General features: G+C 30.5%; 3 protein-coding genes and 2 long non-coding RNA genes across 29 annotated transcripts in view; 3 read left to right on the top strand and 2 right to left on the bottom strand.

Annotated features, from left to right (window-relative positions):
* Window positions 1-632: 632 nt before the first annotated feature.
* Window positions 633-89,127, top strand: LOC121127040 (potassium voltage-gated channel subfamily B member 2). Of its 7 annotated transcripts, none has more exons than XR_005867457.2 (12): window positions 633-774; window positions 2,055-2,357; window positions 12,384-12,602; window positions 23,457-23,755; window positions 38,089-38,279; window positions 50,222-50,401; window positions 59,924-60,037; window positions 68,270-68,594; window positions 78,916-79,110; window positions 85,823-85,894; window positions 85,958-88,668; window positions 88,790-89,127. XR_005867457.2 is itself a non-coding variant. In XM_071892216.1 (12 exons), exons 4-11 carry the CDS (start codon window positions 12,550-12,552, stop codon window positions 85,864-85,866), a joined length of 1,401 nt encoding a protein of 466 aa, XP_071748317.1. In that variant the 5' UTR covers window positions 639-774; window positions 2,055-2,357; window positions 4,381-4,618; window positions 12,384-12,549; the 3' UTR covers window positions 85,867-85,894; window positions 85,958-89,127. The 7 variants fall into 7 exon arrangements, 6 of the variants coding, with proteins under 6 accessions (XP_040578346.1, XP_071748317.1, XP_040578348.1 ...); XM_071892216.1 differs by adding an exon at window positions 4,381-4,618 and having other exon boundaries at window positions 639-774; window positions 85,958-89,127; XM_040722412.2 differs by having other exon boundaries at window positions 85,958-89,127.
* Window positions 34,526-35,595, top strand: LOC139906825 (uncharacterized). Its single transcript, XR_011782809.1, has 2 exons — window positions 34,526-34,910; window positions 34,975-35,595. It is a non-coding gene; the product is annotated as an uncharacterized lncRNA (long non-coding RNA).
* Window positions 46,953-147,248, bottom strand: LOC139906820 (uncharacterized). The gene is made up of 4 exons (XR_011782800.1): window positions 146,569-147,248; window positions 132,410-132,523; window positions 94,340-104,892; window positions 46,953-47,666 (listed from the first exon to the last, which is right to left on the bottom strand). It is a non-coding gene; the product is annotated as an uncharacterized lncRNA (long non-coding RNA).
* Window positions 147,249-169,886: 22,638 nt separating this feature from the next.
* On the bottom strand, window positions 169,887-182,082 carry LOC121127239 (neo-calmodulin). Its single transcript, XM_040722587.2, has 3 exons — window positions 181,967-182,082; window positions 170,259-170,444; window positions 169,887-170,195 (listed from the first exon to the last, which is right to left on the bottom strand). The coding sequence occupies exons 1-3, from the start codon at window positions 182,027-182,029 to the stop codon at window positions 169,998-170,000; spliced, it is 447 nt and encodes a 148-aa protein (XP_040578521.1). The 5' UTR covers window positions 182,030-182,082; the 3' UTR covers window positions 169,887-169,997.
* Window positions 182,083-187,032: 4,950 nt separating this feature from the next.
* The window catches only part of LOC121126843 (protein gooseberry-neuro-like), a 29,349-nt gene continuing 5,587 nt past the window's right edge, over window positions 187,033-210,794 (top strand). For 2 of the 19 annotated variants that reach the window (XM_071891873.1, XM_071891872.1), the window contains exons 1-7: window positions 187,033-187,297; window positions 187,410-187,811; window positions 188,280-188,583; window positions 201,718-201,817; window positions 201,866-204,710; window positions 204,772-204,837; window positions 206,363-210,533. In XM_071891873.1, coding sequence (XP_071747974.1) covers window positions 187,234-187,297; window positions 187,410-187,811; window positions 188,280-188,583; window positions 201,718-201,817; window positions 201,866-202,120 — 1,125 coding nt within the window. In that variant the 5' untranslated portion in view covers window positions 187,033-187,233 and the 3' untranslated portion in view covers window positions 202,121-204,710; window positions 204,772-204,837; window positions 206,363-210,533. The remainder of the gene's footprint in view (window positions 187,298-187,409; window positions 187,812-188,279; window positions 188,584-201,717; window positions 201,818-201,865; window positions 204,711-204,771; window positions 204,838-206,362; window positions 210,534-210,794) is intronic. The other 17 variants (XM_071891889.1, XM_071891880.1, XM_071891883.1 and 14 more) reach the window with 17 other exon arrangements.

The following is a 210,794-nucleotide window of genomic DNA, read 5'->3' as shown; positions in this document are numbered from 1 at the left end:
TGAGAATGCTGAGAAAATAATGATAACAGATTTGGAAAAACAAAAACACTTTAGATAACCATCTTAAAAAGATGTTGCATATGTTTAAGCCATTTTTATATAATTCTAGCCGTAGGGAATATATTCATTTTTAAATATGTGCCTCCTTGTATTTTGTATATTTACTATACTTATTTAGCTGTTACATGTAGCATGAAATTTGGTACGGAACTATTTAAAAGTGAAAAATAAAAATATGTTGCAATAAGGAGATTAATATATGTACTTTCCTATTTATTATTTCTATTTTTTATCTTTGTTGATAATCAACAGATACAGTAACAAAAAAACAACCAATAGGTCACAAATTTTAGATTGAAAAAGGTAGCCAAAATCCTTCTATAAGGGTCGATTTCAAAATTTGATTTATAAATTATTGAAAAATATCAATAGAAAAAATCCCTCTAACTAAATAAATATTTATAAGAGACAGATAAGTCGAAATATTATAATTAATTGATGCCAATCATTCACAACTTTTAAATATCAGCATACCTTGAATGTGTATCATCCTTTCTATCTGCTTTCTAAGTTGGGCAGTGTGTGTATGAATATAAAAGTATGATGTAACAACAATTCTTTCTTTATTTTTTTTTTAGTTTGTTTTTTCTCTCCATGAGCTAAGACTAGTTTTATTTAAGTTAAACATATTAGCTGACTTAAAATAAATTCTATATTTTAACTAGTTTGGATTTATCTCTGTGAGGTCTTTGTTGAGAAATACCATCATTTTTAGTAATAATTTACAATTACATTTTTATATTTAACATTTTTACAAGTAAAAATTAGTGAAGTAATGGATTTTTTTAAAAACATAAAAATCTATTTTACATAAAAATTGACAGTTAGCCTGTTGTATTTGATGGTTTCCATCTTTGGAATAGAAATTAAGGCTTTGTTGAGAGTCCCAGAAATCAAATAAGTAACACCTATATATTTAATAATTTATATCCCTGGTAAACTATTTTTTTGCATTTATAGTCTATCTCCTCGCCCTTCAGCTTTTTTTTTCAAATCCATCCTCCTTGAAGAAAATAAAAACAAAAAAAATAATAAATGAAATGTAGAACAGATAATACTCTAGTTTTTAATTGTTTTAGCCACACGCATTCTACTTGAAACTTAACATATCTTGTCTCTTTGAAAGAGGTTATTATAAAACTTCAACCCTGAAGGGGTTTCTATAAATGAAGTTTTTGAACCATTTTAGGCCATGCTTTAGCTGTTTCTGTAAAAATGTATTTAATACAAAAACTTAGGACATACATATTAAAGGTCTTTAAAAAAAATAATAATCTAATATTATTGTATTTTTATTTTTATCAGTTCATACAGAACTTTTAGAGCGCTCAAGTTGCTTGAACGCCAGTTAAAAAATGCACTTTTAAGTGAGCTGTAACTGGCATATAAAGTTTGTTAGTAGATTCAAAATAATTGAGTTTAAATGCGAAATTAGTTATAAAGCTACTCAACTTAAAATAAAATTCTAATTTTTTTATTTAAAAATGATTAAAAGCCGCTCTTTTCATTGGTGTTTTAGATATGTGAAGTAAGTAGGACGACAACCATTAGAGTCTAAGTAGAAGTTGCACAAACAATAATACTCTGTCTTTTCTTCTCTGCTGTTTTTTTCTCTTTCTGATTTAAATTAGCTGATTGTAAGTTTCTACGAATTCAAAATGATATTATACATCTTCGCTTACCCGAAGATACTTTACCAGGCTAAAACTTGTAATAACTACCATAAGTCTGTGTCAATTTGTTTCCTTTTATTTTTTAGAAGAGGTTGCGATTGGATATAAAAGCTCTTGACCAGTATACTTTAGTCCATTTGCAATATAACATATAATTAATTTTTGATTATGAATTTCAAATTCAACTATACTTCTTGAAGTCCATTTTCTCTTAAGATTGTGAAAAAGAAGCAATCTAATTTTCTAAAATATTTTGATAAATTTTAGAAAATAACGGTTAACCTTCATGTATTTAACTATTACTTTAATTAATATTTTCAGGGAATTTGCCTGTCTAAATATATTTAAGTAGACATATATATATATATATATATATATATGTATATTCAGCAAAATGAAAAATTGTGATACATATACTGACAAAACAATTAGATTTTTAACTTCTGAAGAACTTACCACCAACTTCATTTTTAATGAGAAGAATAACTTTGATGATAAATATTTTTACCAAAAAAATAATTTCAATGCTAAGTTCATGCAATGGAGTAAATTGAAAACAGTTAAGGAGTTTCCATCGTTCGAATTTAATGAGGTTGATGATATTTCCGTTACAATACGTCACAGGTAAGTCTTTACTTTCAATATACAAATATAAAATAATGATTAGATGAAGAGTGAGTTAAAATATATCATAAATATATTATATCTTTCTCCTTTTTTAAATCTAAGTCAAATTAATTAATAATTTATCATAATTTTAAATTAATTTTTAAGGTGCGTTCAAATATGTACATACGCAAATATTATATATTTTGTTAGTTTTCAGTCAATTTTAAATACAATAGATCATTCTATTTATTGCCGACTTTATAATAAAACCTTCTCTTTTCATTAATTTCTTGTATTATGTTTTGATTTTTCCCCCTTCAAGCAAAAGAAAATGCAGAACGTAAGAAGATCAGAAGCTGACGGGAAGTGGGGAAGAAATTGGAACAGTTTCTAAATTCGAAGCATATAAATATTGTCCTTAGAAATAACAAGATAAATATTGAACAATTTAAGGCATTTTTTTTTGTACATTCTTCCAAGGATGAACATAGAAGTAACCTTTAAAGCATATATTATATAGCATATTCTATAGTTAGGAAGAATCAGCTTACTACCAGACGTCCCGGAACCATAGATGGAGTTTGAAATTTATTATACACAGGCCAAGCGTTTGAATTTTGTTTTAGGGAATGCCAAATTGTATTTATTTATATACAAAGCGGATAGGATATACATGGTCATATAATAAATTTTGAGTGTCAGGGGGCCAAGCCCTCTGGAACTCCTGCAAACTCTTCCTATCAAATTTGTTATTTATAAGACCTTATAATGATATGCGTTGAGCTTTTATATAAATTGCAATTATTCGAACTTCGTAAGAGTTCCAACATGTTAAAAAATATATGTATATTCCACTTGTTAACCATTACGTTACATATAAAAATAAAACTATACAATGCAATGAAAAGTGTAATATATCATCAAGAAACATTAAAAGAAAATACATTTTATATCCATTATCGTATATTATTTGTTTCCCTAATGAGGGTACCCAATAGATTTATATACTACAGAAGTTTTTTTTTTATCAAAAGGAGTGTATCTTTGCATGTATGCCACTTTGGGAAATATGATACCGTCCCATATTCTTAATTCTTAATTATTAAGTATAAGATTATTTTGTAATTTCACTCTTTCAAAATTAAGTCAAAAATTTGAGTCTATTTATTTTCGCAACAGACTTATCGCCAGCGGCGGATATGAATATTTGTAAGTATCATATCTTTCATATTCTATGTTTCTTAAATTTGGAAATCATGCCTGCAAATCATTCGTATGGGAAAACAGGGTCTTGCCCATATATTTTAAGTTGACTATCTATTTAATATATATAAAAGGTTATTACTTTTCTATATTCTTTATCAATAGTAATTAATTATTATTATTCAACAAGATAATAATTAATCATTACAAAAATAAAATGGTATATTCGTGTTTTCCAGAAGTTTAGTAAATGCTCAGTTATTGTAAGGTTAATAGAAAACCAAAATTATACCATAATGCTTGTACGCATCAGTCGTACCCGTGTTATGGTATAAGTATAGTTGATAATATTGTAAAGAAAAAAGCGTGCAAGGAGAAGGGGGAAAAAAAATACATATGGTGTCATTGTTTAAAAAACTGATGCGATTATCATCTGCCTGCTTTATTATGATTTTTGAGGGTATAACGAAAGTATTTATTAGCAAAATGTTTAATGAAGATTTACTACGTATAATTCACTTAGACGTTTTTTATCCGTTACTGTAGATTTTATAACGTCACACTCCATGAAATTTTAATTCATTATGAACCTTATTCTCAGAATAATAGCTAATGAAACGACAAAGTAGAGTATTTCGAAATATATTTGAAGTTCCAAGTTTAAAAAAGGCTTTAATTTAATATAATCTACATAATAAAAAAATATACCATCATACATTTATGTTCAATATACAAAATTAAACAATTGGAATCATATAACTAATAACAATAAATTATATATACAGAATATTGAAATAATAGATTGATCCAAATAATATTAACTTCAATACAATAGGTTCTCATAGAAAAATATGCATTGCCTGTAATTAGCACAAGGGAAAAGGACGATTTATATCAACTCAATCCTATCAATATTCCATTTGAAGGCACAAAAGTGTCGAAGTTCTTACACTAAATAAGAAACTCAATGAAGTCTTCATGGAGCAAAGGAGAAAAAATAGAGGCAGGAAGGAGGGATACTTATGATTTAGCTTCTCTATTAGACAAAGACATCTGTTGATTCATAGTCAAAAGTAATGTATATAAATTAGTCACCTTTGAGTCTTTTTAATTATAAAATTTGCCAATATGACTTTTCCTTAATGTTATATTTAATTATGTTCCGTGAAAGTTTTAGAGAGTCTGCTGACGACATCACGACGAAATCAAAGTAAAATATGCAAAAACCTTCTAAATTTTTAGTTTTTTTTCTTTCGAACGTCAACGTGAAAACTCCAATAACACTATGGCCCGGTTGTACCAAATCTGCTTCAATTTAAGTATAACTTAAATTTAGTAGAGCCTAGGATGATGATATCACTGGAATGCCTCAAGCTATATAGATAATTAAATTATTCAATTAAGCTTTGCTTACCTGTAAGTAAGAGGATGCAAACATATAACAAAAGCTTAAGTATTATGTAAGCACATATTCCTTCAACAGTGATTATGTTTAGTAATTTAAATATGTCTTGACAGCACAGGAAGTCCTAAGCTCCACTTACTTCTTTATTTAATACACCTCTAGGATATTGGAACACATTTCCAGGATTATTCATCTTGGTTACAAATCCTTCATTAAAATACATATCAGATGTTGATATATCTATGGATTAATAATTAATATAGGAATTTGGGTCCTTAAATTGTAACATAACTCAACTATCAGACTAAATTTATGAAGAATATTCTCATCGTGTTAAGAATCGCTATAATCACCCATAAAATTATTTCTTCATCTTCTTCGATATTCAATCATTTTTTTCTTCGTGATTAGAGTTGATATCTTTGAAGGGGGGATAAGGAGAAGTCAGGAGCCAAATATATGGTACTCCTGAATAAGGCCCATGTTAATATCAGCTACCCGTTATATGATTTTTGAGGTAGAAATGAATTACTGCTTTTAAGAGGAGAACTTTCTACATTTAATATAATATATACCAGGAAAAATATTCAAATTATATTTAAATTCATTTATATTTATTTGAGTATGTATTTTTAAAACAATTTACAAATGCAAACACTACAACGACCTATTAAATATTATAAAAAAATAAAAATTAAAAGAGCACCCGAAACAACAGTTTTTATTTTATTTTGTAGCTATGGGATATTAGACAAGAAAGATTAGTTGATATTCGGTAAATCCACTATATTAATAGCATACTTTATTATGAACGTAGCTATAGATTTTATAGAAATATGGAAATGAAGGAATAGTTTAAAATTTTTTTAAATTATTTAAAAATAGAGTAAAAAATATATTATTTATAGTATATGTAACTTATATACTTAAATCCATAAATACACTAAGAAAAAATAAATATGTAAAAACAATGTATCGAAGCATAATTAAGTAACAATTTGATGTATTTCATACTAATTGTAACATTAACTATTAAGATCTATATCGAAATTTCATTTCTTTAAATTTACTATTTAGTGAAATTTTTATTTTCTTCAAAAGTTATCAAATCGAAATTTGCAAAGAAAATTGTAAAACACTTTTTAGTAAAAAATTTGCGAAAAGAATTGTAAATATAATTTATAGGAATTGTAAGGAGGAACTCAAACCTACCAAAAAAAAAATCGTACTTGCAAAAACAAAAAAAGTTATGAAGCACAAAGGTATTAACACAATAACCCTCTATAACTGGTTTATTTTTGCAAATATTGCAAAAATTAAGTAATAAAATGTCCCAAAAATTAAAAATATTAGTCTGGATAGTTGTACAACTTATCTTATTAGCTTCCTTTAATTCTAGTCTTGACAATATTGGCTTCACGATTATTAGAATATTCCTTGATATGGAGTGAATAATCAAGGATTCCATGCAAATTATATAATTGAGGAATAATACCAAATTTTGTTGTTGCGTATAAGGAAAATATAATAAACTAAATAAAAAACAAAGCACCGAACCTGTAAGGAATAATGAAAATTGCGAGTCTTCCATCTGTTTAGAATTCTGTGAGCGAGACTAAAGGTAGATCTAAACATTAATTATTTTTCTATCGACTCCCACTTGACGTGAACAATTAAAAGGTGGACTCAAATACGAATTTGATTCGGTCTCACTTTATGGACCGATTTTTTTGGTCTCATATTATGAGAGACTATTTTTTTTTGTAGATCAACTGTTGTTCATTTTTTCTTTTTTTGAATCCCACACGATAAGTTCTACAGCAAATATTGTATACGTATAAAAGATGGCGGGATCAAAATTAATCCTCGCTATCTCTGTTTACAATTAGTAGAACGTCATTATACTTGAAAAAATATATGATGTCATATTATAAACAATTTATCTATAAAATCGGTCGAGATCATTTTTTTTGAGACCGAACTAGTCTGAATTTTTCCTTTGTACCGATCTAGACCGAAATTTTCCTGTGGACCGAATTTTTATATGAGACTGGTCCAGATCGATTTTTTTGTTGGAATGTACTAATTCAGTCCAACAAAAAATATAATAGTCTGAGACCACTCTAGGATTTCCAGACCGAAACCCAACACTAATATTTAGTATTTACTATTTATAATGAGTAATTACTAATGAATGAATTATGAATACGAACATTGGTGAATACTTTTATTATGGAAATTAAAATTTTCTCGAGGCTTGCATCCCAAACTCACAAATACCACATGACAAAATTCTGGAAGCCTTGCCATAAATCTAGATTTTTTTTCCTTCATTATCTGGAAAAAAGGAATTAAAATTAATATTTTTATATTACTATTATATAATAAAATTGAATGTTATTTAATGTTAAAAAATTAAATATAATTGTTATATTTATTTTTTCTTGTTGTATCATAATATTTTTTTTAAATTATGTTCAAATTTTTCATAAAAAAAATTAATTAAAATTGAAATTGTATGTACAATAAGTTTTAGAATGATTACATTTAAAAATAATTATCTGTAGTATAAGCATTATATTTTATACAGATGGATTATTTTATCTTATAATAAAGAAGACTATAGTCCATAAAATTTATTTTTAAATTATGCATCATTTTTATTTAATTTTTAATCAAACTTCGAAAAAATACTTGTTAGCAGTTTGACTTGTCTTCTTTTTTTTTGGTCATGATGAAATTCTTGAATTTTTCTTTGACGTCCTACATAACATGCGATTCATAGCAATTACAATTTCGTAATTAAAAGGCTAATATGATATAAATATTTAGAGAACAGGACAATTTAATGTTGCCAAATCAGAGATCTAAATTCTCAACTCTTCCCATGTCTTTAATAACATTAATGATCCAGGACTCAAATTAACATTTCTTAAATCATTCAACCTCTATAAAAACTGAGTAACATATTGGAGTAATATTGTAACCATTCTTTACTAATGCAACATTGTTATGGAAGTTCTGACTATTGTTATTATAAAAAGTCTTTGTTGGACTATAACTACTGTTTAGGATTAACTTCAAAGTAATTCCAGGCAATATTTTCTCTATATAGAGAGAAAGATTTGTGTTTACTTCCTTTCAATCCTCTCAGAGCTGCTCACAGCTTATCTAATAAAACGTCATGACAGTTGACAGCCGTATGCTTCTTTAAAATGGTATGAAACATATAAATTTTTATGGACAGTTGAATATCAATGCTCATTTAAAAAAGTCTAAAAGGTAATTACTATTTTATTCCAGGAAGATCGCAATTTTTAGAAACTGATGCTGCAAAGAAAATTTGGTTTCGTAACTCAGCAGTGGGATGAGAATGGATGTATTATCTTAATTGATGGGAATTCCATATGGTTAAGTCCCTTTGAAGATAATTATGAAATGACAATACTACAGATGATGGTAGTATATTGGGAAACTTAAAAAAATATTTGTATGCCTACAAGATTTAGAGCATTTCATATCAGAGACCAGAGACCGTTCATAAGCGATGGTAACCATAATGCATAGGAAAAGACTAGATGAAATCTAAAGACTGGGCAAAGAGAAAGATAAAATCAAAATGAGATAAAAATTTATGATAAAATTGAAGCGTGAAAATCATATGCTTTATCTAGAAATTCTTATTGGAGTCCAAAAAATGAAGATTGTTGGGGAGAAGAAATTATCATAGATGAGCAAAATAGTACAATAATAAGGTCTGTGAGAATTTTTTTAGTAATTTTGAGGTAAAAGATAAAAGATTTGGTCACTGTAGACAATAGAAAAATCATTTTCATGTAGAATCCAGAAAATAAGTTTCACAAAATTTACAGCTAGCACATAAAGGTATGGTCAGAAACGAAGCAAAGAGCAAAGAACACTGTATATTGTCCAGGAATAGACCAAAATATCAAAAAAATTGTACGAAATTGTTAAGATTGCCAAAAAGTTCTACGGAGTTTATCATCAGAGTGAAAAATTGATGGACCAAATCTTTCAACACCTTTTCAATTAATAGTTACAGATTTGTTTTCTGAATAAAGAAAATCTTTTTCAGGAACACTGGGTTCCCATCCGTACATTATTGTAAATATACATCTATGATTATAAAAACAATTATACAATGATATTTTATTGATTATGAGGTACCTGAACAATTAGAATCCAATGGTAGTACTAATTTTGCATCGCAGAAGTTTAAATAATTATTAAATTTTTTAAAAGTGGAGTGGAGAAGCTCATTACCACATGATTCTAAATCATATGGTATTCCTGAAATTTTCATTAAAAGACTAAAATATTTAATTAATAAGACAATAATATATGATGGTATAATCTAACAAACAATGATCAACCATAGAATCTTGAAGATAAGAAACACACCTAGTGAAAATGGACTGAGCCTCATAGGATGGCTTTTGGTCATGATATGAGACTTATATTACCAAAGATAACCGAGATCAGATCTAGAAAGTAAAAAGAAAATACAAAACAAATAACATTGAATATGGAAAAAGGAATAGAGTACGAAGGATTTTACTTCAATTTGAATTGGAACGCCTGTTTACATTCAAGGCCATATATCAAAGAGATAAGGATATAGGATACATTTATAAGACGGGGAAGGGGGGGGGGAGATATTTGAAAAAAATGAAAAATGAATGTTCTTGGTTACAAAATGAAATTTTTTTCTGTTTGGGCTTTACTTACTCAATGGGAAAGACAAAAAACTGTTTGATTCGCCAAAGATTCTTAAAAATTAATGTATTAAGGATCTTTGAGAGCGGCATTATTTTATAAGAGCGAAAAAATCGCTCGAATTTTCGGTCATTTATATAAACTTGTTGTAATTTTTCAGTTTTCTGCATCTTACGAGATAACATCGAAAAATTTGAGAGTTAAAGAATAATTTTGAAGATTACAAGAAAAGAAGGTTAAAGTTATGTCTCAAGAAAATCTAGATTATTTTTTTATGCTGTATCTATGGCTCTCTGCTGTCTTAAGTTGACGAGTATGCTTCTCATGTAGCTGGTCACTTTATGAAGACTCAGACATCTGTTTCCTCGGAGACACTGCCTCTCCTTCGTGTGTGAAAATTACGTTGGAAGATAAGTCTTTCTTTTTTGAAAAAACTAATTTTCCCAATTGAAATATGATTTTCTGATATTTTTATTTTGTAAATTAACATAAGATCACAAAATCTCGAACAACCCTAAGCTAAAAAAACTTGAGACCCTGTGTTTAATCTCAAACTAATTATCAGGAAATTGCACAATGCCTCATAATTACATGTCCCCTATGACAGTGGTTCCCAAACTTTTTGTAATCAATGCATACCAAAAGATTTCTTGATACATATATTTTAATTAAACCAATCGTTTTGATTATTATAAGCTATTGCAAATAATGTCTGGTTTTCATAAATCATAAAGTCATTTCAAGATAGCTTTCAAAACTACAAATAAAGTGTAATAGATCAAATAAGAGTTAAAATGGACTTTAAACAATTTATTTTTCTAGTATTTGGTGAAGTTTTCAAAATATTGATTATGCAACGTACATCAATTTTACCCTGTCATTAGCACTTTCAATCTTTATTACTTGCTGAATATGATAGTACATTCTCTTAATTTTTAACCTCTCCTTTTTTCCAATAATTATCATTAATTGTATGGAGTGCGTGATATTCATATACTCGAATTTTATATTATACAATTCAATTGCAGGTATTTAAAAATATCATCTTTTGCAAAGTACTGTATTCTGTAATTCATGAAAATTTCATTTAATTCTCTTGATGTTTAAGAAAGTTGTGTTGTTTTATTGAAATATCATATTTTATTATATCATAGATTTTGGTGTAGATTATAACAGAACTAGATTTAACACTACGAAAAAATGGGGTGAAATTCCTATGAGAAATTGGTCATAACTTCCTTAATATAGAAGCTGAGACATGATTTTGGTATCAAAATGTCTTTCTTGCCATTATTTATTAGATAAACAGATAGATAGAAGAGAAAAAATTGATTTTTTTTTTGTAACATACATACATAAAGAGTTGTCAAGTTCAAATACGAGCAAACAATTAGCGCCGCTCATTTTTTATTGAGTGGGAGCCGGAGTGCGCTCACGAAATTAGTAACTGAACAGGAGCGCGCTCAGGATTTATTGGTAGGACTAACGCTCTTCTTTTCTATTTGTAGTAAACTTTGAAAGAATAACGCAATATTCTCATATATTTAATTTAAGACTTTTTTTTTTTTTGAAGCCATAGAAAAAAAAAAAAAAAATGTGATGGTGCTTTAAAAAGTCTTTATATAATTATAAATGCATATAAAGAAGCTTATAAAAGAATAAATACCTAAAACCAGAAAAAAATTGTGGTACAAATTTGAAAATATATTGATATTTTTTCTTTTTTCTTAAAATGTTATTTTAGAAATAGAACAAATATTTATTTTCTAAAATACGTCATTGGATGAAATTCAGTTTAAAACTAAACTAAACATTGTGTTCCTGCTTTAGGTTGTGTTTCTGTTACATTTGGACAGGTGTTTCGTCGCATTTAGTTCTACTACCGGTTTTATAATAACAAATAGTGAGACATTGAAATTAAATTAAGCTAACCAAAGGTACCGTTTTATTGTTTTAAGGGCCCTAGGATGGAACCTACATTAGTCTATATGATTAATTTATTATTTCGGATTTGTGTTAGTTAATGCATTTTTTCAAATATTGCCTTTGAACTTTACAAATTTACCTACAAAAGATAGGACACACTTTTGCATCATTTTTTCCGAAATTAAGCTTTTATGACCTTGAAGTTGAAAAAGTAATCTATTTCAATAAATATTATAAGTAAAGAGTACTTTCTAGGAGTAAAATATTTTTAGCCTAAAGGAAACAGAAAAAAACATTACCACAATAACATATTAATGGCGTACTCATGTATCAAGAGGTAGAGTATTTTTAAAAACCGTAAGTTTTCCTTATTTTTGGCTGTTGAGAGTCAACTTATGTTAAGAATTGTTTTAAATATATAAAATCCAAAAAAAAAATAAACTAATAAATTATTGTATAATTATAACTTTGCTATAATTTTCATAATTCCTTAACACTAAAGTATTTTTTTAAAGAATTTCTCTAGTAATTGAGTTCTGAATCTTGAGATATGTCCTAAGTTTAGGTTATATTTGCCGAAGCATGATTTTTTTTTTTTTTTTTTTTTTGCATTATTTTGTCTCTCCCCTGTTCAAAAAAAAATCATAGTTGAACATATTTTGATGTCCTATGGCAAATACATATGCAAAAATCAGAAAATTCAATTCTGAATACTCGACATATAAATACCCTATGTTCATGTTGTTGTTTTTTTTTGTTATCTTTTTTAGTTCAGCACCATCACTTCCAGTTTTTCATTCTTCAAACTTCATTATTTGTCCCAATGGTACAACTTCATCAACAACTATATTTAGCAAAGAAATTTCTCGCCCTTCTACCAATTATAATAAAGAGCATTTTTTAAGTACTCAAAGAGAACCCTTTTCTACTTCAAGAATGGAACATAATATGTTCAGAAAAGAGGAAGATAAGATTCATAATAACCCAAGGTAGTAAGATAAACTTCTTTTTTTTCTTTACATTTCTAAATAATAAATATCAAATCATTTCTATGTATTACAACTAGTATTATATTTTTCCGAAGATCATCATGAATTTCTAAGATGAAAATCATTTTTCCCCTAATTATAGTATGATTGTTTTTATAAATTGTTTAAGTGAATCCCACTTGATAGTTTCAACGGGGGGAAAAAAATGGCTATTTAAATTTATATTTTATGTCGATTGTAGGCAGTAATTGACAATTATTATGTTTAACTTAATAGGTGCACCAAATTGAATTGAACTTTGTTAAAAATATATTTACGAATCTATTGTTTAGAAATGAAACACCCTTTTTTGATGATATATTAATAGTTAAAGGGTAGGGTAGAGTCAAATGAGTACATTTTTGTATTTGGAAGCTTTTGAAAACAAAATCCAAAAATTGGATTATCCATATTTCTCTTCATAAAGTGAAATTTTTTGGTGAAAATATCAAAAATTAAATTTTAATTTTTTTGCTCTGCTGCATAATTTGCACGAGTAAATTTTTGGAGATGAATTTTAATCTTTTTGGGTACAGCACATTTAAATTCTGTCATCAGAAGTCATTCTTCATCAAGATTCCTTGTCAACTACTCAAGGAACATAGGAAAATAAGATACGCTCCAGGTTCCTTCAAATCTTAAAATAAAATAGCCTAGTTTTAACGCTGTATGACGAAGAAAGAATATCGCGAGATAAAATAACCGATCCCTTTTTTGCCAAAAATGGTCAACTTAAAACTTGTATTATGACTGAGGTCCTAATAATGTTTCAGGTGGATAACTTTTCCCAGCAGAAGAGGGTGACCTACGAAGCATCAATAATCAAATTAGTATAATAAGTTTTACCATAAAAATAGTAACTTATGTTATATGGGAATACTCTTATATAATAACAATCTAATACTTGATTAGAGATAAGTAGAAAGTAGTATACATTTATATTATTATTTTTAGTGCTCGGACTATTCAAAAAAAAAAAAAAAATCGTTATGACTATCCAGTGCTGCTTCTAATACAAATTCCCCATTCCGATTCAACATTCCATTCTAACTATTATTAACACTACTAACGATCATGAGATTATTTTATATCATTTCATTTTTTTTACTTAGCTAAAACAATTACTGGCTACAGTGTAATAAGCAACTTAAACCTCTTCAAATTTGATCTTTTTCATCATATATATACAAACTGATATTTTTCTCATTATCCAACGTCCAAACTAACTAAATATACAAATAACTTTGATTTTGCAACTTGGATATACCTGTCAAATATGTTCCTGTTGGGCTCTAAATTTTTTTCTATTTTTCTGCTGTGGCTCAATTGCAATTCGAGTCACAAAGTCGCTCATCAGTTTCACACCTCTCAGCCACATCATTGGTCACTTTTACTGACCTCACAAACTTCTTCTTTCCTGTAGCCGTCATTATCATCCCAGGTGTCAATAAGAGTAGTAAGCCGGTCCTATTTCACTCCAGTTGATGACAGGAAACACTGCATTTTCTATTCTATAACTCTCAGGTCTCTCTATTTCTGATAGATTAACTTCGTGCTTCTCCTTTGCAGACTTGTTCATGTTGTCATCGGAACGAGACAAGATGAATGGGAAAAGTTTTTTAGACGATAACAGCGGTGTTTCTTCATTTTCTTGAGACTAGAGGTTGTCAGTTTATATTCATGCTAATTGTATTTTAGTATGTTTTTCATAATCTGGAGGTCATGCATATGGGAATCAACAGCAAATGTAGTGCTCACCAAATAACTTGTATAGATTATGGCCTGGAACTTGTTCCTCCTGTCGAACTTAAAGATTGTGTACTTACTTTATTTTCGTTCCTTGGAAACATGAGCATCTAAAAGCAGTAAATGTTCCTTACCATACAACAGTCTGGTTCAAAGGTATCTTGCGTGGCCTAATGGATACCTACATGATTTTCCTCAACAAGCTAGATCATACACAGCTTTGCAATTTACCTGTAATGACCCCATGAACTTATTTCCCCAAGAAAATTGTTTACGTTGAAAATGTGCTTGTCATCTTCGGTTTTTTAAATATTTTTCAACTTGGCTAAGAACTTTTGGTGGTCCTTATAGAATTTTTCTCACATATAATTTTAGTAGAACATTTATCTCTCTAGTTTTTCTTCAATTAGCTTTGCTGTACCCATATTGATGTCTCTCTTGCTCGATGTGGTATCAAGTGTTATGACTAAAATGTTGTCTGTGACACCCTAAGTTTCTATCAGCTTTATTGCACCGTGGAAAACTTTCTACTGTATAGACCAAGAACATCCCTTATCCGTTTGCCATCCTAACTTTGAACTAAGTTACGGTGAGTATTTATTCTATTTCGACTTGCATTGGAGGGTGATATAACAAATGCATCAATGTCTGCAACTCCTACCTTTATCACAGTAGATACCAAAGCTGAAGTCTGGTTGTCAGAGAGTGACAACATATCTGCAGTGCCACAAATAGCTTCAATCGTAAAAACTGAACTTGGAAAGTGTAAGTGTATTTTACTTCTTTTTAAGGAACATCCTGGTGTCGCTTCAGTGTATTCTGAACCCTCACTAGTATCAGAGTCTTAGCTGTTCTCTGAGTTTTCATCACTTGAAATTTCTCTAACTTCTGCTCTTACATCCATGACTTATGAAAACATTCTACCTTCTCTTTGTTCTCAGACTAGACTTCTATTATTAGTAAGTTTGTATTTCATTTAAATATTTATTGATATCTTTTCATGATATATTATATATGTGTATTAACAGCAACATATGATGTTATCCTTTCCAAGTTTAAAAATTTATATGTCAATGAAATAAAAACTTTAAAAATAATGAGGAAAAGAAGGTTGAATAGGTTAAATTAAAGTGTTAAACCAAGTAGGCCTCACGTAATCAATAGCTGAAAAATGTGTTAGAGAAAATTTACTTTTTTATCCACTAGAGGTAGTATTTTGTTACTATTACTTCCTTCAAGAGAATAACAATTGTAGCTAGTACCTATAAAATAAACAATATTTTCTTATCATGTGTTAAATATCTGTATATAGATATATAATTTAGTTATTGTATATTTGAGTGATAAATTATCATTCCAGTGATAAGATTAATGTATTGGATACTTCTAAGAGTGGTCTGCTTTGTTAGCTTTGTAACTTGTCATCTGAAAAGATTCATTTTAAAGAGAAGGAAAATTCTTGAAACTCTACTAGTATATTTCCTTACAATGACTGGTGGGCTGAGCTGGACACTGTGCGATGGGCAACCTACTGAACCATTTCCCTCTACACGTTTACCATTGGAGGAGAACCACTCTTAGCAGGATATCTTCGAGAAGGAGGAATAGAGTTGCGACAATTCAGTGGAGGACGGAGGGTTTTCCCTGGTCTCCTTTCTTTCCGAGTCCAAAAATAATTATTGGGCTCTTCTACTCCTAAGAAACAAAGGCCTTTACATAAAATTCTTGAATATTTCCATTCTATTGGGGCGAAAGAACCGCCTGTTTCTTTCTCACAAGATACCTTGGGTTGTATTGACGAGGAAATTTTGTCTTTTGACAAGAAACTTCAAGGATAAGGAGTTATATCCTTGATAAAAGAATTCTACGAAAGTAGAGAAATTGATGGAAATTTCGTAGGCTCATGTAGAGTTGCAACAGCTCAATACATGTCCTAGCAAATCTAACCAACCTCCATAAGACATCATGCTGGGAAATGAGCCAGTAATAATGGCCTTCGAGTTTTCATTACTATAGATGTATATTCAGGTCCAGACAAGGATTTCAAGTCAAAAATTTGATTCTTGAAAAATTATTTCGGAGGCAGAATTGTCTCAGCACCTCCTCCACCACAAAAAAATAAAAATAATGGGACCTCCAAGATATTATTTAAGACCTCAGAGAGGAGGCGACAAATGAAGCCGTTATTGAATTCAGAATTTATTTAGTTTTTAGAGTTTGTCTCACATGAAGTATATTTATATAAATGTAATAAGAAATTAAAATAAATTATTTTTCAATTTGTGTTCCTTCTTTCCAAATGGTTGGAGAAAAGCTTTAATTTGTTGTTTAGTTTTTGATTCATTTTTTGGGATCATACTCATATCACATATATATCCACATCGGAGAGGATTGACTCAAGAGAAATCCACCTACTATGAGCAAGATGTAAAACTCATCAGTCTCTAATGAGAAAAAAACATAATTTTTTCATTATATCTACAATGGACAATTTTAATTTATTTATCGGGGTTTACTAAAAATGCTATGCTCCTTTTGTTATTATTAAGTTGCAAATCTTGTACATCATTATTTACTCTATCTATTTGAAATTTATTTAAGTAAATTATACGTTCAATTTTCCAAAGGAAAATTCCTTATATGTAGCCTGTAAGGAACATTTTGTTTACACCCTAATCAAATTGCATGGGAATGCTAGTGCGCGGACACATAACCGAAACCCTTATGGCTGAAAGCAATGTTACCGAACAGAAATTTTGCCGAATGACCACTTTGCGGAACAGACACTTTGCTGACCAGACACATTGCTGAATAACCCCATTGACGAATTTTATAACAAATATATTTGATGATGATTCATGCTCCAACTATGATTCCCATTCATGTTACTCCAAAATTCAAAGATAATATGTTTAATTTATTTTGGTTATTATAATGGTTAAAAGGGGGGAAATATTCGATTCAGAATTGAAAACTAGACTGGAAATATGATTTTTTTTCTTTTTGGATATAGGCATTATTTAACTCCTGTCTAAATCACTTTTTTTTTTCTTGCCAAGCTCTCTTCATTCTTAAAAGTGTCTATTACTTTCCTTATGTTGGGATGAATACGACTAACAGAGCTTTTTGAAGCTTTATGAAATCCTTTTACATTATAATTTGTTCGAATCGTCATAGATTGAGTCCTTTTGTAATCATACTAAAAAAATAAACAGCAAAATTTGTTGAAAGTGCTTATAACTTATAAGTCACTTGTTATTGTTCTCATATCTTGGCTAGAGATCCAATGGAGGTATACATTCACAGTCTTTGATACACAAATCCGAGTGACCACGTAATGCAGTCTGTTTCGTACTCTTTGTCTAAGAAAGAAGGTTCACGAAGAAAAAAAGAACCGTCCTGCTTATCTTTCTATTCAGATTCCAGATTGCTCCAACTGTGCGAAGCTTTATAGTTTTCCTCGCTTATGTATCTCATTTCCTCGTGCTCTCCTACGACCCGACCTTTGATTGGCTCTCCAAATCCTCTTAAGAGTTTGCTTCTCCACAGCCAACCTCCTCTTCTTCCGAAACATCCTGTATCATAACCAAGTAAAAATCTGAAATCTATACTCTTCCTGGATCTGATGTTAATTGTCATGCTTATTCATCCAACCATGAGTCTTTTAAAATACAGATAATCCATCATTACGAATTATTATAGATAACGGATATATTACGGTTACTATTTATTAGCACTTCTTCCATTCGATCGAATCCATAGAGTTCTATGAACGAATTGTGTCGTGTTTTTGTTATTTAATTTATTTAAAGTACTACAACGGTAAAAGATTAGAACTCCATGCAACTGTGTTGTGTTCATATAATGATCAATAATGAATATTAACTTTTGAAGCATCCTCATAATTAAATGAATCAATAAATTATTAATTAGTGAACAATTAACTATTGCAGTTTGTACAAATAATTAAGCATATTATCCTTTAATTTTGGAGTAATATAGATTGGAATCATAATTGGAGCATGAATTATCATCAAATATATTTATTACAATATTCGGCAAATTGGTCTTTCGGCAAACTGCAATTCGGCAAAGTAACTTTTGGGAAGAATGGTCATTTGGCAAAGTATCCGTTAGGCAAAATGGCTTGCGGCAAAGTGGCTTTCGGCAATGTGTCCTAGAACCGGAAATCTGGGTAATAAAAACATTTATCCAGAAGACATATCGTCAGACAATGGGAGCAAGTGGATCAGTTCAAGAAAACATGGACGTCAAAATATCCTTTTTCAATGAGATACGAAGGAATTAGAGCTTTAATAATGTAAATAATGTTTTGAACTACAATGAAACTTCTCATCTTGCAGTGCTTTCACCTCTCCTTCTATCCGACCAAAAGACACGAACCCGTTAACGTGATTAAGAATAATTATAATAATTCCGTGAAATGTAGTATGAGTAGGCAATATCCAAATCCGGTTGATCAATACATTTTTATGAGTGCTACTATGAAAAAAGAAAAGACTGAAGAGTCTGTTCTCAGTTATTTGTTGCAGGTCTCAGACAGACAAGTTTTTTTTCCAATTGCAAACTTTTACAGAAGTTAATAGCTTTAAAGATATTTATTGTGTTAAGTTTGTGGTAAAAAATAGAAAAAAGTTCGTCTTTCAATAAAAGATATACACTGAGAATGAGAGAGAAGGCTCATATGATTGGACATATTATATGTTTGTAGTTTGCCAATTTCTTCTCCGACTAACAATAGTTAGAGGTCTGAGAAGTTAAAGGAAGAAGTGGTTTCCTGATCCCAGGGAAGGTAAAGTTTCCATTTTTCCTTCTCTGTTTCTTTGGTTTTGCCTATTCTTTAGGAAGTCATTTTTGCGTTGTGAAGTTGTGAGCTTCCTTTCCTAAATAGTTTCAATTATATTCAAACCCTGATAGAACATTCATGTGTGCACATAAAAGACGGAGAGTAAACTTGAGGATTTGCTTCAGACTTATAATTATTAGTCTTTGTTGGAGTTAAAGTAGAATTGATGATCGACATCTTAGTAATTCTGTATTATTTCCTGGTTTATTTCCTTATCTCTCTCCTCCCTGTCACAACTGATTGTATCTGATCTAATGAAATGTCAACAGCATTCTCTCCTCCAAAACATTCTTCAATTTTTCAGGGTTACCATATCAAGGGTCGTTTTTTTTAACATGCCCATTATACACACAATTTTTATTACTATAAACTATAGCGTTCCTGGCTCGATCATACACTATAATTTTCTCTCATCTAAATTAAGACAATATTCCCCACATTATTGTTGAAGTCAAAGTGGGAATGGAATTAATAAAACTGTGTGGTGAGTGTTCTAAAGATTTATTAATTATAAGTAATATTGATTCAACATAAGACCCATAAAGAGGGTAAAAAATAGTTTATGTATAAATCTTTCTACCAAATAAATGAGTTTGCATCTAAAACAAAACAATATAGTTAATTGAAGATATTGCAGTCGTTTCGATAGAAACATCTACCGTTTATACATATTGCACTGTATGTAAGGATTTTTGATGTTCATCATATACATATTTTTAATCTAAGAAATAGCAATGTAGTTGTATTAATGAAATATTGCAGGGATGTATTGCATGGTGTATGTTAATACACACAGAACTGTTTTTTTTATTGCTTTCTTACTTATAAAATAATTCATGTGTAATTTTGTTAAATGTTAAGATTTGACTTAAATATCAACCCTGGTAACGAATTTAATAAACTTAAAGATCAATGTTTTTATTACTGAGACCTCTACGGAGCAAAGTATTCATCAATTATGATTATGATTATTTCCTTTTAGAGGAGTGTGAGTGTGCTCATGAGAGACAGAGGAAACACTAAAAATTTTATTGGAAGTTATCTGCTATATTACTGAAGAAATATTTGTCTTATAGCGGACGCTTAAATACTCCTGGTAATACCGGATACTACTACTAGTTTCTTATAAAGTTACTCTGGGAATCTCTTGACTCAATGATGCTCACCCTTTCAACAATCCTAGTTGTACACTTTGGTGTGAAGATATTATAACAATCCTCAACTCGTTGCAAAACGTTGTTTCTTTATGGTGGTTCAGTTAACATAGCTATTTCAAGTCTGTTTCTGAGCCATTCTTGATTATTACTTCTACTGGATTTTCCCTTGACTCAACGATGCTCACCCTTTCAACAATCCTAGTTGTACACTTTGATGTGAAGATATTATAACAACATCAACTTGTTGCAAAACGTTGTTTCTATATGGTGGTTCAGTTAATATAGCTATTTCAATATTCTGTTCACTTAGCATTTTCATCAGTTCGTATTCTACCAGACTTACCTTCCCGAGATTGATCTGTATACAGTTAAAAGATGCAAATTGTGTGTTTTTCATTATTGTTAATTGGGTGTTCAGATGCTTTTGGATTGGATTCTCTAGAACGCTTCTTATCTCTTTCTTCGGTGCACCCCAACTTTCTTGTGGTATTATTCCTAGTACTACTGACTATACTTAGTCTTTTTTTCATATCCATTTTCCAATAATCTCTTAATTGAATTTCTTTTGTTTCCTTTACTCCTCCGTTTTATTATTTTCTACAATTTTCTTTTCGTCGTCTTCCCCACTTATTCCTTTTCCAAGGGGTTTCTTATTAATTTGTTTTGATCAGTAAAGATTGATTCCTCGCGGGATGCTTCTTCTATCTTTGTTCTTTCTTTGATACTGCCAATAACGCAGAGGCAAACCCAATTTGGTACAAAATATGTTTCAAATTCCTCATACCTTATTTTGTTTGTGGGCGTGCACTTTGCCTTTGTATGGTAAAATTTTAAACATTTAAAGCACTGTGTCATTTGCATTACTGATACTAAATCTACCCTTCGTCCCATAACAGGTATTATGGCTGGGAGTTTCCTCCTTGGCTTTATTCTTATTTTTAGTTTTTCAGAAATAATTTTGCTAAACTTTTTTGAATATTCAAGCTCCTCATCATTCTCCGGCTCCAGTACGTGGGGACTTGCGCGGTCTAAAGGAGATTATGGAGAAATTGTTGGAGAAGTTGTTGGATTTTGAATTCTTCTGAGATTTCCAAATACCCATACGTTACACACAACTCCATTTTTAACTTCAAATCTTCCCACAACACTTTCAAATTTTAAGATAACATTCAAAGGAACCTTGAATGTTATTACAATAAACCCTGGACCACTTTTACCATCGTTTATTCTTTGAATTTCATTCTTGTAAATGTATAGTGTATCAAATATTTTTTTGTAATAATTAATTTTAGGAACAAATCCATCGGTGCTTTAATTATTCTTGCATTTCCATTCAAGGTATAGTTTATTCAATATCAGATAAGTGATGATGATATCCCTAACGACGATTCAATTTTATTTTGCTGGAGAAAGAGGCTGAAGCATTAAACTTTTCTTTTCTTTTGTTTATTTACTTAATTACTTTTATTTTCTGTGCTTCCGTCCGACTCACTCTTCCCTTCTTCTCCTCGTGTTAAATCACATCTTTAGCGAGTGAGAGGGAGAGTGCTGAACAATGATGATGATGTAGAAGATCCTTCCCTACATAGTCGTCTCGAATGATATAAAATCATTTTTAAGCTCCAATTTGACGCACTTAATACTACAAATGAGTACTCAAATAATAACTTGGTGTTTCACTGATAAGTAGAGACCAATTTCAATGTTAGAAATAGTCTCTAATTCCACTAATTTTCTTTTTTTATACAGTGAAGGAATAATGACATCTTCACTTAATCAGTTCTATTAAAGTTAATTTAAAAACTGTCCTTTACAAAAATATTCTTTTTAATTACATTTCTTCCCTATATATAAGTTTTATTTATACAAGCTTTGGCCTCCTAAGAACGAATATGAAATTGAAAACTTTTGTAAGACATATGAGCATTTTTATCTACATTATTGTAATTTTCGAAGTAATAAGCGTATACGTACAAATAAATAACTTATTTATTGGAACCCTGATAAAAAAACTTTTAGATTCGTATCTGATAGTTATCTTTGTATTATTTATACCATTATATAAAATTCATAATGCCATCTTCGATCTCAGGGAAAAAAAAATAAACGGTTATGATCTTTATGACCCACTTAAATATGGTCATACTAACCTTATGAAACTATTTAAAAATTAAGGAAAGTATTTGGAACAATATAAGTACTGCATGTTCGAAGTTATTTGAGCAAGTTTTATTCGATATGAAAGGAGCAGACCCTGTAATTCGAAAAGCAAGATTATAAAGGATTTTTGGAGATCACTGTCTGAGGAGACTGTCACAAAGTGTACTTCAGGGGATCTAAAATTGGAGGAGCTACAAAATGATAGTCTCATGTTGATAAATGTATGTTTTCTTCTTGTGCTTTATATCATAGCTGAAGGGATGTATAGTATAGACCTTATATTTCAATTTGAAAAAAAAATGCATTTTAAATTTGTCAATTTTGATTTTTTTTTTTGGGCAATTTAGTTTTTAATATTTATTAAGAAATTTAATTATATAAGCTGGTTAGGCTTGGTTGAATATAGATTACAATAATATTCCAGGAGAAAAATTGAATTGCATAATAGGTTATAACTATATTTATAATAACTAATCAATTAATTTGAATATGAAGCATCTATAAACTCTTTTTAACCACCTTGCATCTAAATTATTCATTACATAGTTCGGTATGGTACTGGTCAATCGTAATTTTTAATACCAGAATTTAAGAACAAATGTATTAACAACTAATTAAGAAGAAATGTAGCACAACGCAAATTAAGTTATACCTATTTCTGATTACAATTTATTCATATCCTAGTTTACTATTATTTGTAAATGAAATTTGAGTTTATTGATTTAAAAGTTAAATAAACTCAAATCAAATAACGTATAAAAAACTGAAGATACATTAAAACTGTGAACCCTTTATGAAGTATTCATATTAGTCTAATTATAAATTAAAGTCAATAATTCTAATTACTAAAAATATAATGTTTATGATATTTTATCCAAATTTCAGAGCTATAGTTTTAGATGTTGGAGGTCGAAGACACAAAGTTCTAGAGTCAAACTTTTGCACTTTTCCAAATACTAGACTTGGAAAATTGGTAAGAGCCAAAACTGAAATAGATATACTTAAATTATGTGATGGATACTTACCAGGAAAAATAAATGAATTTTATTTTGATCGAAATTGGCACAGTTTTAATAGTATTTTGGATATATATAGAACTGGAGTCCTTCATTTAAATACAGATATGTGTGCTCTGGTCTTACAAAAAGATCTTGACTATTGGCAAATCGATGAATTGATACTAGGTAAGACAAATTAAACAATTCCAATACTATTTTATAGAATAGTAAATTTAATCTGATCGGTTATAAAAATTTTTATAAATAAAATTTGTATATAAAATCTATTTAGCAATCACAATTAATTCACTTGATATTAAACAATTTGCTGAATTAATATTAGACTGTCACGTTTTCGGATTTATATTCCTTATCTACTAGAAACAATAAAAAAAGCTTACATTGCCACAGTTCTTCAGCTCCTGTCACACCATTATAATTTATAAAATATAAAAACAGATTTAACTCCAGTTGAAGTGATATGTGTTAAAAAAAAAGGAAGAACATTATGTTTGATATAACAGAGAAACTCCAAATCATTGGGCAGGAGCGTCCACAGGTGTGATTGCAGGGGCTGTAGCCCCCCAACCAAGGATTTTTTGCTTTTTACTAGATTGTTTTTTGGTGAGGATGAAAAAAATTAATATATGAAATTTATTTTCCAAATGGTTTAATTTTTCGCGAATGGCTATTTATTTTTGAATTTTTTTCCAAAAATAACTTTATTTAGTGAATTTTTTTTTTGAAAAAATCAAAAAACAAAAAATCTCCCTCTGCAATATAATCCTGTTGATCACATCTTAGGCCCCTAAAATTCTTAAAAACAACGTCCATATAGTTTCTTATTGATAAATTAGATACGAAAAATTTTAAAAGTGCCTAATTTTAAGGACGATACAATAGACCTAAAAATGGTATATTTATAACAAAAAATCCATTTTTTCCGAAATAAAATGGTCTGACAGAGCTTTCTCGGCCAAAGTCATTTTTTGTTTTAATCTGACTTGCAGAAAAGCTCTATGTGTAGGTGGAATATAAACCCGAAAACGGGAAAGTCTAATGGACATTTCGCCCAAAAATTCTTTATGACGCTTCTTATTGGTACATAATTATTCGATCTATCGTTACATGCTTGTGGATTTTAAGACTGTCAAATTCCAGCAAACGTACATTAATGATATAAATATTAGAAAGAATATACTGGAAGAATATAGTAGTGCTCTTCTTAATTATGCCTCCCTATTTTTTAACTTCAAATGTATTTGCGAGAAAGGAGCACTATAGTTGCAAATGGGGATCATACAATATTGTTTTTTGCTCGCTTATGTTAGAACTTTCAAAATAAGAAGTAATTATTAATAAGATGTTTCATATTTTGCTTTTTATCAAATGCTACTTTAAAAAAAAAAGTTACACTCATTGGATTTCAGACAACATTTTCATTCATAACTATAGTTTATAGTTAGAGCTGAAAATATAAACTTTCTACCATTGCACTTATAATAATTATTATATCCTTTGGTAGACTGCTTACTCCTAACGAATGTTAATATTTTCATTTTCTTATTTTATGTTCCTGTCACCTCATTGCTCAACTTACAGAAAAATAAGAAAACAAAAATATATTTATCAAGAAATTAGAAAGTGCTCTGCAGTCATGCTGGACTTTAGTAGTTATGCTATTATTTATTGTCTTTCACTCTTTCTTATCTATCTAACACATGAGTTGACAAGTCCCAACTTAGCACAATAACTCACAAACTAAAGCACCATTTTCATGAAATTTTGACAGCAGTCTTTTGAAGGTTAGTAATAACTGAAATCAAGGTTAATTTTTAAAAAAATGCATCATTTATATTTGAAGCTCGGGTCTTTTCAACCTATAAGATATATCTTTATTAAATGAACAAAAATATATGAGTAATTTGTATACAATACATCACTATATACTATTATTTATGCCAAACTGCATTGTCTTTAATACTAAATATATGTCTTTACCTATTTCATACTTTCAAATCTGTTGTTTTTTGACCTAGAATGTGTATTAACTATTTTTTTGGAAAGTCCATTTAGATTTCTAAACATATAATTTTTCCTTTCCCAAAACTACATTATTTTTTTCTTTCGTAATTAAAATTCTTTATTTATATTATACAGATCATACAAAAATCTTGTTTAATAAACAGATAAACTTTTACGTCATTTTTACTCATTATTGTTTTACAATTATTCATAGAAAGATATACGCCACAACAACGTGTACAAATTGTTCAATTGTACTATGAAAATCAGCGTTCTGTGAAATAAGTTTTTTGCAAATTACGCCCAACTTATGGTCCACATAATCAACCTTCAGAATCCACAATTCCCCGAATAATCGAAAAATTTGAAGGGGCAGCAACTTGCTGGGATGTCCCGTCGTCTGGTAGGCCATGTACTGCTCGCAATGTAGAAAATATTATGCCGTAGCCGAGAGTGTAGCCAAAGATCGTGAAGAATCGATTCGCCGCCGCTCTCAACAACTTGGCTTGTCGTATGCAACAACCTATCGCATTTTGAAGAAAAATTTGTTTTTAAAGGCATACAAAATACAGCTCGTGCAAGAATTTAAGCTGCTGTATCTTCGTTTGCGTCGTGCCTTCAGTGAATGGGCTCTGGAACGTATCCGTTTTTTCCGTGCAAAATTTTTGTTCATTTGCTGGTTCAATGGCTACGTAAATAAGCAAAATTGCCGTATTTGTGGTGAAAAGCAATCCAAATTGTATCAAGAGCATCCATTACATACATTGAAAACAACAGTTTGGTGTGCTTTGTGGGCTGGTGGAATCATCGGTCCATATTTTTTCAAAAACGCTGCCAGTCAAAATGTTACCGTCAACGGCGAACATTATCACGCCATAGTCACATACTTTTTGGTACCTCAAATTGAAGCACGTGGTCTCTACGACATTTGGTTCCAACAAGAGGGTGCCACTTGCCAGACAGCGCGCGTAACAATGGACTTATTGCGACACATTTTGGTGAGCAATTAATTTCACGTTTTGGGCCGATGAATTGCCCCCCAAGATTGTGTGATATCACACCTTTGGACTTTTTTCTTTGGGCTACGTAAAAGCAAAAGTCTATGTGGATAAACCAGCGGCGATTGAGGCATTGGAAGCAAATATTGAGCGAGTTATTCGCGAGCATTCCTGTCAAAATGCTCGAACGCGTCATCCTCAAAAATTGGAGCGAAAGAATGAACCATTTAAAGGCCAGTTGCGGCCAACATATGAAGGGGGTTATTTTCTAGAAATAATTGTAAAGGATTGTTTTTTCGGTTCATAATAAAGTTTTTACCATAATATAATATTTTATGTGTTTTATATCTACAATCCAAAAAAACGCTCGTTTTGAATCACACTTTATAATTGTAGTTAGTGCTTTCGACTTAAGGATAGAAAAATCAATTGTTTATGTACTCACTGAAGTACATTTAGTTTTTTTGCTATTATAAACAAAATTAGCCTTGCAACGTACTTTTCCTCATTATTTACTAAACTGTAGCTTTATGATAACATTTTTTATAATACTGTGGACTATAAATTATTCTAGAAAACCAAGAATTATTTCATAGAAAATCCTTTTACAATCTTTCCAAGGTATTGAGACTGAAAATACAATAAAATGTACCAGAGACTAGAAGATTAAAGTCATTGAGAACTATTATCAACGCCTATTTATTGCAAAGAAAGAGCTTGGGACTGAGAGAAAAATAATAAAAGAAAATGATCTGACAACCGACTTACTCCATCGGAGGTTTGGGAATATATAGCTAAAAAAACTTAAGGTAAAAAAAATCCCTAGGCATACCCGGATTCACAGCTGAATTTTACAAGCATTTTCCACAATTAACCATATACCTTGGAAAACTTTTCAACAATACTTTGTTTGGTCCTGGTCTCTCAAACGATCGAAAAAAGGGATGCATAATTTTTATACCAAAAAAAAAAAAAATGACAAGACAAGATTAAAAATTGGTGACCAATAACACAACTTGAAACTGATTATAAAATTTATTCAGATATTATTTCTGAGAGAGTAAAACCGATTATAAACAAAAAGCTTCCTATAACTCAATTCGGGTTCCGTCTTGGTCAAATGGAAGATGTAACGATGTAATTAAAAACCATAGTTGGTTATTCCGAGGCAAAAGGAGAAGATGTTGCCTTGATTCATCTGAAGTTTGCATAAGTGTTCAATACAGTTTAGCACTCCTTCATTATTGAAGAAATAGTGAGGATGAATTTCCTTTAAGCCTTTTGTGCGGCTGTAAGGAACTTGGCGAATGAATGTTATTCCATCATTGATAGTAAAAGGCTACAACAGGATGTGAGACAAGGGATTCCTGTGAGTCCAATGCTTTTTCTTTTAGCTATTGCTCGCCTACAAAAAAAAATTTATGCCGAGACAAGAGGTGCAGATATTGGAGAATAAAAAGTGACAAGCCTGGTTTATGCATATGATGGAATGGTCTTTTTTAGTGGTTGCAACATTGACTCCCAAGCATCTAGGCTGGGAGAAGTTTTTGGAAATATTCAGAAAAGATCTGGTTTGAGGGTTAATGCATCTAAATCTCATATGCTTACGAATATGACAACGATTCCTCAAAATCTATGTTCCTTCAATTTAGTGGAAGAAGCAACAATCCTGGGAAATCCCATCTCTATCACAAACAATAATCTTAAAAAACCTGAGGAAGATAGATAGCATTATTAGCAAATACATGGATTAAATTCTAAAACATAGACTCACCCTTATTGAGAGATTAAAATGTTGGAATCAAGTAGTAATTCCAGGAGTAAACCACATCGTGGCATACACACCATATGAGACATTGTATCATACTTGAAGGAAAGGAGAAAGAAATTGATTTTGTTCGGCTCCCAAAAACAGTTGGGACTTGGAGGCTTGGGAATGTTTGACTTAAAATTCCAGTGGCATCTTCTTTTATTGTCTTGGAGGAAGGGGGCCCACATGTTGGGTTCCGGGGAAGAGGACAATACTATAAGCTGAAGGTAAAAAGTATCCAGATCGTTTAAAGTGGTCGCCGATGAGAGAAATGAATAGCGTTTTGATTAAATCACGAAGAGCATACTGGCTATCTATAGGCATAGGAGCCCCCATCCAAGACAATGAGTAGATTACCTGAAAAATTGAAGAATAATTTGGGGTTAGGGACCGTGTATTAAATGTATGAGGGGTTTATCCTCCATTGGTGGTGCTAAAGAATCAACTCTAGCAATACTCATTCAATCCAAAAAGAAAAAAAGACGGGTACCCCTTCAAAGTGGCCGCATCGACTATTAGGGACAACATCTCTCTGCAGGACCACACAAACAAATTTATAGAGACTGCGAGTGAAATAAAAAGACTAAAAAGGAAATTTGTTGATACGTTATATTCTTTTAATTATAATTTAAAATTGTTATCACTAACTATATTTTATATATCTATGATAAATAATAATATATTTATTGGTTTAAAAAAATAAAAAATAAAGAGCATTATAAAGCCTTTAACTTTGTAACAAAATTCCTTTTTAACCATAATACAAGATGTACAAATGGCGCTCCCTTACAAATTTGTCTTTACATGCTATTTTTTCGGACTATGAAGGGCTTGAATAAGTTTTACGATAAGGGCAAGCAACTATCTTAACATTATGTGGTTGTTAACAACATATACTAGATTCCCTTCTACATTGGTGTCAGCAAGGAATACACCAAAGGAAAATCACACTCTAACAAAAACAGACTTCCTTTAGTGAGGGCGTTACTTAGGCTCTTAATGCTGTTTATTTATATATTTTGAATAGAAATTATATATTCCATTGATAATTCTTGGTGTGGATATAATAGTTTTATTTGTATTAACAGTATAATTTTTTTACAGAAATTAGTTCACATTTTAACAAGGTGTCAAAGATAGGTTTCATGTTTGCCTAAATATGTATTTTTTAACTATAATAATTGTATTAACCTTTCATTATTTATATACTACTAGCATAAACACGCTATCTTGAAGACAGCCAATTAAAAAGATTATTTTATGTCTATCTTATTTATGTTCAAATTCTAAACTAAAATGATCAACCATAAACTATAATTATATAATAGGTAAATTTCTATTGTAAAACCTCCTTGTATACAGCATTTTTTGTTGTTTCCTTCAATTTTATGTAAATATAATTAAACTTCCATGAACACAAACACACATGGTTACACTTTATACTTAAATATATATTATCATCTAAAGAATGGTATGATAAAGAATGATAATATTTAAGTATAAAAAATATATTTTTTTTTTATCTTCTTTCTTTTTTTGGAACATTCATGATATAAGAGAGTTGAGTATCTCACGAAATTTAGTCCACATATCTTCAAGTAAAATGCTTTGGAGTTTCTGAAATCAAGTAAAACTCAATTGAATGATAATTATCAAATTAATAAAACTGATCCGTCAAGTACTTCGACAAATGAATGGCAAAACATTCAGTTGTCATTGAATCTCCTACGTTATTCTGTGCGTAAACACTTTAGTGAGCCCACCTATAGGTTTCCAAATGGATATTCGGATAATGTTTCTACTATATTTTGGTATCCCTCTTCAAGGCTTGATATTTCTGATTATCACAAAAAAAAATCCCATTAATCGAGGAGCATGATAAGATGATCTTTTGTTGTCGACTGTTTTAATTATAGTTATACGGTTATTTGTGAGAAGAAAACAATGAAGACATTAGAATTATTTATTTAAACTCTGGCGATATGTCTATGATATTCCTCTAATAAGGAGATAATCTGAAATTTTTCAGTAGGGGCTCCAGGTCAGATTTGAAAAAATCTATTGAAATATCCATTGCCACCACTTAAAAAAGTGGAAAATTGCCAGGTTTTTCGATAAAAAATTGTAAAACATATATTCCAACAAATTGAAGATAGCAATTAAAAAAACATTTAGGACAATCTCAGCTTCCTCCCTTAAAAAACAGTTGAACAGACATATTTCATTAGAAAAACCTTATTTACTAGTAAGGCTGATCCGCAGCATAGAGAATATAGGTAAATGCTAAGGTTTCCGTACATTCAGTGGGTGCCATGATTGATGTGAAGAAAAAAAGTGATCCGATCCTAACCCGACTTTCGGATCGGGCTCAATTTTTCCAACACAATCATTCGGCCAAGGCACTTGGGTTTGTGTGTTTGGCCGCCCTTTAATTTTTAATTGTGAACCCTAGTCGCCTTTTATTTATTTATATTATGAGTGATTTTTTTTTCAGGGGCCTCTAATTGGTTTTTAAAGCCTTTGCTGGTTTTTTCGAAACGGTGTAAATTTTTCCTATGATCTTATCTCCCGCTTACACTTGGTGTCTTAGTTTGTCTATAGTGTTAACCTCTCCAGATGGATGTGTGTTTTACTTTTTTTTTTGGGGGGGGGGCATGTGAGAGGACAAAATTAGTCCAACTCACTTGTCTATATTTTCGGCAACAACCCTACCTAAATGCTCTGCCTCGACCAATTAAGGACTACATTCCTTAGTATGAAAATAATAAGAGCATATCAACGATATATACTATCGATATATTCCTGAAGATGTAATATTTATAATTTCTTTTGAAACATTTGTCTATATTTATCGTTCGGTACATAGTTCAAGTTGGCACAGGGCACCATTGTACGTTCTTACGAAACTAGAATTATATTGTTAAAATTTAAAAGGGACATTAAGTCAAGACAGAACTTCCATTGTTATACATTATTCTGTTCTCACAAGGTAAAAGGGAGGACGCATGAGCCTATGGCGGCGCCAACCTTACTTAATTTAACAATTTTTTAAATACAACTAGTTTTAGAGGCACTTTGGAAACTTTAACACTATGTGCATAGGCACCATAAGTAAAGATCTGCTAATCCCTTTTTTTTATTGCCAATTTCAGGGAATAAGTATGAGCGCTGTTCAATTGTAATGAAATCATATCCCTTTCCATTGAACTACCAATAACTTCAGTCAATTTTTATTATTTTGTTTATGAATCTTGTGAAATCTGCAAATGATGTCTTTACCCAAATGCAAGCTTCTCCTTCCAACTTGGACAATAACAATATGACAAATGGTCATATAATACAAATTGTGTGGTTAGACATTTCGTAGAAAATAATAAATGTACAAAAATATGGAAAGTTGTACACACAAAATAAGATCTATAATTTCTAATCTCCATATAAAACTATATTTGAGCTGAGGTGATAATAGTTATAATTATACCCATAATTAAAAATATATGAGGTAGTAATCTTCGGAAGAAGTAGTTAAAAAACTACATTTATAGACAATAAGAAACTGAACGTCAAATAAACGCCGTTCTTTTTTTTTTTTCCATTCGTTGTTGCTGTGATTTAGGCTTTGAATCGTCTCAGAAAATACGTACAGTCGTATGAACTCTATCAATCTGCATTTGAAAGCTACAATTATATGTCCTACATTATTTAATTCTAGTAATTGACAGTGTGGATTTTATTCGTTAAGATTTGTAGCCATATTGATAGTAGAAGTTCAATATTCCTTATAAAGTCATTTTCAAACTAAAAATAGAAATGCAAGCGATCTTCAAGTTTTTGTATGTTTCTACCTAGTATGAGGGTCCTTTGAAAACTCTATGCAAAGCCCAATAGATGGGACTATTAGGGGCGTAACGAGGTAATGTTTAGTTATTCGCATCTCTTGGTAGCACACCCACCAACTTTCAGACAGATCTGTCTATTTTTGCATGTTTGGCATTTGTTTGAATCAAGGAATCGACCGGAGAGATTTTGGCGACTGTCTTTTGGATTTGCAAAGAATAATCTTCATCGACTCTCTGGAAAAGAGTAAAACTATTACAGTTGCATATTATTAATCATTATTGGACCGTTTGAAAACAGAGCTGCAAGGAAAAAAGGGCACGATTGGCCCAGAAAAAAGTCATTTTTCATCATAACAATGCACCAGCTTACACCTCAGTAGATGTAGTAGCAAAATTAATGGAAATAGAGCTCCAACTCGAGATGCCGAGGCCACTAGCAATCTCGTACACTTTCATTCTTCTGTCATCCATCACCATATCATGACATTAGATGAATTAAAATACAGTTTTAGACTTTTGTTGCTTTTTTAGTTCAAGAGATGCCATGGAGTAATATTATAGTGCATTTTGTCTGTCATAGTTTATTAATTGTAATGACTTATCTTGAAGTCTCCCATGTTAGGAAATCAATTAACTAATTTTGAGCCTCTATCTATGCACCAGGAATTAAATTCAGATGTTGTATAGATGGAAAGCAACTCCTTATATAGAATTTATAATAGATTGAATTTGTTTTCATTTGAGTATTATAGTGCTACCTGTACGCCGAGGTATATTTTGGGATATTATGAGGGTATTTTAGTGCTCAAGGAAGGGTGGCGTTGAAATTTAAGTTGCCTTTGTCCAAGTAGTTCATCTGCACAACCCGTGAGTTGGGGTGTACTATATCATATTAGAAGGGTTACGTGGTGTATAGAAATGCGGCTACGGTAGAGTTAAAACTAAATATTGGCCCAGAACTTCTCCTGAGAGCCAGGTTATATTTTGGTATAACTTCATCCACACTGAGGAGTGACTCCTTGCAATACTCAAACTGCTTTCTTACATTGAGATGCTTTGAGACATCATTTTTTGTACCTAATCTATAATATCCGTTCTCAGCTACATGGATCATAAGAGCCAAGACGTAGTGGGATCAGTTTTTCCTCGGCCGATATTTGGAACTTGGACATTGACACACTGTCCTACCTCAGTCTCCATCAACTGCCTTGAGGAGAGTTGCATCATCATTGTTTTCTTGTTCTTCTTGCTTGTGATTAGCTCCTTTCTGTTGCCCTTAGCCGTCCTGGTCAGATTGTCAATCTGAGCACTCTAGATATGTCCAATCATCTTTACTTTCCCCTATAACACCACTGGAAGGTTCTGAAGCGTAAAATTTAAGGCCATAGATGGAACAATTTTGACAGAATATACATTTCTGGTCATTAAATGAATTGTTTAATAATTAAATTCCCCACAATCATTTTACCTGACAATATACATGAAGTTAAAATGACCATTGAACACTCTATTGGAAATTTTATAGATTGCGCGGGCATTTTGCACATTGCCCGTAACATATTTAGAGATTTAAAAAAAATAAAAATTAATTTAAATACAATATTTTATCTAAATAACTTTGTTCTCATAAGAGAAGAGAACGAAGAAGGGAAGTAGAAATGATCCAGTCTACATTTTCGACACTTGGTAAATAAATCTTAGAAATTTAGCCTTCATACAGGTAAAATTAGATTTTTTTATTCAATTTCTCTCACTCTATCTTCTTTTTTTCCTTCCCCAACTTTGTCCACACAAACTCGTTCAGGTAAGCCAGAGCAAAACTCCTCGTGAGATAAACAATATCATATTGTACTACAGATAATAAACACTGCAAATTTAATAACAACCTTTGAGGCCACACGCTCGAGATAGCCTTTTGCTAGTTTCCCCCAAAACCATATAAATAATCGTGATTAAATGGTTTCTTACCCAATTGGGACTTCACACCCTGGCTAATTTCTTGTAGTTTATACTTCAGGTAAATATATAAAAAGTATTTGTATAATTATATACTAATTTTTATCCTAATTCTTTAGTATAATAGTCAAGTAAAGATTTGATAAACTAGTAGACAATTATTTTGATTATAGATTATGGATCATATTATAAATTTTATTATACAAGTTTTTTTACTTCTTTTATTATTAATAAAATGAAGAATGCCACGACACTCAGCAAACACTTTTCTTAGTTTGTTCATCCCCATTCCAGTTCTTTGTAAAAAATGTAAAAAAATTGTTTCACTGCCTCTTCCTTCAAAATTTTTGACCCCATAATGAGATTTTAATTAGTTTTTGCCTTTTTTTAAGCCAATGTTTATATATTGAGTTCTATTGTATCTTGAAAAGTGCTACGCTTGATCAGTAAAATTATTTCATGCCATTAATTCCTCGGCGGTGCTTACTTCTTTTTTTCTTAACACTTCAATGTTAATCTTAGTTGTAATTTAAAGTAAATTACATCTATATTTTAAAAGGGATATGGTGATGCCTCTTCATTTTAAATTATATTCTGTTATACTTCCTATCGAAGGCGTTGGCCATAATTTTTATCATATATTAATTCCCTCCCCAAGCCCTATCATTTTTGGTTTTTTCTTCTCTTATCATCGAACATACTATCAGTATTGAGTGAGTATCCAATTTTATTTCCTCAAGTCTTTTATTTTTTACTTTATATTTTGTCAATGCTTAGGTTTTATGGAGCCTTATGTTGTTGTTTTTTTCAAAACAATTGTCCTATCGTATGGTTATACTTGGTTACTTTGAACCTATTGTTAAAAGAAAAAAATAATATTGGATTTAAACTTTTATTCTGTCTATTTTAGATCTTAGCCAAAATTTTCCGTATTGGAAGATAATTTTCCATATAATTCCTAACTGTTCCGCTTCTTCCTTTCACTGCATTTCCAAATTATTTGAAACCGGGGTTTACACAAATAGTCGTTATCAATGTGTATTTGTTCTAATTTATTTGTTGTCTACTTTGGATCTGAACCTTTCAAATATATAGACACAGTTTTTAATACTTGTTCCGTTTTTTGCCATTCGTTATATGTTAGTTTATTGAAGAAAAAAAATAAAATGTGACAAAAAAATAAAAATAAAAAGATTTTTTAGTATTCATTGACATTAAATGATCATTAGATATTAAGTGATCTGACTGTTATAAAACATATAATATGGCATGAGTATTTAAATATTATTTGTTTACTTATTAATTGTGAAGAATTGAGTATATATGGTCGCACCACATTTTTTTTTCTATTCTTATTATTATTCATTCGAAAAATAGAAAGCTATACCAATATACGTGTATTATTATTGTCAATTGATTTATTATATAGTAAGTAATACAGTCCATTAATTTAACTATCTTTGGTCATTTTAAGAGGCCTAAAGCGTCACAGATCTCATTATTTAACTTCATTGGCAGAGGTAATTATTACTACTGCTAACGAAATTGAATTAAGGTTATCTTTTCACCTTGTTATTTTTTTTAAAAGTATGATTACGATAAAAGTTAGTGACCTATTTCGGTAAAAAAAAATATATGTTTACTATAATTTTTACTTATTGCTATTCTTTCATTCACCACGCTTATATTATGTAATAAAATGGCAAATTAAATAATATACATAAAATATATTAATACAAGTTTATATATAGATAGTTCATTATTATTAATATATACCCTAAGCAAATTAATGTTAGTTTTTTTAAACAATTAGTTCTGAAATTGATTTAGTATTCTATAAAGCAAGGATATCGTCAAGTTTCACAACAATCAATTTATGTATTAGGAAGGATTTACCTTTATGGATATGAAATCAATATAAATTAAATGTTTTTGCTTTTTATACTTTTTGGCATGGTCCTAAGTTAACTATTGTGTTGTACAAATGAATTTTAATTATATTATTTAATTTATTCTCTTAATTTGTGTTGCCTACAATAATTAAGTGTGGATTTTCAAATTAATACTTTAGAATTATATAAGACAGAGTGTTATGTGTATCAACAGTGACGTCATTAAATTTTCCTATTTCTCCTCATAATGAAAAAAACACACACGTAGAATATCCTTGCTGCCTCAAATTTATATATAGTCCCTTGGACCTATTGCACTTTAGTGAGCCAAAGTAATTAAGTGAATCCACCTAGATAGGATTTTAATTTTTATATTAATTTATATCAATCGAGGGCTTGAGTATGATATTCGTGTCATGTTATCATTGATAAATTATCAATTCAATGTATATAATAATTAGTAACTAACTCTAAATAATAAGTTACAATTGAAAACAATAAGAATACATAAGGTGTGCTACCATATGTTTTTATCAAATTTTTCCTATTGACAGTGGATAAAAAAGCCGGTCGTTGGATGGATTGATTTCATTCATAAATATAGATTGCTTAAGTGCTTTGGTATAATGTAAGATCACGTAAACTCTTGTAGGCTCCCGCTGTATGATATACTTATATATTCTTTAAAAATCAAGGTGAAAATCAAGAATCAATCTTTTTTGTAGATTAATTGAATGCTATAACAAATAAATACCCTAACAACAACTGATGTCATATCGAGTCCATAACAAATCCGTTAATAAAAACTTTGTCGCTCCGTATATTATATATTATTTAAGATATTCTTATCTACATAGGATTGATCAATTCCCCCTAATAACGCAATAAGTTGTTAAAAGTAGGGAATTTAAATATTTCAAATTTAAGTAATAATTATTAAGTTTAAATTTTCTAGTACATCCCCATTATCAATAAGATTACTCAAAAAAGTACAAAACCGAACCAAAATCGTTGCAGATGTAAATTTTATGAGTATGTTAAAATGAAAAACTCCAAAAATTGGAATGTAAATACAAAATAAAATGGCATTCCTTATCTCTATAAAAGTAGTAAGGAATAAGTGTTTTCATTACTTTTTAGCATACAAAAATGAAGTATTTTGTGTTCATACCAAGATATCGAATCAATAAAAACGCCATTTTTTTGCATTAGTAATATAAATCTTACATTTAATTTGGTTATGGTCTTAATTATAAGAAATTACTCTGAACGATAATAGTACCGAATTACTATAATTTCAAAAGTTTCAGAAACCAAATGCAAGAGAGAAAAGCAGAGATTAATTTTTGTTTTGAATATTAATTATATCCAGACTTACAAATTGAGACACTGTAACTCTTTCCTCTTGTTATCATTCTGGAGCTTGTTTATAAATTACCCAAAGTATCAAAAATAAAATGTATTTAACAAAGTTTAAATAAAAAAATTATTCCTTAAAATAGAATGTTTTGATATTTTGTTTAAAATATAGATTTATATTCTTAAATTCAATTAATGTTCATCACTACCAAAGCTATAAAATATATCAGACAAAAATTGGCTATTGGAAGAATCGATCCACCATCCTTCAGAATATATATTTAGAAAGACACATACAAGTTATTACTAACTAAGGAATTTTATTAAATCAATGTTACATTTCGTTTTATTAAAACATTGGAGGCTAGTTTCTCAGAGTCCTCTTAAATGTGTGCTCTTAAACTTTCATTAGAGATTATTCTGGGGTTAAACTAGAACTTTAAAAGTTTTAAAAATATATTAATTGTCGAGGGTGTAGGGCCCCTTTGGAAGTTACAATTGGACACTTCTTGAAGATTAAAAATATAGTATTTGTTTTTGACCTCATAAGAAAGATGCTTTCGTATACCTTCTCTTTTAGTTTTATTATTCATTATATTAGTATAATAAATACTGCTTTTAAAATACTTTTTTTTTATAGAACCATGTTGTGCCCTGAAATATTATCCAGAGATTGAAATCTGCGTAAAAGAACAAAAAGGTGAACAACAAGCTAAGAAGAAAGAAGCTCAGAGATTAGAAGATGAAAATTTTGGCTTAAGCCTTATTGGAAAGTTACGAACTTTTTTATGGAATCTTATGGAATATCCAGAAACATCTAAATATGCACAGGTTTTTTTTATTAATATGACTAAAACTCAAGTTGTGAAGTTAAATATAAACTCACTTTATTTATATTTATATTTATAGGGACTTTTACTCTGATATGTGGTGGGTCAACTAGAAATGACACTTGAGTAAAAATCAAGTTATTGATAAATTCTCCCTTTTATTTACTCAACAAATATTAACGACCAAATAGTTTATAGACATATTTGGTCAATTATGGTTCATGTGGGATGCAATGAGATACTTAAGAACATTAGCTATAATTAAGTACCTTCAATCCATTAATGTTACACTAATTAACACCGTCATGGCCTTTTACACATAATTAGTCATATTCATAGCCTCAGATATTGATTAATATTCATTTAAACAAAATGTCATAAAAATAAATGAGTTAATTCGTTATATTTTTATTCGGAGAGGAACTATTATCTCTTAAAACGTTCTTTATAACTGCATTATTCACTGATATTACACAATTAAATGCCATTATTATTAAATTTCCAAACACTATAAATTATTTACGACAACATCTCTTCCGCATCCTATATCAATATTCCACCTTTCCAGCTTGACGTGACACTTCCTTGTGTATACGAAGAAGAGATGGTTTGTAATTTTAGAGAAATTTGATACAATTGTAGAATAGGCCTTAAGAATCCTGTGATAAGAGGGGGTCAGACAATGGAAAAACCATTTCGAAAGATTCTCTTAAACTGTATGTTCGTGGAGATTTTTCTTGAATGGATAAAAAAGACGAAATGATGAAGCTCTGTATTAAAGGGAAGCATCACAAGCTTGTGTGCCAAATCCTTTTTTCTTTTTTGATGGGAATGCCGAAAAGTACTTTTGGTCGTTTAGATAGCCATTATCTGGAAAATGGCTATTACTTTGAAGACAAATGCATCTTTTGATATTCAATGAAACAACCTTTACAATAGAACAATTCATGAGTCACGGAAAGGTATCAGGATATTTCTTGCTAACTTCATGAATGAGCATACCGTTTTAATTTCTGGAATTTTACCTTCTCATTCGGACTTTATCTTTTTCCAATTCATTGGAGTAAATATATCATATACCAGAAATATGTTTAATCATGACAGGATTTTGGTTGTCAAAGATATTGTTGTAAAAATACATTTCTAAATCATTGGAAAACAGCATTTCCACAATTAAGGAACTATGGGAAGGGGGAGAGACGTTTGCAATATACGTTACGATCATTTGGAAACTTTATCCTCCTTGCTTAGAGAGTCTATTTTATGAATACTAGACATTAAAAATTAATAGTTCCATAAAAAATAATTTGGATAGTGTTCAAATTGAAAGAAAAGACTACAACACACGAGTCAGATATGCTAAATATAATAGAAATAAAGTTCAATGGCTGACATTTGGCTTTTTGGAGGCTAATTCCATCCCATATTCATATATTAAAACAGGAAACACTCCTTATCTAACTTTATATAAAATCAATTTATTTACTGTTAAAGAAGAAGGAGCAGAGCCATCTCAGTTATACATACATGTTTGATGAAGCAGAACAAGTAAAATTATATATTGTAATTTTTAAAATATTTATATGTTCTTACTTTTGCTATATTTATTACAGGAAACTTTTAAGACTAATTGTACTGCATTAGTTTTTTACCATGTAATAATGCATTACATTTTTTCTCCTCGACTTAAAATTCAATGCAACAACAATGGATTGGTGATTTCGTTCAATAATGTTTTTATTTGTCGTCCATTTTTTCACTACTTTTCAGAGGTCAGAATAATAATTTCATTATTATGGGCAATTTAGCATGCTTTGTAATGCTAGGGGAAGTTGATAAGATTTTGAAATAGTAAATAATACTTCTCTAATATTGTCTGCTTAATATTGTCAACCTCAAGGTTGAGTTAAATGTTTCAATTGGAACAAATTATATCTGAATCTCTTAGTAATACAAAAGGAATATAGAAATATCACATATTTATGTTCTCCTCTAATCATACTGGAATGGTAAGGATGAAGAAATGGTCCAACAGTAAGGAAATTAAATCGTAAAGGCTAGTATAGAATTGCATTTCATCTAAGGAATTTACGATTTAATTGAAAATTATATATGTGAAGAAGCTCTTCTAACAGCAGAAAGGAAATAATATCTAGAAGAAAATAAAGTCTTTTTGATCTATTGAGAGAACAGTAGGAAAAAATTCTTAAAGTACTTAGGGAGAAGTTGTGAAGCCCTTTATCTAAATCAATCTTGTCTACCTTAAATCTGTTTTCTACCTCAAGTCCTTTTTCTACACCAGACTATCCTTCAATCTTGAATTCATTTAGTATTAAGTCAGATTCCTACCTTAAACTCTCCTCCCAACACAAGTCTGTTTCCTAACTCTAGTTTCCTTCATACCCAAAATCTGTTTCTGAACTAGAGCCCTCTTTCAACCTTGAATCCGTATCGTTATTTGTTCATTAATTTCAGCTTAAGTCACTTAAGTTGACTGGCCAGAGACGGCTTCTTAGATATCCAATGAATGGAGTACATAATTTTCCAGTCTTGGTGGAATAGACAAGTGTTTATTTTTAACACCCTTTTCAGGTTTTCTTTGGGTGTCGATGACGTGACGTACTTTTTACGGATGTTACAATTCACCGTTTTAACAACAGGAGCCACTTTCGAGAAAAATTAAAACAAATGGAATGAGGTCTTAATGTTTATTTTACAAAAGGAGCTCAGTCTTGATTCAACTTTTTGTTTTGAAATATTATTAAAAACAGAAATTGTGGCAATTCGGTATCTCAACCATTTTTTGGTGGGAATCTTTCCAGTTGTTTTTAAGTATTGTTTTAGGCTTTAAGACCTTTACCATTTCTTTCCGATCCAATCTTTCCAGTCATCTCTTCATGATAATAGACAGCCCTCCGTCGTTGACACTGTTTATTGATGATCTTATTCTACCATTAGAGAGTGCTTCCACTGTTATAAAAAAGGGGGGTTGAAGGCTCGAGGTTACAAGTTTTGAAAGGGTAGCTTGAGACTAATCTCATGGTTCTAATTAATAGAGATTATTAATCGAGATAAATATTGACCAACAGAAGTTATCACTCCTCCCTGAAGAACTCATTCCGACTTCTCAAACTTCGATTAAAGTTAAAATGTTCGTTAGAGCTCATGTTTTGAAGAATTTTATTCATTATAGACTCCCACGGCCTACCCATCTGTTTCCAGTATTAACCACATTTTTTCATCACCCTAAATAGCTCTGATGGTCCCATAAAAAGTCTTTCAATAAGATCATGTCTAGTTTCTTTCTTGAACTCACCCTTACTATAGCCCAGAAATCAGTGATTTTCATTAATCATGTAAACGGAGAGAGATTCAGTACTTTCCAGACAGCTTCAATGTTTGCTGATCCAGGGCCCCATCCTTCGATCCGCGTTTGTATATGTCCTCTAGAAGTGTAAGCTCTTGATCCGCCCCACATTAATTTTTAGCTTAATTTGTTAATACGCTCGCATTTTTTTTGAAAAATGAGTATATTTCAAGTTGTGGATGACCTAACTCTTCTTAAAAATAACTTAATTTAAAAACCTAACTTAAAACTCCTTTCTATGATTGGTATAATTCTTTCTTCCTTTACTGTTAAGGGTACCAATGCAGACGTGGATACTTCAAACACAAGTGGTGATGCCGCAGAGACGAATTGGAATTTACAAAATTGTGGCCCCAGATCTTCCTAACAATTTGTCAAGATCATTGGCGCTCCTATATTAATCGATAATTAAATTTATATTTAAAATTTTTCCAATTTATCGAAGATTGCACTAAGAGATTGTGCCACTTCTTTTCTGGAGCCTGAGCAGCAGATACGAAACACTTCAAAGGTATATTTACAGACGATCTGTTTTTCATCCCTGAGTCAAAGTTTATCATCTTCCATATACCATTCATCGCAATTATGAAAAGTGTAGGAAAAAAAAAATTCTTATAAAGCTCTCTGATGATAGAAAATTATCAGAAGATCATGCAATACCAACTATGTATAGCAGAGATATTTTCAATGGAGCCCTCCGGAAAGCCAAAGCATGTTAATTGTTCCATTCTGTATAGGGTTTTTCATTAACAGCGCTTACACTTTTTTTTTAAATAAAACAAAAACGGGTTGAGATATTGACGATTTTTTTATTTGCCGTTAAAATACATTTCATCAAAATAAATTCGATGTCGTTTGAATGACCACCACGTGCACGTTTTACGAAGTCCAATCGTTGAACCCAATTTTCGACTACTTTTCCGTATAAATAGGCTGAAACTGCAGCAATATCACGTTGAATATTTGTTCTGAGCTCTTCTAACGTCGACGGATTATTGTTGTAGACCAGAGTTTCCACGTGACCCCAAAAAATAGTCTAGAGGCGTTAAATCGCACGAGCGAGGCAGCCAATTGACTGGTCCATTTCTCGAGATAAGACGCTCACCAAACTTACTTTTCAATAAATCGATTGTAACATTTGCTGTGTGTGAAGTGGCACTGTCTTGTTGATACCACATATTGTCCAAGTCCATATCTTCCAATTCAGGCCAAAAAAATCGGTTATCATGGTGCGGTAACAATTTCCATTTAAAGTAACGTGGCGATTGTTATCGTCTACGAAAAAATACTGCCCAATGACACTGTCAGCATGCAAATCACACGAAACAGTAATTTTTTGGGGATGTAATGACGCCTCATGAATCACGTGTGTGTTTTTTCCGGCCCAATGGGTCATCTTGAATTGATGCACTTGCGGCAGCAATATTTTTTACACTTCGTGAATTTCTTTGTCTCACTGGCACAGGAACATTATGTAGCGTGTATGTGGACTCAAATTTTTTCCCCAAACGTTGAATTGTTGATTTTGCAGGTCGATTAGGTTGACCATAAATTGGCTTTAACGCTCTTAAAGTTTCGATCCAAGACTTACGACTTTTGTAATAAACTTTAATAATTTGAAAGCGTTGCTCTAGTGTGTACTGCTCCATGATGAAACTGCAATTATTTCTTAGCACAGCTGTTAAAGAAACAATAACAAATATGACGTTGTTTTCGAAACCTATCAACGTAAAATGTGAGCGTCTCTATTGAAAACCCCTTTATTTATATGAAGCTGAGTCAAATGCTATCTCGAAATCCCCGAGCATCGCCTCATACTTACTGCTTCTTCTTGAAGGATCAATATTATCCTGAACGGAGCGTGGAATATCTATTATTAGATGGAATTTCATAAATAAGTATGATATATAAGTATTCAAAAGAGAAATAGATGATTTTTTAATTCCTATTGTTTTTTGTTTGGGATAAAGCCAGTTTAATCTTATAAAAGTCTTTATATTCTGATATTTTACTCGAAAACACTCGCTAGTATTGGAGATGGAAGTGAATCTAATTTTCATAAACTCAAAAATCATGTCCCAGGGCCTGGGACTTGAATTTAATTCTATAATTACGCAGAAAAATAAGAATTTCGTCGTAAGTAATTGGTGAATCCAACTCGTCCATAGTGTTTGTATGAGCAAAGTTTCGGTTTTTACTTTCTCGCTTGTAGGATACAATTTACTGAATAGTAAAGGTTTCCATTTCGTTGTGTTCTAAATCAGTCTCCATCCATAGCAAAACTCACAAAGGTTTTCAGGCGTGCAGAAAGAAAAGGAGTACAAGGTTGTATTAAAATTACTAAAAACTCACTTGGTAATTTCAGTGGGATTTTCTGTAATCTCACCTGTTGTTAGTCTCAGTGCTGATGTTTTCTTTGATGGGACTGCTTCTTCTATATGTTTAAATGATGACTTCCCTTTTAAGTTTAAATTTATCAATTCTTTCTTGGAGCGCATTAGTGCCCCTCTCTCTCGCATAGCAGTAGCTCCTCCATTGAAACTGTTTTGATATTAGAAAAGAAAAAACCGGTTGTGGCGTGTGTTTTTATAATTTGCCGCCTACAGTAGTACAATATTGCATATAATTGTTATTATTAGTGAAATGCCTTAACTTCAGATATGATATAAAGCACTTCAAGAAAAAATATAAAATTTATTAGTTGCTACGCCTGAATTGCAATGAATAGTATCTGCATCTATCTATTGTTTCAGCACTGCAAATTTTTTCATTTGTATATACTATCCACACGCCTCTTGATCCTCTCTTAAACTTCAAGTTCTGTTCGAGAAATCTTGCTTCATGTACCTCACTCAGTGGATCTCATCTTCTTTAATAAAAGGATCGTTCATTCTGCAAATGCTCCTGTACATCAAAGCATGTGATATTGATTTCTGAGCTAATGAATCATTGCCTTTGTGCTCAATAATACATAAATTGGTCCAAATCTTCCACCAAATCATTATATACTTCTATAAGAACTTCCATAAATGGACATAATAATCAACGTAAAAGGCCGAACATAGAGAGTTATCATCCTCAATCTGCAGTTTCAAGGCTGGACAGAAAAGGGGGCCTACTATAAGGTTTTTAGGTACACAGTATTGCTATTGCTGAAGACCATCTACCCTGAGGGTAACTAAGCGTGCAATCAGGTCGCCCCCCCCTTCACACGTCCATCAAGTGCCAAAAAGTTATATGCAAATAACATGGGTCAATTCTGGTGCACAGAGACATGGCCCCCTTCCTCACCAGATTTGAACCCACTGGACTTTTTTATTTGGGGAACTTTGGAGACGGAAACCAACAAGAACTCAAACCTTACTGAAGTCATTTGTAGTGGCTGATTGCAATAATTTGTCCGACGAGTTTATCATCAACTCTTCCATGGCATTTAGGCGACGTGTAAATGTTGTGATTAATAATGATATTGAGTGAAAAAGTTTTGCAAAAACATTGGGTACATGTTTTGTTAACATTTTTTTTTGCCTGTTATTGAAAATAAAAATTATTGATATCTTTCTAAATCCATCTCTCGAGTCCACGTATTGCTGCTCTAACCTGTATAATGCAGAAATCAGTCATCTCAATCAAACTCCATTTATAAGGTGGAGTTTGTGATAAACGGTTTAAATACATTATTCTATGATCTTGCCACTTCAATTTCATTTAATATTAATAACTTCTATGTCGTATAATATGTTACTTTAAATTTGTCTGATTTATTCAATTTACCATCACAAGTATAACTTAAGGTTATAACTTTAGTTTTTGATTTATTATCGTATAAAATTTAAAATTTGCGACTTTAAGGGAAGAGATTGAAGAGATCACAATATTATTAGATCTATAAAATAGAAATATGGGAGTTATTTCATAAGTGTTTACAAATTAAAGTATTCCCGATATTGAAAATTTTAAGTACATTTTTATTAACTTAATGTTATTTGAAAAAGAGAAGATTCTCCTTTCTAGAGCAGAAAAATGTCATATTTAAGGTTGATAAAAGAAGTTATTTTTCAAAAATTTGCTGTCTTGTATGTTATAAGTAAGGTTGATAATTTTGGTAAGGATACAAAAGCGTGCAAGAAGAAGGGGAGAAATACTTATGACATCACTGATTAAAATAATAAACATCATCCTCTATCAAGAACGTTATCAACCCCCGCCTCTATTATTCAAAGCTAATTATGTAGTAATGTCCGGCGATATTACTCCATATTAAGATTATCAAAAAAGATTTTTCCCCGTTATTTATCCTTGCATAACAACATACTATTATCATGAAGGATATACAATTTTTTTAACATAGCTAATCCTTAAGTGATAAAAAAGTAATATTTATTGACTATGCAATATTGGAAAACCTAATGATCATATCCAAGTCTTTAAGTGAAGAAAGTAGTTGCGAACCATGCAAAGCTACTACCCCGTTTGTTGTGACCATTTAAGCAGTTGTATGGACTTAGCCGTGTATTTCTCCAAAAAAAATTGAACGTACGATGATTAGCAATGAAAAAGGGTATATTACATGCAATAAGCATCATTGTAAGATCTGAGTTAAAGTCTGACTTAATCTATTCATCATTAACTAGATTTTTTTTGATGAATATACATTCTCTTGATATGAAATGAGGATAATGAGTGGCGTTTAATTCTAGACGGGGACTAAAGGCACATTTACTTCGACAAATCCGACCAACCATCTGTGTTTTGCGTCCAGTAAGTATTTCCCAATTCCTGTGCCTCCATTTCCAGAAATCCAGACAGAAGGTGACGTTATTTTAGGCTTTTTATTCAGTTCTTTATTGACTATCAGTATCTAATATTATATTAATATTGAATAATAAAGGCGGGAATTGATGACGTTCTTCATAGAGGAAGATGTCTATTATTTCAGTCAATTATACAATAAGTATTTATTCTCTAATCCTCGCACGCTTTTGTATCCTTACCAAAATTATCAACCTTACTTATAATTATAGTTGATAATATTGTAGAGAAAAACGCGTGCGAGGAGGAGGGGGAAAAAAAGACATATGGTATCATTGTTTAAAATACTGATGTGATTATCATCTGCCTGCTTTATTATGATTTTTGAGGGTATAACGAATGTATTTATTAGCAAAATGTTTAATGAAGATATACTACGTATAATTGACTTCGACGTTTTTATCCGTTACAGTAGATTTGAAAACGTCACACTCCATGAAATTGTAATTCATTATGAACCTTATTCTCAGAATAATAGCTAATGAAACGACAAAGTAGAGTATTTGAAATATATTTGAAGCTCGAAGTTTAAAAAAGAAGGCTTTAATGAAATATAATCTACATACTAATAAATAAACCATTAAACATTTAAGTTAAATATACAAAATTAAACAATTAAAATCATATAACTATTAATAATAATAAATTATAAATAAAGAATATTGAAATAATAGATTGATCCAGATAATTTTTTCTTGTTCTAACATCGGAATTCAGTTAAATATGTCATAACTTTAGGTTGCAATACACAAGCGAGACGTGGAGTTTAATCAAAAAGATAATCACCCCTCTTCTTCATGTGGAAGTTGCTATATACAATTGTGCACAGGATAGATATATCTCTACCGATGAGATCTAACTAATTATTAATAATAAAGTAAATGTCAAAATCATAAAATTAGACAATAAATATATTAATAAAAAAATGTTAGAAATAAATTCATCTTAAAGATTTAGAGCAAAAGCTAATTATGTAGTAATGTCCGGCGATATTACTCCTTATTAAGAGCATCAAAAAATATTTTCCCCCGTTATTAAGGTATGCTTATATAACAACATACTATTATCATGAAGGATATACACAATTGTTAATTATAATGCAACACCCAATGTAACTACCCTCGTTGTTGTGACCATTTAAACAGTTATTTTTGCCTTTTATGAGTTTTCTGAACACTATTTCTTGGAGCCCATCAACCATAGCTAAGCCTTAAGGGATAAAAAAGTAATATTTAATGACTATGTAATATTGGAAAACCTAATTATCATACCCAAGTCTTAAAACGAATTAAGTAGTCTCAGACGAACTTGTTGCAAACCATCCAAAGCTACTATACCCGTTGTTGTGACCATTTAAGCAGTTGTTTTTGCCCTTTACTGAGTTGTGTATCATAATTCTTGATATGTTTAGCTAAAATAGAATCATATTTTATGGTTAGATTTAAAAAAAAAAAAATTGAATACTTACTGTGAGATAGTACAAAATTCAGAGTTCCATTTCGATATTCGTAAATACTTTTTACTGATAACTTGATCGTCATTTGGTGTGGATGACTCAAAACATTTTTATATGTATTTCTATAAATGACATCAGTAACAACATCCTCCATTAATTTAATGATGGTTCCTCGGGAGGGGATATGTTTACCCTTGTATTTCTCCATAAATTTATTGAACGTAGATGATTAGCAATGGATAAGGTTATATTACATACAATAAGCATCCTTGTGAAATCAGAGTTAAAGTCTGACTTGATGTATTCATCGTTAAATTGATTTTATAGATGAATATCCATACTCTAGTTATGAGATGAGGATAATGAGTGGCGTGTAATTCTAGACAGGGGACTAAAGGCACATTTATATCGACAAATCCGACAAACCATCTGTTTCTCATCCGGTAAGTATTTTCCAAATTCCTAGGCCTCCATTTTCAGAAATCCAGACAGAAGGCGACGTTATTTTAGGCATTTTATTCAGTTCTCTATCGAATATCCCCATCTAATATTATTATATTAATATTGAATAATAAAGGCGGGAATGATAACGTTCATGATTGATAGAAGAAGATGTATATTATTTAATCAATGATGCCATAAGTAATTCTTCTTTTCTCCTCGCACGCTTTTGTATTCTTACCAAAATTATCACCCTTACTTATAATATAAAAGACAGCGGATTTTTGATAAAAGAACTTTAATCAATATGACTGACTCCCTCTCTCTCCTCGCTATCACCTGTATGCTCAGCCCTAGTACATAGTTTTTATATTCCAAACAATAAATGAAAATTATTTGCATGGAATTTTATCTCTTTGATTTTCTACACAAATGTTTAAATATTGTAAAATGAACTCTTACATTTTCTTAGGTTTAAAATCTTGTGCTTTTATTGTTTGATGCTTATGTTTTTGTAGTTTGGTTAATGTGTTTTTTAGTTTTACATTGATGACACAAGGGAACAATCACAGGGTCGAAAATTTGATCCAACGAATTGAAGCCAAGGATGGCATTCATATTTGAGTGCATAACCTGATATTTCTTAAGTCTAATAATTTCATTTTTTAGCCTAAAAACGACACTCTTCTTTAGACCCTTATAACTTATTCAGCATTCATAGTGATAGGATTATCATAGCTAATATTACACTTTGCCACAAAATCAAGGTCTTGGAGCGCCCACAGACTAAAACCCACATTTTTTATTGGTATTTAAGTAGTAGAACCCGAAAATGACCATTAAAACTGGCCTATAATGTTTTTTTCTTTAAATTAAATGGGTTTATACTAATCAATTATTTGAATATGAAGCATCTATAAACTTCTTTTAATCCCGTAACATATAAATTGATCATTTTATTTTTAATTATAAATTAATAAGCAATTCAATTTTCTTACCGGAATATTATTGCCATCTATATTCACGCAGCCTAACAAGCTTGTTTTAATATATTTCTTAATAAATATAAAAAACTAAATTTACTAAAAATCAATCAAAATCGACCCTTTTTTATGGCATTTTTTTAATATAAGGTACTATCTATAATTTCAGATATGATAAAAAACACTTAAAGAAGAAATTTATAATTTATTATTTGCCATGTGAGGTTATCATTTTTCTCAATTTTTGGTGGTTATATAGACTTTTTCTTAATTTTAATCAAGATAAAATTATATATGACACTATTTTCAAATGCTAAAATGTTTGTATCAATTTTTTATTTAGAATGATTTTCATCTATAATGTTCCTTCATGTAGACATATAGCATGAAATCTAAGTTATAGCCTAATTTAATTTTTTAGAAAAGGCTTTCAAGAAAAAACCTGTAGAGGCTGAATGCATTAATGGTCATTTTCGTCTTCTACGCCTTAAATAATAATAATAAATGTGGGTTTTAGCCTGCAGGGAAAATGCTGTTGTATTGTGTTTTAGAAAAATAATTTATTAGGGTCCCTAATTATTATAATCCCAGATCTCCCATAAGCTTGATGTCTCCAAGGAAAACTGAGATCAATTTTGGATTATTCACTCAAAGATGAATGCCATCCTTGGCTTGAATTCGTTGGTTCAAATGTTATTTTCCCGAGTTTAATATATGCCCGTCGGGTCCAAGGAAAAAATATAATTTGTGTGATAAAAAAGGCTTATGATGAACTTTTTTGGAAATAAAATAAATATAACATACATTACATAATTATTTTGAAACAATGAAAGTTAAATTTGACAAAAAAGACACATTTAATTCAGGTTTTATTCATCCATTAGATTATGGCTTTTACATCTTTGGGAATTGTTTTGATATCAACTTTTACATTTGTATTGGGAACATTTCCAGAGCTTCAAAGAGAGGAAGAAACTGGATTTCCATCGGATTTTCCATGGGCTGTTTTTCTTATGAACATTGTGGACAATATAGCTATTTGTTTTTTCATTATTGAATATCTAGTAAGTTTAAATCAACTTTTTAATTAGTACAAAGATTTGGTAAGTATTTATGATTTTTTCAATAAACCTTCATTAAAAAATAATAAGAAAAGTCTGAAATTTTGTAGATACGGCTTTTTTCAAGTAATGTCATGTTTTACTAATCTGAAATAAAAGGACGCCATTTGATAATTTTAAAACAAAGCTTGCAATATTTTTTACTTAATCACAGTGCCTAAAAATTTAAAAGAATATCTTGGCTTGAGGGTTGTTTTCTACTTTTCAATAAATTTAAAATCTCCATACGCCAATGGACTAGGTTCTCCAATACCCATTTTGATTGTTTAATTGTAGACAAGATATTGTGATGGAAATAGATAAAGAATGGAATTGCACCCAGAGCTCTTAGTCAGTTCTGAGATCTCCTGGTTTCAAGTACTAATTGTAACGAGTTTCATTCAAGTCTGAGCCAACGAAAAAATTACTTAAGATCAAAACGTAGTAATACAACTCTAGTTGGATCAATAATTATCCGCAAAAGAATCGTCATGTTGTCTATAAGAATATCATTTTTGTGCAAATTTAGATTTTCGATTAGCAATTATGTAAATTCAAATAGAAATTACTATGACACAAGACCTTACAACAAAGTTTACTTTAAACTTTGATTTAACTTATAAAGTTATTTCATAATACAATTATCTTGAAAAATAATTTTATGTCAATTAGTAAAATGTATATCTTAAAAGTCTTATGCAAATTGCAAGGAGAAAGGAGGTGATCTAGGCCAAATACACCTAGATATATTTTACCCAAAATATGACAATTTATGCAAAATCTCTATTCTAGCTGTTTGGGGATTTAAATATCGATTTCCATAAATATAACTCCCACCATACAAATCTTACTTCTCTACAAAATAAAATTCTTAAGTTCAATATCGTAAACTTGACTCAAAAATTTAGTCCAGATGATAGTATTTTTTTAAATAAGAGGTTAGCTTTGATTTCTCTAAATTTACTCTCATTGTAAAAAAACATTTTATAAACCTATCTTTCTTCTGATCATAAATTGATTTGCTTGGAATTACGCAGACGTAAAAATACTCAATTAAAATACATATATGGGACAAAGTAATTAAAACCCTAATATATTGAATTATACCCGACAACAACGTATCTTTAATGCTTCTATATCATAATAAAAATGATTTTACCTTATATATATAAAACGCAACAAACAATACATATTATCAAGAAAATACAAATATGTGTTGGGGACATAAGAGAGAATAGTATAATAATTAACATTCCCCAATAAATAGCTTAATTTTAATAGATATATCAATTACCAATTCATCAAATCAATATTCATTCGAAAGGCATAAAGAATGCGACCTGGCATACTAGCCGTGTAAATGTTCAACTATTAGAGAATCGGATAAGAACGCTGCTAAAAAGCCCATCCTTACCCTCATTAATATTAACAACTATCACTAACGGCCCCTCTGATTGCCCTAATACTTCGTCCACTATTACCACTACATTATCGACTAGAAGATTTAGTTCTGGATTTCTTCACTTTGATCTTCTCTACTGATATTGAATATAATCTCTCATGCATCATTTAAGAATAGATTGGAGTAACGTTTATTTGTTCTCCATCTATTATTAGGAGTGTAGATTTTTTGTCCAAAACTATCTGCTAAATCCCGATATTAGCAATGAAGGGGTCAAACCCGATCACCAAACAAGGATGACGAAGGCTATTTATAACACACTCAATCTCAATTAGGCAAGTGTCTATCTCCAAAAGAACCTCCATAGGTTTCTGTGATATTTTTGAACAGACACATTATTTTACATTTTTTTCAATATCCACAACAATTGCATAGGGATAAAAATAACAACACTATAAAATGTCAAGAAGTTCATATTGAAGTATTGGCCCAACATTCAAATAACCGTTCAAAGATTTACTATGACCAGATTTCGTTGATGTATCAAATACTATTCTAGGGTTGGTTGTACTTGAAGATTCTTCCCACATTCCATGATGAGGAAGATAACATAAATCCTCTTGAGTATTACTTTTAATTTGAGTTACTGATTCAATAAAAGAGTTGATAAATCATCTCTTTTGCCTTTATTTAAATACTCCGATAATAGGAACTTTTCGACACTAAGATTCCATATCTTCAAAGCTATATCACGAGTAAAAAATAAATTCAACTGAGACTGAATTGTGGGTTGTTGACCCTCAGTGAAACCTCTTATGGGCCTCAGAGTCCAATTTAGAGATATGCAATCAAGTAATGTACCAACACTCTCCAACTTCTAAAATTCGGAAAATTCTTTTATTTCTTGTATTTCATGTACCAGTACAATATGAAGAAACTTATTTTACTTACATTTTTAATCATTTGTATCACTGAGCCTCCCCCCTCCCCCAATTACCCTATAAATCTAGTATACTTTTCGAAACATTGTCAATATTTCCATGTTTGATATGAAATATCTAAGAACCTAGGGAGGATATCAAGGCCAATCAAGATGGCAAAACTAGCAGGCAAACCAACAAATAATAAATTCTTCATATGGGAAATTATAAATATATCTGCTAGTGCAGGGGCAATATAATCTGATATTTTCTCTACTTCAAAGTCCGAAATAGGTATCAAAGAATTTTCAGTCGACCTCAGAGATATATAATGACGATGATGGCTTTTTTTGGATGTCTCCGTTTTGTCAACATCAGTAATTGCAAATCCCTTTTCGATGCCTTGGTATTTTTTTTTTGTACGTTAGAAGAGATCGAACTTATCTGTGAGCCTATAAAATTATATTATATTATAATAAATAATATGCATAAGAGAATATAATCAATAGAATGCTCCAATATATAACCCCACACATTCGCATATAAATAAACAGTTATATACTATAACAATAGTCAATATCGTATCAAACAAAACAAGTAAACAAAATAACTAATTTCTAAAATCAAACTGATATTTCAATTGTAAATTAAAATTTTGTTCTCGAACGACATTAATCCTCAAAAACCACGGCGTCTGATCCAAAACTACAAATCCAAAGAAATCAATCACCACAAACTCACCCATTCGCTTATATCCGGCTCTAAGTACCCCATGTTGTTTCTACAAGAAACACCGCCAAAATAATATGGGACAAAGTAATTAAAATACCTTTAAATTTAATTACCTTCGACAAAAACGCGTTATTATTGCTTCCATATAGTAGAATAACAATTATTTTACTATATTTACATTAGACGCAACAAATAAATACATATTTACAAGAATATACGAATATGTGTGGAGGTACACAAGAGAGAATAGTATAATAATCAACACCTAAAAAGTGGGGTAATTTCAACTATATATATAATTCTCAATTATACCTTCTCCAAGGATATTATTTCTGTAAGAAGGTGTTATAAGAATTATGAAGCCTGTGGTCCAGATGGAGTCTTGGGAAAAATATTTTTGAAATTTCTTGATGAAGTAATTCCGTATCTTTCAAAAATTGGAAAATCTATATATAAGTTTGGACGACTACCGAAATCCCAAACAAAAGAAATAATTGAATTGATTCTCAAAAAGAAAGCCATTATAGCCATTGAAGACAAATCACCGTTCTCTCTGGAGTATTGGTACAACAAATATAACCAATTCTCAACCAAAAAATTAGAATTGAACAAAAATTATTTTTGAAGCATATAAATATTTATGATACCTCGTGCAATAGTTAGGATGCGATTGATATAATGGAAAGGAGAATAAGTTTATAGGAATAATAGCTATAGACTACTGCAAAGCTTTTGATTATATTTCACTTTAGCAAATACTTGGAATTGTTACAAATTTTATTCATAAACGGATTTTTTAGAACCTTGTTATACAGCAGAACCTTAATCTATATCATTAGATAGACTAGAAAGCAAGATAATCAACTTAGAAAATAGTTATCGTTAAGTAATTGATTTATATGCAGATTACTTCCCTTTTATCGTAGTATCAAATTCTGAAGTTCAACTAATTGCAAGAGTACAAGTCCTCCTGAATTAATAGGTAGTTTCAAGAAAAAACAAGATTTACTTTGTATAGAAATGATGCTTCTATGTCACCTATGGGCTTCTGGAAGCTTGAGATGATCATACAGTTGTAAGCTGCTCAGTAAGGAGAAGGGTGGGCATCTGGGGTTTACAGTGGAGTAGTGGTCTTATTCATGAAAATAATTTGAACAAAATTTTGTTCTTCGTCATCAAAAGGATTTCTTTATGGAAAAGATTCAACCTCCAAGAAAGGGTTTGCTTTTATAACCTCCTTGTAATACCCATAATTTTATATATGGTTACAGCCAGTCTGCAACTTGTTGGAAGTACTATTTGAGAAGGGGACAATTAGCTTAATAGTGTTGATTTATATAAATTATATAAAGGGTATTTCAAATGTATAAATCAAATGTAGGAGGCGAATAGCCAAACTAAGTCTTGCTGTGCCGATAATTGACACCAATTTTTTTTATCTTTCAAGAAACCGAGCTTTAGAATTGAGAAGAGGTATAAAGAACCACCTAGTGTACCTTGGGCTTACAATGGGGACCAATCTGACCAACAAATTACTTCTTTAATCTCCCCAATATAGAGCTCTGCTCCGATAATAATTTGAATGCGCGCTTCTGCTTTTCAAGATGACTCGACGATTGATATCATTCGAAAAAATATAAATAAAAAGTTTTTCTTTAGAAATTAATCAGACCCCGTCATTTTAGAAGAGCATAAAATCAAATGGAATATTTTAACAATTCATGATTGAAATTCAGAAGAATTTTGCTGAACAATGGTAGAATAAGGTGTCCACTTGTTAATTCTTCAAAATATTATATTATGCCATCACCGTGGCACGTTAAGATGAGTCTTTAACTTTGATGCAGCTGTAAATAGACCCTAAGAGCTTCATAGTAAGCGTTTGGGACGTCCTATGAGTTGGAAATAAATAATAGTGTTATTCCGAGGGGAATAAATTATGATAAAAAGTTCACTGGCATTTACAAATCTCCAAAAATAAAATATGACAAGCACCAGAAGGACTGTGAAAAACTCTATAATGACACTTTTTACGCATTTGTACACTGCCCTGCCATCTCCATCCTGAAATATTTAGTATCCATCAACGTCAAAGGGTTGTCGGATGGGAAGATAAATTTGTTAAAGTTATGGTTCTTTTTGGAATTTCAAAGAAGAATAATGGAACTTATACGGTTACAAGGTCTCTAGACTTTGCAATGTTCTATTGGAAAGCTGTAATCGCTAGCCGACTAACTTCATATCAGCCTATTTGAGTCGATGTGTTTAGATGTATCATAATTTCTACATCGATGTCAAGTGGTGAACATCGAGTGTATTTTGGGGAGATTAAAAAAAAAAAAAAACTAAAATCAACATGGTAACCCTGATAATTTGAAGAACGCTTGAGAGCAGAGCAGTTTAGCTGTTATAATGTTTGATTAGATCAACTATAATAAGCTTTAATGAAGGAAGGGAAGAGAAGGAAATGAACATGAACATTAACAAGAATTACTCCAATGTCGATCCTTAATTATACTCTGAGTCTAAAAAGGACTTACAGTTTTTCCGTGTTCTTGTTGTTTTGTTGTCTGTAGTGATCGCTTTTTGTTCTGTTCCTCTAGTTTTTCCTTATTTCTTTGAACTATTTTCTTAGGTTGCTGTTGTAAATTTGATCTTTTCCTAAGTATCACTCTCCAATTTTCTCATAGGAACCTTCCTTCTGTATTGAAAATTACTTGTTCCCTGTAATTTCGTTGGTTCCTTGTTATTATCTTCTTTCCCTGCCCGATTTTCCTAAAGCATTAATTTTTCCAAAGTCTTCAGCTATAAGTTATATTATTAATGAGGGGTTCACCCCTAGTGTGTGAGAGTTTCTAACTCTCGGGAGAGTATTATCAAAGACTAAACAAAGCGTCCTCTCCCATATGGTCCATTTATTCCGTCGACCATTGTCTTGGAATCCCATACAAATCGTGGAATGGAAATCTTGATGACTAATTCAAATGACTAAATTTTCAAGTTTTCACACGATAATTGCGGAGATAATCAAAAGCTTGGTGGATCTCGGGGGGAAAATTTGTGAATACACACCCAAAACAAATATGATGAATCCATTCATGGACTCCGGGAAAAATGGTTCTGGTATTGAATGTCAACCTTCTCATTATTTCTAAATAAGTCACTTCCAGATCCAACGAAGAGGATTTCCTCAATCCTTGAATAAGACACTGAGTCAAACAGACGCATGTTCTACACGTGCACAAGGACTCACTGCATAAGGGATGTCGTGGAGAAAAATATTCTTGCAGAATACCAGGTGAATCTAGAAGTTCTGGACTTGCTCATAACGATGTCGAGCCAGCAATTGAACTGCAGAAAATTGAGAGTTTGATTGTGAGCGTCCTCTCAATCCTCTACACGATCCGGTATAAAATGAAGAGGATTCCAGGTGGTTTCTTCAAAATACATGGATGAATTTGTGTTCTAGGATAAATCAAAGATAAACAAGTCGTTTTGGATCCGGAGAATGCACGGATGGAGGTGAATAGGAAAGAATGGATGGATAGGGAAAACAATAGATAGAATATGTTTTGTATATGTTTTTTACATTAATTAGTTGTTGGTTACTTTTTATTCTTCTGTAAACATAGTCTCTCTACGATTAACCAATATTCTAAAAGGGAGGGATAAGCACTCGCTCATTAACTCAGTCTCCTTTTTATCCTTTGTTTTTCTTACGTCGGAGGAAGGGAGGAATATAAAGAAGGGATGTATATTATAATAATATTAGTAAATATATATTTATTTATTACAGAATAGTGATGTAAACAGGATAACTGTTCAGATATATTATGTATATTCGTGTAGTTTCAGTGTATTTGCTCTTTATGTTTTCATAATTGTTATGTTAAAAAACACATGTCAAGTAAAACAAACAAAATAACTATAAGTTATCCTTCTATATTACAACATTTTGTGTTCTGACTCTTCTTAAAATATATCTATTATTATTTTTTCTTTAATCCGTTTGGACAATGGATTTGAGATATATAGGATTGTTAAGGAGAAAAATATGTTATTGTATTTTGTAATAAAATGCATTAAAAAGACATTCATGTTTTAATAAAGCATTGCTTTTAGTGAGGGAGTGAATATTGTTAAAGCCAAGGCTTAGCTTGATAAAACTTTAATTCATTCTTAAGAGAATGTCTTCAATAAAAAAAAACCAAACAAAAAACCCAATTTATTTGGAGGATGTATTTCGTCATAGGAAACCCCCTATGAAGTCCGGATGTGTATTGAAAGGTATCATAAATCCATCTAATGCAAACAACCAGTTGTTTAGTTTTGGAATTATCACTTTTTTCATCTTAAAGGATAGTGAAGAAAACTGCCGATTATATCTTTTTAACAATATCACGTAAAACTTGCAGTTCCATGATTTCAAAAAGATTTCATTTTGAATTACTGGGAATCAAATCGATTTGTTATCTTTTCCATCCACGAAAATTAATTTTTTGTCACCGTCACTTCGGAGTAAAAGTTAGAGTTTTATTCATTTTTTTCTTTTTAACTCCAGTTACCTCTGAATGGTAAAGATTGTTGAGACAAATATTGGACATAATTTTTGAAAGTATCATTCAATTTATTTCCTTCACAGTGGTAAGACTTTTGTTAAAAATGTCTCCAATATCCTTTGATATTCCAGGAATAGTTATCATACGTTCATGGGCTTCAATGTAAGAGTAATTATTTCATGTTTTGAGAATTCTCTTCGAGAATCACAAGCCTTTTTCTAGTTTCAGTAACCTTTTTTGGAGAATGCATTCTCTGCTTTTCTTGAAGATATCATATTTCTCCTTAAACCTGTGATACCTAATGAGTCACAAAGCTAATTGGCAGAAATTAAAAATTAATTAATTATTCTGTAAATAGCAGAAATACATTTGGATCAGTGATTGTGTAACACTTTTTTAAAGCATTGCACTCTATCGAACATAATCATATTTTGAAGATGGTGAGAAGACGTTAACAAAAAAAAAGTTTTTCACGATTAGAACATTATTATATATTAGTGGTTCAACTATATCTATTGGGGGCAACGAAAGATTTTTAAAAAAAGAAGCATATATTAGACATGTATGCAAATGATGTTAACTTATTAGTCGAGCATACAACAGAAAACATATGACTCCCGAATAGGGATGTTACTAGACCTTTTTTTTAAATTGAAGAATACTTCAGGATTGGACCTAAGTAGAAAGAAGACGACCAAACTACTTACTTAAAAATGGACTCCATGCAATGGTGTTGAGTAAGAGGGCTGCGTAATTAAGAAAAACTTACAGGTAAAGTTTTGAAGATGGGGGAAAGAAGAGAAGTTGCTAAGAGGATATGGAAGTTTAATCTCCAAAAAAAGTTGCCGAGTTGTGTAGGATAAACTCGTAAAAAGATAATAACTATTCTGTTGAAGCTTTGTTAAGCTATATGGTTCCGTAAGATTGTAAAAAATGCGCTGCAGGAGGAAAATAATTGGCTAGAAAAAGTATTTCACAGGTCATATATTTCTTCTCAAAAAAGACCCATAGGACAATTTGGGGGTTGTTTGACTACATTGTTGGTTATAGTTCCAAAATGTACAATAAATATGGGTACATCTGATATTTGAAAGATGTAAAAATTGGAAAGAATACATTTCTTTCATCCCATACTTTAATTGGTTTCTCTTTGGAACTTACCTAACAAACCCTGATATTGATAATGTCCAAATTGATTAAGAAAATGACCTAATTAATGTTCTTAATGAAAAAAGTTCTGCCAACAAAAATACTTTTCCTGGAAAAAAGAAATATTGAATACGGATGTATACTCCCGAAATTAACCTTTATACATTAAAATTTTAATAAAATTCAAAAAACTGTTACAGCGTTTGAATAAAATTACCCATACTTAGAAGAGTACCAATAGTAAAAACTTGTATTAAGATAGATGTAAGATTAGAGCTGTTAAAAAGTAAATTGTCTGAGATAACGGAGAAAAAAAATGTTCGATACATCAAGTTAGGAGACATTACATTTAAAAAAAAAAAAAAAAATGGAAAGATCCTAGCTTTTTAAATTATATTTATGTTCTATTTGTAAATTCTGAAATAGAGAAAATATTTCAATATAGCAAAAGATTTTAACTATCTTAAGAAAGAAAGTATGAAATGTTCACATTTTTAAGGAATTCTAATATAGTCAAAAATAATGTTATGGAAAATATGTTTTATTCTTATGCTCTTTGCTTCTTAAATATAGTTATTAATAATTATTGATGTGATTTTTATTATATTTTCACTTTTACAGATTTATTCTACGTTAGCCATTGCTCAGTATTTTGTTACAGCTCTATATATAATATTAGATTAACCATAAAACCATAAATAATGAAAAATTGTTAAATTTATAGATTCGCTTCATATGCGCTCCAAGAAAGCTACAGTTTTTTATCTGTCCAATGAATATTGTAGATCTTTTCGCAATACTTCCATTCTTTTTAGATCTCTTAATTGGAGGCCTACAGGTAATTATATATATTTTTTGTTCAGTCTATATGATTTTTTTTCAAATTTTTAAATAACTCCAAATTTTATTCATTCTGAGAAAAATAATTTATTTTTGGTGTCATCTGGTCCATTATTTATTAACTTTGTAATAAACAGTTGTAGGTACAGGGAGCGGGGATCAAATTGTCGCCAAAATATTTTTCTACAAAAAACAACACAAAAGATACATTTTTTAACTTTTTTATTGAAAATCAAAACTATGACGAGCATATAGGTATAGAGTAGCCATTCATTTGATAATATTACTGTTGGCATCAATAACGGCCTCAATACGGCCTCTGAACCGGCCGCAGGCTCTTCTGACCATCTCATTGTCCATGTTGCCGAATACCTCCTTGATGGAGTCCATCAGGCCTTGGTGCTATGGGGATATCTGTTGTTATGTCTCTCGACATAGGCCCCAGACAAAATAGTCCAAAGGATTAAGGTCGGGAGAGTTAGGAGGCCACAAATCCTTGGTTCTCGGTTAACCACTGCATGTCTTTTGATGGCATGTTTAACTAATAAATGTGCAAAAGTAAAAATGAAATGTTGGTTTGATTTGGGATAACAAAAATTTTAGAAACAGATCTATACTCCCATATATTCTATTTTATATTCCATAACTCCTAATTTATTTATATATAGCTTTTTAGAACATTTGGTTTTATCGTAATTCATCGTGAATTCTTGCTAACGTCTAAAAAATGTGTTTTCAAAGATTTTAAGTGCGAGATGGGAAGCAAGAATGTTTTTATTTGCTTTCGAACATTTATAGCCAGTGTTTTTAACCTCATTGGTAAAAAGGGTCAGAGCATTTAATATGTCATTCTCAGACACTCGACCTACGCATTTTAGGGTGCCAAGCAAAATTCTGGAGCGGCCCGTGGTTATGGCATTTTCGTAGTATTTACTATCACCAATGAAGGTTTTATGGGCTGAAATTCGAAGGTATTTCAAAAGAAGCGATTTTTTTAAAATTTTGCTGTAATGTCAAGAGGCTTTTTTAGGCCATGAAAGCTTTTTCCTCCGACCTTAGATGGAACAAGTCATAAGGTTCGTTTTTTTAAATGTCCACTATACACCCGCTTTCATCACTGTGTACAACTATTTCAGCCACGACAAAATCAAGAAAATAAACTTCATCTGGAATTTATATTTTTTAGTTTTTATTTGCAATTTAGAATATTGCTATTTGGTTTGAACGTCGGAGGTACTATTTAAATTAAGTAACGTTGACGTTAGAAAATCTAATATCATTTAAAGGATTTATCTTACTATATTGTCTGGAGGAAAACACATCAATCTGAAGTAAATATCCTAATAAAGTTTTAGTATACAAAACAACAGTAACTTTATCACCAAACACAGTTGTTTTTCTTCAAATATCTAGCGATTTATGGCTCTAAAAATAGCATGACTTATTATTTGTAGAATAAAAGATGGTCAAATTTTTATAATAATTATAAAAAACATTTAAGAAGATAATATGACACTAAATAACCTTTAACATGCGAAACATAATAAAAGTTGATTTTGCGTATTAAAAAGGAAATTTTCAGACCGGTGAAGCTAATTATCTTATTAGTACATTAAAGTTTGTCCCTTTTCATAGTAGTCGACGCTCATTTTTGAGTGCACATTTAATATTTTAAAACTGTAGGACTACTTAATCTAAGAAATAACAAACTAACAACGAGCTTGTGTTCTAGCTCAGTGTTTCATATTTAATGAAAAAAACTTCTTTTTTCTTTGTTCAATTGTATGACAATTAATTAATAGTGCAGAGGAGACGGTACTACAACAATGGGCTGAAAAATCACTAAAGGTAATTTTCTTGTAGCATAACGTTCAGTCATTCAGAGATGTTCACAATAGAAGTATCGATATCCAAAATATTGACAATTATGTACGTTGTAAAATAGAATAAAAAGTCAATACCATAAGGGATGAAGGTGATCATGGAGGTTTTTTTTTTAAAAAAGCATTCAAATTTTTTTAGTTGTGCATGTTTTATTCCTATTTGTCTATTTATAAGTTTTATCTTGCATCCTCTTTCTTGTTCTGAACAAATTAGCTAGAGAGAGGATGCGTTAGCCAATTGTTAGTTGTTTAGCTCAACCAGTGTTTGTCGATGACCATACAGAAGATCACTTTTTGTAAACCCCAGGCCTTAAACATAAATTTTTAAATCTAGGATACTAGTTCAACTGCCCTTATAATAGGCTTCTTTATTGAGCATTTGTTTTGGCCTAAAAAAAAGTGTTACTCAGTGGAGTTGATGATAATCGTTGTGCCGTTCCTTGATCGAGCTAATTCAGCAATAGTCGTGGAATGCCTTGATGGAGTCAAACCATCTCAGGATTTATCGGGTTTTCCTCCTTTTTTTAATTATATATGTCATTCCACGAGATTTTGAAGTTTGGAGGAATAAAATTTTTATCCATATATATTTAGTGGATTTTAATTTCATAGTATCTCTTATAGATACTCTTCTTAAGACCGTTAGAACTTATTCATCATTAATATGATAAGGAATATAATGGAAAAATATTCCATGTTTTATTTAAAAAAATACCTATTTAAAAAATATGTATATCCAAGGATTTTTTTTTTTTTTTTTTTATTCCTTTTTTGATGGGGGTGTACTACCAAGTATGCAACATTTTTTTAATAATGTTAACCATTTTAATATCACGATATTGACATTATAGCCTGTGATAAATTCTAATAATTAATATCAAAATGTCAATATAATACCACGCTTAGTAGAAATACAAATAAAGTCATTACTAATTATATTTAAAATATTGCAATTATTTACTCATCGTGAATGGATCTTTTCATTGTTACAATTCTGAAAACATCTTCCGTAGGAAGGAAGTCGACTTTGCTCTCTAATAAAGCGTGATAGTTTTCCTCTGATGATTTTTAACCCGTTGTCACCTGTAGAATACGGAGTTCCGAATATAAGCATCTCTTGAGATGGATAATCAAGTTAGGAGTATCTTCTTTCGATTCCCTCAATCTTCCTTTGGTTTCAATTCTTGGTGAACATAGAAATCCACTTATTCCGGTCTTAATAAATGAAGAATGATCCTAGATCTTAACAATTCTCAAATTAAAAGTACATCTAAATTTCAAATTATATATTTTTGTTTTACGGTTATAGTTTCATATTGTTGTAGTACATAAATTAACATATTTTTATTTTATATTTTACATTACGAGCATTTTATCTTAATCCAAGTGTGAACTTATCCTGTCATAGTTTCAACCTTCAATATATTTATTGTTATATATGGATGTAGAGATTCCTATCCAAGGAGGGAGTCAACTCTATTCTGGTATGAGGCTTAGTCTGGTTTGGTTCTATTCTTTGGATAAATTTTCATGCGGTCATCCTGGTCTTAGATATCGGAAGTAAAGCAACTCTTGTGGAAGATAAAATATATCGAATCTCTTCCTTTGTTCTAATTCTTAGATAACATAGAAGTCTTAGCATTTTTATTTAATGAAATTTGATCTAAGCAAATGAAAAACCCTTTTGAATTCAAAATTTGTTTCTCTATTTACACAATTTTTTTATGTTATTGTTAATATAATTAAATTTTATGATTTATGAGTGTTTTTCAGGATCAGTATTATCCGGCCTCTTTTTTTTATTGTCGAAGCTTCCCACTCATTTCCATAGACTTCCCCAGTTCAACTAAATAGGGATCAACCTCATCTATGCATCTGGTAAAAATATTTGCACAAATAGTTCTTTGATAAAACCTTCACGTGTCACTATCCAACTTGGGTCTTTAAAACGTTTCTTTTGATGATATTGTTGAATGTGAATTTCCCGCTTTGTGAAGTGACCTTGATCGATACTACGTCATATATGTAGTACATGCGTAGTCCATACTAAATGATATATTGGAGAAAAGGATAGAATGAGCGAGGATCTATTGGGAAAAGCGCAAATTCTCCTTCAAAAAAAGATGTTTATCTGTTTTTTATGTTGATGCATGTATGTACAATATTGTTTTTTATTCATTTTTAAAATACTGCTATGTTCCTTCTTATTTATTCTATGTAACGGCATTTTAGGTGAAATTTTCAATAATGTAATAATTACGATCTTGTACTGAATAAATCAATATTCAACATAAATAAAATAACAAAAAAACAAACAAAGATATAACAAAATATATATATATATATATATCAATTTCTGATCTGATCCCGAATGAGGACTATAAAGTGGAGTGGATGTTTTTCACTGGATAGAAGAAGAAACAAGTGATAAATCGACCTGTAAAAACTTCTTCCTACTTCTTCAAAACAGAATATCCTGATGATTAAAAATTATAATTATATCATGTAAGTCAATTCCATGATAAGTTTGGAACTTAATTGAAAAATAGGGTATCAAAAATTTGATTTATACAGATCTAAATTTATCAATAGTGGATAAAAGTCATTTTTGCAGACGTTGATAATTGCCTGAAAGAAGGCAAAGCATATAATTTTAGGTTCATATTTGTTACTTTTGGAATAAATATTTTATGCCTGTCCCCCATATGATAAATTATTTACACACTTGGGGTTATTGATAGTCTTTGAAACCAAATAAAGAATCTCCTGGTGTGTCCCATCTCCTGCGACGAAGTGATAATATTGTTTGAAACACAAAATTGGGACTCACGTGAGAAGGACATGCATATAGGGTACCTTACATCTTGGAAACAGATAATATTTGGTTTTTCATATAGCAGACTTTCTATAAGAGAATGTCGAGAAATTTGATTTCGTCCATCCTTCGTATTCAGCGAAAGTATTTTAACCACTCATATTAATCTTCTGCTCCCTAAAAATCGGGGATTTGAAAAATCATCGAACTTGGTCTTCTTCTTAAAAAACCTTAGTAGATTATTTTAAAATAAGGTAAAATATTTATTTCCACAATTATTCAGAGTTAGTTCATTCTGCAGAGAGAACCCGGAAGTTAAAGAATATATTATTAAAACCAAACCAGACATCGTCTTAGATACAGATTTAGTTGTAGTTTTTTTTTGGTATGTATGCAAGTCCTCATTATTTTCCTTTGAAATTTTTCTTCAGTATTTATTTGGAACACACGAAGGAGATATAATTTCTTCACTTGTATTCACTGAGAAGGGTTCAATAGAAATAATATTCTCTACAATGACCTCAGAGGGAACACTGTTATTTTCCTCAACGAAAGGATGATTTTCGTTTGTTTGTTTTTTGGCCTTCCTCATTTTCATCACTCATATTCTCTGCCCATGGCATTTTGAGAACGTCATCAGAGTTTTCAATAGCTGTATGCACTACTTTTTTGAGATATGGGGAGTCTTCCTTTGATTTAAATCCAACTGTTACCTCAGAAATTACCAACTCTGGAGGAATTTCTTAACCCGGAATAGGTGATGAATTTGATAGGGATTCATTTGCCTAGCATCTTGCAATAAACATTCCACCTGGTACTGTTACAGCCATGAATAAGGCCAAAACAATTTGGGAACTGCCATTTGCACCTTCAAATTTCAAGTTAATGAGACATCCTTACTAACGAACTATATGTAGTATGGGGACAGGGCCAGTAATAATTTCTACAACGTTATCACCATCTCTGCATTCATCTTTTTATTCTTTGTATTTGAGCTCAGCCACTTCATTGGCTGAACTCTTTTTTGGGTAATCCCCAACTACTTCTCCAAGTTTTAGGAACAATTCAACTGTTTTATCTTATCCACCCTTTTTTTGTATTAATAATTATAACTTTTAATTTGATCTTCACATTTAAAAAGGTACCCTCCACGTTTTAACTCCAAAGGATTACAATGTAATCAGGTATTCATGCCTTTGTCTTATGTCATTAGGAAACTTCATATAAAATCCTGTTTGATTCACCCTAAATTTCGGATTTGCTCCGACAATTTCGTGCTCTTTCAACTTAAAACGCACCTCCTATCATAAATATCGATGAATTTTACCCTTCTAAGGATAGGATTTATTTGCATAATCTTCAAGTAGAACAACAAATATGTCCCATTTATATCTTTTTTTCCAGTCAAGTATATTTTCTTCATACAGCTTTAAATTATTTCCTTTCATCGCAGCTCTTTCAATAAAGTAAGAGAGGAGGGGATGCCTTGACATTTTTTGCAGGATTCTTATGTTATTTATTTTTGTTAGATCGTTGTAATGAGAACATATCCCTCAAAAAGAAGAATTAAATAACTCTCGCGTAGCTTTGGTGTAATATTTACAAAAAGAGCATTTAATATAAATTCAATTTTAGTATTCTATTTACACAAATACTATTATATAAGTTGAAGAGTCTCTCCACAAGACCATATACATCCGCCCTCCCCCCCCATAATAATACAAAAAGTAGTTGATTCAAAGAAAATTTATTCAAATCAACATTACCAAAAGTCTAAAAGGCCATGTGAGCTGTTTATATTTGAGTTCTAATAAGAATACGTCATACTACTGCTTTATTTTTATAATAACATATATATTTAAAATTATCCAAATATTAATGTTGAACTGTGTGTAAAGTATAAAATAATTCATGGATCATTACCAAAAAATATTCAGATATATGGATTTGCATCCACCTATCCTACCCCTTCATAAGAGCTCATGTTTTTTCCATTTAGAGGATATCCAATATCCAATGCACACGACTTCTGATCTTCCGTTTGACTTCAAGTTCCGTTGAGGGGATATGTCCTGTTTGTGCCTCACTCAGTGGATCTCCTCTCTTTTAATGGAATGATAGTTCATTGTACATATGCCCCTTCTCATCAGGGTCTGGGATATTGACTTCTGACTCGTCAATCATTGTCTTTATGCTCAAGAATACACAAATTCATCCGATCTTCTACGGAATCGTCTTATACTTCATTAATAAGAACTATGGAATTCCATTAAAAGGGAGATTTATAGAATATCATGCTATTACATTAAAATATTTCTTAGGAGCTGTTAAATAATGATGTATCAAAAAGTAGGTATATATATATATAACTTTGAAGTGACCTTTGAACTTCTTTAGCTTTTATTGAAATATTTGAATGTTATTGTAATTTTCCAACTTTTACAGTCAGGAATCATCTTCTAAATAACGTAATTGCTTCTCACCATATTGAAATAATACTCTCATGAAGATCTACGATCTCCAAAAAAATAATTTAATTACAGATAATTACTTAACCTTGACCATGTGAGCTTATTATAAGTTGATCATTGAAGAAAATAGTTAACAAATTAGCAATGTGATTTTTTAATTTTATTGATATGGGACATTTTACATACATAAATATATTCAACACTTTCATCTTTTGTACTATAAATATAACCATGTATATGGGGAGAATTTAATCATCTCAATCACTTATTATGTTATACAAAAAGCTTGTTGTAAAAATATCAGTTATCTTGTCATGAAATAAGGCCCACATGATTATTTCTTGCAGAAATCAATATTTTTAATGAATATTTAATTTCATCATACAAATTTGTTGAAACGGTTTTTTTAACGACTAACTTTGATTCCTAGATACAGCATATTTAAGATAATAAAAGAGAGTAAAATGAAGGCTGGTAACTTTTTTACGGTTTTCGTTTCTAAAAAAAGGAATACAGAAGCAAAATAAAGCTTACTACATCCCTCAACGTTATATCACAGGATTATTTTAATATGTCCATACAATATAGTTTTTTCTTATAACCTACTTCAGCTTAAAATAATTGGGCAATTTTCCACTTAGTCACTTTCCTTTATTTTTCTTGCCCATTTTATATAGTGTTCAACTCATAAGATATTATCATATTGGCTGGTCCTTCTGGAAATGTTTTTAATTTATGTATTATGGATTTGAGCATTATACACATTTTCAGAATGAGACACAAACTCACATCCCTTCCTCCGTATTGATGTGGATGATATTTCGTTTCCGGCAAACAAATTAGTTTCAGTTCCGAATATTTGAATAATTTAGAAACTTATTTAATCAAATTATATTAATCTGATAAGGAATTACATTGATGTATTTAATTTTTACAATATATTGAGATATAAGAAAAGCAAATAATTTATATTTATAAAAGTCATACGATTTTTATAGATTTTTGTCGTTTCCAAAAATATATTTTCCTATAAAATAAAATTTTTTCACTTTTTATTAAAGGATTTTCATATAATGGGGAAAGCTGGAAAGATTGTACGCCTTGTTCGAGTCATGAGAATTATGAGAATATTCAAATTGGTTCGTCATTTTGCAGGTCTCCAGTCACTAATTTACACATTAAATCAAGCCTACAAGGAACTTGGACTTTTAATGTTACTCGTGGGCGTTGCAGTTCTAACATTCAGTAGTCTTGTGTATTTTGCAGAGAAAGATAACCCTCTTGGAGCATGGTCTTTTTTAGATTCGTTTTGGTGGGGATTGATGACTTTAACTACTGTGGGATATGGAGATTTAAGTCCATCAACTTTTCCTGGAAAATTAATAGGTATGTTAAATATATATGCCTATGAAAACCCTTTTTATCAATTTTTTATGCGAACATGTAAGAAAAAAAAATTAAATGACCCCAAAAATGTTAAAATATTTGGCTTAGAAACGCTCATATATTCTTATTTCCAGCTCTTTTGATATGAGTCAAACAGGAGTTAGAGAAGCATAAAATGAATGATAGTATTAGAAATTTTGTTATGAGTAGTCCGTTGTCTCACTAGCAAACTCATCCATTGATGAACACCGATACCAGATTCCCCTTTTAGCAAGGATATAGTTTCATGAATTTTGAGTTCCCACTGTGATATCACCCAAAACTTTAGCTAATGTTTTCTACTTTTTCACCTGGTGTCGATTTTCTAGTTATCTCCCCCCTTTCCCATTAGATCATATAGTATTGCACCAATTAGGTATAAATGGACAATTAACTGCAATAATTCATCAATCTACTAAAGAAAATTGAGGTTAATATACATATTACATTTGTATTTCCTTCGGCAGGGTAACAAATTTAATTACTTCCACTCAACAGTATATATAATTTACTTATTTGACTTCTTAGTCTTTTTAATGCTTTTGAACTTAAATTATTTGTTTTTAAACTGTGAACAGTTCTCTAGGATAAATAAATAGTCGTTTTACAATTGTCAAGAATGTCACCACTATTTAATTTTAGTCTTCCCTTTTTTTGGAAGAAAGGTTGAGAGATGTAATGAAGATATGCTTGTAATTCTCATTGTGTTACTTTACTAATATAAAAGTCAACAATGTATTATGTTGCCAACTGTCGATTCCTTAGTCTTACTTAATACGTCATGGCCATTATAGGAAGTATTATTTTTGGTAAATAAATAAAGTAATAATTTATACTGTATTTATCATCAGTTTATAAAGGAACAGAATTAACTTTTCTTGTTGATCCCTTGTCATTTATTTATATGCCATCTTGAACTTGATCCTTAGAAGACATAGTTGACGTTGTTTTTTCATTAAAGAATAACTCATTAGATTTAATTACTTTAATTAAAGTGATACCTAAGAAAGAAATAAAGAGTAATTGGTATGTTTGACTTATTTGACTAACTATCTTATGATTTTGAGCCTTTTTCTTTCTCTTTTTCCGATGAAAGTTTTCAAAATAAATAAAGGTACGTGGTATCTCTCTTTAGGTTAGTTGCCTTATCTTTCATACATGTACATTTAAACATTACGTTTGGGAATGGGCAATTTTTTTATAATGACTTTACAATATATATATTATTATTTTCAAATTTTGTCAAAATCAAAATAATGAGATTCTGTAACTTCAAATATTTTTTTTAAGGAGAAAAAACGCTTGGAAAAATTACATATTTGAGATAGTTGAGGTTTCCAACTTTTATTGACTCCTTTATATATAGTACTTATACTCCTATAGCTGTAAATAATAAAGGATCATTCTATCCCAAGGTTAATAAAAATACAAAGTTATACCATAACGCGCGTACGACTGATGTTTGTCAGGCGTAGTGTCACTAACACTACGCCTTAGTACTTCAAAGTAGATGAGAGGTTGCATATTTTGTAAAAATAAGTTTTTCTTCCCTAGCAGTTGGTACTATATATCAAATTGAAAGTTCTAGAAATAGTGACGTCATACACTATGAGTGGTTGCATGTTTTGTAAAAATTTGCCTATCTTGCCCAGTAGTCGGTACAATACATCAGATTGGAAATTATAGAAAGCCTGATTACATCATAGTCTAAGCTTGTATTTATATTAGCTTTGGTCTATCCAAGGTTAATATAAATAACAGGTTATACCATAATGCGTTTACAACTGATGTTTGACTTCCCCCTACGCTTTATATTGACGTCATAGAATATAATTGATTTGCATGTTTCGTCAAAATTTGTCTGTCTTGCCCAACAATAAGTACAATACTTTAAATTGAAAATTCTAGTATTAGTGACGTCATAGAATACGATATATCAAATTGAAAATTCTAGCAAGCCTGTTCACATCATGGTCTAACCTTTTATTTTTATTAACCTTGAGTAGATCTAAGAACATCACATGGTGCATTCAGTGGGATCGTCCTAGATCAAAGATAAAATAAATTGCAAGCCTGATTTAATTATAAAAAATTGTGTCGCTAATCTGAATGGAAATTGACAACTTAATAGCTTCATGAGTGGGATAAAAAGTATCCGTCACGAAAATAAGTAGCTCAGATCGAAGATCAATCGATGAAGAAATGTGATATATCGGAAATATATAAAAACATGAACATGAACAAAAAATTTCTATACAAAACACATACTTTTCAAAGTTCAATTTCAAATACCCCTCTCCCAACTTTAGAAGAAGATGCGGATCTCAGAGTATTTTCATAATCATGTAAGCAAAATTATTCCACACTTATTTTATTAGATAAAAAAGACCATAACCTTCAGGTACCTATTCTTTGGTAGTGTTAAAGTTCTAGAATCCTTCGTACTGCAGAGTATTTCATAAGAGCACACACGGGCACCTAGTAAACAAAATTTAGGAGTTGATTGAAAACCCTTTTTGTTTAATACGACAGAAATCTTGAAGAAGATTATACGTCCTTAAATAACATAATCAAAGAATCAGGAACTTATGTCGATATTATTGCTATGAAAGTAAATCGTTTGTTAACCGCCCTATTCCTCGTACTATGACTTCAGTAACAGATGAAACTAAGCTGATGAAATATAATCTAAGTTATTGGAAAACGTTCGATTATACATCTTTAAACTAGAATCGTCTCTGAGAAGTGCTAAAAACTTGTCTCCTAAGGGGAGTTCAAGCATTATAATTCATAAAAAGACAGATCCCATCAAAAAACATACTTAATGAAAATTTTGTTATAGATGTGGCTGTTCGCCTGCTCCTTGCAGAGAGCAATGCCCCCAAGAAATACTAAAAGTCGTTCATGTAGCAAAGTTAGTAATTGAGATAGTGTTTATTACAAAAATAAACTTGACAGAATAAAAATTCTTAAAATTAAAGTACAAACGTTCAACCTGTTGGAGAAGACAAATCATAAAAACTTTCTTTTTTTGTTGCTACTGGTGCAAAAATTACCATCGTTGTTGAAAATATATTACAAAGCTTTCCATGTTTTACTAACCTTCGTCACTACTACAAGACTCATTAATTGTTGGCTTAGACAAGAAAATAATAAAAAAAACATTAATTATCTGCAAATTTCAGAATAACGATAATTAGCTTAACAAATGAGACCTATTCTTTGTAATGGAATTTCTAGAGCGTACCTTAGTCTAAATTTATTTTAAAAAATCAGAATAGTCTAGCAAAATTTTCCAAATCCAAAATAGTAGAAAATGTAAGTACCATCAATTTTTAAAAAACGTCAGTTTGGTCGACAAGATTTCTTTTCCACTAAGTAAAGAAGAAAACCATAGAGACTATGGTCGATGTTCTTTCATATTTGATGGCATTTAAGTGTAGATGTGTCCAAATGAAATAGAGATATACGCAGATGTGTCCAGTTGAGACTCTTGAACACTGAAGTTATTTGTTCATCATGTCTGATAAAGACTAACCAATCTTTATTTAAGAATTTAGTACCTATATAATAGGATATTCGCAAATGCCCCTAGCCAAAGAATCTTAACAACTTTCATTACCATTTTTATAAAATATTGTTTTTTACTTACTCCGATGGGATTAATTTCAACGGATGACTATTATTCTTATGTTTATTGATGATATTGCATTATTCCGGGGTTGTGTGCCAATAAAGACTCCACTCCTCAAGAGTAGGCATTTAAAGGGCAGGCTGAAGTATGGCAATCATCACAAAGATATTGAACTCAATTTCTAGCACACTGTGCTGTATTCAGATGAGACAAAGCTTAAGTTTTTTTTTGGCTAAAACCAGCATCAGGACATTTGGCGACAGAAGGGACAAGCCTTCAACCCCAAAACACTATTCCAACAGTGAAAAACGGTTATGGAAACATCATGATTTGGGCTTTTTTTTGCTGTCAATGGAACTGGAAAACTTCACAAAATTGATGGCATCGTGGAAAAGGAAGACTACATCGCGATTCTTGAAATGCATTTACATCAATCAGTAAAGACAATTAAGCTTGGAAGACATTGATGGTTCAAGCAAGACATTGACCCAAATTACACATCCAAAAAAGTTTTAGAATGGCTAATAGGCATAAAGTTAGTGTTATAGACTGGCCAGTCTAAATATTAACCTTAACCCTATTAAGAATCTATGGACTACATTGGAAAAAAAACAGTTTGGAAAAGACGCCCAACAAATCTTGATGAGCTTTGGAGGTTCTGTCAAGAAGAGTGTGCCAAAATTAATTCTAGTGTTTGCTACAATTTGGTAAGCGTACTCAATATTGGAAGAAAGCCAAAGGCCATGTCACAAAGTATTAAGTGATTTTACTCCTTGGGTATAAATACTTGTGGAACGCGAAAAATGATATTTTGTTTATTTATTCCAAAAAATGAATAAATTATTATTATTATTTTTTTTTAGTTTAGAGTAGTTTTTCATGGACTAAAGATATTCTAGATGAGTTTGTAGATACAACATGAACATCTTATGATGTTTTCTTGACATTTTTGTGAGGGTACGAATAGTTTTGGGGTCAACTGTATCTATTAATGTATTAGCTCTGTTAAGAGGATAGAAAAATGGATTATGCTGCAGATATTATTCGAATTTTCGCAATATGGTCATGTGAGTTCTACTCAGCCCTGAAACATTTAGTAAGGAGATACCTGATGATGAGGATAAGAACATCGAAAACATAGTTGTTTTCTGTTATAGTCTAATTATTTTCATATTTCATGTAGTCATATTTTGTAATGGTAGACATACCGTCTGTAAAAAAACATAAGTTGTTAATATTGAAGGGCTGGGATTTGATCAAGGGGGTTAATTTTAAGCTATAATGTATATTTATGATTAATTTAATAGCAATCCCTCTTGATGTATTTTACTATTACTTTAATCTTTATAATGTTTATTTAAATTTTAACAAAAAAAACAATTTAAAGAAAATGTATTTGCGAGTATATATTAAAATAAACATACAGTGCATATACAACGTGGTGCAGTCGGCCAAATAAAGAAGTGCTTTATATTCAGGAGAATAAAGATTAGTCAAACAACTTAATGGAAGAAAGACTGAGATAAGGAGTTCATTATGATTAAGAAAAATGATTTTTGTTTATAAAAGAACATTAAACATCTCGCGATATAAATCATCAGAAGTTATGATTAAAACAAAGATTATAGAATAATGTAATTGAGTTACTAAAATTTAAAAATGAGGCCAATAATAAAGTAGTTGAAACAATGTCTATAACTAGAGAAAATGAATAATTATACAAGCTAATCGAAAGTCTGTACGTAGAGAGAAAAGGAGTAATATCTGGAGGTGAACAAAGTGTTGCTAGAGATATAGTGAATTTTAGAAAAATTCCTTTTTAAACAACCTGAATTATTATTGGGAGTTTTCCACAACAAAAACAATTGCCAAATTTACAATCATTTTTAGATATTGATATGAGGAAAAAGGTAAAATTTTTAATGGGAATACCGGAGGAATTTGAGATATAAGTATAGGAGATTTGGATAAAATTCAAAAGTTTTTTCGATCCCAATATAATATAATTTTAGATAAAGTTAAGATTTACTCTAGATGTCAAATGGAAGGATAGACGTTGTAGGATTTTTGTAGAAGTGCAAAAATAAAAAAGTTAAATGGGCAGAAATGAATGATAAATATGATAAGAAGGAGTACGTATAAGAAAATATTATAGTCAAATTGATTGTTGGACATTGAGAAGAAGAAAGAAGAATGAAGCTTATGGCCATTTCAGAGATCAAAAGCACATTTCAAAAAATTGTGGTTTTATGGAGACCTGAAGAAACTGCTAAAAAAAATAAGCGAAGTTTAAGTAAAACAGCCTTCAAGAAGATATTTAAAAATAGAATTGAGATTAAGAAATTTATGAGATAAAGGACGAGAGTTCAGTATTAAAGAATATAACGAAAAGAAAAACTCATATAGCATGGAAATTCAAGAAGTTATAGAATGCAAATTTTGTTCGCAAAATCATCTTAGAAGACAGTGTCCTGTATGAGGTAAGGATAGTAGAATTTTTGAAAAGCTAGGCCATTTTGGGTACTCAAGAATGTGTAGGAAAGTGTTGCGTCTTGACGAGGGAATGACACAAACAGAAAGATTATTTATTTAAAATTATGAAGAGAAAAAACAACAACGACAGAGTAAGACGATTGAGGAATTTTGAAAAATATCCCAAGGTTCAAGTAAAAAAGAAGAAGATGGAATCAGTTAGGGGGAGTTATCAGGCTATATATGTATTAGTGTAGCAGCTGGATGTTTTTTCAAGATATTAAGGAATACATATGGATATTAGCTATGGATAGGAGGAAGTGGAAGTAGAAGTCACGTTTGGTAATTAAAAGGTGGGATGTAAATCTAATCGAAGACCTACAAAAATTGAGAATATTGCATGAGGATAACCCTGCACATTAGGACCAAATCGTTGGAGGAAGCAGTATGATATAAAGATTGATAAGGGGAAAGATAAAGGTTCATACACCGGAGGAGATTAAAAAGAGTAAGGGAAAATGTAATTGAAAAAAATCATTCTGTTATCATCAACAGATATAGGCAATTGAAGAAGATGAAGTTTGAATTAGTATTAGTAAAAAAAAGACACTATACCTTATAAATTGTATAATGCAAAAACGATATCTTTTCCAACAAAAGAGGCAACTAAAAAAGAATTGGCTATGTTGAAAAAATGTTTTATAACACAACAGAGAAACAATCCAACAGAATGGTCTTACCGTTCAGTCGTAGTTGGAAAGAAACATGGAGGCATAAGGGTGACTGTAGATCTCACAAATTTAAATAAATTTGTAAGAAGGTCAATACATCTAATGGCAAGTCCTAAGGAGATTATTTCGAATATATCATCGGGGGAAAGATACTTCACTATTTTTAACACCATAAAAGGATATTGGCAGATTCAATTGGACCGTGAGAGTCAAGAATGAACGACGTTCATTGCACCTTGGGAGAGAATTATGTTCAAAAGGTGGCCGATGAGATTGAACAGAACAAGCTATGTTTTCAATCATTGAATGGATCAGGCGTATAGTGGGCTTAACAACATGAAGAAAATTTTTGACGATATATTTTTTATACCTCGAAAACTTCAGGGTAAAATTATGTTAAGTATAGACAATTTGAATTTCATTGAATAAATAGAAGTTTAAATTTTCCAACAGAGAAGTCGAATATATTGCATATATTATTGAAGAAGAGCCTAGAAATACAGAAACTTTAGATAAGGTGTAAAAAAAAATTAACCTGATCAAAGCCAATCAAGATTCTTAAGTAAATCAAAAGAAAAATTGAAGTGTGATTGAAAAAGTCAATCAACCTATAGTTAGTATAAGGAATAAGAAAATGTTATTTTGTAAATCTACGACAGAGAACAAAAAAAAAGACTCAGATGATATACAATTTTATAGTCAAATGGAAACCGGGAAAACATTTGGTAATTGCAGACGCACTTTCGAGAAACTGATATTGGGAACCCGTAAATGAAAATTTGTTAAACGATATTGATACATTTCAATAAATAAGAACATTATTAATAAGAGGTATTCTTGGAAATCTGACAAATAGTGGACAAAAGACAAAATATTGGAAAATTGAAAGAGTATACAAATAAAGTTATCCTAAACTAGTAAAATATGTTGTCAACAGATTTGGGGAAAATCTTAAAAAGTTACCTAAGGAAATAAAGATTTATTGGAATTAATTACACGAATTATCTATATTTGAAGGATAGGTAACAATGAACTATAGAAAATCGTGATTCCACTGAAGAAAGGGAGAGCAGTTTAGAAATTTTACAAGTATACCATTAAGGAATATTAGTAACAAAAAAACGAGCAAGAATTACTATTTATTGGCCTGGAATTAATTCTGAAATTGAAAAGATGGTAAGGAAATGTAAGGAATGCCCAACTAAGTTTGGAGCTGGAGCCTGACACACGAGGTCCAACGGCGATTAGAAGGGTTCAATAAGCTATAGTTGCTATATTCAAAAATAATTTGTTTGGATCTATGTCGATCAATACTCAGGATTCCCAGAGCTACACTACAGCGATAAAAGTGGGATATCATCAAGAGTTATGAAAAAAGTAAATTGAAAGATATTTTTTGGACTATGGTATACCTGACCAGTTAGAGTCGGATGGTGGCACAAACTTTGTGTCAAGATAATTTCAGAGTTTCTTAGATGAATGGGTATTTAAGTAAAGATGTTTATCACCCCACAACCCTCAATTAAATTATTAAGCCGAAGCAAATGTGAAGAGGCTAAAATATATTGTATAAAATGAACATCAGAGGGTTATATGGCTATATGACGATGATTAATCGCACACAACTGTAGATATGGAATACAAAGAGGAAGAACGGAGTTAAGCCTGCAAAATTGGCATTTGGACCGGATATAGGGACAATTTTACCAATGTTAAGTAGGAAATCCAAAAATAATTATGGTTAATCTGTAAAGAAGGAAAAGGATCATCATGGTTGTGAAGAAAAAATTCAAAATGTGTACTCTATGAGCATTGTTCAATCCGTAATAGTCCAAGATCACGATGGATTCATAGAAGAAAAGTAATCAAGCTTAGAAATAAAAGATACTACATGATTGAGATGAAAAATGGACATTTGTGGGTTTATAATAGGAGATTTATCCGTATAGATGCCACTTAAAAATAACTAATCATGAGTTTACGATTTGTTGATCTAATTGTAAGTGGAAAGAAGGGGTATTATGTATTCAATAATGTGTATTTATAAGGTATTAATTAAGATATGAAGGTTAGGTAGAATCTCATTGGAGAAATGTTTCGTCATCTTTACTGTGTGTATAAAGATATGAATGTATTAGTGAGTATATATATTATAGTGAACGTACAGTTTATACACAACAAGTACTAAGTGCTAAGCTGATATACTTTAAAATTCAGCACCTTAATTTTTGTTTAGATAATATATTAGCATTTACAAAAAATTATCAGTTTGTTCTAGTAGTGGCAGAAACTAAATTCCCCCCCAGACCCCTCAATATTGTTATAATTGCAAGAGGTTGTGAAAAACGGAAAGTAAGGAGTTTATTATATCAAATATAATTATTAAATTGTATGAAAGGCGGTAGTATATGTTTTTTATCATAAATAAAGGATGTGACATTATTATAAAGCATTAAAATCGTAAAAAATATAAAGATAATGTTTTCGGTTTACTCTTAGACATTCATACAAAATATGATCACTCAAAATATACCAAATGAAGCTAAAATATTTGGAGATGCATATTTTATGCACAAATCTTTTTATAAAATAAAAAAAATACGATATTTTCCGGTGATATAAATAGGAATGTAGATATTGGTTAAATTGAGGGTAGTGTAAACTAACAAAAACTTTTTATATTATTAAAATAAATATTGTTAAATATTCCTCCATATTTTGAAAGTTCGAACGTATCTGAGAGCAAGGAATATTATAGTTTATAGTAATCCCTTTGAGCCGATATGTTGTCTCTCAAGGTTACAATTTTTTTTTTTTTTTTGACATTCCCTCGGGCGTTATTTTTATGTTCACCTCAATTTAGCCAATATTTCCATCCCTAAATAATAACTGTGAACATATTACTATGAATGATGAAAGTGTTATAAGTTTCTAAAAAGAATGTCATTTTTCATCATTTTTAGTCTAAAAAGGAAGTATCTCGAGTTCTTAATAAGATACAAAGGCAGGAAAACAATTTAAAAAAAAAAATACTTTTTTATATATTTATTTCACTCGTAATTATAATTTGGAGATGGTCTCAGCTGGAAAAAAAATCTGAACAATATTAGTTCAAAATTATCATTAAACCAGATAAATCAGAAACCAGAGGAGTGAGAGAGAACTATATTAGTTTTGGATTCTGCGTTCAAAGAAAAATTACACTTTCAGCTTAATTGGAATATATATATTTTTTCTTTTTTTTTTTCTTTTTTTTTTAACTATATAAATATATCATTTTATAAGATACGAGGAGAAACAAAATCATCTATATATTAATGAATGAAAATTGCCTATGTTAGCCCTAATTTGTAAAATTATTATTTGCATTCTGTTCAACAATCCATTCGTGCTTTGGAAAAGCGCAATAGTTAAATTTGTTGTTTCAATTATGGTTTGTTTATAGGTGGTTTATGTGCATTAGGAGGAATTTTTATTCTTACCCTTCCAATTCCAATAGTGGTTAATAGTTTTGCAAGTTACTACAAAAATAGATTATGGAGGAATGAGGTGGCCTATAAAAAACGACAGAGAGCAAAAAAAAGACGAGAAATGGAAACTTTAATGAGGGATAATCTTCTCAACATTCTTACTGTTCCAGGTAAAGTATTGAGTGAAAATTTGATCCTTATGTATTGATCAAAATTTATAAACATAGGGATGCAATTTATGAGAAGAAAAATATTAGTGAACATCTCTGCTTACTCAATAATTTAAATGTAAAGCGCCTTTTTGCATCCTCATAAAAATATACATATTTAAATATTTTGACCATATTTTAGGCAATTGCAAGGAAACAAAATACGATTTTTTTTATTAAAAACTGATATTATGGTAGTTTATTATTCTTTGCACAATGTTCTGCTATTCTTATAATATAAATATTTTAATTACTCCTCTGTAGTGTGCAAATTAGGATTAATTATTATCAAAATATGCTGCTAAAAAATCATGTATCTATAATAATGCTCTCTGAGTTCAATTAATTGACATAATTAACGATATCTTTTCATATAATATTTAAATTTAGTAATTGAGTTAATAAACTAGTATGAATGCTACCTAATAGATAATTTTGAATGTTAATTCTCTATCCCCCTATATCTTACAATTGGAGATGAGTAGTATATATTTCATATTATATTGATTTAGTTATTAGAATATTCATTTAGGGACTTGCTAAAGTTACATTATTACATAAAGATTCATTATGAAGTCAGAACATATCTTATTTGTAACTTTGGCTATATCGGGAGTAATTGGTTTGATACTTTATTATAAAAATAATAATAGAATATATTCCTATCTACTTTTAGTGATGTTATACTATAATCCATATTTAATTCATCTTTAGTTTGCTTGCAAAAGATGATGGTGATTACTGATAATGATTCATAAATTATCAATGAATTTCAGACCATTACAACAAAATTTAGTATAAGTCATCATATCAATTAAATAGTTGGCAAGTTAGGTTTATATTTACAAAATTATATCTTGTCAACTATTAGAAAATATATGGATAAAATGATTATATAAATTTCACCCCAAAAATTGTATGACAATATAATTGAAGTTTAACCACCTTTTAGGTAAAAAACTAAATTGACCTAGATTAAATACTCAATAAGCATTACTTTTTCACATCTCCGTGAAGCTATCTATATCCTGGGATTTAAAAAAATTATACAAAAATTTTAAAAACAAACAAAAATAAACAATACTAATAAAAAAATTATTTAAAAGTAATCTTTTTAGACATGGTTGTATCTGTATAGTTTTCTACAGACATTTAATAAAAAAACATTCTGCAACATTTCAATCCCAACACAATGTGTCTTTTTTTTGTTCAATGGGTCCACTCCAAAAGCTGACTTCATAATATTTGAAGCTATTCTAATCCATCTGACAACAGGAATATGGCCCAATAATTTTCTGCAGCACGAAGACACTTATCTTCTTGACATATTTTTTCTTTAGGTATACAAACCGGTTGATCTCTACTCTGTCCAGATCAACTATTATCCCATCAAAATATTGATGTACACCCTTAGACAATCTTTCCCCCTTTGACAGAATGTACGATAACAAGGAATTCATGATCTGATAAGCTCAATGCAGTTCAAATCCTAATGGTGTCATTTATCAGTATTTCAAATTGTATCTTACTGTTTTTACTTTTTTAGCAACTCATTAGACACTTTTTGCATTTATGCATCCCTCAGATTCAATAGAGCGATGTTATGGAGGAATTAACTCCATATCCTATTTTTTAGTTGCATTTATGTGTATTAGCTCCACAACAAGACAAGAATTTCCTTACTCGAATTAAATCCAACCCTAGCACCGTCTTCACCCTCACTTGCTCAACTACCATAATGAGCACAAAACTGACATCATCAATATAACTTGGATCCAATGATCTGTTCATCCTGATTAACGTCAGGGAAAGTCCTGAAATGAAAGCCAGGTGTATCAGTTCGGATGCGTCTGACAGGCCCCTCATATTTATTCTCTTAAATGTACTTATTCTATTTATATAAAATTAAATTTGAAATATCACAAATATCAAAGGACAATTTTAATATTGGCAATAATAGTGGCAATTGATAATGAAATAATATTTAAATAAAGTTATTATACTTATAGTTAATTGTACGTAAAACGAGAGTACAAGGGAGGGAGGAATAAAAACGGCTTACCATGTACGCATATTCGGAATACATATAAACGGTTTGAAGAGCCTTGTAACACCCTCACTGATGCCTGTCAGTTTTTGTTGGGAGGGTAATTTTCCTTTTTGTATTCCTAACTGCCATCAAAGTGAACAAGAATCACCAGAGACAGCAAAATTGGTTAATCCTCTGTCTTAGCTGTCAACAAATCCAAAATGTTAAAAAAATTGCTACTCCATATCGTGAAATGTTTTAAGGAGGTTCTGAGCTCGAATAGGTAACGTGTCTCCACCGAGAAAAACAATGAACTCTCCTAAATTCCATTTTCTTGTTCTGATGTTATCGTAGGCAGAAAACAGATTTACTGAGAATGCGGATTAAGTACATCGAAGATTTATATTGCTTCCCCCTTCTCCTTTTTACTCAATTGATCGTATACTGAAAATACTCTTCCATACAAAAACAAAGAAACCACTGCTGCCATGTCTTCTATCTTTGAAAAGCTTTGACCAACTCTGCTTGTCGAATTCAGATATTAATAAAACGAAACCCATCGAATTTTGGTATTAGATCCCCAATTATTAAGTATTCATTACCGGTATAACTTGTAGCATCTTTCTCTCGTAATATAATAACACTTATCTACTTCACTTCTTTTATTCAACTTACTACAATATATAAATATATTTGAAAATACGTAACACTCTCCCTGCATTTTTCTACATGCACCATTCCCATGGGAACTCGTACACTTGGGGTCATATTTTTTTTAGTTTTAGATAATATAAAAGTAATTTATTTATTTCTTTATGATCAATCTACTGAACTTTGTCAAAGAAAGACTAACATAACCTGAGTTAAAATAGGTACATTCTTTTAGAAAAGGGAATATCTTTGGTATTGAAATCAAGGGAAGGGCGTTACATAACTTACTTCTTCATGTATGACTGATGTTTTTCCTGTTGGAATCTGAGCCCCTTGTATGTCTGGTCATGTAATCACTAGTTGGTAACCCAGATTAAAGGCACCTTTTTTCCCCTCCAAAAAGAAAGTAGTTTTTTTTCACCTATTGTTAATCATTCGAAATATAGAGCTTCAACTATACACACGTCGATTGTTATCATTCGTATTTTATATTGAATATGTCTGTTATTACAGTCCACATATAATCATTCGTGGTTACTAAAAGTCCTAGATCCTGACATGGTCCTTCGGCCAACTTAAAACCTTATTTGGATCGTGTTTTTTTTTTCGATTTACTGAAGAATTGACCTAATATTTTTTGATTTTCATATGGTATTTTTGCTGATCTTTATAGTTTCGTTGAACAATAGTTCTGAGGAAATCAAAGGGTAACCATCGTAATAGTTACGCAGTTAACAAGCAGTTGGTATTCTTATAAGTTGGGGAGTCCAACGATGAAGACTTTATTCTTAAGGTTTCTATTTAGACAAAAGTAATTATAAAAAGATCGTTTGTGGTCGTTTGAACATTAGTTTTTGGAACAACCAAGGGGTACCCATCGTAATAGTAACGTAGTTAAAAAGTGGTTGGAAAGTCCAACGATAATGACTTTACCCTTTAGGTTTCTATTTAGATATAATATATTTCTATTTAAACACAATAAACAATAAAAAGATCCATTACGATTAATAAGAACGAAACTGACGGTAACAAATTCAATTTTTTTAAAATATATTACGTGTTATTTTTTTCAATTTCCATATTGTATATTTGCTGATCTTTTTGTGGACATTTGAACAATAATTCTCGGGGAAAACAAAGGAGTAGAAATTGTGATAGTTACGTAGTTAACAGGCAGTTGGTAGTATTATAGTTTGGAAAATCCAACAATAAAGATTTTACTCTTAAGATTTTTACTTAGATATAATTCTTATATTAGACACATGTAACAGTTTGTTGTCTTTTGAACAATAGTTATTGAGACAATCAAGAAGTAGCCATCGTAATAGTTAAAGATATTTAATTCTCTAATAATATGTTAATTCCGACTAAAATAATATTCTGTTTTTATATTATAAAGTTAATTAAAGCGAGTGAAATATTTACTTAGTTTAATATTGCTGTTGATAGTAAAACTCACTAAACCGTTACACATAAAATCAAAAATTACTGGTAATCACAAATTTCAGTAAGGATGGATCAAGATTTGATTAATTTAACCCCACTAACGAGAGAAGGGACGGAAAAGTGAAGTTCTTCCGAATTAACATAATTTTTAAATAGCTGTAAAAAAAGAGCTAGAATCTCTCTTTTCGTTATGGCTCTGATACTTTGAAGATAAAGAACTTCAGAATGAGATAGCAGTCTCGGAGGGTCAATTCGCGGCGTATATGTGTTTGTCGAAGGAAAAGATTGCCTAAAAGATGGCGTTTCCAAAACTTCTTAAACAGGGCATCCGAACAAGCAAATAGCTTATGTCACAAGTGAAAAACATGAAGACATAAGAAGGCAAGTCTAAAAATAGCACAAGTGTAGAAGGAAATGCTGGAGTAATCAAAAAAATGATTCAGAATTGGGATTCATTCCTATCTAAAAAAGTACAAGTTTCTTTTTTGCGAACATCAGATCTCTGGTATAAACCTATAGAAGAACCATTCGCTGAGGAATAATTGGTCTTGTTGACGAATTACGAAAAAAATAGTAATAGGAAATTATCATATGTCAAAACTATGATAAAAGCATGCAAAACTCCTACATGGAGATACATCAAGTGAGAGTCACTAAATATGCCACCATTACCAGAAATGAGATTTGACAATCCAATTCCATGGTCTAATGTTGGAGAGGACTATTTAGGACTCTTACTTTAGTTAAGAATTTATTGCTGTTTACGATAGTACATACATACATTATAAAATATTACAGATATGCATACATTACAAAACTATACATACATCGGCAAAGAACACGACTCCACAAAGGAAGGGGAATATGTGCTACTACAACAAAAATTGATCTCAAGTCCTTCTTAATTTTATAGTGATGATCAATAATTTGTTTCATTTCTGTACATTTCATCAATTTAAACATATGAAAATCTTAATCCTCTTCTTGCATGGCTTTGTATCTCTCATAAGAAAGCACCGACATCTGTTTATAAGGTGGTATACACTTTTTGGTTTTCCATACAAATCTTGCACATTGCACATGTATTTTTCCATTTCCTCGGATGGGTCAAAAATGGCCCATGACCTATGTAGGCTTGAACAAGTATGTTCATGATTTGACGGAATTTGTGGCATAGACCATAACTCATATTTGTTATTCCTCTCAATAATAATACAATTATATTCCTTAAAGGCTAGAGCAAATGTTGAGTGAAGGGGTTGGGAGGATTCATTGAAAATATTGGAAGGCATTGGGAAACAAAGGACAAAAACAGTCAAGACTTTCGTATTATTATTTGTATTTCAAGTTGTGAGTTGAAGTATACAATAGTTCACAAGGGCTTCTTACTCTTTAATATCGACTACAAAGCTAAAATGATATCAAAAGGTTTAGTTCCTCCAATAAAAATTTCCAAATTAGGTGTTTCATTGAAGATTAGTGGCAATACCGCTCTTTTTACCATTAGATCCTAGCATGGATTCGCGGAGAAGGTATAGTTACGCAATCAAAAATTATCATAAATTATAGTTAAAAAAAAATAATTTGGTTTTTTTAACTTATCTTGATTTATGTTCTATATTGCTTGTATGTTGACATGCCACATATGTCAAAAGAAAATTAAATTAGGGACACCATTTGTTGTTTTTTATTGTGACCTTGAATTTTTGCAATCTTTAAGTAAGAATACTGGGGCCTTTGTAAGTCTCATCAAAATAATTTATCAGAAGAAATGGAAGATAATTAGTTGAAAAATACAAATTTAGCTTTATTTGTAGTTGACTCACTACAAATGTGGAAGCCAGCTCTAAATTGCAACTTATAAACAGAATTGAGGTTATTTTGTCTTTTTTCGGTAAATTTATAACAATATATGGTCTGAAAATGAATGCAAAGAAAACATGTATAATACCAGAAGGGGAATAAATTCTGTATATGACACAAAAGCTAGAGGATATTTCTATAAAGAAAGAGCTCAGATATTGAGCATCGAAAGAATAGGGAATCAAATAGTCATCGGTGTTCAAATAGCCATGGTAGTTAAAAAAAATGAAATTGGAGGTACTTGAATCTTCAAGCATGGATTGACTGTTACAATTACTCTATTTTTACCTCGTTATTATGTAAGGCTTCAGCTTTCCCTAGATTAGTAAACATTACAGTTAAACTCTTTTGCCAAAAAGAAAGATCTAACATGATGTTCAGAACATAAAGGAAATTATAAATTCAAAAATAACCTCTTAGACGCTTCAAAATCATTAAATACTTATTCTATGCTTAGAACTAAGGAATTACCGTCCTCCTTACCCTCCAAAGAGTAGTTTGTGGTTTGGGAAGAAAGATTCCTGAACAATGAATGATTTTTATCACGACGTTAAATTTTACCAACGCTCAGCGTAACATGAGCCTGCCTTGTGGGACTGTAAATACCCACCATTACTAGAAGTTAATGTTCTATTTGTTATCTAATTATATTTATCTAAATAAACTTCTTTCTTGTATTTTTAGGATCCCCCATTAACTGTACCATCGCTGGAGAAGAAGGAAAATAATTAAAGGAAGTATTGTCATAAGGCTACGGTGAGAATATTTATTTATATTAAGTTTATGTCATACTTAAACTCTTTATTTCTATTTATTTAGTATTATCTGCAGAATCTATCGCTCATGGATTCCATAAATAATTATCTAAATTGGATTGAAAATTTTCCAAATTCAACCGAATCCGTCTAGCTAATGCTATTTAAAAAATATAGCTTGAGATGTAAAAAAGATCGAAATGCAGGGGGTCGTAAAAGCATGCAGGAAAAGATGTCACAAAAAGTTTGGTTACATAGAAAGACGATATATCTGCTTATAAAGATAATTATAATGCTTCTTGTTGGCTAACAAAGATCACTATAGACTGTAGTAGCCCGTGCTCGCTGATTCGATATAAATTTCAAAATAGTGATGAATAATTAACATAATAACTTACAAGCATATACCCTTTTTTTAAATATACGCTCAACGAAATTTAGCCAATACTTTAACTTATAACTTCTTTTTTTAACTTTATTTTTCAACTTTTAACTCTTATAACATCCACTTTGGATAGTGTTACATTTAATTATTTGTTCTAAAGTACTGCTGAAGAAAATCAGAGAAAGTATTTAAAACCTTATAATCACCTTATACCTCTCATGTCTTTATCTCATGAATAATTAAAATACGAGTATCTACTACAATCCCATTCTCTAAAGAAGTTTTATTTTTTTAAATATGCATTTTTTCACTTAAAAAAACGCTTTTCAAAAAAGTTTAAGATAAATGCAAATTAAAAATATATCAGCAAAAGAAAAGTCCAGGCTATACGTGGTAAAAAAAGAAAGTATTAATAGTTTCTAGGGGTAAACGATTTATGACTTTTAAAATACCCCTCTAAAATAGTAATTTTTATTATAAATATTTTTACTATTGTTCCATATTTTTAGGTAAGAAGGATATTACCTTCATAAAATTGTAAAAATTAAAAAGAACTGTGCAACACCAAGAAATTGCTCAATATCGATTAAAACTTTTATTTCTTACATTTATTATGAAAAGAAACATTTTGTGTCTTATCTCCCCAACATTTCCAACAAAAAAAAAATGAAGAACCAGTAGTATATATATGTATTATATCTAGTACCGGGTGGAAACTTGTAACTTACACATTTTGAAAAAATAGGAATTAGCCTGCCATTCCTTAATTATACATTTAACAAAAATCTTCATTTATCATTTTCTGATACATAGCCAATGTCAAATTTATTTATTGGCCTCACAGATGGTGACAAGCCTCATGCCAAAAGAGTTGCATGTAAAGCGAATGAACTTTGGGTTAATGGCAGCCCATTCCTCATCGACGGAAGCCTTCATAGCTTTAGTGTTCGGGTGGTAGATGATACAGGCCCTCCTGTTAATGTGCAGCCTGAGAGAAATGTCGAGAGGATTAACATCCGGGCAACATTATATTGTCCCCGAAAGCGATGTTGTTAGCTTAGAAGATCTGAGTAATTTTCATAGATTGAGCGGGATCCCCACCTTGCTTAGAGACCACATTACCATCGGGAGAAATTAGCCTGGACTCAGGGGAGTAAGTTGGCCTTGAAAACGTGAGCCTGTAACCTCGTGGGAACCAGATCAGAGGCACCACAATGTAGTTGAGGGCAAAAATGTTTTTTTTTTTTTTTTTTTTACAGAGACCTCCTTCCTCTCTATAGTCTCGTTGTGTTCTAACTTCTTTTAACATTGTAGATGGTCTTAGCAGCCATTCCCGATAGGCTGGCTATATATGTTGAAGTGTGATCCCAACGGAGAAGAGTTGATTCCCTAAGCCATGAATCTTGCTGAGATGACATTTATCGTTCAATTAAAACAAATCGAAAAAGCAGCAGGTACTTGAGATACATGGCCACCTATACAATTACAGGCAGTTCTAATTTCATCGCAATGAGCTTGTCAAATCAATATATAACCAGTGTTTAAGTTTCAAGTTCCCACCCGGTATGCATACATACAATAATGAAAAAATTCCTTCCGCCCTAAGTTGCCCTTAGTGCTCTAAGAATAAAAAAACTTATTCCTTCGAACAAGATATCACCTGAACGAAAAAATTCATATTGGTCCAGTTGAACTAACCCAAAAAAAATAAAAACTTTAGACTCCATATGGGCTGATGTGGGGCACTCTTGGAATTCAGTTTTACCATTGGTTCTTCCTTTATTGGACATACAATAAGCCCTAAATGATAATAACAGTTTACACAGAAGAACTCTACTAATCTTAACTACTCACCAAATAATCTTTGAAATTTAAAACTTTGTAATGATGTATGAAATTATTCTTATTCCACCCTATCTTGAACATTCAAACGTCATCTGTAAGCAAGTAGCACTATAGTTACCTATGTCAGTAGATATGTTGTTTCTTCAAGTTACCATATTTTTTGTGAAATCATCTCATGCGTGGTTTTTACCCTCACCTGTCTTTCGACCTTTTTTTACATCTCAGATTATACTTTCTAACTAAATGTATTTGTTAGACGTGTTTTGTTGAATTCGTGTAATATCAATTCAATTTAAACCATATATATATATATGGGAGGCAAAACTCTGCCCATGCTTTTCATAGCTTGGATTTTTACATTTTTTGCATCTCTATTGTGAGTTGTAAAAAATATGACCTCAAACGAGCATGATACTTTAAGTAATAGCAACTTGAAAATATTTTTTTTAATTTCCAAAGCTGTTATCATTGTTATTTATTTTTTGGGAAGGCCATAAGGTGCGTGTATTCACAAATGACGGAGAGGAACACTAATGATTTGTTAGGTGAGTTATAAGTGTAAACCCTTGTTGGACTCGAATTATAATTAAGGATCAACATCGGAGTAATTCTTGTCTATGTCTTTATTTGATACTGACTGGGATTTATATTTATTTCCTCCCTTAGCCTCTCGTAGCTGCTTGCAGCTAATAAAATAAAACGTCATGGCAGCTAATCTCATCTCCTTCAAAACATTTTTGTTCTTACATAGTGGTAGGTCATATTTATTACAACTCCAACTCTGACACTAATCCTTTACTCATTTTAAATATTGTAAATAGATATTATGTTAAAAATATTTTAAAAAAATATTAAGATACCACAAAAGTTACTTGTGTCGATTGTAAGATCTGTTATGATAAAAAATTGTTTAAAAAAATTATTCAACAATCTCATACATCAATTTTGAAGCAACTGTAATTTCAATAGTAAAACTTAAATATATAAAGTTTTTAGTCCATAAACTTACTTCATTGAATCGAAAATTTGTATATATTTCAAAATCATATTTTGATATATTAATTCAGTGTGTTATGACACTCTATTAGGACGGTATTAACGATTTGTTATAATTTTTTATAAGATCATAACTTGTTCATATGTATGTTTACCTCAGGTATGTTTTTGAAGATTTCGAGGGGAAGGCACCAAAAGCTAAACTATTATTACCAACAGCAATTTTTAAATATTGTACCAAAAATATGATAATACGAATAATAACCAAGCAAAAATATGAAGTGCCACGAAACTTCTTACATTCAAATTATATTTTGGGGTGAAGGAGAAACAGATAAAATGATTTTGCACTTTTTGTGAATTTATTTTGGGTGACAAAATTTAGTCAGAATAGATATTTATATAAAATCAAATACTTCTAAGAGAGTCAGGTTGATTTGGATTTTTAAGTCTTCTGACTCAACTTGGACTCCAAGGCTAGTATCTTGTAGAGTACAGAATAGCATTAAAACTATGGACCCCATACTATAGTTATTGACTTGAAATGAGCTTGAATGGTATCTGAAGACTTGATGAAAATATTCAATTACTTGTGCATTACTTGATATTCGAGGTGGAATTACCGTATAAGGATATTTTCTCTACTCTGATAATGTTTTCTCTTAATCCTCATGAGTAGAACCGACAATCTAAAATCTTTGGAGGCGATGCATTAAAGATATCTGTAGAAAGGATTAGACACGTACTAGAATTTATATTTTTGAATAAGGACTTTGAAGACGACCTATCGGATAACAATTCCTGCCGTTCTACATATTGGTCTTTAAAAAGAGGCAAACTAAAAAAAAATATAGTTTCATCAATCTTTGTACCCGAAACACACTCCTTAATCTTGCGAATTTGGAAATACAAATTGAGTATCTTCTGAACTAAGACACAGTAAGTAATTGGAGGAGTGAAACCGCGTTTATTTGTTCATGTGATTATCCACACGCGGCTTCACTCCTCCAATCAACTCAGCGTTTGTCAGATAGCCAATCTAGGTTTTTTTTAGAGCAAAAGTTTACTTTTTATCCTTATCAAAATCATAAGAAGCTTCCAGTGTCAAAGTTTGTATATAGTGTGAGGTCAAATAAATTTAAAGTTGTTTATGCAATTCATAACGCGTATTTGAAAGCATAAGCTGGGGGAGGAGGATTATAATATGGAACCAAAAGAGACGATTTAGAAAATTGTGTTTTTGGTTTCTTTTAATGTATCTACTCCAGTAATTTAAAATTTTTTGAATGTTGCTCTCTTCATTGTAATTAAGGTGAGAGAATGAATAATATATATATACTGGACCTTGTTTTTAAGAGCTATTTATGTAGTAAAATTATATCATAATTTTTAAATTGATTGAATTAATAGCTAAGAAAGCGTTTAATCTCATAGTTAAAAGCTCTGTTACTTCTGTTAATATGAAAAAAGAAAAAAAAATGCATTAACAAAATGCACAAAAAATAAAAATCATTAAATAGAATTAAGGAATAAATTGTCATATGGATCTCAAATTTATTATATGTGTCTGACCTTTAAAGTTATTCTATATAATATTGTAATTATATCCATAATATTAATTTAGCAAGTAAATATGCATTTTATTTCTGAATTCAGGGGAAATATTAATTTTTTTGAACTAAATTCTTTTTCAGTAAAGAACAATTTTTTTAAATCATTAGGAAAATACGTCTAACTTGATTATCCAACTCAAGGGATGCCCTCCATGCTCCACCATGGACGACGGGATAAAAAGTTATCCCACAAGATCTACCAGACTTAATGAGAGAGTAAAGTGGACTCCTTCACTCGGAAGGAGATACTAGGATTAAAACAATAAAGAGATTCATTCAGTGGAGAATATTAATCTTTAATATATTCCTAATTAATAATTATTTAATTCGAAAGTGTGCAAAGCACGGTATTATGGCATAATATCAATAATTATTATTTATTATAGGGGATGACGTCATTATCATGACATCAAAATCACAAACAATATTAAGATAATGTATTATTTTGCAGATTTAGACAAAAAAAATCAATCAATCAAAAAATACCAAATTGAACCAAAACCTAGAAGATGCATACATTTAAAATGTGTCTTTTTTTAATAAAGCATAAAATATTTTTCTCTAATATAGGTTATGATATGCCTTATCACTATGAATGAGAAATAAGTTATAACGGTCTAAAGAAGAGTATCATTTCTTATCATTTTCAGCTTAAAAAGGGAAATATTTCGATTTCAAAACAAGATGCGGAATCAAGAAAAAACCTTTCACTTGATTTTAGGTTTTTTTTAATGCATATTATTCACACAATTTCTATCACTAATTCTATATCCCAGATTAAACGAATCATAAGTAGAGAAGAAGGGAGATTAATAATGAGCAGTAACATTACTAAAATAATGAAATGTACCCTTCATTCTTGAACGTAACCACATCAATCATGTGGATACATGTAATGTATTTCAAAGAAACTTTGCATATTATAATACTCAAATTCAACAACTATAACTGTCAAAATGAAGAGGTCCTGTGATTTGAAATGGTTCTTGTTCTAGAGAAACAAAATTCAAGTTAGTTTCTTTGTTCTTCCTAAATATCATATAACATTTTCAATCCAACAAAAAGACACATTTTAAATTACTGAACTACTTCATTTGAACAAAGGTGAGCTGTTAAGGTTTGATCATAATAATATTCAAAAAAAAATTAACTAAATTATCTAATAGATATATGCAGTGATTCTAATCGGTTACATTTTTTAGCTAGTCTGGTTTTTTTTAGTTATCCACCTGAAGAGTGAATTTTCTTTTCCTAAGTTGCTGTATTTGTTATTTAATTCCGAAGCAGTAAACTTCCTTTTCTACTACATAAATGCTATCATTGATGTACAGGCGTGCGAGCAATCAGGAAAAAATTTCCTATCCGAAAATCACTGAAATATAGCAATATAACGATCGGGGCCATTTTCGATCAGCAATCCTGTGAAATTAATTGCAACCAAATTCAATTATACCACTTCTTTAAACCTATAAATATATACTTTTTTAACTTAAATTATCGAATGATAAAATATATGCAGAAAAAAACAAAAATATAGTGTCCCGGCGAATAATAAAATATCTACATAAATTAATTGTCTTATACCTCTTTATTTGATATCAACAGGTAATCTTCTCAAGGTGTTGTCTCTCAGCCTCTTTCTAGTATTCCTCAGGAACTGTTTAGCATTGTAGAACAAACACTCGCTGCTGCACTACTGGGAAGTACGACATTGTATTTTTGAAATACCTTTTTGGCCCACCGGTAGGCCAAGATAATTTCCAGACCTTCAAAGTCATCCCTTAAGTATCTTTCTACTTCCTACTTGGCCGTATCCATCTTTTTGGGACGCATGGTGAAGAAATTACTCTTCAGTATTTTTGTGACAAAAATTGTTATTTATATATTTCGGCCAAAATCAGTTCCCACGACATATATAAGGATGAAAAACAAGTCTGAGACCAAGACCGAGTGTATTAAACTCAATACCAAGATCAAGATTTTGATTTGTCAAGACCGAAGCGAGACCAAAACCGTAAAAAACAGCCTCATGACATAGACCGGTCTCGAGAACCACTGCACTATTAAATTATATGTAATTTTGTATAAATTGATGGGATTGCAATTTTTTTGCTATTTCTGTTGCGATATAGCTATATAAAGATAAGTTCCAATTGATATACTGTAATCAGCGATATAATATAACCATATCGAAATTGATTCCCGATCAGGAAAAACTCCAATCAACAAGCCTGTTGATATATACGTAACCGGATTGAACATATCTATATGATAATATAAATATGGGATATTTACTTTGTAGATTTGTTGCAAAATTATAGTTGCTAGCCTTGTTGCACTTATAGTGAAATTGAGGATTGACATTGCAGTATTTCTTGCCTATGTCCTTGTTTATTTTTGTTTTCCCCTCCCCTTGTACCAACTGCTTGTAGCTGATCCTATGAAACGTCATGACAACTAAGCTGCTCTCCTCAAAATCTTTTTAAATTGTCAGGGTTACCATTTTGATTTTTTTAGCATGCCCAAAATATTACTTACTGGTAATGAAAGTTAATAATATTGTAGAGAAAAACGCCTGCAAGGAGAAGCGGGGGGAATACATATGGTATCATTGTTTAAAATACTGATGTGATTATCATGTGCCTGCTTTATTATGATTTTTGAGGGTATAACGAAAGTATTTATTAGCAAAATGTTTAATGAAGATTTACTACGTATAATAGACTTAGACGTTTTTTATCCGTTACAGTAGATTTTATAACGTCACACTCCATGAAATTTTAATTCATTATGAACCTTATTCTCAGAATAATAGCTAATCAAACGACAAAGAAGAGTATTTCGAAATATATTTGAAGTTCCAAGTTTAAAAAAGAAGGCTTTAATTAAATATAATCTACCGAATAAAAAAATATACCGTCATACATTTATGTTAAATATACAAAATTAAACAATTGGAATCATATAACTAATAACAATAAATTATATATACAGAATATTGAAATAATAGATTGATCCAAATAATATTTTCTTGTTCGGACACCGGCATCCAGTTAAATATGTCATAACTTTAGGTTGCAAAACACAAGTGAGATGTGGAGTTTAATCAAAAAGATAATCACCCCTCTTCTTCATGTGGAAGTTGCTATATACAATTGTGCACAGGATAGATATATCTCTACCGATGAGACCTAACTAATTATTAATAATAAAGTGAATGTCAAAATCATAAAATTAGACAATAAATATACTAATAAAAAAACGTTAGAAATAAATCCATCTTAAAGATTTAAAGCAAAAGCTAATTATGTAGTAATGTCCAGCGATATTACTCCTTATTAAGAGCATCAAAAAAAGGTATTTTCCCCGTTATTTATGCTTATATAACAACATACTATTATCATGATGAATATACATAATTGCTAATTATAATGCTACACCCAATGTAACTACCCCCGTTGTTTTGACCATTTCAGCAGTTGTTTTTGCCTTTTAGGAGTTTTCTGAACACCATTTCTTGGAGAATATCAACTACAGCTAAGCCTTAAGTGATAAAAAAAAGTAATATTTATTGACTCTGTAATATTGGAAAATCTAATGATCCTACCCAAGTCTTTAAGTGAAGAAACTAATGTCAGACAAACTAGCTGCAAACCATCCAAAGCTACTACCCCCGTTGTTGACACCATTTAAGCAGTTGTTTTTGCCATTTAATGAGTTGTGTATCATAATTATTGATATGTTTTGCAAAAATAGAATCATATTTTAGGGGTTAGATTTAAAAAAAAATTGAATACTTACTGTTAGATAGTACAAAATTCAGAGGTCCATTTCGTAATTTGGTGTGGATGACTCTAAACATGCTGAAAATTATCTTAATTTCACAATTTACAATGGGTGTATTTCTATAAATGACATCAGTGCCAACATCCTTCGTTAATTTAATGATGGTTTCTCGGGAAAGGATAGGTTTACCTGTGTATTTCTCCATAAATTTTTTGAACGTAGATGATTAGCAATGGATAAGGTTATATTACATGTAATAAGCATCTTTGTGAGATCAGAGTTAAAGTTTGACTTGATCTATTCATCATTAACTTGATTTTTTAGATGAATATCCATGCTCTTGATATGAGATGAGGATAATGAGTGGCCTGTAATTCTAGACAGGGGACTAAAGACAAATCCGACAAACCATCTGTTTCTCATCCGGTAAGTATTTTCCAAATTCCTGGGCCTCCATTTTCAGAAATCCAGACAGAAGGCGACGTTATTTTAGGCATTTAATTCAGTTCTCTATCGACTATCACTTTCTAATATTATATAATATTGAATAATAAAGGCGGGAATGATAACGTTCTTGATTGATAGAAGAAGATTTATATTATTTAATCAATGATGCCATAAGTATTTCTTCTCTTCTCCTCGCACGCTTTTCTATTCTTACAAAAATTATCACTCTTACTGGTAATACGTGTAAAGTATACACACAAGAAAGATTTGGTAATCTGATTTGTAGAAAAATATACAAAGTTTATGGCAAATCTATGGCTGAAAGCTTTACAATGGGGAGATAACATGGAGTTCGGCCGATATAAACAAAATAATAGTCTTTTACTATTCAAAATAATGTAAATATAATGTTTCTATGAAGATTGATCCTGGTTTTGTCTGTTCTAATTATTTAAAAAAAAACAATTTCATTATAAGGTTTTTCATATCCTCTGAAGATATTGTGAATGATAACATACCAAAGCCCTCTGAAAAATCTTAGGAAATAAGTTCCCCAATAATTGAAAAACAAATTATACCGTATAATAATGGATATAAAAAGAAATTAAAATAGCCTTGAATCTCAAGCTTATCTTTCAATCTTTACAAACAGTTTGCATCAAAACTAGCTTCAATATTTGAGACAACCTATTTCAAAATTAAGTGCTATACCAAGATCTGTTTGTCAATGAGTATTAAACCTAATTCAAGAAAAAGGCAAGTACAAGCTTGATATTAATAATTACCGACGCATAACTTGTATGATGTATATAGCTCCTTTAGAAGCTTACCTTAGTTAGATGTAATTCTACAAGTTCAGTAAATAAGACAAACGATGTCTATCGTTGCACTAACCAGTGGATATTATAATGCATTCAATGTAATCTGAAGATTACCCTCATATAAACAATTAACAAAGTATTCATACAGTTTTGTTACAGTGCTGCCTGAAGGTGAGTTCACTAAATTGCTTATGTATGCTAAATTTATCCCTTTTTTTTTATTATTATTATCCTTCAGTTCATCATTTCTGCAATAAATCCTTTTATTTTTGAAGACCACTTCACAAAACCTCTCTTTTTTCAATTATTTCATGTATTTTATGATGATTTATTCTCCTTCAAGCAAAAAAAAAAAAATGAAAAACATATGGAAATTAGAAAAAAAGGGAAGGTACATGTGAAATTAGAATGATTTCAACGGCTTAATTTTAGAGTCAGTGTGATTTACTGACAAATTCAAATCATTTCATTATATCTCAATTAAATACAATTACCTTTACGTAATATATAAAACATAGGAGAGAAACAAAAACATTACGAATTTCCCTACTAGATTGAAATTGAATTGTGATTCTTGGCTTTGGAATTAAGGGAATCTTTTTGTCGCTATTTGTTACGTTGGCCCAGCATTATTTACAAAAAGAGTGTGATCACATTTTCAGGAAAATTATGGAGCAGGGATTAAATTAACTATACCACCAAACAACTTTATATTTTTTAATCTATCTTATGTATCCATGAAATATGTTCTTTTGTCAAAGCGAGTCGTCTTTTTGTCTCCCTGGCTGAATTTTCCTATTTCTAAGAAAATAGTTTTTGGATGAGCTTTGACTGGATCTCTTCATCTTCATATATATGTTAAGGTGAAAGAAATTTAATTCGTGGAATATGTTTCTGTAGTGGCCACGGATTTACTCATTAAGAATGTAAATAGTTTACATAGTTTTGTTCGTGGATTAGATTGTACAAAATTCAATATATTCTTTATTAAGAAATAATTACATTCTAACTCCTTAGAAGATGTACTACCTGGCGAATAACCATAACGTTCCATATTATAATTATGTCTAGAGTGTTAAATACTCGAAGTCGGAATTTGTAACACACTTTGAAATTGAATTTTAGCTCTGGAATATATACATATAAATTAGAAAAGAGACGTACCTATGTAGTAGCAGTACCTTACAATATGAGAGTCTGGACATTCTACAGCTGAAACGTCAGTTGACTCAATAAATATATCTATAAAACACTAGTTTAAAAGAATGGTAGTCATTGCTTATTAATAAGAATAATTTTGTTATGTGAAAATGCCTGCTTATGCTTCTTTTCGATGCTGGAATAAGCATTTTCCAGACATAGATACATTGTTTTTTTGTTTTCCAAAAGATTTGCACCAAAATAATGCTTGATTACGTGTTTCGAGGAAGAAGAATTACAAACCGAAAGGCTAGTATGTTTTATGCTCTCCACACTTTTAAGAGGAAGATATTTATCATTTAATAAATTGAAAACGTAGGCATTTAAGACTTGCTTCAATATTCAGCATATTTTCTTATGCTAAAGAAGCAAAACAAATAAAATCCCCTGAAGTTACATGATCAATCGCTATTTAGCTCCGATAAAGCCTATGTATTTACTTACAATTTTTCTCAAGTCAGAAAAAATGGGGATTCTTCATTTGTAAATAACACAGAACTGGGACGTTGTATAATCCTTGATAATTCCAATGCCACTTCAGCAGATACTATATTGAAGTCCTGTGATCTTATAAAATGTGAATTGTTTACATAAATTTAATTTGTATGTAAGTTTTACTAACACTTAATTTGTATGTAAGTTTTACTAACACTTAATTTGTATGTAAGTTTTACTAACGCTTAATTTGTATGTAAGTTTTACTAACACTTAATTTGTATGTATGTTTTACTACCACTTAATTTTATTTTTAATAGTTGAACGAGTTTCCAAAATGACAGCTACTCAAACTATTGAATTCAAGTCTTATATACGAGAGTCTTCCACACAAACGGCTGTTCATTCTTAAGATAAAATTGACTCAATTTGTTTTTTGGTCATAGTTATTACAAATATGAACGAGTTAATACATCGTATATGTAATAATGATCAGCTACGTTATCTGCGCAACAATACAAAAAAAGTGACACTGGTATCCTTGTACCATAAAAAAGCGCTGCAGCTGCGAATTGCTAGTGAAACCACAGGATATGAGATGTTTTAGACTTCAATTGTGGTACTTTAGAGGGCATAATTACTTTGTTGAAGGTAGTTTTAAATTTAATGTATAATATATTTTGTTTAGAGTCTTTTTATATTTTATGGGGAAAGTTCAAAATTTCCCTCCTAATGAACGTCATTATTCTTTATCATTCGATGAAATGGCCATAAAGTCTGGCTTTGTATTCGATGGACAATCAATAAAAGGATATTCATTCATTGATAAAAATGATGTCATCACAACTCATCCTTTGTGCTTCATGTTGAAATGTATTCAAACTAGTTGGAAAATAGTCGTAGCATTCCATTCTACTGGAAATTCATTCAACCCGAACAAAGTTAATTCCATAATCAAGAAAACTATCACTTCAGCTTTAACCATTGGTCTGAAAGTTGGATCGATAACCAGTGATATGTATCGATCAAATCAGGTGATATAGAGGGAACTCGTAATAGTGCAAGAAAGACCATAACTTTTCCTAGTCTTCTCTCTTTCATTGAACAAACATGTGACATCGCGGATATCCCACATTTGATCAAGAGCCTAAGAAAGCACTTAATTAGAGGACAAGCAATAATAATAACAGCACATTTTGTAAAGAAATATAGACTTTCCTTTGTCACTATGGACATGGAAGCTTTTCAATCTTTAATTTCATATCAAGGTCAAGTGTTATATGAACTTCATCCAATATTGTCAAAGAAGTCTATTAACCATGGATAATTTTAAAGAATGAAAGTGAACCTTGACTCTCCCCTTCTCAGGCGACAAGCGGCAGCAGCAATTCGAGTGGTCGTTTCCACTAGATCATTTGATTATAAACATCTTACAACTTTATGGATTTGAGATCAAGTAGGGCTACGGTTTTTTGCTCTTATAGAGTTATTGAGTAAAGTAGCGGCTACATAATAAGAAATCAAATTTATAAATCGAAAAAAACAACTTATGTTGGAATGTTATCCAAGATGATGTACTTAAAATCTTTTTTTCTTTGGATGCGCTTCTATCCATTATAGTTAATAATGTGTAAGTTCTGAAAAAGATCTTAGAAGGAATAAAGGAAATCCATAGTCTCTTTATATTTTGACATTAAACGCATACTGAGACCAACAGACCCCCTGGAACTAGTGACTTATCAAACTACATATCTGGGAAAGATACTGAGAGCTATCAGCTTGATGATTGCGTATTCCTCACTGACCTTGAGGATATATCTCAACAGCCTCCTAAAAACGTGGAAGTTAATTATAACCCAAAAATTTGTTTTTGGTTGCTTGTACTCGAATATCTCGAAAAATTGTCTTTAACTCACTTCAGAGGATATTGCATTCGCACAACTAACAAGTCTTAAAGTTCCAAAGTTTAAAGTATTATACTAAGGACTTTTAATAAAAGTTATTCTTTAAATACTTTCTAAAGAAAATATTTTTTGGAAAACTCTTTAATTCTTCAATTTCATTGTTTCAAAAAGCTAGCTAAATATTTGAAAGATACAATCCAAGAATATGTGAGATGAACAATTCTATTAATGAGATATCTTCGTCAATCCTCACAAATCTTTCCAATGAATTTATTACTTCTTGTTACCTTGAAGCATTTGGTAAAATTGAAAAAAAAAAATGTAATTATAAGTTACACTTTTATTGCAGAGATAAAAATATATAATTCGAAGGTGCCACAAATGTCGGAGTGGCAAGTGATACGAGCAAAAGCTTAAAAAAAAGAAGCCAATTCATTTTTAATTTGCAACTCCTCTGTTTATTTGTATACTATTTCTTATGACTATATTTAATTTTGCAAATAATTAAGTATTTGATTCAGTTTTACTTTATACATTTATATAAGAGTAAGGGTTTACATTATTAGTTCATATTTGTCTCTTTAGATGGCGCACATGATGACCATACTCTCTTTTTCTGATGCACTGTGTTGTAGTATTCCTTTATTTATTTATTGAGTATGTTCGAACCTTACAATAAGTCATTGAAAAGTTCCAAATTATTTCTGGAACAGACAATATGGAGTATTTCCATATTGTCGAAAAAATCAAAACAATAGAGGATCTGAAAAGAGTGATGGAGTGGAAATAAATTATTCTACTATATCCTGTGAAGATAACTTACAAACTGATTTAAGAGTTGTAACCTACAACAAGAGTCAGTCTCATTTCAAAGAATAAGCTAAATTCAATAAAGAAAATGGCGACCATCCATCTGCTTTTGACACCCTTATGGGAGTTTCGAAATATGCATATTCCAAGTCATATTTGACAAGGTCAAATTATAAATTTATGTAAAATCAGCTAAGCATTTGTCTCTCTTGGTAATCTACTTTAATATAATTTTTTTTTCTATTTCTTCAACCTTTTCTTTTAATAGTGGGCAATGGTATTAACCCTCTACTCAATCTCAATTCTAAATCAAGAGCTCACCATCTGATTATTTTATACCCATACGATTTGAATGTGTTTTTTTAAGATTCAGGGAGCAAATTATTTATTTAATCTCTGCAACAATGAAAAATCTTAAGCAAATTGCAAAAAAAAAACCTCTATTGAAGGTCTATTCAAAAGATTTTTCACGTGCTTTAAATATGAGAAAATTACTAAACTCCTTGGACGTATCATCTCATCTCAAGGCTCTAACTGAGTTGTGAAAAACAACAAAGAAATCATAGATTTGGTTATTTAAGTATTTAACACTCCCGACAGAATTCTAATATGGAACATATGGTTATTTCCCCCGTAGTTCATCTTTCTAAGGTTTACTCCGTAGTCAGAGCAGGAAATTGATAAACTCAAGTCAACTCAACTTCAGTTTATATAGGGTAATAAAAATAGTTATCGGTCAAAGGAATACCTCTTTACACCTTTATCGGATTGCGGAGTTGGTGTCCTCGAATATTGAAGCGGCCTGGAAAACGTTAAACTTGAGTTAGATACAAAGAATGAGTCTGAGCAATGACTTTTAGCCATCAAAATTAAAGCAAGGTATTCCAAGATTCACTGCACCCAAATTTAACAAAATACTGTTTATAGGACTACCAGAAGTGTTTAAGATCACTGTTAAGTGCAGGAAGTTTTGGAGGGAGATGACTCGTTCATGGAACTCTTTAATCTCCTTCTCTTGGCTTCGGATGAAGCGCTGAACTATACTCACAGGTTTCATAGAAAGGAGGTCTTATTTTACAACTTTGGGCTTATTTCTGTAGGACACATGCATAAAAACTCCATGAAGAGATGCTCCAAGAAGTTTCTACAAGCTAACATAATTATTCAGGTTAAAAAAAAAATTTAATCATTGCTTCCTTTTTCCTCCAACTTCCTTTTATAATACTTTGGATACTCTTCCGTTAAAGCGAGTTTTTATAAGGCTCAATGGAAGCATTATAAAGTAAGCTCTGCCAAAACTAGTCAAGTGGAGGCTCCAACGTCTTGGATCCCTTGATAAAAAAAATGTTGTCAAGGTCTCGAACAAACTCTTGGAGAACCTCTTCACAAATCCAAAGGAGAAATGGTTGTACTACAGGATGGGGACCTCTTCATTATTCACCAATAAATCTTTGAAAGAGATGAAAAACTGCTCCTTTTGTGGCTTGGAGGAGGAAACCAGATTTCATTTATTTTATGAAGGTCCAAAAGTAAGCCACTTGGTATGCATGAATGTGGAGCTCTTATAGGCTTTTTTTCAAACATTGTTCTGTAAGACTGAATGATTGGTAAAGTCATCTACTTCTAATAAGACAAAATCGAACTAACAATTGCAAAATTCATACTTATTCTCTAATCCGCATGTTAAAATAAGACCATGATTCTTATATGCATCGACAAGTTTTCCAGAAAATAACTTCACCTTTTGTAGAAGCTTGGGGAAAAGTGAACCCCTTTTTTGTCAACAGATATACTCAATGTTCAACTGAGGGTCAAAGATTTTACCTAGTTTTTATGTATAAACTACAACTTTTTAAGTTATCACTATACATATGTTGTATTGTTTCTTAAAGAAGCGATGTTCAGTGGTGTGTTTTTAAGCTTTTTTTTTTTTTTTATAAGTTTAAAAGTATGTGCTTGTTGAAATAAGTTATTGTTGATGTAAAAAAACGCTAAGTCAATAAATAGAAATGTTTTTCCAGATAAAATAAATTAATTATAAGGACCACTGAAGTTTATGAAGAATAAAATAATAGTGAAATTGATAATATTTTCTAATTCAGAAATGCTGGGAAATTTGAATAAAATATTAAAACATCGATATTCTATTCCGTTGCACAAAAGATCAGAGACCTCCGATTAACATAGTATTAAGACTTTTATCAACTGCATCAAAATATATTATTAATATATATTGTTTTTTGTCTTTTCCTAAATTTAGGACCTATAATGTAATTATTTCTTAATAAAAAATATATTTACTTTCATAAAATCTAATCCACAAACAAATTGATGCAAACTCTTGATATTGTTCGTTTGAGGAATTTCCTTGTACCCTACAAAAACATATTCGAAAGGTTAAACTTCTTTTACGTTAATATATATATGAAGATGAAGAGATCCGGTCGAAACTCATCCAGAAACTCTTACCCAAGAAATAGGAAAATTCAATTAAGGAGACAAAAAGATGGATTCTCTTTGGCAAAGGAACATACTTCTTGGATACATGAGATACATTGAGAAGCATGAAGTCGTTTGGTCTAATAATTAATTGAATAACTACCCATTGTTATAATCTGATGAAATCAAAAGAGTTATTTTAGGCACTTAGAAATACTAAAAAGAATTATTTATGTCATCCTATATATTTCCTGAAAATGTGTTCAATCTCATTGTATATAGTGCTCCCTGTATGGATGTAACAAAAAGCCACGAAAATATTCGCTTAATTCCCAGGCGAAGAATCAAAATTCACTTTCAAACTAATATAGTAATAATTAATGTTTATATTTCTATTCTATGTTTATTGTATGACGTAATAGTAATGGTATTTAACTGGCTTATATTCATATGATTCAAATTTGTCAGTAAATCACACCGACTCCAACATTAAGCCTTTAAAATCGTTCTAATTTCACAAAAAGCTTATCTTTTTTCTAATTTTCATACATTTTTGATTTTTGTAAACTTGAAGCAGAATAAATTAAAGAAAATACTTGAAATGATTGAAAAAAGAGTGGGTTTGTCGAAAGTCCTCAAAAATAGAAGAATATATTCCAGTAAAGATGGACTGAAGGATAATAATAATAATAAAAAGGGATAAATTATGTATGTGTAAGTAATTCAGTGAACCAACCTTGTCCTAAAGAATATATGAATGTAGAAGTGAGTTTGCTTACACATCAGAAACAGCAAAAAAATACCACAAACATAAATAATTATATGTGACGTCAATTTTTTACCCTCTTCTAAATTGAAAGCAGGCATACATTAAGTTCAGATTCGTCTTCGGAATGTATTTCATAGAAAGGAAAGAAGTATGTTACGCATGCTTTTGAATAAAAATCGAATAATAGCCCCTAATTTTTTTAGACTTTTCGGAGCTAAGGCAGATTTGGTTCCTGATAACCTTTTCGTCACCCCTGCCCACATCCAACCAGAATGGTACTTTTTAATTGACTATGCTATTTAGCGTTCAATCCCAAACAAACTTGGAGGGGTTATCGCTTTAGCTCTTTCAGTAATAATCCTATTTGTTTTCCCTTTTTTGACTTATAAGAAAGATGAAGTAATACCTGCCACATTTAACCCTATCAAAACCTTCATATTTTGATCTTTCATCAGAGTTTTTTTCTTCTCACCTGGATTGGAGCAAAACTAGTCGAGGGGAACTATACTATACTTTTACTATTGTTTACTTTTTTTATTGATCTGGTATTACCTTGTTCAGATGAACTCGGAAGTAATATTTTATTATTTGGTAGTTATTTGGTTTTTGTATGTAACGCATACATGAGAATAGAAAACACTTGCTACAATTTAAGAGACTTTTCGGTGCTGAGGCAGATTGTTTAACAAAACTAGTACCTTTAATGAAAAAAAAATCGTATAAAAGTTAATTTTTAAACTACAAATGAATACTTAAAATATCATTTTGGTTTATTGTAGGCGATGGCTGGTTTATTTTAAGAGTTTATTAATAATTCAATGTTTACTACATAATGTTTTACAGATCCCCAAAGAGAAGAAAAACCAGCTGTAAATTCCTTAATTGAGAAAAAGAAGAGTGTAATAGATAAATAAATGGGAAAAATCTAACACTCTAATACACAATATATATAAACCAATCAATCCATATTTTGTTGACCAGAAAAAAAAAAAAAAAACAGAACAAACTGGAATCAAAATAAATCAAGGATATTCATTGAATGAGAACCAAAAATAAGTTATACATAATAAAATTGTGGTTTAGATATATACTAGAAAAATAAAGGAGGGTTAATACGAACTGGAATGGATTTCATTTTTTTTGAAGAATCCAGCAAAGAGCATCTTTTATTTATAAAAAATTCAGATATCTCTGAACGTCTATTGTGAGTTTATATGAAAGAGTGAAAACTATTTTTATGAACATCGTTTTTGAGGGCAGTCAATTGATGAAACTACACAAACATCTTTGTATACCAACATTTGGTTTTGTCACTCATTAGAAATAATAACAAATATCAATATAGAAACATTTATACTACAAATAAATGTATTAATACGTTAAAAAATTAATATATTTCAAGGTATTATAACAAACGTATAAGATATATTGAGAAATATTCATCTACATGGACTCAATGGTACCCAAAGTGTTTTAGCTTCTTCTTGACTAATTTGGCTTGCAATTTGTGAACAAATCAACATTAAATTAGCACCAGCGGGAACAATTCCTAAAATTTAAAATAAAAATTTATTTAAAAAATAATATGTAACAGAAAAATTATATATTCTACAATAATACTAAAAAGCGATGTAAATAAATATATTTTAAACTTCTTTTTATTTATTGAGATTACTTATACTAAAAAAAACTTATTGGTAAGCAAATTAATAAACAAAGGAATATATGCATGTACATGAAACAATAAAAGAAAATTGTCTATTACGACGTCAGGAGTAATAAATTTGTATAAATTTTTTTTCTTTGACATAAAAAAAATGATAATTTTATTTGTTTTTTAAACAGTCTAAATATTATCTAATTGAAACTTCAGCTTTCCAATTTTACTTCTAGTCAACACCTGTAAAATGCTACTCCATAACTTTTAAGGATCAAATACTTATTTTGACTTAAATATGTTGGTAAGAACAAATATGAATGCTCAAATTAATTATTGCTACTTATTTGGAAAATTCTATCATATCGGAGAGCAAGGACCTTAAAGTTCTTTTGTTGAGCAGATATGTTGAATCTCAAAGTTACTAAATTTATTATGACATTTTCTTTGACGTGTGTTTCACACTTACCCCCATTTGGGTAATATTCTTATCCCTATAATTGTATGTCTTGAGTTTTACCTGCTAAAATTTCACCCTCTCTTTTAACTTTTTTTGACATTCACAGTCCTGTGCAGAGGTGCATAAAACATGTCCTGTCGATTTGCAATAATATAAGAAACAAAAAATGAACGAGGCTATCCTAATAATTTGAAAAATATTTGGGAGGGGAGTAGTTTAGGTGTCAGGACGTGTTTTTTTAATGATCTGCAAGCAGGCATTAGAGGAATGAAATAAAAACTTATCCTACTCCGTACATATATACTTGAATAATTTCGATGTAGATATTAAATTCTACTCTGAGTCCAAAAAGAAGTCCCGCAAAAACCTTAATTATGACTCTTTGTCTTTGATGGGCATTCACACTAGTAATTAATTTATACTTCGATTTTCCCTTCTCAAGTTTTCAATAATAACCATAATAGCTTCGGAAAATAAATAATCCTGTTCAGACTATAAAGTAGAAAATCTGCTCCCACTTTTTAAGTGATATTTTATGCACTTATGTCCTTCGGGGTCCTAGTTGAGTCTTTTTATCCACTCTCAACCTCAATTGTGTGGGGAGAAGAACAATTTGATGGAATAAACCATATAGTATTTTTCAAGTTGCTAACTGTTAATTACTATTAAAGAGGATAGGTATTAATTATTATATATATTGAATAGACAATCTTATCAATGACTGAGTATAAAAGGACACGAATTATACAAAGATCCTTGATTCATAAAAATCAAATGTAAAAATCAAAATCCTATACAATCCACTTATTTAATTCGTAATACGTATAGTAAGCAGCTTTAAATCATATAAAAGTCAACTCATGAAAATTAATTAAAACAGCTGAAAAGAAAATATACTGAATCTTTGTATTAAGCTTTAAATGTTTAAACCAGTTTAAAAAAATTGAATTCAATTTTATTAGTTCTGCATCGAGTCGTGTTCGTATTAGGAAACACACAAATTTTCGAGTTTTGGTTTTTTTAGAATTAATGTATTTGTCACAGTATAGAATTAAATCTAGTAGAATCGTTGATTCTCCTAGTACAGATCATGGTCGTAATCTGTCGTAGGATAGATTACGATCATGATTTCTACTAGGAGAATCAATAATTCTACTAGTAAAAATGACAATCCTATTCTCCCCTAGGTCAAATTAAAATTTTACTTGCTAAGCTAGTAGTATTGAATATTTGAAGATGTTGTGTGTTTTCGAAAATATGATGCAAAGTCATACCCTCTATGGTACCGTGACCGGTAATTTCATTCCCTGTAAATTCATTCCATGTCTTTCCATCCCTAATAATTTTATTCCCAGTAAATTCATTCCCTGTAAAATTCCTTGCCATACATTTCATTCCCACTTTGAAGAGGGATATTTAGTGTCAAAACCCCTTTCCATTTTATAATACAGTAAATTGTGATATATTCGACCTTTACTTTTCTTTGCGTCATATTTTCGAAAATAAACTTTAGAGGTTGCGACGTACGGAGTAGGATTAGTGCTGTCCTTCTTTCTTTCCATCTCTCTCCGAACTGCTCACAGCGAATCTAAGAAAACTTCATGATAGCTAAGCTGCTCTACTCTAACATTCTTCAAATTGTGGGGGTTAAAACGTTAATTTTCGGTTTCTTTTTTTAACATACCGGCAGGACATAGAATATTCATCATTGTTATGGACTCTATATTATAACTATGGACTTTAAATGAAATCAAAGGAAATCTGAGCACTCGATAAAATTATTCAAGGACTTCTACATGTGAAGAATACCTTGAGGCTCAACTTGGACTTACACCATAAGGACTTTTTCTCACTTCTGTTGAATACTATTCAGCTTTTGACAAGGAATCAAGGAGTTTCTACTGTAACATTAGTTTTCAAGTCGCCTTAATTATTTAGCTTCATAAAATTTGCAAACTACTTTTTCTTTCAGGATCCTATGATTTCGAGTTGAAAGAATGTCCTATGATACAGGCAGAAAATAAATAATGTAATTCGTATTTATTATCCCTTCTAGGATTATGAGATACTATTAGTTCTTGTTTTATTTTTGATAAAGATTGTAATAATAATTGAATTCCTATGAATCAATTTTTTTTTGGTCCAAGATTAGAAGCTACTCCTATTGAATTTACATAAATAATAATTAAAAATATGTATTTTTTAAATACTAGATATTGTATTTATGTATTGCCTTTTTAAATCTCCCATATATTATTTTAGCTTTCTGAGTTAAATTCATCAATATTATTTGTTTTTATTATAAACTTATAAATTGATAGATATAATTTTTTGTAATGTTTGAATTATTGCTTTTTAACTTAAATAAGTTTTACTAATTATGTATGAATTTTGCATAATGATAAATTTGGAGGTTCAGAAGAGGATTTTTTTCTCCATCTTACAAATGAATAATGAATATTTAATCGTGTTTAATGTCTTACTTTCTTGAAATACAAATTTACCTACTTACCACATCCAGGTTGTTACTGAACCTTGTATCATGTGATTACAGTTATATGTTTTACAGTTTGCTGAAGAATTCTGAATATTAGAAGTACTCAGTAAAATAAAAAAGTTATAAATATTTTACCCTCATATATAATTTTTGTAAAGATAATAGGATATTTCTTATTATACAATATATTATATATATTTTGTTTGCTTCAATAAGATAATTATTATTTTATTATGTTGAATTTGTAAATAAAGTATTTTGACTCATTTTTAAAAGTAAATAGTAATCACGTTTGGTTTCATTTTACAAAATTAGATTTCATAAACTAAGAAAATAAATTTTATTGAATATGTATTGTTGATTCAATTTTTTCCGACTCTTTATGTATAAAACCAAATTGATCTAGACTAAAATAAAAAATAGAATTACTTATTTACATCTCAATAAAGATAAAATATTCTTCCATTAAAGCAAAAAAAATATCATGTATTTAGCGATAAACAACAATCAATATTTGGTTAATTATTATTAACAACTTAATACAACATTTTATAATTTATTGAAATGGTCAAGTTGTTTGTATCCCAACAAAAAAAAAAGATGAAAAAAATGTATCTTATAACTAAATTATAACTTAATCTTCAGAATATTAAGAATATATCAGCTTTTTAATAGATTTAGGAATATTTGTTAGTCAATATACTAAAATAACTAAACTTAGTATCTTTTTTCTTCGTTATTCATTGTTAAAGTTGTCTTTCGCATTTTTGCCATAAGAATAAAAATAATCTATTATGGGGTTAATGAATGAAATAACATCTTCATAATTGATGGTCAAATTCAAAGTAAATATTCCATGTATTCGTAAAGTCAATTAAAATAGCTTCCACTATCAGACTAATCAATTTTTCACAAAATATTTTGTTATGCTCCTTACAAAATAATTAAAATATTAAGTTTACTCATTTTTAAATTTATGATTTGAAATAATAATTAAATAATGCAGAAACTAGTTCTACTCATAGAATCTTTCATGTATATTTCTTCATATGCATTAAGGCATATCTTATATCAAATTGAGGCAGTGATGATTTAGTTAAAAAACTTTTATCATACAATGGTAGAGAAAAAAAATTGGTAAGTTGTTGAGAAGGAGTAAGGGACATTTTTTATAATGCAAAGTAGAGAAGGCAATAACATGGGATTGTTCTTAAATAGCAAATTTATCTATTTTCCTGTTATAAAATATGAATATAGCCATATACTTTTATAATGGATTATTTTTCAAGACCAATAAAAAATTCCTTGTATAGATTATGACTTTTATGGATTTGAGGAAAAAATGGCAAGGGAAAAAATGTGGAGGAAAAAAAAGGAAAAGAGACTTACTGGAAAAAATGGTAAAATTGTTTTAAACTGATACTTAAGAGACATCGTATTATGCTCGAAAAGGCAATTCTAATAATATAATATTAACCTGTTCATCTTAATATACTTATATTTATACTTATTGCTTATTCTTCATCTTTATAGAGTACGCTACCGTGTACATAAAGAGGTCGGCGCATCCACTCCCCCCTACGAAGAATCATTATAAGTTAATGAGTAATCAGGTGTGCGCTCCTCCTTATTTGTAAAACATAACAACTGAATAATTATTATGACAAACACATATCAATAAACAAAGTATTTGGAGTAATAGTTTCATTGACAAAGGTGAAAATCCAGTGTGGAATGGGCATGTTAAAAAAAAGGAACAAATAATCGAGATGGTAATCCTGACAATTTGAAGAATGTTTTAGAGGAGAGAAAGAATAATGCTCATGACGTTTATTAGATCATCTACAATCAGTTTTGACAAGAGAGGCAGGAAAAAAGGATATAAAAAATAGCATTGGGTTGAATTTCTCCAATGTCGATTCCCAAGCTCCAACAAGCACTTACAATTATATATCTGCAACAAATTCTCAGAGTTACACTCCGTCTTTTATGGGAACACACGAACGTTCTAACAGGTTTTGAATATAATTGAATGTATTTAGGACAGGATGTTCCCAACTCAGGAATTAAATAATAATGACAACTGCTAAGGAAAATAAAAATCGTTCTTTCTACTACCAATTACAAATTACCAGGCCAACTAAATAACAAACCGGATTTACATGTATGGTCATTTACATTTTTCGTTTGTAAAAAATTTCTCAAGGAAACTTTGTGATAGGGATTAAGTATGAAGGATTTAAGGTCTTCCTCGGGTAGGAGGAAGAGTTTGGGTGGCGTCATCTGGAATTATTACGAGCTTTAATCTGATGATGGAGATATGTTCTACTCGGGAACCTCGCTGAATGTCGCAATATTTGTATGACATATTTATAACTTTAAAAAGGCCTTCATAAAGAGACTGTCGACCTTTGAGAGCGGGCCCAAGGCGAACAAAACGAATAAAGAGGTCTGAAGATATGATGGTACGTAATAGATTTGACATGATTAAAGATGGACAGTGGGGTGATGAAGTAGCGTTGAGGTATGTGTATGAAGGTTGACAAGAGTTTATCTTAGAGAAGACAACGAAGGATATATAATTGCACCAGGAATCGAGAGGGGTTTACCGTTAAGTATTTCTGTCGATGAAAAAGGAATATCCTCTTTAGAGGCTGTACAAATACCTCAAACGGTCCAGGGAAGTTGGTCTACCTATTGTGATGAGGTACAACATGCTTTTATGGAATATTTGAGTTGTCAATCAAAATGTTCGAATAATCTATTAGACTGTGGATCATAGGACGTAGTGCATGTTATTTTATAGTCTAGAGAGAGAGATACTTGTTGCCAGAGTTGAAAAGTGAACTGACGGCTTCTGTATAAAGTTATTTCCACAGGAACGTCAAATCTTGATATACAATGTAAGTGCACATGTACACACGTCAGTGTGGGAGATCAGAATGGCTTCTGGCGAACGAAAAAACAATATATTATAACAAATAGATTAGTGAATCCATGAGAGGAGAGATGCCAGGCCACTAAATTGACACGAATATGAGATAATCGTAGGAATTGGAATCTAAATGTGTGTATCTACAAGTATATCAGTCGACTTTTGACATTTAACAGATTTGTCCATTCCAAACCTAGTTTTTTTTATTATAAGTTTAACAGTAGAACAAGCTGATGGATGAGATTACGAGTTAATAATATCATATACTGGTCATTTCATAGACTTAAGAACGGAAAAGAGCCAGAAATATGTGATAAAAGCACAATCAGTTTGTCTGAAGAACCAGACTCTGCCTCGAATTTTTAAAGTTTGGATTTAGTTGTGCAGTAGGACGACATTTCATCTTAGAGTTCAGATTGCGCAAGATTCAAAGACTTGATTAATGTATGGATATTAGCTCTTTATTAAAAGTACTATATTTTAGTTTGGGTGTGTGTATATACCTTGAAAAGAAAGATAAAGATTTCCATGTATAGTTTTGAAGTTGTTCTAAAACATCCCTAATTGCCATGTCAGAAGCATCAACAGAAAGACCTCAAGGTGTGTCAGGAATCGTATGTACAAGTAAGGTAGCATAAGCTAATGCTGACTCCGCAAGAGCAAATGATAATTTTAATTCCTTAGTAGGCTTAATCCTGTATTTGATGAGAGATGCTCTGGTAACAGGAGCTCCCATTAACAGTTTGAAAAAAAGGTAGAAATTTAGACATCCAGGAGTAAACCGATGATAAAATAAATAAAAAAAAACAATGATTTCTTGGACTTTTACTAGATTGGACGAAAATGGAAATGATTGAATTAGTGAACTTGTTGACAAGAGGTGAGATACCTGATAACTTAACATTATGACTGCGAAAGTCTATGTTCGTTGCGCAAAATTTACATTTTGCAAGATTAATACTTAATTCGTTTTCATTAGGAATATGGAAATGTGTTCCCTAATTTTTTTAGATGTTGTTTTTTAGAGGAACTTGAGGTTAATATGTTGTCTAGATAACAAAGACAAAATCAAGAATATTTGGAACATGATCCATAAATCTTTGGAACGCCAGTACTAATTTTTAAGACCGAAAGGTATTTGTAAGAATTCGAAGAGGCCAAAAGGTGTAATCATGGCTATTTTTGGTATATCAAAAGGGTGTACAGGAATTTAATCATAACTTTTAAAAAAATCGACTTTAGAAAATTTGAACAGACCGTTAAGTAAGTGGCAAAGTGTTATATATTCGGAAGAAGATATGGATATGGAACTGCAACGTTATTGAGTAGACCCACAAATCGACACAAGGTATCCATTTGCTTTTTTTTACCACCATGTTTAATGGGGATTCCCAAGTACTATTTGAATGTCTAACAATACATGGTTTTTGCATTTGAAGGTATTATTTCCTTGCTAATTTATATTTTCTGGGGAAACCCGACGAGCCTCATCGAACAATACCGTATTTTGAATTAATAATATCAATATACTCTGACAAAAGTTTGCCGTAATTATCGGAAGCAATAGATACCGAAAAGAGATTACTGGATTTTGATATATTCGATCTTATGCCTCATTGAGCGGTGGAGGTACTATTCCTTTAATGAATGTGCAAGAAAAAACATGGTCATTTATAGGAAGCTTTAGCTGAACACGTTCGTACGCTGAAATTGATAAGCCTTTAGCGGCTATTACAAAAAGGATGTGTTTTTTAAAAATCTATTATTGTATTACAAGGACCTACACTGATTTCCAGAATTTATTAATAAATTATGATAAATATAAAACAACTTCGATTAATTTTAGTTATCCTTGTAAAAATGTATTTTTCTTCAATTCAAAAAGCTCAATTTGATATTTTGCTTGCTCATTTTTCTAAATTTCAGCACTTTCCTAAGTGCAAAATCCTAAGTCTACTGATGAGTTATACCTACACAAAATTGTTGTTTTGGGAAGAAGGAGAATGAAATAAGTCTTGGTCAGATCAAACTTTAAGATAATCTTCTTCTTTTTTTTTTTTTTTTTTTTGCAAATCAAGAAACCAAAGTAATGTATCATGGCAAATCAGTGTACAAAATTCCTAGTTTTAATAAATTAATAAGAAGAGCTTGTGTACTATCACATCATTATTTTACATGTACAACTACAAAAAAGCAAATATGAAGGTAACTCTGTGATACTTGCTTATTAATTTTAGAGACGGAAATAGTTGTAAAAATATCTTCCAATTATAACGCTGTATTAGTGGGAATCTGCTTTTCTTGGAAGATATAATACTAATTTAGGTAGATACTCAGCTGACAACTTCCACTTAATCTTCTACACATTCATTTTTATTGATTTTTATACGATTTTGAAATGACACTGAAGCTGTAGTCTGGCCTAAGCTTTGGATGAATTTCAGCAGAAAAGTTAATAGAAATTTCATCAAATGCACCTTCAATTAAAGAAACATGATATGTGGAAAGATGAAAAATTAAAAAATTTCAAGAAAAATATCTAACGACGACTATCGTCTAAAATCAAGTTCTTTGGGATCTCTGGGATTAATCAACCCAAAAGTAGTTCACTTGCTGCGATACATGCTTTACTCGAGAAACACCTGTGAAGAAATAGAGAAAATAAAACGACATTTCATCTGGGGCACAGTAAAACCCTACATATCTCAATCGAGAATGAACACCCCCATTAGTGACTGAGAATGGTAGTTACCTCAACCGAAGCACTCTGGAAATCACTCAATTTCTCCTGGTTCCGACGTTTACGTCTGAGCGACGATTTTTGGGCGTCACGAATAAAAATGATACTCACGCAACAAACGGCAGTCAAATATAGTAAAAAGGCCTTAATAGGGCGAACCAAAAGTTATTCAACCCTCAAGAAAATAGAGGCCACATGGTCGAACATGGGTATATCTTGGTCCTCTATCATATCTTCAATCCTCCCTCTTCTGGGTTCAAACGAACCGATAAATTATAATACACGTTTCATCAGTGCCAAAAAGATAAAGGAGCCTGGCTTATATAGGGAGAATGTCTAAAGAAAGAGATGGATAGATGGGGGAAAAAAATATGTATATTACAAAAGGGTTTTGTGTACATTTGTTTTTCTACTTTACACTAATGGTTGGTTTTTAAAATATTTCTTTTTTATTCTTATGTTTACATAGTCCATCTACGCTCAACCGGAAATTCTTTAAGGAAGGGATAAGCGCTTGCTCAATAACTCCTCCTCGATTTTTTGTTTTTTTTCATACGTTGGAGGAAGAAAGGAAATACAAGAATTTATCTTTATAACGTTTATATTAGTGTATATTAGATGTTGTTGTGATAAATGGTAATAATAATTAAAAAAAAAAAAAGGAGTTCTTTGAGATTATTTGCAGTCAATGGGTCTAAAATTGGAAAGGGACATATTGTTCATCCGATTCAAATATTAAAAGAGAAAATCTACTGTACATTTCAAGTTGTGGATGTCAACCAGTCCCCACCACCTAGCCGTAGCCCCCTACTAGGGTTAAATTTTCTCAAAAAACAATATAACCCTCAATATTTCACGAAGTTATTTTTTCATCCAAGGCAGACGAATAACTCTTGAAACATTCCGAGAAATATCTAATCGAATATCCTCAATCTATTTATATAAAACTTTAAATACGGAAGAGTTCCCCAAGCTTTGTAAAAACATTGTTACTTTTAACCAGTTTAATATGAATAAGAATATATCTCACAGGATTGTAATTACTGAAACACCTGTACACTGTAGGCCTCGTAGATTAAATAAAGAAAAATTAGCATCAACCGAAGTTGAGTTCCATAAGTTTTGATAAGAAGATAGAGATAAAACTACAGTTTCGAACACCTTCGGTTCATATTGATACATTAGAATACAATTTGGTGTAAAAAATTCAGGAGCAAAGTTTCAAAGATACATTGACTACATATTGCAACGGTTGTACGAAGTGTATGTATAATTGCAAAATTTATTAATATAAAGTAAAGCAGTGAATCATCGACAATTGTTTAGAGAGATATGCAAGCGCCAATAACAAAACAATCTAGTACTGAACATTAACAAGTGGGAAATTGGAAAAGAGACAATGTTATATTTTGGATACAATATCAACCGATTTGAAATAGCTCCATCAGATGATGAATATTTAAATCCTATACTATCCTGTAACTAACATTATTGCATCAAAAAATTCAATATTGCCTAATGACTGTATCAGCCAAATTTCATTTTATTTCGGCCAAAAATAATTCATTTTTAGCGATTAAACGGATATTTTTAATACCACCATCAATTTTTGGATATACTGTAATTATTATGATCGATTTGTACCAAAATGTTCAAAAATAGTTGAACCTCCATATGAAAAGATGAAATTGGATGGATTTTCGTTAACCTCAGATGACGAATTATACTTCAACGAAATAAAACAACTTCTTTGCAAATATGTCAGATTAACTTTCCCCGTAACAGAAGCTAATATTATAATTACTACTCAAGTATCTCATTGAGCCATTGAATTAATTTTGAAACAAAAAATTGATTATGATATTCTTCCCCTTGCATTTTATAGTAGGAAATTCAACAGCGCTAAAAAAAAAATTCAACTTTTGATCGTGAGTTACTATCGATATATCAAATAATAAAAAAAATCAGTCACATGATTAAAGGTAGCAAGATTGATGAACTAACAGATCACAAGCTGATTGTGGATGCATTGAGCGAAAAATATCCTAACTGGACGAAGAGACAAAATCAATATTTCAGAATACATCTCCAACTTGAGTTACAGAAAAGGCGCTGAAAATTTTATAGTCGACCTTTTATCACGTCCTATAAAGTCTATTTAAGTTAAAAAACCAGTTTATTCTGTAATGGATAAAGAAAAAGTCAAGTCAAAACATGAAGCCTCTGGGGACGTTGGAGAATATCTCATAATCGCTCGTATCAAACGAAACTTTGTATTAGACCATGGAGTAATAAAAATGATTAAAATTATCATCAAAGAATGCAATATAAAGACAAAAACAACAATGCATCAACATGTTCCTTTTTATCCTCCAGTTACCTCATTAGCTAGATATAAGAACATATCAGGTGATATTGTTGGGGCATTTGAAGAATTAAGTAAAAATACTAAATACTTGCTCACTTGCTTTGATTCATACACAAATGGATATGTGTTAAACCAATGCCCAACCAAACTTCACAGAAAGTGGTTAAAGCTTTAATGAAGTGTTGGGTACCCAATTTTATATGACTTGACACTATTCATTGGGATGGAGGTCGACAATTTGTAAGTACGATATGGTTTTATTGCATCAAATATTTTGGGATCAAACGCACAACTACTCTGTCATACAGACCACAAGATAAGGGACTACTGGAGACATAGACAATGTTGTTACTCCAAATTGGTGTTTCGCAATCGCAAATTTAGCAGGGTACAAGAAATAGAAAACAGATTTTTTTATATGGCTACGAATACATTTTTGTGTCATCTACAACTTACTATAACAAAAAAAATTTAAATTGCAATATTACATTAAAAATATAGTTTTAATTTAGTTTTTTTTAAAGGTTAATTTTTGTCAACTTTCAGATATATCTGGTAAATTACACGTATGAGCTGGAAAAATTTAGGCTTATTTCTATAAACTGTCAAAATGTTATTTTTTTTTTAATGTTCCTTTATTTGGTTAGATGGAGTTGCACTGATTAAGTATAAGTAAACATTATAGTATTACAATTAATCCCTATAACCTAGGAATCTTTTGATGAAATCCATATACATATAGTATATTTCTTTCTCTAGGAATCGTTGGGGCGTGAACGTACGCACATCAAGTTCAAGAAAATAACTCTCGAGTGTGCTGTCTATGAGCTATGGCGATTCCATTATTATTTTTATTTTTTGAGCTGACGACATAAACCTTATAAGACTTTGCGATAATTATTTTTTTATTAAGATATTTACTTAGTCGTCTACGACACATAGAGAATACATTTGTGTATTGTTCCGAATATATTGTCTTGTCATGTACAACTCAGTGTAAGAAAAGTTTGATTTTAAATAAGTATAATTTGAAAAAAAATTCAAGTTTTGGTTTAGAAATGTGCCATATCTCATTGTTGTTTTTTTGTAACCTACCTAAAAATATGACACCGAACTTGGTATAAATTCAAATATAGTAATTACTTATTATGTTTGCAATATTGAAATTCCCAACCCATCGTAAATTGATCTCTTCTTTGTGACAATCCTTAAATCTATTTCCCAACAAAGGAGTTGACTCTGTTCTGTTATGTAGGGTGTACCAGACGTCCTCTTTTCCCCAGACATGCCCTCTTTTTTAGACCTAAAAAATGCGTCTGGCAGGGATTTCAAAAATTTCTGCGAATTGCTTTGTCGGATATTTGTGTTTCTCTGGGTCTTTCAAAAACTATTTATTAAGCCCTTAGCCAATTTGGAAATGGTATCTGCCTTCCACCTTCATGCGAGAGCTCTGACTGTAAAGAGAACAGCCATTGATCCACCGATTACAGTGTTGCCAGATACAAGATAATTATCCTCCAAATACAACCATTTTGAACTTTTGGTACGATACTTCACCATTTCCAATCGGACAATACTGAGCACCTTGCTGCTTCCACTAGTTGCATTGTTTACAGCACATGAAATCTGCAGCCATGCCGAAGTGTAAATGTAATTTAACGGACAAACTAAAAAAAAAAATATACCGATGTTTTCGCCTTGGCCGTGATGTTTCGGAAGCTGATTGCATGACATGCAAAGTAGGCACGTACATATCAGTGGCAAATAAAGGTGGTCGCGATTTGGAAGCTCACGTGCACTTTGCAAAACACAAAACTGCAACAAGAGGAGAGAGCTCATCAAGTTAAGTGACAAACTTTTTTGTAAGCAAAACAGTTATTTATGTTACGGCTGCAGAGGGTACCCTTTCGGTTCATAAGTAAAGTATCACAACAGTTAGAGATCGATGGACTGCATATCTGGTTCGCTAAGTAAGATTTTCCTAGATTTGGTGATAGCTCCAAAAATATCAAGTACTCACACCAAAACAGAAGCTAACTTTTTTTAAAGTTAATGCTGTGATAGTTTCACATTCTGTCGAAGTTGCTCTGGAAGCACTTGAAGACATCCGTACTGTGGTGTGTCTACTGAAGGCAACAATCATGGAGCTGAGCAACTATTGGCTCTGCTCATTCAATATTTTGAGTGAAAAAATTGTGGTCTGCAAGGCAAATTTGTTGAATTTAAAAAAACAACAACAAATGAATCCGCTGAAATGATTTAAGAATACATCAGAGAAACACTGGAAAAGAAAGGGATATTTTCGAAATGTATTGCATTAATCATTGAATCTGGCGTACAAAGGAAGGAAGGAATGTTTTTGCAAACTTAAAAAATTAGAACAACTCTCTTATTAGCGTGGGCAATCTGGCACCCATACTCAACAATTGTGTTGTGAATTGATTTTGGGATTTAAAATTCTGGCACAAACTCATGTTCTCTCCATTTTAAATTCCATTATTTCATCAAATCTTGGAAGCAGGGCTGTATCATTTCCGTCTTGTAGTAATTACCTAGATTGAATTTCTTTTTTCCTTCTCTCATTAGCTTTTTGGCTTCCGACAGATTTAAAAAATAAATTCTTCCACTGTTGTAGAACTTATTTATAGCCACCCTAATATTCTATCCAGCTTCCAAATCCTATTCAATCATTTGTACACCTTCCTTCAGATTTCTTAAAACGTCATCTTCTTCTAAAAGTTTCTTATGTGATGAATTTTATTTTTTGTTGAGTTTTTGGCGTCTTTTCTTTCAAATATTGCCGTGTAGTTATTTGTTATATCTCCTATATTCCTCATTTTATTAACATTTTTCATTCACTTTGATACCCACTGTTTTTGTAACCCAATAGGGATGTAAAGTCCCTACCATACTTTTCAACCCTATTAAAATCTCCAGCCACAATTATATTTTCTTTTTGAGGTAGTAAGGTTCATATTTCTCAAGTTTTTTAATAGGAACTTTGTATCACCCGACGGTATGTAAACACAACCCACAAGCCTTACGGACGCATGATGTTTAGACGATGTTAATCTGTCCCTGACCTATTTTGGCAAATCTTGTCAGCTCTTGATGCTTCAAATATATCCTCAAATCTTTGAGCTGTTTTTGAGTAGGACTCAACTTTTTCAAAAAAGGTGACACAGTGCTTGACTATATCAGGGGCTATCATTCTTTTTACTTCCGGGACTCTAATCTAGAATGAAATCGGTTCATAATTTATTACCTTTTCGATCTGTTAATTCTATTTGACGTGAGAGGTAGACTTTAGAGAGGATTTCATCTTTTAACATTCTTCGGACAGAAGTAAAGAGGGGCCTGTGCGGTGATCTGAAACAGATTGATTTAAAATCCTTAGGGTTCCTTTTCAAAACTTTTGTTCATTGGGTAGCTGTGTTGCATTTCGTTGTGATTTATTTTCACTCCATCTCCCACTCTTGATACAAATATAGTTATCATATACCAGTCATTTTCGTTGTTAACTTCATCCTCATGATTTATCTCTAAATCAAAAAAATAAAGTTATAAAGAACAGCACCATCTCGACCCGCAAGGTTCTCCATAACTCGAACTAACGCCATTCATGGAGTAGTACTTTTTCATCTGAGATAAATACAACGTCGATTACTATAATTCCATCGACGAATTCTTTTTATTGTCCTCGTATATGCAGTCGTTACAAATATTCTTTGGACCATGACTTTCAAAAATGATCTCGAAGAAAGCTCTGTTACTTATAACAAACCTTTAAGTCCACATTCTTGGCAAAAAATTGAGATTTACATTAATGTGAAGGGGGTGATGCTTAACAAATCATAAGTATCAAAAATAAGAAATGCAAGAGGATGTTGATTTATAAATGCTTAAATAATAGACCGGACAACATATTATGTCTGATCATATGCCAAGAGAGTTTTTCCAAGTATAATTTTGAGAGTATTCTTTAGAGATGCAATGAGCCGGCCGTAAAATCCTCCACAAAATTGATTTTTTGGAGTAAAGAAATCCCAAATAATAGAAAAGGAAGTAAAAAAAATGTTGCATTAGTCTGAAGACAGGATTTTCGATGTCTTGTCATACGATGTTTGATTGTACAAAATTATCCTTTTCGTAGCTCCCCTTCGATTTATCATCCAACAAACCGCTTGGATAATTTTGTATGTTTTCAGAAGCAATACTAATTCCAAATGTATGTCCTAATATGTGCACTAGTATATAAACAAATAGGCTTTTGCAGTTGAGTTATTACTTTTTATATATAAATGTCCGGCAAAATCATTACCCAATTTATTAAATGCAGGTTCAATCTTAACTCTCTCTTCTAGGAGGGTAGACATAGTTTGAGTCAAAAGTATAGTGCCCTGATGCTTGTACATAATAAATGGCTGGTTAAACTACCTTTCTCCTACCGATAACACAAAATCTTCTGTGGAAATAAACGATGCTCCTAATGGCAAGCTCACTAGCATTACAAGAGACATCCAGTATGGACAAGTATAAATACAAAATTTTGGTAAAGAAAAATAACAACTATAATTCCTCATTTTCGAACTATATTCCAGCTCTTTCCCGCAAATTTTGAACTTGGAGACGCTGGAATAATTGAATTCTTCCTTTAACAATTTCTTCAATGTCCAAAAAGACTGTATGATAATTTTTCCTCAAATTGAAAAGGGGATTGAAATCTAAATATATTGAAAGCCTGAACACCTTACACATAATGGTCCTCTTGGTATATTTACAAAGTGGCCTAAAAAATTGTACTTCTTTTGATATTGGAAGCAGTCATTAACCACATCCCAACAAATACTCAGCACCTTAGTAATTCCATCCAACTAAGTAACCTTGAGTTCAACAAATAATTACTTTATTTGAATTTGTACGAAGCGCGGTAATATATTGTGATATTAGTTGTTATTATTTATCATGGTGTATGACGTCATTATTGTTATATTGAAATAGTAAACATTATTAAAGTAATGCTGTATATATGCTAGTACACCCCCATAAAAAATAAAATTACTCAAAATACAAAAACGAACCAAAATCCTGGGGTATGCATATTTTTTTAATAGGTCTTTTTTTTTTAAATGAAACGTGGAATATTTTTCTATAATATAAGCTAAGATATTCTGTATCACTATAAATTATGAAAAAATATAAAGATCTAAAGAAGAGTATTGTTTTCATCATGTTTAAGCCTAAAAATTGAAATAAGTTGAGTTCAGAATAAGATACAGAATCAATAAAACATGTTTATAATCATAAGCAGCCCTTTTGTATCAGTTTATTAATCGTACTTGAATTTGGTGATTGTTTTAATTTTTAAAAATGACTCTAACCGACAATAGTACCGAATTAGTATAATTTCAGATTTTTCTGAAACCCGATCATCCAGATAAAAATTGAGATTTGTACTGGATTTTGCACTCAAAAATAAATTATGTACTTGGTTTACTTGCACTTGGTAGAAATTTTACGCTATAAATTTTCCTTATATAATTGACGCTCAAGTGTTCTTGTAGCAGGCAAGGTGTCTTTCTGACAAATATCATGTTTAAGAACTGTGCAAATTAATTTGATGACTTTGGTTAATAATAAGTGCAAAATAAAAATCCCTTGGACATTGATTAATTTGTGAAAGTTTTTGTAAATGGTAAAAGGAAGCCCCCAATGATTTCTATAAATATCTAAAGAATACCAGCTCCACTCTAATTTACGTACCTCTGATTAACTTTGATTGTACCTTAGATATCCTTCCAAATACATCCATAAATAGTTGGAAAAAAAAATGGAAAAATCGAACCCGTCCCACATTGTCTGGTACCCAAATGCAAAGAAGAAGAGGAGCTAACTACAAAATTCAACAAATTTCTTTCAGGGAGACTGAAGTTTAAAATAAAACCCTCAAGGACGCTACCATCAATTGTACCTGTAGGGGGGAAAAAAGTAGAGTTGCTCGCTAAATTCCAACAAATACAATACTACAAATGCCTAAAGTATGGTCACATAAGAAGTAAATGCTCTGCCCTTAATAAAAGAACATTCAAAGAATATGAAACCGAATTTAGACGGGAGATTGGTCTCCCGATAAGAATTGAAAGTGCAATGGATTGTGATATTTTAGAGGAAGAAGAAGACATTAACATAACAGGAGAGGAATCGAACGCTGCCCGTCTGGTCGAAAATGATGAAGCCCAAAAAGAAGATGAACACATTGACGAAACAAAAGAGGAAACGAACGCCGCCCGTCTGGTCGAAAGTGACGAGGCCCAAAAAGAAGAAGAAGTGCATCCACTATCTGATGGAGGATTGTCACTGAATGAAAATCAAAAAGGAGAAAAAGAAAATGATTACTCGACTGAACAACAGGCCACACATAGAGGGACTGAAAGTTCTACTTTACCTTTCTCACCTAATGCCGACCAAAAGATTGAAACGGACACAGCAAATAATACTCCACTCAGGGACGACTGGAAAATGGTACTACGGAAGAAACCAGAAGTCCCAACCAAGAAACCTCTAATAACAAAGAAGCACGCGAAGAGATCCTTCTCATCTCCTCGGGAAAACTCTTTAGAAAAAAAATCAAGAGAAAATAACACTCCTGAAAATTAAATTGCAGTCAACAATGGAGATACATGCTTTTCTGTGTACCGACGACTTTGTAATTGCAAATATTCATATTTCTATCAACTATGCATTGTAACTTTGAAAAAAAAAATACACCTCCCAGACTTGTTGAATTCAAAGAAAATTTAGGAATCAATCGCTTAATTTCTCTCAATATCCGTGGAGGAAAATCGCGTAAAGTCAGACACGCTCTAATGAAAAGACTAATGACCTTAAATCCGGATATTATCTGTCTGCAAGACATTAAGAGCCTAGTTTCCTCTTCATGTGGAAAAAGTGTACTTCTTGCCTCCCTAGTTGTTTTAGCTATTTCTACACTGACTCTGGTGTAAAACGTGGAGTCCTTACTCTTGTTTCAAGATTGTTAAATGTTCCAATTTGTGTTCAAGAATTTTACGGAAAAAGTGAATGGCATAAGATCTTAATTACTTCGGCAACATCAGAATTTTTCTTAATCAACGCGTATGGTCCTAGTGAGAGAGAGTCGACTTTTTTTCAAGCTATTATTAATTCCCATAAGGGAAATCCTTGCCCCCTTGCTATTGTTGGTGATATAAATGTGGATTTAAATAAGATTAGTAGTCTAAACTTGAAAATTTTAAAGAAGTTAATGTTGGAGATGAATATGGTTGATCTATTAAGGAAAATTTCACCGAATGAAAAGATTTCATGGAGAACAGGAAACAAGACTTCAAGAATAGATTTAGTTTTGGCTTCATCTAGTTTTATTAATAAAACAACGAACACAAAATACCTCCCAGAGCCCTCATCTGACCACAAGATCATACAATGGGATTTCAAGCATGAATATAAAATGAAACAATTCAAAATGCCTCGCTGGATCTTGGAGGATGAAGATTTTCAACAAAGTCTTCAACGTAGGCTGACAGTAAATTTTGATCGCGTATTATCTGCTTCTAGGATAGCTTTGCGACTTAGTAATACTATTCAAGTGACTACCAAAAAAATTATCAAACGAAGAAAAGAAGCAAGCAGAAAATTCAATGACAACTTGGATGCTATTCTGACACAAGGTTCTCCTTTTGTCAGGGCATATGCGGCAGATACAATCAATACTTTTAGAATTCATGATATAGTTGATGAAGAGAAGAATAGGAAAATTGAACGGGAATGTAATTGCAGTCTTCGACTTAAAAAACTAGGAAGAAAATTTGGTCATCCAACCACAGGGGTTAAGCTTATAATGGTGGATGGAAAAAGACTGGGAAAAAGACTGGTAAAAAAAGAGGATATCTTGAACTATTTTCATGAGTGCTTTCAGAATATTGTAGGAGGGGATAGAAAAAACTTCCCCCGGAGAAGGAGACACAAGGGAACAATCTTCTCAGAAGACATTATTGAAAATTTTATGGAAAATAAATTTAAATCCGATAAGGCCTGTGGACCTGATGGAATAATTGGAAAAGCTTATGTCGTGGCAAAGAAGGAAATTGTGCCTTATTTAACATGTATTGCTAAATCTATGGAGAAACACGGCCGTCTTCCAAAAGTGTTGATTAAGGGAAGAATTGCTCTTATTCCAAAAAAAGGTAACGGAACGGACTTTAGTCATTGGAGGCCCATAACTGTGCTTAATGAAGCATATAGAATTATTGTTGGAGTTTTAGGCAAAAAAATTGAGCCAATTTTAAACATGAAGTGCGGTCCAGAGCAAAAAAGTTTTCTTCGTGGGAGGAGAATCACTGATGTTTCTTGGAACATTCAGGCGGCACTAGAATCGGTAAATGGACGTAAAATGTATGGGGCGGTTATAGCTATTGATTTTTCAAAAGCTTTTGACTCTATCAGACACGTTTTATTATGAAGACTGTTAAGAAAATCTTGCCTAAGAAATTTTATAATCCGATTAGGGCTCTACTTTTGAATGGAGCTTCAACAATATCTATAGGTGGGTTGGATAGTAAACCAATTGAATTGAAAAGAAGTTGCCGACAGGGATGGCCGGTTTCTCCTTTACTTTTTGTTGCGGCAATTGAAGAACTCAATAATATTATCAAAAGGAAATATGGCGGATTTGGTATTCAACTAGGATCGAGCAGGAAAATAATTGATATGTATGCAGATGATGTGACTCTTATGGTAGAGGCTAAATCGGAGAGGCAACTGATCAGGAGGATCGAGATTCTCTTGGGTTGCTTAGAGAAGTTTGAGATAAAGTCTGGCCTTGCAGTCAATAAGTATAAAACAGCAATACTACCGATTGGTAAGTGGACTTCGATATCTTACAACGAAGTTCGAGGTTACGCAATAAGAGATACTTTAGAAATTCTTGGGATTAAGTGGGACAGACACGGAGTAACGTTAAGGAACTGGACTTCCCTTAACAGTTTGATCTATAAAAAATTAGCGGAATGGAGAAATTTTAACTTACAAACAAGGATTGACTTATATAACACACAAGTAATTCCATGGATCTTGTATAAAGCTACTTTGTCTCCGATTATCGGAGAGCATTCGATTAAGGAGGAAAAAAGTTGGCTTGAAAAGTTATTTTATAAAACATACATTCCGTCATTAAAAAGAAGCAAAGAACAAATTGGAGGTGGACTTGCCACGATTTCTACTATCTTGCCTAAAATTTACAAGAAGATTTTTATTAATTTAATTGGGAACCCAAATGTTGGTTGGAAGTCTTGTATTTCCTCGAGTAGGATTTGAAAGTGGATTTTGTTTGGAACGAAAATGATAAATTCGCAAGTGGTCCAATTCTCTTCTTTTATTGGGGCAGCTCATAGAATTTTGTGGTTAAACGATGTGGTTTTTGACTCGAACTCGACAATAGACGTAATACATAAGAACAGGGGAAAGAGGTATTTCTTTAAAAACCATGAAAATCCAATAAGCATGGAAAGGGAAGCGTTGGATAATAACGTAATTTCAATTCATGATGTAAAATGTGATAATATTTTCTCGAAAGGGAAGTTTTTTTTCCTTTGCAAAGGACAGCAGCAACACACTGTATGCTGACTCCTTGGCCTATGAAAATGGGTTCGTTTAAAAAGTATCAACTGAAGCCATCACGGTTTGTGGAAAATATCTCCGTATTCTTAGTTTGAAGGACGATTGGACAAGTCATATAATGAATTCGACTAAAGGAATTGCCGATGGCAGGAAATTCACTGCCCAATTTCAAGTGGCTACGGGCTGTATAATTTTTAACGATTATTGTAAAGACTGTGGCAAGATGTTTAATTCTGTTATTCATGCTTTTGCTGAGTGTCCTTTTTTGCTGTTATTGAGGAAGTTTGTTGAATGGAACTTGGAAGGTCATATAAACACCGCACCAAACCATATCTCGGCCATAATTCTTTTTGGGCTTCCAAAAATAAGTTAATTTCGAAGAAGGCTAAAGCAATCGGGTTTGGCTTACTTAACTCTGAGGCTTATATTGCAAAAAAGTTGACATTGAAGGAACCAACAGATGGAAGGGAGTTAAGAGGCATACTTATTGCGGCTGCGTCACGATACTTGGCTTTTGAATTGAAAATACCCAAGGACGATACAATGACGTTCGATTTAGCGCTGGATATTATTCGGTATTTTCCGGAGAACTCAATTAAATACATAAAATTTTTAAATCACATTATCAAGATATTTAATAGACATAAAAATAGGCAAATCCTAGATACTTAGTTTTAGATTTATGACTTTTTTTGGTTATATTGTGTTTTTATTTGTTGTTGGGATTTTTTGATAATCTTATTCATTGTATAGATTTTTAGTGTAACTAAAGTGGTCTTTGTTTTTGGGAACTAATTTTAAACTACAATGTTTATTTATATTTTTACTAAATGTAATTTCCCAATTTATTATGATGTATATTTTTTTTTTTTTTTAATATTATATATAGTAAAATTAAGACCTTAATAAAAAAATAAAAAAAATAGTTATTCAAATAGTACAAAAACCAGTATTTATAATTTGAATATGCAAAGTTTCTAATGACAGATCGAGGACGCCAGTTTATTTCGATTGCACAGAAGAAGTATGTGATAACTTTGAATATAGATAATATAAATACTACACCTTATCTTTCTCAAGGAAATGGGGTTATAGAAAGGGAACATAGCAATCCATTGCAAAATCCTAGAGTCTGATCAAAGTTGGTAGGAGTATTGTCCAGAATACTGGTGGATTTACTTTCAACTGTGAAAAATTATTCGGCAGAACTATTTTTCCGTGAACAAATTCGTTCTACTAGAACAGTTTTACTGTGGAGAAAAGAGATTTTAATACTCATCACAATATTTAAAAAAAATATTGTCATACACTCAAAATTATTAAAACCAAAGAAATATATGTCTTAAGTCCTCCGATAATCACATTCCTTATTACAATGACCCTTCAAAGTGATACGCAAATTTAAGAAAATAAAGGGGGGAGGGGTGTATGTAGTTAAAAGCATCTTTGTGAGATCAGAGTTAAAGTTTGACTTGATGTATTCATCATTAACTTGATTTTTTAGATGAATATTCATGCTCTTGATATGAGATGAGGATAATAAGTGGCATGTAAATCTAGACAGGGGACTAAAGGCACATTTATATCGACAAATCCGACACGCCATCTGTTTCTCTTCCGTTAAGTATTTTCCAAATTCCTGGGCCTCCATTTTCAGAAATCCAGACAGAAGGCGACGTTATTTTAGGCATTTTATTCAGTTCTCTATCGACCATCACCATCTAATATTATATTAATATTGAATAATAAAGGCGGGAATGATAACAATCTTGATTGATAGTAGAAGATGTATATTATTTAATCAATGATGCCATAAGTATTTCTTCTCTTTTCCTCGCACGCTTTTCTATTCTTACCAAAATTATCATCCTTATCATTCCTCCAAATCTTCTTCAGAATAACCATATACTGCTATAAGAACTAATAACTTCCATAAAAATTCAAAAGAATTCTATAAAAGCCCAACTGAGGAAGTTAAAGAGTTCTCCTTATCCATCCACTTCTCCTTCATTGAAATTCGGAAGTCCTATTCTTCTTAAGTCAACTTTGTTTCGTCTCTTAATCTAAGAAAAATATTTTATTGATAAGACTCCTTCAGTTTCTTTGATGTTAACACATAAATAATTTATCCCAATCAAAATTCGGATTATAAGCTGGAGTTTGTGATGTATAATCAATTGGGTAATTATACAATATAGACCCTTGATTTCTTTATTACTTGTGTGCCTCTTGTCATTGGAAAAACGAATGGAAGATAATTCTTAACTCTTAAAATTATGTCACTCTCTTCTAGATAGTTTTGACTGCATTCCCAATACATATTCTATTCTGCTAGTGCATATATTTATTTCTGTATAAAATAACTTCTATATCGTCTCATTTGTCAATTTTAAATTTGTCTGATGATCTGCTTAAAATTTATAATTAATATAATTGTTTTTTAAGTTGTATTTTTTTAAATTTACCCATACTTATTTAACTTACTATTATAAACATACGCTATAATACTTATTTAACTTACTATTATAAATATACGCTATAATACTTAAATAAATAAAAACGCGAAGAAACGGATTCTTGCTTTTACATTTATAATTATTTATTTGTTATATCCCTTGGTATATTGTGATATTCCAATCATTTGGTTGTATTAAAAACTTGAGACCAATAACCCTACAGAGAACAATATATAATCGCATTTGATTACTGAAAGACTGAATTCAACGTTTCCTCAAATGGAATACGTCATTGCTAATCTTCAAACAACGTTCGAAAAAAGTAACGATTGCACCATTATTACTATTGTATCAATATTAGTGGCTAATGAACGCACAAAAAGTGAAGCGAGTTTTTTCTATTCCTCTTAATTATGTTATTGATTCGAAATATAAAACTCTGTACCGAAACACGTCTGTAGTTATTGCCTAGTATTTTTATTATAGAGTATGTAATATAGTCCATTAATTTCATTATCCTTGGTTATTGGGAGAGGCATAATCCTCACATGGACCTTCGGCCAATTTAGAACCTAAGTTGGACGTGGTTTCTCGAAATATTCAGGGATTCATTTGATATTGTACGATTTCGATATATTTTCGGAAGATTGATTGAAAAGCGGGGAACTTAAGGCTTAAAAGGATTATTATAAACCATACTGGTGGTATTTGAAGCTCAAAGGGCTCTTTATAAAACCAAACGTAATGTATGTTTCATTAATAGTGTGACTTTTGCAACTCCGTAAATGTTTACTTAAAAACCTAAAGCAATACAAGATCAAATATACGCTACTAATATCTATCTGTAAGATATAGAGTACTATGTTTAAATATTCAATGAAAAGATAACACTAATTATGTTAATTCATTGAACTTAGACTTGAAGTTTATATTTCACTTGTAATATAATTTAAGATTGATATGCATGAAATAATATAATTTAAAAAATAAACATTTTAAATTCATTAGGAGTATTTACAAAAATTAAGTTTAATAGTCTGTATATATTAAATATTCATATCCCTTCGATATATTATAGGAATTACATTATTGTTAGAAATGTATCTAAAGGTAAAAATAGAATCAATATATCAAAATCCTGGGATAGAGGAGACTCAGACGACGATTTACATGAGATCTTTGGAGTACAGATTATTTTTAGTCCAAAGTATTATATCCTGGAAGAAAAAGTAATACTGAGAAGCAAAAGCCAATAGCCATGTATAAAAATGAAATATATTTCGACAACCGGCAAACAGTCAAGCCTTTCGTATTATTATTTGTATTTTAAGTTGTGAGTTGAAGTATACAATAGTCACAAGAGATTCTCACTCTTTAATATTGAATACAAACCTCAAATGGTATATAAAGGAAGAGTTTCTTCAATAAAGAATTCTAAATTAGACTTTTCATTGAAGATTAGCAACTAAAACGCTCATTTTATTATGAAATCCAAGAAATAGAAAATAATTCGTTGAAGAATACAAATCCATCCCACACTTTTTTGAGAAAAAATCATCCTTGCGCAATTTCCAGTTGACTCACCACATATGTCTATGATTAATCACGGACTTCTGAAGATAAAGAATACAAAGAGGGTAAATGAATTGAGTTAGCTCCGGAAAATTGATATTTAGATAGAATTTGACGTCAATTTTTTCAAATGTTATCTTGGAAATCCATTAATAATTATGGTTTATATTTAAAGAAGAAAAAACATAATCATGTTGTGAACAAAAAAATTAAAGGTTTCTACACTTTTGGCGTTGTTCAATCCTTAATAGTCCAAGATCATATATCCAAATGATGGATTCATTGAGAAAAAATAATCAAGCGTAAAAATGAAGAACGCTAAATGATTGATTTGAAAAATAGACGTTTATGGGTTTGCAATAGGAGATTTATCCTTATAGATGACACTCAAAACGAATAAATAAGGTATTTTTAAAATTTGCTGATCTCGTTGTTGGACGAAAGAGGGGATCTTTTATATTTATTAGTGATGATTAGTTATCGATCTTTTTGGGATTCCCAGGAATCGATAATATCGATATTGCTATAAAAGTTATCGGGAGTTATCTGAAAAATTAATGACATGAACAAGTATCATATTTCAGTTTTTAGAAAATTTAAATAGACATTTGTGCTTAATAATAGCAAAGCATGAAGATTATCATCTCCTAGTAGTGTTAAACCCAGTCTTAGGACTGAATATCTAATCAGTCTTCTCCCCCAACTTCCAGTCTTTCTTTTTTAATAAATATAATCTTTCTTTTTTATCCGTCCGATCTTTTTTACCATGTAACGGTACTGCGGTCCTTCGGTTATATCGTCCTAGCTATTTTTATTACTATTTTTCATTCATAGCTAGGATTGAATAATATAAAAACGAAGAAAATAATAAATGAAAGCTAGAACTAATAATAATAAGTGCCAGTCACACACCTCCTACTTTATACTGCAGGATTCTTGTCTCTTGCAAGAGGTTATGTTAAACAGCTGAAAGGACATAGTTAGACACTACATCATTTAAACTATCGTAGTTTAAATAATTATAATAATAATTTATTAGGATCGGACTGCAGTCTTTTCAGTTTTTTTATAACGATCCAATACTATCTCCAAGTCGATTGCAAGCTTTATAGAAAAAAATCAAAGACAGGAAAAACTGCGTTCTGGCTCGGTAAAAGTTGGTGGAATGGTTCAAAGTGCCTCTTTTAGATGTGCAAAAACTTTGTCTTCATTCAAGTTCCCTGTTTGGTAATACAAAGCCATAGCTTTTTTGCCTACTTTATCGGTGCAAAATAAATAATCACTTACTTTAGAAGTAGTTTTTTTATTTACGAGCTCCTAACCCTTTACTCTATAAGTTTGGCCTTTTGAAGTTGAGTTTTATTCTTAGACCAATACAGTTTTCATTACTTCTTGATCCCTTGAAAAAAAATTCTCTCTAACTCGATTGCAAAATTGACAACTTTTGTTTAATTTATGACAACTTTTATATGAATATATTAGCAATCTATTTATTATAATAAACAAAAAGAGTAGAATCAAGAATACGGGATACATGTTCATCAATATTCAAAATGTCCTAGTTAGAAACTATAGGTATTCATTTTTTTCAAATGTATTTGGATTGAAAAAATAAGTGGTATTTGAATAAAGATAACATGAGCTAACTCTCAAATATATATTTATTCTTATAATGATTAACTCAAAAAGGAGATTAGTATAATACTTTGGACTAAAAAGAATGATCCCTTCATGAAATTTATCAAATGCATATTTGAATCTATCATATCTACTCATTTAAAATAAATTTGAATGACTATGAAATAAATCTGTATCTTTTCTCAAATTTTAACATTCAACATTTGTACAATATATATATAAATCTACTGCACTAAGTTCGCAGGAGTTGAGATGAGAGGCTTTAGTAGCACTCATTTTCAGCTTTAAGCAAAGATAACTTTGATTCTAATTCGATACGTTTGAAAAATGGTTTCGAATCTTTAATAATCAACAAGAAATATAATTTCAAAACAACTATTAAATATGACTTTCGATTGTGATGTGTATCGAAATAACAATGATGAAGTGTATTTTATCGTTAAGAATATATTATAACATAAAATTACACGAACCCTATTTTATAGCTACAAATTTATTTTAAGAGGTTCCATTTTTCAAAACATCCTATATTTCTGCATACCAAATTATTACAAAATACTATTTTTGTAGTCCCTTATTTCAGAAATTAATTATCACATAAATTTAGTGGGTATAAAAAAACAACAAAAATCCAAAACGGATTTTAGGAGTAAATATTTTGCCTTAATTCACAAAAAAAAATGGATTCTCCATTAAAATTTGCATAAGAAATAACATAGATTATATTCAATAAGACCACGTTTTTTTTTTGTTGTTTTTTTTGTCATATTTGTCCACAAAGGACCTTCAAGTACAATATTGATAAATTAAGATTATTCATTTTCATAACTTATTCAGTATAATTTGTAATGTTTTCCCTGTATTTTTGTTAATTACTTTTTCCTGAAATATTGTTTCAAATTTTAAAAAAAAAAAAGCAAAATATTTAGAGAAGAAATCATAATTGTTTAGGAACCTGATTTAATAAGAAAAAATAAATTTCAATATTTGATTAGTTTTACTAGAGTCAGATTTCGAACTTGTCTTGTTACGAAATATATATTATAATTACAGTTATTAAATTTCTATTTAAATAAGAATAATATATACCGGTATAGTAGCATTACGTTCATTTGTTAATCTTTGAAGTTCCTTGCCGGCTTTTAACTTTACAGAAATACTTTGATTGACTTCCTTATCAGCTTCATCATACTTTCTTTGAGTCTAAAATGAATAATATATTTAACAAACAATTTAGATATAGAATACCATCAAATTAAGATATTTTTCTCTAACAGTTTAAATTATTGGAGCGTTAACACCGAATGGAGGTAGAAGGATTTTTTCAAAAAAATTGTGGGATGGATTTGTATGCACAACAAATAATCTTACATTTTTTTTTTTTTTTGATAAATTACTCTGAATTGTCCTACAAGGACCATGATAATTGTAATTAAATATTGCAAAAATTTAAAGTCACAATAATATGAAGTAGAACATGATGTTTGGTGAGTCAGATGAAGTCTTTGAAAAATTACCCTCTTATTAATTTACTAAATCAATATTTACGACCTAATATTTTATAGACATACTTGGTCTATTATCGGATTTATGTTCAATTTCGAGGGACAGTATGAAATACTCAAGAATATTAGCTATAATTCAGAGACTTCAAGAAATTAATGTGACTCTAATTGGCCCATTATGACCTTTTAAATCTAATTGATCATATTCATAGCCTCAAATATTAATTAAAAAGTAGTTGACATAAAAATAAAGCGAGTTGATGCGCTAGCTTTACTCTGAGATAACAATATTATTGTAACCTCTGCATTACACAATATTATACGATTATACACCATTATTATTAAGTTTCCGAACGCTATAAATTATGCACGACAACATTTTTTCCGCCTCCTATGTCGATATTAGACCTTTTCATAATGACGTGACACTTAGTTCAGTGAAGAAGGAAGAACCAGAGATTGTTCGATTTTTTTGAGAATTATAATGCAATTCTAAATTAGGGCCTCAAAAAATCCTGTAAAAAAAAGGTCCATACTCTGAATGGTTTTCTCCCCAAAAAGTTACATTTCGTAGGGATCAGTCTTTGGAAATGATGACAATTTCCAAACATTCTCTGGAAATGTGTGTTCTTGAATATTTTTCTTTAATGGACAAGAAAGACGACAAGATGAAGCTCTTTGTTGAAGGGAAGCACCTCAAGTATGTTTGGCAAATAATTTTTTCTTTCTTGATAAGAATGCCCAAATATACTCTTGGTCGTTTACATAATCATTATCTGGAAAATGGCCTTACTTTAGGGACAAATAGATCTATTGAGAATCCATCAAACAACCTTTACAAAAGTTATATTCATAAGCACCAAGAACGTATCAACATATTTCGTGATAACCTCATGAATGAGAATAGCGTTTTTATTCCTGGAGGGTTAGCTTCTCATTCAAACCCAATCGTCGTTGGTTTATCCACATAGACTTTTGCTTTTACGTAGTCCCAAAGAAAAAATTATAAAGGTGTCCAGAAATGGGCCTCATCACTGAACAAAATTTGGCGCAGAAAAAACGGATTTTCTTTGATACGTTCAAGAGCCCATTCACTGAACACACGACGCAAACAAAGGTCCGCGGCTTCAATTCTTGCACGAGCTGTATTTTGTATGCCTTTAAATCCAAATCTTTCTTCAAAATACGCCAGATTGTTGCATACGACAAGCCAAGTTGTTGAGAGCGGTGGAGAATCGATTCTACACGATCTTCGGCTACATTCTTGGCTACAGCCGCAATATTTTCTACGTTGCGAGCTGTATGTGGCCTACCAGACAACGGGACATCCCAGCAAGTTGCTGCCCTTTCAAATTTTTCGATTATTCTGCGAATTGTGGATTCTGAAAGTCGATTATGTGGACCATAAGTTGGGCATAATTTGCCAAAAACTTCTTTCACAGAACGCTGATTTTCATAGTACAATTGAACAATTTGTACACGTTGTTATGGCGTATATCTTTCCATGAAGAATTGTAAAACAATAAAATAAAATAACTTAAATCAATCATATTGATATAAATTTCGTTTATTAGGTGGAGTTTTTGATGTATAATCGATAAGGATAATAATATAACCTGGGCCTGGGTTTAAGTGCCCCTTTTGTCATTGGAAATCAAGTGGAAGATGGTTCAAGACTCTTAAAGATAGTGTGTCTTTCATTTATCGAGCATTTTTCTCTGCAATGCAAATTCTATTCTGCTAATGAATATATTAGTTTCTGTAAGAAAATTTCTCATTTTATTGTGTATATGAATAATAACTTACATTTATTGACTTTTAATTTTATATTACATATCATTTGTCATATTAAATTTATCTAATTCTCTGCATATAACTTCTATTAAAATTTATAATTTATATAATTGTTTTATAGTTGTATTTGTTTATTTTGCCCCTACTTATTTAACTTAATATTCCAAATATACGTTACAAAACTTCACTACATTATTTTGATAATATTTACTATTTCAATGTAACTATAAAGACGTCATACTTCGTAATAAATAATAATAACTAATATCACCGTGCTTCCTACAATTTGAAAGAGAGTAAATACTAATTATATTTGAAATATTGAAATTCCCTACTCATCGTGAATGAATCTCTTCAATATTACAAATTTTGGAGTCTCCTTCGCAAGGAAGGAATCGGCTCTGCTCTCTTGAGATGGATAAACTACATTAATATGGACAAGAACAACTGCCTAAATGGTCTCAAAGGGGTTCTTAGCTTTAAATGGTGTAAGGGTGTTTATCTAATATCAGTTTATTAGGGTAAAAACCTCAATATGCTCCATGGATTTAACTGTTGATGTATAATTTATTTAAGATAATTATAAGTTTTTTTAAATATTGGACACATTTTTTTTTTTTTTTTTTTAGCTTTACAAATTACTTAAAAGACGAAGAAGGAGGATTCTATATGGATTTTGAAGTATAATAGGTATGAAACGGATTTTAATTCTACTTATAGTTGGTATATTTATTTCTGTATTAAAATGTCTTATTATATTTTGCATAAATATAATCTACATTTGTCACTAATAATTTGCAGGCTTGTAAGAGATCAGGAAAAAAATCATGATAAGAAATTCACTGCAATATAGCGATATAACGCTCATTTGCAATTGATCAATTTAATTGCGATCATATTCAAAAATAAAATATTTTTGAATGTATACACGTATATTTTTTATGTACCTTTTTATCTTAAATAAACGATTTCTTCACCTTCTTTAAATGTATTTATTTAGAAAAATATATATGTACAAAAAAGACTAAAATATAGTCTACCGGTGAAGTTAAATATTTACATAAATCATTTTTTGTCTATCTCTTTATTTGACATAAACTTAAGCTGCTCCTCCAAGTTGTCGTTACTCAGCCTCTGTCTAGTCCTCGGATCTGTTTGACTTGGGAGAACAAACGCTCGCTGCTGGCATTGCGATTTATAAATATAGGCTGAAATCTGTTTCCACGAGATTCCTGAATTTGAAAATTTAAACTACTGTTCAAGTTAACTCTTTTAGTGCTATTTGAAATATGGAAGGTTATAATTTCTATAGCATAATCACGTGATATTTTATCCTCAAAAACTACAACATCATAGGTAGCTGATTTTTTAATAAACTTTAATCAAAAGGACCATATGTTTCCCTCCTGCCTTTCCTTGCACTCGCATGTATGCCTAGCCCTATTAATATCCCTCACTTTCAGAATATCTTAGACAAGTATGGATATTTGAAGTTATTGCTGTAACATAACATAGTGCAGCCAATTTCAAGCTGGCTATTAAAAATATTAATAAAATTCATGTGTCTTGCATTGCTTATATATTTGGTTGTCGTGTATGGATTAAAAAATTCACTAATTAAAAACACTATCGATAAATTGAAAAAATTCTGGACGCCATCAGGAAACGTCAATCTAAGACTATTCATCTGAAAAAAATTAATAAAAATAACATTTGAGATAGTTATAGACTGATATCATGTGTGGAAATAAAATGGAATTCATTTTATCTAATGGTTGAGAGGGAAATTAATTAAAAACAGCAATGGACACATTATACTTCGAGGAAAGATTGGTCATTTTATCTTTCAATGAGTGGAAAATTGTAAATGAGGTATTAATTTTATTAAAGCAGTTCCATGAAGCCACAAATATTCTACCCACAGTCTTGCCTTACCTCTTTATAAAATGTTGTCAATATAACTTCATTCTGTGAACAGGAAATATCCTTTATGTCAGGAAAGCAGCATCTTCTTCAAAGAGCTGATGACACATTTAAGTAAGCGTATTATATATTTTTCATGTAAGTACTCTAAATTAACTATTGAGTTATCTTAATTTATCTTTCAAAAGAACGTTTTTAAACTTTCTGCAATAAAAAAAATATATTTCTGCATTTTCCAAGGTTCAAGAAACATTGTTTCAATTTTAATAAGGAAATTTCTAAGGTTTTGAAACTTTATTAAAAGGTAAAGAGTCTGCTATTGTAGTAGAAGAGCCTATTGAACATGATGATCTATAGATCTTTGGAAAGTCATCTCTTATACAACAGCCAGAACCGAAAATTCTTGTTCATTTTAGGAATCAAATAATAATTCTTTCCAGGGAGTTATTTGAATATTTTCAGGAATTAGTTGTCTCGCCGAATCTTGATCTAGAGCAATGGTGGATATCTAAGGGAAAATATTCATATCCTAAATTATTTTATATTTATATGCAATATGGACGTATACCGGGAGCATCAGTTCCTTCATAATAATTATCACACAAGCGAGAAAAAGAAGCGGGATAGCAGAAATATTAATCCCTCTGAATATAAATATGAAAAAATAATTTTATTTACTTAATATATGAAGTAAAAAGTTATGAATGTTTTTTCGCTTTATTTTTACAATAAAATTAACATAGTTCGGATTATCCGATTTAGAGCAAGTATGCACCGTTTTGTTGTACAACGTTTGTCCATTTTGAAGGTAATTCTGTAATTGAATAAGTCTTCGTCTCTTGGTAAAAAAAACTTGACCAGCTCGTTTTCACAAGCCTCTCTTGAGGCCAGTTTTGTACAGTCATGAAAATTTAGCAAATACTTGAAAAGTAATAATCGCTTGGTGCCAGGTATACACTATACGGCAAGTGTATAGAACCCCTCTCCATCCCAGCTCTCAGAGCTTCTGGCATGTGTGTGTCCTGACGTTGTCTTGATGGAATACAACATCCCTCATATTCGCGAATTCTAGTCGATCACCTGCTTAAATCTAGTCAATTGTTGACAGTATAATTCCAAATTGGAAAAAAAATTGAAAACCACCACTTTGCTGTTGCATTTGATACTGTTTGGTTACACAAATAGCACAATTTTTTTTTTGCACCCTACTCTGCCTTTTCTGGTCGAAGTCATACTGAAGAATGTAATGACTTTTCTCTTTCCTTACTCCCACTTTGGAACGCCGTAGCACACAACTGGCTTCACCAAACACAAAACTGTAAACGATTTTGTTAAGTGTACCTTTAACCTTTAAGCATACTTTAAGGGGTTTTTGTATTAACTGTTTATAGCTTACTAAAGACTAGCAAAAAAAGCTCAGAACTTTTTACTTAACCTCCTCTTATTATGATTTTTTTAAAGTGTCGTATGTTTATGTATAGTGTGCAGACGTCTTTTTTTTTTTTTTGTGATGTAAGAATAATTTCAATTTGGGTGGTTTCAAGGTGTGTTTGAAACTTTTTATGCATCTAAAAAGTGTTTTCGTGCCAGGAGACTCCATTATCGCCGTTAGTTTGGACTTTTATCTACAGGTCTTCTGCCTGTGAGGATTTAAATCATCTCTTGGGATTGTTCTTTTTTTTTTTCTTCTCTAATTCTTCTGTTCATCTGATGAGTTATATATGATTAGTATTTGGAGAAAAGTTAACGGAGCATTTGTAATTGTAGAATCTCCGAAACCTCTCATAATCCAAATGAAATTTCAAATTTAAAAACAAATGGCAAAGGATATCCAAACGTTCTAAAAAAATAATTACTTTCATAAGAATACTGCAGTTCGAGTGAACCTGGAAAATAGTATTAAATGGGAGACGTTTGTTCTCTTAATGGAAAATGAAGAAGGGTTACCCTATGATAGGAATACTAAAAAGCATATTGATGTGTATGTAATTGCTGTGAAATATGAGTCTGTTGAACACAAGCTAATAGGAGCTAATCCGAGGTTTGGCAAAAGTTAAGGCTGATTATATACTAGATTCTCTTTTGATGTCAGGGAAGGACCCATGAAATTAAAGAAAACAAAAAATTAAATGTAAATGGTGCATCTGAGACAGTTATCTTCAAGCTTTAAAGAATTGATAATATCAACGTGGATAAAAGAACAAACTTAGTATTGACCTTGATCAATACTTGCAAGAGGGGCAACGAGGAAAAAAATGGTTGAGTGGATGAAGCAATTTGGAGAAATCGTTGATGCTAGGGCTAAAAAACATATAGAAGTTATAAGGAATTATGGCGTGACATCGACTATATTGTGGAGTTAATTGCTGATCCCTGAACCATACCACAGATTGTACCCATTCAAGGATATCTAATAAAAACCAAGTTTTGTAGAGTCAAACTTCAGTGTCAAAAATGCTTCAATTTTGGACGTATAAAAAAATATTAGACTGAAAAAAATTTAAAAACTTACGAGAAGGAACAGGCTGTTAAAAACAATCGCTGATCGTCTTACCCCTGAACCCTGACAGTTGAGAGAAACGGTCCTCAAATTCAGGAACGTATTGCCGGAGAAAAAAAGCGATGCTAGTGCCGAAGATAGGGAGCAATTAATCTCAGAACCAAAATCAAAAGAGGAATGACTCTCAGAAGAGACTCCACCTCCTTCTTCAAACGGAGGATGTAGTAGCAATCAATTACAGATCCCAGAACACGCTCAAACCGAAAACATTTCTCTAAATAACCTAGAACCAGGTGAAGAGGATTTTGCTCTATAAGGTACTCAATTTATATTGAGTCGGAAAATATATCTATGAAAAATGGACAAGCAAAGCAAATAAATCAAACATGGACTTTCATGTGCATCTTATTTTTGAACCTCCAACTCGCTCATAATCTTCAATGAAAATAATGGACTCGACATAGCTCAATGACAACGCGCTCGGGGAATATTATTCTCTTGAAATCAATGTGTGTTCGATCCCAGGTGATTCCTAGAGAAAGAAATATATAATGTATGCATATGGATTTCACAAAAAGATTCCTAGGTTAGATGGAGTAATTGTAATACTATAATGTGTAATTATACTTAATCAGTGCAACTCCATCTAACCAATTAAAGGAACATTTAAAAAAAAAATCAAAATAAATCAACCAGACTCAAAATATTCGCCGGACAAAGATAAAACATCATATCAAAGTAGCCAAAAGCATAAAATCATTCATCAATAAAAATGAACTTATCCATTTAAAAAAAAATCTCTCTCAATATCAGGGGAGGAAGTGACCAGAGAGAAAGACATGCCTTAATGAAACCCATTTTATCATTTGACGCTGATATGATCTGCTTACAGTATATAAAATCCTCTATGTCCTCCACATTTAGAAATGATTGTCGTTGGTCCTTACCGACGAATTTCTTCCACTTTTTACGAATAATGGTTTAAATAGAGGAGGCTTAACTTTTATAAATAAAAGAAATGTTAAAATAACATCTTCAATCTATGAAAATTCTTTTTTTGTTTGGGACACAAAATTTGTATTTGCAACGGTGATGTAGTATTTTATTCAATTAATGTGTATGGGCCCAATGAAAGATGTATTCTCTTCTATCAAGAAATTATCGATTACCACGTGGATAGTTCTATACCACTTATATTTCACCTTAATGTTGACGTTGACTAATACCTATCCTAACTGTTGTATCTTAAAGGAGACGATTCACAAACTGAGTTTGGCTGATATAATGATTTCTTTTTTTTGTCCTAGGAGCTATTTTTGGTCAATAGGAGAACAAAGGTTGAGGATTGATTTGGCTTTTATTTCACCGTAACTTCAGCACTTGATTAAGAACTCGCTGTATCGCTCAAACCCCTCTTCTGATCAAAGAATGATGGAAATTAAATTTCGGTATCAGCCTCAAAATGTTTGTTTTATGAATCCAAGATGGATTATAAAGGATGTTGGATTTAGGAAGAGAAAAGAAGCAATTTGAGAAAGGGATATTCCTCCATCTACTCTTCAGAAGTGTCCGTCGATATTTAAAAAAAATAATCCAGACAGTGACATCACAAGTTTTAGTCGAAACAGGAAGGAATTCGAAGTTAACAAGGTTCAAATAGAAAACATTATAGATATCTATTCAATTTTGGCTCGTTCGATTATGGCAGAATCAATTAATTCTTTTACAGTGGCAGAGGTTGTGGAAGCTGAAATTGAGGCCAAAGTCATTGTAGAAAACAACTCGTCGAGAAGATTAAATCATCTGTATAAATGAACAAAAGCTCAGCACCTAATGTTAAGAAAACAATTTATGATGGAAAAATCCTAACTCAAATGGAATATATTATAAGCTATTTCCATTCTGGATTCCAGGCAATTGTTTTGTCTGGAAGACTTATTTTTCCAAAAAGGCAAAAAATGGCGCTGAATTATAAGCAAAAAAATGTTTACTAAGGAGAATATTACTCAAAAATATTAATTTTTCCAAGAGAAATTGATCCTTTTCTTTTAAAAATCGGTAAAACAAGGGGAAATAAGGGCAAGATGCCCAGTTCACTGACGAAGGGAAGAATAGCTCTAATTCTGCCCAAACGAAGAGAGACGGTTCCAATTTTAGCCACACTCGGAGGACGCAGAACTACCTCAGAGACACTGATGCTAAAGCAATAGAGTTCGTCATTCTAAATGCAAAAGCTCTTATTACAGAGAAGATGACAACATACGAACCGCTCCACCCTTACGAATTGAGGAGTATTTTACTAGCAGTTGCAGCAAGACATGCAGATTTATCCCTGAAAGTACCTTCGCTGGGAAACGACGATTCCTGGACTATGACTAGAAGAGAGATAAAATACTTCTTAACTATCTATTTGCAATACCATAAGATTATAAGGGAAAATTTAAAAAGATTCAACTAACACATTTAGTCCATTATATGTTTTTTGTTTTGTTTTTCTAATGTGTCGCTGAAATATTAATTTTAAACTGTTATATGAATTTTATTCTATTTTTACAAACTAATTGACTTCAGTATTTTTATCCACATTTTACTTTTAAATGTACAAAACCTAGAATTTTGATGTAAATTCATCCCCGAAGGTAAAAATTTAAACTATCGTGTTTATTCATGTATCTGTATTAGCTCCGGTTTTTATGTATAAGCATATTAATGAACGGTACATAAAATAATGATAAAAATATATTAAATGATATATGTATAGACATGCAACTAAAAATTAAAACAAGTAATATAATTGAATAAGAAAATTAAATGCTAATTGAATCATAAACGAAGTGCAACAGTTTCTCCACTATAACCTTATCTGGCCAACAAATGAATAAATACAAATTGAGAGAGTCTAAAAATTTTAATTAATAGTAGATCAAGACAAAAATTGATATTATATTTTTTGTTCGATAATGACTAAAGATTAGTAGGAAATTTATCAATATGTTATTTATAATCTATATCATAATCCTAATGAAAGATGTGTTCCAACTTAGCATGAAATTCTAGATACAGATATATATAAAGAATGATATTTTAATGATCCGGTGGGGAGGCTAGATAATTCCTTATTACATTTCGATAACATTTATTCCTCAAGTTATCTTCTTGAATATGTGAGAGGTGTATATAGGTCCCTATGTACTCTTACCCTTCCTGAGATGGCTTCAAAATGTTTTCTTGGATCCATTATCAGTTTCCTTGTTAGTTGTTGGAGCCTTATTGAGTTAGTTATGGACATTAGATATGATTTTTATGAGAGAACGCCCTGGACGGATTGCTTGAGTTGAGGATGAAAGTAAGCAGTGAAAAGGAATCCTAATTATTGTGGCTCATGGGGATGGCGACTTTCTTATGCGACTTAGGTGAGGATTATGTCATAATTAAATCAAGTTAATTATGCCCTACAGTTTGCAAAATGTATCATATCAAGCAAGAAAGGAAAATAATTTTTAGCTACGGTTAATTTATGAGAATACAAATACGTCATACTTAGGAAATGGTAAAAAAAATCTATGATGGGCTTATAGAAATGGATGATAAGAAATCTACAGTACGCCTATATTAAATTTGAATTCCTACCAAAGACTAGAATTGATTATTAATTTTTTATTCAGGCCTGAAAAATAAGAATCAAAAACTATCCTAACTTTCGGAATCGGATAATGAGGAGAACTATATTCTTAATATATGTATGCAATACAAAATTATACAGCCTAATGAGTCCCAAAACTGGAACATATTCTTTTTACTTAAGTTCCCATCGAATTTCAAGGAGAGTGGTAAATAGAAAAATGCATTGGAAAAGTTAGGGCCGATTAGGCTAATGCTTCAAATACCAATAAACTACCTAGGCTGAATTCTTAAAATATAGTACTTTTATTTATGAGCGATTTCTATAAAGAAATTTTTTAAAAAGAAATAGAATATTCTTAGAAAATTAATTATAATGCAACAATATAGCTCGATGGACAACGCGCTCAGAAAATTTTTTACTCTTGAACTCAATGTGGTTCGATACTCGACCGTTCCTAAAGAAAGAAATATACTTAATGTATATACTTCAAAGACAACTTATAGACCAGATGGAGTAATTGTAATACTATAATGTTTACTTATACTTAATCAGTGCAATTCCATATGACACATTAAAGTAATATTAAAACAAAACAGTATAAATAAAATATTCATAGATCACCAACCTTAAAATATTTAATGTCAAAAAGGTCACGACATTAATTACTACATATATGGATGTGCCGAAATTTTAAAAAATCAACAATACCTCAGCTCCCTTTTTCTATTAATAATAACATGGAAAACTATGCAAACAATTAAGAAGTCCTTTATAAACGAGGATGACAGTATGAATTACACATTATGCAGCAAGAAAATAGAAACGTCAGCAGATATTTTTATAAGAGTGTAATAAAGCGAGTCCTTTGGTAAGAATGTATGAAGTAAAATTAAAGAAAAACTACAAGTCTCTACGTAAAAAACTGATTGGGTAGTGGCTACCGATCAAATTTCCCAGGGTTTTTAAGGCGGATGCCATCATAATTAAAATGTAGTTAATAACATATTTTTTCAGATGTAACAAAAAACCTATACCAACAAATTTGGAAGGTGTCATCGAGAGAAAACTCGACGTTTTATCTAATTTTTTCGAGAATGGTTGTTAATTTGAACTTTTAGGTGCTTGTAAGAAAAAAAATGAAAAAAGCTGTGATTGTTATTGTCGTTTTTCTTATAATTGTTTTTTCTTTAACCCATATTAGATATGTGTAGGGATTGTGATATATTCAGTTACAAAGTTTTTTTGTCAGAATTATGAATAAAGGTGTTTTTGGGCTATTAAAAAAAAGCAATCCTTTATAAAAACGTAAATGAATCATATATTAAATAGTTGATTTTGAATTTTTTAAAAGGGAGTGAGCTCCAAGTCTTACATTGGAATATTTTGGATTAAAAAAAATAATGTAAATACATTGGTATAAATATACCAAGACCGTCGCAATGAAGTGTACGTGCACATATAACTCCCCCCTCACCCAGAAATGAGGTCTGGCGATGGGTATGACTATTAAGTAGTTCTATATGAATATTACACATTATAATTTTTTTTTATAATAACGGTATGGAAACAACTTATTTGGTTTAAAAAATTATACTTTACAAATAAATTAAAAAACCCTCACCCATTTATTTGTTGTAATATTTTTCAAATGGAAAATATTCTATGATTAGAATCATAGATTTTTGGACTGAATATATATGCTCTAACAAACCTATATAACACATTTTGTTGAAAAAATATTTTTTCCCGTAATTCGATATTCATAATACTTCTATAGTTAAGTTCAACACCGGAAGAACATTAAAAAATGTCATTTATATCTGAGCTGAAAGAAAAACTGGATTTGAACAGCGTTCCAAAACCTATTTGTCTTAATATGAAGCTCAATTTTGATTCATAACTAAAAACTATGTAGGTATAATGGAATTTAAATAACATAATGAAAGCATTAATTATGTCTTGTATTATATGATAATAGTAAAAACTTTATTATACAATAATTAGAGAACTCAACCTACAAGAAGTTACAAATATATATTTTAGTTCTAAAAAATTGTATTATCAAAGTGAAAGTATAAAAAAGAATCTGAAGCTATCAAGCTTATTTATGAATTCAATAATTTTAAATAACATTACACTATCATTTTAAATAGTATCTAGCTTATTAACAAACTGTGAATAAATTTTTACAGGATCTCCAATCATTGGACTAGTTTAATCATATCAGTTAATTGAAAATTTGTAGATCAAATTTGAAGGTTCCTCTAAAAAATGTTATTCCCCTTCTTGTAATGAGTTCATGTGCTTCAATCTTTTTTTTTTTTTGCTTTTTCGAAGTCAAAATATGAAAAAAAAATATCAATGAAGATATAATATTAAGTATTTTAAGTTATATTGATATTATACGTGGATTGACGCAAGAAATACAAGATTTTATTTAGAGCGGACCAATTGAAGCTAGCATTTCTGAATTCAAGTCACCGTCGATATTCTTCTATTATATCGTAGTATTTTCTTTTGTAACCAATTTCAACTTCAATATGACATCAGTAAGATTATGCTGATATTGATAGCTTCCTCAAACACATCAGCGTGCTTCATATCTAAGATATCGTAGAAATATGTTGTACTTGTAGTTAATAGTATATTCTTTGGTTAATCCCTTGTATTATGTAAATGAAAAAAAAAAATCGTGTCCTATTAATCTTAGAGTCAGAAAAGCCCATTCCAAATAATGAGGCATCAGTTTGGTATTTTTCATCTTCCCTCCATAAAAGTCCTTCCACAAGGACAGGGATGTCCACCACTCCACTAAAGAAAATACATATGCTGTTTCGGAGCAAAATTTGACATCTTGAATCTCATATGACGATAAAAAGTAGATACTTATCCGCCTTGTGATTTGAGAAAGAAACAAGGACTCTTGGAAGACTTGCTGCAGTTCATAAACGTACTTCTTTAATTTTATAAGTCACAATATCATAACAGTAATAAACAATAACTCTTGAGTAACTAAATAAAAAAAGGTGAGGTTTCGTAAATAGTAATCATCCATACAGTATAGTAATTCATGATCATGGTGAGCTTTTTCTTTCTTAACAAATTAAAAAAATATATATATATGATATAGTTAGTTAAGCTATCTGATAGTTTTTCAATGATATAATTGTCTTTCATTACTTTGGTTTACAATATATCACTAATCAGAAATTAATAAAAATGCTAATTTCTTTATCTTTAAGACTTCGTAACTCAATCTTGGATTGAGTTACGGATCAAATATTAATTATTGTGTAGGCCTATTCATACCACATAGATAATTTGAGATAAATCCGATTCCTCTTATAAATTTTTCGTGGAACGACTCATTTGGAAATATATATGTTAAACTGTTAGTTGTTGATCTGATGAAAAATTTTGCAACTGATATGTAAGTGTCTCTGTATAGGCTTTCATCGTAATTCTCTTTAAAATTGAAAACACATAATATGGATACAAAAATTTAATTTACTTTTGTAATACAATTCACTATCATGGATAATATACTAAGTATCAGTAAAATAATAAAAATGGGGCATCTTTATTACTTTTTCAATCAATTTATTGGGGCATATATCCATGAATATGATAGATTCAAGTATCAGAAGCTACCAATAGAAATCCAATATCTATGAAAACAGAAACAGTTACAATTCTCCAGTTTTGATGTAAATTAACAGAGATTACTCATAACATAATTTTAACCATATAGAAAATTAGAAATTCGATGTCCACTTAATAATTTAGTAAAATCAACAGTTAAGAACTGCATTACACATCAGTCGTAGTAATAGTGATATAGACTGAAATGTATAAAATAAGGAAAACTCCAAAAGTACACTTTTTTCTTGCACAATCTTACCCGATATTCTTTCAACTCAATAAAAGAAGCCCTCTCCTTTTCACAAACTTCTTTATAACACTCACGAATTATCCCATACTTCTCCTACAAGCACTCATAGTCTCGCAAGATGTTTCTATACATTAACCTTAATGGGGAATCTTCTTCCTGATCCACAGACATCTTCTCCTCTCCCTCCCACCCATTCAAGCAGGCACGATCCAAACCAAGATATGCTTACTCCTCATTAAGAACAATATCCTTCTTCTTTTCTTTAATTCTCCTTTTCTTTCTGTTGAAAATTCCAAATAAACGTACGCTTCATTCTTCAATGGAGCACAAGATGTATGGAAATGGGAAAATAAATAAAATATCGCGCTCCTCCTGGTTGAGACATTCAAATGTATTTAAAACACTATATAAATGTTTTTGTTTTACTTTTTAACGAATTATATGAAATGAATCATAAAGTTTATAATTTGATTAGAAGTAAAAAAGTTTTTAATTTACTTAAGGTAAATATTAAATTAACATTCCACATCATAATTCTATTAACTAAATATTCATGATTTTAGAATATTCCTTCATTTAGTCTAAACTGATGTGTTGTCGTAATAGGAACTTTTGATCATTGCTAAAGACATTTCCACATAAGTCTCTATTATTAATAACTTACAGTTACTATGTAACTGAAAAAATAACTTTGGATATAAATACCTTGTTTTCTGTAGCATTACTTTTTATAACATAGCCCGATTACATAATGGTCTAACCTTGTATTTCTATTAACTTTTGTTTTATACTATTATCTTTCTACTGGACATTGAAAGTTGAAAATACACCATCTTGAACTAATCATACTGAGTTATACTCAAAAGTGTTACATTTTATGAAGTTGTTAATATTTAGCGACTTACTTTGTATGATAAATATGATTTCTTTTAATAGAAAAATGTAGGCTAACTAAGTCAAAATTCATTGTATTGCACTATGGAATGGGGTTTCTTACTAGATGAAAAAATAGTTTTCGGGATGGGAGGGGGGTTTGGAGCACGATTTTAGAAAATTTTGACTAAAATATTTGCTCATTTTCATTAATTACCATCTCACTCCCCTACTTCAAATATTTTATTAGAAATAAATAAGACCATTTAGACCTAAAAGTGAGAGTAACTATAAGGGTATAAATGATAATAAACATAAAATATTAACCAATATCAAAAGTAAAACATATTCTCAGTTCTTATTGGATATTCAACAGTCTCGATTTCTTAAACAATCAAATATAAACTCTATAAAAATAATTTTGACTACATATCTCATTTAAATACCAAATTACCAAAATAATTTTCAATACCAAAATATGAAGTCGATTGGTCGAATACTTAATTAAATCACTTCCCAAAGACATCATCTGATAAAATCAAAGAGCTTTTTTACCACGTATAAATATTAAAAAGGATTGTTAATGCTAACCTACGTGTTTCCAGATAATGAAGAGGGGCAAAAAGCTTCCTTAAGTCTTCGAAAAGAATCATAATTTATGTATAATTGTATGTTCACAAAAATTTCGACAATTTTCAAATCCCTACTTAATAAAGACCCTTGTTTACATTAACTTCCTATTATATTATTTTGGAGGGGAAAAATATATAACTGCTATAGATAGGATAACCTTCAACATTTAAAATAGCATTGGTGCAGGGAAAATATGATAATAATACCCTATTTATACAAATATATTATTATGTATTATGTTAAATTTACACCAAAAGCAGGCAAGAATTTACAATTTTGAAACAGATGTTAACACCATCACAATTTATTAAAGAATGAAGAAAATATAAAAAATGTCACTAATAGGGCGTTTTTAGGACTGAAAAGGCGTTAGCTTTCCTTTTCCCCCAAAATGAAAGGATTTATGAAAAATTATCACTCTAGAAGAAAAATTTGAATGAGAAAACAGGTGAGAAATTTTTTTAGGGATTTTTTTTTTTTTAAAAGGTAATTCGATAAAATTATAAGAAGGACAAAGATTTAAATTTTTAAAATTAATCAAAAAATCCAAGCCCCCCAAAAAAAAAAAAAAAATATGTATATTTATAATCCTGCAGATGCAGACGCCCCTGTATAAGCATTTTTTCTTTTCTAGTAATAAAGCTTATATTTTTCTCCACGTTATATATGTAAAGTTGATAATATTGTAGAGAAAAACGCGTGCAAGGAGAAGGGGGGAAATACACAGGGCCGTATGTAAGGAAGATTTTTCAGTCCGCTTTACATGGGTGAACGGTTGATTTTCAGTGGTGAACGTCGGATATTTAAACAGGGCAAATGCTACAGCATAGATTAAATCTTGTAAGAATATCGTCCAATGGACTGTCTGACCATTATTTTCTTCAGGCAAACATTGGGAAAAATAAAATGAAAAGGAAAAACTCTAGACGGAAAGTCAATGCCGACCTATTCATAAAGGAAAGAGTATCATGGAGTATAAAATGCACGGTGTAAGAATGAGAGAAAATTCTCTTGCTGGCTTGTGAAGACGACAGGGTACAATGGGCCTCCGTCCACAAACTCAATCTCCTCAGTCTTGCTTTTCTCACCTCCTTGGACATTGTCGCTAGTCTCAAAGTCCTCTGCAGAGGGAATATTGTTGTTGTACACTACAGAGAGCTGCTCGGGAGAGAAGATTGGTCCGATATCGAGATTAAGAAGTCTTATTCCATGAAAAATCCATCCGCTGGGTTAATTTGATGAGTGGCTATTATTTTCTGTGTCTGCAGTAACTTTCTCTTCAGCAGAAACGGACTTTTCAGATCTTGGTTCAGGCAGTAAGGCCTCAACTGGAGCAGGGTCATCGGGACAGGAGGAGGCAGTGACTGAGGATGAGGATGTAGCAGAGGAAGTTTTCTTAACAGCAAAGTTCAATGTTTTCTGCTTCTAATGATCAATTTTCCCTTGATACTTGCAGCTGGGGTCATTCTTATGGAGTTTAACTTTGTGATCATTAAAGTTGTCCTTCTGTATTTCCTTCTGACAGATAGAACAAATCACCAACTCTCTGTTAAAATGCGTTTTCCGCTTCCCGTGATACATTTCTGATAATTAATAAATTACTGCAACAATCCACTCTAAAAAGTACATAACTATTATTTATGTCCCTTTTAAGCAGTAATAATTTAATTTATCTTGTATTCAATGAAAAAAATTCTCACGCTCTTAAATATTTCAAGAGTACTCCATACAAAAATGTTGTGTGCGTCTTTTTTTTTTTTTTTTTTGCTGTAAAGTACTTCACGTTTGCAACCAGTAACGTTAAACGTAATATCTAACTCAAATATCCACTCAATGTGAAGTACTTTAAATCCATACGAAAAATGTTGTGTGCGTCTTTGTTTTTTATTTTTGGCTGTAAAGTACTCTTGAAATAATTGCAGTAATTTATTAATTATCAGAAATGTATCACGGGAAGTGGAAAACTCGTTTTATATTCAAAGGTTCAATCATTTATATTTATAAAATGACAGGCAATATTTGCAAGAGATATTACGGTAAATTACAGGATTTGAATTCAAATTTCTGTGATGAATTGAGATACCCGAGAGTGTTAACTGTAGTTTAAAACCTCCTTTTTATCTATCTGACTTAATTTGGGCCCAATATTGTCTTAGAGATATAATTTATTGATTTACTAATTCTATAAATGTGCCGGTGAATTTTGGCTTCTTTAAGTACAATTTGTGGTGCCTCCAAAGGATTAATCAGAATCATTTTTCCATTTAAATGAACTATAATTTGTTAAAAAATGTATTCCATGTTCAATTTTGAGAAAAATTATCTAGCTTCCTTTTGGGTGGACGTGCTACAAAAATGTAATTTTAATATGTAATGACTCAGTACTATTATGAGTTGGTCATAAGTTACATATATATATAATAGATTTTAATATTTAATTATGACTTAATTCGTCTATATTTACATACCTATATGATTGGAGGAAGGTTGAGTAAGGTTTTTGTTTTGGTCCGCTGAAGCGGACAAAGTGCAATACTGACGTACGGCCCTGGAAATACATATGGTATCATTGTTTAAAATACTGATGTGATTACCCTCTGCCTGCTTTATTATGATTTTTGAGGGTATAACGAAAGTATTTATTAGCAAAATGTTTAATGAAGATATACTACGTATAATTGACTTAGACGTTTTTTATCTGTTACATTCGATTTTATAACGTCACACTCCATGAAATTGTAATTCATTATGAATCTTATTCTCAGAATAATAGCTAATGAAACGACAAAGTAGAGTATTTCCAAATATATTTGAAGTTCCAAGTTTAAAAAAGAAGGCTTTAATTAAATATAATCTACATAATAAAAAATATACCATCATACATTTATGTTAAATATACAAAATTAAACAATTGGAATCATATAACTAATAACAATAAATTATCTATACAGAATATTGAAATTATAGATTGATCCAAATAATATTTTCTTGTTCTGACACCGGAATCCAGCTAAATATGTCATAACTTTAGGTTGCAAAACACAAGCGAGACGTGGAGTTTAATCAAATAGATAATCACCCCTCTTCTTCATGTGGAAGTTGCTATATACAAATGTGCACAGGATAGATATATCTCTACCGATGAAATCTAACTAATTATTAATAATAAAGTAAATGTCAAAATCATAAAATTAGACAATAAATATACTGATAAAAAAAAATGTTAGAAATAAATCCATCTTAAAGATTTAGAGCAAAAACTAATTATGTAGTAATGTCCGACGATATTACTCCTTATTAAGAGCATCAAAAAAAGATATTTTCCCCGTTATTTACGCTTATATAACAACATCCTATTATCATGAAAAATATACACAATTGCTAATTATAATGCTACACCCAATGTGTTGCAACCATTTCAGCAGTTGTTTTTGCCTTTTATGAGTTTTCTGAATACCATTTCTTGGAGACTATCAACCATAGCTAAGCCTTAAGTGATAAAAAAAAGTAATATTGATTGACTATGTAATATCGGAAAATTAATTATCATACCCAAGTCTTTAAGTGAAGAAACTAGTCCCAGACAAACTAGTTGCGAAACATCCAAAGCTACTACCCCATTGTTGTGACCATTTAAGGAGTTGTTTTTGCTATTTAATGAGTTGTGTATCATAATTTTTGATATGTTTAGCTAAAATAGAATTATATTTTAGGGTTAGATTTAAAAAAAAATTGAATACTTATTGTCAGATGGTACAAAATTCAGAGTTCCACTTCGAAATTAGAAAATATTTTATACTTTTTACTGATAACGATAGGTTTACCCGGGTATTTCTCCATAATTTTTTTGAATGTAAATGATTAGCAATGGATAAGGTTATATTACATGCAATAAGCATCTTTGTGAGATCAGAGTTAAAGTCTGACTTGATGTATTTATCATTAAATTGATTTTTTAGATGAATATCCATGCTCTTGATATGAGATGAGAATAATGAGTGTCGTATAATTCTAGACAAGGGACTAAAATCATATTTATATCGACAAATCCGACAAACCATCTATTTCTCATCCGGTAAGTATTTTTCAAATTCCTGGGCCTCCAATTTCAGAAATCCAGACAGAACGCGACGTTATTTTAGGCATTTTATTCAGTTCTCTATCGACGATAACCATTTAATATTATATTAATATTGAATAATAAAGGCGGGAATGATAACGTTCTTGATTGATAGAAGAAGATGTATATTATTTAATCAATGGTGCCATAAGTATTTCTTCTCTTCTCCTCGCACGCTTTTCTATTCTCACCAAAATTATCACCCTTATATATATGTGAATAGAAAAAAGTAGACGATGTATGTAGTGAAGTTACTTGAAAAGACCAGAGCGAGGCCTATTCTTGACGTACAATTGTCATTTCTGCAAGAAAATAAGTATGATTGCCTGAAAGAAGGTGGGCGACTTTTTATTTGGCCAATTGGCATTGGTTAGACTAAACTTGATTCAATTGGTCGTCATGTTTACTCCGTGCCAATAATTCTGTAACGATTGTTCTTTTATGAATTAAGACCCATCTACTCTTTTTAAACCATACTCAGATTAACTCTAAATTAATTAGATTACAAAAAATTTATTAATCGTAAACATTAGGAAAATTGAATATCTTCGAGCTTTTACAGGACGAGGAAACTAACGATCTTATGTTTTGTACACAAAATAATAAAAATAATAATAATGTCCAATTTTTGTTTCAATGTTTTGTTGTTTGGAAGATATCACATCTTCCTGTCCCTTGCATCTTTCTTGCTAAGGGAAAGTTAAATGATGGTATGCTTAGAAATACTGCATATTAATTTGTATCTCATTTGAAATTTCTTCTTTCTTGGACCGGGGGGCTGTATGGGATGTTGATCGTTTTGTGATGGAGCCAGAACTTACACGTTCCTAAGGTTTTAAGTTACTAGCCATATCTGATCCTAGAACTTCGGTTATACTTAACTCATCCTCAAAAGTATATGTGTCATTCACTGTTTTTATTGGAGCTCTTGATGAGTATTGCTTAGGTCAGTGATGGCCAAATTATGACATGCGTGTCACTAGTGACATGCAAAGGGATTCTGTCTAACACGCTGGGGAAAAGCTCATATGAAATTTTTTTACCAAAATGTGGAACAATTAAGCCAAAAGTGTATTAAAATGTATGTTAATTAGATAAAAAAATAAAAATAACTTTTTTTTCTCCGGTGCATGGAGGAAAGGAAGTGGAGCTTAGTGGCGTCACCTCCCAATACCCTTAGTTGATTTACATATGCAGTGTTATATTCTACAGCCTTCCTTCAAAAGTTATTCTTTCTTAGGCGACCCGTGTAAACTGTGCCATATTTCAATTGCCATTTATTATTATTTCTTAAACTTTCAAACATTTTTTTAATTTTTTATAACGTAGGAATAAACTACAACGAGGGGTTTAGAGTATTTAAGAATAAACACATCTTTAGATCTGGCAACAGGATAACAAAAGTAAGGCTATGGGATATATCTTTCATCTAAAGTACTTAGATTTAAAACACCAAAGAAATAAATTATGTATCTAAAATAATGGAAAATCATGAGAAGATAGCTCTTTGATACCTGATCCAGGTTTTGACAATTTTCGATTGCATCCCAATTTATCAGTAAAAAAATAAAATTATCTGAAAAGCGAAGCAATATGAACTTCCAAGAAAGCTGGACTAATCAATATCGTGTTATGAAAAGAAATTGCAAAGTTCTTAGCATTTTATGTAATGAAAAAGCTGTGTGGAGATCATGGAATGTGAAAAGACATTTCGAAACTGATCACATGTTGATGTTACAAAAAAGTGAAAAAGAACGTGAAAAGTACTTCACGCAAAATCTGAGAAAGACTATTACTCCATAAATTTTTTATTGAGATTCGTAAGTGATAATTCAGATTTACTACAACTTTTAATTTTTTTGACAGTATTTTTAGGCGTGGAAAACCTTTCAGTACTCGATTTATAAAGCTTTTCACAGAAGTAGTTGGTCATCCCATTTTACCGTTATAGAGCATTATACACCAAGAAGTAATGTGTACTAAAGTAGGATGTAGATTATTTAAGATGAACTGTCACTAAAATATTTAGCCTGATATCAGCACGAGTATTACACAAACGTGAATTCAGCATACTGATAAACGATGTAGAAACAGGTTTTAAAGGATTGTTAATGTACGTTGGATTAGTATAGGAAAAGTTTAAGAACGAATTGTCGGATTTTTAAATGAGATAAAATTCTTTCTAAATATGTGAACAATAACGATTTTCTCAAGTTAGATGATGATGCCAGGCTCAGTAGACTAATATTTTTTAATGATCTATCAATGCATTTAAATGAATTAAATGTTAAACTAAAAGGCTACGGTAAAAGTATTGATATTGTGCTTGGATTTATCATCGCTTTTGAAAGTAAGCTTCATATTTTCCAAGGTAATTTAGAGACTAAAGGTTACAAATACTTTCCAACACTGAAAAATAAGCGTGAGGAATTGAATTATCAGGATGAGGATATCAGGATTGCTGAAGAAGCCTATTTTGGGTCAGTTATAATTTCTCTGATAGACCAATTTTAATACAAAATTGTTCAATTTCGGACACTTGAAGAAATACTACTTACCATAAAATATCCGGAGAAGGCACATTTTACCAAAACGAATATAGCATTGATATCTCCTTTTTATGATCCAGTATATGTCAGAAGAAAATGCGGTTAATGGTGGTGTTGCAAGCCACTCAGAGGATTCTGAGAGCCATTCAAAGGTCGTGTTGTTAGAGAGCATTAGGAAATAAGTGAATGAAAGAAACAGGCTGCATTACGTAATTTCTCATATGACTCGAATCCTCGAAGTTGTATATCTCTGACTGTTAATTCATACCTCTAATTTATCTCAAGCTAAGTTATTGAGAACCATAACTAGTAACTTGTAGGCTCTTTCAACAAATTTTTATGTGTATTGTTGTGTTACGATACAATGACATTTGAATATGCAACTTCGTTTGCAATAATATTGTAGGAGTGATGTTTATCAAAGAATATGAATATTAAAACTCTATATACTCATTGAATCCAATTTAGAATTGGCTCTAACTTCATTAACATGTCAAAAAAAAAAAAATGTAAATTCCTTTGCTAATGTTTAATTCCATCAATTAATTTATTTAGATATCTTTCATTAGAAACTGTAGCAAGAAGTATAAAACTTCAAAATATAAAAATTATATTAAAAAAATGTAATTTCCATTAGAATAACTATTATCTTTATGGAAATTTAAACAATATACCAATTATATTTTTTAAGGGATAGTCTTCCAGTGTTTCATCAATTAATACAGAAAAAATATTTTTTTTCTGATTAGGATTGTGTAAAGTAAAATAATATCAATTATTAATAATATAGTAAAAGATCATTTTGTATTAACATAAATTAAGGATTTAGTACATGTTGTTAATCAAAAATTATTCATTAATTGATTTATTACATTTTAATAAATTCATTAGTATAAGGTCGGATATGGTTAAGTACATTTAATGTCCAGCAACCGCTTCTATAATAACTTTAAACTGTATTTTTACTTTTTATTTATAACGTTTACCTAAGCAAATTTTCTAATGACGTCATCCAAAATACAAATATAGATAGTTACTTTATAAATCTGCTTTGTTTGCTCTGCGATTTTCTTGATGTCTAACCTTGTTCTAATACATGTACTCGCGAAAGATGGAAAGTAAAGATATGTTCACTTAATTGCTTAGGCACACATAATTTTTTCTTTTATTATGCGGTGAAAATTTCTACCAATGAAGTGAAATCAAGAATGTAATTTATCTTGAGCACAGAATTCAAAATTGATTGCATTTTTTATCTAGACCGTTGGGTTTCATAAAATTCTGAGATTACAATAATTTGGGACTACTATCGTTCATAGTAATTTGAAACTATTATTGTTCATAGTAATTTTTCAACATTAAGGCAAGTCCCAATTTAAAGTACGATGAATAAAACTGATGTTAAAGGGATTTTTATTATTATAAAAGTGTTTTAATGATTCTGTTTCTTGTTCTGAACTCAACATATTTCTATTTTTAGGGTGAAATATAATGAACTCAGATCATCTTATTTAGACCCTTATATATTATTCATTATTCACAGTGATGAGGAATATAGAAGCTTATATTATAGAAAATTTTTAATGTTTAATTTAAAAAAAAAGCTTATTTATATAATAGGCCTATCCAAGGATTTTGGTTCGATTTTGTATTTTTAAGTGATTCTTTTTTATGAATGTGTACTAGCAAATAGAACGCATTTTCTAAGAATATTGTTTACAATTTCAATATCGTAATAAGGACGTCATAAATCATTATAATTAATATCATAATACCGCCCCTCGTGGATCATTACTTTGCTTAACGTTGCATTGATTTTTTAGAGGAGGTCTACATGTTGGTAATGGAATTTCATCAAAATGAGGGATGGGTCTTGTTGTTGAACACAAATCTAGATACACAATATGACTTCTATGTTTATTTGTAAATCCAATTACAACTTATCTTAACTTACAACTGCAAAAATCAGGGCCAGTATTTTTGATAAACTACTATTAATAATTTCAATAATAATTTATCAATTTTTTAGTTGTATTTTTTTAAATTACTTATATTTATTTAACTTATTATCACAAATATACGTTATATAATACTTTAATAAATCAAATTACTACTAATCTACTGTCAAAAGCAGAGAGAGAATCAATGATTTTTGATTTCTGGTCGTGTAATAAAGTTTGTTTGTGTATGTCTTTTATGGGTGCCCACACTTTTGAACCTAGGAGGCTTCTTGGCTCTATCGAAATTGGTCAGGATAAGACGAGAGTAACCCTGTTTTGTTTAGGGAAGGGGTCATATGGGGGGCTCATTCTATAACCCATTTTTTTTTTTTTTGACCTCAAAGAGACTAAATATGGGGGTTGAGTTATAAATGAAAATTGGCTTGCGTCTCAAATATTAAATATACGAATAAGGACGTTTTTTAAATTTATTCAAAATCAAAAATTTATGGGCAAAAAAAAATCGTTGAAAATTTCAATTTCATTTTTTTTTCAGATGCAAAAACAAAATCGATTTCCAATGAAATATTGTATTGGTAGGAAAATTTAAAATGTAGAAATTTGTCCGGAGATTCGTTTGCATTTAAATTTGAGACATAAAAATGATTTTAAACTGCTAAATTTGACATTTTCTGGATAATTTTTTTTTTCAAAACTTCAGTTTACAATTTTTAAGAAGGAGAAATACAACATTACGATGCATTTGGGCATTAAATTTTAAATCTAAACAACAATTTTACAATATATGCAAAAATAAACCAGTTATTGAGTGTATTTTCCCCTCCATAGACAACATTTGAAGTTATTTTATCCCCATGGCCAGTATAATTAGAAATATGTACCTCCTTCAATCATAATGAAAATACGTACTTCGACTAACTCGCTAATTCACTTATCCTACAGACCTGCCTGATCAAAATTCAGTATATTTTAAATAATATTATTGTATTTAATGAGAGTTAATTCTTCTTCCTCTATTAATGTTGTAGTCATTTACGTAATCCTCTTCATTAATTCGTAGTCAATATACAATCTCCCTTTCGCCATTAGAAGAATAAATTGGGTTTTCAGATTTTTAATTTTTTTGGTGCATTTTCGAATCGACAACCCAAACCTTAAAAAAACTTAGTGACAAGTCAGAGAATTGATCTGGTTTAAAAAAATCAATTTATTATCAAAAAAAACAAAAAAATTTGCCATTTAGAGCTCAGAAATATTATCTAAAATACATTAAATGGTTGTTTTCTGTTGTAAAAATGATTGAATAATTCCCCCAAAATTTCAAAATCTCACTATCACAAAATAGCTAATAAACTTAGTATAATGAGAAAAACCAAAAATAAACTAGCACGGCAACGATTCAAAAAGATGAATTGATAATCATTTCTTAGTTAGTAATTATCATTAGACTGATGGATTATTCATACTAGAAAATAATCATAGATTGACAAACAACCATAATATGAGGAAAGAACATAATTCCACTATTATTCTAACAGAAAACAAACATTTAATGAATTTTATAGTAATAAACATAAAATATTTTGATTTAAAAAATTCAATGGGAACATCAATTTCAACCAAGAATAAACAATAACGACGAAAAAACCTCATTTCTTTATATATTAAGGCAAAATATCTTTGAAGGAAAATGGCTTTAAGACAATATGTCCTGAAGGAAATAATTTAAGGCAAAATTACCGGGCACTCGTTTGCTCTACCATTTTTTCCTAATAATCATATCGAAGTCTAGTCATAAAATGTTTTAACGGATTTTTTTTTTAAAGTTATCCAACTGCATGTTTAATTAATATTTGGTAAACGACACAAGGATAAAAAACAAAAATGAAAAATCACCAAATCCGGAGATCTGATAATTAAATCGTATCATGAAGAGAGGATCTTTGGCTAGTTCTGGCATATAATTATTAATTAACATTCTAAAACATTGTGTATTACTATCTCCCTTCGATGGAGAAGGAATTGAGGATTATTATTGCCTTACAGACGTAATCATGGAGCCACAAAAGGAGCTCTTGGTTCTTGTGCTTCCTTGCATATATTAAGCATTGTAGTAATTTTTAAACATTGGTAGAATAAATAAAAGGAGGTATCCACTAATTTTTGGCAAAAATTACCACTTATGTCCTTAGGATTTTCCTGGAACTTGTTTGTAAAAAATAAAAGAAGTCCCCAGTCTGTACCTCAGCCATTGTTAACGTATGTCAGTAAATAGGTTCTTCAAAAGGACATTTGGATTACATGTTCCATGCATCACTAATACCAACCTGTTCAAACCATCGCCTTGTGATAGATGAAGGGTCCTTCTCTTCATGACCAATATTAACAGTCGAATTTTCCTTATCATTTCGTTAGGAACAACTACTAATGCCATAAATACAGGGATCGGAGGACCGAGGTAATTACTTTTAAAATATCGTCCAGAGAAGATTTTCAGTGTTCTATGAGATAAAAAGAAATTTTCCAACATGGGACTCCGTCAAATATACATTGGGCTGCTGAAGTAATCCTTGCAATACTAAGGGACTCACTCCTACTATTCAGTCAAAGATTATAATTAAGTGGTTTGTTTGAACCTAATAAAGAGAGGACATTCTCAATGATAGAGCTCCATTCTGAGTACATCTTCCTCCAATGATGAACTGATCCATCCACCATTCCAAACATTTCGAATGGACCCATACAGATCCGTTCAGCAAATTGAAAACTAATCCGTTGGTAGAATTTTGTTTTGATTTTAATTGGGCAAAAATCACCAGAGCTTCTTAGTAGTTTAAACCCCAAGAGATTCAGCGCCTTCCACATACCTTCTATGTGTGTAGAACCAAGACCCCAGTGAGTTGTTGGAGCATTAATTATCGACCTTCAAATTTATTCTCTTGCATGCACCCTTACCAAGTCTTTCCTTAATTTATATATGCTTCCACATATCCGCTTTGAAAAAGGCACGTATCTCAGACAATGGAATACTTTTGGGAGGATATTGATATCTAGTGAGAGACTTTATTACTTAAAAATTTGACACTTTTCTGTAAAGTAGATAATTTTGTTTATTCATTTCTTTTCTCAACATTGGTACTGCAGCTAGAAACTTCAATACCTATAAGTGATAAATACTTAATAAAACATAACTTCAATGGCTTGGGAAATGGAAAATGCCAGTTTTCTTTTGTTCTCGTTAGAAATAACGTAAGATCGTCCGCACATAATAAGTACTTAGTGACTTTTCATTTATTCTCAAACCTTCAACGCTGGAGTTGTAGTTAATAATCTCGTTCATTCCAATCGGAAAGAGGGATGGTGATAGCAAATCTTCTTGCCGAGGTCCACACTGAATGCAACACTTATAATGAGCACCGGGAATGTCAATGCTCCATGATGAGTTCCTAAGGATGGCCGAGGTCATATCAGCATATCCATCTCGCATTTTCTTTATAGCTGGTCAATAATGAACTTATGAAAAGTATCGAATGCCTTTTTGATGTCAACAAAAATTGTAGGTTACTTGGATGATGTACATAATTCTATAATATCCAGTAGGTGTGACGCCATCAATACTTTCTGATTCGTTGATATAATCTGGAAAAGTCTTCTATTCAATATCCCGGTAAGTATTTTATATGAGGTATTCAAGAGGGAAATTGATATGTAGCTTTAAATGTCATACTTTGACTTGTTATTCTTTAGTTTTAAAGTTAAGGATCCAGTCCTCATGAAGTCAAAAGCAAAAAATTTCTTGAATATGCTCTTGAACACTTCTACGAGGATTGGATAAAGTAAATTTTTGAACCTTTTGAAAAATTCAAAAGACAACCTTGATGGTCAAGGGGTTTAATTTTTTTGTCATAATATTGGATTCACTTCATAATTTCTTTTTCAGTGATGGGTGAGTCTATATCTAAAATTATTCCACAATTTAAATAATTTTGATCATTTTTTTCAGTTCTTCCATGATCCCAATTTTGAAATAACAAGAGTTTCCATTTTTTTGGATCTTTCAACAACCTCGAGTTCAAAAAGAAGTCACATAGTCTGTTCGACTTACTAACCGAACAACTATATAATTTATTATAAAATCTGCATGTTTCTTCGGATATTTTCTCGGATTCTCCGATATTTCGCCTTAAACCAGTTTTATGGAACTCATTTTTCCACCAGGAAGCAATTTTACAGATGTTTGAATGAAGATTTTCCTTTTACATTTAACTCCTTCATTTTATTCCTTATTCTTATCAGAGTTCCAAAAGAAAAAACGAAAAAACAAAAGCAAACAACGACAATAACAAAAAAAATAGCTCCTCAAAGTTTCTTAATTTTTCTTTCCTCCCTCCCCATCATTCTTCTCTCCTCTTGACCAAGCTTGTCCATCTGAGCTTATTTAGTGCAGCCAAAGCTAAACGAGTCCTGGGAAAAACATTATGGTACTGTGCTACAGACAACAAACATTGCAATTTGATTACAACTTTCGAGGCCAATCGCTCGAGATCGCTGGCTCCCCACAAAACAAAAGTTCGTGGTTGAATGGCTTCCTACCCAATTTCAACTCCACACCCTAGCTAATTTCTTGTATTATATACTTCAGGCGCTACAATCCCTGAAATTATGTGTTATTGTATTTTTTCTTGATCTTCTTTTTTTTGTTATGATCAATTACCAATTGAATATCATCAGGTGTGATTAAACCATACTCAATCGAAACAGCAGTGGCAATGCCTGGTGTTTTCCATAAACCGGTATGATGTCATATACTTGGAAGTGCTATATTGGAAATGTTTTTCATGTTACGAGTACACCGACTTTGGTTTTTATCAACTGGTATGCTTTCATTAAGACCTGAATTTTTTCTTCGTCTTGATCTGTGATTATGGTATTCATTAGTCTTGAATCTTTCATATTTTGTTGCATTTCTGGAAGCTTATCTAATCTCTTTTTATAAGATTCATGTCCCTTAATTTTGTTTTCGATAGCAGTTTCTTGTTGTTGTTTTTTTACTCCTGAATATCCTTACAAGATATCATAAGTCCTCCTTAACTTCCATGTTCTCTCGTAGAATTTCAAAAAATGCCAATTCTATTACTATAATTTTTTTTTTTCGCGTTTTTCATCTGCAATCAATATTAAATCAAGGGCATAGGTTATATAATTATCCATTTAGATTATACATCACAAGCTCCACCTTATAAATGAAATTGATATTAAGATAAATTATTTCTGCATTATTTACATCGAGGAAACAAAAAGACTCTTAGCAATGAAATATTTTTCTTAGAGTAACAAACGAAGCATAGTTGATTAAAGAAGAAAAGTACTTCAGAATTTCAATGAAGGAGCAGCCGATGGAGGATGAGAACTCTTCCTGTTCCTCAATTGGGCTTTCAGGGGATTGTTATGTCTTTTTAAGGAAGTCATTAGTTCTTAAAGCAGTAACCAATTATTCCAATGAAGATTTTGAGGAATTTATGTAATTTTAAGTATAGAAGCAATGATTTACGATGTTTGAAGTGGTTATCACAGACCTTGATAGAAAATAGAATCTTCACAATCAACGATCTTTCCCTTCAAGAAGATGAGATCCACCGAGTGAGGCACACAGGGGCAAGATCCCTTGAACAGAACATGAAGAGAAGATCAGAATGCGTGTAACTAGGATATCCAAATGGAAAATATGAAATCCTGGGGGAAATTGATAGATCTAGATCCAATGCATCTAAATGAAGGGGGAGGAGAAACTTATTTAAGTCACTTGACTGATAAAATTACTTATACTCAATATAAGCGGCAAACTATAATCTTTATTACAGGGAGATAGTGTCCAATAAAGAAAAAATTGTTAATAAATAATGAATAATAAAAGAAGAAAGGTGAACACCCAATACCAGTTTTCCTTTTCAAATCTCAAAAAAGTAATTTATTTGGTCAAATGCACCCATCCTTACTTATTGGTGATCCTCATCAACATATCAAACAAAAAAAGCATTGCTATCTAGCGTATTTTTGTAATTTTTTTGTTCTCAAAGTTATTATTCTTGCTAAAAGATATTCTAACGTTGTCATTACAATACCTGCAAAAGATTTAAACTGCCCATAACAAGGGGAACATCTATAGGCTCAAAATTTCTACAAATGATATTAATTCAAGAATATTATTTATCTATGAGCGCAGAATCCAAAACGGATCTCAGGTTTTATCTGGATCATCGTGTCTCAGAAAAATCTGAGATAATATCAATTTGGGATTATTATCATTCAGAGTCATTTTTTAACACTAGGTCAATCATTAAATTAAATTACCCTTAATATAACTGACGTGAAAGGGTTTTAGATAAATATAAAAATGTTTTTATTGATTCTGTATTTTGTTCTAAACTCGACATATTTTTATGAAAAATGATCAAAACGACACTCTTCTTTTTAGCTTTATAACTTATTCATCATTCATAGTTATAAGAAATATTAAAAAAAAAAAATTCCTTGTTTTATTTTAAAAGAGACCTAGTTAAAAAATAAGCATATCCAACAATTTCGGTTTGATTTTGTATTTTTCCTTTGGTGATTCTATTTTTTATGGGGTGTATTGGCAAATATGCAATATTACATTGGTATCGAAAGTAATATCAGTCTGTGGACAAACCTCAATCCATCGAAAAGAACTGTTAATACAAGTTAGAATATACTTATACCGTAAAAGAGAAGATTGTTCTGGAATCTCTACAGGCAGTAGAAGACTAACATTATCCAAATAAATGGTTTGTAATCTACTGTCGGCATAAAATGTTCGTATATCAGTCTATATATTTTCGATTTTTGATCATTCTCAAGGTCCATGCTTTTATTTCTTTGTCCATAAATGGCCAAAAATAACGCAACTTAATTATTAATACTGTTGATTTTCCACTTGAATTTTAAAAATAGTGAAACCAATCAAAAATATCCTGATGATAAGAAGCTGGGACATAAAGATGAGGAGAAAGAATTGATTTTTCACAAAGTAATTCCATCCCATCTGAAATTCGTATCTTTGTAAATTGATGTTAAAATTAACAATAATGATTCTTGAATTCTTCTTTTTCTGATAAAACGATGGTTTGATCAAATTCAAGGTAAATCAATAGGTAAAGGAATTCAACACTTGGCTTGGACATGATAAATAGTCAGCAACTATATTGTCCTTTGATGTAATGAATTTCCTGTATGAATTCTGTAATTAATGACCTACAACTTTATTGGAGATCTGACTTTGCTAATTTTCGTTTTTTAAATGCTGATTCAAGAGGTTTTATGGCCACTAAAATTGACACATTTTAACCCTCAATCAATTACTTGAATTTTAACACGGATAAATGGGCTGTTAAGAACTCGCAATCGAAAGATGAATATTTTTACTTGAGCTTGACTTATCTTCTTAGAGTAAAATCCAATGAGAAATGACATGTCATCTATAATGTGATGAAGAACGCCTCCCACTACATGATTAGGAGTGCCTGTAATTAAATCATCCAAAGTCATACATTTCATACTGTCAAATTTTGCATATTCTTTCTGTGTCCAAATTAAATCCTTTTTTATATCCTATATACCGATTAATTCTGCTAAAACGAAAATCGGATTCGTAAAATTGGGTGTAAGATTCCTATAAAATCAACTCATTCCTAAGAATCATCTCAATTCTGAAGTGGATATTGGTTTCAATAATGCTTTGATAACCAACAGCCTTTTTTATTTAGTATAATTCCATATGACGTTACTTTGACCCCAAGAAAATAAAAATTTTATTTCAAAATTCATATTTGCCTTCTGAAACACGCATTTTAAATTAATTTAAAGACAGTTTCTAAATGTTGTAAATGTTCTTCTTTAGTTGTACTGAATATCAAGATATCATCGAAATAAGTTAATGTAATTGCAAATTTGCTTAAAATTTTGTTCATAAATCTTTGGAATGAAGAGCCTGCATTTCTCAAGCATAAAGGCATCTATTTATATTTATCCAGACCAAAAGCAATTGTTAACGAAACTAGAGGACTGTATTAACTAATGAAACTATCCTTAGACAGCCTATTATAATAAAAATAAAACCCAGGAATAATTAATTAAATGATTACCACAACAGAGATTGAGATAAATTAGGACTTATATGCGATATTTATTTATACTAATTTTCGACTAACTGTATATCAAAACAAACAATAAAAAACCAGTGCACACATTGAGCTATCACTCTCGGTACGTTACTTGAAATCTTCCAATTACCTTATAGGCACGCACAAGCTTATGAATAGTACTTTTTACTGTTCTTGTTTTTGGTGCGAAGGACGAAGTGAACGGGAATGAACATGGAATGTTTTTTAACGTAGCTAATACAATGAATAATGTAATATTTAAAGTTGATAATATTGTAGAGAAAAACACGTGCAAGGAGAAGGGGAAAAAATACATATGGTATCATTGTTTAAAATACTGATGTGATTATCATATGCCTGCTTTATTATTATTTTTGAGGGTATAACGAGAGTATTTATTAGCAAAATATTTAATGAACATATCCTACGTTGTCTTAGACGTTTTTTATCCGTCACAGTAGATTTTATAACGTCACACTCCATGAAATTGTAATTCATTATGAACCTTATTCTCAGAATAATAGCTAATGAAACGACAAAGTAGAGTATTTCCAAATATATTTGAAGTTCCAAGTTTAAAAAAGAAGGCTCTAATTAAATATAATTTACCTCATAAAAAATATACCGTCATACATTTATGTTAAATATACAAAGTTAAACAATTGGAATCATATAACTAATAACAAAGAATTATATATAGAGAATATTGAAATTATAGATTGATCCAAATAATAGTTTCTTGTTCACCGGAATCCAGTTAAATATGTCATAACTTTAGGTTGCAAAACACAAGCGAGACGTGGAGTTTAATCAAAAAGGTAATCACCGTTCTTCTTCATGTGGAAGTTGCTATATACAATTGTGCATAGGATAGATATATCTCTACTGATGATATCTAACTAATTATTAATAATAAAGTAAATGTCAAAATCATAAAATTAGACAATGAATATACTAATAAAAAAAATGTTAGAAATAAATCCATCTTAAAGATTTAAAGCAAAAGCTAATTATGTAGTAATGTCCGGCGATATTACACCTTATTAAGAGCATCAAAAAAAGATATTTTCCCCGTTATTTATGCTTATATAACAACATACTATTATTATGAAGGATATACACAATTGCTAATTATAATGCTACACCCAATGTAACTACTTCCGTTGTTGTGACCATTTAAGCAGTTGTTTTTGCCTTTTATGAGTTTTCTGAACACCATTTCTTGGAGCCTATCAACCATAGCTAAGCCTTAAGTGATAAAAAAAAGTAATATTTATTGACTATGTAATATTGGAAAACCTAATTATCATACCCAAGTCTTTAAGTGAAGAAAGTAGTCTCAGACAAACTAGTTGTGAACCATCCAAAGCTAATACCCCCGTTGGTGTGACCATTTAAGCAGTTGTTTTTGCCATTTAATGAGTTGTGCATCATAATTCTTGATAATTTTGTCTAAAATAGAATCATATTTTATGATTAGATTTTATTTTTAAATGAATACTTACTGTTAGATGGTACGAAATTCAGATTTCCATTTCGTAATTTGGTGTGGATGACTCTAAACATGCTGAAAATTATCCTAACTTCACAATTTACAATGGGGGTATTTCAATAAATGACATCATTACCAACATCCTCGATAAATTTAATGATGGTTCCTCGGGAAGGGATGGGTTTACCCGTGTATTTCTCCATAATTTTTTTTTTAACATAGATAATTAGCAATGGATAAGGTTATATTACATGCAATAAGCATCTTTGTGAGATCAAGGTTAAAGTCTGACTTGATGCATTCATCGTTAACTTGATTTTATAGATGAAGATCCATACTCATGATATGAGATGAGGATAATGAGTGTCGTGTAATTCTAGACAGGGGACTAAAGGGACATTTATATCGACAAATCTGACAAAACATCTGTTTCTCATCTGGTAAGTATTTTCCAAATTCCTGGGCCTCCATTTTCAGAAATCCAGACAGAAGGCGACGTTATTTTAGGCATTTTATTCAGTTCTCTATCGACGATCACCATCTAATATTATATTAATATTGAATAATAAAGACGGGAATGATAACGTTCTTGATTGATAAAAGAAGATGTATATTATTTAATCAATGATGCCATAAGTATTTCTTCTCTTCCCCTCGCACGCTTTTCTATTCTTACCAAAATTATCACCCTTGGTAATATTGTACTATAATGATAAACTTGCCGCGACACTCCCCCCTATGAGACATTTAGCCATCTCACGATAAACGAAGATCTCAGATTGAAAGGAAAATTCATTTTAGGGAATGTACGGATCCTTGAAGGTTGTCAAGATTACCTCTACATCGTTACTTGAATGCGGAATTGTTAATAATCTTTATTGAGCCAATAGTTTTGTCCGATTATTTGGCTTATTACGAATCAATTAAAAAAATTTAAATTAAAAGAAAAAAATTCACTCCTCTGAACATGGGAAAACAATCTAAATGTAGGCGGAATCTGATGGTTAACCCTTCAGACCATGCCATCTTTATTGAAACAGGCCGAAATCGGATTCTGCTTAGGAGTCTCCTGGCTAAAGTGAAAAACTTTTGTACATCAAATAAAACCAATGATGACTTTGGAAAAAAAGGGATATATATATAGGGATGCCTGCTTGTCCTATAGCTTCCAGCGGAATGTGTATCAATCGTGATTAAAACTCATTCAGCCATATCCAAGATCATTGAGTTTGGAGTCCATGGGGTCGTAAATCCCATATAGAACCTCTGATCAGAAGGTTGTAAGGCTTCCAGTGCTCAGTAGGTCTGACTAATGCGGTGATTTCCAACATCCTTTAGTTCTATCTGTAATCTTTGACCGACTGTCCAAGGATGATAACTATTTAATGAATTAAAAGTTTTGCCATAAAAAACTCCTTGAGGGTAAAAAAAAATAGGAAAAAACCTCTTTGGAAAAATGTGGGCCAACTTCCGTCTGAAGCTATTTCTAAGATATTTATCATATGTATGCTTAAGATACTTCTGTGTTATAAGAGGGAAACATACTTTAATGTTTTCCTATAATAAGGAGTGTATAATAACCTGTGCACCGCCTCATCCTTCCAGGCTCATTATGAAATTCACTATTTTCAGGATTATTCATTGCCAGCTCATCATTTAAGCCACTCGAGTGCTCTTTAGCGTCCTCAAGGTGCTGAAGTGGAAAGAGAGCATACTCAGAAGTTGCAGTTAGTACCTCTTCGCCTGGGTCAGTGTCTATGGTTCCTCTTTCACTAGAGTCCTAGACCGGGTACAACATTGATATTAACCAATGGCCTTCGTGTTACGTATCACCATCCATTATTTAGTTTTATTAATAAGACGAAGGGCTTCGTTTTAACCATAGTCAATGAATGTATCCTTCAGCAGAAGTTTATGATTGTACCCTCCATCCAATTGTCTACTTTATTAGCTCTTCATCCAGCCCGTTACTTCCATACTTAGGTAGTGTTGTTAGAACACTACAAGTGACGACGAAGATGGTAAAATTATTACCCAGTCTTAGGCTTGCAGAGCTGAGATGTGAATGTTCCCGGTTGGAACTTGGAAGAGAGGACGAGTTGAAGAGAAAGAAGAAAATGAAAATCGAGGCGTAAGTGGGAGGTTATATCGAGGGTTGTGGTTGTGATCCCAAATCCTTCAATTTCATTGGTACTAATACATAATACTACGATATGCTGAATGGAGCCTTGATATAATAAAGTTTGGTAAACTCTAGCTTAATAAATACAGTTAATATAAATTAATATAGAAATCAAAATCCTATATAATACCTTTTATGAGTCAGCTGCTTAAAATAATACAAGTGTTAAATTAATTGAAAATTAACATATTTAGGAGAGTAGGAAGGTATCAGACGGTGGAAAAAATTTGACATGGCACACGGCGTTACCTCACTAACACAAAAATACCCTATGCATTTTGTTGTCAGCTGATAATTTTAATTATCATATAGAGATACAAATGTGTAGTCACTCTATTAATAAAAAAATACAAACAATATTATAATACAGTATCGAATAAGATATTAAGTTGGACTTTAATATTATAAAAAACATATATCATGTAATCCATTTTGAAATTGAGAATAAATAATGTCAAAATGATAGTTTGGGAATACGGAATATGGGCATTTTTTTCATTTTTTTTTTTTTCTCTTTTAGGAAGAAAAGTTTCGTGATACAATAAAAGTAACGACGTGGGCTATGAAACAAGAACTAAATTGAATACAATTTAGATGAATGGCGCCATAACTCATTTTCAAGTATGTTTGTCATATTTGCAAGCTTGTAAAAGTATTTTATCAACAGTTAAAATTAAAATTTTATTTTTTAATGAGAGAGAAATCGGGCATTAATGTCTCTCAATGACTCATTATATACACACAAAATAAAAAAAATAACCGTTTAAATGTTATTGCTTTTAATTTGTACAGTAAAGTTTACAATGATGCCAAGGACATACAAATCTAAGCTTTAAAATAATTGATCGAATTTAAAAAAAACCCTGGTGTAATTTTCCAGACCTTTGGAGTGATTTAAGGCATATTGACTCATTCCAAATAAAGGTATATCTTTGGAAAAACGGGGCATGATATTAAAATCATACTTAAAAAAAAAAAAAAAAACTTAAAAACTTTAAGTAAAAAAGTTAAGTTCTTTTAAGTAAAAAGATACTTAAATATTGAAAACATTGGAATATTTAAATGTAAAATACTGTATATCAAAGGAATGTTAGCTAAATCAATTTAAATATCCCAATATCTACCCAATCTCTTTAATACAATTAACGCTTTTCTGAAAACTTGTGCAAATTTACTTATTTATACCTTCATAAGTTTTGTTCCTTCTTTGTGACTGTTATTATAATCACTTTAATTATTAAGATTGGATTTTACAAAATAATTTGGTAATTAAATTTTTTTCCTCGAATGTTTTTAATGCTAATTTACTTTTAGTAAAAGTCTGTATAATTCCTTCGTTAAATTAAGAGTTTATTTATTCAAATAAACAGATAATACTTTGGATCATATTTTCTACAGATACATGCTTGAAATAACCAATCTTGACAAAATTTTCAAAATATAAACAATCAATAAGCCATCATGATTTTGACAAATTCATTGTAGTCTAATTTACCATCACCATCAAGATCAGCTTCTTGCATAAATGTTTCTAATTCTTCTGGTGTCAACACTTGTCCCATCGTTGTTGTGACAGATATTATTTCTTTTGCTTCAATATAGCCCGATTTGTTTTTATCAAAAATTCTAAATGCTTCTCGTAGATCCTATCGAAATTTCTCTCAATTACAGAGTAACCTCTATTAAAGTTCATGTATAAATCAACCTACTTCTGTTTGATCAGTTTCTGAGCTCTTTTTTTTCATCATTTCAACAAACTCTAGAAAATCTATTGTGCCATCACCATTTAAATCTGATTCCATTACCATTTCAAGAATTTCATCTTCAGTAGGATTTTGACCAATAGATCGCATTACTAATAATAATTCTTTTGTTGATATGGTACCAGAACCATCCTTAAATATATAAAAAAAACCTTTTTTATGAGATTAATTTTATTTTCATAATAATAAGTAATACCCTTTTTTTAAATCATAGGCAGCATTAATTTGGAAATAAATCAATACCAAAAATTTCAATTACAGAAAAAAAGACTGGTATCACAAAAAAATTTATATCTTTTTTTAAACTATTATATCTTACTTTCATTTTAATTCCGAATTTAATTATGTTTAACCTTTTACATTTTTGTAGAGCTTAGAAGTACATATGAAAAAAATATTGTCAATTATTTAATATAATTAAAATAATTTCATTTTATTTATTTACTCCATGTTAAGAAAAGGTGAGTTTTGGGTAAGTTGATATAAATATAAAAAAAAGACTTAAAAAATTATTCTATTTATTATATATAACAGTTAATATAAAAAGTAGTAGAAATATTCAAATTTAGAAACTACTTGATTTACTTCGTAAAACTCATAAAAAAAAACTTTAATATTTCTATATTAAAGATCTATTTACATTGAAATCTCTTAAATTTCTCCCCTCAAAGTGGCTAATATGATATTTTATACCATGGGTAATAAAAAAAATAATGGCTAACACCAGTAAATTGATCATTTAAAGCATTATAGCGTATATTTGTGATATTATGTTAAAGAAAATATGGGTAAGATAAATAAAAAACTGAAAAAACGATGAACTTTTACAAAAAAAAATATTAATTAGAAAATTTTTAATAAGTTAATAGTTACACATACAAAAATCAAACAAATTAATGATGACAAATGATACGATATAAAAGTTATTCCGACAAAAAGAAAAAAAAAATCAATTAGTAAATACTAATCAATTAATTTGAATATGTAGCATCTATTAACTTGTTTTAATTTCCTTCCATATAAATTATGTAATAATATAAACATATAAGTAATAAAATTTTTTTATTGGAATATTATTGTAGTATATATTCACGCAACCTACCCAGCTTATTATATTTAAATTTTTAATAAATATTATAAGCTTAATTGACCATAAATCAATCAAAATTGACATTTTTTGAAGGTAATCTAAAAAAAATTGAAATTTAAGGTTTATTTTATAAGTTTAGCTATGATATAAAGCATTTGAAGAAAAAGTAAAAAATATATTTGCATCTAAGTAAGGTCCTTCATTTTTTGGTAGTTATATACATTTTTATTAAACATAATCAAGATCATCTTTTAAATGCTGAAACGTTTTTATCAATTTATTATTTACTTTTATTATCATATATCTCGTTTTTTCATGTCGAAATATGGCATTGAATCTTAGTAATACCTTAAGAACTTGATTTTTTTAAAGGCTTTAAAGGTCAAACCTTCAAGAATTGAAGGTTTTAATGGTCATATTCGTGTTCAATGGCTTAAATGACAATAATAAATGTGGGGTCCAGCATGCAGGCAAAAATGTTATTACATTGTGTAATTATTATATTTATTTATGTGTAAAAATGTCTCATTATATTTATTTATGTGTAAAAATGTCTCATTATATTTATTGTATATATATAATTCACGGTGGTCGCTAATAATTTGTTGAATCCACTTTTAATATTTAGTATTAATAACCTCTATGTCGTATCATTTGTAACCTTTAAATTGTTTGATTTTCTATGTATAAGTATTAACTTCGATTAAAATTTTCCAATAATGGAGTCATCAATGATTTTCTTTCCATTTTAAACACCTTATGAGGTTAAATTAATCAGAGCCTGCATTTATACCCATAGCTGCACGAAGATAAGGAAACTTTCCTTGAGCTGTGGTAAATGTAGCTGAATAAAAGCTTTCTTCATCAAGTGTTACTTAGTAGCCATGAATTTAGTCGGCTACTCCTAAAATAGATGAATAGCTGTCTATAGACAATGGATTCTTCACTTGGTAATGAATAACAACGTTTTTTCGCGTATTTACCGGGGTTCGTAAATCTGTAATGAGACAAACTACCTATAGAGTTTGATTTTAGTATATTACGGTGATTAGCACAAAGATCGACGTGGGTGTTACATATGTCATTATTTTTGATTGAAAAAGTTCATCAATACAGTGATCGAGTTTATCACTAAATATAATAGGATTGTTTTTAGAGTTTTTGCTTGATATTGTATAGCTTCGACATTATCCTTTAAGTCGAGTATCATTGGAGTACTAGAGATTGTTTTTTATTTTCAAGAATATCTGAAAGCACAATACTCAAGAGATCCAAAAGCATTTCAATTTTTTGGATGAAATTATCCAACGTTGTACAATCAACTTGCTCTTGAACCAGATTTGTTACTAAAAATTGGCGAGAAGATATTAATAAAATTCCCTTTATAGACGGGAATTGAAATCTTGTCATTTTCTCTAAGAACGTTGAAATTAGGATTTAATATACCAAGTTTAATCATATCATGGCATGAAAATATAATATCATAAGCAAATCTTGAGATTACAGTAGCTTCAATCTCGATCTCACAAGTGCCGAGTTTTGCCTTTAGCATTCATTGCTCTACTGGCATATGAAAACATAAGGATCTTAGAAAAAAACATTGCTATTATATTGAAGAATGTTGAGACAATAACATATTTAGTTGAAATTTTGCCTTCAGGTGTCATTGTTCAACTTTCGATCTGTTAGAATGACAAAAATAGGATCTTCGAAAAAACAAAACAACGATAACATTATAATGGAGAATGTTGAGATAATAATAGATTTAGTTGATCAGGTATAATCTCAAGTGGGAAGATTTGCCAGAAGAAGATGTAAATAGGATGTAAACTTGTTGACTTGCTTTAGCACTCTTGGATATCTGAATTGCCAGATTTATATTTGCACATGATAAATTTGAAATAACATAAGTTGATCGTTAATTTTCTTCTTTTGAAAGTGACGACTTATATTGTTTCTTCGTATTAGGTGTTGTTTTGTTGAAAAACTGATAGATACCTGTAAACATCGAAAGTTTTTAGATAATATAAAATACCATGCCTTGCTTGTGTTGAAAATGCTTGAGGGAAAATTTAATAGAAAGAAGATTCTCTATAATGTATCAGAAATCAAAGAGAAATCGACTGAATGTAATTCTAATATGTATTCCTTGATAATACTCAGCTCTGACCTATGAACTATAAAGCTTTATAAAGAATTATATGGGACAAGGATTATTTATTGGATTCTACACGTAGATGACTAAATGTTTACATAAACTATTCACTTTTTTCAACTTTTCTTTCATAATTTACCTGTTTAGGTTAAATAAATAATCTTAATTTATTATCAACGAAATATAAAAAAATATATCATTTGAATAGAAAGCTGTTATTCTTCCTATACATAATATAAGCAATCAAGTCGTGTGGTTCCTTGCTGTCACATTCGTAAATCAGTTGGCAGAAAGCTGAAAGATAATAATACAAGTTTGAAAAAAAGTCATTTTGTTTTTCCATACTTTTTTTTTTTGCTAAGTAAGTTTTTTGCTTGTTCCCTATTGGTCAACACAGGTCATACGATAAAGCATTGTAAAGGTATGAGTCTATGATATACTACAAACGCTTTTAGGAGAGTATTGCACTTGGCCGGTTCAACCTTGAGTTATTGACCGTCGAGTATTGAGGTCTAAAAAGGAAGAAGTTTACCATATTTTACATTTTACTACCTGAAAGGAAAAACGTGTCATTTCTGAAGTAGATAGTGGCTGGCTATGAAAATAGATATCTTACGTCAATGTCAAGTAATAAAGATAGTGGGTGAAAGCTAATCAAGTGGTTCAGACCGTACCCAAGCCCAGAATAACTACCAGGAAGGTGATGCTGTGTCTTTGGTAAAATTGGCAGGGAATAATATAATATGTGCTGCTCTGCTATGGACAAACGCTCAATTTTGCCCTCCAATGTGAAAAACTCGACCGTTTGAAGCTGACAACCGAACAGAAGCGGCCAGCATTGGTGAATCGTGTTTAATCAAATCAACGGCAGGCCGCACACATCTTTGATGACGCGCCATAATCTCCGGGAGCTCGAATGGGTAGTTCTTATGCATCCACCTTACAGTCCGGACCTAGCACCAACTGACTACCACCTGTTCCTGTCTATGATCAACGCGCTTAGGTGTACAAATTTGGGCATATGAAAATTGGTCTTTCTAGCCTATAACTACCAAGGCTTCTAAGAGAAGAGCATTATGAAGTCTAATTGCCGTAGGCAAAAAGTCATCAAACAGAACAAGGCATATTTGACTTAAATCGGATAGACTTCTTATAAAGCATTGAAATCACGCCTAAAATACGAAATTACTTTTCCATATCTTTTATAGAAACTTCTGGGCATACATTTCCAGCATCAAACAAGGAAATTTTTAATAAATGGAAATCTGATTTACTGACAAATTTTATGCCGGGTAAAAAAAAATTGATATAAATTATAGTATCTGATGAAATATACAATGATTATCGTTTATATAGATAATAAATCAGAGGATAACCCTAATCAAGGTTAATAGGCATACAAGGTTATACCATAATGCGTGTACGGCTGATGTTTGACTTCCACCACGCTTTTTAATGGTGACGTCATAGAATATGATTGGTTCTGTATTTTATAAATATATGTCTGTCAAGCCCAGCAGTTGGTATGACGTATCAAATTGAAAATTCTAGCAAGCCCGATTACATCATGGTATAAACATGTATTTGTATTATCCTTGTATTTCTATTAACCTTGGCTCTAATAAAGTTATGAACTCTTTTTAATTTAAAAATGAAAATTTTGAAAGAGAAGTAGATGGGCATATAGAGAACTAAAAAGACTTATATTAAGAATAAATGATATACCATTTATAGGATTTCAAACAAAGGCGACAATTTAACCGAGAACTAATATAATATTAATGGCGGAGGTGATGCGTAAACGGAAAAATGACGAAATAGAATTAATGACGAAATTTTTTTTGAGAGAACATAACATTTCAAATTTGATGAATCACGAAGAAAAATTAGATACCAACTCTGTACTTACAAAAAAAAAGTGTAGATTTAATGTGAAATGAAATCTAATATCAGTAAATAACAGAATCGGCTACATGTAAAATACCTGTAGCTGATTTTTGAAAAGATTATTATTAGTTATTTTTATTTAATTAATCAGTGATAACTACTGTAATTCATTTTAGATTGTACAGTTATTGAATCTAGTGTTGTAATTCAAGGAAACTTAAAATTTCAAACGTGAAATACTACCAAAAATATTTTTATGAATTTAATAATTACTTTGGTGGTAGTAAAGCAGATAAATAAATGTAGCGAATTACCTACTTTTTGAACACTAAATATGATGACGTTAACGAACAAGATGCAATTATTAGAATAAACAGCTTCAGTCAAACTATTTCCAAGCTAGCTCAATTAATTTAAGAAGGATTAGTATTATTTGTTTTAGCAGATAATGCTGGTAAAAAGATATTCCTCAAAAACTTTAGCAACAGCTTTTATTTTGCTCAAAATTTCACCTCCTTTTCAGATATATCATATTTAAACTAACTATCAACCATTTTGCAGGTTGCAAGAGGGATATCAAAAGAAAAAATATTAATTATTATGAGGAAGTCAGACAAACTGAGAAGGCTTACCTCAGGACCCTCCCATATAAGAAAAACACTTACCTTCTAGTTGTATCTTTGCTCATTTATGTGTGTGTCCTACTAGGCATCTACCATTGTATTTTAATATTTTTAAGGGTTATAGATCTCAAGTCCAATTACACTTTTCCTATCAATCTTCTCATGGACTTTGATTCAAGTCTATACCCCTCCCATTTTACTTTTTCAAAAACGTCTGAACAATCTTTTTGTACGAGTGAAAAAAAAAAAGACCCAAAATCTTCGATTTTGGCTCCTTTTTTCTTTTATTAATACAAAAACAATCTTATAGATCTTTAGGATTTGGTTTCCTCTATCTTTTTCAGTTTATTTATTATATAATCAAAAAAGTGGCTACTCATCAAACTATCTCATTAGAAGAATTGAGGCTATTTTTTTCTTTTTCCAAAAAATTTAGAAAGAAGTCTGGTTAGAAATTAATCAAAGAAAAATGTGTATTCTGCCATTAGGTAAATGGAGTCCAGTTATAGGATCAAAGCTTCTGGGTTGCACTATCAAGGAAAAAAACTACTGTATTGGGTATAGAGTATGAAAGTCAAGGGGAATCTGATTCAAACTGGGTTACATTTAGGGCTTCAATATATAAAACAATTTATTTTCGTCGAAGTTTGAATCTCCAATTGTTACTCTTGAGTGTAGTTTTTCCAAAAATATATATGTATAAATTTTAATTGACATGCCCAATAAACCCAATCTTGAACGGAGATCGACAGTATGTAATTCGAGTATATATTCTTGGATTGTGCTCATATCTGACCAATCAAATAGTTTTTTGGAGTCCATTTCTCCAGCACGGGCAGCTGTACAAATAACTTTATGACACGGAAATCCTGTCTTTGATTCTACGTCAATATTGGATAACATGGGACAAAATGCATGCAAAAGATATTTTTTCAAGAGTATAGAAAATCCTAGGGACTTGAAACTATCAGAGTCTTGGGGTAAAACACTAGGTAATTTCCTTGTGTGGAGTTGCCGAAGCAAAAAAAATTACGTTTCAATTCTAGATTTTCACAGTCTGTATTGCTTACTTACTACGATTCCTGTAAAGACTGTCGAAAGTTTTTTTAATACTACCGTGAATGTGTTTGTTGAGTGCCCTTTGGTGTCTTTTTTAATTGAATTTATTTATCTAAAGATGGGGGGGGGGGGACATTAATACCTTACAGACAAAAATTTTGTTCGGCTTGCTTACTCTTAATCGACCAATGCATAACGCCCTTTTGAGTGCAAACCCCTTATTGGCAATAAATTGGTAAGTGAAATTGGTAATCCAATTCGTCGAGAAAACCTGAGAGCAATAGTTTTGTCCTCTACAGCAACATATGTTGATTTTACATTGAAAATACCAAGAATGGGTTGTGATTCCTGGAACCGTACTATTGACATTGTCAAATATGAATTGTCAGATTCAACAAGATATAGAACTACTTTAAAAACAATTGTTCGGAGGTATGAACACTTTCATCGAGGGAGACCAATGGATTGATTTTTATATTTTTTAGTGTATGATTGTTTATCATGACTTTTTGATTGTCAGAACCTTTAACTGTTTTTAGGTGTAGATCTTGGCTAGGAGTACTAATTTTAAGCTAAAATACTTATTTATATTAATACAACGTAATTCTTCCAAGCAATTTCATCTTATAATTTTTATGTTTTCTATATATCCGTATCCGTATATCTGCATATATGATATTAATAAAGAAAAAAAAAGTGGCTGGCCGTCTCAACCACTGTCCAATCTTCGACAATAACTAAAACAAAACTGACATCATGATTTCATATGGACTGATACTATCGAAATTGTGGTCTTTTTATTTGATTAAAGATATGACTTAATTTAAATTTTATGCATTATTATATTTATTTATGCAACATCCAGTCTCTTATTTTATTTAATAAGAATAGTAGTGTATGAAAGAGGGTGTGTGACTTGACATTGACCAAATCAAGATGTCTTTTTTGATCACTACCTGATTTCTTTTAAAGCAGTCATAATCGGGTTCAACATGTTACGTTATTTCATATTTTATACAAATACTGGAAGCAATAATAATAATAATCATGATTAAGCGTGTACACACTATAAAATTGTGTTATTCTTATTTACCAGTTTTAAGTCAATGAACCATGGGAAAATGGAATAAGATACCGTTTGGTTTACCAAAGTGCGTAGTACCCCAAGTTCCAGCAGGGTCCATGAAAACTAAAGTTACTTCATAGAAGGGCTTTCAAAATGGGGTCGTGAGTGGAGGCTAGGGAGGGTGGCCCAGGAAGATGGAGAATTGAGGATTGCTTTCAATCTACACATATGTGGTACAGATGTTTCGTATAAAAGGGGGCTAAAAATGTATCAGTGTAAGGGGACCTTGTCATAGTTATGATTAGGAAACCCTGGGTCAATAAATATTATAGGGGCCTGACAAACTTAGTAGCAGACCTGGATCCACAATCTACCTCACCCCTTCCTTCTTTTATTTACACTGTCAGGTCCCTAAAACCACTTTTTCAGATCCTTCTTTAGTTATTTGGAACCAAAATACAACTGTATCGTCCTGGCGACGTAACAAAAATTGGAAAACACTGCAATATCATTAAAAAACAACTCAGAAAATTGACTTATTGAATAAAGTTAACTTATTACTCAAGAGGAATATATATTGTATTTTCTTTATATATTCTATACGGGAACAAAAGCACAATAACCGAGACCGATAATCAATATATTGTGGTCTCGGTTTGACTTTGCCGGTTCCGGTTCTAGTGATTCAAAAACTGGCCCACGAATTTTCTTTGATTTGTCTCGCCACAGCCAACTGCACCTTCCTCTATCATATCCTGGATCATAAGGAGGTGAAAATCACTATTCTTGCAAAATACTATTCTTGTATAATAATAATATGAGTTTTGCCTAATAAGAATAATCCATCATATCTATTGAAATTATAATTGATAACGGATAATTAAATGATTAGCTAATCCCCCACCCCTTAATTGTTGGCATGTGTTATTAATAACTAATTTTTCCTTCAAATAAAAATTGTAGAAGAAAAGAATTAATTCTAATTAAAAAGTGATTAATTATGAATGCAGAGACAGAAACGTATCCCATCCTCCTTTGAAAACTTAATTTGTGATTTAGCTGTGGATTGCCTAGTGAAATATTTTGTAGGAAAATGTAATTTTTTAGAGAAGAAATTTAAAAGAGTGCTCCAATTATCAAGGATGATTCAATTTGGTCGAAGAAAGAGCTAATTTTTTATTTAGGATTTCGTTCTATTATTTTCAGATCTAAATTATAATTGTAGATCTCCTTTATTAATGAATATATAGCTTATGTTTAATCTAAATAACAAAGGTGTGCTCAGGAGGAGTATTGGAAAAGAATTATTTCATTCTTAATCTTTTTTCTCGTAGATCCGCAAGAGGAAGATGTACAATATTAATATACCGGGTGGTCCATTTAAATATGAACACTTACATGAGCCACTGGTTGCAGAACAAAACAAACATGAGTTCTCTAGCTTTCGTACAAGTTGAAAAAATGTCATTGAACGTGATCGATGAATTTCCATTCTCGCAGTCTAAGCAGTTGGGATACCCAGGACCACCATCTACGTCATCAGCAAGTCCAAAACGTTGGAGAGGCAGAATGGCTATGTCAAAAAGGCCAAACTGGACTAGGGGAGTTAAAAAAAACAGCCCAGGCCAATCCTGTCAAGTCCATGAGGACCCATGAAAGAGATCTCAGGATTTCAAACCAGACTTTCCAGAAAGTTATCAAAAAAGTGGATGGAAAGAGCCTTGTGAGGGTTAAGAAGCGACTTTTCATACCAGGAATGGAAGAATCCCATTTCCTCCGTTGCTAGATTCTTTTAAATGAGTTTTCAATGAGCCTTTTGAGTTTTTTTAAATCTCTTTTTTGGCACTTTTAGCCCCCCCCCCCCTACAGCCATGATGCAAACCCCTCGACTACACCATTTGGGTAACTGTCGAAGGAAGGCATAGAGTGTCCATCATCCAAACACAGGCCCTCAAAACCACTGTCAGCTAGCACTGAGACGCCATGACAAAGGACTACACCTGGAAGCTACAGTTACTGCTAATGGCAGCCACATTAATGATTGAGAGAGCTCAGACACACATTTATTTAAAGTATTTATTTTTATTGAAATGAAGTTGTTAATGAATAAATTATATCCTGCAGAATTTTAAAATTCAAAGTGCTCAGATTTAATGGACCACATATAAAGTACATTTAATGATAGGAAATATTTTGACCACAAAATTATTAGAGCCTAGAGTCACCACAAGAGCTCCCCTTTTAAGAGGGGAGCAGAACTTAGAAAATAGGATAGTTAAGTAGTACATAATATGTAATAAATGAAAATGCAAGTGATGAGGACAAGAAATAATTACAACAACAACTATCAGACTCAAAACAAAAGAAAAGAATAGTAAAAAAAAATGTGGAGCAGATAAAAAATTCATTTTTGAGGGAATTCTATAAAGTTTTTTACAGAACCAATGAAAATATTATTGAAAAATTGTTATATAATTTATGCAATTGATGCTGCAGGACCTATTCCGTTTGCCTATAGAGACGAAGTAAGAAAGGAAATTGAACACATGGAGAAAATGGGAGTTATAAGTAAATTAGGGTGCAAGGTGATTGAATGGTGTCACCCATTAGTAGTAAGTCTAAAATCAAATGGGAAAGATATACATTGTGTTGATTTAACAAAATTTGAATGATCAAGATTATAAACCAATTCATCGAATATGAAGTCAAAAAAAAAAAAGAATTGTGCGTAGAAAGACAGCAAGATTTTTCACGACAATGAATCCAACACAAGGCAAGATGAAAAATCAAGACATTTGACTTGTCTTTTGCCTCCTTTTAATGCCGCCAATTGGTTGTATTGGTCAGGGAACGCATATTGCTTGCGCAGATATAAAATTTTAAATAATTTACTATATATATCTAGAACAATTGATAATGTGTTATCAGTATGAATGGATTTTGAAAATCATGTTTGTAAAGTCATGGATTTTGTAGAAAAAAATTGCGAGAGAAGAAGATAAATTAAAATACTGATTAATTTACATTTCCACAACCAAAATTAAAGTTTTGTGTGTATTACTTATCTAAAGAAGGCACGGAAGTTAATCCTGACAAACAGTGTAATTAGTAGCAATTTCCTAATTCAAAAATGATCGACTTACTATAAAAAGTTTATCAAAACAAGATAAAGCCAATATCTCATTATAGAAAAAAAGTACAAGGTCTATGGGCTTAGTTGATTTAAAAGGTTTAATTTTTTCATATATATAAAGGTGCGCATAAAATAAAAAAATCAGTTGACAATCTGTAACAATGCCATTTTGTGTTTTAATTGATTGTAAATGGAGCGATGATTTGAAATAACACTAAAATAAGTATGTTACTAGATAAAAGTTTATTATTACTTAATAAACAATTTTGTTCAGTATTTTTTTTTTAAATTCTAGTTATACAAAAAAACATTTTTAACTTTGTCTTTAAATTGTGTATTTCAAAAATACAAAATCGAACCATTAATTAGTCAGAGAGGGGGTACTAAAAAATAGTAATATTAATAATATCCTGAAATAATCTTAAATTAATCGTCATATTATTTTTCATACAATATTTATGATAAATAAATCTACATACATATGTTTTCTTGAATCTAATAATTTTAATATGATTTAAAATACAACAACAAGCTACAGTAAAAAAATTCAGTAAATATATTTTATTTTAAAAAATAAAATAAAAATGAGATAAATTAAAGATAAATATTGTGTAAATAAAAGTATACTCCTACTGACTCACTTTATCAAATTCATCAAAAGCTTCCTTGAATTCAGCTTGCTGAAGTTCAGTCAAAAGATCCATTCTTGTAAGACTAAGTTCTTAATTTCAATGAATATGATAGTCATACCTATATTATAGTTAAAAGATTGCTTGCTCTCCTTTACTTTCTTTTTGTCATTCATTAATAGATTTTAAATAAAATAATACAATTTTACAACAGTATATCTTTAAAATGTAATTCTTATTTTATTAAATTAGTTACTTATACTACTACATAAAAAGATAACAAATTATATATATTTGTAGGTTAAAAAATTACAAACTATTTTAATTTATCCAAAATATTGGAAAATAAAATAATTAATAAGTGTTATTTGTTTAATGCCGGGTTCAACGTTCAGGATTATATAATATAATATAAAATCAGTCTAAAATATTTTAATTTAATTATAAATTGTTATTTAATACGTTTAATACTTTATAATATTTTAATTTCTATATTCTAAATAGAAGAACAAAAATTTTAATTTTTTAATACATTAAATTATCTTATTAATTTAACAATATGATTTAATTCATAATCAAATATTTGAAATTTTCTGACTAATTTTTAATGTTGGAAATATTAAATTACAAAAATTCATAGATATTAATTAAATACTTATAATTAATTCAATTGACTTATATATCAAATTAAGTAAAGTACTTCTGAAATTCGTTATTTGATGTATAATATTTAACTTCATAATAATATTCTTATTAAATGCAAAATATCAGGGGTGTCTGAAGAATTACATATACATATATATATTTTTTGTTGGAGGGTAAGAAGTTTGGTTTTTTTAACTTCTTAAAAAAATTTAAAACTTTAGCTCCGTTGCATAATCGTATCGATTTAACTTAATTTTTAGAAGAAGAATCCTAATTTTTTATTTTATTCCTTTTTAGTTAATATAATTTTTTAATTTCTACACTTTTATTTTTTTAAATTCCTTCGTTAGAGGGGGAAGGGTCTACATCCCTTCCAGAGACCGCCTCGCGGACGCCCTTGAATGTTGTATAAGAGTTGTGTCTTATGTTAAAAATATTAATTAATATTATTTTAAAACTATTTTCTGTAGATAATTATTAAATTACTTGAATACTTATATAATATAGTAAACCAATAATAAATAGTCATAAATAATGTATTTTGTTATAAAAATATTTTTTCAAAAAGATCGAAAGAAATTTTGACTAGATATTTCTTTATGTAAATCAAATCAAAATTTAGAATATTTCGAACTTATTATTAATTTTTGAAATTACACAATGGTTTTCTCAATTAAAATTATATTTTTTTATCATTCTTATTTATGAATCTTTATTATCGAATTAACTTTTTAGATGAATTAATATTAATTGCTATTTCATTTCTTTTAATAGTAGACGTGTTCTATTTTAGAAGTAAATTTGTTTTTTATGACATTAAGTAATAATACAAATACAATGTTATTTCTCTAAATAACTTATATTACGACTTTATGGGTCAATTATTTTAAAAAGCTAATAAAATAGGAAATTCAAGTGCAATTATGTATGAAAGTTAAAGTTATTCATAAAATATGATTTTGAAATAAATATATTCAATTATTAGAAGATTTGCATAGGGAAGGGGGAGGTGTTATAATTTAGTTTGAAACCTAAATTTTGATTTTGACTTATCTACGTGTATAATTTAATCTAAAGTTCAGAGTTATTCTACTCCCTCAAGTAGATCTAGTCCCAACTACTATCAAAGGGACTTTTAATATTAGGTGGCGGTTGTAGTATTTACAGAGCTGTTCACGAAGTTACCTCACTAACACAAAAATACCCTATGTATTTTGTTTTCAGGTGTCGATTCCTTCGTCTCACATGATACATCATTGCTATTTCATAATATATTCTTTTTGATAAATAAAAGAAGAAATAATTTTACTCTACGAATGATCCGTTTTAAAAGGACAGGAATACTTCTTGATACCTCGTCGTATACATTTATATATATAGACAAATATATATATATAAAGACATTTTATCGATCATATATAATACAAAATGTATAGCACCGCTCTTAATAAAACATTAGTAAGCTATATTATAATTCAGTATCGAATGAAATACTATCATAAATTTTAATATAATATATATTGCATTTTAAAAGTTGTAGAAAAATAATATATGACATTGATGATCAGGGATTACTTAAAAGATAAATAGCAGTTAGGAGGATTGACTTATTAGGCTAGCTACTAAATGAGTTTAGGACTTTTTTTAAAATTTATTTTTGTATGAAAGGTTGCATAGTGCAATAAAGGCAACGACGAGCGGTATAGTTAAATATTTAATATATCCTGACGTAGAATGGTATAATTATATTCATTATACAACATGGTCGACGAAATAATTCTGGACAATTTTTAATACATATTTAAAACTACGTTTATACGTAGAACATAGTACAAAAAAATGATAAACGATTTACATAGATCTAAAAATATAAATTTATCCAATGATATGACCTCTGTAGCCATCATTCACTCAATACGAGGTGAAATATACCTTTACCAACTCCGCTGGAAAAGTACAGTTTCAGTGTGACGGTTTTATATCCCCAATGACATTTAAGACAATACTAAAGGGTGTAAACTTTGTTTTGTACATGTGAGAGCCGTCACCTCCCACTTCAACTATTTAGCGATGATTTTGAACATCTTTTCACGATCCAGTTTATATCATCGCTTAAGAAAATTATTCTTTTGTCCATTGAACTTCTTTTGTTGAACAATGTTTACATAATATACATATTTATTTTATTTTTTAGATATATAAATGGATCTAATTGCGTTCAAAGGCAAGGATAATGCTAGCATACGAGGATTTTATCTGATAGATCGTTAATTGTCAGCAACAAAGATGCAAGTTCTCTTCTTGTCACACATTGGCTTGATAATTTTTTTATAACTATTAGCATACTTTATAGCAATTTTGTGGGTATCATAAACTGTGATCTTGGGGAAACAAAGACAGTTCTTAAAACCACTAAAACAGTAACCCATGTGAGCTAATTCAACCATTGTATCTCTTTCTATATATATTTTTTTTAATTACATTGATTTTGGATTTGTTATGATGGAACAAATCTGTTCTCAAACACCTAATCATACAGTTAAAAAAATGCCTACTGGTTCTACATTAAGGTTAAAATAGTAGGTACTTATTTAATTAACCCCAAATTAGATATTATTTAAAAATAGAAAAGGGTGTTTTTTTATATTACAAACTGAATTTTTTAACATATATAATTGCAGGTAATTCCATGAAAATTTTTCAAGAGGAAACAGACTTGACTAAAATTTGGTAAGTGGTATTTTTGACGGTATACTAGGTAAAAAATAAAATTTTGGATCTGTACCACAATCCAAATTTCAGTATTGAGGCTGTAAAGATGAAAAAAATAGTATTTTGATGCATACTTGATTAGTAATATCTCGTAAAGAAAAACAATGATAAGCAAGAATAATACGAAATTAAAAATCTATTGGTTAAATCAACAAAGCTTATGTCATAAAAGAAAGTAAATCATGGCTTTTTTTTTTACATTAAATTTTCGTTGATTTTTTTTTTTTATTTAAAAAATAATAATCTTTAGAGTAGAAAACTCATAAATTTAGATTTATAAAATCAATGCCTCATTAAAATAGTAAAATATAGTTTCATCGAACATACCCTTTTATATGATGTTAATATGAATGTACAAATAATACTATAAAAACGAAGTTATGATTTTTGTTAATCACACCATTACTCTTAGTTGGATTGAGTTACAGATGGAAAATTTTATTTTTGGGCTATTCTACTGTCAATAATACCAAATTTTAATAAAATCTGTTTCCTCCTGAAAAAATTTCATGGGATTACCCATAAATATAAGAAATTTAAGTTTGTTAATAAAAGAAACCACAATTTAAATTTTCAATAGTACCTTCAACTATTTTAATTCTTATCAAAAACTTATTCCAGAAACACGTAAGAATTTTTTTTGGGAACTGTACGTTTAAGTGTTTGAGAACATTATTTCTATTATTTCAAATAAACAATCAGTGTTTACATATATTTTAAAAAAATAGTAAATGTATAAAATGGTGAATTAGCAGACATGGATACTGTTTTAATGCAATTAAGAACTTGTTATGTTTATCCAAGAGCACAGTTTATAATCCCTACAAAAAATTGTGGAAATTATGATAATAGTTTTAGAAAAGTTATCAAGCCAAGGTGTGACAAGAAGAGAAGCTGCATCTTTGTCGCTGACCTCTAACGATTCATCAGATAAAATCCATGGACATAAAACGTAAATAGAGTCTTTCAACTCTCTAAAAATAAAAATAAATAATTATTCTATAATATATATAAAAGTCACCAGGGTTACAAATGCTAAGCATACTTCAACAAATGAAGTTAAGGATAATAATAATTTTCTTCGGTGATGATATGGGAGTAAAATTTTGTACAATAATAAACTTACACTAGTAGATTGTTCAAGTTGTAATTTGTAACGTCTGAATTAACTATAATCTAAGCCATGTTAATTACAAACTTTATATTTATGTTATCACTTTAATTTATTTATATGATTAATTTATAACTTTTTACGAGTGAAAAAACTAAAGTGTCATAGAGTACTTAGCAATTAGTAATTTTCATCTAAAAAATTCAAAATTAAGTTAATAGGAACTTCAAAATTTGTATTTTACCTACTTATCACAAGATCTATAAAAATTAATTTAAATATATATATTTTTTTATTAAAACTTGTAGACAAATATATGTATACTAATATATATCTTCAACTCTATTTTTTCAAATAATGCATAGTTACTTATTCAAAAATTAAATTAAATTTTATTTAATTGTCTATTATTTTTCCTTAAATATGATTTTTAAATTTTTTAGACGAACTAGATTTAATTCAACATTCTCTTTTAAAATCGAGAAATTAATTACTATAATTAACATCTCAAATATTATTACTTTTGTTAAATAAATACTTAATAGATATTTGGATCTTTTACGTATTGCTGCGGGAAAAGCGGAAAAGAGCGGAAAAGGAATTTATGGGCGGAGTAATAAGCGACCAATGTAAAAGTACAAAAAAAGAATAAAAGTAAGCGCTCTCCAACGTATTACTAAAATATTAAAGCCCATTCTCAGGATTTAGTCAATGTTACAATAAAAACACCTTAACAATCATTTTATAAGTAATGACAGTTACTGAACTGAGTGGAATGATAAGATCTATGCAATTTTCTGGATATCCCTTTCAAGGTATTAAGGACAAAAATTTTGTAAATGTGTTTTTTTTTTCAATTGTTTATTTTAAGATAAAAAATTATTTTAATGATAATGCAAATATTAATTTTCCCTCATAATTTATTAGGACAAGGTCGAGTAAATCAATTAGGTGGTGTATTCATCAATGGACGACCATTGCCTAATCATATCCGTCTTAAGATTATCGAAATGGCTGCTGCTGGTGTTCGTCCTTGTATAATATCTCGTCAACTTCGTGTAAGTCATGGATGTGTATCCAAAATTCTTAATCGCTATCAAGAAACAGGATCTATTAGACCAGGTGTAATTGGAGGAACTAAGCCCAAATTAGCAACACCAGAGATTGAAAAAAAAGTGGATATGTATAAAAATGAAAACCCAGGTGTTTTTAGTTGGGAGGTGCGTGATAGATTAATTAAGGAAGGATTTTGTGATAAAAATACAGTACCTAGTGTATCTGCCATTTCAAGATTACTGAGAGGAAAAGAGGATTACGAGAGAAAAAATGGCAAGTCAAATTTATATTTATACTGAAAAACTTTTTTATTTCTGATTATTAGTTTTGAATTTTTTTTATTTATACCGCAATGGGAACAATTGCCCATTAAACCTAGAACAAAAAATGACTAAAATATTTCATTATAAAATTGAACTTCAATTATATCATCTATTATCAAGTATCTAGATTAGTTTTTTTTTTAATTAAGAGTATCAAATAAGTCGAATTTATGATAAATTAACCATCAATTAAAATCAATTCAAATTCGAGTATATAGATATTAAATTCTAATTAATTATAAAAAACTAGATTCAAAATCATCATTTTTTTAAACCTACGGCTTCAAAGAGAATAATATCATTAAAAAGTGTAAAACAATTTTTGACAGGAAATGATATCATGCTGTGATACATAATTTCTTTTGTTATTAATATTTTGTTAAGCCGACACTATGTATGTAACCTCATTTAATTAAAGTAAAAGACGAAGAAGATTCTGATCTTGAAGCTGAACCAGGAATTCCTTTAAAAAGAAAACAAAGAAGATCAAGGACCACATTCACGGCATATCAATTAGATGAATTAGAAAAAGCTTTTGAAAGGACACAATATCCCGATATATATACAAGAGAAGAATTAGCACAAAGAATAAAGTTAAGTGAAGCGAGAATTCAGGTTTGGTTCTCAAATAGACGTGCTAGACTGCGAAAACAGGCTCAATCTTCAACAACAACCACTTCTTACAATCCTATGAATGTTAGTTATACAACAAATCTACATAGGTATGGATGTATTGCACTTAATAGTTTATTATCGTTACTTTTAGCATTAATGATTATTCTAAAAATTTTGATACATGATTTAATTTATTTTAATTGATAATGAGAAGTACTTTATTAACCAGATGTTATCTCATTATCTCATATCGAAATTGTAATTATAATAGTTTATGTAGCAATTTTCCTGATAGTTAATGGCACATTAGGATTTAATGTAAAAATAAAATAAGATTTGTCCATTGGTCAAGTATAAACAAATTATAAAGTTTAAAGAAAAATATATAAGTCCTTGTTTAATAAAATTAAGTTACAAATACATATGTAGTGATTAAAATCTAAAATTTCTTATTGATAAGGAGGTTACATGACCATAAATATTTTGGTAACATTATATTTTTAAATAAACTATTTTTTTCTAAATTTAAAGTAATTGTTTGCTTTAAAAGAAATGATCAGGGAAGAAGTTTTAATAGAAAGCCAATAAAATATTAATATAAATTTGAATAATAATATTTCTGTCATAAATATGGGTAACATATGGGGCTTCAATTTCTAATATTAATATAAAAATTCCTTTAAAATATTTACTTGATCATAACAATCTTTCAGAAGGGTATTCAAATGAGAAAATACTTTTATGTTTTAAAATTTTTTACGGGGGTTAAATATGTATTAATCTTTTTGACGCACACGGAATTAGCATCCCTATGCCTTAAAGCCATGGTACGCCACAGCGGTAGCTGTAAAGTTGTTAGAGAATTATAAATAATTAACATACGTACATTTATATATTATACTTAAATATACCAATCCAAACATTTTTTTGTAACACTGTCTCATAGATTTGTTTCATTTTTACAGCATTTGTTTAAACTAATAAGACTATATAAAATACTTCTTGAATGAGAGGTAACCAGAACGGGGATATGTAATGAATTATTATTATCCTCAATCTTCATAATATTTCCCTTTTAGAAATGAGAGACTTTGTGATGATAAAATTTATTTGCTTTTGTTAATAAATAAGCACTAGTTTTATGTTGCTCCGAAGTCCCCCCGAAAATTAGAAAAATCCCAAAAATGCAGAATATTTTTTGAATATGTGTTTATGTAAATTAAGAATTAATATGTTCAAGCTAGATACAGAGAGGCTATTTATGTTTATTTCGTTCCTCCCATAGCTGCTTGTGGCTAATCTATTAATACATCAGGCAGCTAAAATGCTCTTTTTCTAACACATTTATCAGGTTTATTAGCCTTATATTGGGTAAATGGATAACAAGCTTTTGTTGGGAATAGTTGCTCATCAATGGTAATATTTTAACTTGGCCTGTATGTTGAAATACAATTTTCCAAGAATCGATCCCATAATGTTAAAAACAAGGTGAACTTTTCTTTTTTTAGTCTGTGTCATGTTTGGAACGATTATCAAACAGATATATCTTAATAATTCCTTATATTTGTTGCCAGGCATAGTATCCCAAAATTTCTTGACCAAATGACTTCAGTAGGGTGCGATTTGGGTAAGATTCCTCTCACATATATTATAGCAATTAGTTGGAGTATTTCTCGTTTGCTGGATGTCCATATATATTTATAGAGTTATTAACGAGGCTCAACTATTGTTCATTTTACAATGTGTACAATAGTACAATTATCGATCAAGACTTGAAAAGCTGATAACTTTTTGATATTACGTTTTGTATATGATGATGTACCTGGGACTTACTTCATATGTTTTCTTTGCTAAAACATTCTGAACTGTTTCCATTTCATATTTGTTTGTGGCAGATTGTGTTATCCTTGCTGACCTATATTCTCTTTCCTAATAAGTCGGTTCATTTATGTTTCTTAGAGGGGGGAATTGAGTCAGTTGATTGTATCTTGGCATTTCTTGAAATGTTTAATATACTAATTAGTTGTTGATAAATACATTTAGTATCTAGAGAAACTAGTAATGGTATTTAACAAAATTACTTTACGTCAGGCTGGTAAAAAACATCAGAATAGTAATCAAAAGAACTTGATTGATGTGTTTGGACATTTTCTTCATTTTTCCAATTTGAAATCCTCACCTTCTGAGTCAAGTACGATTTGGACACAAGATAATGTCTCATTTCTTCAATGGATCATTTTATCTTAGACATCTTTGTACAATAAAAGTTGGAAGCAGAATGGCTAGTTCAGTAAAATCAATGCTAATATATATATATATATATACAAAGAAGGTAAGCGATTTCTTCGTATTGTTGTTCATTCATGTCTCAACTTGCTTGAGCCTATTCAAAAGCCAGTTCATATTCAATTGTGGAACAAAAAAAATTATTTAAAATAACGGGATATAAAATAGGATACCCACGTCTTTAAAGATAGTGTTTACTATATCAACAAAATGATAAACTAATTTTAATTTTGTGGTTAATATCATGAATAAGAAAAATTCAAGAACTTTTAAACAAATACAATCAACAAGTCTTTTGCAATAGTTCATTGAATACCAAATGAGAATCAAAAATTATACCCTCGTCGATCTTATGTTAAATTCTTTTTTTATTAAGAAATATTATTATTAGGTAATTTCGATTGACAGCCATATTTTAATGTGAAATAACTATATAGATAAGCATTATAGGTAATAAAAATGATAAAAAACATTCCATCATTCGAAAGATAAATTATTTATTAAGTTATTTATGAATACAGTTCCTACAAAATGTGTCTAATCATACAAAAATGAAAGATCATATTTGGAAGCTAGTATTTTTTTACAAATTTTTTTAAATTGCTTTATATTACAGGTAAAACTAAAGAATAAAGTTATTGTATAATTTAATAATTCGACTTTGTTGATTTTTCAGTTTAACTTTCAATTTTCTTAAGGAGTATTTTATAAATTTGCAATCAAAAATATTGCATGAAATTGTTCTGAAATTAAATATAAACAAGTCGATTAGATAAAATAAATCTATAATATATACTAATCCAATACATTTTATATGAAACACATTTAAATAATCTCCTTTCCTCTAAAATATTAATTAATTAAGTCAATTAGCGAAATAATTGACTTAATCATATATATTTTTGGAAGCTTTTCACTCAACCTTACATTACTTATTTGTTAAAAAATTGACCTTTTGACAGCAATTTTTTTGGATTTGTGAGACTTTAGACTCGATTTAGATATGCAATGTATGTAGTACTTGAATGACAGTGTATTTACTGCTGAAAGGAAGTTTCAATTACGAATGTACACCAAAGGATTTAATAATACCAAAAAAATCAAGTAGAAGAGATTCAATGTAGATTAAATTACATATGATTTCACATCTCCCCCCATTATTACATAATTCATCCAAAACAATAACAGAAAAATGATAATAATAATAAACACAGCAAAAATAATATAATGTAAGGAAAGAATAGAATTAAGTAAATTGTAGGGGATTACATTGTCATAAGTTTCTCCTTCTTCTTGCCCTCTACGAAATACCCATCCGTAATCATATTTTTAAAACTAAATACAAAGAATAAATGCCATGTTTTGGCTAGACGTTTCGTTTTAGGAATTTATGAATATGAAAATTTCTCTTACATCAATATCCACAACGTATGAGTGTCTATTTTTATGTGATCCTGAAGAGGATGTTAATAGATCTGAAGTTTGTGATGGTCTGTACTCATTGAACAAAGGACATGAGTTCACTATATTTGAAATGGAATTTCCCCTGCTAGTAATATAAGTTTCACCAAGTTCCCCTGTACGACGAATGGCATGGCGAGAGTGCTAAAGTTCCTGAAGAAATTATTTTTTAGACGAAATTGAGAGAATGAATCTTACTGCACTTGGGAGGAGGAGATCCGATACCTCATCAATAGATAAATAATCCCACACTTTGGAGAAGCCGTTAGAAGGATGGTCAGTAGATACTTCATTATATTTAAGTCTATGAGAATGGTATTAATCAGTATTTGACAATTAAAATCTTTACGCGAAGCAGTTATCAATGGTAGTAGAACCGGATCAATTGGGCGAGTGATAAGCAGGTTCTCATATACTTCTGATTTATGTTTTTTTTTTTTTTTTTTGGGGGGGGGTATCAGAGACAGGATAAAGAGAGACACCATCAGCAATATCGTGGGTTTTACAGAGAGTCCACTATATTACAAAGCTATTGCCTGTAGGATTCTTCATTATACTTTGAAGTTTTGCATTTTCCACTACATCTATATTCTTTCCCTTGAACATGTTTGTGGTAAGATACTACCGTAAATGAAATCTCAAGAAAGTACACTTTGCAACAAGTAACCTTCCATTGCATGGACGTAATCTCCGGGGACCAAGAGACCGAGTTGGAATCTGAGTCTATTACATATCTTCCCATATTATCTCCTATTGGTAACTCTGATTATATTGACCTGTTTTCCCCTCAAAATGTAAGGAGGTTCTTATTATTATATAACTAACTGGAAATATAGAACTCTATAGCAATAGATGTGCGTTATTATTGTCCAGTTTTTTTATTATAGAGTAAGAAATACAGTCCATTAATTTCATTATCCTTGGTTATCCTTCGAGCCTAATTTTGAACATAAGTTGGATTGTGGTTCCTCAAATATTTAGGGGTTGATTTTCTATTCTATAATTGTTTTTGATATATTTGCGCAGTACTGATTGAACATCGGGGTCTTTGAAGTCAATCGACTCAATTGTAAAACCATATTCGGGGATTTCGAAGCTTAAATGGCTCATTGTAACACCACAGCCATTCAATCATACTTCTTTGAATAAATTAGAAGAATGGATTATAGTGTGGTTTTGGAAGCTTAAAGGGCTCATTATAAAACTATACTCGTGGGCTTCGAAGCTAAAAGGCTCATTGTAACATCACGCCCATTCAATCAGACCTCTTTCAGTACATTAGAAAAAGGGATTGTATTGTGATCTTTGAAGCTGAAGTAAGTAATTGTAATACGGATTTTTTTTTCTTTTTTAAGATCCAAGAGTTGTGTAAAAACATAGACGTAGTGTTAGTTGAAATGAAAATAGTTTATTCGAAGACATTTTGAAAGTAATCAATATACTCAATTCAAATGCCGTCAATAAAATACAAAATATTTATTATAAGCTGAAATAATATGCAAATATATGCAAACTCGAAGAATAAACAGTAAAATCTGAAATGAAGATAGCTTATTTGATTGTGTTTTGAAATAAGTCAATTGAATTAAATCAAATACCATCAGTAAGAGACATAATATTGAAGATTAAAGATATTATATTTGATGTCTAATCATTGAGAATAACAATTCAATAATTAATAATTATAACATAGCATTCTTTAGTTGGATAAAGGTTTTGACTAAAGTTAAACAAGAGCATCTATTATTAGTGGATGAGGATTATTCACAATATATTTTCTGCTTTTCTAGGGATGATTGAACTTTATCTGAAATATTTGAAATGGGTTAATTAAATCTAAACAATTTCTCAATGTTTTCCCCAACAAAAGCTCAGATGGCGACTTTCCCGTAGTAATGTGGGGAGGGATTTTTAATTGAAATAAAACTGATGAGAGTCGATCAACCCACCTACTCGAAGAACACGACAATACTAACTTATTTAATTGTTTATTAGAATTTTCCAATAATCCATTAGACGAAGGATGATAGGGACTTGAAGTATTATGTTTTATACCATTACTAATTATATAGTTTCAGAATTCCTGAGAAGTAAAACAAGTAGCATTACCAGACTCAAGACTAGTAGGCAATCCTAATGTAGAAAATACTCTTTTTAAAGAATGATATTGTAGTATGAGACAAAATATAACTAGTAGGTATTTCTAACCATATGGAATGAGTATCAACGATTACTAAAGTATATTTATTATAAACAGGACCAGCATAGTCAATAAGTAAACGAACCCATGGTTCGAAGGCCACTCTCATGGATGGATTGGAGCTTTTGGAGAAAAAATATCTATAAAATAGAACATGAGCAAATAATAAATTAATTAATTAAATATCAAATCTAGCCCTTTATTGTATTTTAGTAGAACCTAAAATATATAAATGTAATTCTTTCAATAATGCATCTCTTCCCCCAAACAATACAACCATCTTGTAGAGATAGCTCATCCTTGAAATTTTTATTTTTATTTTAAGGCCAAACATATCAACAATAATTATAAAAGGCACAAATAATTTTATCCAATTTTACTAGTTTACTAGTAATAAGAACATTTTCTAAAAAATCAAGGGACTTTATTCACTCATACAGACTAGAACAGAATCAGGTCTATTAGGAAGAGGAAGTGGGCTTAACGTATCGGCCGTCCCTAACAGTTCACCCGATTGATGAAGAAGAGTAAAATTATATGCATGAAATATAATACTCCATCGCTGAATACGACCCGATACAAAATCTGCAAGAGTTTTTGTAAGGATTAAATTTATAACAGGTTTATATTAAGTAATTAAAAAGAACTTTTGTCCTCACAAATAATAATGGTTTTTTTTGGGCAAAAATATGAGGAAATATTTCTTTTTCTACTGAGCAATAATTTCTTTAAGTAGAACTTAAAGTACAAGAAGGAAAATAAACTGGGTGTTCTACCATTTTCACTTCATGACACAAAATGACGGCAATACCATGATTACTTGAATCTGCAATAACAAAAATAGACAATTTAGAATCGAAATGAATCAAACATTTGACAGCCAACATTTTTTTTAATTTAATAAATGAATGGTCTTCCTCTTCACTCCACCTCCATTTGATATAACTTTTTGATAAGCTATTTAGTGGTCCTATAAAAGTTGACGTTTTGGGAATAAATTTTCTATAGAAATTTACAATTCCCAGAAAAGCTTTCCATTGAGTGAGATCACTCTGCTTGGGTAATTGAAAAACTGCTATCAATTTTTCCTCAGTTGATTCTAAACCTTAATTCGACTCTGAGTCCTCAATAAAATCCTCAATCAAGGTTACTCTCCGTCTTGTATGAGCACATGAGAATGTTCCATCAGGTTTCGAATGTAGTAGGGAAGGAAATTCACTACTCATAAGTTAAATAATAAATTGACAACAGCCACAGAAAAGAAAATTTATTCTTCCTATAACCTATTCCATAAATAATGGCTGCACTAAAAAATAAACACGATTTAAATCATAAGTATATATAAATATCTTATACTTTTAGTTTTATTCATGCAAAAAAATTGCAAAAAAAATTTCCATCTAGCGATAATTTCATTCAAAAAACAAAAAACTTTGATTTTGCTTTAAAAAACCTCTCGTTTCTAAAAAACAAAACAAAGACGATATATGTTGAATTCATCCCATATCCTTGTATTGGTTGCCTCTTATTCAAGAAGTCTTATGTTTGAAAAGGTTGAAGGTCACCGATTTCGAATATTTGGTTTCATTTAGTTTCTATCTAAAAATAATAAAACAATATAAAATTATAAAATTTAGAAAAATCAATAAAAGAAAACGTATACTTAAGTTGCAATCGGAAAACCTAGTAATTTAACATTATTGTAGTAATTTCCTGATATAAATTTTTATAAACAAGAAAAAAGAACAACAATAAAATTGTAGATTTTAATGAAGGCTTTAAGTTTTTGCCTGTAATTTATGTTTGGATCAAAAGTGCTCTTTTAACATTTTGTATTTCCAACCCTTAACTTATGTTAATTAACCTTAATCAGCAGTGAGTAAAATTCACTTTTAACCAATTAAATATGTTATGGAACGATTTCTGGTATAATTCACGATATGAGCTTAAAGGAAACAGCAAAGGGGGCATTCCCGAACCACGTGCAACTTAGGTGGGAGGAGATTGTAAACCTTAAAAACTTATATATCTTCGTGGGGAAGAGAAGGGGCCAAATTAAAACAACATTGACCTTAATAATATACCTAGATGTTATGAAAGACGTAATAGAGAAAATTTTAAAAAAATAGAAGGGCGTCAACAATATTGTATACAGTGCTCGGAATATCTATTGTCGAAATGGTGTCCCCTAAATCGGCTTTGGATGTGGGAAACGACCGAAATGATAAGTCATCGTACGCTCAGATAACGAAGAAGGATCCAAATACTTTTAAGAGAAATAATAATTTGGAATGGAGAAGAATACAGATTGATACGCCGGCGAGAGAAGGAATTGAGCAAGTGAGTAAAGGCATTTTTGTTTTTGAATTCAGACACCGAAAAAAAGGGAAGGAAGAAGAGTATATGACATTACTATGAATATGGAGATAATATCTCAAATCCTCATCGAGATAGGTATTGAGTCAGAAGATATGATATCATATTCTAAATTTTGGAGTTATAGAGAAATAGCAATTGAAGAAAAAAAATATCAAAGATACAATTGAAAAGATTGATGAAAAGGGAAACTGCTTCAAGATTTAGTAATGATTGACAAGAGGAAGAATGAAAGACAGGTGGTGTCTGGAGTGAAAAATTATGAGCTTATTCAATCTGGGACAGGATTCAAGAAAAATACTTTTATGATTCCGAATGCAGCTAGGATCACAAACCCAGAAGAGGTCAAAGCAATGGCTGACTATTTAAGTGAAGAGGTGGATACATATTATCAAACACCGAGACTTAAAGAGTATGAAGAGGAATTTGCAACAAAATGTTTAAAAGAACCTGTTAGATCGATGAATATAATTGAAAAAATTGAAAATATGATCGATATTCCTCAATTTCTACCAATTGGAGGGAGATATGTGAAAGTAGAAAGTAGTTTAATTGAAAAGTAACGCTCCTATTGTAAAGAAATCGGCCATAAGTTTATTGAATGCAAGGGTAAAACAAGATGGACTTCCTATCGTTTCCCCTGAAGAATACTTAAAAAACCTCAAAAAGATTTATAAGACAAAGGAGAAAAAATGGTACCTATCCCTAGAGAGGAGACAATTATCAACATCAAGCATTGCAGAGGAAGAACTTGAAGATATAAGAGAAGAGTCTCTATTACCTGGTTATAAATGTGTGCACTTCTAAAACTGAACACTCTTAAATTTTAAAAAGTAGTTCAATAATTATGTAATTTTTAAAGTGGTCGACGAATTAATTTATTCAATATGAAAGATAAGAGTCTTAGACACATGTCTATTAAATATGACCGCCCATGTTCTCCACTACCAACTCCAGGCTGGAGCGGAACTTGTTGCATAACTTGGCGATGAAGCACTGGTCGAGGTTGGCTCAGGCATTCTTGAGGGCAGACTTCAGCTGGACCTTGGACTTGTATTGGACTCCCGATAGCATCCCCTTTAAATGTACAAACAATACAAAACAATTGGAAGAGGTTTTTGTTTCATCACCCATTGAAAAATCTTTTATTCAAGTGGAATCTGTCACAACGAAAGATGTAATAGGTTCATGAGAGGAAGTTGAGGAACATTGTGAAGATTAATAATGAGGACAGAACGAGAGTTGGATCTCTCGTTGAGGAGGTAGGTCGGAATAAAATGCAGGATAATAGAAAAATTTCAAACCAAGGCAAATGATTGAGAGATGACTGGCAAATTGTCTTAAGACACAACCAAAAAATTTCCCAATAAAAAAAAGACTGATGGCTTGCACAAAAGAATATTGACAAGTCCTGCAAGCGAAGAACCCAAGGGAAAGAGGAAGAAAAATAATAGAGAAGTATAAAAACATCAAAAGATTTTCCGGTCTGTTAATTGAAATTTAATATGACGAATACAAATAAGAATATTATGAGTAACAATGCTCTGCAAAAATACAAAACCTCTATCATATCAAGAAATTATAACCTATTGAATAAAAAAAATCCAATTTTAGAATTTTCTCTCAAAATGTACGATCTATTAAAACCTATGAAAGAAGACACGATTATATTGACTACCTTGTATCTAGAAGTGAAGACATTTTTTATATTCAAGACTATAAAATCGATGAAGAAAATCATAGTTGTAGAGAAAACTGTACAAAATGTGACCCTAAGGAATTAATTATTTATCGGAACTATTTAGACAACAAAAGATGGATGTTGATCAGAAAATGGCCTGGAATGCAAACTAAAAGACTACAATGAAAACAAGATTGGGAAGTTATTGTAGGTAACACTTATGGACCATATGAAGATAGAGCGGAATTCTATGAAAAAATTTGTAAAGAATTTTCAGAACTAGACTATAAAAATCTAGTGTTGGCTGGTGATCTAAATCTGTTCTTTGGCAAACCAATGGATTCATGTATTTACGAAGGGCAATATAACTTAAAATCTAGGAAAGTTTTGGAACTGATGATAGAAGATCTAGGAATAGTTGACGCAGTTAAATTTTGGAATGGAGACAGTTTTATCGATACATAGTCGACTAAATCGATGAAAAGTCGCAAAGATTTCTTACTTATAAATTCGGAGATGACAAAGAGATTAAAACATATTGAGACAGTTAATAACGGCAGATCAGACCATAAAGCTCTTGTAATAGAGATTCCTCTGTCTCATAAGAGAAAAAAATGGATAATGCCCAAAAAGATTTTAAAAAATCAAAGGTTCATCGATTGGGCGGCCTCTAAACATTTGGACCAAGTTATTGATAAACTAAAGACTAATGGAAAAAATACAAATAAAATTCTTGGCGTACTTTTTAATGGAATTAAGAGAATTGTGATAGAGGAAATTCGTGATGAAAAAAACGAAACATATCACAAGATAAGACAAATAAAGCTTCAATCGAATGAGTCTTATATTCAACAGATTTAAACAGGCACAAATATTAATGCTTGAATATGAAAGACTTTCTTTTAAATAATACTTGAAACACCTTAGAGAGTTGAATGAGGATGCATACTTTGTTGAAAAATATGTGTTTGTCTTTGAGAAAAACAGAAATCAACAAGCTCAGAATATTCCTGGGAAAATCAAATTACTAGAAGGAAAGGAGTTCTACACAGACATTTTATTTGGAAAACGGCATGGTTAACGAAAGAAACTGGTTAAAGAACAAAACCATATTTTTCAGAATTTTACTTTAATTCGTAAATCAGGAAGCATTTTAAAGAAGATAAATCACCAAGCTTTAGTGGAATTACTTCTACATTTAATCTGAAACGAGGAATTATTACCTTAACGCCAAAATCTGACAGTAAAGCAGTCGATCCAAGAAGTTTCTATGCGATAACCCTATTGGAGGTCTTGCACAAAATAATTTCATGTACCATAATGCAAAAGATGGGGCCCACTTATCAAAAATGAGTCCAGAAGAGCAATGTATAAACGTCATATTTACGATATTACGCAAATGGGGGATATAGTACAATAATAACAGTTGATTTACACAAGGCCTTTGATACAATAAGTCAAAGGATAGTTTTAAGACAAATTTAAAAGCAACATTAGCGATGACATATATAACATCATAAGAACCTTTATTTCAAATAGAGCCTCCTTTTTCAGCCTAGATGGCGTCTTCTCTAACCAATGTTACAAACATAGTGCGTAGAAACCTACAAACTCATATAAACTGTCTTTTAAATGTGGTGAAATCGTCATGCAACTTCATATTTATACGTCGTGTGAAATGACGAAAGACTTAATGCATCTTACGTCTAAGATACTTGCGAAATTAAAATTAAGGAAAAGGGCATTGACTTTTTTTTCGGACCTATGGAAGGAGGCAGGGAAGCAGCCGTAGCAAGAAACTTATTACATTTATTAAAAAATCTATAAAGATGAAACCAAGTGGCCACCTCCTAACTTAGCAAAGTATCAAGACTGTCATGAGCTTTGGAGCAAGAAGCGGATGAAACGGTTAAACGAGCAAAGTTACATTAGTGTCGCACATGCCCAGTTATAACAACAGCAGCAGCAATCATCATCTAACCCACCAAATTCATAATCCAGCCCAGCACCCAATTCAGAGATTTAATTGAATTATGTAGTTATGAAAGAAATATGGTGTTTACTTTTTTTTCTGTCTTCCATCTTAGTTCTCATTCAATACCTGAAAAGCTTTGTATGTAATAAAGTAATAATTAATAGTTATTCATAAATTAGTTGCGGAGAATTAATTACTAAAACTCTTGATGGTGATATAAATTAGTATTCATTGGCACCATTGTTTCCCCTCTCAATTTCTGGTGATAAATTTGTTTCGCTGTTTCAAACTTTTTTTAATGATGTTGATGATGGAAAAACCTCTTGGTCCAAAGTAGAAAAAATCTTCGTGTCTCATCATATTTTTTACACATTACGTGTAAATAATTATGAATATGTGTGTAAAAATAATTTAATACGAACAATAGAAGCTTTATGCTTAAATTTGTTTAATTGTATGCTCTATAAATATTCTAAATCCAAAAACTCAAGAAAAAAAAAAAAAAAAGATTAATAAAATGGATGGATGCACGAGGCCATTGGAGCAGCTGAAATGTCGCCTGGCTTTTTACCTCATATCAATTGGATATTTTAATGAAGGAATAGGGCTTCTACCTGAAAACTCAATTTTACAAAGCATCTTAAAAAACAGTAATTTGGTTAAAAAAATTCCATAAGAAGCACAGAATTATCACAACGAGGAAGTGTAACACCTCTTTCATTGTTTAAAGATATTAATCATTCATCATTTGGTTTTTTTTTTCTTTGGTTATACTAAAAATATTTTTTATAAATATGGGTCAAACATTTGGATGAATAATAATAATAATACAATAGAAGAAAAATCCATCATTATCGCTTTTGGAGCATAGTGTAAGGGACACCCTTGTGCATTTTATTTACTATTATACATATAAATTAGTTAGTAAAAGAACCATGTGAGTCAACATATTCGGAGTTGGTGCTAAATGTTAAGGGAAAAAAGAACATTGTGTTTTATAAATTATCCCAAAGAATTAAATGACTGTATTTATCAATTTTTAGTTGAATTTGGAAATATTTAGGATTATTTTCATTCCATTAGTTACCATTTTTTTTAAACGTTTAATTAAAAAAAGATATTTTTCTACTAACTTTTCAGAGCTAAAAATATTTCTGAAGCTCTAATAAATGATTATACAACGGCATATTTTTACATCAATTATATTTTAATACATATCTTTATATAAAAATACTATATCTATAAATAGATGTTCATATCAGTTCTAGCCAAGACCCCACTCCCCTGTCACAGTCAAATTTAGGATCATCTTCATTGCAAAACCATGGAACATATCCATCAACGTCATCATTGACATCACAGGTAATTAATATTATGTTTATAATAAAATTGACACTAACACAACTTTAGATTCAATATTTCAACAATGAAGTGGATCAAAGTTCTTCATTGAACAACAATGAATTTAACTTTTCAAAATCATGCACTCCACCTTTAGAAAATGCGTTTTGCTCATCCACAGTTCCATTAATTTTTAATACTTCCTCGACATTTGATCAAGAACGACATTATTATGCTGGAAATACAGAAGACTGGTTTTCTTCACCCAATAGAAACGTTCCACTTACTGGACACACATTTACAAGCATGTATGGATGGTATTGAATGATTCATGATTTTGATTTTATAAGCATCTTATATCCATGTGGGGAGAAAAAATATTGTGAAATTTCAATAATTATTGTTGAATTTCATGGGTAAATTGGCAAAAATTGTTTTCTTATATTTTTAATCATATCTTTCTATTGTGAAGAATGTATGTATATTGAAATAGGAACTATAATATATTTAAAGGTAATTTAGTAGATTATTATCTTGCTTATAATCAACAAGTAATTTTGATCAAAAAAAGACAAAATTACACATTTTTATACTTCAAATCTATGTAGTTGAATTTCAATCATTGCAATATATTTGTTGAAAGTACTGTAGGGCGTGAGATGTAAACAAAATGATTCAAAATAATCTATGATCTGGGGCTTTATGTTATAGTTTAACAATACTGAATACATATTACTTATATATATTTGTATGCCTGCCTTTTCTCGTTTCCTTCATGGAATCCAAAACGGTCGCACAGATAAGTCCTCTGAGTGCATTAAGATGCTGTTTTTGACCGAAAATGAAATAAAAAGTAAACTTTCCTTTCTCTTTTTCTTTATATATCTCCCTCTTCTCTTCTCCCTCTTTCTCTTTTTACATCCTCATCTCTGTCTATTTTCTTCTATTTCCTTCTTTTGTTTGTATTCCTCTCTATTCAGCCCTGCAATATGGACACCCTCTGCTGTTAATAAACATGATATATTTAGACGACAATAATATCTCGACGGGTGATTTTGATGCAAACATTTTGCCCTCCAGCATTTTTAACGCTGGTAATTTTGCCTCGAGGAGATTTTTGTGCTTGACTTATTTGCTGCCTTTTTATTCTTTTATAATACCAGTTTGAACTTTATTGTTGTATCATATTAATTATATAGTTAGGAGAAAAAGAAAAACGGACAATTGTGATGAAATAATTAAATAATAATAATATAGAAGTGTACTGTTTATACCTTATCAGGACGAACAAGTAAGGAATCTTGGATGATGAGTCTATTTCAAAAGGAATCATTTACTTTTGAGATGTTAATGAATCATAGTGGTTGTTTTAGTTGAGGCTTGAAGAAATATAATTTTTTTATCCACTATACAGGGGTGCGGTGAAAAAATTTATACAAATCGTATTTGCCAAATAAATCAAGGTTTTTCTGAATTTTGTGAAGTTGTTGCAGGCAAATGCTAAAAATAAACAAAAGAAACTAGATCTTATTAAGTGCCTGAGAAGCCAAGAAAATTTCATATGAATGTAACCAACGAATTTCGGTCCGTGCACTTTTGGACGCTGGCTAGAAACCTACGGACATTGTAAAGTAGTTATGGATCTCCAAGCCAACCGTCTATGTGGTTATAAAGTCAGAAACGGGGGAAAGGAATCTTGGATCGGGTAGAAAAATGAAATGGAATCTGTAAGAAGTCAAGGAGGCTGCCCAGGTGAATTGAATGTTATAGACACCATTGAAAATTGACAGCAAAATCTTGAATTTCTAGCTCTTGGAAGCCTTTCATCAAAGGTAATTTGTCATTTTTACCGAAAACTATTACAAATCTTGAAACAGAAGGAAAACTCAACTATGGCTCCATTAATTTATACTTTTTGAAACCGAAAAAAAGTATAACATTATCTGAAAAAAAGGGAAAATATTTCAGAGAAAATTAACTTATTTCATTCACAAAATATTATCTTCCATGTATGCAAAAAGTTAGACTAGGCTTGTACCCCTTTTTCATTCAATCGTTCATTTATTAAAAACTTTCCCTTCACCGTTCATTTTTAAATTATTTATTTATTCATTTAGTATTTATCAGTATAAAAAGGGAAACCTACCACCAAAGATAATAATTATAATTATACGCATAATAAGGAACGATATACGTAGTAATCCTCAAGAAAATAATTCAAAATTGACCCTTATAGACAATAAGAAAGTGAAAGTAAAAAGGAACACCGTTCATCGTTCTTTTTTTTCCCCCTGTTTGTCGTTCATTTGTTCAAAATATGAATGAAAAGCTTGAGCACTTTTCGCTTTTCCATTTCATGTACAAACCTGGGTGGGAAGTCAAATTAGTGGTGGTGATGATGAGATGCATCCGTCAAACAAGACTTTTGTAGATCTTGGCAACTTCAAATTTACTCCAACTATTAATACAGACTTTGATTGGTCTTTAGGTATGTTTAAAACTACAATTACAGATCGAACGGATAAATTAACCGAAGAAAATCTTCTAAAATCTTGATTTATCGATATATTATGAAGCAAAATTTATCAATAAATTATGGTAAATATAAAACAACACTAATTACTTTAAATTATCCCTATAAAATTGTATTTTTCTTTAATTACAAAGTGCTCATTTTTGATATTTGCATTGCTCATTTTTCAAAAATTTCGAGCTCTTATTTTATCATTTTGGTTAAAATAATTCTCAAAATTCTAAGTCTACACGGTTACAATTGTGTGCAGTTAGGTTCAATATTTCCATTCAACTTATTTCGCCTTAACAAAAAAAGTCTGTTTTTACTATAAACAGGATTAAGCAACTTGTTTTCTTGGATTCATCTCACATGACAGTCATCTCCCATTGTATATATATCGTAATATTTATATTAATATTTTATACTTCGATATTATTGCTGATTTTCTCATTCTTTCTAGACATGGGATCAACTTCTCTCTCAACTTCGGAATTCCTTTCACTTATCAGCAAAGAATATTAAGAGGGTAAACTAATTTATACTAGCACTACCTATGATAGTCGGTAAAATTATCATACTGGACAATCTCTTAATTAATGATCAGAAATCTCATTTTATATTTTCTGGATTTACTCTCTAACTCCCAAAAAGCAAATACTCCCCTCTTGAAACTCTTTCTCTTTCAATCATGCTCAATCAAGAGCGTGGTCTAGTAAACTATGATTGGATAATTGTTTATTAGTAAAAACAAAAGTTCTTAAGAAAAATGTATTTTCCTTACTTTGTCGTCGTGGAGTACGACTTTTTGATCTCTTAATACCTACTATTTACTGTTTTATATTTTCCGTATTTGCATTTTTATGATTTATCTACGATCTATCATTAGATAATTCATTTTATTTCAGAATATTTCGGGCTCTTTCAACGAGACAAAAGAAATATTCAACGTTTGATAGGGATTATTTGATAGAATTATTAAGTGTTAAGGAAAGTATCAAAAATTTTCTATGGACTTTATTTTCAAGAACTGACAATGTATCAATGGATATTCGACTTGCACTTGGAGCTTAAGTATTCTTCCAGCGTCTCCGACTATAAGATACACAAGATCTACGACTGGAGAATGATCTATTTTTTTATTTATCAATGTTTGTATGATGCAGTTTATTGTACATTACAACTAGACTAACTCTTTACTCACTCTGTCGTCTAGGGTTAGTAGTGTAGAAGTTCGACTTGTTTAGATAATATTAATTATTCATCATGGTACCTTGTATTCTTTTTCTTTCTTTTTTTTCTTTTCGCATAAAGGAAGGATCATTTTTACTCTGTTAAAATAAAGATATTTAAATTTTAACATATACATGTTGAACTAGTCTATATCTAGTCAAACGTCCTCCTCCAGGCACTAAAATTCTGATTGAATAAAATAAGAGCCTGAATGTAATATATGTTAATATAATAAAGTAAAATATGAGGTATTAACAGAATATTAATATGATACTAAACAATAATAATAAAAATTAATTATATTAAAAATAAAATACAAAAACATTTGAGTAAATGGAGAAACAAATTTTGAATTTAAAAGTGTTTTTCATTTGCTTGGATCGATCTTTATTAATTAAAGACTTCTATGTTCTCTAAGAAGTAGGACAAAAGAAGAAATCCGAAATACTTTATCCTCCAAAAGAGTTGATTTAATTCCAACATATGGTGGGAGGATGACCGAATGAAAATTTATCTATAGAAAAATATCAAACCAAGCTAAGCCTAATGCGAGAATAGAGTTAACTCCTTTCTTGCTTAGGAATCTATCCATTCATATATAATAATGAATATATTCAAGGGTTGAAACTATGATGAGATCAGTTTACTTCCAGATAGAGATAAAATGCTCTGGATAAGAAATACAAAATATAGATATATTAATTGGGTACTACAACAATATGAAATTATAACCATAAGACTGAATATCTAACAATTCGAAATTTAAATTTATTTTTAAATTGAGAATTGTTAAGGCTTAAGATATTTCTTTTTCATTTAAGAGTGGAATAGGTGGACTTCTACGTTCTCCAAGATTTATGACAAAAGGCAAATAGAGGAAATCGAAGGAAGATACATCCTCCATCTCAAGAGATGCTCTTATTTGGAACTCCGTATTCTACGGGCGAAAACCTGAGGCAAATTAATCCTAGGAAAAATACCAGGCTTCATAAGAGAGGAGAGTCGACACCTTCCTAGGGAAGAAGATTCCAGGATAGCAACAATCAAGATATCCATTCACGATGATTTGGGAATTTCAAATGTAATTAGTAATAACATTATTTGAATTAGTACGAAGTGCAGTATTATATCTACATTGGGATATCAATTATTATTATTTATTATGGAGTATGACGTCATTATTGTTACATTGAAATAGTTAAAATTATTAAGATAGTGTTACATATGTGCTAGTACATCTCCATAATAAATAGGATTTCTCTAAAAATTCAAAATCGAATCAAAATCCTTGGATATGCATATTTCAATGACATCTAGTTTTACGAGCCTTTCCAATTCTTGTTTTACCAGAGGTGGAGTGGAATTGATATCCTCCTTGGATTCATTATTCTGTAAGGCTCCATATTTGATTCCATTTCAATTTCGTATTCTCCTTCCAACCTCCCAAGTCCATGGAACATAGATTTTAATTCTGGAGAACTAATCGTATCTGTAGTCACTTACTGAATAAAATTGACCACTAGTAAGGCACTACTGACCTCTCTTCCAATTAATAAAGAACCAAAAGAAAGGACATATATTTCTTTCTGAATCCTCCTGTCTTTTTTGTTAATATCTCCTGTTCAAACACAAATCACAGGTAACTTGTGACGATCATAAATATTTTTGGGTATTATAAACTTAGAGACGCCCATAAACGAAACGAAAAGAAGAAAAATAACAAATGAAAATACATACATAATAAGTAATATACTGAATCTAAATAGTAACAACATATACCACAAACGCATTGTGTAAGGAAGTCTATTTTCTTCCGTCTTCTAATTAATTTCTTAACAAACAAGCTCGTTCTTCATTAATGTTTAGTAGATCCTTTGAGTCCCACATCTTCTTCCATTTCCCAGAAACGGCATGCGTGTTCGTCAATCCCTGAGTCTTGTTCAATATGAATAACGCCTCATATCTCATGATATTATAATTTATAATGGAGAATTAAGATATTAGCACGTCTTCGAATCGAACTGTTACAATGATTGTATCTCTTTCTTTTACCTTAAAATATATTATATTAGTGATAGGTATTATATCAGTTTAAAAGATTTTTGCCATTTTTTCTAATTTTCACATTTTCTTTTTCCTTTTATTTTGAAATTCTTCCACCTTACATCAAATAAGGGAAGAATCAATTTTGCTAAGGGAGGCAACCTGTTAACAGAACCACAGTTGTATATAATGTACTCACAAGCAACAGTGCTAATCTCAATCTTAAGTTCCATAATCTTTCTAAGCCTGTTCATCGAATCCTTTTTTATTTCTTCTTATCCTCAGATCCTTTATTTAACATCTCTCTTTTAAATGATATAAGTATTCTACTCAATTTTGAAAACTCCCTTTCAAAATTATCAGGGTATCCAAAATAATCAAATATTTATCTTTAGCAATTTCGGAAGATAATTGATTAAAATAACTATCTAATCTTTGATATTATGTCATTACTAAGAATTCTGATTCTTGCTTGATCTAAATTACCTGACTCTAAGGTTTCTTCTAAGTCAGAATTAATAGGAGTAAAACTATCCGTAATCTTATTTTTAGATGATAAATTGCATTAAACAAAACATTAATATATATCTGTATACGGCAAACACCAAATTGGAAAAAAACAAGTATAAGGTTTTTAAGGCAACAACTAAACTTAAATTTAACAAATTTAATATATAAACATCATTTAAATAATAATGTAACAAAAAATATAAAGGCTGCATTGAATTGTTCCGTAAAATTTCAAAAAGTATTTAATAAGATTCCAGGGATTACTTTTACTAGGGAACCTTGTCATATTTGCTTTCAAAGATATCCGGTTCGAAGGACCAAATGTTAGAGCACCTTTGCTTGTCTTACTTCCTTTCTTTACCGTTTGGGGTGCATATTGATTATTTAATATAACTTGACGGTAATTATTTCTTTAGTATAATATATTATATTTATTTTTCTAGTATTACATAGGAGTGCTATTAGACATTAATTAAAATCTATTGCTAATGCAAGAGGAGATAATACCTATAAATGTTCCTCCAATCACAACCCAGTGCTATCATACATATAAATATATACAAATACAATTTTTTCATTCTTTAGGAGAGAAAGTATCATAATGATTAATCATATTTAAATCACTAATAAAATAAGTAACCTGTAGGTTGTAACTAAAAACTTGGTGTTTATAGCTTATGTATGTTAATAATGTAGAAGGGGCCATCACAAAAATTTTTAAATGCGGATTAAGTAATTCTGCAACATGATTTTTTTTAAATAATTATTCAGTGAATTTTTATTATTGAATAAATTATTTTTATTTAGTCCGTTTGTCTATGTAATGATATATCTTAAATATCGCATATATATATATATATATATGTAGTTTTGGGGTCAAATTAGTAGTATTACCTTGTGTCAACGTCTCATCCGTCGAAATGACATGGAAAACAAATATTATGGGTGATTTTTAACCAAAATATATTTTTAAAGAGACCAATTTTGGAACATTTCATTTTCTGCGTTCAATAAATGTTTTTTTAACAAACCTGAACTTTTTAAGGGCGGACACACAATTTCAATTCCATAACCTAGGGATATTTTTAACATATTCCTTAAAGCCGTTTGTGTGTCCTAGTGTCTGATTGGACAAAACGGTATTGAATAGGAGGTTCCCTTCGAATCTAAGCCAATCAAATATCTCTGGTATATATTGTAACAGAATTAGTTTAAATTTTGGTATTCTGGGCTAGTAAATTTTTTGCAGGCTAAAAAAAAAAATGACTATCCCTATTGGCTAGTGGCTAATTTGAATGACTATTGAGCCTTGCTTAAGGATTCCAAATACATCACTCTCCTGCAAATTAATCAACTTCGTGAGTTACAACTACATTATTTTGTTATTAATATTCTGCCTTCGAATTTTTTTCCCCAATAGAATGTATATTTTTTGACTACCGAGTCTTTCTAGTTGATTTGAATAATGGAAATGCTCATCAGTACAAGGGAAGAACCAGAAAATGTTAAAAGTGAGGGATGTTTCCAATATAGTTAACCTTCCTTCCTGAATGGAGAGGCTGATTATCGTAAATCTTTTAGAAAATTAATTTAATTTATTTTTGTTAATTACATTGGTACTTTTGATGCAAAAGTGGCATATTTTAATGTACATAAATATCTTATGATATTTCATATTGGCCTTATACTGAAAATAACGACAACGTAGAAAAATGTGCAATGTCAGTGTTTCAATAGGAGCTGATGTTTTAGTTAGTGATTTAAAATTTGCAAAATGTCAAAATATTTAATAATTGTTAGAAAAGTATTTGTTTGCTTATTACATAATGTGAATTAATATTTATTAAACATTTTGAAAAATCTTGCAAATGTTAGCAATTTTGTTGAAATAGATTATATATCTATAGATTCCGTTCTATAAAAATTATATCTTTATTATTTCAAAATTACATGGCATTATTATTGAATTTATTAATAGATATTCAACTAAGGTAACGAATAGAATAGAATTATGAGTTTTTTTTGGGTCCTTAATTACTTTATTTATTACAAGAGGTAGTCTTTTTATGCCCCGGAGTAATTAAGCGTCGGATACAGGAATTTTTTGCTTTAATAATATAGAAGACAGCTCCTTCAGAATCCTCAGTGTTACTCTACGTTTTACACGAAAACACACACACGTGATTTTTCGATAGTTATATCTATCTTCTCCTCACAGACGGAGATTTGTGGGGATCTATCTCTTTTTCGGATAGGAAATTCGAGCAAGAAGAATGGTTTCTAGAGGAGATAAAAGTGCACATGAATATGCCTAAAGGCATAACTTATGCTCAAATTATTAGCAAATTTACCACTACCATCTTTGAAGATTATTATTGTATACCTACGGATATGAAATCAGGAAAGCCGTAGGCACTTTTTCAGGATTTCTATTGCAGGGTGAGTAGTTTCAATACAGTTCAAAATATCATTTATATTATTAGGGCCCCAATTCCTTAGTATCTCCTTAGATAATTGAATTTTGACGTCCGTGTTTCTTTGAAGTGATCCACTCGCCTCCCTTATCTGCCCATATATCTTCTCGATCTTTGCTTTAGTTACCAAGTTTTCCCATGGAATTTGATAAGTGATTATACAATAAGATCGTCTTACTGGCTACATATAAAGAATTTCTACAGGGAAAATTGACTTTAAATGAGC

Source organism: Lepeophtheirus salmonis, chromosome 12 (assembly GCF_016086655.4).
Source record: "Lepeophtheirus salmonis chromosome 12, UVic_Lsal_1.4, whole genome shotgun sequence".
NCBI classification, from domain to species: domain Eukaryota; kingdom Metazoa; phylum Arthropoda; class Copepoda; order Siphonostomatoida; family Caligidae; genus Lepeophtheirus; species Lepeophtheirus salmonis.
The sequence above is the reverse complement of the archived record's forward strand: the minus strand, read 5'-3'. Positions and strand labels throughout refer to the sequence as shown.

Coding starts and splice junctions, on each gene's coding strand:
- LOC121127239 (XM_040722587.2), bottom strand. CDS start 182,029: ATGGATCTTTTGACTGAACTTCAGCAAGCTGAATTCAAGGAAGCTTTT. Junction 170,445..181,966: donor CTTTTGATGAATTTGATAAA/GTGAGTCAGTAG, acceptor TATATATTTAAG/GATGGTTCTGGTACCATATC. Junction 170,196..170,258: donor CAGAAACTGATCAAACAGAA/GTAGGTTGATTT, acceptor AAATTTCGATAG/GATCTACGAGAAGCATTTAG.
- LOC121127040 (XM_040722412.2), top strand. CDS start 2,128: ATGAAAAATTGTGATACATATACTGACAAAACAATTAGATTTTTAACT. Junction 12,603..23,456: donor AAGATTCATAATAACCCAAG/GTAGTAAGATAA, acceptor TCCAAATTTCAG/AGCTATAGTTTTAGATGTTG. Junction 23,756..38,088: donor AATCGATGAATTGATACTAG/GTAAGACAAATT, acceptor TTTTTTTTATAG/AACCATGTTGTGCCCTGAAA.